Source organism: Ranitomeya imitator, chromosome 6 (assembly GCF_032444005.1).
Source record: "Ranitomeya imitator isolate aRanImi1 chromosome 6, aRanImi1.pri, whole genome shotgun sequence".
Classification (NCBI taxonomy): domain Eukaryota; kingdom Metazoa; phylum Chordata; class Amphibia; order Anura; family Dendrobatidae; genus Ranitomeya; species Ranitomeya imitator.
This window is the reverse complement of record NC_091287.1, coordinates 91,841,283-92,129,640: the sequence shown is the minus strand read 5'-3', so window position 1 is coordinate 92,129,640 and position 288,358 is coordinate 91,841,283.

Genomic DNA, 288,358 nt, shown 5'->3' with positions numbered 1-288,358 from the left:
CTGTGTCCAGAATCACCCAAATGTCTAGGGGAAAAAAAAAAGTGAACACAGAGCAGAAAAAAAAAAAAAAAAAAAAATGATGTCAGAACTTTTTCTTTCCCTCTATTGAGAATCATTAGTTTGGCTCCTTGTACTGTTATGTTTGCTAATGACAGGTGTTATGAAGGCAATCCAGAAACACAGTGTGCTTAGCGATCAGAGCGCACACAGTGATCTGACAAATACCCAAAAATACAAGAACGAGCTCTGACACGTGGAAACTCTGTAGACTGCACACCTGATCCTATCCTAAACACAACTAAAAGCGGCTGTGGATTGCGCCTAACAACTACCTAGGCAACTCGGCACAGCCTAAGAAACTAGCTAGCCTGAAGATAGAAAAATAGGCCTGACTTGCCCCAGAGAAATTCCCCAAAGGAAAAGGCAGCCCCCCACATATAATGACTGTGAGTAAGATGAAAAGACAAAACGTAGGGATGAAATAGATTCTGCAAAGTGGGGCCCGATATTCTAGGACAGAGCGAGGACAGTAAAGCGAACTTTGCAGTCTACAAAAAACCCTAAAGCAAAACCACGCAAAGGGGGCAAAAAAAAACCCACCGTGCCGAACTAACGGCACGGCGGTACACCCTTTGCGTCTCAGAGCTTCCAGCAAAACAAAAGACAAGCTGGACAGAAAAAAAGCAACAAAAAAGCAAAAAGCACTTAGCTATACAGAGCAGCAGGTCACAGGAACAATCAGGAGAAGCTCAGATCCAACACTGAAACATTGACAAGGAGCAAGGATAGCAGCATCAGGCGGAGTTAAGTAATGAAGCAGTTAACGAGCTCACCAGAACACCTGAGGGAGGAAGCTCAGAAGCTGCAGTACCACTTGTGACCACAGGAGTGAATTCAGCCACAGAATTCACAACAGCCCCCCCACATCACTGGGTCCTGGGCTACCGCCCAGATTGACCTCATTGACCTCCACCCCTGGCTGCAACACAGTCCATATGTATGCGGGTAGCATCCTGTTCCAGAGCAACACAGGTTCAGTCTTTGTTCAAGACACAAAAAACCCTGAAGAATGCTCTCCACAGTCTTGCTGACCAAAGACTGCCTCTAGAGCCCAGTCCACGCCATGTGACTCTTTCCATCATGTGATTGACCACATGATTGTAACCTCACACATGTTCTGTCAGTACAAAGCGGTGCAGGTGGAGATAAGGTGGACATCTCCCCACCCACTCTATTACATTACCAGAGATTTTGTATAAATAAACATGAGGGGATATTGATGCACAGTCTGCCAAGGGCACGTAGTGATGAGAGCATCTTATTTTTCAGTATAGAGCAGTACATCTTGGAATTCATGATAAAATCAATGAAACGTATTCTCTGAAATTACAACCCCTGGCAAAAATTATGGAATCACCGGCCTTGGAGGATGTTCATTCAGTTGTTTAATATTGTAGAAAAAAAGCAGATCACAGGCATGGCACAAAACTAAAGTCATTTCAAATGGCTACTTTCTGGCTTTAATAAACACTAAAAGAAATCAAGAACAAAAAATGTGGTAGTCAGTAATGGTTACTTTTTAACCAAGCATAGGGGAAAAAGTATGGAATAACTCAATTCTGAGGAAAAAATTATGGAATCATGGAAACAAATAAGCAAAAAAACTCCAAATTATCACTAATATTTTGTTGCACCACCTCTGGCTTTTATAACAGCTTTCAGTCTCTGAGGCATGGACTTAAAGGGACTCTGTCACCTGAATTTGGAGGGAACAATTTTCAGCCATAGGGGCGGGGTTTTCGGGTGTTTGATTCACCCTTTCCTTACCCGCTGGCTGCAATATTGGATTGAAGTTCATTCTCTGTCCTCCATAGTACACGCTTGTGCAAGGCAAGATTGCTTTGCGCAGGCGTGTACTACGGAGGACAGAGAATGAACTTCAATCCAATATTGCAGCCAGCATGCAGCCAGCGGGTAAGGAAAGGGTGAATCAAACACCCGAAAACCCCGCCCCTATGGCTAAAAATTGTACCCTCCAAATTCAGGTGACAGAGTCCCTTTCATGAGTGTCAAACAGTACCCTTCATCAATCTGGCTCCAACCTTCTCTGATTGCTGTTGCCAGATCAGCTTTGCAGGTTGGAGCCTTGTCATGGACAATTTTCTTCAACTTCCACCAAAGATTTTCAATTAGATTGAGATCCAGACAATTTGCAGGCCATGACATTGACCTTATATGTCTTCTTTCAAGGAATATTTGCACAGTTTTTGCTCTATGGCAGGATGCATTATCATCTTGAAAAATGATTTCATCATCCCCAAACATCCTTTCAATTGATGGGATAAGAAAAGTGTCCAAAATATCAACATAAACTTGTGCATTTATTGAAGATGTATTGACAGCCATCTCCCCAGTGCCTTTACCTGACATGCAGCCCCATATCAATGACTGTGGAAATTTGCATGTTCTGTTCAGGCAGTCATCTTTATAATTCTCATTGGAAAGGCACCACACAAAAGTTCCAGCATCATCACTTTGTCCAATGCAGATTCTCGATTCATCACTGAATATAACCTTTATGCAGTCATCCACGGTCCACGATTGCTTTTCCTTAGCCCATTGTAACCTTGTTTTTTCCTGTTTAGGTGTTAATGATGGCTTTCTTTTAGCTTTTCTGTATGTAAATCCCATTTCCTTTAGGCGGTTTCTTACAGTTTGGTCACAGACGTTGACTCCAGTTTCCACCCATTCGTTCCTCATTTGTTTTGTTGTGCATTTCCTGTTTTGGAGACATATTGCTTTAAGTTTCCGGTTTTGACGCTTTGATGTCTTCCTTGGTCTACCAGTATGTTTGCCTTTAACATCCTTCCCATGTTGTTTGTATTTGGTCCAGATTTTAGACACAGCTGACTGTGAACAACCAACATCTTTTGCAACATTGTGTGATGATTTTGATAATCCTCTCCTTTGTTTCAATTGATATCTCTCGTGTTGGAGCCATGATTCATGTCAGTCTACTTGGTGCAACAGCTCTCCAAGGTGTGATCACTCCTTTTTAGATGCAGACTAACGCGCAGATCTAATTTGATGCAGGTGTTATTTTTGGGTATGAAAATGTACAGGGTGATTCCATAATTTTATCCTCAGCAATGAGTGATTTCATAATTTTTTCCCTATGCTTGGGAAACTACCACATTTTTTGTTTTTGATTTCTTTTAGTGTTTCTTAAAGCCAGAAAGTTGCCATTTGAAATGACTTTAGGCTTGTGCCATGTCTGTGATGTGCTTTTTTTCTACAAAATTAAACAACTGAATGGCCATCCTCCAAGGCCGGTGATTCCATAATTTTTGCCAGGGGTTGTAGCAGCACTCATGTAGCCCCAGATAAGGACCCTGCCACCACCAGATTCAATGTGCCAGATTTAATAATGCTGTGTAATGTTTAAACAGCAGAAACAAGCATTAATGTAGATTAGGCAGTCAGTGGTATGTGCAAAATTTATCACAGTGCCAAATTTTTCCCTCTCTACCTAAAAACTTGCACATGTCAGTATTAAATGTGTGCAAATTAGCTCTTTTGTGCCAAGCTGAAAATTATTTTCTTTTTGGCACATTACGATTGTGTAAAATGATGTGTGCCAAAATTTGGGTGCAACCTTAGTTTGTCCACTACTTAGATATTGATGATTGATTCTTAGGATAGGTCATTAATATTAGATTTGTGAGAGACTGATATTTGGCACTCCCATTGTTCATCTTTTTGCTACCCGGTGGTGGCCAGATGTAAAGTGCTTGAACTGGAAATGGTCAGTCACGGGATCTGCAACTCTGCTTCTATTGAAGTGCTAGGTATCGGACCTCCAGTGATCTGATATTAGGATAAATTATCAATATCTAAATAGTGGAAAACCTCTTTAATAGTAAATCAGCTCCAAAGAGGCAAAAGTTAGAATTCATTTGACCTAATACAAGGTTACCTGTGACATATCTGTATGGGGAAGGTTCACTTATTTCTGATAATTAATGGTCATGCTGCGCAAATATCTAATATCTAACTAAGCTAGGTGAATATATAACATATAAGCAATTGAATCGAAAATGGCTCATATAACTGTAGATGAACTGTAATGCGTTGTATTGATCCATTGGGAATGACTCGTCAACAACATATCTGCATGTTAATGAACCAATAAAGCATTATTTGTAATTCATAGAAAGGTTGTCTAAGTTTCATAGGGCAGATGAGCGGGAAAGCTGTGGAAGCTCAAAAAGCTGTTCTACAATTTTTACCTAAGTAGTATTCTCATGTTGCTTCATTAAAAGAATCAAATTAGCAGCAATTGCTCCATCACAACAGAAACAGCAGAAAACCACATCAATGGTGAATGTAGGCATATGGAGCCAGCACTTCTGCTAGCTACTGTGTTTCTAAAACTAAGCTCTCATTGACTGAGACATTTTTCCTTTTGCATTTTTACTTGCTGTGATTACTGTACTTGTCATTTACCTCTGTGATTTTGTATTGAGCAAGATAATGTTATTTCACTAAAAATGATGGTTGTAAAATAATAGCCAATACATCATATCATCTTCTTTCTAGCATGGTATGCCATATAGCTGAGGTATTCTCCCCTAAAAGCACTACGTCTATGAGGAAAAACCTCAGAAGAAAGCAACAAAAAGCGTCGTCATAGGGAGTGCCTATAGCTCCTCAACACGGGACTGTAAGGAATCTTCAAGCCACCATTCAGTTTAGGATCTACTAGGACTCTATGTAGTTACATAGTGAAAAAAATCCAAACTACGGTAATTGAAAATATTTCTATATATCTTTTCTCTGTATCCATGTATCTAGTATGCATATGTATATGTATCTATCTATCTATCTACGAAAAGATAAATTGAGAAACGCCTGCTAGCAACATAAATGTACAAGTGTAGGTAGCTGTGCATGCACTAAAATAGTGTACAAGCAAATACAACTGCACACTAAAGTAAATATATGATTTTTAAATTGCATTACAGCTGTACGCAATATATTTAGGGTATGTTTCCACGGTCAGAAATGGCTCAGTATTTGCTCAGGATTTGACTCAGGTGAAATCTGCATCTGTGGTCACTTTGTATTTTTTACATGCGTTTTTGATGTTTTTTTCCTCTTGCATTTTTTCATTCCATGTGGTTTTTTTTTTGTCTCTTGAAATAAAGCTTATTGAAAGTTGGCTTCTGGGAAGGAAAAAAAAAGTGATTTCCTGTTTGCAGATATATTACGGTATGTGCACACAGTCAGGAAACGCTGCAGGTTGGACGCTGTGTACATCTGCAGCATCCAACCTGCAGCGGCCCTATGTTACAGCATAGTGGATGGGATTTCATGAAATCCCATCTCCACTATGCGTTCAAAGACGCAGGTGGCAGACCTGTTTATACGCACATGCCGCGCGTCTTTATAGACCGCAGAATGTCTATTTACGATGCGGAAACGCTCACTCCCCACAGCGTAAATCTCCCATAGGCTATCATTACATGCGGTAAAACTGCAGTTAATTATTAGTCACATGCGTAATAACTGCGGGAACGCAGCTTTTTACGCATGTGTACTAATTTACATATGTTGAATCTTGTGTCACATCCGGAAGTACATGAAGGGCCGGTGTTACACTTGCGAGTGCGATGTGAGAAACTCACGCGAGTGTCTCGCATCAACACCTGGTGCTGCTGTTGGCACTCGGACCGACATGCAGCCACACACTCCCGTCCTGAGTACTGGGTGTTGATGCGAGAGACTTTCGCTAGTTTCTCACATCACACTCTCAAGTGTAACACCGGCCACACAGGTATATGTAATGTCCTTTCCTTTTTTTTCGCTGAATAAATCTTTTTTTTTTTTTTAAATGACGTGTTCTCCCGCACAATTTTCCAAACCAGCAGAGGGAAAGCCAGCGACTGGGGGGAGCCGATGTTTATAACCTGGGAAGGGGTTAATACCCATGGATCTTCCCAGGTTATGAATATCAGCTGTGTACCTAGCTTTTACTGGCTATTAAAATGATTAAAAAATGATGTGGGTTCCCGTATAATTAATAACTAGCAAAGGCTAGGCAGACAACTGTGGGCTGATATTAATAGTCTAGGAAGGGACCATGGATATTGCCCCCCCGCCTACAAACACCAGCTCACAGCTGCCCCAGAAATGGCGCATCTCTAAGGTGCACCAATTTTGGCACTTAGCCTCACTCTTCCCACTTGCCCTGTAGCATTGGCAATTGGGGTAATAGTTTGGGGGTTAATGTCACCTTTGTATTGGTAAGGTGACATCAAGCCCATTAGTAATGGAGAGATGTCAATAAGACACCTATCCATTTCTAATCCTATAATTGTTACAGGTGAAATAAAGACACAGCCATAATAAAGTCTTTTAATGAAATAAAACACCACACAGTTTTCCCATATTTATTGTACTGCTAATTCCCTGAATCCCACGATCTACTGCAAAAAAAATTAAAAGATAAACCAACACAAATACTCCCTGTTTTGACGTATTCGTTAATAGCGAGTGTCCCACGACGAGTTCAGCTCTGCTAGATCTGAAGGCCTTACATCCAGATGTAGCAGAGCTTGTAGATGACCACCGGAGATAACTCTCTGGCGGTCACCTGCACTGCAGTAACCCCGGTGGTCACATGCACGGCAGTTCTCGCGGTGAGCTCAGTCATCGCGAGAACTGCAGTGGACGTGTACTTCCGGCGGTCACAAGGTAAGACATTATTTAAATTAGTTTGCATGCGTAGTAAGCTGCGTTTACGCAGTTATTATGCATGTGACTAACAATTAGATGCAGTTTTACCACATCTAATGTTAGCCTATGGGAAATTTACGCTGCGGAGACGGAGCGTCTCCGCATCGTAAATAGACATGCTGCCATCTGGAAAGATGCGCTGCAAGTCTGGATACGCAGGTCTGCCGCCTGCGTTTCTGAATGCATAGTGGAGATGGGATTTAATGAAATCCCCTCCACTATTCCACTATGCTGTAACATCTGGACGCTGCGGGTTTGATGCTGCGGCTGTACGCAGCGTCAATCCCGCAGCGTTTCCTGACCGTGGAAACATACCCCTTATAAAACTGAGGCTCTTAGTGCACAGTTAGATCAAATTTTATCAGCCCATCTGCCAATGACAAGGCAATCTCTTTTTTAGATGGAAGCTACTAGTCAGACTTACCTTTCTTGAGCCTAAATTTCCAATTTTATGGGCTAGGTAGGACTAATTAAACCTGCTTTGGACAGATGGGGACTGTTCAGCTAAATATGAGACAGTTACTAGCCAAAACATCAGCGATCTACCTCCGTGCTTTACAGTAGGAATGGTGTTCCTTTCATCATAGGCCTTGTTGACCTCTCTCCAAATGTTACGTTTATGGTTGTGGCCAAAAAGTTAAATTTTGGTCTTATCACTCCAAATTACCTTGTTCCAGAAGTTTTGAGGTTTGTCTCTGTGCTGTTTTGCGTATTGTAGGTGAGACACTTTGTGGCATTTGCACAGTAATGGCTCTCTTCTGGCAACTCGACCATGCAGCTCATTTTTCTTCAAGTGCCTCCTTATTGTGCATCTTTAAACAGCCACATCACTAGTTTTCAGAGAGTCCTGTATTTCAGCTGATGTTATTTGTGGGTTTTCCTTTGCATCCCGAACAATTTTCCTGGCAGTTGTGGACAACAGTTTTGTTGTTCTACCTGACCATGGTTTTGTTTTTACGAAGCCCCTGATTTTCCATTGGTTAATCACAGTTTGAAATCTACTGACTGGCATTATCAATTCATTGGATATCTTTTTGTGTCCCTTTCCTGTTTTATACAGTTCCACTACTTTTTCCCATAGATCCGTTGACAATTCTTTTGCTTTCCCCATGACTCACAATCCAGAAACCTCAGTGGCTGGATGAAAGATGCAAGAGTCTGTCTGGATCACAGAAACTCACTCAGCTTTTATTTACACACACTGATTACAAGCAAACAGGTCACAGGTGAGGATGTTACCTTTAGTAGCCATTCAAATCCATTTGTGTCAACTTCTGTGCATGTTATCAGGCCAAAATCACCAGCGTATGTGAACTTTTCATCAGGGTCATTTGGATGTTTTGGGTTGTCATTATGATTTAAAAAGAGAAAACACAGTAGTTTGACAATAAATGGCTTCACCAAACCACTAACCATGAGTGGAGAAAAGATTTTGGTGTTATCATTCGTGTTATCATTCATATTCTCTGAAACAAAGAGCCTATTGTGCCCTAAATAGTAACACGAAGGACCGTAAAGACTAAGAACCAATAAGGAAAAAAAGGATCCTCCAAACGCAAAATAGTGTCTAGAAAGAATTGACTTTTATTTAGCAATTATTTTAAAAAATCTCTGAAAAAAAACCAAGAAAGCAAAAATTCTGTCGGGGAATGTAAACTTTTGAACACAACTGTATGGACAAAGAGAGTCCCAAAAATTAAAATTCAAAATTGAGTCGCCATCCAGAATTCTTGGACAATCTTAAAGACATAAATGTTAGGAGTCGAGTTTCCTCTGCTGCACAGGGGGAATCTCGATCCGTGTCTGCTGCGGTCTCCCATTTGGTATCGGCCGCAGTGGGCTCTGCTCAGCGGAGACGTCGCTCCCAGCATCTCGCTGGGGCTGATTCGGTGCATAGGGTCACTACTGCCTTTTCTGGCTTTCCTATGGTACCCTGCACTGATCTGCGGCGAGCGAGCCTCTCTGGGACTAAGTCCTTGTTTACTCACACTGAGCATGCCCAGGGCAGGGTCTCCCATTGGAGGTCGAGGGCCACATGTTCGGTCACATGCTCAGGTGCTGCAGTACATTCCATTGGTCCTTCTGGAAGGTCCTGAAAGGGCAAAACATGCTCAGGTACTGCAGCACTTTCCATTGGTCCTTCTGGAAGGTCTTGAAAGGGCAAAAACTTCAGTAGCAGCTTCCTGTGCTGCAACTATATAAACTGCGCATGACCGCACGGCCATGCGCTAGTATCGTCTTATGCTATATGCTTTGCGCCAATGTGGTCATGTGTTTGAATGTGTTCAGGGACCCGGCTGAAATAAACCCCTAGAATGCTGGCACCTCCGGCGAGGAGATTGTGTTTAAGTGTGTTCAGGGACCTGGCTGAAATAAGCCCCTAGAATGCTGGCATCTCCGGCGAGGAGTTTTGTATGCATGCATGACCACTCACTGCTCACATCTGGGTAGTTGGCCTGTGCCTCTGTGAAAGTCTAACAGGGCACAGAGCTTTCCTCTCGCGGTTACTCTGTGAAGCTAACAGAGTTGGTATATACCGCCATATAGAGCCGCCATTATTTAGCAGCAGGTGCTTTCCTGCACTGTGGATCCCGGGTTGCGAACGCACCAATTCCATTTAATAAATTATATATTTGGTGCGTTCCGCCAACCCTAACAATACCTTAATGCATTTTTTGGCATTCTGACAATCTGTTTTTTTGTCAATATATACACTGCCTTGCGAAAGTATTCGGCCCCCTGGAACTTTTCAACCTTTTCCCACATATCATGCTTCAAACATAAAGATACCAAATGTAAATTTTTGGTGAAGAATCAACATCAAGTGGAACACAATTGTGAAGTCAAATGAAATTTATTGCTTATTTTAAATTTTTGTAGAAATTCAAAAACTGAAAAGTGGGGCATACAATATTATTCGGCCCCTTTTCTTTCAGTGCAGCAAACTCACTGCAGAAGTTCATTGTGGATCTCTGAATGATCCAATTTTGTCCTAAATGCCTAATGATGATAAATATAATCCACCTGTGTGTAATCAAGTCTCCGTATAAATGCACCTGCTCTGTAATAGTCTCAGGGTTCTGTTTGAAGCACAGAGAGCATCATGAAGACCAAAGAACACAACAGGCAGGTCTGTGATACTGTTGTGGAGAAGTTTAAAGCCGGATTTGGATATAAAATGATTTCCCAAATTTTAAACATCCCAAGGAGCACTGTGCAAGTGATCATATTGAAATGGAAGGAATATTATACTACTGCAAATCTTCAAGACCCAGGTGTCCCTCTAAGCTTTCATCTCAAACAAGGAGAAGACTGATCAGAGATGCAGCCAAGAGGCCAATGATTACTCTGGATGAACTGCAGAGATCTACAGCTGAGGTGGGACAGTCTGTTAATAGGACAACAATCAGTCGTACACTGCACAAATCTGGCCTTTATGGAAGAGTGGCAAGAAGAAAGCAATTTCTCAAAGATATCCATAAAAAAGTGTTGTTTAAAGTTTGCAACAAGCTACCTGGGAGACACACCAAACATGTGGAAGAAGGTGCTCTGGTCAGATGAAACCAAAATTGAACCTTTTGGCAACAATGCCAAACGATATGTTTGGCGTAAAGGCAACACAGCTCATCACCCTGAACACACCATCCCCACTGTCAAACATGGTGGTGGCAGCATCATGGTTTGGGCCTGCTTTTCTTCAGAAGTGTCAGGGAAGATGGTTAAAATTGATGGGAAGAAGGATGGATCCAAATACAGGCACATTCTTGAAGAAAACCTGTTGGAGTCTGCAAAAGACATGAGACTGGGATGGAGATTTGTTTTTCAACAAGACAATGATCCCAAACATAAAGCAAAATCTACAATGGAATGGTTCACAAATAAACGTATCCAGGTGTTAGCATGGCCAAGTCAAAGTCCAGACCTCGATCCAATCGAGAATCTGTGGAAAGAGCTGAAAACTGCTGTTCACAAACGATCTCCATCAAACCTCACTGAGCTTGAGTTGTTTTCCAAGGAAGAATGGGCAAGAATTTCAGTATTTCGATGTAGAAAACTGATAGAGGCATACCCCAAGGGACTTGCAGCAGTAACCGCAGCAAAAGGTGGCGCAACAAAGTATTAAGTTAAAGGGGACGAATAATATTGCACGCCCCACTTTTCAGTTGTCCACAAAAAATTAAAATAACCAATAAATTTCGTTCAACTTCACAATTGTGTTCCACTTGTTGTTGATTCTTCACCAAAAATTTACATTTGTTATCTTTATGTTTGAAGCATGATATGTGGGAAAAGGTTGAAAAGTTGCAGGGGGGCTAAATACTTTTGCAAGGCACTGTATTTAATAATTGTCAATTGTGTGTAATAAAATATTTCAACATTCATACTTATATATAACAAAATATTACTATTTCAGATGTTAACATTTTCAAAAATGTAGTTTGATAGAATTTTACTGTATTTGAAAATAACATATTATATGACAGTACATATGTCACTCTACAGCAATACTTTCAAACAACACAATTCTAGTAAAAAACAAATGTACTTGATGTGTTCCGTAAGAAGTGATTGCCTCCAGATATATATAATGTAAGGAACATAAAATCAGTGCACAACCAAGTTGTCCCAATGGGGCATCAATCAGAAAATATTTGTAAAGATTTCAGTATAACAAGGGACAAGGTTAGCTTCTGATTAAATCAGATAGGGACCTAATTATAGACTTAGCTAAGAAACCAGCACACCTTCTACCAGGCAGTTTCCCTGCTGGGATAGGAAAAAAAATTCACTGAAGCATAAAGAAGATACAGACAGTAATAGGATGAGATATATACATTTCCTGTGGTAATATTAGAGACTCCCAAGTTGCTTGTAGCTAATACCATAGCCCGGAGGCAGAAGACTTGATATGAGGAAAACAAGTCTTTGTGTGGGAACTGCAGACGCATCTCTGGTCCCGGAGGCGTTAAATAGTCTATTCCTAAGCCTGCAGCAATAAGTAGTGTAGCAGACATCACAAGGGATAATTAGCCTTAGTTATGAAAATACACAGCAACAAGTCTTCTTAAACACTTCCTCAGTGGGAAAATCACCTTTGAATACCAAAGGAAAGAGATTAGAGAAAGTACATGATCATTTCACTAAAATGCAAGAAAAGAGGAATTTGTGTGGTAAGATTGGAAGCTTGAGGCCTTCAGTAGATTCACTAGATTGCAAAATTTACTGAAGGGTATAAGAAATCTCAGAATATTTTAGAAGATACAGGTCCTTCTCAAAAAATTAGCATATAGTGTTAAATTTCATTATTTACCATAATGTAATGATTACAATTAAACTTTCATATATTATAGATTCATTATCCACCAACTGAAATTTCTCAGGTCTTTTATTGTTTTAATACTGATGATTTTGGCATACAACTCCTGATAACCCAAAAAACCTGTCTCAATAAATTAGCATATTTCACCCATCCAATCAAATAAAAGTGTTTTTTAATAACAAACAAAAAAACCAACAAATAATAATGTTCAGGTATGCACTCAATACTTGGTCGGGAATCCTTTGGCAGAAATGACTGCTTCAATGCGGCGTGGCATGGAGGCAATCAGCCTGTGACACTGCTGAGATGTTATGGAGGCCCAGGATGCTTCAATAGCGGCCTTAAGCTCATCCAGAGTGTTGGGTCTTGCGTCTCTCAACTTTCTCTTCACAATATCCCACAGATTCTCTATGGGGTTCAGGTCAGGAGAGTTGGCAGACCAATTGAGCACAGTAATACCATGGTCAGTAAACCATTTACCAGTGGTTTTGGCACTGTGAGCAGGTGCCAGGTCGTGCTGAAAAATGAAATCTTCATCTCCATAAAGCATTTCAGCCGATGGAAGCATGAAGTGCTCCAAAATCTCCTGATAGCTAGCTGCATTGACCCTGCCCTTGATGAAACACAGTGGACCAACACCAGCAGCTGACATGGCACCCCACACCATCACTGACTGTGGGTACTTGACACTGGACTTCAGGCATTTTGGCATTTCCTTCTCCCCAGTCTTCCTCCAGACTCTGGCACCTTGATTTCCGAATGACATGCAAAATTTGCTTTCATCAGAAAAAAGTACTTGGGACCACTTAGCAACAGTCCAGTGCTGCTTCTCTGTAGCCCAGGTCAGGCGCCTCTGCCGCTGTTTATGGTTCAAAAGTGGCTTTACCTGGGGAATGCGGCACCTGTAGCCCATTTCCTGCACACGCCTGTGCACGGTGGCTCTGGATGTTTCCACACCAGACTCAGTCCACTGCTTCCTCAGGTTCCCCAAGGTCTGGAATCGGTCCTTCTCCACAATCTTCCTCAGGGTCCGGTCTCCTCTTCTCGTTGTACAGCGTTTTCTGCCACATTGTTTCCTTCCAACAGACTTACCATTGAGGTGCCTTGATACAGCACTCTGGGAACAGCCTATTTGTTGAGAAATTTCTTTCTGGGTCTTACCCTCTTGCTTGAGGGTGTCAATGATGGCCTTCTTGACATCTGTCAGGTCGCTAGTCTTACCCATGATGGGGGTTTTGAGTAATGAACCAGGCAGGGAGTTTATAAAAGCCTCAGGTATCTTTTGCATGTGTTTAGAGTTAATTAGTTGATTCAGAAGATTAGGGTAATAGGTTGTTTAGAGAACCTTTTCTTGATATGCTAATTTATTGAGACAGGTTTTTTGGGTTATCAGGAGTTGTATGCCAAAATCATCAGTATTAAAACAATAAAAGACCTGACAAATTTCAGTTGGTGGATAATGAATCTATAATATATGAAAGTTTAATTGTAATCATTACATTATGGTAAATAATGAAATTTAACACTATATGCTAATTTTTTGAGAAGGACCTGTATGTAAGAAAATTAAATTGGAACTATACAATTAGTAAATGAATATTTATCTATTTCTTATACACCTTTATTTTTGGATACAGTAGTTCTTATGTACCTTTATTTTTTGATACTTGACAGTTTTTGAACCCTTCACAATCTTCTATAATTCTGCATAGATTTGACCCTAAACTATTTCAGATTTTTGCACAAATACTAAAAGTAGATAAAAATTACAAAAATAAAACAACCGAGTAAAAATATCAGACAAAACTATTTGTTTTTAAATGAGGAAAATGATCAAATATCAGATGTCTCTGAGTGGCAAACGTGTGTGAACCTTTAAGTTTAGCATATAATTTCAAGGTAAAAGTAGAGCGCTGTGCTTTCAATCAATGGGATGAAACTCGGGAATGAGTGGGTGACCAGTTTTATTTAAGAAACTGGGATCTATCAAAATGTGATCTTCACCACATGTTTGTGTAATTGTATCATAGCACTAGCAAAAAAGATTTCTGATTACCTCAGAAGATTGGTTGAAGGTCATAAGGCTCGAAAGAGTTTGGACTCCACCAATCCACATTCAGACAGATTGAATATAGATAAATGGTAGAAATTCAAGGCCATTATTACCCCCCACAGGAGTGATTGGTCAATAAAGATTAGTCCAAAAGCAAGGCATTTAAGGGAACCCAAGGTAACCTCCAAGTAACTAAAGGGCTGAGTCACAATGTTAGGGCTAGCGGAACGCACCAAATAATAAGACAGAGTATGGTGCGTTCGCAGCCCGGGGTCCACCGTGCAGAGATGGAACCTGCTGCCAAGTAATGACGGACTATATGGCGGTACTCATAAGTGTACACACATGGGTTAAACTTCACCCAGCGTGAAGGAAGCGATCCTGTTGCGTCACAGGACCGCGGTACCGCACATAGAGCGCGAGCAAGTAGTCAGCGAACTCAACCCCAACTAGGATTGAAGTCCGATTAGACCCTTGCTGGCACAACACCACAACTGGGTGTGTAAGGAAACTGAATAACAATATTAAGGCACAAGAGTGCATGCGGTGCCGCACTGACGAATGCCACTAACCACCCAGGCTTGGGTAAGGAAAGCACAGAGGAAGTGCACGGCGCCGTACTGGCGGTCACAGCAACTGGACGCTGTAATGTGTGATTTGTGCTGTAGGATAAGTCGGGCGCTAGATAGCAACCATACACCTTCCGCGAACAGACATTCAATAGGATAGGGGTATCCAAGGACGACTTGCACTCACAACATACACACATTAACAATTGTACACTAGCGCATGGCCGTGCGGTCATGCGCAGTTTATATAGTTGCAGCACAGGAAGTGGCCACAGAAACTTTGCCCTTCCAAGACCTGCCAAGAGGACCAATGGAATGTGCTGCAGAGCCTGAGCACATGACCCTCGATCTCCAACGGGAGATCTTGCCCTGGGCATGCTCAGTGTGTGCAGACAAGGACTTAGTCCCAGAGAAGTCCGCTCGCTGCTGACCAGCACTGGCTTTAATGGCAGAAGCTGAAGAAGCAGCAGTAACTCTCTGTACAGAGTGAGACTGAGCAAGACGCTGGGACCGACGTCCCTGCTGAGCAGACTCCACTGCGGCTGGATAAGAATGGGAGACCGCAGCGGAGATGGCTCGAGATTCCCCCTGTGCAGAAGCGGGAACTCAAGACCTAACACACATTGGCTAATGTTAATGTCCATGTTTCCACCATCAGAAGGATACTGAGCTACAATGTGTGCATGGCCAGATTGCAAAATGGAAGCCATTTCTCTCAGAACAGAACATTGCTGCATACGTGCAGTTTGCTAAAAAATCATTAGGACAAGCCAGAAGGCTGCTGGAACAATGTTTTGTGGACACATGAGACCAAACTAGAGCTATTTAGTTTAATCATGAAGAATTATGTTTGTTGAAAGAAAAACACAGCATAAAAATGTCATAACGTCTGTGAAACACGGTGGTGGTAGTATCATGTTTTGGGCTTGTTTTGCATCTGGGTAATGATGTTTTGTCATCATTGATGGAACAATGATTTTTTAATTATACTAGCAAATTCTAGAGGAAAATGTCTGGATATATGTCAATGAGCTGAATCTTAAGAGAATGTGGGTCATACAGCAAAACACTGACCCAAAGCACACAACTCATTTTGCAAGAGAATGGTTGAATGTTGGAAAGGTTAAAGTTTAAAGCTGTTTGTTTGCGAATAATAGGCTAAGATTCCTTAAGCTAATGTGCAGGACTACTCAACTATTACTGGAAACCTTTAGATACAATTATTGCTGCACAGGTTGGTCATAACAGATATTCAATGCAAAGGTTCATATACATTTGTCACTCACTGACATGTCATATTGGATAATTTTCTTCCATGAAATACATGACAAACTCCAATATTTTTGACCCATTTGTTTGATATGCTTCTCTTTATCTACTTTTAGGACTTGTGTGAAAATCTAATGTAGTTTTAGATCAAATATATGCAGAAATATGAAACATTCTCAAGGGTTCACAAACTTTATAGTGCCATTGTCATCTTAAATTGATCTACAAAAAGATTTATAATAAGAAAAAAAAAGGTTATTAAGTAATAGAAATAGTATGTACCTGTTCAATCTCCCTCTGACTAGTAATGAAATTTCAATGATCCCATATGTTCTGCAGAAATGATGCCATGTCCATTTGTCATGTGGCCACTACAACCAAGTACAGGAAAGATCACAAGTCATACATGTCTGTATCACTGCGGAGGAGAGTAATTGCCTGCAGTGGTTACATCACTAATTGTTGTGACATCACCTTTGTAGGATAGGCATGGATCACTGGAATGGTAATACTAGAGCAGGGGTATTCAACAGGTAATAATGATTGTTTTATTATCTCATAACAATCCCTGCTGTTGGGCAACCTTTTGAAAATCCCGGACAGCCTTTTTTCCTGTAATGTTGAGAATATTAGGTCATTGGGACAATAGCTAATTTAAATAGGTCTGGTTACAATGAAGAAATATCCTGTTGGAAATTATGACAAAAACTGCAACATGAAAAAAAAAAGTAAAAGTCAGAATTTTTATTGAATGGTTAATGGTGTGAAAATGGACATCACACAGGACCTCAATTACAAATAAGAAAGAAAGAAGCACAAATAATTGGGCAGTGGGGCTGATAGGTACAAGAGAAACCAAACTGGGTTTTGGCCTTTGCAGTTCAAATTTGCTGAAAAAACTGGCCTCAGGATTTCTGATCATCTACTAGTTGCCCGAAGTTATACATTTAATTTTGTCGATAGTTCTTTGGTGATCTTTACAATGTAAAAAGCACTAGATTTTACAAGCTACCAACGAAGCACATTGATGTGTTTGAAAACTTGAGTTGGATAGAAGAAGGGAAATATAACTGACTTGAACATTTCAAATGAATTTTTATAAAATGCTAACCTGGTTTTCTGTTATTATAGAATTTAGAATTTTCAATGTATGATTGGGATTAGGAACTTTCAAATTGTGTTCATCGTCTTGTTTTCTCTTCTAGTTGAATATAAAGAGATAGTTTAGTTTAGAAATCACATTTTCATACATCCTTCAAAATTGTAACATGCCTAGGCTAGGCAGCTTTCAAAGATCAATTGCATCAAAAAGAAGAAAAAAGCTATCGCCTTAAAAATTTCAACACTTTATTATAATTAATTTTAAAATGTAAAACTTTTTTTTTTTAACACAAAAGTTCTTCTGATTGATAATCTTTAAGCCAACAATGCATATTTATTTGTCTTTTATATAACCCTTGGCACTTTTCTATACTGGCCAGACCGACTTTATTTTGCACAACGTGTCTTCACAGTTTTAACTTGCATGGTTGTTGTTTGTAAATTTTACATTTTAAAATTAATTATAATAAAGTGTTGAAATTTTTAGGGCGATAGCTTGTTTTCTTCTCTTTGATGCAATTCACATTTTCGCACATCTAGTTAAGAAAAAGGGGAAAGTTGAACTTCTGTTACGGATCATCTCTTGATCTAAGAAAAATATAACTACAAATAGATTTTCATTCTCTGGAGAATGTATCCATTCCAATGTTACAAAGATAACTAATTGATTTTGACTGTGGACTATATAATTCTTAAGTGAAATTTGTCAGCAGTAGAGATGAGCAGATCATTTGAAATATGAATTTGCCGACTTCGCCGAATTTTCCCCATAAATTTGAATTGTGGTGAATAAATTCGCTCGAATTGCATAATTAAAGTGTTTCTAATTGCCTGGAAAATATGCGTAGAATATTGTGAGTTCCCCTTAGAGTCAATTGAAAACATTCTGAGCAGTGTAATGCAAACACAGCCTTTTTAATGTACAAATAACTTCAACCTATCTGGCTAGGGGAAAATTAATGGAAACCAGAGGTATCCAACAGTATATTTAACAACACAAAGTTTCAGACTTTTTCAACCATCCAAATTGTATACATTTTCTAATAATGATTTTTTTTGGGGGGGTGTGGGGCAGACGCATACATTGCTGTTGTTTATAACAGGTGGTGCCAATGGAAGATGTTATGGCATTTTCACATGGTTGGGTGCAACAATTATCCCTGTTGGGGAGTATAAAGAGCTTTGCACTTTGCTAAATATTGAAGTAATAGATTTTTCATTAGCTACCGTATTTAAAAATTATCCATTTAGGGAGACAAAACAGGTGTATTGTACTGTTTTAAATAGGAAGAAGTAATGGACTCTCAACTACAAGTGAAAAAAATGTGCCAACTGGGGGTGCACAACTAGTTTGCAAATCACAAAATGATTAGTCAATTAGAGAGGTGTTTTTTTTTATCAAGCCTAGCAAAAACTATCCGCTTATTTTTCTGGAGAAAAAGCAGGAGTTCTGTTTTGAACATGAAGAAGTTATGTGTTGTTGCCACCAAGCCTTTTAAAAATTAGCCCTATTTTGAGAGCTGTTTCTTGATGGTATAAAAATGTAACAGTGTGTTTTCCTGTATACTGTGTACTGTCTAGCACTATAAAACACAGTGGGCAGCAGCACGATGGAGAGTTAGGAAGGGACAGGCAAAAAGATGCTTAGAAGTTTAGGACCAGCAACCCTGTTAGCAGCAGTACAGTCTAGCACTATGAAACACAGTGAACAGCCAGAAGATATGTGGCTGGTCATGTGCATTTGCTGCAGCAGGGGAACCATGGTAGAAAGGATGGTGCAGGCCATGAAATTCTTGGCAGTTTAGGACCAACAATTGCAGCCCTGGCATCAGTAGTACTTCAGTATAGAAGGCATGATGGAGAGGGAGCAGATGCCTGGTCCTTTGACACTAGTTTCTGCTGAATTGTGTAAACGACAGTCAAGGGACAGGCAAGAAGGCACATGGTAAGGCAGATATAACCATTGGCATCATCCTTCTGCATGAAAGTCTGCCCTGATCTACAGTACAGAGCAAAAGTTTGGACACACCTTGCCATTTAAAGATTTTTCCTGTATTTTCATGACTATGAAAATTGTAAATTCACACTGAAGGCATCAAAACTATGAATTAACACATGTGGAATTATATACTTAACAAAAAAGTGTGAAACAACTGAAAATATGTCTTATATTCTAGGTTCTTCAAAGTAGCCACCTTTTGCTTTGATGACTACCTCTTGAAGCTCATCAAGAGAATGCCAAGAGTGTGCAAAGCAGTCATCAAAGCTAAAGGTGCAACAGCCTTCCATCGATAGATTCTGTCAGTTGCTTGATCTGTTTACGATCAACATCGCGTGCAGCAGCCACCACAGCCTCCCAGACACTGTTCCGAGAGGTGGACTGTTTTCCCTCCCTGTAGATCTCACATTTTATGAGGGACCACAGGTTCTCTATGGGGTTCAGATCAGGTGAACAAGGGGGCCATGTCCTTTTTTTTCTTCTTTGAGACCTTTACTGGCCAGCCACGCTGTGGAGTAGTTGGAGGCATGTGATGGAGCATTGTCCTGCATGAAAATCATGTTTTTCTTTAACGATACTGACTTCTTCCTGTACCACTGCTTGAAGAAGTTGTCTTCCAGAAACTGGCAGTTTCAATCCATCCTCAACCCGAAAAGGTCCCAGAAGTTCATCTTTGATGATACCAGCCCATACCAGGACCCATACCAGGACCCCACCTACACCTTGCTGGCGTCTGAGTCGGAGTGGAGCTCTCTGCCCTTTACTGATCCAGCCTCTGGCCCATCCATCTGGTCCATCAAGAGTCACTCTCATTTCATCAGTCCATAAAACCTTTGAAAAGTCAGTCTTAAGATATTTCTTGGCCCAGTCTTGACGTTTTATCTTATGTTTCTTTTTCAAAGGTGGTCGTTTTTCAGCCTTCCTTACCTTGGCCATGTCCCTGAATATCGCACACCTTGTGCTTTTTGATACTCCAGTAACGTTGCAGCTCTGAAATATGGCAAAACTGGTGGCAAATGGCATCTTCGCAGCTTCATGCTTGATTTTCTTCAATTCATGGGCAGTTATTTTGAGCCTTTTTTGCCCAACACGCTTCTTGCGACCCTGTTGGCTATTAGCCATGAGAAGCTTGATTGTTCGGTGATCAAGCTTCAAAAGTTTGGCAATTTCAAGACTGCTGCATCCCTCTGCAAGACATCTCACAATTTTGGACTTTTCAGAGCTTGTCAAATCTCTCTTCTCACCCATTTTGCCAAAGGAAAGGAAGTTGCCTAATAATTAAGCACACCTTATATAGGGTGTTACAGAGATGCATTACAGAGATGCAAATCACCTGATTTACCTAATTGGTAGTTGGCTCTCAAGCCTGAACAGCTTGGAGTAGGACAACAGGTATAAAAAGTATCATGTGATCAAAAATACAACTTGCCTAATAATTCTGCATGTAGTGTAATGTAGCTGCAGAGACTAAAACATAATCTATGAGCACGCCCAAGATACTCAGAAAACTCGAGTACTGAGCACACTTGCTCCTCACTAATCATTAATAATGTTATTTTTACTACAGAGGAAACCTGTCATGTTGTAAATAATATCTTATCTGCAGGAAGGATGTCATAGAGCAGCAGGAACTGATCAGATTCAAATAAATTTTTATAGGAAACGCTGAATAAAGAGCATGGCCCACACCTCCAAAAAAAAAATCATAAATTGAGCTTATGCATCTAAGCAAAAAAATTTATGTTACTGGACATGAGGTTCTTAGTGTAACATTCTGATCACACAGTATGAAGCCCACTGCCACGTCACGGCGAACAGTGTGTCCTAACTTTTATTGCTTTAAATGAGCCGCGTCCTGCACCAACCACCATTGCAGAGACAATGCACCAGCAGGGCGGCCAGCCTGGTGCCTCACAGAATCTATGCTGCAAGACAGAGTGCCCATGTCTCCAGACAGCATCTTCCCAGAAGCACAAAACCACAACAACAATGGTCGCCACACAGTACCAACAGCAATGGATAGGAGTCATAAAACTTACCTCTCAAATGGGAGCAAAAATAGGCTAAACCCATTTTTTGCAGTCTCCTGCTGACTTAAAATCACCTGCACCAAATGGGATGAGTTGGCAGAATCAATCCCACACATGACATTCTAAATTTGTTTTTGTTTTGTTTTGTTATATCACTATTTTGTTTTTAAATGCTTGCTTATTAAGTCTAGTGGAATGAGTCCCAATCTGGTATACATGGGGTTAATGATCCACACCCATACACTGGATGCTATAAAACCACAATCTTTCTCCTACAATGACTCGTTGTGTTTAACCCCTTCCCGACCCATGACGCCACGTAGGCGTCATGAAAGTCGGTGCCAATCCGACCCATGACGCCTATGCGGCGTCATGGAAAGATCGCGTCCCTGCAGATCGGGTGAAAGGGTTAACTCCCATTTCACCCGATCTGCAGGGACAGGGGGAGTGGTAGTTTAGCCCAGGGGGGGTGGCTTCATCGTGGCTACGATCGCTCTGATTGGCAGTTTCACTTTCAACAGCCAATCAGAGCGATTTGTAATATTTCACCTACTATAACTGGTGAAATATTACAATCCAGCCATGGCCGATGCTGCAATATCATCGGCCATGGCTGGAAATACTAATGTGCCCCCACCCCACCCCACCGATCGCCCCCCCAGCCCCCCGATCTGGCCGGTACACTGCTCCGGCTCCCCTCCATCCAGTGCTCCGCTCCCCCCCGTGCTCTTGTCCGCTCCCCCCGTGCTCCAATCACCCCCCCCGTGCTCCAATCACCCCCCCTGCACTCCGATCCACCCCCCCGGTGCTCCGTTCCACCCCCCCATGCTCCATTCCAGCCCCCCGTGCTCCGTTCCACGCCCCCGTGCTCCGTTCCACCCCTCCCGCGCTCCGATTCCCCCCCGTGCTCCGATCCCCCCCCCGTGGTCCCCCCCCACCCCATCATACTTACCGATCCAGCCGGGGTCCCGTCCGTCTTCTCCCTGGGCGCCGCCATCTTCCAAAATGGCGGGCGCATGCGCAGTGCGCCCGCCGAATCTGCCGGCCGGTAGATTCGTTCCAAAGTGCATTTTGATCACTGAGATAGATTATATCTCAGTGATCAAAATAGAAAAAAAATAAATGACCCCCCCCTTTGTCACCCCCATAGGTAGGGACAATAAAAAAATAAAGAAATTTTTTTTTTTCCACTAATGTTAGAATAGGGTTAGGGGTAGGGTTAGGGGTAGGGTTAGGGTTAGGGGTAGGGTTAGGGCTAGGGGTAGGGTTAGGGTTAGGGCTAGGGTTAGGGTTTCGGTATGTGCACACGTATTCTGGTTCTCTGCGGATTTTTCCGCTGCGGATTTGATAAATCCGCAGTGCTAAACCGCTGCGGATTTATGGCGGATTTACCGCGTTTTTTTCTGCGCATTTCACTGCGGTTTTACAACTGCGATTTTCTATTGGAGCAGTTGTAAAACCGCTGCGGAATCCGCACAAAGAAGTGACATGCTGCGGAATGTAAACCGCTGCGTTTCCGTGCAGTTTTTCTGCAGCATGTGCACAGCGATTTTTGTTTCCCGTAGGTTTACATTGAACTGTAAACTCATGGGAAACTGCTGCGGATCCGCAGCGTTTTCCGCAGCGTGTGCACATGCCTTTAGAATTAGGCTATGTGCACACTGTGCGGATTTGGCTGCGGATTGGCCGCTGCGGATTCGCAGCAGTGTTCCATCAGGTTTACAGTACCATGTAAACATATGCAAAAACCAAATCCGCTGTGCCCATTGTGCGGAAAATACCGCGCGGAAACGCTGCGTTGTATTTTCCGCAGCATGTCAATTCTTTGTGCGGATTCCGCAGCGTTTTACACCTGTTCCTCAATAGGAATCCGCAGGTGAAATCCGCACAAAAAACACTGGAAATCCGCGGAAAATCCGCAGGTAAAACGCAGTGCCTTTTACCCGCGGATTTTTCAAAAATGGTGCGGAAATATCTCACACGAATCCGCAACGTGGGCACATAGCCTTAGGGTTAGGGTTGGAATTAGGGTTGTGGTTAGGGTTGTGATTAGGGTTATGGCTACAGTTGGGATTAGGGTTAGGGGTGTGGGGGGGTTAGTGTTGGAGTTAGAATTGAGGGGTTACCACTGTTCAGGCACATCAGGGGTCTCCAAACGCAACATGGCGCCACCATTGATTCCAGCCAATCTCGTATTCAAAAAGTCAAATGGTGCTCCCTCACTTCCGAGCCCTGACGTGTGCCCAAACAGTGGTTTACCCCCACATATGGGGTACCAGCATACTCAGGACAAACTGCGCAACAATTACTGGGGTCCAATTTCTCCTGTTACCCTTGTGAATCTAAAAAAAATGCTTGCTAAAACATAATTTTTGAGGAAAGAAAAATGATTTTTTATTTTCACGGCTCTGCGTTGTAAACGTCTGTGAAGCACTTGGGGGTTCAAAGTGCTCACCACATATCTAGATAAGTTCCTTGGGGGGTCTAGTTTCTAAAATGGGGTCACTTGTGGGGGTTTCTACTGTTTAGGCACACCAGGGACTCTGCAAACGCAACGTGACACCCGCAGACCATTCCATCAAAGTCTGCATTTCAAAAGTCACTACTTCCCTTCTGAGCCCCGACATGTGCCCAAACAGTGGTTTACCCCCACTCATGGGGTATCAGCGTACTCAGGAGAAACTGGACAACAACTTTTGGGGTCCAATTTCTCCTGTAACCCTTGGGAAAATAAAAAATTCTGGGCTAAATAATTATTTTTGAGGAAAGAAAACGTATTTATTATTTTCACGGCTCTGCATTATAAACTTCTATGAAGCACTTGGGGGTTCAAAGTGCTCACCACACATCTAGATAAGTTCCTTTCGGGGTCTAGTTTCCAAAATGGGGTCACTTGTGGGGGGTTTCTACTGTTTAGGCATATCAGGGCCTCTGCAAACGCAACGTGACGCCCGCAGAGCATTCCATCAAAGTCTGCATTTCAAAACGTCACTACTTCAATTCCAAGCCCCGGCATGTGCCCAAACAGTAGTTTACCCCCACATATGGGGTATCACTGTACTCAGGAGAAACTGGACAACAAATATTTGGGTCAAATTTCTCCTATTACCCTTGGGAAAATTAAAAAATTCTGGGCTAAATAATTATTTTTGAGGAAAGAAAACGTATTTATTATTTTCACGGCTCTGCATTATAAACTTCTATGAAGCGCTTGGGGGTTCAAAGTGCTCACCACACATCTAGATAAGTTCCTTTCGGGGTCTAGTTTCCAAAATGGGGTCACTTGTGGGGGGTTTCTACTGTTAAGCCACATCAGGGGCTCTGCAAACGCAACGTGACGCCCACAGAGCATTCCATCAAAGTCTGCATTTCCAAACGTCACTACTTCACTTCCGAGCCTCGGCATGTGCCCAAACAGTGGTTTACCCCCACATATGGGGTATCAGCGTACTCAGGACAAACTGGACAACAATATTTGGGGTCCAATTTCTCCTATTATCCTTGGCAAAATAGGAAATTCCAGGCTAAAAAATCATTTTTGAGGAAAGAAAAATTATTTTTTATTTTCATGGCTCTGCGTTATAAACTTCTGTGAAGCACCTGGGGGTTTAAAGTGCTCAATATGCATCTAGATAAGTTCCTTGGGGGGTCTAGTTTCCAAAATGGGGTCACTTGTGGGGGAGCTCCAATGTTTAGGCACACAGGGGCTCTCCAAACGCGACATGGTGTCCGCTAACAATTGGAGCTAATTTTCCATTCAAAAAGTCAAATGGCGCGCCTTCCCTTCCGAGCCCTGCCGAGTGCCCAAACAGTGGTTTACCCCCACATATGAGGTATCGACGTACTCGGGAGAAATTGCCCAACAAATTTTATGATCCATTTTATCCTACTGCCCATATGAAAATGAAAAAATTGAGGCGAAAAGAATTTTTTTGTGAAAAAAAAGTACTTTTTCATTTTTACAGATCAATTTGTGAAGCACCTGAGGGTTTAAAGTGCTCACTAGGCATCTAAATAAGTTCCTTGGGGGGTCTAGTTTCCAAAATGAGGTCACTTGTGGGGGAGCGCCAATGTTTAGGCACATAGGAGCTATCCAAACGCGACATGGTGTCCGCTAACGATGGAAATAATTTTTCATTCAAAAAGTCAAATGGCGCTCCTTCCCTTCCGAGCCTTACCATGTGCCCAAACAGTGGTTTACCCCCACATGTGAGGTATTGGTGTACTCAGGAGAAATTGCCCAACACATTTTAGGATCCATTTTATCCTGATGCCCATGTGAAAATGAAAAAATTGAGGCTAAAAGAATTTTTTTGTGAAAAAAAAGTACTTTTTCATTTTTACGGATCAATTTGTGAAGCACCTGGGGGTTCAAAGTGCTCACTATGCATCTAGATAAGTTCCTTGGGGCGTCTAGTTTCCAAAATGGGGTCACTTGTGGGGGAGCTCCAATTTTTAGGCACACGGGGCTCTCCAAACGGGACATGGTGTCCGCTAAAGAGTGGAGCCAATTTTTGATTCAAAAAGTCAAATGGCGCTCCTTCCCTTCCAAGCCCTGCCGTGCGCCCAAACAGTGGTTTACCCCCACATATGAGGTATCAGCGTACTCAGGACAAATTGGACAACAACTTTCGTGGTTCAGTTTCTCCTTTTACCATTGGGAAAATAAAAAATTGTTGCTAAAAGATAATTTTTGTGACTAAAAAGTTAGATGTTCGTTTTTTCCTTCCATGTTGCTTCTGCTGCTGTGAAGCACCTGAAGGGTTAATAAACTTCTTGAATGTGGTTTTGAGTACCTTGAGGGGTGCAGTTTTTAGAATGGTGTCACTTTTGGGTATTTTCAGCCATATAGATCCCTCAAACTGACTTCAAATGTGAGGTGGTCCCTAAAAAAAATAGTTTTGTAAATTTCGTAAAAATGACAAATCGCTGGTCAAATTTTAACCCTTATAACTTCCTAACAAAAAAAAATGTTGTTTCCAAAATTGTGCTGATGTAAAGTAAACATGTGGGAAATGTTATTTATTAACTATTTTGTGTCACATATCTCTCTGGTTTAACAGAATAAAAATTCAAAATGTGAAAATTGCGAAATTTTCAAAATTTTCGCCAAATTTCCGTTTTTATCACAAATAAACGCAGAATTTATTGACCTAAATTTACCACTAACATGAAGCCCAATATGTCACGAAAAAACAATCTCAGAACCGCTAGGATCCGTTGAAGCGTTCCTGAGTTATTACCTCATAAAGGGACACTGGTCAGAATTGCAAAAAACGGCAAGGTCTTTAAGGTCAAAATAGGCTGGGTCATGAAGGGGTTAAGAAGCAGGGAGTTCAAGTATTCGAAACACATAACAACTCCCATATCTTATGACAATTTCTATGATATTTTTCCATAATCTTGAAATTGAATATACACTCGTGAAGATGTATTTAACAATTTTGAAATAAACATTGATTTTATCTCCTTATGTAGGCTGAATCCACTACTACATGGGCAAAATTCATGTATAATGGCCTATATCAACCAAAATGAAAAACGAAACAACTTTGCAAATAAACTTGGTTAAAAATTACCTATTTTGTGGAAAGTACTCCTATGTGTTTCCATGGTAACAGACAACAAACAAACCATATGTAGTCTGTTCCTACAATCATTAGCAATAACTAGGGGACATATTAAATCAATTATGACTATCATAATGCACAGTGTGTTTTTTTCATGCCTGTTTTGATTTATATACATAGATCTGTATTGGGGCAGTAGTCACAAGATAGAAAAAAAATATTTTATGAAGAATTTTTTAAAAATAGTTTTTTTTAATCTTAGAAGAATTATTAGGAATGCAGAGGTAGATATTGTCCTTAAGGTTATGATATTAGTGGTGGTACATATTTTGCTCTTCCCGTGTTGGTAAACCTGGCATCGTAAGTGTTTCTGTGTTAAGTGTGAGTCTGTATCCAATTTTTCCAAGTAGTAGTAAAATAAAAAATAAAATTGCAACTTGGCAAAAGGAGTTTTCCAGGCATGTCAGAAATCATATCCATTTCACACATTTAAGCAGAGCTCTGACCATTACTACATCTGGTGGTCTCCCAGTATATTAAGTTCTACTTTAGTCTGGTCTCAGTATATTAAACTGCAGAAATGGAAACATGTTGGTTGGCTTTTTCATTACATATACAGTTTTTAGTTTCTATTCAGCTTTTTTTTATTTTATTTGAAAGGCATATGTTTGACAAGGATTACTGCAGTCTTTTTTCCAGTTTGGTAAAATGATCCAACTGTATAGGCACATGATGTAATAAAAACACAGCAGAACATATGGATATTTTTTCATTAAAAAAAAAAACTAGACTATATTAAATGAAAATAAAACTTAGAAAATAAATAAAACAATAAACAAACAAATAAATAACTAAATAAGTTATGCTGATTTAATAAGGTGTTTATGCAACAATTCTGGAGTAAAACACCTTAATAACTTGCAATTTTTTTGGCAATTCTGAAGTTGCTCGAAAATATCGCAACTTTTCATGTTTTCATGCCAGTCCCACCCAGCCATGCCTTTACGGCATTGCATAGTTACGCCTGCCCAACTAATTCATGAAATGTTTTGTCACTTTTGTTGTGTAACTTACTCAAAATATACTCCAGCATGCTAATTAACACTAGAAGTCCCAGAAATTTCGAGCTCCAAAGGTTCCAAAGGTAGAAATGTTAAATGACTCCTCTCTGGGACTTCTAGTGTTAAGAGATCTGTCTCTAAATTATTAAGGCACATTATTTTTCAGCGAGCTCGTTCATTATGAGTGGCACAATGCCAGACTTAATGAGTCCGGGCCTATGTCTTATCTTAAGAGGAAACATCAAGGAGGAACTAAAAGTTAATAACTTTCCCATATTGCAAAATATGCACACTAACAAAGCAAAAACACATGGCAAGTCTTTAATAAGCTGCAGTAATATTGCCACCACTCCATACCCTTACCATGGAGCCACCCCACACAGAAACCCAGACATAATTCCATCATCCTCGTCCTTACAAACTCATTGCTATCACTTATCCCACCACCAGTGTTAACTCTTTTTTGCAGTAGTCAAGTTATATTACTTCTTCCAACTTTTCCAACAGCTTTTCAGATCTGGAAACAGCACATATGTGCAATAGAGGGATATTTTTTGTTTTTTTTTTAATATCCATATTTATGGAATTTGTTCCATGCTGGTTACCGCATGATGTGACTGTGTAAAGTTTGAGTTTGGATCCTGACCCTGAGACCTCACCAAATACCAAAAGGAAGGGTCACAGAGCGTGTAATGTACAGGCTCAATAGAAAGTCTTGGGTACAGATACAGCATTATGAGAATGATTATGAGTGTTGATGGTTGGGTTATCACCCATACAAGTCTATGGATCCATAAAAATCAAGGACAGCACAGGGATAGCATCCTGTGCTCTTCATGATTATTATTAATATTATTATAATGAAAAGGAGAAGCTTTGTAATTTAGATATTTATTTTTCCATACACGAAAATCGCTGATGAAATACTGATGGCAAAACTTGATATTGACCAAACACTGATGAAACTCGGACCCAAAACAATAATGACACTTGTACTTTTTTCTAAATTTCATGAAAAATTACGGATGTCTGAATGAGACCTAAATGATATTAACCCCTTTCCGACATCCTCCGTACATTACATGTATGGTGCAAGTCAGTAGCAGGTGTATGGAGCAGGCTCACAGGGATGAGTCTGCCCCAAACCTTGTAGATAATTGCTATGACACACAGCCAGGACCTGCATCTAACAGCTCTGCTCCACCAACGACGACTGTTAACCTGTTAAATGCTGCTGTTAAACTCTCGCAGCTGCATTAACAGCGTGCCACCATGGGAGCACTTTATACTATGCACTCATTGGGCACCCCTGTGTGATGCTATTGCAGAGTGCCAAAGGGGTTAGTATGACAGTCGGGGGTCTTTTGAAGACCTCTATGCCTGTCATCACTAGCTCCTTTAAAACCTAGTCTGTGGCCTGCCTTCAAAAGAGACCGTGATTTTTACTACAAACACTGTGATATTACTGAATATAGTAAAAGCAATCACACAATTGCAGGTTCAAGTCCCCTAAGGAGACTATTAAGTTCAATAAGAGGGAAAGAAAAAATTCTAAAAAAATTAAAAAATATAACATCAAATTACACAACTGTAATTTCCACCATTAAAAATGGATTGTAAAAAATACACATATGTATTGTTGTTTCGTACATAAAAGTCTTATCTATCAAAATATAAAAATAATTTGCCCAATTGGTAAACATCGTAAACAGAAATAATTTTAAATACTAAAATTGCTAATTTTTTTTTTTTTTTGGGGGGGGGGGAGGGTCACCGCAACCCTTTAAAAACTCTGCAGTACCAAGTGATCAAAATGTCATATATATCCGAAAATGGTATCGGTAGAAAGATCTTCTCACCCCACAAAAAATGAGCTCTGACACAGCTCTATCCTCAAAAAAATAAAAATGTTACGGGTCTTGTATTGTTACCATGCAATCTACACTGTAAAAACAATTCAGAATTGCGGGGTTTCTTTTTGCAATTTCACGGCCTTTGGAATTTTTTTCCCGTTTTCCAGTATTAGTATAATAACTGGTGTCATTCAAAAATACAACTTGTCCCCCCAAAAAACAAGCTGTCATACACCTATGGTAGTGTTCAAAATAATAGCAGTCCAATATGGCTAACTACATTAATCACTGTTATTGGTATAAATTATATTACCACAAGTCATACAATTTACCAGTTGGTGCAGTAGATTCTAAGAAAACCAACAGACTCCGCATTCATGATCTGCAGGTTTTTGAGTTTGTGTTTTAGAATAAGGGATCCAAGAAGTATTGTTTCTCCTTGTGGAGAGTGACATGATAAGCATGTCGAGGTGAGGAGACTTAAAGCCGCAATGCTCCTCTGGGGTATATGCAAATTGTCTCTTCAGAGAGGAAGAGGACTAGAACTCTAGTGCCACCTATTGGAAGGTAGCAATCCTAACAGTCAATGTCGACCCTTTAATGAGCCTTGTCAAATGACTTAGGATAATAGCCAAACCAGAATCTCAATTTGTAGACACTGTGTTTCGGGGTACTGCCCTAGACATTGACTGTTAGGATTGCTACTTCCAATAGGTGGCACTAGAGTTCTAGTCCTCTTCCTCTCTGAAGAGACAATTTGTGTATTAGAATAATTAATTGAAACGGGGTATGTTCAAAATAATAGCAATGTGGAGTTCAATTAGTGAGGTCAATCATTCTGTGAAGAAACAGGTGTGAATCTGGTGGCTTTTATTTAACTCTTTTACCCCCAAGGGTGGTTTGCACGTTAATGACCGGGCCAATTTTTACAATTCTGAACACTGTCCCTTTATGAATTTATAACTTCAACAGATCCCAGTGATTTTGACATTGTTTTCTTGTGACATATTGTACTTCATGTTAGTGGTAAAATGTCTTTGATATTACCTGTGTTTATTGGTGAAAATTTTAAAAATCTCACAATTTTCCAACTTTGAATTTTTATGCCTTTAAATCACAGAGTTATTGTTAGGGTTCAAGTTCCCGCCTCTGCACAGGGGGAATCTCGGGCCATCTCCACTGTGGTCTCCCATTCTTCTCCTGCCGCAGTGGAGCCTGCTCATCGGAGACGTCGGTCCCAGTGTCTTGCTCAGTCCCACTCTGTACAAAGAGTTACTGCTGCTTTTCCTGCTTCTGCCATTGAAGTCAGTGCTGGGCAGCGGCGAGCAGACGCTTCTGGGACTAAGTCCTGCTTTTCTCGTTCTGAGCATGCCCTGAGTAAGATCTCTCAGTGGAGATCGAGGGTCACATGGTTAGATACGGCATCTAAGTCCATTAGTCCTTTCAGGAAGGCCCTGTAGGTGCTAGGACTAAGTCCTGCTTTGCACACACTGAGCATGCCCAGGGCAAGATCTCTCAGTGAAGATTTAGGGTCACAGGCTCAGGTATGGCAGTCTCTCATTGGTCCTTCTTGGAAGGCGTTTTACTTGCTGCAGCTATATAATGCTATAATGCTCACATGGCCACACGGCCATGCGCTAGTATCAAATGTGTTTTGGCTTATGCCAGTGGATACAATACCACTCTGTTCTTATGTCGTCTGAAGCTGTTAGCATTGGGACTGTACACTCAGGCAGGCAGCTAGCCTCAGTGGGGGCAATTAGCCTTGGCTTAGCATCTGGTTCCTTCATTGTGTGCGGTTAGCACAAAAGAGTTCCAGAGCAAGCACAACCCTAGTTAGGGTATTAGTTTTGTGTACAGTGCGACTCTGTGAGGCAACAGAGTTCGCTACCAGTTCACACGGGGTTAAGCTTAACCCACATGTGAGCTCAGAGTCCATCCGCCATTACTTAGCAGCAGATATCTCTGCACGGTGGACCCCGGGCTGCGAACGCACCTTGTAGCTACCTACCTATTACTCGGTGCATTCCGCTAGCCCTAACAGTTATGTCACACAAAATACTTAATAAGTAACATTTCCCACATATCTACTTTACATCAGCACAATTTTGGAACCAAAATTTTTTTTTGTTAGGGAGTTATAAGGGTTAAACGTTGACCAGCAATTTCTCAGTTTTACAACACCATTTTTTTAAGGACCACATCACATTTGAAGTCACTTTGAGGGGTCTATATGATAGAAAATACCCAAGTGTGACACCATTCTAAAAACTGAACCCCTCAAGTTGCTCAAAAACATATTCAATAAGTTTATGAACCTTCAGGTGTTTCACAGAAATTTTTGGAATGTTTAAAAAAAAATGAACATTTTACTTTTTCACAAAAATTAAATTTAGCTCCAATTTGTTTTATTTTACCAAGAGTAACAGGAGAAATTGGACCCCAAAAGTTGTTGTACAATTTGTTCTGAGTATGCTGATACCCCATATGTGGGGGTAAACCACTGTTTGGGCGCATGGCAGAGCTCGGAAGGGAAGGAGCGCCATTTGACTTTTCAATGCAAAATTGACTGGAATTGAGATAGGACGCCATGTCGGGTTTGGAGAGCCCCTGATGTGCCTCATTGAAACCCCCCACAAACGACACCATTTTGGAAAGCAGACCCACTAAGAAACTTATCTAGATGTGTGGTGAGCACTTTGACCCACCAAGTGCTTCACAGAAGTTGATAATGTAGAGGTGTAAAAATAAAAAAATCATATTTTTTCACAAAGATGATCTTTTCACCAATTTTTTATTTTTCCAACAGTAACAGAAGAAATTGGACCCCAAAAGCTGTTTTGCAATTTGTCCTGAGTATGTTGATACCCCATATGTGGGGGTAAACCACTGATTGGGTGTATTGCAGAGTTTGGAAGGGAAGGAGCGCCGTTTGACTTTCCAATGCAAAATTGACTGAAATTGAGATGGGACGCCATGTCACGTTTGAAGAGCCCCTGATGTGTCTAAACAGTAGAAACCCCCACAAGTGATCCCATATTGGAAACTAGACCCCCTAAGGAACTTATTTAGATGTGTTCTGAGAACTTTGAACCCCCAAGTGTTTCACTGCAGTTTATAACGCAGAGCCGTGAAAAAAAAAATTTCCACAAAAATTGTTTTTTAGCCCCCAGTTTTGTATTTTCCCAAGGGTAACAGGAGAAATTAGACCCCAAAGTTGTTGTCCAATTTGTGCTGAGTATGCTGATACCCCATATGTGGGAGAAAACTACTGTTTGGGTGCATGGCAGAGCTTGGAAGGGAAAGAGAGCCGTTTTGAATGCAGACTTAGATCGAATGGTCTGCAGGCATCACATTGCATTTGCAGAGCCCCTGATATACCTAAACAGTAGAAACCTCCCACAAGTGACCCCATATTGGAAACTAGACCCCCAAGGAACTTATCTAGATGTGTTGTGAGAACTTTGAACCCCAAGTGTTTCACTACAGTTTATAATGCAGAGCTGTGAAAATAAAAAAATATTTTTTTCCCCACAAAAATGTTTTTTTAACCCCCCAAATTTTTATTTTCCCAAGCGTAACCAGAGAAATTGTTGTCCAATCTGTCCTGAGTACGCTGATACCCCATATGTTGGGGTAAACCCCTGTTTTGGCGCACAGGAGAGCTCGGAAGGGAAGGCGCACTGTTTTCTTATTCAACGCAGAATTGGCTGGAATTGAGATCGGACGCCATGTCTCGTTTGGAGAGCTCCTGATGTGCCTAAACCGTGAAAACCCCCCAATTCTATCTGAAACCCTAACCCAAACACACCCCTAACCCTAATCCCAACCCTAACCATAACCCTAACCACACCCCTAACCCGAACATGCCCCTAACCATATTCCCAACCACATCCCTAACCCCAACACACCCCTAACCCTAATCCCAACCCTTACCACACCCCTAACTCCAACACACCCCTAACCCTAATCCCAACCATAACCCTAACCACACCCCTAACCCTGACACACCCATAACCCTAATCCCAACCTTAATCCCAACCCTAACCCTAACTTTAGCCCCAACACTAACCCTAACTGTAGCCCCAACCCTTACTGTAGCCCTAACCCTAACTTTAACCCCTAACCCTAACTGTAGCCTCAACCCTAACTAGCCCCAACCCTAACCCTAACTTTAGCCCCAACCCTAACTTTAGCCCCAACCCTAACTGTAGCCCCAACCCTATCCCTAACTGTTGCCCCAACCCTAATCCTAACTGTAACCCTAACCCTAACTGTAGCCCTAACCCTAACTGTAGCCCCACCTTTACTGTAGCCCTAACCCTAACTTTAGCCCTAACCCTAACTTTAGCCCCAACCCTAACTGTAGCCTCAACCCTAACTTTAGCCCCAACCTTAACCCTAACTTTAGCCCCAACCCTAACTGTAGCCTCAACCCTAACTTTAGCCCCAACCCTAACCCTAACTTTAGCCCCAACCCTAACCCTAACTGTAGCCCCAACCCTATCCCTAACTGTTGCCCCAACCCTAACCCCAACTGTAGCCCCAACCCTAACTGTAACCCCAACCCTAACCCTAACTGTAGCCCCAACCCTAACTGTAGCCCTATTCCTAACTTTAGCCCCAACCCTAACCCTAACTGTTCCCTCAACCCTAACATTAGCCCCAACCCTAACCATAACTTTAGCACCAACCCTAACCCTAACTTTAGCCCCAACCCTAACCCTAACTGTAGCCCCAACCCTAACCCTAACTTTAGCCCCAACCCTAACTGTAGCCTCAACCCTAACTTTAGCCCCAACCCTAACCCTAACTTTAGCCCCAACCCTAACCCTAACTGTAGCCCCAACCCTATCCCTAACTGTTGCCCCAACCCTAACCCCAACTGTAGCCCCAACCCTAACTGTAACCCCAACCCTAACCCTAACTGTAGCCCCAACCCTAACTGTAACCCCAACCCTAACCCTAACTGTAGCCCCAACCCTAACTGTAGCCCTATTCCTAACTTTAGCCCCAACCCTAGCCCTAACTTTAGCCCCAACCCTAACCCTAACTGTTCCCTCAACCCTAACATTAGCCCCAACCCTAACCATAACTTTAGCCCCAACCCTAACTGTAGTGCCAAACCTAACTATAGCCCTAACCCTAACTTTAGCCCCAACCCTAACCCTAACTGTAGCCCCAACAACCCTAACCCTAACTGTAGCCTCAACCCTAACTTTAGCCCCAAACCTAACCCTGACTTTGGCCCCAACCCTAACTTTAGCCCCAACCCTAACTGTAGCCCTAACCCTAATGGGAAAATGGAAATAAATACATTTTTGAAATTTTATTATTTTTCACTAACTAAGGGGGTGATGAAGAGGGGTTTGATTTATTTTTATAGCGGGTTTTTTAGCGGGTTTTTATAATTGGCACCTGTCACACACTAAAATACACTTTTTCTTGCAAAAAATAGTTTTTGCTTCTCCACATTTTGAGAGCTATAATTTATCCATATCTTGGTCCACAGAGTCATGTGTGGTCTTGTTTTTTGCGGGACGAGTTGACGTTTTTATTGGTACCATTTTCGGGAACATGACATTTTTTGATCGCTTTTTATTCCGATTTTTGTGAGGCAGAATGAGCAAAAACCAGCAATTTGTGAATTTCTTGTGGGGGAGGCGTTTATACCGTTCCCCCTTCCACGTTTGATAAAATTGATAAAGCAGTTTTATTCTTCGGGTCAGTACGATTACAGCGATACCTCATCTGTATCTTTTTTTATGTTTTGGCGCTTTTATACGATAAAATCTATTTTATATAAAAAATAATTATTTTTGCATCGCTTTATTCTGAGGACTGTAACTTTTTTATTTTTTCGCTGATGAAGCTGTATGGCGGCTTGTTTTTTGCGGGAATTTTTGTTTTGCGGTATGATAATAAAGCGTTGTTTTTTGGCTCGGTTTTTTTACGGTGTTCACTGAAGGGGTTAACTAGTGGAACAGTTTTATAGGTCGGGTTGTTACGGACGCGACGATACTAGATATGTGTACTTTTATTGTTTTTTTAAAATTTAGACAAAGAAATGTGTTCATTGAAAAAAAATTGTTTTTCTTTATTTAGGACTTTTTTTCACACGTGGAAATATTTTTTTTTAACTTTTTTACATTGCCCCTGGGGAGGACATCACATTATAGTGACATATCTCTGATCTGACACTTTGCTGTGTACTGTGTCAGATTAGCAATCACATTGGCACAGCAGGGAGGCTTCCTGGCACCTGTCCTGAGCAGGTGCTTGAAAACCACCTCCCTACAGGACCCAGAAGGCCCCCCGCGGCCATTTTGGATCTGGGCCTGCAGGGAGGAGGAGGTAGGAGACCCTTGGAGCAACGTAATCACATCACGTTGGTCTGAGGGTCTCAGGGATGCTTCCCTGTGCCGTTGGAATACTGCGATCATGTTTGATTGCAGTATTCCGGGGATTAATGTGCCAGGAGTGTACCATGACCACCCCTGGCACATAATGCCGGATGTCAGCTGCGATAGTCAGCTGACACCTGGCCCCGATCGGCTGCCATGAGCGCGGCTGATCAGTGATGACGTACTATCCTGTCGGTGGTCATACAGGATAGCATGTCAGATGTCAGAAAGGGGATAAGGGTGAAGCCAGGACATGTTGTACATGCATTTCTCCTTGAAAGCTGAGAAGTATGGGTCGTTAGAGACATTGTTCAGAACAACAGCGTATTTTGATTAAAAGTTGATTGGAGTGGGTGAAACTTATAAAGAAGTGCAGACAATTTTAGCCTGTTCAACTAAAATGATCTCCAATGCTTTAAACTGGAAATTCAAACCAGAGACTTGGATGAAAACAGAAGACTGCCATTCGAATGGATGGAAGAATAGCCAGAATGGCAAAGGCTCAGCCAATGATCAGCTCAGGATGATCAAAGACAGTCTCAAGTTACCTGTGAGGACTGTAACAGTTAGATATCTGTGAGAAGCTAATCTCTTAGCAAGAAGCCCCTGCAAAGTCCCACTGTTAAAAAAGACATGTACTGAAGTGGATACAATTTGCAAAAGAACACATCAACTGGCCTAAAGAGAAATGGAGAAACATTATGTGGACTTATGAAAGTAAAATTGTCCTTTTTAGGTCCATGGACAGTTTGTCAGATGACCCCCAAACTCTGCATTCAAGCCACAGTACACTCTGAAGACAGTGAAGCATGATGGTGCAAGCATCAGGATATAGGCATGTTTCTCTTAAGGTACCTTCACACATAACGATATCGTTAACGATATCGTTGCTTTTTGTGACGTAGCAACGATATCGTTAAGGAAATCGTTCTGTGTGACAGCGACCAACGATCAGGCCCCTGCTGGGAGATCGTTGGTCGCTGAGGAAAGTCCAGAACTTTATTTCGTCGCTGGACTCCCTGCAGACATCGCTGGATCGGCGTGTGTGACACCGATCCAGCGATGTCTTCACTGGTAACCAGGGTAAACATCGGGTTACTAAGCGCAGGGCCGCGCTTAGTAACCCGATGTTTATCCTGGTTACCAGCGTAAAAGTAAAAAAACAAACACTACATACTTACCTACCGCTGTCTGTCCCCGGCGCTCTGCTTCTCTGCACTCCTCCTGCTCTGGCTGTGAGCGTCGGTCAGCCTGAAAGCAGAGCGGTGACGTCACCGCTCTGCTTTCTGGCCGCTGTGCTCACAGTCAGTGCTGGAGGAGTGCAGAGAAGCTGAGCGCCGGGGACAGACAGCGGTAGGTAAGTATGTAGTGTTTGTTTTTTTACTTTTACGCTGGTAACCAGGGTAAACATCGGGTTACTAAGCGCGGCCCTGCGCTTAGTAACCCGATGTTTACCATGGTTACCCGGGGACTTCGGGATCGTTGGTCGCTGGAGAGCTGTCTGTGTGACAGCTCTCCAGCGACCAAACAGTGACGCTGCAGCGATCGACATCGTTGTCGGTATCGCTGCAGCGTCGCTGAGTGTGAAGGTACCTTTACTAAGCTGCAGATCCTATTTACCGCATACCAACAATCATGGACCAGTTTGCATATATTAAAATACTTGAAGAGGTCATGTTGCCTTATGCTGAAGATGATACAGGTCCTTCTCAAAAAATTAGCATATAGTGTTAAATTTCATTATTTACCATAATGTAATGATTACAATTAAACTTTCATATATTATAGATTCATTATCCACCAACTGAAATTTGTCAGGTCTTTTATTGTTTTAATACTGATGATTTTGGCATACAACTGATAACCCAAAAAACCTGTCTCAATAAATTAGCATATCAAGAAAAGGTTCTCTAAACGACCTATTACCCTAATCTTCTGAATCAACTAATTAACTCTAAACACATGCAAAAGATACCTGAGGCTTTTATAAACTCCCTGCCTGGTTCATTACTCAAAACCCCCATCATGGGTAAGACTAGCGACCTGACAGATGTCAAGAAGGCCATCATTGACACCCTCAAGCAAGAGGGTAAGACCCAGAAAGAAATTTCTCAACAAATAGGCTGTTTCCAGAGTGCTGTATCAAGGCACCTCAATGGTAAGTCTGTTGGAAGGAAACAATGTGGCAGAAAACGCTGTACAACGAGAAGAGGAGACCGGACCCTGAGGAAGATTGTGGAGAAGGACCGATTCCAGACCTTGGGGAACCTGAGGAAGCAGTGGACTGAGTCTGGTGTGGAAACATCCAGAGCCACCGTGCACAGGCGTGTGCAGGAAATGGGCTACAGGTGCCGCATTCCCCAGGTAAAGCCACTTTTGAACCATAAACAGCGTCAGAGGCGCCTGACCTGGGCTACAGAGAAGCAGCACTTGACTGTTGCTAAGTGGTCCCAAGTACTTTTTTCTGATGAAAGCAAATTTTGCATGTCATTCGGAAATCAAGGTGCCAGAGTCTGGAGGAAGACTGGGGAGAAGGAAATGCCAAACTGCCTGAAGTCCAGTGTCAAGTACCCACAGTCAGTGATGGTGTGGGGTGCCATGTCAGCTGCTGGTGTTGGTCCACTGTGTTTCATCAAGGGCAGGGTCAATGCAGCTAGCTATCAGGAGATTTTGGAGCACTTCATGCTGACCTGGCACCTGCTCACAGTGCCAAAACCACTGGTAAATGGTTTACTGACCATGGTATTACTGTGCTCAATTGGCCTGCCAACTCTCCTGACCTGAACCCCATAGAGAATCTGTGGGATATTGTGAAGAGAAAGTTGAGAGACGCAAGACCCAACACTCTGGATGAGCTTAAGGCCGCTATTGAAGCATCCTGGGCCTCCATAACATCTCAGCAGTGTCACAGGCTGATTGCCTCCATGCCACGCCGCATTGAAGCAGTCATTTCTGCCAAAGGATTCCCGACCAAGTATTGAGTGCATAACTGAACATTATTATTTGTTGGTTTTTTTGTTTGTTATTAAAAAACACTTTTATTTGATTGGATGGGTGAAATATGCTAATTTATTGAGACAGGTTTTTTGGGTTATCAGGAGTTGTATGCCAAAATCATCAGTATTTAAACAATAAAAGACCTGACAAATTTCAGTTGGTGAATAATGAATCTATAATATATGAAAGTTTAATTGTAATCATTACATTATGGTAAATAATGAAATTTAACACTATATGCTAATTTTTTGAGAAGGACCTGTATATACCCTTGAAATGGGTGTTTCAACAAGACAACAACCATGAACACACCAGTAAACGAGAAAAATCTTGGTTCCACTTCAACAAAATTGAAGTGATAGAGTGGCCAGCCCAATTCCAAGACCTTAATTCGATAAATTAGATTTGTGGGGTGACATCAAAAATTGTGTTTTTGAGGCAAAGCCAACAAATGCCAAAAAATGTGGGATGTAGTCCAAGCATCCTGGCTGGAATAACAGGTGACAGGGGCCAGAAGTTGGTTGACTCTATGCAACATACAGTTACATCCATATATATTTGGACAGAGACAACATTGCCACTTCTAATATTGTAGCAATTTCTCAGATGGTTTTTTTTCTGTTTTCGCAACTTAAGGATGGCTTGTTTCACCTGCATGGGGAGCTCCTTTGACCGCATATTTACTTCACAGCAAAATCTTCCACCTCAAATCAACTCCAGGCCTTTTATCTGCTTAATTGAGAATGACATAACGAAGGGATTGCTCACACCTGTCCATGAAATAGCCTTGGAGTCAATTGTCCAATTACTTTTGGTCCCTTTTAAAACAGGGTGGCACATGTTAAGGAGCTGAAACTCCTAAACCCTTCATCCAATTTTAATGTGGATACCCTCAAATGAAAGCTGAAAGTCTGAACTTCAACTGCATCTGAATTGTTTGGTTTAAAATTCATTGTGGTAATGTCTATAACCAAAATTAGAAAAATATTGTCTCTGTCCAAATATGTATGGATGTAACTGTAGATGTGAAGCAGTTCTAAACCACTGTGTGTATACAACTAAATATTAAGTTAGTGACTCATAAGAATGCTAAATCCTCAAAAAATGCATATTGTGAGTTTGTAAAGACAAATGCAGATACTGCTATTTTTTTTTAGAACAGCCTAATGTTCATTTTTTGTTATTTTCTGAAAAGTGGTTATAATTAAACACATTTCTCTTCATGTTTTGAATTAGAAAACAGTGTGCAATGTTCTCAATACTAGAAATAAAAACTAGCTTAAAAATGTTGTGATTAACTCATGTTTTTGAACACACTGGTAGTATTTCGAACACTACTGTATGTGGACAGAAAATAAAAAAATATATGGCTCGTGGAAGAAAGGTAGGAAAAAACGAAAACACAAAACTGGAACTTGTCCATGTTGGTATGGGGTTAACTGCCTTACATATAGTTATATGAATGGAAAATATATGGAATATATATTTATATGCAGGATGTACATGTAAATATATATATATACAGGTCCTTCTCAAAAAATTAGCATATAGTGTTAAATTTCATTATTTACCATAATGTAATGATTACAATTAAACTTTCATATATTATAGATTCATTATCCACCAACTGAAATTTGTCAGGTCTTTTATTGTTTTAATACTGATGATTTTGGCATACAACTCCTGATATCCCAAAAAACCTGTCTCAATAAATTAGCATATCAAGAAAATGTTCTCTAAACGACCTATTACCCTAATCTTCTGAATCAACTAATTAACTCTAAACACATGCAAAAGATACCTGAGGCTTTTATAAACTCCCTGCCTGGTTCATTACTCAAAACCCCCATCATGGGTAAGACTAGCGACCTGACAGATGTCAAGAAGGCCATCATTGACACCTTCAAGCAAGAGGGTAAGACCCAGAAAGAAATTTCTCAACAAATAGGCTGTTCCCAGAGTGCTGTATCAAGGCACCTCAATGGTAAGTCTGTTGGAAGGAAACAATGTGGCAGAAAACGCTGTACAACGAGAAGAGGAGACCGGACCCTGAGGAAGATTGTGGAGAAGGACCGATTCCAGACCTTGGGGAACCTGAGGAAGCAGTGGACTGAGTCTGGTGTGGAAACATCCAGAGCCACCGTGCACAGGCGTGTGCAGGAAATGGGCTACAGGTGCCGCATTCCCCAGGTAAAGCCACTTTTGAGCTACAGAGAAGCAGCACTGCACTGTTGCTAAGTGGTCCCAAGTACTTTTTTCTGATGAAAGCAAATTTTGCATGTCATTCGGAAATCAAGGTGCCAGAGTCTGGAGGAAGACTGGGGAGAAGGAAATGCCAAAATGCCTGAAGTCCAGTGTCAAGTACCCACAGTCAGTGATGGTGTGGGGTGCCATGTCAGCTGCTGGTGTTGGTCCACTGTGTTTCATCAAGGGCAGGGTCAATGCAGCTAGCTATCAGGGTATTTGGAGCACTTCATGCTTCCATCGGCTGAAATGCTTTATGGAGATGAAGATTTCATTTTTCAGCACGACCTGGCACCTGCTCACAGTGCCAAAACCACTGGTAAATGGTTTACTGACCATGGTATTACTGTGCTCAATTGGCCTGCCAACTCTCCTGACCTGAACCCCATAGAGAATCTGTGGGATATTGTGAAGAGAAAGTTGAGAGACGCAAGACCCAACACTCTGGATGAGCTTAAGGCCGCTATTGAAGCATCCTGGGCCTCCATAACATCTCAGCAGTGTCACAGGCTGATTGCCTCCATGCCACGCCGCATTGAAGCAGTCATTTCTTCAAAGGATTCCCGACCAAGTATTGAGTGCATAACTGAACATTATTATTTGATGGTTTTTTTGTTTGTTATTAAAAAACACTTTTATTTGATTGGATGGGTGAAATATGCTAATTTATTGAGACAGGTTTTTTGGGTTATCAGGAGTTGTATGCCAAAATCATCAGTATTAAAACAATAAAAGACCTGACAAATTTCAGTTGGTGGATAATGAATCTATAATATATGAAAGTTTAATTGTAATCATTACATTATGGTAAATAATTAAATTTAACACTATATGCTAATTTTTTGAGAAGGACCTGTATATATATATATGTATATATATATATATATTCATGCGTGTGTAGGAACACTTTACGAGTTTTGAATATCTGTACTGTCAGTGCGTGAATATGATGCGCATTGGGCTATTACAGTTCTGGTGCTGCCTCCTGATAAGTCTCAGCTCTTGTATTCCTTCCCTATCCTTCTCTTGGACAGCAAGGAAGTGTTGGGTCCTTGTGTTCATTGAAGCATTCATCAAGCGCTGTTGTATGCTAACTTTGGCAATCCCTCAGCAATCACTTTACTCATGAATATTTTAATGATGTATGTTGGGAAGAATGTAGAGAGGATCAAGAGGTCCTCTCAGGACCAAGCAGAATGTCTGTTTCCAGCTTCAGAATTATCTGCGACTTCAAGTTGCCGCTGTCAAATAATGAGTTACATGGAGACACAGGGGCTCATTTAAATATTATATCACAGCTCAGGCTTCATCTGGAAAAATGGCAAAAGAAATAGCAGCGTTCTCTACAGCACTTGTTCTGCTACTATACTATATTCCAAGAGGCACATTTATTATGTGATACATGCACAATAGTGTACAGCACAATACTGGCACAAGAGATAGCATTTCTAATGAGCAGTATGGAAAGGTCATTTATATTGTGCAGAGCATAATGGCAAAGAAATCAGCAATTTTGTAAATTGGACTTGCTATTCCTCATTCTACAGCTGATGCCTAACATATTCAATGATTTCATAGTATACGTGAATATACCATATCTAGCCTAATAGGGACATTGCAGAATTGTACAAATTGACTTCAGAGATTCAGATACAAATTACCATAATACGGCTTCCTATACATTGCTATTAGTACACTAACACAATACTGTTCAGAGACAAGAGCCTATATGTTACAATTATGTGTTCACAGGTTGAATTACTATGGATATGTCATTTAGAGTCTGGAATGGAGAATACATGGTTTACATATAGCCCAAGGCCCATCACTTGGACACTCCTTAATCCAATAGTAACATTCACTAATTACAAGGGAAACCATTCACTCAGGTTAATCATCAAACCCAAAAGAGACAAGGAATAGAAGAAAATGCTAAGAGGTGGGTTCAGACTTAAATAATGGCTTCTATAGTTTAATGTGGCTAAAACAACAGAAAACTACTGGGCAGATACAGTGGCAAGTTTGTGCACCCCTGGTCCAAATCACTGTTATTGTGAATAGTTAAGCAAATTCAAGATGAAATGATTCTAAAAGGGCTAAAGTTAAAGATGACACATTTTATTTGTATTTTAGCCAAAAAACTATTTTGTCATGTTCTACATTAAAAAATAGCAAAAAGGAAACAGGGCTGATGCAAAAATGTGGGCACCCTGTATGGATGGTACCTAGTAGCCCGCCCCTCCCCCCCCCCCTGGAGCCAGCCGAGAATCTTTCAATATTTGTTTGAAGGATTTTCATCCATTAATCCTTGGAGAATTCTTCCAGTTCTGTGAGGTTCCTCAATCGTCTTGCATGCACTGCTATTTTGAAGTCTGGCCACAGATTTTCAATGATGTTCCGATTAGGGAACTGTGAGGGCCATTGGCCATTGTAAATCCTTCTGCTTGTGCCTATTGAAGTAGACTATTGTGGATTTGTGCATGTGGTTATTATCATTATCCATTTGTAGAAGCCATCCTCTTTTCAACTTCAGCTTTTTTACAAGTGGTGTTATGTTTGCATCAAGAATTTGTTGAAATTTAATTGAATCCATTCTTCCCTCTCCCCGTGAAATGTTTCCCGTGCCATTGGCTGCAGCACAACCCCTAAAGTATAATTGATCCACCTCCATATTTTAATTGTTGAGGCGGTTCTTTTCCTGAAATCCTGTTCCCTTTTTCCTCCACACATACCTTTGATCATTGTGACCAAACAGTTCTATTTTAGCCTCATCGGTCCACAGGACTTGTTTCCAATATGCACCAGGCTTGATTACATCTTCTTTTGCATACTATGGACGCTGAATTTTACGGTGAATTTTCAGAATGCTAGGCAGCTGCTTAGAAGAACCTATGGCTGCTATTTTTTGGCACAAGGGTAGAGGAAGCTGGGTTTTTATGAAGCTGGGAAATTTGCATCACCTAGCCTTTCCTAATGATGATAGTGAGCAAGCCATAACTCTAACAGTCTAATTAACGTCTGAAACCTTGCACAAAGTTATCTGAGAACACCTCTCCAAGCGTGCTCAAACTATTGCATTGGTCCATTTTCCTTGTTGGAATTTTTAAAATTTTTAAAATGACAATATATATAAATATTTTGTCTAAAATACAAAGGAAATGTGTTATCTTAAAATTTTAGCTATTTTAGAGATCATTTCATCTTCAACTTTCTTAACTGTTCACAATAATAGTAATTTTAACCAAACTTTTACATGCCACTGTACATCAAAGTGTTTAAGCAAGAGTATGAAATGCTTTAAAAGGTTGCTGAGTCTTTGGGAAAGTGGAGTTTCACCTAGAATTTCTGATTTGAGCGTTTTCAAGCCACTCCCAGCCTGAATGAATTTTGGCCTAAAATTACAAAGATCAGAGTAAAACAAGGCAAAACTATAAAATGATCTCTCCAGATTCTTAGATGGAATGTCCCAAAACATCTAAATAACATGATAGACGTCAACTTACCGCAATTCACTTGTTCAGACTGGCCTACCGCCTCAATGCATTAGCAATAAAGAGGAAACAGTGGAGTTACAGTCCAAAAACACGTTTTATTCAACAATAGTTGGCAACCATAGCCAGAACAGTATACAAAAAATCCTAATTTAATTAAACACAACATATAACTGAAAAGGAAAGTAGATGGTAGCAATAGATGGAATTAGACACCACGTAGGTATTCCTGGTACCAATTGAGTATCAATAAAGTGCATAGTGCCATATAGTAATTTGGGAAAAAAGGATCAAATGGTATACTGGTACCCCTATAAATCTATACTTCACGGCTAAGTATACATATGATTAGCCCTGCGCACAGGCTATGTGACCACTATATCCGGTCATTCATCATAGGCCAAAAGGAAGTAAAAACGGAAGACACCATACAGAGTTATTATTGAACCTTACCCAAAGTTTGGTGGCCAGGATCACCCACGTGGTGGCCCCAACGCGCGTTTCGCGTCAGCTTCGTCAGGGGGCGGTGCCGCCCCCTGACGAAGCTGACGCGAAACGCGCGTTGGGGCCACCACGTGGGTGATCCTGGCCACCAAACTTTGGGTAAGGTTCAATAATAACTCTGTATGGTGTCTTCCTTTTTTACTTCCTTTTGGCCTATGATGAATGACCGGATATAGTGGTCACATAGCCTGTGCGCAGGGCTAATCATATGTATACTTAGCCGTGAAGTATAGATTTATAGGGGTACCAGTATACCATTTGATCCTTTTTTCCCAAATTACTATATGGCACTATGCACTTTATTGATACTCAATTGGTACCAGGAATACCTACGTGGTGTCTAATTCCATCTATTGCTACCATCTACTTTCCTTTTCAGTTATATGTTGTGTTTAATTAAATTAGGATTTTTTGTATACTGTTCTGGCTATGGTTGCCAACTATTGTTGAATAAAACGTGTTTTTGGACTGTAACTCCACTGTTTCCTCTTTATTGCTATTGATAGGAGTGTCCATTTATACTAGTGGTATCAAACCTCCCCCTGGGTAGCTCCCCCACTTGGGATGTGAGCATGGTGGAGGTTTTGGGTACGGTATCTTCATCTTTGGTCTTTTGTCGCCTCAATGCATTAACCTAACGATCCCTGTGTGGCCTATTTATAAAAAAAAAAAAAAGGTTCCTCGCATCATGTTCTCATACACTTTATGCAGTATTAGCCCTCTGTGTCTGTACTGCTACATACTTAGGCAGATAACTGGTTCATGCAGCTTTACATGAACACCTGAGCCTTACACTATGGCTGGTCCGAATAACTAAAGCAATTGTTATCATCCACCTCTCGTGTCTCCCCTTTTCCTCATAGTTTGTAAGCTTGCGAGCAGGGCCCTCATTCCTCCTGGTATCTGTATTGAACTATATTTCTGTTATGCTGTAATGTCTATTGTCTGTACAATTCCCGTCTATAATTTGTAAAGCGCTGCGGAATATGTTGGCGCTATATAAATAAAAATTATTATTATATTATTATTATTATTACCGATGCAGAGGAAAGCAACCTCTGAGTTTAGGGACCAGTGTCCATTGTAAGACAAGCGCTAAATAATCCTTGATTTGATTGAGTTTGCCATCCATCTTTTGTTAAGGTTACGATTTGTGCCTTATGGTAATGAGCATTTCTGATAATTAATATCATACACATTTAAAGCATATTGGAAAATCTCTGCTTGGTTTACTCAATATTTTTTCCTTACACCAACACCAATACATCTTGGGTTAGATCACAGTTGATAACAGCCCCAGTACATTAAGGCCCTGTTCTTGTGTATTATACACATGAAATCTAGAGATGGAAATCTAGAGACACAGCGTAATTTACACTTTTACATTTTTTTTCTTCCTTGTAATGGAAATCTTAGTCTGCAAGACAAGGAAAATCTTTGGTGAGTCGCTTAACTTCCAAATGATAGCCAACTATATCCAGACTACTGCTAGCTCTGAGGATTTTATCCAGGGACCTATCATCAAACCATACACTGGTCCATTGGGTCCTGAGTTCCTCCAGGTACAGTGTAATTCCCGGACCTATGTGGTCAGCATGTTGAGATCAAAGGTTGTCTATTCTCAGGATTTATGGGATATGCAAATGAATTGTTTAGATTATGAGGACTGTAAAGGCCCCTTCACATTAAGCGACGCTGCAGCGATACCGACAACGATCCGGATCGCTGCAGCGTCGCTGTTTGGTCGCTGGAGAGCTGTCACACAGACAGCTCTCCAGCAACCAACGATGCCGGTAACCAGGGTAAACATCGGGTAACTAAGCGCAGGGCCGCGCTTAGTAACCCGATGTTTACCCTGGTTACCATGCTAAAAGTAAAAAAAAACAAACAGTACATACTTACCTACAGCTGTCTGTCCTCCAGCGCTGCGCTCTGCTTCTCTGCTCTCCTCCTGTACTGTCTGGGAGCCGGAAAGCAGAGCGGTGACGTCACCGCTCTGCTTTCCGGCTCACAGACAGTACAGGAGGAGAGCAGAGCACAGCGCTGGAGGACAGACGGCTGTAGGTAAGTATGTACTGTTTGTTTTTTTTTACTTTTAGCATGGTAACCAGGGTAAACATCGGGTTACTAAGCGCGGCCCTGCGCTTAGTTACCCGATGTTTACCCTGGTTACCAGTGAAGACATCGCTGGATCGGTGTCACACACGCCGATCCAGCGATGTCCGCGGGAGATCCAGCGACGAAATAAAGTTCTGGACTTTATTCAGCGACCAACGATCTCCCAGCAGGGGCCTGATCGTTGGTCGCTGTCACACATAACGATTTCATTAACGATATCGTTGCTACGTCACAAATAGCAACGATATCGTTAACAATATCGTTATGTGTGAAGGTACCTTAACTTATGCGTCTCATATCCGGACATGACCTGAACACAGTCATGACAGTGGGAGGTAAGATAACCTTTTTCATGTGCAAAGTTTTGAATACTTTCTTTTCTAAAATCCAAACATTATTTGTAAATAAACTTGAACGCACAATCTTTATTATTATTATTATTATTATTTATTGTTATAGCGCCATTTATTCCATGGCGCTTTACATGGGAGGAGGGGTATACATAATAAAAACAAGTACAATAATCTTAAACAATACAAGTCATAACTGGTACAGGAGGAATGAGGACCCTGCCCACGAAGGCTCACAATCTACAAGGGATGGGTGAGAATACAGTAGGTGAGGGTAGAGATGGTCATGCAGCGGTTTGGTCGATCGGTGGTTACTGCAGGTTGTAGGCTTGTCTGAAGAGGTGGGTCTTCAGGTTCTTTTTGAAGGTTTCAATGGTAGGCGAGAGTCTGATGTGTTGTGGTAGAGGGTTCCAGAGTAGGGGTGATACGCGAGAGAAATCTTGTATACGATTGTGGGAAGAGGAGATAAGAGGGGAGTAGAGTAGGAGATCTTGTGAGGATCGGAGGTTGCGGGTAGGTAAGTACCGGGAGACGAGGTCACAGATGTATGGAGGAGACAGGTTGTGGATGGCTTTGTACGTCATGGTTAGGGTTTTGTAGTGGAGTCTCTGGGCAATGGGGAGCCAGTGAAGGGATTGACAGAGGGGAGAGGCTGGGGAATAGCGGGGGGACAGGTGGATTAGTCGGGCAGCAGAGTTTAGAATAGATTGGAGAGGTGCGAGAGTGTTAGAGGGGAGGCCACAGAGCAGGAGGTTGCAGTAGTCAAGGCGAGAGATGATGAGGGCATGGACTAGGGTTTTTGCAGATTCATGGTTGAGGAATGAACAGATTCGGGAAATATTTTTCTGCACATATTCTTATGTAAACTAGCCATTTATTTTTGGGCACCTGCAATTCTATCTCCTGGTCATGTAATCAGTAGTGTTGAGCATTCCGATACTGCAAATATCAGGTATCGGCCGATATTCGCTGTATCGGAATTCCGATTCTGAGTTCCGATATTTTTGCGATATCGGATACCGGAATCGAAAGTTTCCATAGTGCAATGATGCACTATAATGGAGTGTGGGCGGTGCGTGGGCGGAGACTGTGTGTGCGGGCGGGGTCTGTGCGTGACCGTGGGGGTCTGTGTGTGCCTGCCGGGACTCTGTGCTTCTTGCGGGGGCTCTGTGCGGGCTTGCCGTGGCTCTGTGCGGCTTGCGGGGGCTCTGTGTGGGCTTGCCGGGCTCTGTGCGTGCTTGCCGGGGCCTCTGTGCGGCTTGCGTGGGCTCTGTGCGGCTTGCGTGGGCTCTGTGCAGGCTTGCCGGGGCTCTGTGCGGCTTGCGGGGCTCTGTGCGGGCTTGCTGAAACTCTGTGTGGCTTGTGAGGGCTCTGTGCGGGCTTGCCGGGGCTCTGTGCGGGCTTGACGGGGCTCTGTGCGGGCTTGCCGGGCTCTGTGCGGCTTGCGGGGGCTCTGTGCGGGCTTGCCGGGACTCTGCAGGCATCTTCCGATGGGACTACAAGTTCCATCGGAAGATGCCTGCAACAGTGACAGTGATTGACACATTAGCCAATGATGGGAGAGTAGTAGTCCCATCATCCGGCTAATGTGTTGAATTAAAAAACAAAACAAAAACTACATACATACTACATACATACTACATACATGCTTCATACTACATACATACTACATACATACATACTACATACATACTACATACTACATACATGCTACATACATGCTACATAATACATACATACTACATACATGCTACATACATACTACATACGTACTACATACATGCTACATACAGTACATTCATACATTACATACAATACATACATATAGACATACAGTACATTAAACATAGAGTTCATACTCACCATTACTTGTCACTTTGATCCCTGAAGCCAGTGTCATCTGTAAAAAAGATTAAAATAACAAACAACCAATATACTTCCTGTCTGCAGAAATCCACGAGTGTCCCACGACGATCTCCCGTAGAGAACGGCAGCATCAGCTGTTGCGACCGGTCCAGGAACACAATGACGGGAGGAAGGTATCCTTCCGCACTGTATTCCTCCACCGCTGTAAAAAAAAATAGTCCCTAGTCTCACTTTTGGCATTGCTGTATGAGAAATTTTCCCACACAGCAATTGCCATAAAGTGAGACTTTGTCCTAAGGTAACCTCTCAGTGATGCACTGCAGGAGCCATTGTCTCCTGTCACTGAGGGTTCAATAGAGGGAGATCGTCGTGGGACACTCGTTATTAATTGGACTATGGCGGACAGGTAGTATACGGTTTATTATTTTACGTTTTTTGCAGGCGCTGAAGTATGGTAAGTATGGTTAAATGAAGAATATTAAAATACTTTTTTCCTAATGTGTGTGTGTTTTATTAACCCTTTATTACTATTGGATTAATAATGGATAGGCGTCTTATTGATGCCTCTCCATTATTAACCTGGCGTAATGTCACGTTACAATAGCAAGGTGACATTAACCCCTTATTACCCCATATCCCACCGCTACACGGGAGTGGGAAGAGAAGGGCTAAGTGCCGGAATTGGCGCATATTACAGATGCGCCATTTCTGGGGCGGCTGCGGACTGGTATTTGTAGCCGGGGGGGCAATATCCATGGCCCCTCTCTAGGCTATGAATATCAGCCCACAGCTGTCTGCGTAGCCTTTCTGGCTATAAAATATAGGGGGACCCCACGTCATAGCAGGCTACAAATATTGACACCCGTCCGTCGACTTTCCCCGTCTGGCGCAGAAAATTGCACAGGAGCCCACGCCGTTTTTTTCCTTTTTTTTTTTAAATTCAACGCTCATTAAGGCCTCTTTCACACTTGCGTCGGTACGGGTCCGTCGCTATGCATCGGGACGACGTACCAACGCACATTGTGAAATTTGTGCATGACATGGGCAGCAGATGCAGTTTTTCAATGCATCCGCTGCCCATTCTGAAGTCTGGGGAGGAGGGGGCGAAGTTTCAGCGGCGCATGCGCGGTAGAAAATGGCGGACGCGATGGACAAAAAAACGCTCACTTGAAAGTTTTTTCATGCCGACGGTCCACCAAAACACGATGGATCCGTTGCACGATAATATAAGTCTATGGGTAAAAAGCGCATCCTGCGAGCACATTTGTAGGATCTGTTTTTTTCTCCCAGATCCGTTTTTTTCTCATAGAATTGTATTAGCGCCGGATTGCGCCTCATGAAAATGCACGAAAATTTCTCTTACAGCAATGCCAAAAGTGAGACTAGGGACTATTTTTTTTTACAGCGGCGGAGGAATGCAGTGCGGAAGGATACCTTCCTCCCGTCATAGTGTTCATGGAGCCCCTAGAGAGCGGTCGCAACAGCTGAGCTGCCGTTCTCTACGGGAGATTGTCGTGGGACACTCGTGGATTTCTGCAGACAGGGATATATTGGTTGTTTGTTATTTTAATCTTTTTTACAGATGACACTGGCTTCGGGGATCAAAGTGACAAGTATTGGTGAGTATGAACTCTATGTTTAATGTACGGTATGTCTGTATGTATGTAATGTATGTAATGTATGAATGTATTGTATGTAGTATGTATGTAGTATTTTTTTTTTTTACATTCAACACATTAGCCGGATGATGGGACTTCTACTCTCCCATCATTGGCTAACGTGTCATTCACTGTCACTGTTGAAACAAAGAAGAAAGATATGCACACAATGGGATCAACCATATGAAATAAATTTTATTATAACATGTTACTACACACAAAGGCAATAAAGGAGACAAACAATTAAAAACATTTAAAAACTAGATGGACCAACCCACATCCCCCAATACACAATAACGGGGATCAATGTGACAGTACACACAATATGTGCAGATAGTACAGAGGACATCAAATCCGACAGCAAGTTAATGCAATAACAGTGAAAATACTAAATGCCCCGTGCTGCCAGCTGACCAGATCCCCAATGCCACAGATCCAAATATGATCGGCTCTCCCTAACACAAAAGCAGACATAAAATCGATGTACATATATGTCCTAAAGGAATCAATCAAATGCTGAACCACACAAATGGATGGTATAATATGCCTACGTCCCTCCTTAATACTAGCACCCCATACCATACATTACCAAATACGAGGTAAAGTCCTAACCACTGAAGAGCTGGTGCACTAGTGGTAAGAGTGAATGGATATGCCCTCAAAAGGGGTACCAAAGTAGCAGGCACACAAAAGCGTGTGCTCCTAAGCACAGCTGGGGTGTATAGGGGGTTTGCCGAGAAAAAGGTCCAAGAGGGGGATGGAGGTCCCACGTTTGTTCACAACCTTCCCCTGACGAAGATGCTCTAGCAGCGTCGATACGCGTGGGGCCTCCATCCCCCTCTTGGACCTTTTTCTCGTGATTGTGGGTCCTTATTTGGGATAAATTAGCAGTTGGCCAACACCCCAGGGGAGGTTACATGATCAAAGGCAGTGAGCCTGGCTGCAACCATATGCTCTAACATTTTGAACACGATAATATCTCCTGTGACCCCAGCATGTATGTACAGCAGTAAGTAATACAATAAAACATGTTAGTGAAGATAGACAAAAATAAAAGGTAAAAATAAACATAATTTCATATATGATTAACTTGGACCCTTCATAAATCACAGCAGGACTTAATTTTTTTCCTTGAGGATAAGCACTTCTTGGTAGGTAGTTGATAATTTCCCCAGTCCAGCATGCTCGGTGCCTCGGGGTGATCCTTGACTCTGCCCTCTCTTTCAAGCCACATATCCAAGCCCTTGCCTCCTCCTGCTGATTACAACTCAAAAATATTTCCCAGATCTGTGCATTCCTTGACCATGAAACCACAAAAACACTAGTGCATGCCCTTATTATCTCCCAGCTCGATTACTGCAACCTCCTACTCTCTGGACTCCCCTCTAGCACTCTGGCACCACTCCAATCCATCCTAAACTCTGCTGCCTAACTAATCCAGCTGTCTCCCCGTTATTCCCCAGCCTCTCCTCTCTGCCAGGCCCTTCATTGGCTTCCTATTGCTCAGAAGCTACAGTTCAAAACACTAACAATGACATACAAAGCCATTCACAACCTGTCTCCTCCATACATCTGTGACATGGTCTCCCACAACCTTCGATCCTCTTATGATCTCCTTCTCTACTCCTCTCTCATCTCTTCCTCCCACAACTGCATACAAGACTTCTCCCGTGCTTCCCCCATACTCTGGAACTCTCTACCCCAACACATCAGGCTCTCACGTACCATTTATAGGACTGAGTAAAGGATCACTAACCTGATCCTTTACTCAGTCCTATAAATTTAGTAGCATCTTAAGGGGTGCACGCGAGTGGGGTCAGGCACGCGCATTTCTGCAGCAAAGCATTGCGCAGCTAAGCGTAAAGACGCTGCAGTTATTTCAATGGTAGTTAGTCACTTTCGGGTATGTCTGCTGAATAAGCACTTCTTATCACTTGGAACTAGCCTTTCTATTAACCCATCTTACTCCTTCACCATGTTTACCTATGCAGTTACAGTGTTTGCTCCACTAATCCTCTCTCTCTTTCGCTATCACAAACCCCAGCACTCTCTAACCTAATAATCATCGCCCCTTCCGTCTTACCTCCCCACCTGTCCTCCTCTGCTGACCTGCTCCTCAACCACAAATCCATCCTAAGAAAACATAAAAGAAGCCGGCCACTCACCTTCTACCACCAGCCTCACGGAGCCTTACGGAGGCCTCCACTTCACCCACACCCCTCGCCCTGGCAACAGACATGGTGGAGGAGTGGGTCTAATCCTTTCTTCAAAGTGCACCTTTAACCCAATCCGACCTTATCCTCCCCTCTTTTGAAGTCCATTCTGTCCGCATCTACTCTCCTTACAACCTCCAAGTGGCCATCATATACCGACCTCCAGGCCCGGCCACTGCCTTTATTGACCAATTCTCCACCTGGCTCCTTCACTTTCTCTCTGCTGACACTCCCCACCATCATCATGGGTGACTTCAACATCCCCATGGATACCCTTCAGTCAACAGCCTCCAAACATCTGTCCCTTACCTTATCCTTTGGACTTACTCAGTGGTCCTCCGCAGCCACCCACACAGATGGACATACCCTAGACCTGGTCTTCACTCGTCTCTGCTCTCTATCTAACTTCACCACCTCCCCCTCTCCCTCTATCCGACCACCATCTGCTCACCTTCTGATCCTTGTCCTCCTCACCGGTCATCCATGTCCAGCAACATGCGTACCCCCGCAGAAACCTTGCACACCTAGACACCCACACACTCTCTGACTCCATCCTACCATTGGCATCCATATCCTCACACCACGATACACACACTGCCACTGCTTTCTACAATGCCACTCTCGCATCAGCTATTGACACGGTTGCCCCTCTCATCCATGGCAGAGTGTGACGTATCAATAGATAACCTTGGCACAATAACACCACTAAAAAGCTCTGGCAAGTGTCCAGGGTTGCGGAGCGGCATTGGAAGAAAACACACTCGCAAGATGACTTCACTGTATTCAAACAAGCAACACTTGCTTTTAAATCTGCTCTCACCTCTGCTAAACAGGCCTACTTCACAACCCTCATATCTTCCCTATCCTACAACCCCAAACAGTTATTCAAAACCTTTAACTCCCTCCTCCGCCCACCACTGCCCCCTCCAACCTCCCTCATCTCTGCTGAGGACTTTGCCACACACTTTAATAATAAGATCGACCAGACAAGGCAAGTCTTCATTGTTCAACCACCACAACCCCTTTGTATACCAGACAAATGCCCAAACCCCATAACTTCCCTATCCAACATCACTGAAGAGGGGCTAAATTGTGTCCTCTCCAAATCGCACCTCACCACCTGTGCGCTCGACCCCATCCCATCCCACCTCTTCGCCAACCTCACCACCACACTTATCCCATCCCTAACCCACCTTTTCAACTTGTCACTAACTTCTGGCACCTTTCCTTCTGCTTTTAAACACGCCACAATCACGCGTATCCTTAAAAAGCCAACCCTCGATCTAACTGCTATGTCCAGCTATCGCTGCTCCCATTTGCTTCCAAACTCCTGGAACAGCACGTCCATGCTGAACTTTCCTCCCACCTCTCATCTAACTTGCTCTTTGACAATCTACAATCTGGTTTCCCCCCCATCACTCAACTGAGACAGCCCTGACCAAAATCACTAACGACCTACTTACTGCCAAAGCTAATGGACAATACTCTGTACTCCTCTTTCTAGACCTGTCCTCTGCTTTCGACACAGTTGACCAATACCTCCTACTACAGATCCTCTCCTCCTTTGGCATCAAAGACCTCGCCCTATCCTGGATCTCCTCGTACCAATCGCACATTTAGCGTATCCCACTCCCACACTACCTCCTCATCCCACCCTCTCTCTGTTGGAGTCCCCCAAGGCTCTGTTCTAGGACCCCTACTCTTCTCAATCTACACACTTGGCCTGGGAAAATTCATAAAGTCCCATTGATTCCAGTACCACCTCTATGCTGATGATATAGAGATCTACCTCTCTGGCCCAGACTTCACCGATCTGCTTTCCAGAATCCCAGAGTGCCTATCGGCCATATCCTCCTTCTTCTCCTCTGGCTTCCTCAAACTCAATGTGGACAAATCTGAACTCATCATCTTTCCTCCATCCCATAGATCTTCCTTACCTGACCTATCTATCGCAATCAATGATATCATGCTTTCCCCAATACCGGAAGTCCGCTGCCTCGGAGTAACCTTCAACTCTGCCCTGTCCTTCAAACCGCACATCCAAGCTCTTTCCACCTCCTGTCGCCTCAAGCTCAAAAATATCTCCAGAATCCGTCCTTTCCTTAACCGTCAATCTACTAAAATGGTTGTGCATGCCCTCATCATCTCCCGCCTTGACTACTGCAACATCCTTTTCTGTGGCCTCCCTGCTAACACCCTTGCACCTCTCCAGTCCATCCTTAACTCTGCTGCCCAACTAATTCATCTCTCTCCTCGCTTCCCCCTCTGCAAATTATTTCACTGGCTCCCATTCCCTAAGCGTATCCAGTTGAAATTACTAATACTAACCTACAAAACCATTCATAACCTGGCTCCTCCATATATCTCTGAACTAATGTCCCGATATCTTCTCTCACGTAATCTCCGGTCCTCCCAAGACCTCCTTCTCTCCTCCACACTTATTCACTCCTCATCCAATCGCCTCCAAGATTTCTCCCGAATATCCCCCATCCTCTGGAATTCTCTGCCCCAACATGTCCGACTATCAACCACATTCGGATCCTTCAGACAGAACCTGAAAACCCACCTCTTCAGGAAAGCCTACATACAGCCTGCAATGACCCTGCCACATCCTCACCACTACCGAAGCTACCGCCTCACCAACACCGGAGCTCCTGCAACCCTCAACCTACTGTCTCCTTCCCCATAATCCTGTAGAATGTAAGCCCGCAAGGGCAGGGTCCTCACCCCTCTATATCAGTCTGTCATTGTTAGTTTGTCTACTGTAAGTGATATCTGTAACTTGTACGTAACCCATTCTCATGTACAGCACCATGGAATAAATGGTGCTATATAAATAATAATAATAACATGGAAATAAATCACAGTCACTAAATTACAAATGTTAGAATTGTGTAACCTAAAGCAGTTGGGCAGGAAAACCTTATTGTTGTCCATAAAGGAAAAGCGGATATTTTTTATTATTGATACTTGGAATACGTTCCATTAGTGTTTGCTCAGAGATATGGTTCTCATCCCACAGCTGTTGTAGATATGCGTTATCCACTCTTTATATTATCTGACAATTAATTTGCTGTAAATTATACAATGTTTTTGATAGTTAATGAATATTATAAAATGTACAAGTAATTAATTACCAATCAGTGCTTTCATATGTGATATTTGCACAAATCCTACCAGAATAACGAGAACACTACCGACCTTCACTTCTTCCAGTCATCCCTCATTGTCAGCCACGATTTGGGAAATATTGCTGGTAATAGCATGGAGTGGAGCAAACATTTGCATAACGGTTAGCTTTGAGGCCATAACTCTGTACTAATTAGATGATGGTGATTAAAATGATTAAGTGACTGTAATTTATATGATTAAGCAATTAAACCATTCTCTAGCGATGATTTTACTATAGGCCCCAAGATGTGCATATACCTCCCAGCATGAGTGTAAGGAGAGCAGCGAATAAGACCTTATTAAAAATTCTGTTATTAGAACTTGTTCTATAATTTCCTGCATGTTTTTCAGTTTGTGTGGTATGATATTTTTCATCATTTTCACTCATGTTCATAGCTGTAAGTTGTGCATAGGTAGCAGGCGCACTTGGGTCATGGAGATGAAGGTGGTCCAAAGGCTGTCCTACTGCATAAGAAGATACTATCATAAATGTAACATGGTCGATTCTTTGACATATTTTTGCATTGGAAGTCTAGAGCTTTAGGTTCCAATCTGGCTTCATTGACGCATCAGAAAAGTTATGAAACTGACAAGAGTTGTCAACTGGATTTTATATTTTTTCTAAAAAACTTATCCAAAAATGATAGAAAGCCCTCCTTTTTTATATATATAAATCTATAGCTGAAAATACTGATGTCAAATAAACTGTGAAATTCTGATTATTATCACCATGCCCCGTACAATTTCGTCTAGCTTAAAAAAATCATAGATATATCACATTTTTTTATGGACAGTAAATCACAGACAGTACAGGAATTTATGGACAGGTGGCAATTCTGGAACTGACCTAGACCACATGCCACCATCATAAAGGTGTGATGATACTAAACACAAAGGACAGTTAAAACTATAATAATAAAAACCTTTCTAGTCCTAATAATAATGATGCAACTGAAATATGTAAAAAAAAAATCAACTTTCAGTTTGTAGAATGTTATACTTTATAACATATATCAACATAGACTACGTTAAAACAAAAATATTCTTCTATTTCTAATAGTTATAGAATTTTATACCACCATTCTGCAGTATTGATTTATTAGTAACTAGACTATTGCAGTCTACTGATTGCTGCATCTGAAATGATATTAAGTGGAGACTGAAGTCAGATATTGAGAATGCTCTTTCATCCATAGAAATACTTAGCTGAAAGTATTTTATGCTGATAAACTTAGGCCCCATTCACATTGCGTTTCGGCAGTGCGTCCGAGGAGTCCAACTGAATCCCTCTGAAAACCGGATACAGATGAATTGCCGATTGTGCCATAGAATACCAGACTACATTAAGTCATTTATACATTTACAAAGAGGAGACAAATTGGGGGAAATGCCTAAGAAGAAGTGTAGTGCCATTGGAAGGATTATAATTTTACCTAAAGCAATTTAAAGGTCATAGATAATTGTAGCCTATTCCAGGTGCTAACTTCTCTTATGTATTTATTTACCTTTTAGGGTAAGTGCAGATTGGTATAAGCGATTATCCAACATAAATATACAGGTGCTTCTCACAAAATTAGAATATCATCAAAAAGTAAATTTATTTCAGTTCTTCAATACAAAAAGTGAAACTCATTGTTAGGGCTAGCGGAACGCACCGATAAAATAGAGATGTTTATTATAAATGGTGCGTTCGCAGCCCAGGGTCCACCGTTCAGGAGGAACCTACTGCTAGCGAATGGCGGCACTGTAGGCGGTATAGACTAGCTCTGTTACTCCACAGAGTAGCCGTGAAAGGGAAGCACTGCACCCTGTTAGCCTCACAGGAGCACAAGCTTACTGCCAAGCTGATAGCAGTCAGTGGTTATGCAACATGCAATCTCCTCACCGGAGAAGCCGGTATTCTAGGGGTTTATTTCAGCCGGGTCCCTGAACACACTCATACATAACCACACTGGTGCAAAGCACATATATGAATTGACACTAGCGCATGGCCGTGCGGCCATGCGAGCCTTATATAGCCGCAGCAAGTAAAAAGACCTTCCTAGAAGGACCAATGAGAGACTGCCATACCTGAGCATGTGACCCTAAATCTCCACTGAGAGATCTTGCCCTGGGCATGCTCAGTGTGAGCAAAGCAGGATTTAGTCCAAGCACTTAAAGGACCTTCCAGAAGGACCAATGGACTTAGCTGCAGTATCTGACCATATGACCCTCGATCTCCACTGAGAGATCTCACTCAGGGCATGCTCAGAATGAGAAAAGCAGGACTTAGCCCCAGAAGCATCTGCTCGCCGCTGCCCAGCACTGACTTCAATGGCAGAAGCAGGAAAAGCAGCAGTAACTCTTTGTACAAAGTGGGAGTGAGCAAGACGCTGGGACCGACGTCTCCACTGAGCAGGCTCCACTGCGGCAGGAGAAGAATGGGAGACCGCAGGGGAGAAGGCCCGAGATTCCCCCTGTGCAGAGGCGGGAACTCGACTCCTAACATGGCCCCCCCTCCTTGGGCCTCGCTACGCTCGAAGGCAGCAATGAGCTGCGGAGCCCGAATGTGCTCAGCAGGCTCCCAGGACCTGTCCTCAGGACCATAACCCTTCCAATCCACCAAATAAAATTTTTTGCCACGTACCACCTTGCACCCCAAAATAGCGTTCACCTCGTAATCATCCGTAGACGAACCCGATATCCCAGCAGATGACTCGGAGAACCGGGACATGTATACGGGTTTCAAGAGGGACACATGAAAGGTGTCGGTGATACCCAGGCGTGGCGGAAGGGCCAAATGATAGACCAAAGGATTAACCTGTTCAAGGACCTTGAAAGGACCCAAGTAGCAAGGAGCAAACTTCGTGGACTCAACACGCAGCCTGATGTTACGGGCGGAGAGCCACATCAAGTCGCCAGGAGCAAAGGTCGGAGCGGGGCACTGATGTGCATCGGCAGAGGACCTCATTCTCTCCTTGGAGGCCCGAATGGCATCCTGAGTGCGGTCCCAAATATCCCGTGCCTCCACAGCCCAGTCTGCCACCCTGAAGTCAGCGGAAGACACGGGCATAGGCACAGGTACCTGCGGATGCTGACCATAGTTGAGGAGGTATGGGGTTTGTCCAGTGGAGTCGGCTACAGCGTTGTTCAGTGCAAACTCTGCCCACGATAGCAAGGATGCCCAGTCATCCTGCCTGGCTGAAACAAAATGTCGCAGGTATGTGACCAAGGTCTGGTTGGCCCTCTCTACCAACCCATTCGTCTCGGGATGATATGCGGAAGAGAGATTTAACTCAATGCTGAGAAGACGACAAAGCTCTCTCCAGAACCGAGACGCAAACTGGGGACCCGGTCACTGACAATTTTGTCTGGCATACCATGTAGGCGGAAGATGTGTTTTATGAACAACACTGCCAAGGCCTGTGCAGAAGGTAACCGTGGTAGCGGCACGAAATGCACCATTTTTGAGAAATGATCAGTGATGACCCAAATGATGGTACAGCCGCGAGACTTGGGTAAACCCACAACAAAGTCTATCCCGACCATCTCCCAGGGCCTGTCTGCCACCGGCAAGGGATAGAGTAACCCAGCTGGCCTTTGATGAGGAGATTTATTTTTGGCGCAGGAGACACACACCTGAATATAATCTCTGACATCCCGGACCATATGTGGCCACCAGTACGTCCTCGCCAGCAGCTCAGATGTCCTCTTTGTCCCAAAGTGTCCACCCACCCTGGACGAATGAGCCCAAGAGAGAACCTCCGGTCGCAAATTAATGGGCACAAAAGTCTTGCCCGGAGGCACAGACTCTAGCAAAACAGGCGCTACAGTTCTCAGGCTCTCTGAAGGGACAATAAGCCGAGGCTCCCCCTCCTCCTCTACAGATGACACAACAGAGCGAGAGAGAGCGTCAGCACGAATGTTATTCTCCCCAGCGAGATAATGGAGGGTGAAGTGGAACCGGGAGAAGAACAAGGACCATCTGGCCTGGTGAGAATTTAGCCGCTGGGCTGTTTGCAGATATAACAAATTTTTGTGGTCCGCGAAGACTTGAAAGGGAAAATGAGCCCCCTCCAAGAGATGTCTCCATTCCGAGAAAGCCAGCTTCATCGCTAGCAACTCCCTGTCCCCAATGGAATAATTCCTCTCCGCAGGTGTGAAGGTCTTGGAGAAGAAGAAGCACGGATGCTTCCGACCTTGAGCATCCTTTTGGAAGAGGACTACTCCTGCACCAACGGAAGAGGCATCCACCTCCATTATGAACGGCTTATCAACATCGGGACGATGTAGGATGGGAGCACAAGCAAAATGGAACTTAATAGAAGAAAAGGCCCTGGAGACCTCTTCAGACCACAATTTGGGATTTGCTCCCTTCTTGGTGAGGGCTACCAAGGGAGCTACCAAAGTTGAGAAGTGGGGAATGAACTGGCGGTAATAATTAATGAACCCCATAAAGCGCTGCACCGCGTTAAGAGAATTGGGTTCTTGCCAGTCCATCACAGCCTGTATTTTGGCTGGATCCATAGCCAATCCCTGGGCGGAGATGATATAGCCCAGGAAAGGTAAAGACTCCTGCTCAAACATACACTTCTCCAACTTTGCATAGAGAGAATTTGCCCATAAGAGGTCGAAGACTCTGCCAACATCTCTCCGGTGGGAGTCAATATCTGGAGAAAAGATGAGAATATCATCCAGATAGACTACGACCGAGGTGGAAAGCATATCCCGGAAGATGTCATTGACAAAGTCTTGGAAAATGGCTGGGGCATTATAGAGCCCGAAGGGCATCACCAGATACTCATAGTGCCCATCTCTGGTGTTAAACGCCATCTTCCATTCGTATCCCTCACAGATGCGAATCAGGTTCTAAGCACCCCGCAGATCTAATTTGGTAAACACCTTAGCTCCCCATAGCCTATCAAAAAGTTCAGAAATCAGGGGCAGCGGGTACTTATTCTTAACGGTGATGGCGTTAAGACCCCTGTAATCTATGTAAGGACATAATTCTCCGTTCTTCTTCTGCACGAAGAAGAACTCTGCCCCTGCTGGTGACACTGACTTCCTAATGAACCCTCTTGCCAAATTCTCCTGGATGTATTGGGACATGGCCTTCGTTTCCGGAAGAGAGAGGGGATAGACACGTCCCCGAGGAGGTTCTGCTCCAGGCAAGAGATCTATAGGACAGTCATAGGGACGGTGAGGTGGAAGGGTCTCCGCAGACTTTTTGGAGAAGACGTCTGCATAGGACCAATAGTATTTGGGGAGAGAAGGGAGATCTGCGGGTATCTCAGTGGGGGAAACCTGAACGCACTCTTTCACACATCTGCCCTTACAGGATTCACTCCAACCCAATATCCTCCCAGAGGACCACTCAATATGTGGGGAGTGGAAACGGAGCCAGGGTATTCCCAGCAGAATCTCATCCATTCCCTCGGGAAGGACAAGAAGGGAAATTATCTCCTGGTGGAATGGGGACATAGCTAACGTGAAAGGGACAGTCTGGTGTGTGATCTGAGATGGAAGTGTTGACCCGTTCACTACTCTAACAGTTACCGGTTTGGCGAGCATCACCAGAGGTATTGCATGGCGCAAAGCAAAAGCCGAGGACATGAAATTCCCCTCTGCTCCGAAGTCCACACAAAGCTCGACTGTTAGAGAGTAAGAGCCTAATATGATTGTCCCCTTGAAGAACAGCTTGGAGGAAAATGCCGCTGTGTCTAGAGAACCCCCTCCAACGGTTACTAGACGCGATCGTTTACCCGACCGCCATGAACATTTATTGGCATAATGTCCTTCTTGTTGGCAATTTCTGCAAACCACGGGTACTCGAGCGGTCCGAGACTTAGGTCCTGCTCGAGAAACCTCCATGGCCTCATGGGAGTCAGACGCCTGAATGGAAGATTCTAGAGGTCTGGCAAAGGTGGGAGCCAGCCGAAACCTCTGACTACACTGGGCCTGCTCCAACCTCCGCTTGTTAAAACGGAGGTCGATGCGGGTAGATATAGAAATAAGCTCCTCCAGTGTGGCGGGAATCTCCCTGGTGGCCAAGGCGTCCTTAACATGATCTGCCAGTGCTCTCCAGAACACCGAAATAAGGACTTTATCCGACCACTCTAGCTCCGAGACCAGAGTCCGGAATTGGACAGTGAACTGGCTGACCATGGATGAACCCTGGGTTGTTGCCAACAATTGGAGCGTGGTATCGTGGGTGACTCGAGGTCCAAAAAAGACCTGTTTCAGAGCGTCCAGGAAGAGAGGAGCACTCTGCACCACACGATCATTGCGCTCCCATAGCGGTGTTGCCCACTCCAACGCCCTGCCCGACAAAAGGGATAAAATAAATCCCACTTTCGCCCGTTCCGTAGGAAAACGTGCAGCCAGAAGCTCAAGATGTATGGAGCACTGACTCACGAATCCCCGACATTGCTTACTGTCACCAGCAAACTTGTCTGGAAGCGGGAGACGGGATAAAGTCGAGCAGGGGTGGCAGAGGACAAACTGGCTGCAGCTACACTTGCAGCCTGAACAGCGACTGCGGTAACATCCACAGCTGAGGTTGTGCGCTCGAGAGCCGCCAACCTACCCTCCAGCTGCTGGATGTACCGCTGTAAATGCTAATCGTCCGCCATTTACTAGCCAGACCCTGGCGCTAGTGTACTGTTAGGGCTAGCGGAACGCACCGAGAAAATAGAGATGTTTATTATAAATGGTGCGTTCGCAGCCCGGGGTCCACCGTGCAGGAGGAACCTGCTGCTAGCAAATGGCGGCACTGTAGGCGGTATAGACTAGCTCTGTTACTCCACAGAGTAGCCGTGAAAGGGAAGCACTGCGCCCTGTTAGCCTCACAGGAACACAAGCTTACTGCCAAGCTGATAGCAGTCAGTGGTTATGCAACATGCAATCTCCTCACCGGAGAAGCCGGTATTCTAGGGACTTATTTCAGCCGGGTCCCTGAACACACTCATACATAAGCACACTGGCGCAAAGCACATATATGAATTGACACTAGCGCATGGCCGTGCGGCCATGCGAGCCTTATATAGCCGCAGCAAGTAAAAAGACCTTCCTAGAAGGACCAATGAGAGACTGCCATACCTGAGCATGTGACCCTAAATCTCCACTGAGAGATCTTGCCCTGGGCATGCTCAGTGTGAGCAAAGCAGGATTTAGTCCAAGCACTTAAAGGACCTTCCAGAAGGACCAATGGACTTAGCTGCAGTATCTGACCATGTGACCCTCGATCTCCACTGAGAGATCTCACTCAGGGCATGCTCAGAATGAGAAAAGCAGGACTTAGCCCCAGAAGCGTCTGCTCGCCGCTGCCCAGCACTGGCTTCAATGGCAGAAGCAGGAAAAGCAGCAGTAACTCTTTGTACAGAGTGGGGGTGAGCAAGACGCTGGGACCGACGTCTCCACTGAGCAGGCTCCACTGCGGCAGGAGAAGAATGGGAGACCGCAGCGGAGAAGGTCCGAGATTCCCCCTGTGCAGAGGCGGGAACTCGACTCCTTACACTCATATATTATATAGAGTCATTACAAACAGAGTGATCTATTTCAATTGTTTATTTCTGTTATTGATGATTACTATGGCTTACAGCCAATGAAAACCCAAAAGTCATTATCTCAGTAAATTAGAATATTTTATAACAAAATGATTGAAACATGATTATAAAATTCGAAATGTTGGCCTACTGAAATGTTTGTTCAGTAAATGCACTCAATACTTGGTCCAGGCTCCTTTTGCATTAACACCTTGAACAACTGAACAACAGTCCAATTCTTTTTCTTCCTGGCCCAGGTAAGACACTTCTCACGTTGTCTATTGGTCATGAGTGGCTTGAGACAAGGAATTCACAAAAAAAATTTGCCGCCACAATTTCCCACACTGCTGAAGCATCAGAAAGTGGGCTAATGTCTTTTTGTATGGCTGCGCAGGTCTCTCCATAATGCCCTGCAGCTATGTCGTCTATACAGTGGTGGCAAGTAGCTGGCCCATCCACAGATCTGCAGTTCCCAGCAGAGCACAATTTGTATGGCAGAGTTTATTTTCCATCTCCAATCACTAGGTAAGGTTCTCTCTTCTGTAGAGTCTAAGCGGTTATGGTCAGCAGGGTTCTCTCTCTCTCTCCTCTCACCCACGTGTATTTTCTAAGCAATTACAAGTATTGAGATTTGTGGAGACAAAGCATTGTATCTTAATTAACCAGATGACTATTTTTAGCAAACCAAGAAGAATATTTTGTTACTAGCTATTGAACCCGTTCTACACCGGGGTGGCTAGCATCTATATTGGTATATGGTCTCCATCCTGGTATGTGCTGCTCCATCCTGCGTCCCCATCCTGTCATGAGCTGCTCCATCCTGCGTCCCCATCCTGACATGTGCTGCACCCATCCTGCACCCCCATTCTGACATGTGCTGCTCCCATCCTGCACCCCCATTCTGACATGTGCTGCTCCATCCTGCGTCCCCATCCTGTCATGTACTGCACCCATCCTGCGCCCCCATCCTGCCATGTGTTGCACCTGTGACGCCCAAGAGACCGGGGTACCCAGCACCGGACCAATGGGGTCTGTCTCTTGAGGGGGGTGTCACGGGTGGCTTGACCCGGTGCTGTGGCCTCAGGCAATGCACAGTGTAAAGGGTATCGTGAGGGAACAGGCACTTACTTGATCAGCAGCAGGTTCTCCCAGCGGTGATGATCCCAATCCTGGATAGATGGCTATTGTCCAAATGAAAGGCTGAGGCACTGAAACGTTTAACCAGTTTACTTTAACAAAAAAGGATTTACAACCAGTCCTGTCACCGGAGTCTGTATGGGAACTCTGAGTTACTTTGACCCTGCCGGGGTCTTCGCCTCTTATTGTACGCAATATCTGTGTGGCCCTGCTGCTGTATGTGAACTGGCTGCCGGCCCAATCTGTCCCCTCCGGGTCCTGGTTCGACGGGCAACCCGAGTCCTTTTATCGGCTTACCCCCTCCGGGAGTACCGCTGAACTCTGTGTCTGTTGCTGCGTCCGACCCTAGTGAAGCTGATATCACCTCACGTTTTTCCGGTTGCTGTATTATATGTAATGAATACAGCCACGGATCCGGTATCCGTCTTTGCGCCTGTTCTGGGTAGTGATTAATGCTACCCGGTTCTCACAATGTCCTTTTTCTCTATCCCTCTTCTCCTCAGGCCGGTGATTTAGGCCTGGTAACAGTCACAGGGCTGTTACAGATTCAACTGTATGACCTCTCACTATCAGCTCCTTAGCCCAACTGCCAGTTCTTCTCTCAGACCAGAATGGATCAAGGGGAGTCTCTGGAGCTCCCCCTTCTGGCCGGAGGTGGTAGTGCAGTCTTGCTATTTTAGTATTTGCATTTACTGTCAGTAACTATTTTTGTGGCAAATACCCCTAGGGGTGCCACATTCCCCCTTAGTTAAGAACAGTACTCCGGGACTGTGGGACAATAACATTTTGAAATAACAATTAATATGTACAGAGTCTTAAAAATGAAAAGTTACAAAAACCACTCGAGGAAACAAAAATATAGTTCTGTACAAAGTCACTTCAAATAGCGTCCATTAATACAGTTCTATCCTTGAAGGTACTAGGAAAGGCACTGCACTTTGTGTCCAGGAATTTAGTTCCATTTTTCCAACGGAGTTATCAATATAAAGTCTAAAGAAAGTTCAAAAAGAGCGAGGAGCAAAGTTCAAAAAGCAGTCTTTCCGGAGCTTTGATTTAGTGCCTCCGGGCTGATAAAAAGTTCAAGAATATGCAAGAAGTTCATACAGACAAGTCTCTGTAGGCACTGGGCTTAAACGTTGCAGACTGATAACAATGACTATACTACATTTTCTGTTTAACTATATACGGCATAACATATATACAATTCACATTATGAGCTTTATAGTTGGTAATCTGCATACCTGGCCGGTAATTGACCCTGGGTACTACGCTGTGATCTACGTAATAGCGGTGTCTCTTCATGTGGTGTACTACTGTCTACTGCGGATGTAGTATCTGCCCGCTCTGCTAAAGATAATTCCACGACTATGGAGTTGGCAAGTCCACCGTGAATGGGATTACTCTGACCAGGAATCTGTTCTTCCTGGCCTGGAACCTCCTGTAGTACGGGGTCAGCCTCTTCCTGTCTTGGGACTTCTGGTATTGGGTTTGGTGTTGGGTAAAAGGCCACCATGGGAACCACTACTGCACCATGGTATGTTAGTAGGGTTTTGGGAAAGTCTCCTATACAGGTGTGATACACTTCCTCTTCTTTTTCCTTTACTGGTTGAACCTGTATGGGTTGAATAACTTCTGGTTCTGGCTGGACAACGTCTGGCTCTTTCAATGCTTCCGGACATAATTTAAGATTGTCTCTTGACACTAGTACAGATGTTAAGCCTCCGTTTTTGCTAATGAGACACATTTTAGGATTATCCACTCTTGTTGGTAAAACTGTGTAGGGTACGGCTTCCCACTGATTGTCCAGTTTATTGGTTCGACGATTTCTCTTGAGCACTTGGTCACCTGGTCTTAATGGGGTCGCTAGAGCATTCTGGTTGAAAGTTCGCTCTTGTCTTTCTCTAGTTTGCTGAAGGCTTCTTTCCACACTCTCTTGCACTTGGCGATACTGCTTTTGCCGTATGATATCCCAATTGGAGTCTTGGACTTCTGCGTCTGGTTTCAGAATTCCCATTTCTAGATCGATTGGTAATTGGCCGGGTCTTGCACGCATAAGGTAAGCTGGGGTGCAATTGGTGGAACTCACCGGGACATGATTATACAGATCCACCAAGTCAGGCAATTTCTCTGGCCATTGATTCCTTTCTGCCTCAGGTAAAATCTTTAGTAGTTCTATTACAATATGGTTCATCTTCTCGCATAAGCCGTTTGTTTGTGGATGATAGGCCGTCGTCCGGATCTTTTTGCAACCATACATATTACAGAATTCTCTGAAGATCTCTGATTCAAAGGCTGTACCTTGGTCGGTGAGAACCTGTTCCGGATATCCATGGGGTCTACAAAAGTACGTTTGGAACGCTTTGGCTGCTGTTTTTGCTGTCAGATCTTTTACGGGTACTACTACCAAGAAGCGTGAATAATGGTCCACGATGGTCAAGGCATAGACATAGCCAGACCGGCTTGGTGTCAACTTCACGTGGTCCATGGCTACAAGTTCAAGTGGTTGTTTGGTGATTATGGGCTGCAGTGGTGCTCTTTGGTTCTTTTGATCGTTTCTTCTGAGGTTGCACGGGCCACAATTTCTGCACCACTGTTCGATTGATTTTCTCATCCCGACCCAATAAAATCTTTCTCTTAGAAGTACTTCTAACTTTTTCCAACCGAAGTGACCAGCACCATTATGGTAAGCTTCGAGGACCATCTTGACATCTTGTTTAGGCACGATAATCTGCCAAACCAATTCATGTGTTTTCGGATTGGTGTACCTTCTACAGAGCTTCCCTTGATACAGGAACATTTTGCCTCTCTCTTTCCAGAGTTGATGCGTCTCTTCTGGGGCATCCTCATCGGGATATGCACTTTGCTCAGTTAACAGTTCCTTCACCAACTTCACAGCCGGATTGCTGTCTTGGGTGTCAGCCCATCTATGGTGTGCTAACGGATTTAAATTCACCTCTTGTTGTTTCTGATAGGTACTTGACTGATGATGTTTTGCCTTGGGATGATGGAAGGCTGGTAGTTCAATTTCTTCAAGCTCCCCCATTTCTTCTTCTACATCTCTCAAGTGTGGCATCCGGGATAGGGCATCGGCATTTCCATTCTTGCGACCTGCTCGATACTTGATCTTGAAGTTGTAATTAGATAACCGGGCTATCCATCGCTGTTCTAACGCACCTAATTTGGCTGTGTCCAGGTGGGTCAACGGATTGTTGTCAGTATAGACAATAAATTCTGCAGCGGCCAGATAGTGTTTGAAACGTTCAGTCACAGCCCAAACTACTGCCAGTAGTTCCAATTTGAAGGAGCTGTAATTTTCTGAATTTCTTTCAGTAGGCCGGAGCTTTCTACTTGCAAAGGCGATGACTTTCTCCCGACCTTCTTGCTTTTGTGACAGCACCGCTCCTAGTCCCACATTACTGGCATCGGTGTAGAGGATGAAAGGTTGATGGTAATCTGGGTATGCCAGAACCTCTTCTCCGGTTAGTGCCTTCTTTAGTTGTTCAAAGGAGTCTTCCCTTTCGTCGTTCCACTGAAAAGGAGGGTTTCGGTTTGAAGGTTTCTTCGTCTGCCCTACCAAGGTGTCTTGCAAGGGTGCTGCCAACTTGGTAAATCCTTTTATAAATCTGCGATAGTAACCCACCAATCCCAGGAATTGTCTCACTTCTTTTACGCTGGTAGGTCTTGGCCAATCCCTTATGGCGCTTATTTTCTCGGGATCTGGTGCTACTCCCTCCGAACTCACGATGTGTCCCAGGTACTGTACCTTTGGCTTGAGAAGGTGACATTTGGATGGCTTGACTTTCATGCCATACCTGGATAAGGCTTCGAACACTTCTGCCAGGTCTATTAAGTGTTGTTCGTAAGTCTTTGAGTAGACGATCACATCATCTAGGTACAGGAGGACGGTCTCGAAGTTCTTGTGTCCGAGGCAGCATTCCATCAGCCGCTGGAAGGTACCGGATGCGTTGCAGAGTCCGAACGGCATGCGATTAAATTCACATAGACCCATTGGTGTGGTGAATGCCGTCTTTTCCTTATCTCGCTCAGCCACAGGGACTTGCCAATACCCGCTTGTTAAGTCTAAGGTGGAAAAATAATTAGCAGATTTCAAAGCAGTTAAGGACTCTTCTATCCTAGGCAAGGGGTAGGCGTCTTTATGGGTGATGTTATTAATCTTCCGGTAGTCTACGCACATTCTCATGGTTCCGTCCTTTTTTTTGACAATCACTAGAGGGGCCGCCCAGGGGCTACAGCTGTCTCTTATTACCCCGGCCTGTTTCATCTCCCTCAGCATATCTTTTGCACATTGATAGTGAGCGGGCGGTATGGGTCTATATCTTTCTTTTATTGGGGGATGGTCACTGGTGGGGATTGTGTGTTCTACCCCTTCTATCCGTCCGAAGTCCAATGGGTGTTTACTGAAGACTTGTTCATATTGTTCATATTCCGTCACTAACCTATACACCCCTTGTTTTTGATGGGTAGGTGTTGAATTTATGCCCACGTGTAGCTGTTGGCACCAATCCTCCATTTCTCCATCTGAGCCATTGCCTTCCACCTGACAGGTTGGTTCTAAGGGCTCAATGGTTGTGATGGCATTGTTGTCAACAGTATATAGCTTTGCCATTGTAGCATACCTTGGCAAAGTGACCTCTTCCTCTCCACAGTTCAAAAGTCGTACCGGCACTCGTCCCCGGTGTACCTCGACTATCCCTCGTGCTGTGAGTATAGTGGGCCTGCTGTCGGTGTACACTGGTTCTATTAAGGCTTGATAATCTCGTCCCTTAGTACCAATGGCTGCTCTACACCATACCAGCATTTCTGTTTTTGGTGGGATTACAATAGATGTTGGATCACTTACCCTCACACTGCCGATTTCTCCACCTGCAACTTCTACCTGTTGCCTTAACATCAATACTTTTATTTCCCTCCGGAGAACTCTCTGCTGGCAGGATTGGGCAGTTTCAGCAATTTGCTGTAAGACAGAAATGACTTCGGAAAAGCAGTTCTCTAACACATTCATTCCTATCAATACAGTTGGTTCACAGTTCCGCCGGTCAACATCAACAACAATTATACCCTGTTTCTTCAATTCTACTTTACCAATCTTTATGGTCATCTCCCTGAATCCTAGTTTCGGTACCAACTTACCATTACTGGCCCATATATCTAGTTCAACATCAGAGGGCCCTTTATCAATATCTGCATCAGCCCAGTACCTCTTATAAAGGATATACGGTATAGATGAAATCTGGGAACCTGTGTCCAGCAAAGCGTTGAGGGGCATTCCGTCCAGCACGATAGGGATAATGGGTCGTCCTCCGATGTACCTGTCGTGCCAGGGTGTTGGGCCTTGAAAGTTCATTCCTGCGAAGCGGCCCGCATTCCCAGGGGATTCCCGTTTAAATCACAATCTCGTGCAAAGTGGCCTGGCTGCTGGCAACGGCGGCAAATGGGCTGTCCATCCGGTTGGTAGCGGTCGCGGGGTCGTCCTCTCCATGTCGGGTATCTCCAGGGTCTCATCCATGGAACACCTTCTCTACGGTTTGACAACTCCACCTTGGGTCCTCTCATCTCCTGCATGGTTTTAGCCATTGAAGCAACAACATCAGTTAAAGAGTCAAGCTTTTGTTGAAGAGCCTCATTAGTACTGGGCCCCAGGGGCTTAGCAATGGCCCCGGACATAGCTGATGTCACTGGTACTCCATGTTGTTGAGGAGCCTCTGCCATGAGTTGCGCAGGATCCTGATCCCGAGGTGCCTCTGCCAGCTGGAGACGTATAACGCTCTCCTTTAATTGGTCAAATGTCAATTCAGGGTTCTTAAAAACAAGCATGCTCACATGCCCCCGGTGAGAAGGGGTGTAGAGTCCCTCAATAAATTGATCTCTTAGCAGTTTATCCGCTCCGGTGTTAAAAATGGGTTCAGCCAGTGTAAGTGATTTAAGGGCTTCCTGCAGGTTTAAGGCAAAGTCTCTCACGCCCTCATTAACTTTTTGTTTGCAATTAAAGAATCGTACTTTAGCTTTGCTGCTGGCAGTGGTTTCAAATGTAGCTTTTAATCCAGCAAATATGCGTTCAACAGTGCCTTTTAGATCAGCTGCCCATGCTGTGACTTCTCGCTTAGCATGGCCACTTAACTGCATCATCAGGAGACTAACACGCTGAACTTCACCCACAGGGAACATGTCAAAATGGGCCAGCATCTTTTCTCTGAAATCGTCAAGGGTATTAGGCTCACCTTCATACATTGGAAGCCATGGGCCACCCAGGGTATATGGCATCAGCACCGGCATGATGGGCGCCACTCCTTGCACCGCTGCGCTACCGGACTCTCTATCGACACTCTGTCTTTCAGCTGCATTAGCGTCGCCGGGTGCTGCGGCGTCTCCGTGCTGCGACATACTGTGCCCCCTTAGTTAATCCGGACCCTTCCGGTCCTCCGCTTCCGTCGGGATAGTGTAGATTCGTTCCGCTGTGCAGCAGTGTCGATTTTCCCCTTGCTCTGATGTCAGAGCGCTCAGCTTGGTGCCGCCCACAATGACACGCCCCCTGCTGCTCCCACCCACCGCGCTCTGTAATGGCGGATTCTGAAGTTTTTCAGTTAGACTGGGGCTCAGGTGATGGCGTAGCTCAATTTTACAGTCTCGTGCCTAACGGTTATGAAGTGATTACCTCAGGGGATGGCGGCCATCTTTACTCCATTATAACCAATGGGGAAAAGTCACTTTCAATAGTTTTCAATGGAGAATGGATTTTTCTTTAATAAAGTCAATTTTCAAGATTTTTCATCCAAGTTTTCACAGTTTTGGGCTCCAATCACGGCACACAATACCCGGTATACGGGCTGGCTAGATCCTGTTCGTGATGCCAATTGTGACGCCCAAGAGACCGGGGTACCCAGCACCGGACCAATGGGGTCTGTCTCTTGAGGGGGGTGTCACGGGTGGCTTGACCCGGTGCTGTGGCCTCAGGCAATGCACAGTGTAAAGGGTATCGTGAGGGAACAGGCACTTACTTGATCAGCAGCAGGTTCTCCCAGCGGTGATGATCCCAATCCTGGATAGATGGCTATTGTCCAAATGAAAGGCTGAGGCACTGAAACGTTTAACCAGTTTACTTTAACAAAAAAGGATTTACAACCAGTCCTGTCACCGGAGTCTGTATGGGAACTCTGAGTTACTTTGACCCTGCCGGGGTCTTCGCCTCTTATTGTACGCAATATCTGTGTGGCCCTGCTGCTGTATGTGAACTGGCTGCCGGCCCAATCTGTCCCCTCCGGGTCCTGGTTCGACGGGCAACCCGAGTCCTTTTATCGGCTTACCCCCTCCGGGAGTACCGCTGAACTCTGTGTCTGTTGCTGCGTCCGACCCTAGTGAAGCTGATATCACCTCACGTTTTTCCGGTTGCTGTATTATATGTAATGAATACAGCCACGGATCCGGTATCCGTCTTTGCGCCTGTTCTGGGTAGTGATTAATGCTACCCGGTTCTCACAATGTCCTTTTTCTCTATCCCTCTTCTCCTCAGGCCGGTGATTTAGGCCTGGTAACAGTCACAGGGCTGTTAGAGATTCAACTGTATGACCTCTCACTATCAGCTCCTTAGCCCAACTGCCAGTTCTTCTCTCAGACCAGAATGGATCAAGGGGAGTCTCTGGAGCTCCCCCTTCTGGCCGGAGGTGGTAGTGCAGTCTTGCTATTTTAGTATTTGCATTTACTGTCAGTAACTATTTTTGTGGCAAATACCCCTAGGGGTGCCACACACCCATCTTGCGCCCCATTCTGTCATGTGTTGCACCCATCCTGCGCCCCCATTCTGTCATGTGCTGCTTCCATCCTGCACCACCATTGTGACATGTGCTGCTCCCATCCTGCGCCCCCATTCTGACATGTTCTGCACCCATCCTGTGCCCCCGTTCTGTCATGTGCTGTTCCCATCCTGCGCCCCCGTTCTGTCATGTGCTGCTCCCATCCTGTGCCCCCGTTCTTTCATGTGCTGCTCCCATCCTGCGCCCCTGTTCTGTCATGTGCTGCTCCCATCCTGCGCCCGTTCTGTCATGTGCTGCTGCCATTTTGCGCCCCCGTTCTGTCATGTGCTGCTGCCATCCTGCGCCCCCGTTCTGTCATGTGCTGCTCCCATCCTGCGCCCCTGTTCTGTCATGTGCTGCTCCCATCCTGCGCCCCTGTTCTGTCATGTGCTGCTCCCATCCTGCGCCCGTTCTGTCATGTGCTGCTGCCATCCTGCGCCCCCGTTCTGTCATGTGCTGCTGCCATCCTGCGCCCCCGTTCTGTCATGTGCTGCTCCCATCCTGCGCCCCTGTTCTGTCATGTGTTGCTCCCATCCTGCGCCCGTTCTGTCATGTGCTGCTGCCATCCTGTGCCCCCGTTCTGTCATGTGCTGCTCCCATCTTGCGCCCCCATTCTGTCATGTGCTGCTCCCATCCTGCGCCCCTGTTCTGTCATGTGCTGCTCCCATCTTGCGCCCCATTCTGTCATGTGCTGCTGCCATCCTGCGCCCCCGTTTTGTCATGTGCTGCTACCATCCTGCACCCGTTCTGTCATGTGCTGCTGCCATCCTGCCCCCGTTCTGTCATGTGCTGCTGCCATCCTGCGCCCGTTCTGTCATGTGCTGCTCCCATCCTGCGCCACCATTGTATTATACGCCCCCCATAAGATGCTCCATTATATATGCCCCGTATGCTGCTGCCATATATATAAAAAAAAAATATCATACTCACCTATCGTCGCTGGGCGCCGAGTGCTGGGGGCCTGAGCAGGCGGGGACACCGGCGCGCTGTGGGGGTCAGGTGCCGGGGTCACCGCTAGCTCAGGCCCCCAGCACTTGCTATACTCACCTGTCTGTCCCGTTCCAGCGCTGCGCGCCGCCATCCTCCGGCTCCTCTGGCTGTGACTGTTCAGTCAGAGGGCGGCGCCGGCGCGCATTAAGCGCGTCATCGCGCCCTCTGAACTGGGAACGTCACAGCAGAGGACCCGGGAGACGGAGCCGCACGCAGCGCTGGAACGGGGAACAGGTGAATATACTTACCCTCCTGACGGTCCCTGACTCTCCGGTGGAGATCGCGGTGTGCGTTCAGTGTTTACGCATACCGCGATCTCCCGGGAGCGTCACTCTGTGAGGCCCAGACTGCGCCGGCGCTTGCGCAGTCTATAAAGGCTTCGGACAGAGTGACGCTCCCAGCGTTGTATTAGATCTGTATGTTGACTTTTGAATTTATGGGTTGTCAAGAAAACAGACTTTTACTTGTGTAAGACTGTAATACTGACTTGTAAGTTGGCATTTAATGTAACATATTGTGCTTTTATCCTTGATGACTAATGATGTTTGCTGATATGCTAATTATACATTGTGTATTCTAGACAGTTTGCTGATTTTTAAAACAGAGGAGAAAAACCTATGCAAATAAATTACATAATCAAACAAGGTTGCTTGATCATCGCTATTCTTCCCCTTATTTGTGATGCTGGACTGAAGGACACTTGTTAAACATAAAAGGAGGTGATATGCCTCTATCAGACACAGAGAGACAGCCAGAGATTCAGCCAAGAAAAATACATCCAAAGGACCAGAGAATAGGACAGCAGCCAATTTATCATGGCTCCATCACGAGGGACACAGATCTATCATTTTACAGGAAACAACCTAGGGGACTTCGGCTGAACCATGGATATGTTTGGAGAAGCCAGACTGTGACCCTCGGGTCAAATGGCATTGTACCTCAATGGATTTTCATCTTCCTAAGCTTGTCGTTTCCTTCTCTCTGTGTGCATGCCAGAGGTGGGGTAGTCAAACCTGGAAGATGAAGCTAGGATGTGACTCTCCGGTCAGCTGGATGGATTGTCATCTTCCTATGTGTGATGTTATCTCCTCTCTGGGGGCGTATCACAGGTGGGATAGTTGACTCTGGAAGCTCTGAAGTAACAGCTGCCATTATCCTGGCGAGTCAGCGGAAGGGTGAGACTCTGTAATGTGCACCTTCTTTGGGTATTTTGCTGGGACTGTTCTACATGTTATCTGGCTGTTTTCTGGTTCAGCAAATTACTTCCACACTGTTTTACCCTCTCCCTCTGTTGAGTTAAAAGAAGAGCAGGCGTTTGGCAGGACAATCCCTGGTCCATGTGGAAAAATACACTTTTCCTAATTTCAACATAAATCAGCAAAACAATAACATGTACTTTGGAGTTGAGATTCGCAACTTATGATGTTCTTATATATATCTTTCTTGCTAGACTTATGGTCCTATTTGTATCCTTACTTATGTTGGTGTGTCCCTTGTTGTTGGCTTGTTTTTATCTTTACTGATATAGGTGCAAAACCACAAAGGAACACAAGTGGCAACAAGAAGAAAAGAAACACATGTAAAACAAACCTGTGTTAAACCTTAGGTTTCTCAAAGTACCCCCATTCTACTATGATGACAGTTTTAAATCACTGTGGCATTCTCTCAAGAAAATTCAGCAGGTAGTCACCGAGAATTGCTTTCCAATGTTTTGAAGGAGTTCTTAGAGGTGCTGCGCTCTTGTTGGCTGCCTTACCTTCACTCTGCCGTCCATCTCTTCCTAAAGCATCTCAATTGGATTGAGGTTGGGTGATCGTGAAGGCCATGTCATCTAACACAGAACTCCATCCATCTCCTCTTTGGGCACATAGCCTTAAAGGGAACCTGTCACCTGATTCTGGCGGGACCTGTTTTCGGTCCGATGGGCCGTGTTTTCTGTTGTTTCAATGACCCCTTCTTTTCCCGCTAGCCGCACTATTTGCTTGAATGTGAGTTGGTTTCCTCCGTAGTACACGCGTGCGCAAGGCAACCTTGCCTTGCGCATGTGCAGTATGCTTTGCCCAACTGCGGGCAAAGCCAAAAAGCATTAGTGCGCATGCGCCGCCGCACTATGTCCCGGAACACAGCAAAATTTTACAATACCCACTTTTTCTGCTGTAGATATAGCAGTGCTACGAATGGTGAACTATGTATTACCCTGCACCACTGATCAGCAGATTCCTGTTTTAACTGTATGTAAAGGAAATGTATTTGCATGGAGTTGAGTCTGCCATAAGCAATCTGCTCCTACTCCAATTGGACAAACTGGATTTACCAGTATTGCAAGAACAATGAATTGTAAATCACTGCAGAATATATTGGCGCTGTATAAATAAAGATCATTATTATTAACTCATAACAAATGGGTCTTCTTGCTATGAGTACAGAAGTGTTAATCCCGACACCCCACCCTGGTCACTCTGAGCTTGAAAGGGTTAGCAAATGGTCATTATAACCGAGCTGATTATTTCCTGAATATTTCCTATGTACTATAGCTAGAGACACTAGATATTTGAAATACAAGGCCCTGGTCTCTAAATTAACCGTCCAGTCACAAACAGCAATTTTTAACCCCTTCCCGACCTGTGACACAGCGTATGTGTCATGAAAGTCGGTGCCAATCCGACCTGTGACGCATATGCTGTGTCACAGAAAGATCGCGTCCCTGCAGGTCGGGTGAAAGGGATAACTCCCATTTCACCCGATCTGCAGGGACAGGGGGAGTGGTAGTACAGCCCAGGGGGAGGGTGGCTTCATCCCCCCGTGGCTATGATCGCTCTGCTTGGCTGTTGAAAGTGAAACTGCCAATCAGAGCAATTTGTAATATTTCACCTAAAAAACTGGTGAAATATTACAATCCAGCCATGGCCGATGCTGCAATATCATCGGCCATGGCTGGAAACACTGATGTGCCCCCACCCCACCGATCGCCCCCCCCCAGCCCACCGATCTGTGGTCCGCTCCCCTCCGTCCTGTGCTCCGCTCCCCCGTCCTCCTGTCCGCTCCCCCGTGCTCCAATCCCACCCCCGTGCTCCAATCCAACCCCCCCGCACTCCAATCCACCCCCCTGCACTCCGATCCACCCCTGCACTCCGATCCACCCCCCCGCACTGCGATCCACCCCCCGTGCTCCAATCCACCCCCCCGTGCTCCAATCCACCCCCCCGTGCTCCAATCCACCTCCCCATGCTCCGATCCACCCCTCCGTGCTCCCCCCCACCCCATCATACTTACCGAGCCTCCTGGGGTCCGTCCGTCTTTTTCCTGGGCGCCCCCATCTTCCAAAATGGCGGGCGCATGCGCAGTGCGCCTGCCAAATCTGCCGGCCGGCAGATTCGTTTCAAGTGCATTTTGATCACTGTGATAAAACCTCACAGTGATCAAAATAAAAAAATACTAAATGACCCCCCCCCCCCCTTTGTCACCCCCATAGGTAGGGACAATAATAAAATAAAGAATTTTTTTTTTCTTCCACTAAGGTTGGGATTAGAACTAGGGTTAGGGTTAGGGTTTTGGTATGTGCACACGTATTCTGGTCCTCTGCGGATTTTTCCGCAGCGGATTTGATAAATCCGCAGTGCTAAACCGCTGCGGATTTATCGTGGATTTACCGTGGTTTTTCTGCGCATTTCACTGTGGTTTTACAACTGCGGTTTACTATTGGAGCAGTTGTAAAACCGCTGCGGAATCCGCAGAAAGAAGTGACATGCTGCGGAATGTAAACCCCTGCGTTTCCGTGCAGTTTTTCCGCAGCATGTGTACAGCGATTTTTGTTTCCCATAGGTTTACATTGAACTGTAAACTCATGGGAAACTGCTGCGGATCCACAGCGTTTTCCGCAGTGTGTGCACATACCTTTAGAATTAGGCTATGTGCACACGGTGCGGATTTGGCTGCGGATTCGCAGCAGAGTTCCATCAGGTTTACAGTACCAAGTAAACCTATGGAAAACCAAATCCGCTGTGCCCATGGTGCGGAAAATACAGCGCGGAAACGCGTTGTATTTTCCGCAGCATGTCAATTCTTTGTGCGGATTCCGCAGCGTTTTACACCTCTTCCTCAATAGGAATCCGCAGGTGAAATCCGCACAAAAAACACTGGAAATCTTCGGTAAATCCACAGGTAAAACGCAGTGCCTTTTACCCACGGATTTTTCAAAAATGGTGCGGAAAAATCTCACACGAATCCGCAACGTGGGCACATAGCCTTAGGGTTAGGGTTGGAATTAGGGTTGTGGTTAGGGTTGTGATTAGGGTTATGGCTACAGTTGGGATAAGGGTTAGGGGTGTGTTGGGGTTAGTGTTTGAGGTAGAGTTGAGGGGTTTCCACTGTTTAGGCACATCAGGGGTCTCCAAACGCAACATGGCGCCACCATTGATTCCAGCCAATCTTGTATTCAAAAAGTCAAATGGTGCTCCCTCACTTCCGAGCCCCGACGTGTGCCCAAACAGTGGTTTACCCCCACATATGGGGTACCAGCATACTCAGGATAAACTGCGCAACAATTATTGGGGTCCAATATCTCCTGTTACCCTTGTGAAAATAAAAATTGCTTGCTAAAACATCATTTTTGAGGAAAGAAAAATGATTTTTTATTTTCACGGCTCTGCGTTGTAAACGTCTGTGAAGCACTTGGGGGTTCAAAGTGCTCACCACATATCTAGATAAGTTCCTTGGGGAGTCTAGTTTCCCAAATGAGGTCACTTGTGGGGGGTTTCTACTGTTTAGGCACACCAGGGGCTCTGCAAACGCAACGTGACGCCCGCAGACCATTCCATCAAAGTCTGCATTTCAAAAGTCACTACTTCCCTTCTGAACCCCGACGTGTGTCCAAACAGTGGTTTACCCCCAAACATGGGGTATCAGCATACTCAGGAGAAACGGAGAAACTGGACAACAACTTTTGGGTCCAATTTCTCCTGTAACCCTTGGGAAAATAAAAAATTCTGGGCTAAAAAATTATTTTTGAGGAAAGAAAACGTATTTATTATTTTCACGGCTCTGCGTTATAAACTTATGTGAAGTACTTGGGGGTTCAAAGTGCTCACCACACATCTAGATAAGTTCCTTTCGGGGTCTAGTTTCTAAAATGGGGTCACTTGTGGGGGGTTTCTACTGTGTAGCCACATCAGGGTCTCTGCAAACGCAACATAATGCCCACAGAGCATTCCATCAAAGTCTGCATTTCAAAACGTCACTACTTCACTTCCGAGCCCCGGCATGTGCCCAAACAGTGGTTTACCCCCACATATGGGGTATCACCGTACTCAGAAGAAACTGGACAACAACTATTGGGGTCAAATTTCTCCTATTACCCTTGGGAAAATTAAAATATTCTGGGCTAAAAAATTATTTTTGAGGAAAGAAAACGCATTTATTATTTTCACTGCTCTGCGTTATAAACTTCTGTGAAGCACTTGGGGGTTCAAAGTGCACACCACACATCTAGATAAGTTCCTTTGGGGGTCTAGTTTCCAAAATGGGGTCACTTGTGGGGAGTTTCTACTGTTTAGGCGCATCAGGGGCTCTGCAAACGCAACGTGACGCCCGCAGAGCATTCCATCAAAGTCTGCATTTCAAAACATCACTACTTCCCTTCCAAACCCCGACGTGTGCCCAAACAGTGGTTTACCCCCACATATGGGGTATCAGCGTACTCAGGAGAAACGGGACAACAACTTTTGGGGTCAAATTTCTCCTGTTACCCTTGGGAAAATAAAAAATTGCGGGCTAAAAATCATTTTTGAGAAAAGAAATTTAATTTTTTAAATTCATGGTTCTACGTTATAAACTTCTGTGAAGCACTTGGGGGTTCAAAGTGCTCACCACACATCTAGATTAGTTCCTTTGGGGGTCTGGTTTCCAAATTGGGGTCATTTGTGGGGGATCTGCAATGTTTAGGCACACAGGGGCTCTCCAAACGCGACATAGTGTACGCTAATGATTGGAGCAAATTTTCCATTTAAAAAGCCAAATGGCGTGCCTTGCCTTCCGAGCCCTGCCGTGTGCCCAAACAGTAGTTTACCCCCACATATGGGGTATCAGCGTACTCAGGACAAACTGGACAACAACATTTATGGTCCAATTTCTCCTAATACCCTTGGCAAAATAGGAAATTGAAAAGAGAAGGAGATCCAGCTCAACGAAATAGTGAAAAATCCATAATTTATTTCACTCAAAATACATGATTAAGGGTGCTTAGTCACCGGAAACGCGTTGACCTTGTTTTTATAATTTTTTCTGTATGCTGATGTTTTGTCCTTTCACTGTATTTTGAGTGAAATAAATTATGGATTTTTCACTATTTCGTTGAGCTGGATCTCCTTCTCTTTCCTGTTCGTCCACGCCCTGACACAGCGGTTCCGTGCTCCGAGCTCCTGGGAATGTCGGTATGGTGAGCTGGATTTTGTTTTTCCTGAAAATAGGAAATTCCAGGCTAAAATATAATTTTTGAGGAAAGAAAAATTATTTTTTATTTTCATGGCTCTGCGTTATAAACTTCTGTGAAGCACCTGGGGGTTTAAAGTGCTCAATATGCATCTAGATAAGTTCCTTGGGGGGTCTTGTTTCCAAAATGGGGTCACTTTTGGGGGAGCTCCAATGTTTAGGCACACAGGGGCTCTCCAAACGTAACATGGTGTCCGCAAACAATTAGAGCTAATTTTCCATTCAAAAAGTCAAATGGCGCGCCTTCCCTTCCGAGCCCTGCCGTGTGCCCAAACAGTGGTTTACCCCCACATGTGAGGTATCGGCGTACTTGGGAGAAATTGCCCAACAAATTTTATGATCCTATTGAATATAAAGAAAGTACGGCAGTACTCACCAATCTTCTGTGCAGGTAACTTTATTAGTGCAACAATGTCATGGCACGGGGGTGTATTCCAAAGGAATGTGAGGGCTGAACGACGGCCGTTTCGCACCTGGCCGGTGCTTCCACGGGTTTTATGATCCATTTTATCCTATTGCCTATGTGAAAATGAAAAAATTGAGGCGAAAAGAAATTTTTTGTGAAAAAAAAGTACTTTTTCATTTTTACGGATCAATTTGTGAAGCACCTGAGGGTTTAAAGTGCTCACTAGGCATCTAGATGAGTTCCTTGGGGGGTCCAGTTTCCAAAATGGGGTCACTTGTGGGGGAGCTCCAATTTTTAGGCACACGGAGGCTCTCCAAATGCGACATGGTGTCCGCTAAAGAGTGGAGCCAATTTTTCATTCAAAAAGTCAAATGGCACTCCTTCCCTTCCAAGCCCTGCCGTGCGCCCAAACAGTGGTTTACCCCCACATATGAGGTATCAGCGTACTCAGGACAAATTGGACAACTTTCTTGGTTCAGTTTCTCCTTTTACCATTGGGAAAATAAAAAAATTGTTGCTAAAAGATAATTTTTGTGACTAAAAAGTTAAATGTTCATTTTTTCCTTCCATGTTGCTTCTGCTGCTGTGAAGTACCTGAAGGGTTAATAAACTTCTTGAATGTGGTTTTGAGTACCTTGAGGGGTGCATTTTTTAGAATGGTGTCACTTTTGGGTATTTTCAGCCATATAGACCCCTCAAACTGACTTCAAATGTGAGCTGGTCCCTAGAAAAAATGGTTTTGTAAATTTCGTTGTAAAAATGAGAAATCGCTGGTCAAATTTTAACCCTTATAACTTCCTAGCAAAAAAAAAATTTGTTTCCAAAATTGTGCTGATGTAAAGTAGACATGTGGGTAATGTTATTTATTAACTATTTTGTGTCACATAACTCTCTGGTTTAACAGAATAAAAATTAAAAATGTGAAAATTGTGAAATTTTCAAAATTTTCGCCAAATTTCCATTTTTATCACAAATAAACGCAGAATTTATTGACCTAAGTTTACCACTAACATGAAGCCCAATATGTCACGAAAAAACAATCTCAGAACCGCTAGGATCCGTTGAAGCGTTCCTGAGTTATTACCTCATAAAGGGACACTGGTCAGAATTGCAAAAAACGGCCAGGTCATTAAGGTCAAAATAGGCTGGGTCATGAAGGGGTTAAATAGTCCGATCCAGACCGTTCTAGAAACCGAGCTCGGGCCAAGCATATAAAATCTGGATTATACAAAACAAAGTTGTTCACAGTTGGGATCAGCGTTTGTTGATTTTAACCACAACTCATTTCTCCTTCCCACAAGGAAACAGAATTTAACTGTAGATGGCAGTAGACACACCCACATCACATGTTGGGAAGTGTGCAAGTGACATTGTGCATTGTCATCAAGCTGCCAGTCAGTGATAGGTTACGCAGATTAGCTGGATTGCCTTGCCTTGATACCTAATTCTGCAATAATAATGTACTGATGATAAAACACTTATTGTATTGAGACTAAAGCAAGCTGCCAAGAAAATGATGCATCCCTGGAAACAGGCTTTCTGTTCCTACATTATGCTTCTTTCAGTTTAAAGAGCAAAAACCTTCGGACAGATTCACAATTTTTTTTTACCAGGACACAACATGTATTAAGTCTCCAATTGATGGTGTCTGAATCATTAATGTTGCACATGGCTGCTTTCAATTTGCAAAGCACCTGCAAAAATAATAACTTTTTTATATTACTTTTCATTTCATTCAAAATAGGTCATGAATTCTAAATATTGATTCATGGTGTTTTAGTCATATGTATATTTCTTTATCAGGTTAATTTAGACAAAGCGGTAAATCCTAATGTGTTCTAGATATCTCAGAGCCTATTTCTGATAAAATATAAACAATATGGATAACTGGTCTGCAAATATGTGCATACATTTGGGAGATGTACTGATTACATCCAGAAGATAGTTGCTAATTAGAAAAGAAAATGCATACATTACAATGTGTATAAAATAAAATCCACCCAAAGGGAATTTGCACTGAGTGGGGAAACAAGCTTTTAAGTTAATCTTAGTGCCAAAGAATTATAAATGAGGGGAAATAATACCTATTCACTGGTTAGTTTCAGTTTGTACTTATTTTTGCCTGGATGGAAAACCCATCTGTTCTAGAAGTTTAAATTTGGCTTCTAGCTACTGTACACATAATTATAATCTCAAATTTGATCACCAAAAAACCATATAAAGACAGCCTTTTTTTACTCTTTCAATCATTTATATATGAATATGTACACATAAATACATAACTATATGGTGGTTAAAGCGGTTTACTATATATTTTGGCATCAATGGAAGAAAACTTTGCTCTAGAGGATTTCATATGTTTGGAGCTTTGTCACACTTGATTGGAGCTCAAATCCTCTTCCCTTTTCATCTGAAGAGTTGGCAGGTATGGTATCAATGTAAGGTAGATTGTGTTTCAGAATGAGGCAGAAATTGCAGTTGAACAGAAGAACTTTATTTTTCTTTGGAGCAGTTGTAAGAGAAGTCCTACATATATGCCATCCACTACGAATTACACCTGTCAGTTCACCAAAGTGAGAAATACACCCAGATGAACAGACTTTCACCCATCCTATTACCCCACTGCAGGTATATGGAAGGAGAATCACTATTAGAGCCTGTAATGCCTTTATACAGGGTTGCATTAGTCACTAATATGGAACTTACTCTGCACTTCTATGAGTCTTTTTTGCAGATACGCCACAACTTTTCAAGGATGCTCAACTCTCCACAGATATGTAAGGGTTGCATAGATCGCGGTGTTCTGTCCAAGCCCTAACCCCAGTGACATGGGTTCCTCTGTGTGTATGTGCATTAGGCCATGGCCACACGTTCAGTATTTGGTCAGTATTTTACCTCAGGATTTATAAGCCAAAACGAGGAATGGGTGATAAATACAGAAGCGGTGACGTGTTTCTATTATACTTTTCCTCTGATTGTTCCACTCCTGGTTTTCGCTCACAAATACTGAGGTAAAATACTGACCACATACTGAACGTGTGATTGTGGCCTAACTGGCTTACTTAGATATCTCTCACTCAGGTCACATGCTGTATCATGGTATGGGAACCACCGACTTATGCAGTATACAAGGGAGATCTCAGCCCACGTTGTGAAAATAGAATGTTCTTTACTGTTGAACTTGTTAGAAACACAAGGTAGCAGGTATTCAGTGCTTTAAGCACTTCTTCTTCATACAACATCAGCTTGACTGTTAAAATTGGTGGCATAGAGTTTGCAAAGTAGTTTTCAATTACACAGCGTAAATAACTTGAACAAGTCATGGCCTTAATATCTTATTTTCTCTCTGTCTATAACCTACTACTGCAGTAATACCCGAGCTACGACCTGGTGAGCCTAGTCTTCTATTTCTTTTTTTATATATAATCTTTATTTTGTAATGTTCAAAGAGACATTAACATTTTATTATAACTACAAGAAAAGAATATCAGTAAAGAATAAAAACATTAAAGAAGCACTCCCATCAAAGTTTTATCCTCCTAACCCCTTTTACGACCTATGACGTAAAGGTATGTCATAGGTCGCCTCCCTCTGTTTGATGTGGGCTCCAACGCTGCGCCTGCTTTTCAGGCATCATGGCAGCCGATTTGACTGTAGATAGTTGAGACCAACACATCCTTCCTCACAATGTACCTTGTTCTTGCTCCAGCCGCAGCTGTCCAGGCAAAACAGAGGCAGAAGAGACGGCCATTATCCAACGGGAAAAAACAACCCTAACGGCTGTGGGTGGAGTCGAATTGTTTTACTGCTTCAAAATCACATTTCATGTATAATTCATGGATTTCATCCTATACCTGTATTTTCATCCATAAGTATTTCCCTTGCATCAGAATCCACAACATATTAAAGGATACAGCAAAAACTACAAAAAAAATGAAGTAAAATGTATTTGAAGGATTATACATTTTCCTTCATTTTTTGTAATTTTTGTTATTATTATGTATAAAATGTGATTTTGAAGCAGTGAAACGATTAGAGGGTTAATATAGCTACACATTGACAATACAATTGAAACTAGAGATATGTATGGGCGTTTCCACTTTCTTTGATAGGTCACCCTATATGGGGAATCCCACCCATTGAAACAGGGAAAGATATAAATTTGTGCTAGGAGATATTTACCCCCAGACATCTGATGAAGGATTTGTTAAACCGAAACGCATTGTGTGCTAACATATATATTTTTATATATGGTATTTTCAATATATTTTTAATCATTTCAATTTTATTTATAAAAAAGAAAAACCCCATAATAGTCATTTTTTCATATTATTTTTACAAGCTTGGCAAGACACTTTAAGAAATCATGTGAGTCAGGCCTTTTGATGAGAATTTTGCGTTTGGAGTACAAAACATGACTGTTCTAAAGTCTTTAAAATGTGCAACCTGTCTAAGTTCAACTGATTGATAATGAGGTTAATCCATTTTGGATTTGCAGTCACATTTGTTGCAGAAATACTAGATTCCTAGAATAGAGAAATGTGTGAACAATGTGCCAGACAAACTAAAGCTGAATGACCTTTTCCTTATAAGACTTTGAATAACTCTTCCCGTGTCTTAAATACGTCCCAGATGTTGAAATCACAAGATTACCACCTTGGATTCATTCTCTTGTAAAAAAAATAATATATATAATAGTAAAAACATACTGATATTGTTTTAAATGCTTTATTTATTTATTTTTTTTTTTATTGACACCTGATTTTCACGCTCAATATTTCTTTGCACTCCAAGGCTATGGTATATGAATTGAACATATATGAAAACATCATTCAAAAATTCATGGGCCAATAAAGACTGCAATAATAATTCTAAATTGTTCAGTGTTTCTGTTGTTTTAAAATGTTGTTAACTATTTCAAGACCAAGCCATTTGCCCCAACCCTTCCCACCCTCCCCCTTTCCTGACCAGTCACTTTTTAGTTTTTTTTGGAGATGAGGTTAAAGAGATGTAACAATTTCTTCTCATTCACATATTCAAAGAATTTTTGAATTTGTTTTGTGATAAATGGGACTTCATTTTTTCTAGCATTGCACTACTCTCTTTTTTTGCCAACATAGGGTGATATCATTGGGAAAATAAAAGAAATACATGAGCGTTTTTCCCATTTTTTGGGGGCCATAAAGATCCACTGAAATATAATTAAAAATGTACTCCCCTTTCTGTAACAATTATTTTTACATATTGAGTACGCTTATTTTCTGACAGGAGTAGGGCTAATAACAGCTATTTGTATTGATATTGGTTTTATAAAATTATTATTCATTTTTATTCATTTATTTATTTATTTTTTTATTTCACATATTGTGCCCCTTATAATGTCATAAAAGGCTTTTAGGCGCATTTAATTATTTAAATACTTTTTTTTACCCTGATTTCCCAGATAACTAGGGCTGATATATTAGCCTCAGTTACAGTAGAAATGCAGCCTTGTGGCTGCATAGCAGAGCTGACTTTGTCTCCTAGAACTCAGCAACGCCTGCTCCCTCTCTAGATACCTTGAACACATGACTGCTGGTTTTGGAGAAGTAAGTACTGATAGCGACAGCACTGCATACACAGTGCTTCTTCAGCACTGTGTATACAGTGAGTGAGTGTCACGATTCATTTTTGGATTCTTGGCAGCTCTGGTTCTGCTATTATTTAAATGTAGCTTTTTTCATTTTGGGCCAGCAAGGGTTAATGTCAGTTTCCTTACTTGCAGCTGCTTTGCTGGTCAGCTGATGTGGGTGGTAACCACTACAACCGTCCTTTAAAAAGTCACATGACCCATCAGCTGACTGTCGGTAATAGAGTTTACTTTGCAGACCTGCCTAGGAGTTTAGAGCTTCCTGGTGTCAGTGGTATAGCTGCTGCTGCTGGAGGGTTTTTGGATTTCTGGAGCCTTATCCTCTGCTGTCTGGAGCTTGGCAGCAGGGCATTAATTGAATATTATTTCCCTTTACTTTGTCGATGTCGTGTTTGTCACTTCCCTTGTTTTGTTACCATCTGAAGTGGTGAGGCTAGCGACCTTGACGGCCTTTGCACTAGCTATGGTATATTGAGGTAACAATGAGGTAACAATGAGGGACCAGGCATGTGACAGAGGCGGGGGAAGAACTTGCATAGGGCGTTAGGGGAGTTTAGGGACAGTCACAGGTTGGAGTCAGGAGGTGCCCCATCCTTCGCCACTATTGTTAGGGCCTTCCTCTCCCTATTCCATCCCATTGTTGGTATATGTTATGCCATCCTCTGGACTTACCCGTGTCGGTCATGACAGAGAGAAGGCAGAGGCGGTAAAAGTTTGTCCCTGCCTTCTCTATGGAGAGTCCAGCTTTATCTGATGATCACGTGAGCTGCTTTCCTATGTGATGACATTTCAGAACATCACTGCAGAGTAGAACACAAATACTTTGATATTTATTGTCTGTCGATGGTCCAGACGTAGTTAAGTATGCTTGTACACTTTTCTTTTTACTGTGCTGGTTTATTTTTAAAACCTTTTTAAAAACCTGCTTTCACATTTTTTTTATAAAAAAACATGTTAACTAAGTACCGTATATTATTTTCATGCACTATGCTGTTTATTTATTTACTGCAGGGTATTTATTTTTAATTGTAGTTCAAAAAAATGAACAAATTGATTAAAAATAGATATTTTGTTAAAAAATAAATGTACACTTTCAACAAGCTATCCAACAAAACAATATGGTGGGGTTACTGATGTAAAATATAATTGTTTCTCTTCTAGAATTATTTAAAAAAATTAAATGTAAGCACTTCTTCAAAGCTGAAATTATAATAAAAAAATAAATAAATGATCATTTACAAGCTAATAATGTAAACATGGAAATATTTTTAAAGTTCAAATTCTATTCTGATTGTTCTTCTTCTGTTGTATGGTATATTTAACCCCTTCCCGACCTTTGACGCCACGTAGGCGTCATGAAAGTCGGTGCCATTCCGACCCATGACGCCTATGCGGCGTCATGGAAAGATCGCGTCCCTGCAGATCGGGTGAAAGGGTTAACTCCCATTTCACCCGATCTGCAGGGACAGGGGGAGTGGTAGTTTAGCCCAGGGGGGGTGGCTTCACCCCCTCGTGGCTACGATCGCTCTGATTGGCTGTTGAAAGTGAAACTGCCAATCAGAGCGATTTGTAATATTTCACCCATTATAACGGGTGAAATATTACAATCCAGCCATGGCCGATGCTGAAATATCATCGGCCATGGCTGGAAATACTAGTGTGCCCCCACCCCACCCCTCCGATCGCCCCCCCAGCCCTCCGATCTGGCCGGTACACTGCTCCGGCTCCCCTCCGTCCAGTGCTCCGCTGCCCCCCGTGCTCTTGTCCGCTCCCCCCGTGCTCCAATCACCCCCCCATGCTCCAATCACCCCCCCTGCACTCCGATCCACCCCCCCCGGTGCTCCGTTCCACCCCCCCGTGCTCCATTCCAGCCCCCCCGTGCTCCGTTCCACGCCCCCCGTGCTCCGTTCCACCCCTCCCGCACTCCGATTCCCCCCCCGTGCTCCGATCCCCCCCCCGTGGTCCCCCCCACCCCATCATACTTACCGATCCAGCCGGGGTCCCGTCCGTCTTCTCCCTGGGCGCCGCCATCTTCCAAAATGGCGGGCGCATGCGCAGTGCGCCCGCCGAATCTGCCGGCCGGCAGATTCGTTCCAAAGTGCATTTTGATCACTGAGATATAATCTATCTCAGTGATCAAAATAAAAAAAATAATAAATGACCCCCCCCCCTTTGTCACCCCCATAGGTAGGGACAATAAAAAAATAAAGAAATTTTTTTTTTTCCACTAATGTTAGAATAGGGTTAGGGTTAGGGTTAGGGGTAGGGTTAGGGGTAGGGTTAGGGCTAGGGTTAGGGGTAGGGTTAGGGCTAGGGTTAGGGCTAGGGTTAGGGCTAGGGGTAGGGTTAGGGTTAGGGCTAGGGGTAGGGGTAGGGGTAGGGTTAGGGTTAGGGTTAGGGCTAGGGGTAGGGGTAGGGTTAGGGTTAGGGCTAGGGTTAGGGTTTCGGTATGTGCACACGTATTCTGGTCCTCTGCGGATTTTTCCGCTGCGGATTTGATAAATCCGCAGTGCTAAACCGCTGCGGATTTATGGCGGATTTACCGCGGTTTTTCTGCGCATTTCACTGCGGTTTTACAACTGCGATTTTCTATTTGAGCAGTTGTAAAACCGCTGCGGAATCCGCACAAAGAAGTGACATGCTGCGGAATGTAAACCGCTGCGTTTCCGTGCAGTTTTTCCGCAGCATGGGCACAGCGATTTTTGTTTCCCGTAGGTTTACATTGAACTGTAAACTCATGGGAAACTGCTGCGGATCCGCAGCATTTTCCGCAGCGTGTGCACATACCTTTAGAATTAGGCTATGTGCACACGGTGCGGATTTGGCTGCGGATTCGCAGCAGTGTTCCATCAGGTTTACAGTACCATGTAAACATATGGAAAGCCAAATCCGCTGTGCCCATGGTGCAGAAAATACCACGCGGAAACGCTGCGTTGTATTTTCCGCAGCATGTCAATTCTTTGTGCGGATTCCGCAGCGTTTTATACCTGTTCCTCAATAGGAATCCGCAGGTGAAATCCGCACAAAAAACACTGGAAATCCGCGGAAAATCCGCAGGTAAAACGCAGTGCCTTTTACCCGCGGATTTTTCAAAAATGGTGCGAAAATATCTCACACGAATCCGCAACGTGGGCACATAGCCTTAGGGTTAGGGTTGGAATTAGGGTTGTGGTTATGGTTAGGGGTGTGTTGGGGTTAGGGTTGTGGTTAGGGGTGTGTTGCGGTTAGGGTTGTGTTTAGGGTTATGGCTACAGTTGGGATTAGGGTTAGGGGTGTGTTGGGGTTAGTGTTGGAGGTAGAATTGAGGGGTTACCACTGTTTAGGCACATCAGGGGTCTCCAAACGCAACATGGCGCCACCATTGATTCCAGCCAATCTCGTATTCAAAAAGTCAAATGGTGCTCCCTCACTTCCGAGCACTGACGTGTGCCCAAACAGTGGTTTACCCCCACATATGGGGTACCAGCATACTCAGGACAAACTGCGCAACAATTACTGGGGTCCAATTTCTCCTGTTACCCTTGTGAATCAAAAAAAATGCTTGCTAAAACATCATTTTTGAGGAAAGAAAAATGATTTTTTATTTTCACGGCTCTGCGTTGTAAACGTCTGTGAAGCACTTGGGGGTTCAAAGTGCTCACCACATATCTAGATAAGTTCCTTGGGGGTCTAATTTCTAAAATGGGGTCACTTGTGGGGGTTTCTACTGTTTAGGCACACCAGGGGCTCTGCAAACGCAACGTGACACCCGCAGACCATTCCATCAAAGTCTGCATTTCAAAAGTCACTACTTCCCTTCTGAGCCCCGACGTGTGCCCAAACAGTGGTTTACCCCCACTCATGGGGTATCAGCGTACTCAGGAGAAACTGGACAACAACTTTTGGGTTCCAATTTCTCCTGTAACCCTTGGGAAAATAAAAAATTCTGGGCTAAATAATTATTTTTGAGGAAAGAAAACGTATTTATTATTTTCACGGCTCTGCATTATAAACTTCTATGAAGCACTTGGGGGTTCAAAGTGCTCACCACACATCTAGATAAGTTCCTTTCGTGGTCTAGTTTCCAAAATGGGGTCACTTGTGGGGGGTTTCTACTGTTTAGGCACATCAGGGGCTCTGCAAACGCAACGTGACGCCCGCAGAGCATTCCATCAAAGTCTGCATTTCAAAACGTCACTACTTCAATTCCAAGCCCCGGCATGTGCCCAAACAGTAGTTTACCCCCACATATGGGGTATCACCATACTCAGGAGAAACTGGACAACAAATATTGGGGTCAAATTTCTCCTGTTACCCTTGGGAAAATTAAAAAATTCTGGGCTAAATAATTATTTTTGAGGAAAGAAAACGTATTTATTATTTTCACGGCTCTGCATTATAAACGTCTATGAAGCGCTTGGGGGTTCAAAGTGCTCACCACACATCTAGATAAGTTCCTTTCGGGGTCTAGTTTCCAAAATGCGGTCACTTGTGGGGGGTTTCTACTGGTAAGCCACATCAGGGGCTCTGCAAACGCAACGTGACGCCCACAGAGCATTCCATCAAAGTCTGCATTTCAAAACGTCACTACTTCACTTCCGAGCCTCGGCATGTGCCCAAACAGTGGTTTACCCCCACATATGGGGTATCAGCGTACTCAGGAGAAACTGGACAACAACTTTTGGGGTCAAATTTCTCCTGTTACCCTTGGGAAAATAAAAAATTGCAGGCTAAAAGATCATTTTTGAGAAAATAATTTTTTTTTTTCTCATGGCTCTGCGTTATAAACTTCTGTGAAGCACTTGGGGGTTCAAAGTCCTCACCACACATCTAGATTAGTTCCTTTGGGGGTCTAGTTTCCAAAATGGTGTCATTTCTGGGGGATCTCCAATGTTTAGGCACACAGGGGCTCTCCAAACGTGACATGGTGTCCGCTAATGATTGGAGCTAATTTTCCATTTAAAAAGCCAAATGGCGTGCCATCCCTTCCGAGCCCTGCCGTGCGCCCAAACAGTGGTTTACCCCCACATATTGGGTATCTGCGTACTCAGGACAAACAGGACAACAATATTTGGGGTCCAATTTCTCCTATTATCCTTGGCAAAATAGGAAATTCCAGGCTAAAAAATCATTTTTGAGGAAAGAAAAATTATTTTTTATTTTCATGGCTCTGCGTTATAAACTTCTGTGAAGCACCTGGGGGTTTAAAGTGCTCAATATGCATCTAGATAAGTTCCTTGGGGGGTCTAGTTTCCAAAATGGGGTCACTTGTGGGGGAGCTCCAATGTTTAGGCACACAGGGGCTCTCCAAACGCGACATGGTGTCCGCTAACAATTGGAGCTAATTTTCCATTCAAAAAGTCAAATGGCGCGCCTTCCCTTCCGAGCCCTGCCGAGTGCCCAAACAGTGGTTTACCCCCACATATGAGGTATCGACGTACTCGGGAGAAATTGCCCAACAAATTTTATGATCCATTTTACCCTACTGCCCATGTGAAAATGAAAAAATTGAGGCGAAAAGAATTTTTTTGTGAAAAAAAAGTACTTTTTCATTTTTACAGATCAATTTGTGAAGCACCTGAGGGTTTAAAGTGCTCACTAGGCATCTAAATAAGTTCCTTGGGGGGTCTAGTTTCCAAAATGGGGTCACTTGTGGGGGAGCGCCAATGTTTAGGCACACAGGAGCTCTCCAAACGCGACATGGTGTCCGCTAACGATGGAAATAATTTTTCATTCAAAAAGTCAAATGGCGCTCCTTCCCTTCCGAGCCTTACCATGTGCCCAAACAGTGGTTTACCCCCACATGTGAGGTATTGGTGTACTCAGGAGAAATTGCCCAACACATTTTAGGATCCATTTTATCCTGTTGCCCATGTGAAAATGAAAAAATTGAGGCTAAAAGAATTTTTTTGTGAAAAAAAAGTACTTTTTCATTTTTACGGATTAATTTGTGAAGCACCTGGGGGTTCAAAGTGCTCACTATGCATCTAGATAAGTTCCTTGGGGCGTCTAGTTTCCAAAATGGGGTCACTTGTGGGGGAGCTCCAATTTTTAGGCACACGGGGGCTCTCCAAACGTGACATGGTGTCCGCTAAAGAGTGGAGCCAATTTTTGATTCAAAAAGTCAAATGGCGCTCCTTCCCTTCCAAGCCCTGCCGTGCGCCCAAACAGTGGTTTACCCCCACATATGAGGTATCAGCGTACTCAGGACAAATTGGACAACAACTTTCGTGGTTCAGTTTCTCCTTTTACCATTGGGAAAATAAAAAAATTGTTGCTAAAAGATAATTTTTGTGACTAAAAAGTTAAATGTTCATTTTTTCCTTCCATGTTGCTTCTGCTGCTGTGAAGCACCTGAAGGGTTAATAAACTTCTTGAATGTGGTTTTGAGTACCTTGAGGGGTGCAGTTTTTAGAATGGTGTCACTTTTGGGTATTTTCAGCCATATAGACCCCTCAAACTGACTTCAAATGTGAGGTGGTCCCTAAAAAAAATGGTTTTGTAAATTTCGTTGTAAAAATGACAAATCGCTGGTCAAATTTTAACCCTTATAACTTCCTAACAAAAAAAAATTTTGTTTCCAAAATTGTGCTGATGTAAAGTAAACATGTGGGAAATGTTATTTATTAACTATTTTGTGTCACATATCTCTCTGGTTTAACAGAATAAAAATTCAAAATGTGAAAATTGCGAAATTTTCAAAATTTTCGCCAAATTTCCATTTTTATCACAAATAAACGCAGAATTTATTGACCTAAATTTACCACTAACATGAAGCCCAATATGTCACGAAAAAACAATCTCAGAACCGCTAGGATCCGTTGAAGCGTTCCTGAGTTATTACCTCATAAAGGGACACTGGTCAGAATTGCAAAAAACGGCAAGGTCTTTAAGGTCAAAATAGGCTGGGTCATGAAGGGGTTAAGTTGCTGTAACTGATCTATATGTTGCTGTAGTTTGTCAGCTTCTCATTCATGTTTTCCTTTATACTTTTCTTTGATATATATTTTTGCTTTTTATAGAGTGTTAACACATGCAAACATTTTTTATACTTGTGCATGATGTATCGTCTCGCAATATTTGTCCCATAATTAAATTAGTTTACAAGTTAGCTTAGCTATTACTGGCAAAGTTTATATACATGAGCTGCTGCAATAAACTTTTACCTGTTTGGTTTTATCTTTAATTTAACTTATGCTTTTGTCTGCATTTTACACCAGGTTACTGATTTTCTGAATATGGGTAATGCATAACTATTTTCATGACTGAGAACCAGATTTTAATCTAATAGTAAAAAACATTTCAGATGGGGAAGCTTTGTTCATTAAATTTTTAATTAGTGTGATGTTATACAAGAAATGTTATCTTAAAGTCACGTACATTAATTTCTTAGGAATAGATATATCCTTCACCAAAGAAGATAGCTAGATTATTCCACAGATTCACAACTCTTTTTGCGGCCATATCTTAGGTTGCGAATTTAGGGTATATTCACAAGATGCAAATCGAACAAATATTTTACCATGGCGGAAATAACTGGCTTTCTTTCATGGATGTGCAGTTTGCAGTGCCTTGGATCTGCACATGGATTAGTATTATGCAGCTAATCCACTGACTTTTTCATGTGGAATCCGTGGGAATAAGTAGTTTGCTACTTATTCTTGCAATGTTTTTTCTGAACAGAGTGTGAAAGAGGTACCAGAAGCTCAATTTACTGGCATAGAGTATGGATTTCAAGTGGCTTTAGGGGCAGAATTTGTGCTGATGAAATTACACATGCGCAAACTGTCCTTTAACACTTGACAATATACTTTAGAAGTTGCTAATTATTATTGCACATTGTTTTTTCGTCTATGGTCAAACTAGACAAAGATCCTTCAATACCAGTGACGGTACCGTCACATTAAGCGACGCCGCAGCGATATAGACAACGAGACAACGAGCCGATCGCTGGAGCGTCGCTGTTTAGGTCGCTAGGAGACGTCAAACACGGCAACAGCAGAACGATGCAGGAGCGATCCAGTGACGTACTCGTTCTCGCTGGTTGTTAGCTCCGTGAAAAAACATTGCAGGCATCGTTGCTTTTGCTGTCAAACATGACGAATCACGCCGACCTGACGACCAAATAAAGTTCCAGACTTCTAGCTACGACCAGCGATGTCACAGCGGGATCCGGATCACTGCTGCCTGTCAAACACAACGAGATCGCTATCCAGGACGCTGCAACATCATGGATCATTGTCGTTCTCGTTGGAAAGTTGCTCAGTGTGGAGGTACCTTAAGGCTATATGTGCACGTTGCAGATTTGCTGTTGTAAAATTCTGCTCTGATTCTTCCTCTTGGCAGAAAACGCAGTTGAAAATCCGTGCGGTTTTTATGCGGTTTTGATGCGGATTTGCAAGCTAAATAAAGATATATTATTTAACAAAAAAAAAAGAATTGTGATGTCATTTTCTTGTCCAACCTCTTTTTTTACATTCTCCATTGAAGACCATATTATCATTACATACCATGTTCAAATGTAATGTTTACACACACAAAACAAATATAAGTGAATAATATATATATATATACTATATAATTGTCCAAGGGGTACTTCCGTCTGTCCTTCTGTCTGTCTGTCTGTAACGGTTATTCGTTGATTGGTCTCGGCAGCTGCCTGCCATGGCTGCCGCAACCAATCAGCGACGCGCACAATCCGGAAGAAAATGGCCGCTCCTTACTCCCGGCACTCACTGCCCGGCGCCCGCATACACCCCTCCAGTCTGCCCTCACACAGGGTTAATGGCAGCGGTAACGGACCGCGTTATGCCGTGGTGTAATGCAGTTCGTTACCGCTGCTATTAACCCTGTGTGACCAAGTTTTCTACTATTGACGCAGCCTATGCAGTGCCAATAGTAAAAGCATTGAATGTTAAAAATAATAAAAAAAATAAAAAATGATTATATACTCACCTACGCCGCCTTTCCCGCTCCTCGCGATGCAACCGGCAAGTTCCGGTCGCACGGATGGTCTGGCAGCAGGACCTGCCATGACGTCACGGTCATGCAGTTTTACTGAAGAAGGTCTGAATGTTTGACCGAAACGTTTATTTTGCTGGACTGCTACTCAAGTAATAAAATTGTTTTCTTTATTATCACTATCCACCAAGTTGAGTGCCAAGTTATTTACTTACTATATGATTACTGGTGTGGGAAACCTCTCTTGAGCACCGACACAGCTGTGCCACGATATACTTTACTAAGGTCATGTGACCGTGACATCATCACAAGTCCTGCGCGCCTGCACAGAAAGGACCTGCCGTGACGTCACGGTCATGTGACTGCTACACGGTCACGTGACCGCGACGTCAGCACACCCTGGGACCGGAAGATGCCGCCTGCACCCCACACAGGCGACAGTGCTACAACGTGCCTGCGGAAGGTGAGTATGTGTTTATTTTTTATTTTTTTAACCTGTGTCATACGTGGCTGGGCAATATACTACATAGCTGGGCGATATACTACATGGGCTGTGCAATATGCTACTTGGCTCTGTGCTGTATACTACGTCACTGGGCAATATACTATGTCACTGGGCAATATACTATGTGGCTCTGTGCTGTATACTACGTCACTGGGCAATATACTACGTCACTGGGCAATATAATATGTCACTGGGCAATATACTACGTAACTGGGCAATATACTGTGTGGCTCTGCTGTATACTATGTCACTGGGCAATATACAATGTAACTGGGCAATATACTACGTCACTGGGCAATATACAATGTAACTGGGCAATCTACTACGTGGCTGGACAATATACTATGTGGCTGGGCAATATACTACGTGGCTGAGCAATCTACTACGTGGCTGGGCAATATACTACGTGGCTGGGCAATATACTACGTGGCTGGGCAATATACTACGTGACTGGGCAATATACTACGTGGCTGGGCAATATACTACATGGACATACATATTCTAGAATACCCGATGTGTTACAATCGGGCAACCATCTAGTATATATAGGATTCAACCAGGGATTCAAGCTTGAGGAGGCTAATTTGCATATTCCAGGTGCCTTCTGGGAAAAGCGAAGAGTCTCCCTAAGCTAGAAGATCGTTGGGTACAGCCGGGACCAGCTGCTTGGAAAGAATCACCAAACCGAATTTTTGCCTGTAGGACATTAATGCAAGAGAGCTTGGCTGAGTAGATTACACAAGAAGGAAAACACACAGCAAGTCAGCAGGATCTAGGAGCAACATGGCAGATGTGACAACCTACATGGTGAGCTGCAGCATGTGCTACATGTTCACAGATCGACCAGAAGAAGAATTCAATTTCACCTGTCAGAAGTGTAGACTAGTGGCCCTTTTAGAAGAAAAGGTGCGGGGTCTGGAAGAAAGAATAGCAACTTTGAAACTCATCAAAGAGAATGAAGACTTTCTAGACAGAACAGAAGCATCTCTACTGGTCACAGAAGGTGAAAAAAGTGTCAGAGAACCTCCAAAAGCAGATGAGTGGAAGCATGTGACCAAAAGAAGCAAGAAGACCATGGAGAAATCACCAACCACACAACTGAAGAACCAATATCAAATCTTTGTAGAGGATGAAGATGGCACACCTAAGGATGAAGCAATACCAGCAAGCAAAAAAGAAAAGGGCACACAGCAACAAGTGACAGCAAAAAGTACAGCCAAGAAGCAACGAAGAGTGGTGGTGGTGGGAGACTCACTACTGAGAGGCACAGAAGCAGCCATCTGCAGACCGGACATAACTGCAAGAGAAGTATGCTGCCTTCCAGGTGCGATGATCAAGGATGTAACCGATAGGATACCAAAGCTCTTCAACTCCAAGGACGTCCACCCATTTCTTCTGATACATGTTGGCACCAATGACACGGCAAGGAAGGACCTACCGACAATCTGCAAAGACTTTGAAGAGTTGGGGAAGAAAGTAAAGGAACTGGATGCACAGGTAGTTTTTTCTTCTATCCTTCCAGTAGACGGGCATGGCACCAGGAGATGGAACAGGATCCTTGATGCAAACAACTGGCTAAGACGATGGTGCAGACAACAAGGATTTGGATTCCTGGACCACGGTGTGAATTACTTGTACGATGGACTCCTCGCCAGAGACGGACTACACCTCAACAAACCTGGGAAACACACATTCGCCAGAAGACTCGCTACACTCATCAGGAGGGCGTTAAACTAGAAGAAGAGGGGACGGGAAGAAAAACATTAGACTTGAACAAAGAAGATCCAGGAAAACATACTCAGAAGGGAGGTAAGAACATTTCTAAAACAATCCACAGCGAGGAGATTGGAACAAAACAAAATCCTCTAAACTGCATGCTCGCAAACGCCAGAAGCCTGACAAACAAGATGGAAGAACTAGAAGCAGAAATATCTACAGGTAACTTTGACATAGTGGGAATAACCGAGACATGGTTAGATGAAAGCTATGACTGGGCAGTTAACTTACAGGGTTACAGTCTGTTTAGAAAGGATCGTAAAAATCGGAGAGGAGGAGGGGTTTGTCTCTATGTAAAGTCTTGTCTAAAGTCCACTTTAAGGGAGGATATTAGCGAAGGAAATGAGGATGTCGAGTCCATATGGGTCGAAATTAATGGAGGGAAAAATGGTAACAAAATTCTCATTGGGGTCTGTTACAAACCCCCAAATATAACAGAAACCATGGAAAGTCTACTTCTAAAGCAGATAGATGAAGCTGCAACCCATAATGAGGTCCTGGTTATGGGGGACTTTAACTACCCGGATATTAACTGGGAAACAGAAACCTGTGAAACCCATAAAGGCAACAGGTTTCTGCTAATAACCAAGAAAAATTATCTTTCACAATTGGTGCAGAATCCAACCAGAGGAGCAGCACTTTTAGACCTAATACTATCTAATAGACCTGACAGAATAACAAATCTGCAGGTGGTCAGGCATCTAGGAAATAGCGACCACAATATTGTACAGTTTCACCTGTCTTTCACTAGGGGGACTTGTCAGGGAGTCACAAAAACACTGAACTTTAGGAAGGCAAAGTTTGACCAGCTTAGAGATGCCCTTAATCTGGTAGACTGGGACAATATCCTCAGAAATAAGAATACAGATAATAAATGGGAAATGTTTAAGAACATCCTAAATAGGCAGTGTAAGCGGTTTATACCTTGTGGGAATAAAAGGACTAGAAATAGGAAAAACCCAATGTGGCTAAACAAAGAAGTAAGACAGGCAATTAACAGTAAAAAGAAAGCATTTGCACTACTAAAGCAGGATGGCACCATTGAAGCTCTAAAAAACTATAGGGAGAAAAATACTTTATCTAAAAAACTAATTAAAGCTGCCAAAAAGGAAACAGAGAAGCACATTGCTAAGGAGAGTAAAACTAATCCCAAACTGTTCTTCAACTATATCAATAGTAAAAGAATAAAAACTGAAAATGTAGGCCCCTTAAAAAATAGTGAGGAAAGAATGGTTGTAGATGACGAGGAAAAAGCTAACATATTAAACACCTTCTTCTCCACGGTATTCACGGTGGAAAATGAAATGCTAGGTGAAATCCCAAGAAACAATGAAAACCCTATATTAAGGGTCACCAATCTAACCCAAGAAGAGGTGCGAAACCGGCTAAATAAGATTAAAATAGATAAATCTCCGGGTCCGGATGGCATACACCCACGAGTACTAAGAGAACTAAGTAATGTAATAGATAAACCATTATTTCTTATTTTTAGGGACTCTATAGCGACAGGGTCTGTTCCGCAGGATTGGCGCATAGCAAATGTGGTGCCAATATTCAAAAAGGGCTCTAAAAGTGAACCTGGAAATTATAGGCCAGTAAGTCTAACCTCTATTGTTGGTAAAATATTTGAAGGGTTTCTGAGGGATGTTATTCTGGATTATCTCAATGAGAATAACTGTTTAACTCCATATCAGCATGGGTTTATGAGAAATCGCTCCTGTCAAACCAATCTAATCAGTTTTTATGAAGAGGTAAGCTATAGGCTGGACCACGGTGAGTCATTGGACGTGGTATATCTCGATTTTTCCAAAGCGTTTGATACCGTGCCGCACAAGAGGTTGGTACACAAAATGAGAATGCTTGGTCTGGGGGAAATTGTGTGTAAATGGGTTAGTAACTGGCTTAGTGATAGAAAGCAGAGGGTGGTTATAAATGGTATAGTCTCTAACTGGGTCGCTGTGACCAGTGGGGTACCGCAGGGGTCAGTATTGGGACCTGTTCTCTTCAACATATTCATTAATGATCTGGTAGAAGGTTTACACAGTAAAATATCGATATTTGCAGATGATACAAAACTATGTAAAGCAGTTAATACAAGAGAAGATAGTATTCTGCTACAGATGGATCTGGATAAGTTGGAAACTTGGGCTGAAAGGTGGCAGATGAGGTTTAACAATGATAAATGTAAGGTTATACACATGGGAAGAAGGAATCAATGTCACCATTACACACTGAATGGGAAACCACTGGGTAAATCTGACAGGGAGAAGGACTTGGGGATCCTAGTTAATGATAAACTTACCTGGAGCAGCCAGTGCCAGGCAGCAGCTGCCAAAGCAAACAGGATCATGGGGTGCATTAAAAGAGGTCTGGATACACATGATGAGAGCATTATACTGCCTCTGTACAAATCCCTAGTTAGACCGCACATGGAGTACTGTGTCCAGTTTTGGGCACCGGTGCTCAGGAAGGATATAATGGAACTAGAGAGAGTACAAAGGAGGGCAACAAAATTAATAAAGGGGATGGGAGAACTACAATACCCAGATAGATTAGCGAAATTAGGATTATTTAGTCTAGAAAAAAGACGACTGAGGGGCGATCTAATAACCATGTATAAGTATATAAGGGGACAATACAAATATCTCGCTGAGGATCTGTTTATACCAAGGAAGGTGACGGGCACAAGGGGGCATTCTTTGCGTCTGGAGGAGAGAAGGTTTTTCCACCAACATAGAAGAGGATTCTTTACTGTTAGGGCAGTAAGAATCTGGAATTGCTTGCCTGAGGAGGTGGTGATGGCGAACTCAGTCGAGGGGTTCAAGAGAGGCCTGGATGTCTTCCTGGAGCAGAACAATATTGTATCATACAATTAGGTTCTGTAGAAGGACGTAGATCTGGGGATTTATTATGATGGAATATAGGCTGAACTGGATGGACAAATGTCTTTTTTCGGCCTTACTAACTATGTTACTATGTTACATACAGTGGCTACCAAAAGTATCATTGCAGCCATTTGGTAAATTCAAAAAGTTCATTTTTTTCACATTAATGTAGACTCTGCACTTCATCTTGACTGAAGAAAAAACAGAAATGTAGAAATTTTTGCAAATTTGATAAAAAAGAAAAACTAAAATATCACACGGTCATAAGTATTCAGACCCTTTGCTTAGACACTCATATTTAAGTCACATGCTGTCCATTTTCTTGTGATCCTCCTTGAGATGGTTCTACTCTTTCATTGGAGTTCAGCTGTGTTTAATTAAACTGATAGGACTTGATTTGGAAAGGCACACACCTGCCTATATAAGACCTCACTTCTCACAGTGCATGTCAGACCAAATGAGAATCATGAGGTCAAAGGAAATGGCCAAGGAGCTCAGAGACAGAATTGTGGAAAGGCACAGATCTGGCCAAGATTACAACAGAATTTCTGCAGTACTCAAGGTTCCTAAGAGCACAGTGGCCTCCATAATCCTTAAATGGAAGAAGTTTGGGACCACCAGAAGTCTTCCTAGACCTGGCCGTCCAGCCAAACTGAGCAATCCTGGGAGAAGAGCCTTGGTGAGAGAGGTAAAGAAGAACCCCAAGATCACTGTGGCTGAGCTCCAGAGATGCAGTAGGGAGAAAGTTCCACAAAGTCAACTATCACTGCAGTCCTCCACCAAGGGGGCCTTTATGGCAGAGTGGCCCGACAGAAACCTCTCCTCAGTGTAAGACATATGAAAACCCACTTAGAGTTTGCTAAAAAAACACATGAAGGACTCCCAGACTTTGAGAAATTAGATTCTCTGATCTGATGAGATGTAGATAAACCTTTTTGATGATAATTCTAAGCGGTATGTGTGGAGAAAACCAAGCACTGCTCATCACCTGTCCAATACAATCCCAACAGTGAAACATGGTGGGGGCAGCATCATGCTATGGGGGTGTTTTTCAGCTGCAGGGACAGGATGACTGGTTGTCATTGAAGGGAACATGAATGTGGCAAAGTACAGAGATATCCTGGATGAAAACCTCTTCCAGAGTGCTCTGGACCTCAGACTTGGCAGAAGGTTCACCTTCCAACAAGACAATGACCCTAAGCACACAGCCAAAATAACAAAGGAGTGGCTTCAGAACAACTCTGTGACCATTCTTTACTGGCCCAGCAACAATCCTGACCTAAACCCAATTGAGCATCTCTGGAGAGACCTGAAAATGGCTGTCCACCAACTTTCACCATCCAACATGAGGGAACTGGAGTGGATCTGCAAGGAAAAATGGCACAGGATCCCCAAATCCAGGTGTGCAAAATTTGTTGCATCATTCCCAAGAAGACTCATGGCTGTACTAGCTCAGAAGGGTGCTTCTTCTCAATACTGAGCAAAGGGTCTGAATACTTATGACCATGTGATAATTTTCTTTTTTAATAAATTTGCAAAAATTACTACATTTCTGTTTATTTCAGTCAAGGTATCAGCCAGATACCCTCATTAATAAAATGGTACATAAAGAGTTAAATAAGAGACGTGCGTGCACACACACACATGAAATCTGCGTGAAACGCAATATCTGTTTAATTTTAAAAAAACGTATTAAAAAAAATTGTGTGAGCTCCCACAAAATGTTCTTAACCAGCAGAGGGAAACCAGATGGATGAGGGCTGATGTTAATATTGTGGGAAGGAGCCAATAGCCATAAAAGTTCCCGAGCCATTAATATCAGCTCACAGATGTTTGCTTAGCCTTTACTGGCTAGTTTTCAGGGGAACCTCAGAAAAAAATTTACATAGGGTCCCCCTATAAAATCAAACCAGCAAAAGCTATGCAGACAGCTGCGGGCTGATATTAATAGCCTGGGAATGGGTCATGTATAGTGGCACCCCCCAAGCCAGAAACATCAGGGCTCATCACCCCAGAAATGATGCATCTTATAGATGTGCCAGTTCTGGAACACTAAAGTAAATATATGATTTCTAAATTGCACTAGAGCTGTACACAATATATTAATGGTATGTTTCCACGGTGAGGAATGGCTCAGTATTTGCTCAGGATTTGACGCAGGTAAAATCTGCATCTGAGGTCACTGGCAGGCCACCTGCGTTTTTTATGCGTTTTTTACATGCGTTTTTGATGTTTTTTCCTCTTGATTTTTTTCATTCCATGTGTTTTTTTTGTCACTTGAAATAAAGCTTATTGAAAGTTGGCTTCTGGGAAGGAAAAAAAAAGTGATTTCCTGTTTGCAGATATATTACGGTATGTGCACACAGTCAGGAAACGCTGCAGGTTGGACGCTGCGCACATCTGCAGCATCCAACCTGCAGCGGCCCTATGTCACAGCACAGTGGATGGGATTTCATGAAATCCCATCTCCACTATGCGTTCAAAGACGCAGGTGGCAGACCTGTTTATACGCACATGCCGCGCGTCTTTATAGACCGCAGAATGTCTATTTACGATGCGGAAACACTCACTCCCCACAGCGTAAATCTCCCATAGGCTATCATTACATGCGGTAAAACTGCAGTTAATTATTAGTCACATGAGTAATAACTGCGGGAACGCAGCTTTTTACGCATGTGTACTAATTTACATATGTTGTGTCACATCCGGAAGTACATGGAGGGCCGGTGTTACACTTGCGAGTGCGATGTGAGAAACTCACGCGAGTGTCTCGCATCAACACCTGGCGCTGCTGCCGGCACTCGGACCGACATGCAGCCACACACTCCCGTCCTGAGTACTGGGTGTTGATGCGAGAGACTTTCGTTAGTTTCTCACATCACACTCTCAAGTGTAACAGCGGCCACACAGGTATATGTAATGTCCTTTCCTTTTTTTCGCTAAATAAATCTTTTTTTTTTTTAATGACGTGTTGTCCCGCACAATTTTCCAAACCAGCAGAGGGAAAGCCAGCGACTGGGGGGCCGATGTTTATAATCTGGGAAGGGGTTAATACCCATGGATCTTCCCAGGTTATGAATATCAGCTGTGTACCTAGCTTTTACTGGCTATTAAAATGATTAAAAAATGATGTGGGTTCCTCTATAATTAATAACTAGCAAAGGCTAGGCAGACAACTGTGGGCTGATATTATTAGTCTAGGAAGGGACCATGGATATTGCCCCTTCCCCGCCTACAAACACCAGCTCACAGCCGCCCCAGAAATGGCACATCTCTAAGGTGCACCAATTCTGGCACTTAACCTCACTCTTCCCACTTGCCCTGTAGTGTTGGCAAGTGGGGTAATATTTGTGGGGTTGATGTCACCTTTGTATTGTCCGGTGACATCAAGCGCACGGATTAGCAATGGAGAAGCGTCTATAAGACACCTATCCATTACTAATCCTATAGTTATATGGTAAATAAACACAAAGCCTGAAAAAAGTCCTTTAATTTAAATAATCACACAGACTCCTTTATTGAGTCTTAATTTACCATACTTACTGCATCACCCAATCCCCGACGCCCTCGATCTCCTGCAATAAAAATAAAATAATAAATTAACCTAAATACTCCCTGTCCGACGTAGTCCATTTACCGAATGTCCCACGACGATCTCACGTGTAGAACAGTAACATCAGGAGATGTGACCGCTCTACCCGGCCTCTGGCGATACACTGACAGGAGGTAATCGCTCCTGCAGTGCATCACTGAGAGATCACCGGAGTTCGTGCTTTCACTTACATCACCGCTGCGTGAGAATGATGCAGGCCATATGAATGGACCACAGAATCCACGAGAGATGTGATGAACAGCAGGCTACCGTTTATACTTCATTTAACGGAGGTGGAGCCATTGGAGGTTAGAGTTGCCAGTCTTCGTGCTATGGAGAAAAAATGTAGACAAGATCTTGGACTCTGCCTGTACTGTTGTCTCTCTTGACATTTTCTCAAAAATTGCTCAACGCTTCCTCAGGCAAGCAAATCATTGGGAGAATGTCTGAGTCTGGGTGATGACCAAAAAGGTAACCCAGACTGCCAGGTACTGATTTCTTCTTCAAATAAAATACTGATAAATACGGTGTTAAGGTTCAAGAACCAGATGTTATCTAGATTGGCGTCCATTGACTGTGGGTCTGCTGCTAACTTTATTGATTCGGGACTGGTTCTGAAGTTCGGATTATTGACAGTTAGTTTAGAAAGACCCATTCAAATCTTCATCATTGACAAGACACTGCTAACTCAGAATCTGGTCAAGAGGGTAATTGGGTATTTCACGCTCCAAGTGGGAGCACTCCACTCTGAATCTATCTCTTGTTTTGTTTTAGATAATTTACCTGCTGGGTTTGGACTGGGGCTTCCATGGTTGCATATTCATAATCCTGTTATTGATTGGGGTCAGAATAAGATTGTTAATGGAGCCCAATTGTTACTCGAAATACCTTATATCAGTGCAAATATGCTCTGCTACTCTGAAGAGTATGCCAGGGTACCTCATGGACTTTGGAGATGTGTTCTCAGAAAAAGAGGTGAAGATGCTACCTCCCCATCATCATTATGATTGTGCTATTAATCTTGTCCCTAAAGCTAAATTACCTAAAGCTCGTCATTACAATTTGTCTGGGCTTGAACGGACTGCCAAGAAAGAATTCACCAACTATTACAGAAATTTATCAAGGTTTTTTTTCAGATTGTTAAACCTCTTATTGATCTTAGGCTGGGTTCACATTACGTTATAGGCATCCGTTTGACGGACTGTGTTACACCGTGGCATAACGCGGTGTAACGCAGTCCGTTAATGCCGCCATTATGTCCTATGTCAGACGCATCGCTGGCGCATGCCCATAATGGGCGTGAGCTAGCGATGTGCCATCATTGAGTGACGGACCCAGGGACGCGGGCTGCAGCGTTTCCGGGTCTGTCACTGCTAGCGCAGAGATAGCATCTGCTAGCTCTATCTATAGCTTCCTCCATCCCTTTGCATCTTTAGCGTGTTCCATAAATCTTTGGCAGTATCTCCCTTATACCTACCTCCTTCGGTTTCTGTCGATAGGGGCTTGGAGTATGGGGTTCAGAGGGTTGTTGATTCTTGTAGGGTCCAATATTCGCTCCAATACCTCATCCACTGGAACGGATATTGACCATAGGAGAGTTTCTGGGTCCCTGCTCAAGATGTGAAGGCCAGTTAGTTAGGGCCTTCTGTCTAAAATTCCCTGGGAAACCTGGGGGTCATGTAACCCCCTATAAGAGGGAGTACTGTCACGTTTCCACCCCTTAGTGTATTTGAGTGCAGTTACTGACAGCTAAGCTGTTAAATTTGGTACAGGGACTTGCTGAAGCTGTCAGCTCTTTGATTGACAAATCAGTGTCCAGTCTGGTGCAGGAGTGTGCTGAGCTGTCAGTACTTTGATTGACAAATCAGTGCCCAGTCTGCTGCAGGGGCGTGCTGAGCTTTCAGTGTTTGATTGACAGCACAGTCATCCAATCAGAGAATGGGAGGTGTTGGCTGTTTCCAGGTGTTTATTGACCTAGGTGATTACTCTGCTACTTAGCTGGGCTATTAGTCCCAGAACTCTAAAGGTACTGTCACATTTAGCAATGCTGCAGTGATCCAGACAACGATCCCGATCGCTGCAGCGTCGCTGTTTGGTCGCTGGAGAGCTGTCACACAGACAGCTCTCCAGCGATCAACGATGCCGGTCCCCTGGTAACCAGGGTAAACATCGGGTTACTAAGCGCAGGGCCGCGCTTAGTAACCCGATGTTTACCCTGGTTACCAGCGTAAACGTAAAAAAAACAAACACTACATACTTACCTTCCGGTGTCTGTCCCCCGGTGCTGTGCTTCTCTGCACTGACTGACTGACTGGTCGGCGCTCACAGTGCAGCGCCGGGGGACAGACAGCGGAAGGTAAGTATGTAGTGTTTGTTTTTATTTACGTTTACGCTGGTAACCAGGGTAAACATCGGGTTACTAAGCCCGGCCCTGCGCTTAGTAACCCGATGTTTACCCTGGTTACCAGTGAAGACATCGCTGAATCGGCGTCACACACGCCGATTCAGCGATGTCTGCAGGAGGTCCAGCGATGAAATAAAGTTCTGGACTTTCTGCTCCGACCAACGATGGCACAGCAGGATCCTGATCGCTGCTGCCTGTCAAACTCAACGATATCGCTAGCCAGGACGCTGCAACGTCACGGATTGCTAGCGATATCGTTCAGTGTGACGGTACCTTAATAGATGTACATTCAGCTAAGTGCGGTTTGTCTCTCTGTGCTTTGTACTCTGCTAGTAGAGCTTTTGTTGTCTTACCTTGCATCTCGTTCTGACCATCCGTCTGTTTAACCCCCATATTCTGATCTGCTATTTTCCTGGTATTTTTACCTACGCCTTTGTCTCTTCCCTTTTTTTATGATGTATCTTCCTGGATTTTGACCTCGGACTCCTTGACTATCCTGATTCATGGCTTGTCTGTGAGAAGTAACTCAGCGTTATACCTTTGACTTCCAGTACCTCAGCTACCTGTTTGCCTGCAGCTTCTAATACCTCATCTATGTGTCTGTCTTCAGCTTCCAATACCTCAGTAACCTGTCTGCCTGCAGCTTCCAGTATGTCAGCTACCTGTCTACCTGTGACTTCCAGTACCTCAGGTACCTGCCTGCCTGTGGCTTCCATTACCTCTGCTACCTATTTCTCATGTGCCTAACCTGCCTGCAGCACCAAAGTCCATGTCCCGTGTGCTCATCCGAACCTTGGACTTAAAGAATCCACCTCACCAGGTGAACCTTACAATCACCCATGCGGGAGGAGAGGAGAAAGTTTTTTTTATTTTACTTGGGGAACTACAGCATTTAAGAAAGGGTTGTCCAAGTAGTGCATGAATATATCAAATTGTGTGAAGATCTGAGGGTGTGGGATGTAATAATCACATAGGCAGGTTAACAATGTAACTATTTTTATTCCTTACATCCACGGTCTCACAGCAATTCTGGATAGATGGCCACAATGCAATGTCTCCAGTCCACAAAATCCCATGCTGGGTCCGAAAGTTCCAGGTGATACCCACTAGTTGGACACTTTTTGTTTGGCCCACAGCTTTTGTATAGCCCACCAGTATAGACTGTGGTCACAGCCATTCTCCTACAGATGACGACTTACACGATCGTAGCATGTGTATCAAACTACAGCAAGCAACAACAGTCCTATAGATAGTTCCTCACATCCAAATGGTGGATATCCCAACTGTAGCATGTGTATCCCAGCTCCAGCCAACAACAACATATAACACAGACCCAACTGGGGTTCTCCAAACATCTTTATGGGTTCAGTGATGGGCAGAGGAGCAGACCTGTATTCCAACAGATGGAGCCATGGTTCCTTGGGCAGTTCCTTAAGAGCCCCTCAACAAAGTCAGCCAGAGATTTTATATCCACAGCTTCCATTCAAGACATTCCTCCACAGGATTGTGGGAAGGTGGGAGGAGATAATCTTTCATTGTTCGATTAACATGGATATTTGTCGTAAATTGTGTAGATTAGTAAACTGCAGTGGGCTGATGCAATATGTACTCAGCAGGCATTTACCAATTAACATACAACAAGAGTCAACAAACAGTCTCATGTAAAACAATGGCTCAATTGAGGCCTCTGAGACACTAACAAGAGTAATGGAATGATTGGTTTACCTGATTACCAATCCCATGTCTGGCTTTACTTAAGGTACCATCACACATAATGATATCGTTAACGATATCGTTGCTTTTTGTGACGTAGCAACGATATCGTTAATGAAATCGTTATGCGTGACAGCGACCAATGATCAGGCCCCTGCTGGGAGATCATTGGTCGCTGGGGAAAGTCCAGGACTTTATTTAATCGCTGGATCACCCGCTGACATCGCTGAATCGGCGTGTGTGACGCCGATTCAGTGATGTCTTCACTGGTAACCAGGGTAAACATCGGGTTACTAAGCGCAGGGCCGCGCTTAGTAACCCGATATTTACCCTGGTTACCATTGTAAAAGTAAAAAAAAAAACACTACATACTTACATTCCTGTCACGTTCCTCAGAGTCAGCTTCCCTGCGTCCCCCAGTGTCAGCGCCGGCCGGCCGTAAAGCAAAGCACATCGGTGATGTCACCGCTCTGCTTTCCGGCCAGCGCTTACACAGTGCAGGGAAGCTGACGCTGGGGATGTGACAGGAATGTAAGTATGTAGTGTTTTTTTTTTTACTTTTACAATGGTAACTAGGGTAAACATCGGGTTACTAAGCGCGGCCCTGCGCTTAGTAACCCGATGTTTACCCTGGTTACCCGGGGACTTTGGGATCGTTGGTCGCTGGAGAGCTGTCTGTGTGACAGCTCTCCAGCGATCAAACAGCGACGCTGCAGCGATCGGCATCGTTGTCTAGATCGCTGCAGCGTCGCTTAATGTGACGGTACCTTTATACATAAGATCCAGCCTGCACATCTTCCTCTGCTTACTGTCACTGAATGGAAACATTGATTCCTGAGGCTGGACTTATGAGCAAGCAAATCTCTAATAAAAGAAAGCAAGCAAATATCTAATAAAACACAAGAATAATATAAACGTAACTGGTGCTCCATGCTGGAAAAAGTCTGTATCCCTTAAAGTCGTGGATTCCAGTCTACAGGCATTTGTCCAATAGTCTTTAGAACAAGGCCAGCTCCTCACAAATGGTTATAGAACTGTATTCTAATGAAAACTAGTGTAAAAGATAATCTTGTTTAGTCTACCCATGCAAACCCATGATGCCTTGAAGCAAGTCATAAATGTTACCAGCTCATTCGTGTAAAAGCTTTTGACAAGTTTGTCTCCAAGGTACAGATATCTACAGAAGGTGATACTTGGTTTGCTATTCAAATATTTGGATAATATGGGATTGGCCAAGATTTCTCCAAACTAGAGTGCATCAAGCCCGTTGGCCGTGGTTTTGTGTATTATTAATATTTATTTATATAGCACCATTGATTCCATGGTGCTGCACATGAGAAGGGGTTACATACAAATTACAGATATCACTTACAGTAAGCAAACTATCAATGACAGACTGATATAGAGGGGCGAAGACCCTGCCCTTGCGGGCTTACATTCTACAGGATGGTGGGGATGGAGACAATAGGTTGAGGGTTGTAGGAGCACCGGTGTTGGTGAGGCGGTAGCTTCAGTAGTGGTGAGGAGGCAGCGGGGTCAGTGCAGGCTGTAGGCTTTCCTGAAGAGGTGGGTTTCCAGGTTCCGACTGAAGGATCTGAATGTGGTTGATAGTCGGATGTGTTGGGGCAAAGAATTTCAGAGGATGGGGGATATTCTGGATAAGTGTTGGAGGCGGTTGAGTGAAGAGCGGATAAATGTGGAGGAGAGAAGGAGGCCTTGGGAGGACCGGAGATTACGTGAGGGAAGATATAGGGAGATTAGTTCAGGGATATATGGAGGAGACAGGTTATGGATGGCTTTGTAGGTCAGTATTAGTAATTTGAACTGGATACGCTGAGGGAATGGGAGCCAGTGAAGAGATTTGCAGAGAGGGGAAGCGGAGGAGTAGCAAGGAGAGATATGAATTAGTCGGGCAGCAGAGTTAAGGATGGACTATAGAGGTGCAAGGGTGTTAGCAGGGAGGCCACAGAAAAAGGATGTTGCAGTAGTCAAGGCAGGAGATGATGAGGGAATGCACAAGCATTTTAGTAGGTTGAGGAAAGGACGGATTCTGGACATATTTTTGAGCTGGAGGCTACAGGAGGTGGAGAGAGTTTGGATGTGTGGTTTGAAGGTCAGGGCAGAGTCAAGGGTTACTCCAAGGCAGCAGACTTCCGGTGCGGGGGAAAGCATGATGTCATTAATTGCGATAGATAAGTCATGTATAGAAGATCTATGAGATGGAAGAAAGATGATGAGTTCAGATTTGTCCACATTGATTTTGAGAAAGCGAGGGGAGAAGAAGGAGGATATGGCTGATAGACACTCCGGGATTCTGGACAGCAGAGAGGTGACATCTGGTCTGGAAAGGTAGATCTGAGTGTCATTAACATAAAGGTGGTACTGGAATCCATGGGACTTTATGAGTTGTCCCTGGCCAAGTGTGTAGATTGAGAAGAGTATGAGTCGTAGAACAGAGCCTTGGGGGACTCCAACAGAGAAAGGGTGGGATGAGGAGGTAGTGTGGGAGTGGGAGACACTGAATGTGCAGTTGGAAAGGTATGAGGAGATCCAGGATAGGGCAAGGTCTTTGATGCCAAAGGAGGAGAGGATCTGTAGTAGGAGGCAGTGGTCAACTGTGTCAAAAGCAGAGAACAGGTCTAGAAGGAGGAGTACAGAGTATTGTCCATTAGCTTTGGCTGTAAGTAGGTCATTAGTGATTTTGGTCAGGGCTGTCTCAGTTGAGTGATGGGGAGGAAACCAGATTCTAGATTGTCAAAGAGCAAGTTAGATGAAAGATGGGAGGAAAGTTCAGCCTTGGCGTGCTGCTCCAGGAGTTTGGAAGTGAATGGGAGCAGCGATATTGGCCGATAGCTGGACATAGCTGTTGGGTCGAGGGTTGGCTTTTTAAGGATAGGCGTGATTGTGGCATGTTTGAAAGCAGAAGGGAAGGTGCCAGAAGTTAGTGATAGGTTGAAGAGGTGGGATAGGGATGGGATAAGTGTGGTGGTGAGGTTGGGGAGGAGGTGGGATGGGATGGGGTCAAGCGCACAGGTGGTGAGGTGCGATTTGGAGAGGAGACAAGTAAGCCCCCCTTCAGTGATCATGGAGAGGGAGGTTATGGGGTTTGGGCATTAGTCTGGTATACAAAGGGGTTGTGGTGGTTGGACAATGAAGACTTGCTTTGTTTGGTCGATCTTATTTTTAAAATGTGAGGCAAAGTCCTCAGCAGAGATGAGGGAGGTTGGAGGGGGCAGAGGAGGGAGTTAACCTAATACAGTTATTGGATGTTTTACACCTGCTTGAATAAAATACATCATGACGTGATGTGGGTCTGGCTCCTTTGTGTGCTCTTTTTATAGAATGATGACTGTACACTTGTCCAAAAATCTCGTCTTGAGCTCCATGGCTTTCTGCTCAAAATCTGCTTCATTTGAGCAGATTCTCCTGAGTATTAAAGATTGACCTACAGAAATGGATCTCATCATGGCCAGAGGGTGTGAGGAAGAAATGTGTAAAAACGCATTCATCGTCGTGGTCTTCCAAAAGAGGTCAGTCTGTAGGCAATTGTGAGTGTCCCTCTTAACCCAAGTGTCCAGGAACTAGATGTACTCCTGGTCAAAATGGTAGGCAAGATGAATGTTATATTTGTTACAATTCAGAGTAGACATGAAAGTATGAAGGGATTCAACAGAATCCTGTCAGATCAAGAAAACATCATCAATGTACCATGTCCAAAAGGGGACACGGTTCATTGATGCACACTGATCCGACAGGAAGAGGTCCCCCTCCCACAGCCCAAGGAACAAATTGGCGTAGGCTGGTGCAAATGATGCCCCCATGGCAGTTTCTTGGAGCTGCAGGAAGAAGTACTACTTGAATAGAAATAAATTATGAGATAAGGTGAATTGTAGTAGTATGATAATAAATTTTGTCTTTCCAGGTAAGACAGATGAGGTCTGAAAAAAGAATTGGGTAGCCAGTATCTCGTCAGTATTTGCGGATGTTGGTATGCAGAGACTCAACATAACATGTCACTAAAAAGTATCTGCATCAATGTAGAGTCCATCTACTTTTTTAAGAAAATCAGTAGTGTTCTTGGTATATGAGGTTAAAGATTCCACCAGAGGCTGGAGTTCAGCATCAATGAATCTATTTACATTTTCCAGATAATTGCCTCTACCTGATATAATGGGTCTTCCGGGTGGCGTAGTCTGAGTTTTTAAAATTTTCGGTAGCAGATAAAGGGCGAGAACTGACCTACAATGCTTAATGTAAGTCTTTAGTGATAATTTCACTTCCTTTGCTTTTAGTAGAATTGTTGATATTTCAGTTTGGAATTTATGCAAACTGCAGTATGCAGTATGCACTGCTACATACTTAGGCAGTTAACTGGTTCATGCAGCTTTACATGAACACCCGAGCCTTACACTATGGCCGGTCCGAATAACTAAAGCAATTGTTACCATCCACCTCTCGTGTCTCCCCTTTTCCTCATAGTCTGTAAGCTTGCGAGCAGGGCCCTCATTCCTCCTGGTATCTGTTTTGAACTGTATTTCTGTTATGCTGTAATGTCTATTGTCTGTACAAGTCCCCTCTATAATTTGTAAAGCGCTGCGGAATATGTTGGCGCTATATAAATAAAAATTATTATTATTATTATAATAAGAGGTTAAAGGTCAGGGTTTTTTAATAACAATTTATGTTCCTCAATTGACGAAAGGCTTGGTGTCTGTAACCATGGTGATACAGATGAAAGAAGAAACGAGGGTCTCACTACAATGCACATAAATATCTCAGGTGAACTTTGGTCCTAAGGCATACAATGTAAATGAAGGAGACGGGGAGTGAGGTTCCTGCAGGCAGGTGCTTCAAAGGGTTCAGGTACCTGGGGAGTGCCACCCTTGTTTCTTCTATCGTCTGCATCCAGGACCCGCTTTCTTCAGGTTGAGCACCTATTCGTCACAGCATGGGACAGCTGCCAGCAAGTCTCCACTGATTACAGCACAAGGTATGGGGTCGGAATAGTGCCAGTTTTTGCTAATTCTTTTGGCTTGCACTATAACCATTGGTAATTGGTATGCATAGAAGCTGCAAGCTAAAAATGGTAAAACCTTTTTTCATGAAGTCTCTTTGCAAAGTACCTTCATATTTTTAGATGGAACAATAAAAAGGTTCTAATGTCTACATATTCTTAAATAATTCTAGATTTATATATGGGAAAAAGAATACCCTATAAATTGACTGCGTTGTTAGTAGATTGCAGCTTTTTATGTAATTATAGAATTTGAATTTCTTTTTAACATAATGCTCTATTAGTGTAATAATATATTTACTTACAGTTTTGAATAAACAGCAAACTAGTCCTTTGATGGTTTAACTGCATCTTGGCTGTATTGTAGCCATCATGATGTGATGCTATTCTTGAGTCCATCCTAGAGGGAAAGCTGGCCTTCTGGGTGGTTCAGAGCTCTTACAGATTTGTTCTGTGCCTCTGTGCCCATACAAGCTTGTATATAGACTTCAAAAGAAAAATGATCTAACATTACAGCCCAGCACATGGGTCATGTAACACAGGCTATCTGGTAAGACAGAGAACAGAAGTGTATTTCTTCTCCCCGGGCCATTTGTGACCTGCTATAGTAGGTTTAATAGCAGTGGGAAATGCACTGGAGGAATGATAAAACGATATTCTGCAAGGTAATACTGACAAGAAAACCGAGCAAACAGTTTCCTATATGACCTGATGGTCCAAAGCAATAAATCAGTCACAAATATCTCCATGCAATAAAATGTTCAAAAGCCATTTTGCGATTCTTATTTCATGTATTTCATATTAGACAATGCTTTAGCACGATAGAGTGCAACCTTTTTTTGTATATTGTATATGGAGGTAGCTTCCACATGTGTTAATTCATAGTTTTGATGCCTTCAGTGGGAATGTACAATTTTCATAGTCATGAAAATACAGAAAAATCTTTAAATGAGAAGGTGTGTCCAAACTTTGGGTCTGTACTGTATATACTCCACGCAGGGAGGAAGGTGGGGAAACAGGCATCTTAAGGAATAAAGTCCAAAAAATGTGGAATTATATACTTAACAAAAAAGTGTGAAACAACTGAAATTATGTCTTATATTCTAGGTTCTTCAAAGTAGCCACCTTTTGCTTTGATGACTGCTTTGCACACTCATGGCATTCTCTTGATGAGCTTCAAGAGGTAGTCACCGGGAAGGGTTTTTACTTCACAGGTGTGTCCTGTTAGGTTTAATAAGTGGGATTTCTTGCCTTATAAATGAGGTTGGGACCATCAGTTGTGTTGTGCAGAAGTCTGGTGGATACACAGCTGATAGTCCTACTGAATAGACTGTTAGAATTTGTATTATGGCAAGAAAAAAGCAGCTAAGTAAAGAAAAACGAGTGGTCATCATTGCTTTAAAAAATGAAGGTCAGTCAGTCCGAAAAATGGGGAAAACTTTGAAAGTGTCCCCAAGTGCAGTGGCAAAAACCATCAAGCGCTACAAAGAAATTGGCTCACATGAGGGCTGCCCCAGGAAAGGAAGACCAAGAATCACCTCTGCTTCTGAGGATAAGTTTATCCGAGTCACCAGCCTCAGAAATCGCAGGTTAACAGAAGCTCAGATTTGAGACCAGGCCAATGCCACACAGAGTTCTAGCAGCAGACACATCTCTACAACAACTGTTAAGAGGAGACTTTGTGCAGCAGGCCTTCATGGTAAAATAGTTGCTAGGAAACCACTGCTAAGGACAGGCAACAAGCAGACAAGACTTGCTTGGGCTAAAGAACACAAGGAATGGACATTAGACCAGTGGAAATCTGTGCTTTGGTCTGATTAGTCCAAATTTGAGATCTTTAGTTCCAACCACCGTGTCTTTGTGCGACGCAGAAAAGGTGAACGGATGAACTCTACATGCCTGGCTCCCACCATGAAGCATGGAGGAGGAGGTGTGATGGTGTGGGGGTGCTTTGCTGGTGACTCTGTTGGGGATTTATTCAAAATTGAAGGCATACTGAACCATCATGGATACCACAGCACCTTGCAGCGGCATGCTATTCCATCCGGTTTGCATTTAACTGGACCATCATTTATTTTTCAACAGGACAATGACCCCAAACACACTTCCAGGCTGTGTAAGGGCTATTTGACCAAGAAGGAGAGTGATGGGGACCTGGCCTCCACTGTCACCAGACCTGAACCCAATCAAGATGGTTTGGGGTGAGCTTGACCGCAGAGTGAAGGCAAAAGTGCCAACAAGTGCTAAGTATCTCTGGGAACTCTTTCAAGATTGTTGGAAGACCATTCCCGGTGATTACCTCTTGAAGCTCATCAAGAGAATGCCAAGAGTGTGCAAAGCATTCATCAAAGCAAAAGGTGGCTACTTTGAAGAACCTAGAATATAAGACATATTTTCAGTTGTTTCACACTTTTTTGTTAAGCATATAATTCCACATGTGTTAATTCATAGTTTTGATGCCTTCAGTGTGAGTGTACAATTTTCATAGTCATGAAAATACAGAAAAATCTTTAAATGAGAAGGTGTCCAAACTTTTGGTATGTACTGTATGTACGTACGTATGTATGTGCGCATAATTAGAATATCATCAAAAAGTTAATTTATTTCATTTCTTCAATACAAAAAGTGAATCTCCTATATTATATAGAGTTGTTACCAACAGAGTGATCTATTTCAAGTGTTTATTTCTGTTAAGGTTGATGATTATGGCTTACAGCCAATTAAATCCCAAAAGTCATTATCTCAGTAAATTAGAGTACTTTATAACACCGGCTTGAAAAATGATTTCAAAATCCGAAATGTTGACCTGCTGAAATGTATGTTCAGTAAATGCAATCAATACTTGGTCGGGGCTGCTTTTGCATCAATTACTGCATCAATGCGGCGTGGCATGATGGCGATCAGCCTGTGGCCCTGCTGAGGTGTTATGGAAGCCCAGGTTGCTTTGATAGCAGCCTTCAGCTCGTCTGCATTGTTGGGTCTGTTGTCTCTCATCTTCCTCTTGACAATACCCTATAGATTCTTTATGGGGTTAAGGTCAGGCGAGTTTGCCAGCCAATCAAGCACAGTGATACTGTTATTTTTAAACCAGGTATTGGTACTTTTGGCAGTGTGGACAGGTGCCAAGTCCTGCAGGAGAATTAAATTTCCATCTCCAAAAAGCTTCTCGGCAGAGGGAAGCATGAAGTGCTCTAAAATTTCCTGGTAGACGGCGGCACTGACTTTGGTCTTGATAAAGCACAGTGGACCTAAACCAGCAGATGACATGGCTCCCCAAACCATCACTGATTGTGGAGACGTCACACTAGACCTCCAGCAGCTTGGATTGTGGCCCCTCCACTCTTCCTCCAGACTCTGGGACCTTGATTTCCATCTGAAAACAACACCTTGGACCACTGAGCAACAGTCCATTTCTTTTTCTCCTTTGCCCAGGTAAGATGCTTCTGGTGTTGTCTTTTGGTCATGAGTGGCTTGACACAAGGAATGCAATATTTGTAGCCCATGTCCTGGATACGTCTGTGTGGTGGCTCTTGAAGCAACGACTCCAGCAGCAGTTCACTCCTTGTGAGTCTCCCCCAAATTGTTGAATAGCCTTTTCTTAATAATCATTTCAAGGCTGCGGTTATTCCGGTTACTTGTGCACCTTTTTCTACCATACTTTTTCCTTCCTCTCAATTCTCCATTAATATGCTTGGATACAGCACTCTGTGAACAGCCTGCTTCTTTAGCAATAACCTTTTGTGGCTTACCCTCCTTGTGGAGTGTGACTATGACTGCCTTCCGGACATCTGTCAAGTCAGCAGTCTTCCCCATGATTGTGGCGCCTACTGAAACAGACTAAGGGACCTTTTAAACACTTAGGAAGTCTTTACAGGTGTTTTTTTTATTAATTATTCTAATTTACTGAGATAATGACTTTTGAATTTTCATTGGCTGTAAGCCATAATCATCAACATTAACAGAAATAAACACATGAAATAGATCACTCTGTTTGTAATGACTCTATATAATATGAGTTTCACTTTTTGTATTGAAGATCTGAAATAAATTAACTGATTGATGATATTCTAATTTTGTGAGAAACACCTGTATATATATTCCCAATTTCTGACCAACAATTGTGAGAAGCTTTTGGAAGGAGATCCCAAACCTTTGACCCAAGTCATTCAGTTTAAGGGCAATGGTACCAAATTGTAATGAAATGCATGTAAACTTTTGACTTTGCCGTAAGTAATAAAAATTATTTTAAATTTTTTTTTCTCTTTCTCTCTCTCATTATTCTGGCATTTGGCAATTATTAGAAATTATGGTAATACTAATTGACCTAAAACGAGAAAGGTTTATTCTGATTTCATGTCAGATGTGTAAACTTGTAGTGTCAATTGTATATACAGTTAAAAAAAATGAAAAGGTATTGTACCCATAAATAAATATTTGTATGGAAAAAATAAATAAAACTACACACATTTGGTATCGCTGCGTCCGAAACGACCCGAAGAATAAAATCGCCTAATTACTTATACCACACAAGGAACGGCGTTAAAAAAAAACAAAAAACAAAACAATAAAACCAATTCTTCACCTACTGTTAATTTTTTCATTTTGCCTCCCAAAAAGATCCTGAGCGCTTACACCGGAGTTTCCATGTAAATCTCTGAAATACGTTATTCAGACGGAACCCTCGACAGGAGATTCCTTATAATGAGGCAGATGGAGACACTGAACGCTGTCTGACCTGTTATTCGGTAATGTCCATCTTTTTACTATTGCTTAAAAGTAGGGTTGAGCGAAACGGATCGGACAAATTCAAAAATCGCCGACTTTCAGCAAAGTTGGGTTTCATGAAACCTGACCCGATCGTAGTGTGGGATCGGCCATGAGGTCGGCGATCTTCGCGCCAAAGTGGCGTTTCGTATGATGCTTTCAGCGTCATTTTTCAGCCAATGAAGGAGGACGCAGAGTGTGGGCAGCGTGATGACATAGGTCTCGGTCCCCATCATCTTAGAGAAGGGCATGACAGTGATTGGCTTGCTTTCTGCGGCGTCACAGGGGCTATAAAGGGGCATGCACGCCGACCGCCATCTTACTTCTGCCGATCGTAGCATAGGGTTAGGTTGCCGCACCTTCATCAGAAGAAGGGATATAGTTAGGGAGGGAAGATTAAGCCCCGAAACTGCTTGTGCTGTAGCGATTTCCACTGTCTAATACCACCATTTGTTTGCAGGGACTGTGGAGGCTATATTTTTGTGCATCAGCTCTGTAGCTTATTAGGCTGCCTTATAACGCTCCCTGATAGCTGCATTGCTGTTTGCACGCCGCTGTGCAAACCAACTGCTTTTTTAAAAGCAAAAATTCTGTTGCTCCTTTCTGCACAGTTATCTTGTTTATTTGTCCACACTTTTGTGTGCAGCAGTCCTTTTTATTGCTGCCATACTTTTCCTTCATTGTCGGGAGATTGAGATTGTACTACAGTCCTTGTATTTTTTCATATATCTTCCAGCCACTTTCTGCCACTGCATCGATTCAAAGTGACAGGTGGCAGCATTTGTCCAGTATGGTTATGAACTACTTTTCCTCCCTTATCGATGTTCTCCCTCACAGGTCATTCCCCTTTGATTACTGGGCATCTAAAATAGACACCTGGTCTGAATTGGCAGAATATGCATTACAGGAGCTCACTTGCCCTGCTTCTAGTGTGCTATCAGAAAGAGTCTTCAGTGCTGCTGGTTCAATACTGACCGAAAAAAGGACACGTCTGGCTACCCAGAATGTTGATGATCTAACCTTCATTAAAATGAACCAGTCATGGATTTCAAATTATTTTGCCCCACCTTCTCCTGCTGACACGTAGCTTGCTTGAAAAATGTCTTGCTTTTGGCCTCCTCTTACTGACTTCTCCAATTCCGCCATTTGCAGCTGCTGAATGTCCACCATAGGCCATTTTTATACCTCTCTAAATGGGCTGACTCCCCCCACAGGGCCGTGATCACCACCTGGCGCAAGCACCCATGCGAGTGCCGTTTGCCTGGACAGATGGGTGTGCCCACTTTTGGGCGACGGCACTGGCACATGGTCCCTCATAGTACAATGAAGCGTCTCTGATGGTGGTGGTGCACAAACAACGTCAGACACACCGTCATAATATGAGGGGCCCTGTGCCAGTACCTCCGCCCACGAGAGAGTGTTCCCCCCCAGCTCGAACAGTGCTCTACCACTTGCAATACTTACCTCTCCCTGCTCCACCACTGTTTAGTCTGTGCTGTTAAATCCTTCAATGGCACTGCCAATACAAATTTGTTAAAATAATAGATGATAGTTAAAATATACAGGGGCCCTGGCCTCCATTTAGACCAGTTAATACTTTGCGCCTACTACCACTGTCTGCTACTCAGCAGAGGAGCCCACCCTAGTACCTAGCTATGCCGCCTGTTTAGTCCAGTTACCAATTTTGAACTGCTTTTAGCCTACTTTTGTATTTGGGCCTACAAACCGTGTCTGCGCCACTAATTACAGTTGTCCCCCACTGAACAAAGCTAGGCCGCCTGTTTAGTCCTGTTACCAATTTTGAACTGCAGTTAGCCTACTTTTGTATTTGGGGCCTACTAACTGTGTCTGCGCCACTCATTACAGTTGTCCTCCACTGAACAAAGCAATGCCGCCTGTTTAGTCCTGTTACCAATTTTGAATTGCTTTTAGCCTACTTTTTTATTTTGGGTCTACTAACTGTGTCTGCTCCACTCATTACAGTTGTCCTCCACTGAACAAAGCTATGACGCCTGTTTAGTCCTGTTACCAATTTTGAACTGCATTTAGCCTACTTTATTATTTGGGCCTATATCTGTGTTTCCTCCTCATCCTGCCCATTGCCCAGCCACTGCTAGATGAGTCTGCTGGTACATTGACCCAGACCACTACATTCTCCTTGCACTCTACACAGCCGGAATCTGACCCTGCTGAAAGTCAGGTTCCCCTTCCCGCATACTATACCACCTTACACGGGGACAAAGAGGAAGGTGCAGATGAAAGTGTAGGTGGGGGCATACTCGTTGGCGATGTCACTGGCAAGGGCCCCTCATAGTATGCAAAAGTGTCTCTGGCAGTGGGAGGCGCCACCCACCGTCAAACACACCGCCGTACTCTGAGGGGCCCTGTGCCAGTGCCAAGTGCCAATGAGTGGACCCCCCCTGCTTGCTCAGGATCACAGCACTTGCAAAGTTGAAATACCTCTCCCTGCTCCACTGCTGTGACGTTTTCCGCGTTTCCTGGGCCCATGAAAATCTTGAGCCAGCCCTACCCCCCACAACTTTAGCCAAATGACCCCCTGTTTTCAATGCCTAACTATTATCATAAAGTAAATTAAGATTGACAAGCTTAAAAAATAAGAATTAATGTTTTTGGCATTAAAATGGGCACTGTAGGTGTTTTCTTGTCCTACACTCACTGCCGACTTTGATTCCCATTGACTTGCATTGGGTTTCTTGTTTCGGTCGGCCCCCGACTTTTCGAAATAATCGGCCGATTTTACCCGACCCGACTTTTGACAAAGTCGGGTTTCGCGAAACCCGACTCGATCCTAAAAAAGTAAAAGTCGCTCATCTCTACTTAAAAGCACTGTTGCCCACAATTTTGTGCACTTCTGAAAAAGAAGGACACCGCTGACCAGAGACCAGATGGAGTCCAGAGTAACTTTGTGCCTCAGTATAGTGAATGGATCCCTCAGAGGTTTCATCTGAATGACGTCACTCAAAGATTTAGATGCAAACCCCAGAGTAAGTGCTCTCCGTAGAACGCCAGATAAATGTGATCCCAAACATTATGTGAAATGTTCCCAATAAAAGCTTCAACTCAATCCACAAAAAAAGCTAGTCCCCCCTCAGGTCTGTCATCTGTTAACAGAAATATAGGGGCTTCCACATTACTGGTAATACAAACGCTCTTGAAAAGCAAAATGGCTCCTCGCCCTCCAAAAGAAATTCAGCTAATTCTCTGCTTCCAAATCCAAATACCTCCTCCCTTCTGAGCTCCACAGCAGAGGTGTATCTAGGGTTTCTGGCACCCGGAGCAAGAATTCAGTTTGGCGCCCCCCCCCCCCCAGAACGTATGTGATTTGCACACTTAGTCATGTACCCACGAGCTCCTCTCCCTAATGCTCTCAATGTTCAGTGAAAAACTGAGAGAAGCTGGAAGAGAAGCTCGTTGTCACAGGACCATAAGTATGAAAATCGCATATGAGTGAAGTGTCCATGTGATGACTACTGGAACATGCAGAGCTGAATCCTGACATCGCAGCTACTGAATTCTCACATCTAATGCACTGCACACTTTTAGGATTCTCCCTTGCTGATGGACAGTCATGTCAGCACAAGCATGTGATTTGTATACCTCTGACCACATTCCGACTAGGCGTGCCTGGCCTCGCTGAGTTCATTTTCATTGAGTGAGGCCACACATGTCTAGTCAGCACGTTACCACATGTACGTAAACCACCAGCACCAGAGAATCCTGACACTGTGCTGTGCTCACTGTGAGAAGTCAGAAGTCTGCAGTCACAAAGAATGACTGCAGACTCATTACAAACCTGGACATCCCCTTTAATGCTCCTAACATAAACAAAAACATGAGAGTTAGTTAGTATCACAAATAACATTTACATCCAGGTACCTTATAGATGGCGTCATCTCTCAAGCCGTCCTCCTTTTCTTCATCTTGTCCAGACCCCATGATGAGTTTTCTCATCCACAGCCGTCTCTGCAGACTTCCATCTTCTCCGCTCTTTTGCAGAAAATCTCCACGTGATGCCCTTAAAGATACAAGTGTCATTATAATGCTCCTGAATGAAAAATTGCCCCTCACTATATTGTCTGCATAAAATATGACCCCCACACTGTCCCTCTTATGGTACATGCTCTTTACACGAACCTCCCCTTTCCATACCGGTCCCCATTTTCACACTGTCCTCTCACACTGTGTCCCCCCTATAGGGCCCAGTATTTAAACTGTATTCTCTCATCACACTCCACCTCCTTGGTATACTGTCCCCTCCTGGCTGTGCCCTTACACTGTCCCTCCATGCTACGCATGCAGACATCCCAACACCCTCACTCCCTGTACTCTGTCCACATACATTTTTCATATCGCTATTCATACTGTGTCTGCATACATTCCCCCATTTGCTCCCCAAACTGTCTGCACCCATCCCCCATACTGTTTCCTCATATATGCCCCCCATCTCCCCCTTTGCTCTTCATTTTGTGTCCTCAAATCTCCCCCACACATTAAATTCCCCCATCCCCATTCCAAATATCACCCCACACATTAAACACCCCCATCCCCATGACAAATCTCCCCCCACAAACATTCAATCCCCCATCTCCGCTCCACTTCTCCCCCCACACAATAAATCCCCCCATCTCCACTCACATTAAATCCCTTTCCAACAATAAATCCCCTCATCTCCACTCAAATTAAATCCCCCCCATCCAATAATAAATCCCCCCATCCCCACTCACATTAAATCTCCCCTTCACAATACTGTAAATCCCCCATCTCCACTCACATTAAATCCCTTCCCCACAATAATTCCCCCATCTCCAGTCATATTATATATCCCCCATCCAATAATAAATCCCACCATCCCCACTCACATTAAATCCCCCCACAATATATCCCCCCCATTCCCACTCACATTAAATCCCCCCCTGCGCTTTCAGTGTCTTCAGCTCCACTGGAGCACTTACCACCGATCTGCGTCTCTGCCTCTGCTCTGCCTCTGCTCTGCAGCGCGGGCGAGTGACATCAGCAGCATGATCACATGACCTGATCACACTTCTGGCATCGCTCTGACCTGGCAGTCAGAGCTTCAATTGTACTCACATTAAATCCCCCCACAATATATCCCCCCATTCCCACTCACATTAAATCCCCCCCTGCACTTTCAGTGTCTTCAGCTCCACTGGAGCACTTACCACCGATCTGCGTCTCTGCCTCTGCTCTGCCTCTGCTCTGCAGCGCGGGCGAGTGACATCAGCAGCATGATCACATGACCTGATCACACTTCTGGCGTCGCTCTGACCTGGCAGTCAGAGCTTCAATTGTACTCGCATCTCAGATGCAGTACAATTGAACACTGGGAGCCGGCACGCTGCAGTTTCTCTGTGCCGGCTGTCAGCTTGATGAGCTTACATGTCCCAGCAGGCAGGAGAAGGATGTAGAGTAACAGGCAAAAACAGCTTGCAGCACCAGAACCTCTGAGAGCTGAGAAGGTTTGATGAGAAGGCGGAGCCGGAGTATCTGAAGAGGGGAAGTCTCTTGCAGCACAAGCCAGGGATTCAGACAGAATATACAAGCAAGGGGTAGGAGACAAGCCAGGCTTATAAAGACAGGGAAGTCAGATCACATGAGCAGATTCGAGGCAGCAGATGCCATCTTGGAAAATGGCAATAAAGCAAAACAGATGATCAAGGAATCCAGAGTCCTTACAGTAGTACTGTACAGCCACAAATGAGATATTGCCACATTCAGTAGAAATTGTGAGACAAATTGTGGGGCTATTTTTACCCTCTTGTGTGAAAATGTAAAATATGGGGCTAAAACAAAATGTTGGTGGTAAAAACGTAGTTATTTTGTCTTCCCTGCCCAATGGTATAAAATTCTGTGACAAACCCGTGGTGTCAATATGATCACTGCACCCCTAGATGAATTCATTGAGAGGTATAGTTTGTAAAATGTGGTCACTTATGGGGGTTCTGCTGTTCCAGTCACCCCATGGGCTTTTCCAATGGATCATGGTACCTACAAACCATAACAGTAAAATCTGGTGCTCCTGGCCTTCTGAGCTTTGCACTGTGTCTGAAAAATATTTCCAGATTACACGTAGAGTATTGATGCACCCAGGAAAAATGGACCTCAGTTTGTTGTAAAAAAAATTCTATCAGCCCTTAAAAAAATTAAAAACTTGGGGCTAAAACAACATTTTAGTGGTAAAATTAGTGATAAAATTGCCAATTGGTATAAAATTCTGTGAGGCATATGTGGTGTCAATATGATCACTGCACCCCTAGAAAAATTAATTGGGGATTGTAGTTTGTAAACTGAGTTTACATATAAGGGGTTTCTGTTGTGCTGGGGCACTGCCAATGTAACATGGCACTCTCAAACCATTCCAGCAAAATCTGAACTCCAATATGGCACCTCTTCCCTTCTGAACTTTGCACTGTGCCTCAAAAATAGTATTCCCCCACATAAAGGGTATAAGCGTACTCAGGAGAAATTGCACAACAAATTGTATGGTGCAATTTCTCCTGTTACTCTTCTTAAAATGGAAAATTTGTGGCCAAAATAATTTATTTTGTGGGGAAAATTTGCTTTTTTTTTTAATTTCCACGGCTCATTGTTATAAACTTCTGTGAAGCACCTGGGGGTTCAAGGTGCTCACCACCTATCTAAATACATTCCTTGAGGGGTCTAGTTTCTAAAATGGGGTCACTTGTAGGGGGTTTCCACTGTTCAGGCACATCAAGGGCTCTCCAAACAGGACATGACGTCAGCTAATGATTCCAGGAAATTTTACATTAAAAAAATTCAAATGATGCTCCTTCCCTTCCGAGCTCTGCCGTGCACCCAAACAATAGTTTTCTCCCTCATATGGGGTATTGGCATGCTTAGGAGAAATTTCACTACAAATTGTATGGTGCAATTTATTCTCTTTCCTTTATGAAAATGCAAAATTTGGGGCTAAAATAACATTTTTGTGGAGAAAATGTGATTTTATTTTCACGCTTGAGTGTCAGGAGACAAGGACCGGCATCCGACATCACTTTCATCCGCCCACAGCAGACACATCACGAAGCGGGTGGGGGAAGTGAGGCTCAAAGATGCATCGCCCTGGATACCTGATCTGAATCGGGCTAAGAGAGCACACCCCACTGGAAGTGAAGGACAAGTATAAAAGTGCAGGAATTTGGTATTAAAGGAGACAGCTGTGTTAGAATAGTCTGATAAAGACTGAGAAGAATTATATACATACTTAAAGAGTGCTAAGCATTCAAAAACACATTCAAATAAATATACTTATTATCCTGGTGACAAGTATGAGAAAAAGTAAAAAAGTGATTGTGGTGTAAAATGTAATTATGTATAAATGTGTGTATATCTTAATATATACTTACCTTGTAATGTCTTCACATCCTGTTCGGTCCAGATGTGTCCAGATCCCAGAATTCCAGGCGGCGGAAGTTCACCAACCTCCATATTGGGACACCCACGTGATGGGTGTCTCAATATGGAAACTGCTGGTGGTACCAGCCTCTTGCGCGATACCACTAGCAGAACACCGTCGCACCACACACACTGTATACGCCACACGCACCACACACACACACAAACTGTATGTGCCATACGCACTACACACACACACACACTGTATATGTCGTACGCAGCCTTTTGTGCGGTACCACCAGCGGAACACCATCGCGAAAACGCTGCATCCGGGATCAGCCGAATGATTTACTGGTCGCCGCCATCGTTTTCCCCATGAACAAAAGTTCACTTTAAAAATTGTCTGCTTCTGACCATGTACGGAGCATACCATATCTCCTGGGCAGGGGAGGAAGCAAAAGACAATACTGACATTACAGCAGGGGATCACAGAGGATTTCTTTTGTCAGGTAAAATATTTCACTGACTGTTTTTAAACAATATTTTACCTCACAAAATGTATCCTCTGCGATCTCCTGCTGTAATGTCAGTATTGTCTTTTGCTTCCTCCCCTGCCCAGGAGCTGTGGTATGTTCTGTACACGGTCAGACACAGACAATTTTTAAAATTAACTTTCGTTCATGGGAAAATCCCTTTAAAATGCAAATATCAACGCCAACATGGCTTTTTCTAAAAAGTACGCCAATGTCAAAGAAGAGAGCACAGATAGGAGAAGTCAGTACATGGGAAAAGAGAGAGTGGATAGGCGGGTGAGCACATGGGGAGGATTCTCAACGCTGCAAAGCCTGCTCCCATCATGACATTACCGCCCTCCCGATGTAAAAGTATTGTGCCTCAATATATATATATAAAAAATATATATATATATATATATATATATATATATACATATATATATATATATATATATATATATATATATATATACAGTCATGGACAAAAATTTTGAGAATGAGACAAATATTAATTTTTCCAAAGTCTACTGCTTCATTTTTTCTAATGGCAATTTGCATATACTCCTGAATGTCAGAGTGATCAGCTTAACAGCAATTACTGTACTTGCAAAGTCAATATTTGCCCAGAAAATGAACTTTAACCCCCAAAGCACATTTCAACATCATTGCTGTCCTGCCTTAAAAGGAGCAGCTAACATCGTTTTAGTGATTGATCCATTAACACAGGTGTGGGTGTTGATGAGGACAGGGCTGGCGATCAATCAGTCATGATTAAGTAAGAATGACATCACTGGACACTTTAAAAGGAGGCTGGTGCTTGGTATCATTGTTTCTCTTCAGTTAACCATGGTTATCTCTAAAGAAACACGTGCAGCCATCATTGCACTGCACAAAAATGGTTTAACAGGGAAGAGTATCGCAGCTACAAAGATTGCACCTCAGTCAACAATCTATCGCCTCATCAAGAACTTCAAGGAGAGAGCTTCCATTGTTGTCAAAAAGGCTCCAGGGCACCCAAGAAAGACCAGCAAGCACCAGGACCGTATCTTAAAACTGTTTCAGCTGTGGGATCGGACTACCAGCAGTGCCGAGCTTGCTCAGGAATGGCAGCAGGCTGGTGTGAGTGCTTCTGCACGCACTGTGAGGCGGAGACTCTTTGAGCAAGGCCTGGTTTCAAGGAGGGCAGCAAAGAAGCCACTTCTCTCCAGAAAAAACATCAGGGACCGACTGATATTCTGCAAAAGGTACAGGTAGTGGACTGCTGAGGACTGGGGCAAAGTCATTTTCTCTGACGAACCTCCTTTTCGATTGTTTGGGACATCTGGAAAACAGCTTATTCGGAGAAGAAGAGGTGAGCGCTACCACCAGTCTTGTCTCATGCCATCTGTAAAGCATCCTGAAACCATTCATGTGTGGGGTTGCTTCTCAGCCAAGGGAATCGGCTCACTCACAGTCTTGCCTAAAAACACAGCCATGAATAAAGAATGGTACCAGAATGTCCTCCAAGAGCAACTTCTCCCAACCGTCCAAGAGCAGTTTGGCGCCCGACAATGCCTTTTCCAGCATGATGGAGCACCTTGCCATAAAGCAAAGGTGATAACTAAATGGCTCATGGAACAAAACATAGAGATTTTGGGTCCATGGCCTGGAAACTCCCCAGATCTTAATCCCATTGAGAACTTGTGGTCAATCATCAAGAGACGGGTGGACAAACAAAAACCAACAAATTCTGGCAAAATGCAAGCATTGATTATGCAAGAATGGACTGCTATCAGTCAGGATTTGGTCCAGAAGTTGATTGAGAGCATGCCAGGGAGAACTGCAGAGGTCTTGAAGAAGAAGGGTCAACACTGCAAATATTGACTTGCAGCATTAACTCATTCTAACTGTCAATATAACCTATTGGTACTCATAATATAATTGCAATTATATTTTTGTATGTGATATAAACATCAGACAAACACTAATAAAAACCAGAGGGCAGCAGATCATGTGAAAATATAATTTTGGTGTCATTCTCAAAAATTTTGTATGGTAGGACCATACACAGTGAAATGGCAGTGACCCAAACAAGTTCAAACAAAATGTTCCTTTATTGTGTTACTTCACACAGTCTATATAATATACAGTTTCTTCATACAGTCCATTAGTAATACATGGTTATATGATGCAGTCAATAAACAGGTCGAACTTCCATCTGTCCAGTTTCCCTGGGTGACCACACGCCGGTATCAAGTCTCTGTACTCACTCAGTGCACTGCACTCTTTATCCTCCGGATTGCAGCCGGGTAAACACAAGACAGCCCAAGAGGCAGGGTGTTAGTCTCTTTGGTTCCTTCTGCCTCTGTGTTGCTCCACACAGAGAGAGCTCTGCAGACAACTGCTCTGTCTGCTTCCAAGCTCAACACTGACACACCTCCCCCTCTACTACAGGGCTTTTAATCAGTCACTGCTTCACTATTCTAATTACAGCCACACCTGTGTCTGTATTACGCCCTCATGGCCTCACGACGCTCCCATGCACATTCTGGAGAGCACATACAGCACCACCTAGCTGTAACAGGGGTCACTGCCTCACAATACATACACAGCTCTGGCAAAAATTAAGAGACCACTGCAAAATGTTCAGTTTGTCCGATTTTTCTCTTTATAGGTATATTTTTAAGTAAAATGTAAATTGCTTTTATTCTATAAAATTCTGACAACATGTCTCCAAATTTCCAAGCAATACATTTTGTATTTTTTCCTGAAAAAGAAAAATGGTCAAAATTAAAAAAAAATCCAGTGCTTTCAGACCACAAATAATGCAAAGAAAACAAGTTCATAATCATTCAGAAACAGCAATACTAATGTTTTAACTCAGGAAGAGTTCAGAAATCAATATTTAGTGGAGTAACCATGATTTTTAATCACAGCTTTCATGCGTCTTGGCATGCTTTCCACCAGTCTTTCACAATGCTTCTGGCGCAAACATTTAAGCAGTTCTTCTTTGTTTGATGGCTTGTGACTATCCACCATCCTCTTGATTACATTCCAGAGGTTTTCAATGGGGTTCAGGTCTGGAGATTGGGCTGCCCATGACAGGGTTTTGATGTGGTGGTCTCTTAATTTTCGCCAGAGCTGTGTATATTTATACAGTGCCTTGCGAAAGTATTCGGCCCCCTGGAACTTTTCAACCTTTTCCCACATATCATGCTTCAAACAAAAAGATACCAAATGTAAATTTTTGGTGAAGAATCCACAAGTGGAACACAGTTGTGAAGTTGAATGAAATTTATTGGCTATTTTACATTTTTGTGGAAATTCAAAAACTGAAAATTGGGGCGTGCAATATTATTCGGCCCCTTTACTTTCAGTGCTGCAAACTTACTCCAGGAGTTCATTGTGGATCTCTGAATGATCCAGTGTTGTCCTAAATGCCTAATGATGATAAATATAATCCACCTGTGTGTAATCAAGTCTCCGTATAAATGTACCTGCTCTATGATAGTCTCTGGGTTCTGTTTGAAGCACAGAGAGCATCATGAAGACCAAGGAACACAACAGGCAAGTCCGTGATACTGTTGTGGAGAAGTTTAAAGCCGGATTTGGATACAAAATGATTTCCAAAACTTTAAACATCCCAAGGAGCACTGTGCAAGCGATCATATTGAAATGGAAGGAGTATTATACCACTGCAAATCTACCAAGACCCAGCCGTCCCTCTTAACTTTCATGTCAATCAAGGAGAAGACTGATCAGAGATGCAGCCAAGAGGCCCATGATCACTCTGGATGAACTGCAGAGATCTACAGCTGAGGTGGGACAGTCTGTCCATAGGACAACAATCAGTCATACACTACACAAATCTGGCCTTTATGGAAGAGTGGCAAGAAGAAAGCCATTTCTCAAAGATATCCATAAAAAGTGTTGTTTAAAGTTTGCAACAAGCCACCCGGGAGACAAACCAAACATGTGGAAGAAGGTGCTCTGGTCAGATGAAACCAAAATCGAACTTTTTTAGCAACAATGCCAAACGATATGTTTGACGTAAAGGCAACACAGCTCATCACCCTGAACACACCATCCCCACTGTCAAACATGGTGGTGGCAGCATCATGGTTTGGGCCTGCTTTTTTCAGCAAGGACAGGGAAGGTGGTTAAAATTGATGGGAAGATGGATGGAGCCAAATACAGGACCATTCTTGAAGAAAACCTGTTGGGAGTCTGCAAAAGACCTGAGACTGGGATGGAGATTTGTCTTCCAACAAGACAATGATCCCAAACATAAAGCAAAATGTACAATGGAATGGTTCACAAATAAACGTATCTGTAGCGCCCTGGGAAGGGCCGTAGGGTACTCGGTACCGGGTCCTGCGGTTCACAGGGGGATGTCACGGTGGCTGCGACCCGGTCCGAGGCCCTGGGCGCCCATGTAAAAGGGGAAAGGTCTTTAAAGGGGAATAAAGTTTATGTTCGTGACACAGCGGACATGTGCTGCATCCAAACCTCTGCCAATTACTGAACGTGTGTACATACCTTAAAAGGGGAGAATTGCTTCAGACTAAAAGCAAACGTACTTCCGATTTTCATTTTCAGGTGAGATTCATTTACACATATAACAACAAGTGATATAATATGAAGATAGAACTCTCTAAATATTGTCCCATCTTGAAAATGGATCAGACTTTGGCTGGGTGTACAACAAATCACTCATCCATCACATATAGACGAGAACCAAATTTGAGACATACTGGTGCACAGTCTGTATGAGAGTCCTAAAAAAAATGCCTGCACTTTTATACTTACCCTTCACTTCCAGCAGTGTGAGCTTCTCCCACTTCAGATCACGTCTACAGGGTTACACGATGTGTCGCTAAGCCTCGCTTCCCGCCCGCACACACCGTGATGTGTCTGCTGTGGGCGGGCAGAAGGGACGTCGGACGCCGATCCTTGTCTCCTGACACTGAGCGCGGGGGATTCAAGAGCCGAACTGTTGTGAATTCTGTGATCAAGCTCCCTCCTGTGGTCACGAGTGGTACTGCGGCTTCTGAGTTTCCTTCCTCAGGTGATGAGGTTAAGTCGTTAGGTGCTGCTCTATTTAACTCCACCTAGTGCTTTGATCCTGGCCTCCAGTCAATGTTCTAGTATTGGTCTTGCTTCCTCCTGGATCGTTCCTGTGGCCTGTCTGCTCAACATAAGCTAAGTTCTGCTTGTGTCCTTTTGTTGCTATATTTTCTGTCCAGCTTGCTTTTTTGGTTCTGCTTGCTTGCTGGAAGCTCTGAGACGCAGAGGGAGCACCTCCGTACCGTTAGTCGGTGCGGAGGGTCTTTTTGCCCCTCTGCGTGGTTGTTTGTAGGTTTTTGTGTTGACCGCAAAGCTATCTTTCCTATCCTCGGTCTATTCAGTAAGTCGGGCCTCACTTTGCTAAATCTATTTCATCTCTGTGTTTGTATTTTCATCTTAACTCACAGTCATTATATGTGGGGGGCTGCCTTTTCCTTTGGGGAATTTCTCTGAGGCAAGGTAGGCTTATTTTTCTATCTTCAGGACTAGCTAGTTTCTCAGGCTGTGCCGAGTTGCATAGGGAGCGTTAGGCGCAATCCACGGCTAACTGCACAAAAGCTGTTCTGTCCTGTATGCACACATGGATTTTTCCTCTCTGAACCCTGTTCACACAGGTAATATACAGATGATCAGGTTTTTAAATACATCAGATAGGGATTGCATACATTAGTTAGGACTGCTCTGATATGGGTATACCGTGAAGATTGGTAGAGCAGCTTAGTATACATTTTTTGCAAAAAACGTATCAACCAAATACCCTGTTATTTACATCTTTTACTAGCACTTGCGGATTACTGCAAACATTTTTTCAAACTGAGTGTTTTTGGTTTTACCATTCTCTTTTGTGTCTTCAGGTTTCTTGGTGGTGTGTGAACATGTTCTTACAGACTTGTTCACTGTGCAAGTAGCCCATGTGTTCCTGTTTCCATGATTGTTCTCTTGTGTCTACAAGACTGGGGAGTTCCACCACTCCTCTTGGGCTAGCTGCACAAAAGCTGTTCTGTCCTGTATGCACACATGGATTTTTCCTCTCTGAACCCTTTTCACACAGGCAATATACAGATGATCAGGTTTTTAAATACATCAGATAGGGATTGCATACATTAGTTAGGACTGCTCTGATATGGGTATACCGTGAAGATTGGTAGAGCAGCTTAGTATACATTTTTTGCAAAAAACGTATCAACCAAATACCCTGTTATTTACATCTTTTACTAGCACTTGCGGATTACTGCAAACATTTTTTCAAACTGAGTGTTTTTGGTTTTACCATTCTCTTTTGTGTCTTCAGGTTTCTTGGTGGTGTGTGAACATGTTCTTACAGACTTGTTCACTGTGCAAGTAGCCCATGTGTTCCTGTTTCCATGATTGTTCTCTTGTGTCTACAAGACTGGGGAGTTCCACCACTCCTCTTGGGCTAGCTGCACAAAAGCTGTTCTGTCCTGTATGCACACATGGATTTTTCCTCTCTGAACCCTGTTCACACAGGTAATATACAGATGATCAGGTTTTTAAATACATCAGATAGGGATTGCATACATTAGTTAGGACTGCTCTGATATGGGTATACCGTGAAGATTGGTAGAGCAGCTTAGTATACATTTTTTGCAAAAAACGTATCAACCAAATACCCTGTTATTTACATCTTTTACTAGCACTTGCGGATTACTGCAAACATTTTTTCAAACTGAGTGTTTTTGGTTTTACCATTCTCTTTTGTGTCTTCAGGTTTCTTGGTGGTGTGTGAACATGTTCTTACAGACTTGTTCACTGTGCAAGTAGCCCATGTGTTCCTGTTTCCATGATTGTTCTCTTGTGTCTACAAGACTGGGGAGTTCCACCACTCCTCTTGGGCTAGCTGCACAAAAGCTGTTCTGTCCTGTATGCACACATGGATTTTTCCTCTCTGAACCCTGTTCACACAGGTAATATACAGATGATCAGGTTTTTAAATACATCAGATAGGGATTGCATACATTAGTTAGGACTGCTCTGATATGGGTATACCGTGAAGATTGGTAGAGCAGCTTAGTATACATTTTTTGCAAAAAACGTATCAACCAAATACCCTGTTATTTACATCTTTTACTAGCACTTGCGGATTACTGCAAACATTTTTTCAAACTGAGTGTTTTTGGTTTTACCATTCTCTTTTGTGTCTTCATATAATCTTGTGCGTATTAAACGGGGCGATGAATGGAAAACTGCATTTAATACGCCCGAGGGCCATTTTGAGTACCTAGTTATGCCATTCGGGCTTTCTAATGCTCCATCTGTGTTTCAGTCCTTTATGCATGACATCTTCCGAGAGTACCTGGATAAATTCCTGATTGTATACTTGGATGATATTTTGGTCTTCTCGGATGATTGGGAGTCTCATGTGAAGCAGGTCAGAATGGTGTTCCAGGTCCTGCGTGCTAATTCTTTGTTTGTGAAGGGATCAAAGTGTCTCTTTGGTGTTCAGAAGGTTTCATTTTTGGGGTTCATTTTTTCCCCTTCTACCATCGAGATGGACCCTGTTAAGGTCCAGGCCATTTATGATTGGACTCAGCCGACATCTCTGAAGAGTCTGCAAAAGTTCCTTGGCTTTGCTAATTTTTATCGTCGCTTCATCTGTAATTTTTCTAGTATTGCTAAACCATTGACCGATTTGACCAAGAAGGGTGCTGATGTGGTCAATTGGTCTTCTGCTGCTGTGGAAGCTTTTCAAGAGTTAAAGCGTCGTTTTTCTTCTGCCCCTGTGTTGTGTCAACCAGATGTTTCGCTTCAGTTCCAGGTTGAGGTTGATGCTTCTGAAATTGGAGCAGGGGCTGTTTTGTCGCAAAGAGGTGCTGATTGCTCGGTGATGAAGCCATGCGCCTTCTTTTCCAGGAAGTTTTCGCCTGCTGAGCGAAATTATGATGTTGGCAATCGAGAGTTGCTGGCCATGAAGTGGGCATTCGAGGAGTGGCGTCATTGGCTTGAAGGATCTAAGCATCGCGTGGTGGTCTTGACTGATCACAAGAACTTGACTTATCTCGAGTCTGCCAAACGGTTGAATCCTAGACAGGCTCGTTGGTCGCTGTTTTTCTCCCGTTTTGACTTTGTGGTTTCGTACCTTCCGGGCTCTAAAAATGTGAAGGCGGATGCCCTGTCTAGGAGTTTTGTGCCCGACTCTCCGGGTTTGCCTGAGCCGGCGGGTATTCTCAAAGAGGGAGTAATTGTGTCTGCCATCTCCCCTGATTTGCGGCGGGTGCTGCAAAAATTTCAGGCTAATAAACCTGATCGTTGCCCAGCAGAGAAACTGTTTGTCCCTGATAGGTGGACGAATAAAGTTATCTCTGAGGTTCATTGTTCGGTGTTGGCTGGTCATCCTGGAATCTTTGGTACCAGAGATTTGGTGGCTAGATCCTTTTGGTGGCCGTCTCTGTCGCGGGATGTGCGTTCTTTTGTGCAGTCCTGTGGGATTTGTACTCGGGCTAAGCCCTGCTGTTCTCGTGCCAGTGGGTTGCTTTTGCCCTTGCCGATCCCGAAGAGGCCTTGGACACATATCTCTATGGATTTTATTTCGGATCTCCCCGTCTCTCAAAAAATGTCGGTCATTTGGGTAGTTTGTGATCGCTTCTCTAAGATGATCCATTTGGTACCCTTGTCTAAATTACCTTCCTCCTCTGATTTGGTGCCATTGTTCTTCCAGCATGTGGTTCGTTTACATGGCATTCCAGAGAACATCGTTTCTGACAGAGGTTCCCAGTTTGTTTCGAGGTTTTGGCGAGCCTTTTGTGCTAGGATGGGCATTGATTTGTCTTTTTCCTCGGCTTTCCATCCTCAGACAAATGGCCAGACTGAACGAACCAATCAGACCTTGGAAACATATCTGAGATGTTTTGTTTCTGCTGATCAGGATGATTGGGTGTCCTTTTTGCCGTTGGCTGAGTTCGCTCTTAATAATCGGGCCAGCTCGGCTACCTTGGTTTCACCGTTTTTCTGCAATTCTGGGTTTCATCCTCATTTCTCTTCAGGGCAGGTTGAGTCTTCGGACTGTCCTGGTGTGGATACTGTGGTGGACAGGCTGCAGCAGATTTGGACTCATGTAGTGGACAATTTGACCTTGTCCCAGGAGAAGGCTCAACGTTTCGCTAATCGCAGACACTATGTGGGTCCCCGACTTTGTGTTGGGGATTTGGTTTGGTTGTCATCTCGTTATATTCCTATGAAGGTTTCCTCTCCTAAGTTTAAGCCTCGTTTCATTGGCCCGTATAGGATTTCTGAGGTTCTTAATCCTGTGTCTTTTCGTTTGACCCTTCCAAATTCTTTTTCCATCCATAACGTATTCCATAGGTCATTGTTGCGGAGATACGTGGCGCCTGTGGTTCCATCTGTTGATCCTCCTGCCCCGGTTTTGGTGGAGGGGAAGTTGGAGTATATAGTGGAGAAGATTTTGGATTCTCGTGTTTCGAGACGGAAACTCCAGTATCTGGTTAAGTGGAAGGGTTATGGTCAGGAAGATAATTCCTGGGTCTTTGCCTCTGATGTCCATGCTGCCGTTCTTGTTCGTGCCTTTCATATGGCTCATCCTGGTCGGCCTGGGGGCTCTGGTGAGGGTTCGGTGACGCCTCCTCAAGGGGGGGGTACTGTTGTGAATTCTGTGATCAAGCTCCCTCCTGTGGTCACGAGTGGTACTGCGGCTTCTGAGTTTCCTTCCTCAGGTGATGAGGTTAAGTCGTTAGGTGCTGCTCTATTTAACTCCACCTAGTTCTTTAATCCTGGCCTCCAGTCAATGTTCTAGTATTGGTCTTGCTTCCTCCTGGATCGTTCCTGTGGCCTGTCTGCTCAGCATAAGCTAAGTTCTGCTTGTGTCCTTTTGTTGCTATATTTTCTGTCCAGCTTGCTTTTTTGGTTCTGCTTGCTTGCTGGAAGCTCTGAGACGCAGAGGGAGCACCTCCGTACCGTTAGTCGGTGCGGAGGGTCTTTTTGCCCCTCTGCGTGGTTGTTTGTAGGTTTTTGTGTTGACCGCAAAGCTATCTTTCCTATCCTCGGTCTATTCAGTAAGTCGGGCCTCACTTTGCTAAATCTATTTCATCTCTGTGTTTGTATTTTCATCTTAACTCACAGTCATTATATGTGGGGGGCTGCCTTTTCCTTTGGGGAATTTCTCTGAGGCAAGGTAGGCTTATTTTTCTATCTTCAGGACTAGCTAGTTTCTCAGGCTGTGCCGAGTTGCATAGGGAGCGTTAGGCGCAATCCACGGCTACCTCTAGTGTGGTTTGATAGGTTTAGGGATTGCGGTCAGCAGAGTTCCCACGTCTCAGAGCTCGTTCTATGTTTTGTGGTTTTTGTCAGGTCACTTGTGTGCTCTGAACTTCAAGGTCCATTGTGGTTCTGAATAACCTATTCATAACACCGAACATAACAACCCTAGGTTAGAAAGGCTATATATAACTTCTCTTTACACTCTGACATCACCCCTCAGAGGACGCTGTACGCGAAATGTGCATCAGGGGTGTTCCTTTGCCTGCCATACAGGCCTTTTTCAATGTTTGCACACTGTCAGCTCTCATGCTAGTTTGCCTAGGAATGAGCCTTATCTTTTTCATCTGTGAACATTCTTGTTTCAATTTAGAACAATGTTCTTAGTGACTTGGTGATTTATCTATGATATTGTGTTCCATCTCCTGAATCAGTGGCTACCACTATATAGCTCATATACTTCAGCAGACATCTACTTAAAGGTTATTCCTATTTATCAACAGAGATTTTCTGTGGTGGAACTTTGCCCTACCACATCCATATATTGGTTCTCTAAATGATTGATATGCACTTACTGGTTATATGCATCCAGGTATGGGGGTTGTCATCATTATCATTGTTGACACTGACAAAGTGATTCTCCTGTGCGATCCTTTGAATTATTGGTTATTTCCTTATAGCTTGTGCACAACACTTTGGATATGGACATTTGTCCTGAAGATATCTAGATCTCCTGTAGCAGAAATCTTTGTATGCATTTTTGTATGGTAGGGATTTGTTCCACCACACATCCACATTAGGTGATTGATACATATTGATTTGCATATATAAACATTGTGGTTGTTAACTAGTGATTTACTCCAATTGTACTTCATGACTTTTCTGTGTAGCCTTCCTTATTTTTGATGCTCTCTTTTTTATGTTTACATGTATTTATACTATTTTTACATGTTTTGTTGATTAAATAAAGATTTGTGGTTTCTACATACGGCTCATGTTGCTATATGTTTATAGGATTTTGGTACTTATAAAAGGAGAGCCCTTAATGGTGTTGGTCCATTAGGTATGTAAAATGAGGGGCAGGTCAAAGAGGAATCAGTGACCTGTCATAAGCCATACAGATGAATATATAAGCAGAGTACCACATAAAGCCCCGCCCACTGGCCGCCCAGAAGCACGAAAATCTCATGAACTGAAAACTACAAATGCAGATTAAACCACAACCACAAGACAGATTTCATCAACCAAGGTATCATTTTAATCAGTGTAACGGCATCAATCTGACAATGTATGTAGTTTACTGAGAAATAGCCTGCTGACAGGTTTGCTTTAAAGACATGAGTATAATGGAGTGCAGGGAGCTAGCATTTTACATGTTCTTCGCATCGGCTGTCAATTTCACAGCTGGCATGGAGAATGGCCGAATCAGCCTCCCAGGGGAAATCCAAATGCTGCTGCCTGGGAGGCACCTTGAACTGCCTCATCAGACAAACTGATGGGGCCCACTGGTGTCTTTGTTTGGGGCAAATGCCCCAGATATCCCTCCCTAGATACAACTCTGCTGTTACTAAATAAAAAAGTAAAAAGCATGCTAATAAAATGACCGATATTACCACCATACAGTGACCATATAGTGATAAATATCAGTCCTGCAGAACATGCAAAAGATTATAGTTCAGGTATATTCAATATGATGACTTACCGCTGATGTTCTTTCTGATGGAGTCATTCACTTTTCCTGTCTTTTCCATCTGGCCCAGACAGACATGACAACTTCTTGTAGCCGGGATTCATCTGCAGAAATTACAACAAAGATATATTTGACTTCTCACATTTCCATCACCATCCCCATCCATTCCCAAACTTCTCTCATTCTGCCTGCTCTTGCAGTGACCCAAATAATTAAAAAACTTGTGTCATTACTATTATTATCCATTCCCCCCCAAAATTCTAGAGACTGTGAGTCACCCACCAGGGCCGTAGGGTACTCGGTACCGGGTCCGGTACTTAAAGGGGATGTCACGATGGCTGCGACCTGGTCCGTGGCCCTAGGGGCCCAATTAAAGGGAAAGGTCTTTAAGGGGATTGGTGAATAAAGTTTGTGTTCATGATTCCACCTGTGGTGTTCGGTCAGTGGGGAGCAACGCTGCTTAAAGGGGTCCTCTGGGGTGATGTTATGGCAGCTAGATGGTATAACTTCCCACAGGTGAAGTAGGTTCCTAGGTCTCCCAGTGTATAGATGAGGATCGTGAGTGGTGCAGTAAAGAACGGAGGACACAGGTTTGCAGTCTCTTTGCCTGGTTTACTGAAGCTTCAGGCAACCGCAATTCATGGTACCAGATCATAGGTACAGACAGGGTCCGGCCGGCTTGGAAGCAAATTGAGAGTCCCCTTTATCAGGTGGAGCTAAAAGCCTTCCCATTTGCACGGTGATGTTGTAGTCCCTTACTGCCTATGGCTTCTGGCAAGGTCCTCACAGTTCTCTCTGTCCTCCATATAGGTTAGGACACCAACCCGTATGACAGGTGGCTCAAGCCTTTTTACAGGGTCTCTATCACGACCCGTGCTCTATATGCCACCTGGGTACTAGGGCAGACAGGTTACTTGTAACCTGTCCTGCCGGTTTCTGCTATGCCTCCTAGAATCCAAAACAGCCTCAGTCTTGCGGCTACCGGAATCTGCGCTCAGCAAGGGAGGTAGCCCAAATGCTGCTATGTGCCCCTGGTGTCACTCTCCTGTGCTTCCTTCTCCTGCACACTCACTAAACAATATTCTTCCTTTCGTTTTCTCTCTCTTTGTCCAGGAGCTGCAGCAACTCTGGCTGCACGGCTTCTTCAGTCCTTCCGACACTCAAGATCTGACTGCTCTCTTCTCTGTCCTCTGACAGACTACCTCACTTTCTTTCTCTCCAGACTAGAATATAGGGAAGTTCCCCTTAATCCGCGTTCAGAGCTCCCCCATCTGGCCTGGAGTGTGATCATGTTGTGTGTATGGTGATTACCTGGTGAAAGAGATCTTCCTTCGCTTCCAAGCATGACATCACTCTTCTTGTGAGGAAAGCAATGCCACTGTGATGACCAGGACCCTGGGGAATCACAACTGTGTGCCAGATAGATGTATAAAAAGTATTAATGTACTTAGTGTAAAACCTATAAAATTTTAATGCCCGGTATACTCCAATGAACTGTATAATACCCTAAGTGTCCCTTCAGAGTAACAATAACTGTTCACAACAACAGTAATTTTGACCAGGGGTGCCCAAACTTTTACATGCCACTGTTTATATATATATATATATATATATATATATATTATATAAAGCTGAATGTGTGTGTGTGTGTGTGTGTGTGTATGTGTGTATGTCCGGGATTGGCATCTGCACCGTCGCAGCTACAGCCACAAAACTTTGCACGGTCACACGTCTGGACCCCAAGAGCGTCATAGGCTATATTGTGAGGCGAAATTTTAACCCCGCGCGTTCCAATTCACCAAACAATTTTGCCCCTATCTACATAATGGGGAAAAAAGTGAAAGGAAAAGTGTTGGAAGCGTCGCAGCTACAGCAACAAAATTTTGCACAGTCACACGTCTGGACCCTGAGAGCGTCATAGGCTACGTTGTGAGGTGAAATATTAACCCCGCGCTTTCCAATTCACCAAACAATTTTGCCCCTATCTACATAATGGGGAAAAAAGTGAAAGGAAAAGTGTTGGAGGCGTCGCAGCTACAGAAACAAAATATTGCACAGTCACACGTCTGGACCCCGAGAGCGTCATAGGCTATATTGTGAGGTGAAATTTTAACCCCGCGCGTTCCAATTCACCAAACAATTTTGCCCCTATCTACATAATGGGGAAAAAAGTGAAAGGAAAAGTGTTGGAAGCGTCGCAGCTACAGCAACAAAATTTTGCACAGTCACATGTCTGGACCCTGAGAGCGTCATAGGCTTCGTTGTGAGGTGAAATTTTAACCCCGCGCATTCCAATTCACCAAACAATTTTGCCCCTATCTACATAATGGGGAAAAAAGTGAAAGGAAAAGTGCTGGAGGCGTCGCAGCTACAGAAACAAAATTTTGCACAGTCACACGTCTGGACCCTGAGAGCGTCATAGGCTACGTTGTGAGGTGAAATTTTAACCCCGCGCGTTCCAATTCACCAAACAATTTTGCCCCTATCTACATAATGGGGAAAAAGTGAAAGGAAAAGTGTTGGAGGCAAATTGACAGCTGCCAGATGTGAACAAGGGGGACTTAAAGAATTAGAGCGATGTCGCCAAAGAGTATATACCGTACAGTTGCTAAGGTGGGGCCTCGACATGGGATACTCACCACACACGGGGATATGAACACACACAAAATGCGCCACACACTACCACGTGCTTGAACACATATTACCCTCAGCACACATTTCACCACAAATACACCAACCTCGCCACATAAAAGTCAAAACACAAAAGTCGCCACTCAAAACTCGCCACGCGCAGAACTCGCAACATGCAAAAACTAGGCTCTTGCAAAACTCGCCCCAAGTGCAAAATTCTCCTCATGAAAAACTCGCCACACGCAAAACTTGCACACGCGGAAAAATTGCCACATGCACAAAAGTTGCAACACATGCAAAAGTTGCCTCACACAAAACTTGCACATACTCAAAAGGCACCACACATAATACTCGCAACGCGCAAAACTCGCCATGCGCAAAACTTGCTGCACACAACTTGCTACACTAACCTGTCACATGCAACTCGACACACAAAAAGTTGCTACACGCATGTTGCCACACAAAACTCATCTCACAAAAGTCGCTACATGCATGTCGCCACACGCAACTCAACACACACAACTTAACAAACAAAACTCGCCCTAAAACACACACAAGTCTGGTATTATCCTTCAAAAATAAAAATCTGATTAATACGCAGACAAACTACAACAATTGCACCATATAGGAAATACGGCAGCTGTCAGTCACATGACCTGTCTATTATGTGTATGTGTGAGCTAATATATACTGCCAGGGGGAGGGCTTCCTGTTGGCTGGGGATTTATCAGGCTGCCAATTTAGCTTACAAATACTGAGGTAAAAATACTGAGCAAATAACGTGTGAACGAGGTCTAATACAGGAGGAGATGACAAACAGGTATATACTATATACAGGGGAGATGACACACAGATATATACTATATACAGGAGAGATGACACACAGGTATATACTATATAGAGGAGGAGATGACATATAGGTACATATATATACAGGAGGAGATGACATACAGGTATATACTATATACAGGAGGAGATGACACACAGGTATATACTATATACAGGGGAGATGACACACAGATATATACTATATACAGGAGAGATGACACACAGGTATATACTATATAGAGGAGATGACATATAGGTACATATATATACAAGAGGAGATGACATACAGGTATATACTATATACAGGAGGAGATGACATATAGGTATATGCTATATATAGAAGATGACATGCAGGTATATACTATATGCAGGAGGAGATGACACTCAGATATATACTATATACAGGGGAGATGACACACAGGTATATACTATATACAGGAGGAGATGACATACAGCTATATGCTATATATAGAAGATGACATGCAGGTATATACTATATGCAGGAGGAGATGACACTCAGATATATACTATATACAGGGGAGATGACACACAGGTATATACTATATACAGGAGGAGATGACATACAGGTATATACTATATATAGAAGGAGATGACATTCAGGTATATACTATATATAGGGGAGATGACACACAGCAGGTATATACTATATACAGGGGAGATGACATACAGGTATATACTATATACAGGAGATGACATACAGATGTATACTATATATAAGGGAGATGACAAACATGTATATACTGAGGTGATGAGGTGAAAATGAGAGGTGTGAAGTGAAAATGAAAAGGTGTGAGTGCAAAATGAGAGGAGTGAGGAAAAATAGTGGAGTGATCAGAAAATGACAGATGTGAGGTTGAAATGACAAGTGTTAGGGGGGAATGAGAGGAGTGAGGGAGAAAATGAGAGGTGTGAGGGAGAAAATGAGAGATGTGAGGGGGAAAATGAAAGATGTGATTGGGAAAATGAGAGGCGTGATGGGAAAATAAGAGAAGTGAGGTGCTATAACTAACCACAGATATTTACTATGCCCAGGCAACGCCGGGCTCTTCAGCTAGTATATATACAGTGGGGCAAAAAAGTATTTAGTCAGTCAGCAATAGTGCAAGTTCCATCACTTAAAAAGATGAGAGGCGTCTGTAATTTACATCATAGGTAGACCTCAACTATGGGAGACAAACTGAGAAAAAAAAATCCAGAAAATCACATTGTCTGTTTTTTTAACATTTTATTTGCATATTATGGTGGAAAATAAGTATTTGGTCAGAAACAAAATTTCATCTCAATACTTTGTAATATATTCTTTGTTGGCAATGACAGAGGTCAAACGTTTTCTGTAAGTCTTCACAAGGTTGCCACATACTGTAGTTGGTATGTTGGCCCATTCCTCCATGCAGATCTCCTCTAGAGCAGTGATGTTTTTGGCTTTTCGCTTGGCAACACGGACTTTCAACTCCCTCCAAAGGTTTTCTATAGGGTTGAGATCTGGAGACTGGCTAGGCCACTCCAGGACCTTGAAATGCTTCTTACGAAGCCACTCCTTCGTTGCCCTGGCAGTGTGCTTTGGATCATTGTCATGTTGAAAGACCCAGCCACGTTTCATCTTCAATGCCCTTGCTGATGGAAGGAGGTTTGCACTCAAAATCTCACGATACATGGCCCCATTCATTCTTTCATGTACCCGGATCAGTCGTCCTGGCCCCTTTGCAGAGAAACAGCCCCAAAGCATGATGTTTCCACCACCATGCTTTACAGTAGGTATGGTGTTTGATGGATGCAACTCAGTATTCTTTTTCCTCCAAACACGACAAGTTGTGTTTCTACCAAACAGTTCCAGTTTGGTTTCATCAGACCATAGGACATTCTCCCAAAACTCCCCTGGATCAACCAAATGCTCTCTAGCAAACTTCAGACGGGCCCGGACATGTACTGGCTTAAGCAGTGGGACACGTCTGGCACTGCAGGATCTGAGTCCATGGTGGCGTAGTGTGTTACTTATGGTAGGCCTTGTTACATTGGTCCCAGCTCTCTGCAGGTCATTCACTAGGTCCCCCCGCGTGGTTCTGGGATTTTTGCTCACCGTTCTTGTGATCATTCTGACCCCACGGGGTGGGATTTTGCGTGGAGCCCCAGATCGAGGGAGATTATCAGTGGTCTTGTATGTCTTCCATTTTCTAATTATTGCTCCCACTGTTGATTTCTTCACTCCAAGCTGGTTGGCTATTGCAGATTCAGTCTTCCCAGCCTGGTGCTGGGCTACAATTTTGTTTCTGGTGTCCTTTGACAGCTCTTTGGTCTTCACCATAGTGGAGTTTGGAGTCAGACTGTTTGAGGGTGTGCACAGGTGTCTTTTTATACTGATAACAAGTTTAAACAGGTGCCATTACTACAGGTAATGAGTGGAGGAAAGAGGAGACTCTTAAAGAAGAAGTTACAGGTCTGTGAGAGCCAGAAATCTTGATTGTTTGTTTCTGACCAAATACTTATTTTCCACCATAATATGCAAATAAAATGTTAAAAAAACAGACAATGTGATTTTCTGGATTTTTTTTTCTCAGTTTGTTTCCCATAGTTGAGGTCTACCTATGATGTAAATTACAGACGCCTCTCATCTTTTTAAGTGGTGGAACTTGCACTATTGCTGACTGACTAAATACTTTTTTGCCCCACTGTATATATATATATACAAAGAGAACTTTGGTGGTGTGGGTACTACCATCAGTAGCGCAGCCAACCAGATTCTGTTCCTCCTCCTCCTCATTATCACCCAATCCACTTTGAGAAGATAAGATGAGGCTGGGCAGTGTAGCATCATCCAGTATAGTTTCTTGCTCCATCTCAACTTGCTCAGCCTGCAAAGTCTCCTCTTTAACTGTGAGCATCGAGCAATTCTGTAGACAGAGAAGCAAGGTGCCCCTGATTATGGCATCATCGCCGCTCACCATCTTGGTCGAGTCTTCAAAGTTTTGGTGAAACGCACAGATGTCAGACATTAATGACCACTCATCAGCTCTTATCTGCGGAGGTTGACTAGAATACCAACATGCATGGTGTAGATGGTATTCAACTACTGCCCTCTGCTGCTAACAAAGCTTTGCCAACTTATGTTACGTTGAGTTTCAACGAGTGGTGACATCACACACCGGTCAGTAACCTGGAAGTTGCAAATGCTGCTGCAGCTCTGCCGGGGCGGCGGCAACTGTAGCTGATTTGCAGAAATGGTTGCACACGCTTCATACTTTCATAAGTAGCTCAGGCACATCTGGGTAGGTTTTGAGAAACCACTGAACCACTAAGTAGAGCACGTGGACCAGGCATGGTAAGTGTGCAAGGTTACCAAGCTTCAGAGCTGCCACCAGGTTATGGCTATTATCACACACGACCATGCCTGGTTGTAGGTTCAGGGGTGAGAGCTACTGATCAATATGGTCTGTTTAACCTTTCAACAACTTCATGGTGGTGTTCGGTTTCTCACTTAAGCAGATTAGCTTCAGCAGAGCTTGTTGCCACTTGGTCTAGGCAGTGCTGCAGTATTCCACCTTGTGACTGATGTTGACATTTGTGAAATGGCAGGTGAGGAAGAAGTGCAGGAACTGCTCTAGAATGTGGGAGAAAACCAAATTGAACTAGGACCCGCAATCCTCTGTGTGGGTAGTACATGTTCCGTCCCAGGGTCCTACTGGGTCTCAGATTCCATAATGTTCACCCAGTGTGCCATCAGGGAAATGTAGAATCCCTGTCCACAAGCACTTGTCTAGGTGTTTGAGGTTAAGTAGACCTTCCCAGTGACAGCATTGGTCAGAGCATGGCAGATGTTATGGGACATGTGCTTGTGTAAGTTGGGGATGGCACATCGGGAAAAATAATGATAGCTAGGGACCGAGTACCGAAGCACGGCGGCTGCCATAAGGTTGTAAAAGACTTCCATCTCCACAAGCCTAAATGACTACATTTCCAGCGTAAGCAGTGTGGAACTGTGGCCGTTTAGTATTGTAGCCTAAGGGTGGATGGCTGCATTTTTACACTTGCGTTCCAAGGACTTGGATAGGGACAATTGAACACTGCGCTGGGACAAGGACGTGGACGTGGTTGCTGATGGTGGTTGCAAGTGTGCAACGACAAGTGCAGGGTGGGAGTCATATTCGCCTAGATCATGGACAAAGGAAGGGGCAGTGGTGTCACCCACAGACACTGTTTCTGGACCCTGGCATTCGGCCCAAGTAGTCAGGTGCTTTGCTTTCATGTGCCTGAGCATGCTGGTGGTTGTCAGGCTGGTAGTTGTGCTGCCCCTGCTGATGCTGGCATGCCAGATATTGCAAATGGCCTTTTTAAATTAACTTATATTGCCTTTAAAAAAAAGTGCTAGACTCGTGAACACATAAGCCTTGGCTTGACAACTTCACCAGTGTTGCAGCTCTGGGGGAACAGTTGTCAGCCTTGTGTCTCTGGTCACTCCACTGCCTCTTCCTGCCTGTTGTGGTGTAGCAGATCCATCTCCCTGTGTGCTGTTGTTCTTACTCTGCATGTCCCCTTCCTCGGTTTGGTCAGTGACTTCCTTGTCCACCAGCTCGTCTTCCACTTCTGTGCCCTAGTCTTCCTCCTGATTTGCTGATGTAACAACACCAGTTGCTGGCAATTGTGTCTCATCATCATCATCCAGCTCTTGCGATAGTAATTGCATTTTCCCACGTCACCTTCTTGTGAGCATGGCTGCTCAAATATTTGAGCACCATTACATGCAATCTCCTCTTGTCCCAGTTGAAATGGGCAGGGTGAGAGACCAGAATCTATAAATGGAAATGTGAACAGCTCTTTGGAGTGTCCAAGTGTGGGATCACTTGTCTCCAGGCACTGGTGGGAGGAAGGAGGATCAGGGTGAGGATTATGTGGTTCATAATCATAGCTACTGAGACTGGACTGTATGGCAGACAGGGTGGTACTGGCAAAGTGACTTGAAGCATTATCTATCCATCCAAGAAATGTTTCACACTGGTCTGGCTTCAAGAGTGGTGTTCCGTGCCCCATATGAAGTGGGACAGGAAGCAAGATTGACATTGTGTGTTTGTTTTTTTTTGTGGGGATTTGAGGCACTGTTTTCTTCCTTACACCACCTCAAGATTTTACTTAAAATTAACAAAATAGCATTGTTAATAAACTGGTGCAATTCACAACTTCACTTAGACTTTTTTCTTGACATTTTTCACAAGTGACTAAAGCATAATAAATGCCCTGAATTTATTTATTAATATATGTTCCAAATTTTTTTTCCACATACGTATTGGGCATCTGACCAGTGCACTTCACCAATCAGATTTAGATTCTCACATGTAATGAACATAGCATTTCTCCAGTATTATACCATTTTTAGGCTTTCACATCGTGGACATACTTTCCGGTGGAATGATATTTTCCGGGTCAGCAAGCTGACAATAGCTCCGTGTTATTTATATTTTTCATCCAGAAGGATTTGTCAGAAAACAGTGTAAGTATTATTTATCTAGCTATCCAACTGTATTGACTAGTGCATTTCACACTATTCAGTACTTTTCCTGAAAGAAGTAAATAACAATCCTATTAGCTAGAGGTTGAGGAATGAAATAGATCGCCATTAAGGGCAAAATGCCATCTTTATCAATTATTGCATTTGTCTGCTTTTTCTGCGCAGAAAAAGTAATAGAGGTGCAGATTTGAGAAATGTACTTTTATGACAGGTTTGTATATTATTGGAGATCCATACATAGCCTCATAGTAATATGAAATAATCTCACACCTATAACATATTACTGTTATTTATAATCTACTAAACCGTCTACTTTACCTTGAAAGATTTGCATTCTTTGCTTTAGTGCATGATAGTAATGGATTCATAGTGTCTATGCTTAAAGACAGAGATTTCTTTAGAATGTTACACGCTTCCAATGTTCAGTAGTTTTCAGTGTCTCATTAACTGTAATATTTGCCTAATCATTTTAAAGGGAATCTGTCAGTCCAATCTACACTGTGAAGGAGGCACATAACCCTGTAACGAATATAGCCCCTATTAAAATTGCACATTAAGACTCGCTCACATGTAGCAATTTTGATGTACTTTTTACCGTGCATTTTTTTATACAGAAAAAATTTAGTATTTTACAGTAACAGCAAAATAATTAAGATTTCTTACATTTTTTTTTCTTTCGTTCTTTTATCAGTAGAGCTTCTTTATTAAAAAAAAAACCACAGTATGTAAAATCTTTTGGCATTTTTACTACAGTTTTTCCCCATGGAGATAAAAATAGATTAGCATCAAAAATGCATAAAAATGCATCAATTGCAGCTGCATTTTTGGGTCATTTGCATTTTTTATTTAGAAAAAAATAATATAAAAAAGATAAGCATGAACGTTTCTTGATGATCCAATCGCTGCCTCCGTTCTGCAGAAACTGAAGTTTAATCAACAAGACTTATTAGGGTGCTTGGTGTACCCTAGATGTGTCCAAGATACTCAGAGCACCATTTCACCTAATGCTCTTGTTTATTTCAATGGCAAGAAGGGAACGACCTGCTACTAGACACTTCTGGCATTGGCTTATCATTTACGGGAAGAAGAGTTTGCTGTACTGAAATTCAACAATTTGCCACACAGTAAAATATGGTGGAGATTCAACTATCTTTTGGGGTTGTTTGACTGTGTGCAAGGCATCATGAAACCTGAAGATTACTAAAGGATTTCAGGTCACAATGTAGTGCTCAGTATCAGAAAGTTGGGTTTGCGTCTTAGGTCATGGGTCTTCCAGCAGGACAATGACCCCAAATATTCTTTAAGAAGCCCCAAGAAATAGATGGAAACAAAGCACTGTAGAGTTCTGAAATAGCCAGTAATGAGTCAGGATCTAAACCCCATTGCACACCCGTGGAGAGATCTTAAAATTGTTGTTCGGAGAAGGCACCCTTCAAATATGAGAGACCTGGAGCAGTTTGCAAAAGAAGAGTGGTCAAAAATCCTAGCTGAGAGGTGTAAGAAGCTTGTGATGGTTTTAGGAAGCGATTGATTGCAGTTATTTATTCCAAAGGGTGTGCAACCAAATATTAAGTTAAAGGTGCCAACAATTTTGTCCAGCCAATTTTTGGGGTTTAGTGTGAAATTATGTCCAATTTGCCTTTTTTTCTGTTTTCTTTTGTTGTTTTTCAATACACACAAATTAAATAAACATGTATAACAAAATATGCACAATTTCAATAATTTTCTGGGAGAAATACCGTATTTTTCAGACTATAAGACGCACCGGACCATAAGACGCACCTCAAATTTGGGGTGAAAATTGCAGAATTTTTTTTTTTTATAAGTTGGGGGTCCGTCTTATTGTTTGAATTTACAGTATCTTACCTGAGGGCTGGCGGTGGCAGAGCAGGGTCACAGGAGGCATGGTGTCAGCAGAGGTACAATGATGCGGTGGGCGATATGGCGTGCACCTGAGCAGGGTCCCTTCCTGTTTAGGCAGGCAAAGCCACGGCCTGGTGTCCATGTGGGTGTTGCAGCAGTCATTTTCCTGAAGCCGAGTTCGCAGATTTAGAGCTCGGCTTCAGGAAAATGGCCACCGCGATCTCCATCTGTGCACGCGCGGCCTACCGTGGCCATTTTCCTGAAGCCCCGGGAAGCAGAGCACTCCATCTGCACATGCGCGGCCTCAGGAAGATGGCCACCGCCACCGATAAAGCCATGATTCACCCGGCTCTGCTGCTTCCTTGGATACTGGGCCACTGAGTCACCTCACCTATGGAAGGGACCCTGCTCACGCCATACCGCTCACTGCGCCGCATCTTCCCCGCACCTCTGCTGCCGCGGCACCTCTGCCACCACCACACCGCTGCCGGTAAGCCTGCATTCCAACTATAAGACGCACTCCCCATTTTCCTCACATTTTGGGGGGGAAAAGTGCGTCTTATAGTCCGAAAAATACGGTACTTCATTTTCTGGAACAATTTCAAGGGTGCCAACACTTTCTGTCTCAACTGTAGGATTTGTGCGCATATCATACATTCTAAGGCTAGGATCACACGACAGTATTTTCTCTCATCTGAGAGAATCGGGCAAATTATCCTAATCACACTGATCAGACTTTGTTCAGAATGTGATTACAGTGTTATCCGATTTTCTCAGATGAGAAGAAGATGGAAAAAAAATGTTCCATTCTTTCAATCTAGGAAAATTGGACCGCACTCAGATGTCATCCGAGTGTGATCCTATGTTTTGCACGGACTCATTGACTTACATGACCGAATGCGGTCTGATAATCGGATCCAAATCGTACATTTGAAAAGCCCTATAGAATAACATTGCTTCTAGTGCAATCTGATGTCTTGTCGGATTGCATTCGGACCAAAAATATGGTCATGTGCACAAGCCCTAATAGGAAAAAACTAGACAAGATAAATGTCGTGAAGACTTGAATTTTAAATACTTTAATGTGCAGCAATTTTCCAATTGTGTTTACTGTGTATAGTATCCTTAGTATAGAAAGTCTGTAAAATGTTATCGAAGTCATTTCACAGTAATTCTTTATTTTTTAATCTAATATTAGAAAAAATGTATAGTAAAAACGTCTTAATTTGACCACATAAAGAAATGTTAATCTTTGTGTACCTATGAAGGGTTTGCTATCTATTTTCCTTCCATTCTGTCTATTGATTGTATACATCTGGTGTAATGCAGAGAACATGTAGCGGTGTGCTGTGTGGGCTATTCCGCTGTCGCTCAGATGAGCAATGTGGCTCTCAGTGGCTTGCAGACAGTTTAATGAAGCAGTCTTCATTTCACCTGAGGCAGTAGGAAATCCTGTTAGATTTACAAGTGTCCATCTGTTAAAAGGTCCCCAGAGTTATTTCCACTGGCATTCTTCATTTGGACTTAAACCCTCTTAACACTTATTGTTCAATTTGCAGACATGCTTATGGCCGTGTACTCAGCATTGTGGAAAAACTTTCAGGAAGACTCTGATTACTGCCTGTGTTTAGCAGCTAGGCTGAAATTGAATCTGTTTTTCTTTTTCTTTTATTGCATTCTATCAATAATTATATAATATTATTTTCTAAATGTATGGATATTAACATAATATGTATAAAGTGTTTACGTTTTCCCCGGATGCGCATTGTACCCTCTTTCTTGATTATTATTTGTCTAAAAGGGTTAAAAGGGCTGTCTGGGACTAAATTATTGGTAACCTATCTGTTGGATAGATCATCAATGTGAGATCAGTGGGTGTTCAACACTTAATACCCCGACTTGGTTCACGTGAATACGAGATAAAGTGCACTACTCAACAACAACCACTAAACACTGTGTGAAGTTGCAGTTCTACCCCCTGTTAAATCAGAAGGGGTTCCTGGTATTCTACTGTATCTCAAGAGCAGGTCTTTAATATTTTAGTCCCAGACAAATCATTTAATTAATTCATCTGTAATATTTAAATTAAATGTTATCTTATTTTTTGTTCTTCATGCAAATTTAATAGTACACAAAATTTCCAGTGTGGATTTACTTCTTATGAGCCTCAGCTTCTGTCCAGCAATTAGGTCCCAGCAGGACATGTGTTATAAGAGCATAGGTATATTATAGACTCTGAAGACTCACCTCTATGAACTATACTGTATTGCTGAGCTGCCAAAAAGGTTTTGAAAGTCCATAAGTGCATGATTGCCATTTGTTGAATTAATTAATGTTCTGAAAATAGATTCTACTTACCGTATATACTCGAGTATAAGCCGACCCGAATATAAGCCGACCCCCTAATTTTACCACAAAAAAATGGGAAAACTGAATGACTCGAGTATAAGCCTAGGGTGGAAAATGCAGCAGCTACCTGTAAATGTCAAAAATAAAAATAGGTACGAATAAAAGTAAAATTAATTGAGATATCAGTAGGTTAAGTGTTTTTGAACATCCATATTGAATCATGAGCCCCATATAATGCTTCATACAGTTCATGATGGGCACCATAAGATTCTCCATACAGTTCATGATTGGCCCCATAAGATGCTCCATATTAAAATATGCCCCATATAATGCTGCACAAAGGTTAATAATGGCCCCATAAGATGCTCCATAGACACATTTGCCCCATGCAGTACTGCATAAAGGTTAATAAGGGCCCCATAAGATGCTCCATAGAGACATTTGCCCAATTGTTGTGAATTCTGTTGTCGGGCTCCCTCCTGTGGTCATGAATGGTACTTCGGCTGGTTCTGTCCATGGACTTCCTCTGGTGGGTGTTTCTGAGTTTCCTTCCTCAGGTGACGAGGTTAATTCGTTAGCTGGCTGCTCTATTTAACTCCACTTAGATCTTTGCTCCAGGCTACCTGTCAATGTTCCAGTATTGGTCTAGTTCACTCCTGGATCGTTCTTGTGACCTGTCTTCCCAGCAGAAGCTAAGTTCCAGCTTGTATTTCTTTGGTTTACTATTTTTCTGTCCAGATTGCAATTTTATTGTTGTCTTGCTTGCTGGAAGCTCTGGGACGCAGAGGGAGCGCCTCCGCACCGTGAGTCGGTGCGGAGGGTCTTTTTGCGCCCTCTGCGTGGTCTTTTTGTAGGTTTTTGTGCTGACTGCAAAGTAACCTTTCCTATCCTCGGTCTGTTCAGTTAGTCGGGCCTCACTTTGCTAAATCTATTTCATCTCTGTGTTTGTATTTTCATCTTTACTCACAGTCATTATATGTGGGGGGCTGCCTTTTCCTTTGGGGAATTTCTCTGAGGCAAGGTAGGCTTTATTTTTCTATCTTCAGGGCTAGCTAGTTCCTTAGGCTGTGCCGAGTTGCATAGGGAGCGTTAGGAGCAATCCACGGTTATTTCTAGTGTGTTTGATAGGATTAGGGATTGCGGTCAGCAGAGTTCCCACGTCCCAGAGCTCGTCCTTTATTATCAGTAACTATCAGGTCATTCCGTGTGCTCTTAACCACCAGGTCCATTATTGTCCTGACCACCAGGTCATAACAGTACAGGTGGCCCAAAGTACTAATGCATCTCAATAGAGGGATAAGAGAAGTTCTGAGACCATTTTTTTTTCTTTGCAGTGTGTTTTGTTTCTCTTTTCCCCTTTACCTCTGGGTGGTTCAGGACACTGGTGTAAACATGGACATTCAAGGTCTGTCCTCTTGGATGGATAATCTCACTACAAGGGTACAAAACATTCAAGATTTTGTGGTTCAGAATCCGATGTCAGAGCCTAGGATTCCAAATCCTGATTTGTTTTTTGGTGATAGATCTAAGTTCTTGAATTTCAAAAATAATTGTAAATTGTTTCTTGCCTTGAAACCTCGCTCCTCAGGTGACCCTGTTCAACAAGTAAGGATCATTATTTCTTTGTTACGTGGTGACCCTCAAGACTGGGCATTTTCCCTTGCGCCAGGACATCCGGCATTGCGTGATGTTGATGCGTTTTTCCTGGCGCTTGGATTGCTTTATGACGAACCTAATTCAGTGGATCAGGCAGAGAAAATCTTGCTGGCTCTGTGTCAGGGTCAGGATGAAGCGGAGATATATTGTCAGAAGTTTAGAAAGTGGTCTGTGCTCACTCAGTGGAATGAATGTGCCCTGGCAGCAATCTTCAGAAAGGGTCTCTCTGAAGCCCTTAAGGATGTCATGGTGGGGTTTCCCATGCCTGCTGGTTTGAATGAGTCTATGTCCTTGGCTATTCAGATCAATCGACGCTTGCGTGAGCGTAAAGCTGTGCACCATTTGGCGGTACTATCTGAGCATGGGCCTGAGCCTATGCAATGTGATAAGACTTTGACCAGAGCTGAACGGCAAGAACACAGACGTCAGAATGGGCTGTGTTTTTACTGTGGTGAATCCACTCATGCTATCTCCGATTGTCCTAAGCGCACTAAGCGGTTCGCTAGGTCTGCCACCATTGGTACGGTACAGTCTAAATTTCTATTGTCTGTTACTCTGATTTGCTCTTTGTCATCCTATTCTGTTATGGCATTTGTGGATTCAGGCGCTGCCCTGAATTTGATGGACTTGGAGTATGCTAGGCGCTGTGGTTTTTTCTTGGAGCCCTTGCAGTATCCTATTCCATTGAGAGGAATTGATGCTACGCCTTTGGCCAAGAATAAGCCTCAGTACTGGACCCAATTGACCATGTGCATGGCTCCTGCACATCAGGAGGATATCCGCTTTCTGGTGTTGCATAATCTGCATGATGTGGTCGTTTTGGGGTTGCCATGGCTACAGGTTCATAATCCAGTATTGGACTGGAAATCTATGTCTGTGTCCAGCTGGGGTTGCCAGGGGGTACATGGTGATGTTCCATTTTTGTCTATTTCGTCTTCCACTCCTTCTGAAGTTCCAGAGTTTTTGTCGGATTATCGGGATGTATTTGATGAGCCCAAAGCCAGTGCCCTACCTCCTCATAGGGATTGCGATTGTGCAATTAATTTGATTCCTGGTAGTAAATTTCCTAAGGGCCGATTGTTCAATTTATCTGTGCCAGAGCACGCCGCTATGCGGAGTTATATAAAGGAGTCCTTGGAGAAAGGCCATATTCGCTCGTCGTCATCACCGTTAGGAGCAGGGTTCTTTTTTGTGGCCAAGAAGGATGGTTCTTTGAGACCTTGTATTGATTACCGTCTTCTTAATAAAATTACAGTCAAATTTCAGTATCCTTTGCCGTTGCTGTCTGATCTGTTTGCTCGTATTAAAGGGGCTAGTTGGTTCACCAAGATAGATCTTCGAGGGGCGTATAGTCTTGTGCGTATTAAACAAGGCGATGAATGGAAAACAGCATTTAATACGCCCGAGGGCCATTTTGAGTACCTGGTTATGCCATTCGGGCTTTCTAATGCTCCATCTGTGTTTCAGTCCTTTATGCATGACATCTTCCGAGAGTACCTGGATAAATTCCTGATTGTGTATTTGGATGATATTTTGGTCTTTTCGGATGATTGGGAGTCTCATGTGAAGCAGGTCAGAATGGTGTTCCAGGTCCTTCGTGCGAATTCCTTGTTTGTGAAGGGGTCAAAGTGTCTCTTTGGAGTTCAGAAGGTTTCATTTTTGAGGTTCATTTTTTCCCCTTCTACTATCGAGATGGACCCTGTTAAAGTCCAGGCCATTTACGATTGGACTCAGCCGACATCTGTGAAGAGCCTGCAAAAGTTCCTGGGCTTTGCTAATTTTTATCGGCACTTCATCGCTAATTTTTCTACTGTTGCTAAACCGTTGACTGATTTGACCAAGAAGGGTGCTGATGTGGTCAATTGGTCTTCTGCAGCTGTAGAGGCTTTTCAGGAGTTGAAGCGTCGTTTTTCTTCTGCCCCTGTGTTGTGCCAGCCAGATGTTTCGCTCCCGTTTCAGGTTGAGGTTGATACTTCTGAGATTGGAGCAGGGGCTGTTTTGTCGCAAAGAAGTTCTGATGGCTCGGTGATGAAGCCATGTGCTTTCTTTTCTAGAAAGTTTTCGCCTGCTGAGCGTAACTATGATGTTGGTAATCGTGAGTTGTTGGCCATGAAGTGGGCATTCGAGGAGTGGCGTCATTGGCTGGAAGGAGCCAAGCATCACGTGGTGGTCTTGACAGATCACAAGAATTTGACTTATCTTGAGTCTGCCAATCGGTTGAATCCGAGACAGGCTCGATGGTCGTTATTTTTCTCCCGTTTTGATTTTGTGGTTTCGTACCTTCCGGGCTCTAAGAATGTGAAGGCTGATGCCCTGTCAAGGAGTTTTGTGCCTGACTCTCCGGGTGTTCCTGAGCCGGCGGGTATTCTCAAAGAGGGGGTAATTTTGTCTGCCATCTCCCCTGATCTGCGGCGGGTGCTGCAAAAATTTCAGGCTGATAGACCTGACCGTTGCCCAGCGGAGAAACTGTTTGTCCCTGATAGATGGACTAGTAGAGTTATCTCTGAGATTCATTGTTCAGTGTTGGCTGGGCATCCTGGAATCTTTGGTACCAGAGATTTGGTGGCTAGATCCTTCTGGTGGCCGTCTTTGTCACGGGATGTGCGTTCTTTTGTGCAGTCCTGTGGGATTTGTGCTCGGGCTAAGCCCTGCTGTTCTCGTGCCAGTGGGTTGCTTTTGCCCTTGCCAGTCCCGAAGAGGCCCTGGACGCATATTTCTATGGATTTTATTTCGGATCTCCCCGTCTCTCAAAAGATGTCAGTCATTTGGGTGGTAAGTGATCGCTTTTCTAAGATGGTCCATTTGGTACCTTTGTCTATATTGCCTTCCTCCTCTGATTTGGTGCCATTATTTTTCCAGCATGTGGTTCGTTTACATGGTATCCCGGAGAACATCGTTTCTGACAGAGGTTCCCAGTTTGTTTCGAGGTTTTGGCGATCCTTTTGTGTTAGGATGGGCATTGATTTGTCTTTTTCCTCGGCTTTCCATCCTCAGACAAATGGCCAAACCGAACGAACTAATCAAACTTTGGAAACATATCTGAGATGCTTTGTTTCTGCTGATCAGGATGATTGGGTGTCCTTTTTGCCGTTGGCTGAGTTCACCCTTAATAATCGGGCCAGCTCGGCTACTTTGGTTTCGCCGTTTTCCTGCAATTCTGGTTTCCATCCTCGTTTCTCTTCAGGGCAGGTTGAGTCTTCGGACTGTTCTGGTGTAGATACTGTGGTGGATAGGTTGCAGCAGATTTGGACTCATGTGGTGGACAATTTGACATTGTCCCAGGAGAAGGCTCAACGTTTCGCTAACCACCGGCGCTGTGTGGGTCCCCGACTTCGTGTTGGGGATTTGATTTGGTTGTCGTCTCATTATGTTCCTATGAAGGTTTCCTCTCCTAAGTTTAAGTCTCGTTTCATTGGTACGTATAAAATTTCTGAGGTTATCAATCCTGTGTCATTTCGTTTGGCCCTTCCTGCTTCTTTTGCCATCCATAATGTGTTCCATAGGTCGTTATTGCGGAGATACGTGGCGCCTGTGGTTCCATCCGTTGATCCTCCTGCCCCGGTGTTGGTTGAGGGGGAGTTGGAGTATGTGGTGGAGAAGATTTTGGATTCTCGTGTTTCGAGACGGAAACTCCAGTACCTGGTCAAGTGGAAGGGTTATGGTCAGGAAGATAATTCCTGGGTTTTTGCCTCTGATGTTCATGCTGCCGATCTGGTTCGTGCCTTTCATTTAGCTCATCCTGGTCGGCCTGGGGGCTCTGGTGAGGGTTCGGTGACCCCTCCTCAAGGGGGGGTACTGTTGTGAATTCTGTTGTCGGGCTCCCTCCTGTGGTCATGAATGGTACTTCGGCTGGTTCTGTCCATGGACTTCCTCTGGTGGGTGTTTCTGAGTTTCCTTCCTCAGGTGACAAGGTTAATTCGTTAGCTGGCTGCTCTATTTAACTCCACTTAGATCTTTGCTCCAGGCCACCTGTCAATGTTCCAGTATTGGTCTAGTTCACTCCTGGATCATTCTTGTGACCTGTCTTCCCAGCAGAAGCTAAGTTCCAGCTTGTATTTCTTTGGTTTACTATTTTTCTGTCCACCTTGCTATTTTATTGTTGTCTTGCTTGCTGGAAGCTCTGGGACGCAGAGGGAGCGCCTCCGCACCGTGAGTCGGTGCAGAGGGTCTTTTTGCGCCCTCTGCGTGGTCTTTTTGTAGGTTTTTGTGCTGACCGCAAAGTAACCTTTCCTATCCTCGGTCTGTTCAGTTAGTCGGGCCTCACTTTGCTAAATCTATTTCATCTCTGTGTTTGTATTTTCATCTTTACTCACAGTCATTATATGTGGGGGGCTGCCTTTTCCTTTGGGGAATTTCTCTGAGGCAAGGTAGGCTTTATTTTTCTATCTTCAGGGCTAGCTAGTTCCTTAGGCTGTGCCGAGTTGCATAGGGAGCGTTAGGTGCAATCCACGGCTATTTCTAGTGTGTTTGATAGGATTAGGGATTGCGGTCAGCAGAGTTCCCACGTCCCAGAGCTCGTCCTTTATTATCAGTAACTATCAGGTCATTCCGTGTGCTCTTAACCACCAGGTCCATTATTGTCCTAACCACCAGGTCATAACACCCAATACAATGCTGCACAAATGCTGATTATGGCCCCATAAGATGCTCCAGAGATATTTGCCCCCATATAATGCTGCACAAATGTTGATTATGGCCCCATAAGATGCTCCATAGAGATATTTACCCCATATAGTGCTGCACAAATGTTGATTATGACCCCATAAGATGCTCCATAAAGATATTTGCCCCATAAAATGCTGCACAAACATTGATTATGGCCCCATAAGATGCTCCATAAAGATATTTGCCCCATATAGTGCTGCACAAATGTTGATTATGGCCCCATAAGATGCTCCATAAAGATATTTGCCCCATATAGTGCTGCACAAACGTTGATTATGGCTCCATAAGATCCTCCAGAGATATTTGCCCCATATAATGCTGCAACAACGTTGAATATGGCCCCATAAGATGCTCCATACAGATATTTACCCCATATGCTGTTGCAGCGATTAAGACAAGAAAATCACATACTCCCCTCTCGTCGCTCAGGCCCCCGACACTTGCAATACTTACCGGTCCTCGTTCCGGTGCACGCTGTGTCTTCCGCGTCCTCTGCACTAACCTTCAGTCAGAGGATGCGGACTAACCACCTCATTGCGCCCTCTGACCTGAGCATCACTGCAGAGGATGCGGAAGATGGAGCGGCGCTGGAACGTGGGACAGGGGACTATCGCACAGTGCTCCCCCTCCCCATTATACTCACCTGCTCCCGGCATGGTCCCTGCATCTCTGGTCTCCGGGCGCTGACAGCTTCTTCCTGTATTGAGCGGTCACCGTTACCGCTCATTACAGTAATGAATATGCGGCTCTACCTCTATGGGAGTGGAGTCAGGTCCAAATTCATTACTGTAATGAGCGATACCATGTGACCGCTTAACGGTGGAAGAAGCTGTCAGTGCCCGGAGATCAGAGATGCAGGGACCGCGCCAGGAGCAGGTGAGTATGTCACAGCCGCAGCTCCACCTCCCCCGCCGACCTCCTAGGAACAATGACTCGAGTATAAGCCGAGAGGGGCACTTTCAGCCTAAAAAAATGGGCTGAAAAGGTAAGGTAAGGGGGCCCATTTCTACCTACAAAGTAGATGGAATTGTGCATTATGATGCGTTATTGGACTTCAAAGGGCCCATATATCATTCTTGCACAGGCGCCCTCTTGAATCTGTGTCTGCCACTGTGATACACAAACATCTGAATTTGGCCTAACCATGATCTCATCATGTCAAGAGCAAAACATGGAACTATGGTTGTACTATTGTATTGCACACGTGTTGGACACAACATTTCAGAATCTCATGTTGATTTGATATAATTTTAGAACTTTTCATTGTGTCCTGATCTTGGAACTATTTTCACATGAATATTTAGTCAGCTAGTTCTGCTATGTAGTAATAATGGGCATAGAGAGAAACCTGTGGTTAATGCTGTGTCATCCACACATTCAGGGATTATAGCTCATAGGCCGGGGTCACACGTGCGAGAAATTCGCATGAGTCTCGCGTCTCAATACCCGACACTGCCACCAGTACTCTGAAGGCAGAGAAATACATGCAGCTGCACGCTCCTGTTCCGAGTGCCAAGTATAGAGACGCGAGAATCGTGAGAGTTTTTTGCACGTGTGACCCCGGCCATATAATATGCAAATTGCCTCTTCTGAGAAAAAGAGGACTTAAACTCTATAGCACCACCTGTTGGAAGTAGCGATCCTACAAGTCACAATCAACCCTTTAACGAGTCGTGCAATATGACTTAGGATAAAAGCCAAATCAGTATCTCAATTCGCAGACATGGTGTTTCGGGCTGTTGGCCCTCATCAGTGTGAAGCATGAGAACTAATTTGGCTAGGTGAGAGGCTCTGGACTGGGGTCTAAGGGGTATCGTTTCTCGTTATGGAGAGTGACATACCATCTCTGGCTTCTCAAGGTAAGGAGGCTTATTCGCTGTGCAATGCTCCTCTGGGAAATATAATATGCAAATTGCCTCTTCTGAGAAAAAGAGGACTTAAACTCTATAGCGCCACCTGTTGACCGTTGACACAAAACACCGTATCTGCAAATTGAGATACTGATTTGGCTTTTATCCTAAGTCATATTGCACTACTCGTTAAAGGGTTGATTGTGACTTGTAGGATCGCTACTTCCAACAGGTGGCGCTATAGAGTTTAAGTCCTCTTTTTCTCAGAAGAGGCAATTTGCATATTATATTTCCCAGAGGAGCATTGCATGGCAAATAAGCCTCCTTACCTTGACAAGCCAGAGATGGTATGTCACTCTCCATAAGGAGAAACGATACTCCTTAGACCCCGGCCATATAGTGAGAGTTGTTTCAGTAGTCTCCATTCAGTAATGATATACAAGTCATGTAGCTCTGAAAGAGTTTTAATGCAGTTAGTATAAGGATACCCGTACATTGGAGAATTCTATATGTGAAGCAACCTTATTACTGCTCTGGGAAAAGCCCTACGGGGCCGACTCATCCTGTGGTATTAGCTGATGGTTTTTTGTGGCAACTTAATCAAAATGAAGCATAGAGTTCATGAATTTTGTGCAAAATAAAAAATGCTCTTTATTTATTTTTTTTCAACATAATCTGCCTAAATGTTGCAAAAAATGGGCCAAAATTTCAGATGTACATAAAAAATACTCCAGGAGGAACGAGTATGTTTTTGACAAATTTTGTGACTTTTCGCAAATGATGAATCAGGTGAAAACATCTATAAATCCGTAAATTCGGCCCACAGTGGCAAACTAACAAAAAAAAACCACAAGCACAAAAAGTTACTTTAAAACTTATGCAAATGGATAGATGAATATGGCGCAAAGAAAAGGCAAAAAAAAACCAATAAAAATTGGCAGAAAACAAACGCAAATGCAATAACGAATCGGACATTTATTTTTGTCTTCAACGTGTTTTGCGACCTTTTAGTGCAAAAAGTCACATTTTGCTAAAATTATTTCAAATTTGCACCAAAATTTCACTTGCACATGAAAAAAACTCCTGGGATTGGAGGAAGGGGTTAGCACAGGAGTACATTTGAGACAAATTTTGCAACATTTTGAAAAGCCGGAAATGATGAATCAGGTGAAAACATGATGAAACCCTAAAATTTGCCCATGGCGGCAATAAAAACAATGCCCCATGCGAACACATAAAAAATACACTAAAAGAAAAGAAAGAAAAGGCATAAATAGAAAGATGAAAATTGTGCAATAAAAAAACGTAAAACATTAAAAACTCGTCAAGAAACAATTGCAAATACAATTATGAATTGGACACAAACTTATTTTTTTATATTTCTACCCATCATTAGCAATTTTGCTCTGAAACTTTAATTTAATATGAAGATCTTTTCTTTTTGTCTCTTTCCTGGATTCAGTCCTACGCACAAAATGTGAACATTGCTAAGATCAAAACCTGCTGTAGGCATAAAACTAACTAGAGAAAGACTCAAAGAATAATTGAAACAAATTCTAAGCTAATAATTTGTTTCCATTATGATATTAAGTGCCTAATTAAAATCTGTAATATGCCTCATCATCAGTGCGCTGAGATAATGTATGGAGAACACACACCACTAACTCTGCCTTTATTTCACAATTATATTCATTTTATATTTATAATAAGTGGAACAAGATTTGCAAATTAAATCTTTTAAGCATCATTATTATTTGTGTGGTGAGATCTATAAACAGCTTTACTGTATGTAACAGAAATGTGCTGCTATTAGCCTGTTTATGTCCTATAAACAGATGTGTAATACTGTGTATGAATGCAAACTATTGGATAACTCCTTGTGACCATCAGAGGAGAACCCAAAATGCTGCCCACTCAGTGTGTTGCTTCTAAATTCAGCACAGAAGAAGCACTTAAAAGCTCTATACAGCTTTTGATAAGGGTTAATTTATACTGCCTGATTATTTGGAATGAATGTTCCCTGGAATGCTCATCTAATAATTAGCAAGTGTAAACAGGATGCAAAATGCTGATTTATGGGGTGAAATGATTTTAAGGTTACTTAAAAATCATTTCTTTCGGCAGCACATTGTTCTAGGTAAACAGGACATGTGATGATTTAATGTTATCACACTGCTTGAGATGGGACGCTGGAGGCTGGAGAGCAGATGTTTGAAGACAGCAAAGAAGGTAAGTTCTCCTTTTGGAGGCAAAAACAATTTACTTTTCAGTGTTGAGAGGGAAAAGCAAGGGAGGAAGCAAAGTGGAGAAGGGATTTCTATGGGAGGGGGCAGTGCGGAGAGGGGACAGCATAGGAAGGAGCAAAGTGGTGATGAGGGATCTGTGGCGCCCCTGAGGGTCCAGTAGCCACAGAGGTACTGCACCTCAGCCAGAAGTGTGGTACTCCGCTCTCAGGTAAGGAGGGGGCACTACCCAAGACTTACACTAGCATCCAACACTACACCACTCCAGGCCATGGGATCTGGGTGGACCCTATTGAGGGAGGGCCCCATCTCTGGCTGGATGAGGGAGAAGGTAGAGGGTGTGGGTAGAGAGTGACAGTTAAAGGGAGGAGTTAGTTAGTAAGTGAGGAATTGGTGAGGAGGAGTGTAGGAGAGCAGATGTGGAGAGAGAAGCTCCTGAGAGAAGGAAGGGGTCCTAGAGGCCATGGAAGTAAGGAATCCACCCTGGGCATCCAAATCCACGTTGACTATAGTCGGGTGGAAGGACCAGGTCGCAGTAGGGGAACCAGCCCCCAGACTAGTGGATGAACCACAAGGCTCAGCTTGCAAGCCGGAGGCTGTGGTAACTGTATGTGCTACAACCACATCCACACAGATTCACTGAAAAGGCAGCCACATAGGATCAATGGGGACCAGGAGGACTTCGCCTAACAGGATCTGAGGCTACTTGCTTTGGGACACTGTGTGTGAGGTGCAGGGCAGGAGGGTGAGAATCAGCTCAGAGAGATGGCCAGGGAAGGAATAGGAGAAAGGGAGTCTCGGGAAAGTGAGCCCCAAATTACCTGAGAGCTGGCTGGACCACAGACCTGGAGGACACAGCATCCGGCTGGGGACTACATCTAAGAACTGGGAGTAAAGTGTAGAAACTGCACCCTGCTGTGTCCTCAGAATTATTTCCTGCGTCACCTGGTCTGCACCACAACATTCATCATTATTGACTTTAACTCTTTAACTGCCCTGGGGCCTAGCTCTACCATGGAGAGCTGTAACATCTTTGCTGCATCATCAACTGTCCAAGTGGACCTGAACCGCAGCATCGGCCATTTCCCTATTGCTGAACACCACGAGTGGCATCACAAACAAATCCCCTATAAACTTTATTTTCCCCTTCAATTCAATTTCATTGGATGCCCAGGGCCATGGACCTGGTCACTGCTGCCTCGACAACTACCCCCTGTAGAATTGCCAGACCCGGCCCAAGTTCCCCAGGGCCCTAGAAGGCGCTCCAGAACAGTGTTAGGTTAGGTTCACATTGCGTTAGGGCAATCCATTAAGCGCATAGCGCTAGCGGATCGTGCTAACGCAATGTTTATTTTGGGTCCGCATTCGCCGTCCCCGCTAGCGCAGATCCCCGATCTGCGCTAGCGAGGAACGGACCTCGGACGCACCTCGGATGCTGCAAGCAGAGTCCAAGGTCCGTCACAAAAGAACGGCACATCGCTAGCGTGTGCCGAAAATGGCATGCGCTAGCGATGCGCTACAGGCACAAATCACATTGCTGTCAATGGGTGCGCTAACGGACCCGTTGCACGGCGTTAATTGCGACATTTTCGCCGTGCAACGCTGTCCGTTAGCGTTAACCCATTAACGCAATGTGAACCTAGCCTTAGGGAAACAGTGTTGAATTGAGTAATGGTGGAGGGGATTGCAATGTGAAGATGGGACATTGTGGGAGAATTGAAGTGCGGAGAGGGGACAGCATCATGGGGGTCTGAGTGGTGAAGGGATAGCATGGGGGAGCTTTAGTCATAAGGGAGGATGGTGAGATGGTTGTAGCTCATAAGGGAAATTTGTGTGTTGTCTCTAGTTTATAAGGAATGGTGGTGTGGCAGTTACAATTAATGAGGGGCGAATTTGTGACATGTATTGTTCATCAGTGGAGTTGTTAGGATGGTTACAGTTATTTAGGGGGATGGTGTAATGGGTTTTAATTCATAAGAGGGTATGGTGTGGTATTTATAGTTCAGAAGGGAGGATGGTGGCCTTATCACAAAAAGGTGTCACAGTTATAGTTCTTAAAAGAGGATTTGTGTTGAAGTCATAATTAAGAAGGGAAGGTGTGAAGGCATTTTTTTTATATGAGAGGACAGTGTGGAGGCAATGTACTACAAGATGGACTGTGTGAGGGTCATTTTTGTGAAGGGAGAAGAGTGAGGGGCAATAATTTCTTGAGAGGCACAGCATAGGGCTTATTTAGTGAACAGTATGGGCAGACATTTTTTTTCAAGGGGCACTTTGATACAGGGATTTTTAAGGGCAATGTGTCAGGATGGGCTGCAGAAGATTGGAGAAGAGGGAAGTGATGAGTTGTGGCTGTGAAAAACCACCCTGCCTTCTGGACCAGAGGAAGAAGAAAAGGATGAGAACAACTCCACAATTAGAGAAGATGTCACCCCGCGTCGGACTGGAGTACCTTGGGCCCACAAGAGAAAATCATTCTTGGGGCCCACTATGTAGCTACATAGAAATAAATACAAGACCACCAATTGTGCGGTAAAACACGCTAATATCAGGGTATAATATTATGTAGCAGGGGTTGGGGTAGCCCCCTCATGGAATATAATGTAGCCCCCTCTTAGAATATAATGAAGCCCCCTCATACAATATAATGTAGCCTCCCTCATAGAATATAATGCAGCCCCCCTCATAAAATAATGTAGCCCCCTCAAAGAATATAATGCAGCCCCCTCTCACAGAATATAATGCAGCTCACCTCAAAGAATATAATGCAGCACCCAACAAAATATAATGTAACCACCTCATAAGGTATAATGCAGTCCCTACCACAGAATGTAATGTAGCACCCTCATAGGGTATAATGCAGCCCCCATAGAGTATACTGTAGCCCCCTCATAGGGCATAATGCTGCCCCACTCATTTCGTATGATGTAGTCACCCAGAATATAATATAGTCCCCTGAGAATAATGCAACCCACACCACAGAATATAATGTAGCCCCCATAGAGTATACTTCAGCCCCCTCATATAGTATGATGTAGCCCCCCAGAATATAATGTAGTCCCCTGAGAGAATAATGCAGTCCCCCCACAGAATATAATGTAGCCCCCTCATAAAGTATAATGCAGCCACCCCCATTGGATATAATGCAGCCCCTCTCCACTTCCATCATTGTTCTCCCCCTCCACCCCCATAATTGCCCATTCCACCACCACCATTGTCTTTTCCACCACTTCCATCATTGTCCTTTACATCACAACCATCATTGCTTTCTCCCCCTCCACCCCATCATTGCCCATTTCAACACCTCCATCATTGCCTCCCCCACCACCATCATTGCCCTTTCTACCACAACCATCAATGCCCATTTCACCACCTCCATCATTGCCTCCTTCCCCGCCACCCCATCATCCTTCCCCACCATCCCATCATTGCCATTCTCCAATACACACATCTCCAATACACACACACAGCACCGCACCACTCTCTCACACACACACACATACACACAAAACACCGCACCACATACACACACCACTGCACCACTCTCTCACACACACACAAAGCACCGCACCACATATGCACACGCACGTAGGCAGACACACAGCATGACTCACCTCTCGCAGCACATCCCAGCAGCCTCTTCCTCGCTGGCAGCTTTTTGTCTGAAACAGCCGCGCTCTGAATGATGATGTTATCCAGCAGTGCTGTCTCAGACAGGAAGCACTGGGCAGGAAGCAGGATGTCGGGATGTGCTGCGAGAGGTAAGTTGTGCTATGTGTCTGTCTGCAGGCTTGTGTGTATGTGGTGCAGTGCAGTGCTTTTTGTGTGAGTGTGAGAGAGTGGTGCGGTGGTGGTGGGGCTTTACATATGGGTAGTGTTAGCTGCAGCCTGCAGCTAATGCTGCCCGCTATTAAAGTGAAATGTATTCACTCCTCTCCACACCCATGGGGGCATGGAAAAGTGTGAATATTCATTTCTCTTTAGCAGCGGGTACAGATATGGTTTCCTGTCACCCGCTGCTGCTCCACTGGCACAGGGCGGGCCCCCTTGATTCAGGGGACCCCTGGCCACTGGCTTGGGGCTCCTAGAGCAGTGAGGGCCTTAGGCAGCTGCTGACCAATATGCCAGCAGGTGTCAGTGCCTGGGCCCACCGGTGAATCCTTTGGTGGGCCAGTACGACCCTGATATCACCTATATGGTTGCTGGACCTAAAGGTACATTTCACTTGCCAATCACAGCAGGTAAATGACTACCATTTGACTATATTATAGTGAATGCCCTTTATTGAAACATTTCTGTAGAGATGTACCCCTGTTTATAAGTTTATTTTATAGGTAAACAATGGACTTAGATTTATAAGTATCTTCTGTGTAGATCAAAATGTCAGTTACCAAAGGAAAGATCTGGAACTTAAAGGGGTTTTGCCACAAGCAAATTTTTTAATTAATAGATCTTGGAATAAAAATAAATTCCATGATTGGATGTGTTAAAAAAAATGAAAACAAGAGGAGAGAGAAATGATCCTGCTTGAGGTGGAGGAGGCTAAAACTTTTTGATCGTCCTCACTGGTATGCCAAGTGTTTGCTATGCATATTTTTTGAAGAACATTATACATTTTTAAGTTTTCCAATAAAGCTTCACAAAGTTTTAGCCGCCTCCGCCTCAAGCTGGCTCATTTCTCCTCTTGTTTTCATTTGGCGTGGGTGTTCACCCCGATCCGTGCTGGGTGTTGGCAGGTTTGGGGATTTCATCGCAGACCGAAAAGCTGACAATCTTTTTTTTTTTTAATTGTTTAAAAAAATGTTCCTGTACTAATTTTAATCAATATGGGATCACAGCTGATTTTTTGTGAGACAAAACATTTCCCTGACTGTTTCTAAGCAATGTTTTACCTCAAAGAAAGAATCAGCTGTGATCCTGTGCTGCAATGTCTGTATACCGCCCAGGAGATGTGGCATGATCATTCCATGTCCATGTACGGTCATATGCATGCTTAACATGTCACTCTCCGAAAGGAGAAACATTACCAATTGGATACCTATACAGTCAGACATAGTCATTACACTACATAGCAGGGGTACATTTATAAGATTATCTCTGCACAGGAACATTTAAAAAAAAATACAATTGTGGAATGTATTATTATTCAAAGATATATATATATACATATATATATATATATATATATATATATACTATATATTGATGGGAGATGGGAGGGTCTGGCTTGCCATATACCTCACCTCTGAGTGGGGGTGCTTACTGTACCTCTTTTCCCTGCAAGAGTTTGAAGACCTGCAGTGATGTCATGATCATGTGACCAGTGCATGTGATGTTACCTCACTTATGAGTGTGGTTACAGGCTACCTAAAGGAGGTGTGTTTGGCACATGGGAGTAAGTGTTTGGGGGTCTGCCAGTGTGGACAGACTTCCATGTATCCAGGCTGGACATTACACAGTGGTCTGTGTCTTGAGTGGGAGAAGCCTTTCTGTGTCCATGGCTCCAGATAGAGCCTGAGTGCTGGACATTGCACAGCCGGTGTACCTACAGGCCTGAGAGAGCAGAGCTCTGATATGGACATTTATACTGTGTCGGCCTGATGTAAAGTCTGTTTGCCTTTGGTTCTTGTTTCTTTGGTTTATGAAGCAAATAAACCAACATGGACGTTGAAGAGAATGTGCCTCCTGTTTCTTCCTACGTGAGTGAGTACAATCCTTACAATATATATATATATATATATATATATATATATATATATATATATATACACAGCGGGAGAAATTAATATTGAACACCTCATCAATAACTTAATATATGAATTTGTGGACATCTGTGGTTTGATTTCTTTGCCAAAAAACATGGCAAGAATTTCAGTCTCTCGGTGTACAAAACTGATAGAGACATACCCCATCGACTTGCAGCTGTAATCGCAGCAAAAGCTGGCGCAACAAAGTATTAAGTTAAAGGGGCTGAATAATATTGCTCTCCCCACTTTTCAGTTTTTGAATTTCCACAAAAATTTAAAATAACCAATAAATTTTGTTCAATTTCACAATTGTGTTCCATTTGTTGTTGATTCTTCACCAAAAATTTACATTTAGTATCTTTATGTTTGAAGCATGATATCTGGGAAAAGGTTGAAAAGTTCCAAGGGGCTGAATACTTTCACAAGGCACTTTATCTATCCTTTTATAGCTAACAAATGTTCTTCAATTCAGCATTCACAGGTAAAGGGGAAGAATAGTGATGAGACCAACTCACATTATTTGATTATGTAATCTATTTGCTTAGCTTTTCTCCTTTGTTTTGCAAGTCAACAAACTGGCTAGCCCAGACAATGTATAATCAACATATCAGCAAACATCATTGCTGAATGACCCTGTATCACTAGTCATCCAGGATAACAGCACAATATGTTACATCAAATGTCAACTTACAAGTCAATATTACAGGCTTGTACAACCAAAAGTCTTTGCTTTCTTGACCAGCAAGAAAGAAACACATACATTCAAAAGTCATCATATAGATAACAGTCTATTCCTCCTGTCTTGCTGAAAATAGATGTCTGGTAAATTAAGATAAAATGCTGTGTCATCACAATATGACTCAACTCTTTTTACACCAGATGTCTTTGTTCTCAATAAAGTACGACATAGTGATCATGGGAGATTTTAACTATCCAGATATTTGCTGGGAATCTCTCTCAGGCAAAAATAATGGGTCCAGAAAATTCTTATCTTCTCTTACTGACAACTTTATATTTTAAAAGGCAGAAGAGAAAACAAGAAGGTTTACCATCTTTGACCTAATTCTTAACAACAGGGAGGAGATGCTTGAGGAAGCAAAGGTGGCTGGGAATTTAGGAGGCAGCGATCATGTTATCCACAAATTTTGGATTACAAGGAGAAGAAGACCTGCAAGAACTCAAACTTTAACATTGAGCTTCAGAGAGTCAGATTTTAATGAACTCAGAAAGAGGGTAGGAAAGTGGCTGGATGTTCTAACCCAGTGGTCCCCAACTCCAGGCCTCGAGGGCCGCCAACAGTGCAGGTTTTCAGGATTTCCTTAGTATTGCACATGGGTTGGAATCATCACCTGTGCAGATGATCACATTACCACCGATGCAATACTAAAGAAATCCTGAAAACCTGCACTGTTGGCGGCCCTCGAGGCCTGGAGTTGGGGACCCCTGTTCTAACCAACAGAAATGTCCAAGAAAGATGGAAGAGTTTGCTAAACAAAATTCTCACTGCAGTCAGTAACAATCCGGAAAAGAAGGAAGATTTAGAAGCATTTAAAGAGACTAGGATGAATGAACTCATAACTTAAACACTTGCTAAAAAGGAAAAAAGAAATATATATCAAATAGAAAGACAGGGGTAAATCTAAAGAAAAATATAATGCTGCCTGCAGGGAATGCAAGGCAAGCGCTAAAAGAGCTAAACCCAGTAATGAAATGAGACTTGCAATGGAGACCAGAAGTAATAAAAAAGGATTTTGGGGTGTGTCAAATCAAAAGAAAGATGCTATAGGATTTTTACAGGATTTTTATGGGATGAAAAGGGTGAAGGCCAATGTTTTAAAATGCTTTCTTGTATCTGTGTTCTCTAAGAAAGCAAATGTAACATCAACTTATCTTCCCTGTGCTATCAAAGGAATAAAAGAATCCACAATATCTTTAAACAGAGTAATGATGAGGGAATGCTTAGCTAATCTAAATTAATTTAAACTCCTGGTCCAGATTAATTAGATCCTAGGATACTGAAAGAGATAGCTGAGGAAATTGCAGGACCACTAGCCAAAATCTTTGAAAATTCCAGGAGAGCAGGAGAAGTCCTAGAAGATTGGAGAAGGGTAAATGTTGTCCCTATCTTCAAAAAATGAAAAAAGATGGAGCCAGGAAATTACAAGCCAGTGAAGCTTATTTCTATACCAGGAAAGATCTTTGAACAAATTATTAAACAGCATGTATGTATCTACTTGGATAACAATACAATAATTAACCAGAGCCAGCATGAGTTTGTAGCAAACAAGTCATGCCAGACTAATCTAATTTCCTTCTATGATGGAATCACTGACTAGGTGAATCAGGGAAAGCCAGTATATATAGTACATCTTGACTTCAGTAAAGCGTATCTCATATCCTTATTAAAAAAAAAATAACCAAGTATGGGATTCTCCCGTCAAAGGCAAGGTCCAAGGTCAGGCAGCAAAAGATAAGAAGCACTGGAAAACAAGGAAATACATTTATATAGTTTATACAATGTGATTTTCTGGATTTTATTTTTGTTATTCTATCTCTCAATGTTAAAATTACCCTACCCTTAAAATTATAGACTGTCCATGTCTTTGTCAGTGGGAAAACTTACAAAATCAGCAAGGGATCAAATACTTATTTCCCCCACTCTATATACAGATTATGATTTTTATTTATACATTTTTTAAGTATGTGGGTTATCTGCGTTGTGTCTTACTTGCTTGGTTTTGTATGCCAATTATATATTTACATTTCCATATATGACTTTAGTGTGACCATTTGTGTCCCAATCTTGCAGCAGGATTCTTTTTTATGTTTTTTTTTAGAAAAATGTAAACATTAATTATTATATGAACAGAAAAGGGCCCTACATAATAAGCACGGAGGACAGTGATACAACAAAAAACCTATGTAGAAAGGAGAAAGTCCTCCAAACACAAATTATATAAAGCATAAATAATTTAATTAGAACAACCAATTAAAAGATTTAAAGAAATTGGAGATGTAAACAGACATACAGAAAATGAAATCAAGCAAACACTGGGCAAATGGGTAAGTTATATCCGAGATTATGCAATGAGTACTGTATATCACCTTGCAGAATAGACTCTAGTTCACATGTGAGCAAATTCATGAGATAGTAAGACGTAACATTCTAGTGAATAAGGTGCAAATAATTAAGGTACAAAGATGGATATAAATAAATAAATAGACTAGGATTTCTCTCTGGTAACTCCTAATGAAGTTTACAATGAATGCATGATAAATTGAGTGGCATAGATTAGATAATTCATAGGAGAATCCAGAGTCATAATGATACATACCATAGCTCAAAGTCAAAGTAGATAAGTAATATCACATATAGACATATAAATAAGTCCAAGCCAGGAAAAATATAAATATCCAGGGTCCAGAGAGTTCCAGTGTAACCCCTTGACGCATGTTTCGATGATTTTCTTCCTCAGAAGGGGTGCATAAGGAACAGACTGGGAAGACCACCTATTTATACCCAAACACATGTAGAATCAAGTTAACAGTATGGAATAAGAAACTAGCTTGTCAAATATGACATCCATGTCCCCTTTTTATATTGCTAAATGGGTTCCACCTGGTAATAAAATAAGAAACCCTATGACTCCTATTCCACAGTTTGTTGTCTTTTCAATGAATCTAAATTTAATTTTTAGGACCGGGAAATTCTAATATCTCTTTCATGTACCTAATAAAAAGTCTGGGTAACTTTTTTCAATGATTGCAAGTTGCAAGCTGTAACCAGATACAATTTTTTATAGACAATGTCTGGGCTAGACAAATATCCATGGAAATGGTGATTTATTGTGTCTGAAATGTGTGTGAGAAGGTGTATGGAACCATACAGTAGAGGCAATTCCATTTATTGTTTTTTTTTTTCCTATTGTTCCTCTGTACCAAAAGATAGGCTTTGGCATTAAATAACATCTTTTTGATTGTTGTTGTCTCTTTATTTCATTTTTTTAGCAGTTTACATATAGTCTCAGAAAACACACCATGGGTTAAGCTATTGCAAATTAAAGGGGTGATATATTTATTTTTTACAATATACCTGTTACAGGAGTGGTGAAACCATTGTGCCGTGTTCCGAGGAGAGCCTGACTGAGGCATGGCTAGGTGAGCACCTGACTTTTTACTAGAGCCCCTGATGGTGGGGTTAGGCTTGGCTCCCAATGAACACCAGGTGCTACACCAGGACAGACCTCGGATTTACAGCTGTTGACCTCCCAGGGGACTGACAGCTGAAACGGCCCAAAGGGAAAAAAACAGCTGAAGCAGGCAGGTGCCAACTGGTGCTGGCGGGATTGGCTGATATACAGACTGGCAGAGCTGGTGCAGGTGGGTCTGGCTGATACACAGGTTGGCACATCAAGTACAGGTGGATCTCGCTGATATACACACTGGCACTGCTGGTGCAGATGGGTCCGGCTGATAGGATGTCACAGCAAGTACAGGCCGGTGCGGCTGATGTGCAGTCTGGCACTGGAGATGCGGGCAGATCCGGCTGATGTACAGACTGGCACGGCAGGTGGTGGATCTAGCTGTAATACAGACTGGCAAGGCAAGTACTGGCAAGAAGGTTGGGGATGGAGAGACAGTAGCAAAAACTAGGAGACTGGTACCTGAGAACTAGCAAGCATGTTTAGGAACAGACTAACAATGTTGCACAGGCATCTCCATGCAGATGCGGGTGTCTTAAATAATAAGTGTCTCCCAGTCATTGTGTTACACCCGGTTCTGGCCCTGCACCCGGGTCTGGCGCTGCCACCAGTTATGGTCCCTCACCTGCTCCTGCTCTCGAGGCTGCCCCTGTACCTTTGTGAGGTCCCTGTCGGGATCCTCGCTCTCTGTCTGTTCCTTGGCATCCTGCTGCTGCTTCTCTCTCCCCCATTTCCTGGCACACTGCCAGCAGGCCTCCAGGGAGATTGCTTAGGACATGTGGGCGCTTACCTCCAGTCTATTAAAGGGACAGCACACATTTTTTGAAAATTACAATTAACCAATGGTAGCGCACTGATTACTACTTCTGGCCCTTCCATCATAGGGAGGGTGCCGGAGCAACGAGTATCTACTCTTGCTATTTCCGGTTCTGTTCCTGTTCTGTGTGTGTTGTTTTAGCATTCCGATTTGCACTCTGCTTATACTGTTTGTTTCCGCAGAATATCAGTGACCAGTGGTTTGGCTATCCTAAGATGACACTTGTACCTTTATACTCAAGTGCCATCCCGTGTCACCACTCATCCGGTGCTGGAGCCAGCTTCCTCCCATCTACTTGGAATCTGACTTCCCTCGCCAGAGCCAGCTTCATATCTCATACCCGGTGTCCGTCAGCCAGCTCTACCATATCTGTTATGAACTTCATCATTTGTGCCTCCGCTTTCATTCATTACACATTGGTGGTGCATTTCCTCTTTAAAAAGAAGTGAGCAGGCGTGCCCTAAGCATAGTGCCCGAAGATCTGTGCTACTGGCGCGCACCCTGAACAGCAGCAGACAAGGAAGGAGGAGGAAGAGCTGGACGTGAGCCACGGCGGTGAGTCGGCATACCTGCCAGGGGAGAGGGGCAGTGTGCAGGGACACCGGCATGCCATTGCCTAAACTGTTATGGACCTGGTGGTTAAGAGCACCCGGAACGACCTGATGGTTAAACTCACACAGGACAAGCTCTGGGAAGTGGGAACTCTGCTGACCGCAACCCCTAATCCTGTCACACAACTAGAAATAGCCGTGGAGCGTACCTAACACGACCTAGACGCCTCTTCGCAGCCTAAGAGCTAACTAGCCCTAGAGATAGAAAATAAACCCTACCTTGCCTCAGAGAAATTCCCCAAAGGAAAAGGCAGCCCCCCACATATATTGACTGTGAGTTAAGATGAAAGTCACAAACACAGAGATGAAACAGGTTTCAGCAAAGGGAGGCCAGACTTACTAAACAGACTGAGGATAGAAAAGGTATCTTTGCGGTCAGCACAAAAAACTACAAAAAACCACGCAGAGTGTGCAAAAAGACCTCCGCACCGACTCACGGTGCGGAGGTGCCACTCTGCATCCCAGAGCTTCCAGCTAGCAAGACAAAATCATGATAGCCAACTGGACAAGGAAACAATGAACAAATAATTAGCTAGCAGGGACTTAGCTTCTGCTGGAGTAGACAGGTCACCAGAAAGATCCAAGAGCGAACTGAACCAGTACAAGAACATTGACAGCTGGCATGGAGTAACGATCTGAGTGGAGTTAAATAGAACAGCCAGCCAAAGAATAAACTACGTTACCTGTGGAAGGAACCTCAGAAGCAGCAGCTCCACTCACAGCCACCAGAGGGAGTTCATGGACAGAACTCGCCGAAGTACCATTCATGACCACAGGAGGGAGTTCGAAAACAGAATTCACAACACTAAACACTAACAGGCAGGTAGCTGCTAACTACTGTATCTGCTTGTAGTTCCCATCTCTGATCTCTGACAGAGATCACAGACCACTTCTATTGTCAATTCAATGGCTTCTGCGGATTTCACATTGACAGATCAGGGGCTTTTCCGCTCTGCTCCGTTGATAGCGTGTGACTGCCGACATCATGCTGATTGACAGCTGACTTCCCACTGCCTAATTGCAGGGAGCCGGCTGTCATTCACCATGACTCTATTGATATGGAGCACCTGAATCACTGACAGAAGTGGTCAGTGACTTCTCTGAGCCGGTGCCTGGTCCAACAGACAGGCAGTTGCTTGTATTAAGAACTACCTGCCTGTTAGTTTTTAGGCCCATAGTAAAGAAAAAATCCTGGATAACATCTTTAACTTTTAATTATAATTCATGGATAAAAGGCAAAACAGATACTGACCTCCATTATATTATTTGCAAGATGCAAACACCATAATTTCTGTCCATATGGGCTCGGCGCTGGGTGGACCCTTAAGTATTAATTAGGCCCAGCGCTGAACCCCAAATGATATTATTATAGTTTTTTAAATTAAGTACCATAGTTGAAATTATTTTACCAGTTTCTTCAGTAGTGCATTGTAATTACTACAAAGTCCATGTAAACTCACGGCGTGTCCTACTATGTCATCATATATTACTCTATAGGAGTTAAAAAAAGGCCCCTGACTTTTAAATCCTACCAAAATCTACAAATGGTGCTGTGTACATGTAAATGTATCATGACTTACTGTAATCCTATGGACTGAGAGTAGCCTTAAGGTACCTTCACACTGAGCAACTTTAGAACGATAACGATAGCGATCCGTGACATTGCAGCGTCCTGGATAGCGATATCGTTGTGTTTGACACGCAGCAGTGATCAGGATCCTGCTGTAACATCGCTGGTCGGAGCTAGAAGGCCAGAACTTTATTTCGTTGCTGGATCACCTGCTGACATCGCTGAATCGGCGTGTGTGACGCCGATCCAGCGATGTGTTCACTTGTAACCAGGGTAAACATCAGGTTACTAAGCGCAGGGCCTCGCTTAGTAACCCGATATTTAACCTGGTTACCATTGTAAATGTAAAAAAAAAAAACACTACATACTTACATTCCGGTGTCTGGCGCGTCCCCTGGAGTCAGCTACCCTGCACTGTGTCAGCGCCGACCGGCCGTAAAGCAGAGCACAGCGGTGATGTCACCGCTCTGCTTTACGGCCGGCGCTGACACAGTGCAGGGAAGCTGATGCCGGGGGACGTGACAGACACCGGAATGTAAGTATGTTGTTTTTTGTTTTTTTTTACATTTACAATGGTAACCAGGGTAAACATCGGGTTACTAAGCGTGGCCCTGCGCTTAGTAACCCGATGTTTAACCTGGTTACCCGGGGACTTCGGCATTGTTGGTCGCTGGAGAGCTGTCTGTGTGACAGCTCTCCAGCGACCACACAACGACTAAACAGCGACGCTGCAGCGATCGGCATCATTGTCTATATCGCTGCAGCGTCGCTTAATGTGACGGTACCTTTAGTCTTTAAAGCTTTAATTACAAAAAGATATGAAGAGCAGTTTGTTTCTACAATCTTGTTTTCTTAAGCATTTATGCAAACTCCTTGAATCCTGAAAATAATTGAATAATTTCCTGTCCGCATTATAGATGTGCCACCCATTTATGACTATATAAATTATTCTTCAGTTACCTTCTGGGTGCTGTCAGATTTAGATTGGATTTGAATCTATTGCTTTCTGTCTTACTGAGGTTTGCTCTTCTGATATTTTATTGCCATATATTAAAATAGAAAGCACATCTAAGCAGGATTGCAGGACAGAAAGCCTGCACCAATATCTGGCACATGTGGCACCATGCAAAAAATTCAAATTTTTATATCCGATTCCCATGGACCAAGTTTTATGTTGTGTGTTTATGGCAGGGATATTAGACTATAAGCTATAGTATTTATGCATTTTTGTAATTGTCACTAAGGCATATATATTTATTATTGCCAAACAGATTTGTGAGATTATCATATTGGACCTGGAGTTCTTTTATTTCATCAAAATATTAGTGGTGTAATGATGTACATGTGTATAAACATACATTTCTTAATTTCTGAAAATTTATGCAGGCAACATTAGAAAAAATGTTTAACCTCTTCAAACGGTGGCCATTTTCCTTTTTTTTTTCTTTTTTTTCCTCCTCTTCTTCCAAGAGCCATAACATTTTTATTTTTCCATCCTCATAATCATATGCAGGCTTGATGTTTGCAGGGCAAGTTGTGCTTTTAAATGATACCATTCATTTTAACATTTAATGCACTGGAAAGTGGGAAAAAAATCCAAGTGCGTTGACATTGCAAAAAAAGTACAATTTCACAATAGTTTAGGGTGGGTTTTATTTACCAATTTCACTGTATGGTAAAATTGAATGGGCAATATGATTATCCAGGTCAGTATAAATATGTAGATAGCTAAAATGCACAGTTTTTTGTTTTCTTTTACTTAAGTGGTGAAAAAAACCCTGAAATTTGTAAATTTGCAACAACAACAAAAAAAACAATGTGTGTCACGCTCACGCCCTGTCTGATGGGCGAGAGCCAAGGGGATTTGTGGCCCCACTGTGCCACAAACCAGATTACCCTGGAAGGGGCGTGACTATGACAGCTGCCTTGGTCTTCACTGGATCCTCTGATGGTGAGGTCAGGCTTGTGCGGCAGGCAGCTGCCAGGTGCTACTCCAGGGTGGTGTCTGGCTGAGGCTGCTGAGTCCACTTGGGAATCAGGAACACCAGGATTGGTGCGGGCATCAGGCAGGACTAGCAGATGAGCACGGATGAGATTCAGATGAGGAAGCTGGCACGGCTGAGACACAGAGCTGGCAGAGACACAGGACTCGCAGGAACAACAGAGACACAGGGCTGGCAGGCACGGCAGAGACACAGGGCTGGCAGGCACGGCAGAGACATAGGGCTGGCAGGCACGGCAGAGACACAGGGCTGGCAGGCACGGCAGAGACACAGGGCTGGCAGGAACAGCAGAGACACAGGGCTGATTGGTGTGGTATATGAAGGAACAGGTAGGAACCTGTTCACACAGGAGGTGCAGGTAAGGAGACAAGCAGAGAGGAATGAAGTATGAAGGAACAGGTTGGCACCTGTTCACACAGGAGATGCAGGTACGGAAACAAGTAGGATGGAATGGAGTGTGAAGGAACAGGCTGAGACCTGTTCACACAGGAAGAGAACTGCAAGGCTGTGGATAGGAATGGTAGAGCAGCAACAGAAGCTAAGCAGAGCGGAACTGCAAGGACTGCAGAGATCCTAATGCACCACAAAGAAACTACAGTCAAAGTCCCAAACCATATAAAAAATATAAACCTTTATTAGATATATATAAAAGACACACAATATAACCATACAAATGGACAGGTATCCGAAATACAAGAAGGGGGGAAGAAGATGAGACCAACTATATCATAAATGCCCAAATACACGGACTACAAAGCACCCCCCACTACATCAACACAACAAGGAGTATGGTGGAAATCACACAGTATAAATGGGAATATGGGCAAAACATAAGAATGAAAATGGTCACAGCCCATGAAGGTCAGTAGTGAGCTTATATAAAGAAGTATATATCACCAATGCAGAAGAGAATTAGACTCAATGGACCATAACCAACCATATATCCACCAAAGTGTACAGATAAACTGCCACATAGGTTCCCCAGTGTTACCTGGTGTGTATCAGCAGTGGGGGATCCTGAGCCCTCCCCGACGCGCGTTTCGGAGCGCAACACGGCTCCTTCCTCAGGGGGTATGTAGGGAAAGTGTCCACAGCAATATATATGCGACAGCGCCGGATCTAATCATCGGCACATAGCGCACCAGCTGCGGACGCCGCCAACCATGACGCCGCTGCCATCCGGAGCCGGAAACACGCGGGGCCCCACGTGATCCGGCGTCACATGGCAGCGGACGTCAGTGAGGGCGAACCACAAACCGGCGCCTGCGCAGAGACAGACCGCGGACGCGGACGCCATGTACAGTAAGGGCAAACTTAAGGGCACAGAGCATAGACACACGATATGTTCACCACACAGTTAGTAAACGCAGCATTGCTACAAGAAATGACCATATATGCGCAGAATGCATAGCCAAAGCAATGGCAGCAGCGTGCATATAGGAGCACATTAAATAAGACAAAACAAATGAATAAACATAAAAATCATAAATGAGTACAAAAATAAGAATAAATACAAAAAACTAAGATAAATGCAAAAATTATAATATATAACTATATATAGAAAAATGGACATAGGAGTATATATCAAACATAATATAATACACAGACACCAGCACATAAAATCCCCTAATAAGGAGATACCGGTAACATATATAAATATATATAGAGAAATGAACATGGGAGTATATATTAAATACACAGACAACTACAGATAAAATCCCCTAATAAGGGGGTATCAGTGACATATACAGTGTATACGACATAAACAAACAATTGCAACACCCTATGGCAAATAATTCAACAATACATGTAATTATAGTTGTGACACAGTATAGAAAATATAAACGATGCTCCTATATAGACAAAAGTATTGATAGTAGACTCCAACGAAGGTTGATTGTCAGTAACAGATGAAGAACACATCGAATGGCGCTCCAGACATCCACAATATTCAGGAATCAATAGGATAAAAAGAACACCTACCTAAAGCAATAAAACCACAATTAAAAACAAGGCATAAATAACCAATCAGCTCAGCTATATAAACGGTGCATGGGATCACAGAAAGGGAGCAAACGAGATATGCTCATTCAATCCTTGTGGGTGGATTGTACCTAATGTCCAAATCCACTTGGACTCAAGCTGCGCTAGACGTTTAGAGAGATTACCTCCTCTTATATTAATAGGAAGCAAATCAATGCCTCTGACCCTCAATAGTTTGTCGTCACAGTTATGAAAATCCCGGAAGTGCCGCGGAATGGTTTTTAGGGTGGATGCTTCCACACAAGAGGCTGCCGCGATGATACCCAGTATGTGTTCCCGAATACGGACTTTGAGTTGCCGTGTGGTCAATCCAACATAGATCAAACCACACGGGCAGGTAGCATAGTAGATCACGTACCGGGAAACACAGGTGATTCGTTGTCTGATGGTAAACTCTTTGGAGCCATCAAAGTTAGAAAAAGAGGCACATTTATCAACATTAGGGCACGCGACACATCTACCACAAGGAACGCATCCACCCCCCACCCTTGCCACATCCAGGAATGTAGGCACAGCCTGCCCAACATAATGGCTGCTAGTCAGTTTATCCCGGAGGTTTCTCGCACGTCTGAAAGTAATTGCTGGGTTATCAGGGAGAAATTTAGCCAAAATAGGATCTGCCTTCAGAATTGGCCAGGCATTTTTGACCGCCGTACGCAATTTATCATGCTGAAGATTATAGGTAGTGATCAGTCTTGCTACATTACTCGTGTTGGATTTACTGAGGGCTCTACCATAGAGTAAAGCATTGCGGTTAGCATACTTGGCCCGGTGGTACGCCCTCTTGACACTACGACCACTATAGCCTCTAGATCGAAAACGTTGTTTCAACTCCTTCGCCCGAGCCTCAAAATCAGAGTCATTAGAATAAATCCGGCGGAGGCGGAGGAATTGACCAACTGGTATAGCCTGAACCATATGACGCGGATGGCAGGACGACGCGTGTAACACGGTGTTGGTAGCCGTTTGTTTACGGTAGATGTCTGTCTGGATAAGGCCAGATCCATCCCTATAAATAGTTACATCAAGAAAATCAATTTTCTCAGCGTCCCACACCGGGGTCAGACGAATGTTAAGATCGTTACTGTTCAATGAGGATACAAATTGCGCAAGGACGACGGCAGTGCCCTGCCAGACAAAGAAGATGTCGTCGATATACCGAGTCCAAAGAAGGACGCGGTCTATCGACCCCTGTTTGTCTGACAGGAAGAGATCCCTCTCCCACAGCCCCAGGAACAGATTAGCATAGGCAGGCGCAAAGGTCGCACCCATCGCTGTGCCCTGGAGCTGTAGGTACAAGGATCCCTTAAGCACAAAAAAATTGTGTGTGAGGGTGAACTCAAGAAGCTCCAGGATGAGGTCCCTCAAAGATGTAGTTAATGTAGACGTGCCAAGAAAAAAACGCACAGCACGCAGCCCATCACTATGGCGGATGTTGGTATAGAGGGACTCAACATCAACTGAGGCCAAAAGAGTATCACCCTCTAAGCACAGGCCGTCGACCTTGCGCAAAAGATCCCCCGTGTCTTTAAGAAAGGAGGGGAGGGTCAGCACGAGAGGTTGAAGATGGTAATCAATCCACTTATTTACTTGCTCCAGGAAATTCCCCCTCCCAGACACGATTGGTCGGCCGGGTGGTGACCTAATGTCCTTATGGACCTTGGGTAGGAGGTACAACGTAGCAATAGTAGGTTCCCTGACAGTGAGCGCTGAAGCCAAATCCTTGGTGACAATGCCGTTGTCCTGGGGCTGTGGGAAAGGGATCTCTTCCTGTCAGACAAACAGGGGTCGATAGACCGCGTCCTTCTTTGGACGCGGTATATCGACGACATCTTCTTTGTCTGGCAGGGCACCGCCGTCGTCCTTGCGCAATTTGTATCCTCATTGAACAATAACGATCTTAACATTCGTCTGACCCCGGTGTGGGATGCTGAGAAAATTGATTTTCTTGATGTAACTATTTATAGGGATGGATCTGGCCTTATCCAGACAGACATCTACCGTAAACAAACGGCTACCAACACCGTGTTACACGCGTCGTCCTGCCATCCACGTCATATGGTTCAGGCTATACCAGTTGGTCAATTCCTCCGCCTCCGCCGGATTTGTTCTAATGACTCTGATTTTGAGGCTCGGGCGGAGGAGTTGAAACAACGTTTTCGATCTAGAGGCTATAGTGGTTGTAGTGTCAAGAGGGTGTACCACCGGGCCAAGTATGCTAACCGCAATGCTTTACTCTATGGTAGAGCCCTCAGTAAATCCAACACGAGTAATGTAGCAAGACTTATCACTACCTATAATCTTCAGCATGATAAATTGCGTACGGCGGTCAAAAATGCCTGGCCAATTCTGAAGGCAGATCCTATTTTGGCTAAATTTCTCCCTGATAACCCAGCAATTACTTTCAGACGTGCGAGAAACCTCCGGGATAAACTGACTAGCAGCCATTATGTTGGGCAGGCTGTGCCTACATTCCTGGATGTGGCAAGGGTGGGGGGTGGATGCGTTCCTTGCGGTAGATGTGTCGCGTGCCCTAATGTTGATAAATGTGCCTCTTTTTCTAACTTTGATGGCTCCAAAGAGTTTACCATCAGACAACGAATCACCTGTGTTTCCCGGTACGTGATCTACTATGCTACCTGCCCGTGTGGTTTGATCTATGTTGGATTGACCACACGGCAACTCAAAGTCCGCATTCGGGAACACATACTGGGTATCATCGCGGCAGCCAATTGTGTGGACGCATCCACCCTAAAAACCATTCCGCGGCACTTCCGGGATTTTCATAACTGCGACGACAAACTATTGAGGGTCAGAGGCATTGATTTGCTTCCTATCAATATAAGAGGAGGTAACCTCTCTAAACGTCTAGCGCAGCTTGAGTCCAAGTGGATTTGGACATTAGGTACAATCCACCCACAAGGATTGAATGAGCATATCTCGTTTGCTCCCTTTCTGTGATCCCATGCACCGTTTATATAGCTGAGCTGATTGGTTATTTATGCCTTGTTTTTAATTGTGGTTTTATTGCTTTAGGTAGGTGTTCTTTTTATCCTATTGATTCCTGAATATTGTGGATGTCTGGAGCGCCATTCGATGTGTTCTTCATCTGTTACTGACAATCAACCTTCGTTGGAGTCTACTATCAATACTTTTGTCTATATAGGAGCATCGTTTATATTTTCTATACTGTGTCACAACTATAATTATATGTATTGTTGAATTATTTGCCATAGGGGTGTTGCAATTGTTTGTTTATGTCGTATACACTGTATATGTCAGTGATACCCCCTTATTAGGGGATTTTATGTGTAGTTGTCTGTGTATTTAATATATACTCCCATGTTCATTTCTCTATATATATTTATATATGTTACCGGTATCTCCTTATTAGGGGATTTTATGTGCTGGTGTCTGTGTATTATATTATGTTTGATATATACTCCTATGTCCATTTTTCTATATATAGTTATATATTATAATTTTTGCATTTATCTTAGTTTTTTGTATTTATTCTTATTTTTGTACTCATTTATGATTTTTATGTTTATTCATTTGTTTTGTCTTATTTAATGTGCTCCTATATGCGCGCTGCTGCCATTGCTTTGGCTATGCATTCTGCGCATATATGGTCATTTCTTGTAGCAATGCTGCGTTTACTAACTGTGTGGTGAACATATCGTGTGTCTATGCTCTGTGCCCTTAAGTTTGCCCTTACTGTACATGGCGTCCGCGGTCTGTCTCTGCGCAGGCGCCGGTTTGTGGTTCGCCCTCACTGACGTCCGCTGCCATGTGACGCCGGATCACGTGGGGCCCCGCATGTTTCCGGCTCCGGATGGCAGCAGCGTCATGGTTGGCGGCGTCCGCAGCTGGTGCGCTATGTGCCGATGATTAGATCCGGCGCTGTCGCATATATATTGCTGTGGACACTTTCCCTACATACCCCCTGAGGAAGGAGCCGTGTTGCGCTCCGAAACGCGCGTCGGGGAGGGCTCAGGATCCCCCACTGCTGATACACACCAGGTAACACTGGGGAACCTATGTGGCAGTTTATCTGTATACTTTGGTGGATATATGGTTGGTTATGATCCATTGAGTCTAATTCTCTTCTGCATTGGCGATATATACTTCTTTATATAAGCTCACTACTGACCTTCATGGGCTGTGACCATTTTCATTCTTATGTTTTGCCCATATTCCCATTTATACTGTGTGATTTCCACCATACTCCTTGTTGTGTTGATGTAGTGGGGGGTGCTTTGTAGTCCGTGTATTTGGGCATTTATGATATAGTTGGTCTCATCTTCTTCCCCCCTTCTTGTATTTCGGATACCTGTCCATTTGTATGGTTATATTGTGTGTCTTTTATATATATCTAATAAAGGTTTATATTTTTTATATGGTTTGGGACTTTGACTGTAGTTTCTTTGTGGTGCATTAGGATTTCTGTTTAACAGTTGTCCCTGTATTGTCCATGCATACACACATGGTACACTATGTGGTATTAATATCTTCGTTAATTAGTTCTAGTTCTTTATATATTCCATGTGTGTATTATGTATGCTGCAATTATATTTCCTAAGGACTGCAGAGAGCAGCTGCAGCAAGAGGTTTCTGCAGCAGCAAAGCAGAGCAGAATCACAAGGAATGCGGAGAGGAGCTGCAGCAAGAGATTTCTGCAGCAGCAGAAGCTAAGCAGAGCGGAGCCACAAGGAATGTGGAGAGGAGCTGAAGCAAGAGGTTTCTGCAGCAACAGGAATGGAGCAGAGTAGAACGGAGCAGAACCGCAGGAGTGCAGAGCAGAGGTAAAGCCACAAATTTACAGAGCAGGCAGAGCCACAAGAGTGCGGAGCATAAGCGGACTGAGAACACAAGGAAAGACACAGCAGGGAAGGAAGCCACAGACAAGGAGACCGAGATAAAACTAAGTTCAGACAAGGTAATGGAACAAGAAAAAGAACAAGAACAAAGACACAGGGACCAGGATATTCTGCCTCCTGGAGGGCGGACAACAAGATCAAGGCAAGAACACTGAGAAAAGCCTCTAGAGAGGGAGTAACACAGAGCAAGGCCTGGCAAACATAGAAGCTAAACACAAACTGAGCTAACACATTCCACAGGCCCAGTCCACTGGGTGGAGCTGCACTAAATACTGGATGCCTCTTGGTAATTGGTCAGGAACAGATTAAACAGGTGCACCTGATTCCTATAAGAACCAGAGAGTTCAGGCGCCGCCCCCATATGCACACAGCCAGGAAGCATGCAGAGAGCAGAGGCATAGAATATGGAGCTGGCAAGAAACAGAAACCACATCATGACCTGGAGCAGTGGGTAAGATAGTGTGAGAGATGAGAGGCCATGCCGTGATGCCAGCAGAGCTGTTACAATATGCTTGTGTTGCCATGTTCCATGGCTCATTTCACTTTAAATTTTCAAGATATGCAACTTTGTAATGGCTTATTTTTTTCACCCTGAGCTGACATTTTTACTGATACCATTTTGGGGTACATACAATGTTTTGTTCTCTTATTGCATTTTATTGCAATGTTGGAGGGCACAAAAAAAACGTAATTCTGGAGTTTTGATTATTTTTTCTCATTAAGCCATTTACTGATTTCGTGACATATTGTACTTCATGATAGTGGTAAACATTTCTTCTATTTGACTTGTGTTTATTTGTGAAAATATCAAAAATTTGGCTAAAATTTGGAAAGTGTAGCCATTTTCAAACTTTTCAATTTTATGCCCTTAAATCAGGGAGTTAATGTATGTCACACACAGTAGTTAATAAATAATATTTCCCACATGCAGGAACGGACACTGACAGCTTGGGACCCCATGTGAAAGAAATGTGACTGGGTCCCTCCTTTTATGGCGACAAGCTACAGATATTTATATACAAGTGCTTCTCACTAAATTAGAATATCATCAAAAAGTAAATTTATTTCAGTTCTTCAATACAAAAAGTGATACTCGAATATTTTATAGAGACATTACAAACAGAGTGATCTATTTCAAGTGTTTATTTCTGTTAATGTTGATGATTATGGCTTACAGCCATTGAAAAACAAAAGTCATTATCTCAGTGTATTAGAATACTTTATACCACCAGCTTGAAAAATGATTTTAAAATCCGTAATGTTGGCCTACTGAAATGCACTCAATACTTGGTCGGGGCTCCTTTTGCCTCAATTACTGCCTGAATGCGGGGTGTCATTATGGCAATCAGCCTATGGCACTGCTGAGGTGTTATGGAAGCCCAGGTTGCTTTGATAGCAGACTTCAGTTCATCTGCATTGTTGGGTCTGGTGTCTCTCACCTTCCTCTTGACAATACCACATAGATTCTATATAGGGTTAAGATCAGGTAAGTTAGCTGGCCAATTAAGCAGAGTGATACTGTTGTTTTTAAACCAGGTATTGGTACTTATAGCAGTGTGGATAGGTGCCAAGTAGTGTTGAGCGAGTGTGCTCGTTACTCGAGTTTTTCGAGCATGCTCGGGTGTTCTCCGAGTATCTTGGGTGTGCTCATATATTATGTTTGAGTCCCCGCATCTGCATGATTGACGGCTGTTAGACAGCCTGAATACATGTTGGGATTCCTTAACAAACAGGCAATCCCTGCATGTATTCAGGTTGTCTAGCAGCCACAAATCATGCAGCTCCAGGGACTCAAACATAATCTATGAGCACGCCCAAGATACTCAGAGAACACCCAAACTTGCTCGGAAAAATCGAGTAATGAGCACACTCGCTCATCACTAGTGCCACACCCTGCTGGTGAATGAAATTTCCATCTCCAAATAGCTTGTCATCAGAGGGAAGCATGAAGTGCTCTAAAATCTCCTGGTAGACGGCTGCACTGAATTTGGTCTTGATAAAACACAGTGGACCTACATCAGCAGATGACATGGCTCCCCAAACCATCACGGATTGTGGAAACTTCACAATAGACCTCAAGCAGTTTGAATTATGGCCTCTCCACTCTTCCTCCAGACTATGAGACCTTGATTTCTAAGTGAAATGCAAAATTTATATTAATCTGAAAATAACACCTTGCACCACTGAGCAACAGTCCAGTTCTTTTTCTCCTAGGCCCAGGTAAGACGCTTTTGGCGTTGTCTATTGGTCATGAGTGACTTGACACAAGGAATGTGACACTTGTAGCCCATGTCCTAGATACGTCTGTGTGTGGTGGCTCTTGAAGCAATGACTCCAGCAGCAGTCCACTTCTTGTGAATCTCCCCCAAATTATTGAATGGCCTTTTCTTAATAATCCTTTCAAGGCTGTGGCGTATCCTGGTTGCTTGTGCACCTTTGTTTACCACACATTTTCCTTCCACTCAACTTTCCATTAATATGCTTGGATGCAGCACTCTGTGAACAACCAGCTTTATTAGCTTTTATGGTTTACCCTCCCTGTGGAGTGTATCAATGACTGCCTTATGGACATCTGTTAAGTCAACAGTCTTCCCCATGATTATGGAACCTACTGAAACAACTAAGGGACCTTTTTAAATGCTTAGGAAGACTTTGCAGGTGTTTTTTGTTAATTATTCTAATATACTGAGATAATGACTTTTGGGTTTTCATTGGCTGTAAGCCATAATCATCAATATAAACAGAAATAAACACTTGAAATAGATCATTGTTTGTAATGACTCTATGTAATATATGAGTTTCACATTTTTTATTAAAGAACTGAAATTAACTATTTGATTATATTCTAATTTAGTGATAAGGACTTGCATATAGCCACACACATATACAGATCTGGAAAAAATTAAGAGACCACCACATCAAAACCCTGTCGTGGGCAGTCCAATCTCCAGACCTGAACCCCATTGAAAACCTCTGGAATGTAATCAAGAGGATGATGGATAGTCACAAGCCATCAAACAAAGAGGAACTGCTTAAATTTTTGCACCAGAAGCATTGTGAAAGACTGGTGGAAAGCATGCCAATGGAGATAAGAAGAGAAATGATCCAGCTGAAGGGGGTGGTGGTTCAAACTTTGTGAGACTTTATTAGACAACTATAACGATATATCATTCTTCAAAAAAGTCTTTGCATAGCAAACACCTGGCACACCAGTAAGGAGGATCAACGCGTTTCAACTATGAAGTCTTACTTTAGGAGGCATCACACTTCCCACCCCTGAACAAATTATTATTATTATTATTATTATTTATTGTTATAGCGCCATTTATTCCATGGCGCTTTCCATGTAAGGAGGGGTATATATAATAAAAACAAGTACAATAATCTTAAACAATACAAGTCATAACTGGTACAGGAGGAGAGAGGACCCTGCCCGCGAAGGCTCACAATCTACAAGGGATGGGTGAGGATACAGTAGGCAAGGGTAGAGCTGGTCAGGTAGCGGTTTGGTCGATTGGTGGTTACTGCAGGTTATAGGCTTGTCGGAAGAGGTGGGTCTTCAGGCTCTACAAATGTCCTACTGTAGTATTCTTTAAATGTTGTGCTTTTTTCTTATTAATCTATTTGTAATCTCGGCTGAAGAAGGAGCCTCTGTGCTCTGAAAGCTTGCAAACATATTATTTTCTGGTTAGCCAATAAAGGTATCACTCCTAGAATACTTTTGTCATAATTGGGCAGAAAAGTATTCACATCAATCTACCAATGACTGAAATAAATCCAGGGATTGTACTCTGGATTGCAAGGGATATTATGACGAATTTTGAGGAATTACATGAACATCAATGTCACATATAGCATCCGGATTACATCTTGGATCCTGCAGTGACGATAAAGTTGTGATAGTTTTTTGTTCCTGAAAGGAAAAAGCAGCAGAATTCTCAATAGTCATATGGCATTGATTAAATGATGATTGTGCACCAATATCGTCTGTGAAGAAATGTCTTTTAATCATCAATAATCTTGTAAATTTCTTGGTAGGCACAAAATTGAGTCCATTTTCCAAATCTCCCAATTGAGCATGAGACAGAACAATAGGTGTCAAAACCACAACACTTCAAGCGGATTCTAATACCTTGTTCACCTGTTTCTCACAGGATAACGTTTCCAGGTGTGTTTTTCTCTTCCTCCGACCTCCTTAACCTGCACCTCCTGCGTTTTTTCAGGAAATAGTAGAAGGGTGTCTTTGTTCATGTTGGCTGTTATCATGTCCATGTATGGAATGATCAGAATCAAATTCAGAACTAATAACAATAAAGTGTATGAGAGAACACACCAGCGCTACATTCCAGGAGTAGCCCTCAGCGGCTGGGATCGAGACAGGTAGGTGCTGAAACTGTCGTGAGAAATGCAAGTACAAGAAAAAAATCGAAACCACGCTTGAGGGAATGGAACCTCCAGAACAAGTGTGCACAAACAAATGTGTACAAATAATGGGGATCACCCTATACAGATATAGTGGGAGATACCCAAGCAATATATTACCTGAAAAAGGGGGGATAGATGATAGACTAGAGAGCCCACATTGGGTAAACAGTGACGTGCCTGTTGCAACCTGTGAATCATAAAAAAATGATCAAAGCAACGTAGCTAATAGTGTGTAAGGCCCGCAGTGGATGAGTGCTGACCTAGTATATAGGCTCCTGCAGGCTGCACATGCGTGACTGGAGCCAGTGCTGTGTCTGTTGCAACAAGAGGCAGGTGTGGAGCTAGCAGAGATGGACATGCTCGTCTGGAACTGCGGAGGGGCGTCCGGGGTGTGGGTACCGGATGGGAGCGTGGGCAGGTGAGCTCGGGACGGCCGCAGCTATGCACTGCGGGAAAGCTACGCAGAGCCAGAGAAAGCCCCGGTCGGTGGCATCTCTGGATGTGAGCATGGGGGAAAGATGGCCGACAGAGGTGTCTAGCATGTGACGTCACAGGGGCTACGGAGCAGCACTGAGACCAAAAGTACCAACGTGTTTCAAAGGAACTGCGTCCTTCTTCGTCATTTTTTTATGATTCACAGGTTTCAATTTTTTTCTTGTACTCAAATTCAGAACTGTTGAATTCAGATGAGGAAAAAACAACAGATCTATTATGTTTATATCCCACCCGGCGGTTAAAAGATTGATTTTTCAATATAGATTTTTTAAAAGTGCCATGAAATTAGTTTTTGTTCCAGGTATACACCTTGTTGTTTTTATGGTCCATAGTGTCTCTGGAGAGTTTAGATTTTTTAGTCTTAATTATACTCTCTTCCATGGCCTTGATGTTATCCTGGACTTTTTTCATGCTGTTTTCAAATTCAGATCAAGATTTAAATCCATTCAAATCAGCATTAACCGCATCAATCTCATTTTTTAATGCGCCAATACGAGTATCTTCATAAGAGGTACCAATCCTTGGTACCCTGGACTGTGGCCTGCCAACTACAGTAAAGCAGGTAAAGACTTTACAACTTGTGTCCTTTACTCATTGCCCGGCATACACCATCATCGCCATACACTATAGGACCCCTGGGGACTCCGCTTCCCTGTGGGAAGTGTTACCATCTTTGCTGCAACAACATCCCCAGAGGACCCCTTAAAAGCAGCGTCGGTCCCCCTATTGACCGAACACCATAGGTGGCGTCATGACAGACTCTTTTACAATATCCCTTTAAAGACCATTCCCCTTTTATTGGGTGTCCAGGGCTACGGACCGGGTCACAGCCGCCATCACATCCCCTTTAAGAGAGCCCGGACCCGGTGCCGGTTCCCCGCTGCCCTGGTAGGGTGCTCCAACTTGACATCACGAACAGGATGGACCGACCCATTGGAATGGGTCCTGTGCGCCATGGATTATAATGGACTGTGTGAAATTGATTTGTGTAATGGCTGCCATTGCTGCACCACGAGGCGGATAAAGGAGAAAGAAGATGTATTGCCATGGGTGGAGTTCAAGAACCGGCACGAAAGCTGGATCCACCCTCTACAGAGACTGTAATGCTAACAAAAGATGTCTGTCACCAGGACGGATCCTCCCCTAGAGATGACTGGCAGGAAAGTGGAGGAGACAATGGAGAGAAAGCCCAGGACGCGTGATGGAGAGAGACGCGAGAGAGCATGGCAGCAGCATGGCTGCACACTACCTGGTGCAGACATTGGCGGACAGCTGTGGAAAGCCGCCAGAAACTACAGACACCTGTGGAGATGTCCCCGATCTGTAGCGGCATGAAACCTCGGACCTGAAGCCTACCGTGGACCTGGAGCTCCTAGCCGCGCAGATGGAGGAGCTGGTCCAGCAACTTCTACTGACCCAGATGACAGCAGTGACCACCAGGAAAGAATCCCAGGTTTGGAGAATGACCACCGCCCAGCCGCAACGACAGTACTCACGGCGGCGCTTCCAGCCCCAGTGGAACCTGCACCTTCGACCTCGGTGGAGCTGGAAAGCAACGCTCTGTTGGAAAAAGTGATGCCACCTACGGAGAACCTGGACCTCGCGACTGCAACCCCGACGGAGCCAGAAAGCGAGATGCTGAAAACTGAGATGACAACGCCGCAGCACCAGGCCCTGCAGCCCGCGGATCAGGCCCAGCAACCAGCACATCAGGCCCCAGCGGAGACGGAACAAGACACCGGCACCGGCGAGACAGGTATGCTAACTGCCCCGGTAGCTGAAGACACCCTAGTGAGACCACTAGCACCCCCACCAACTATCACACCGATAGCCAGATAGTAACAGTCACAGTAACCTGGACCATATGACTGACAAATGCGACGCACTTACTAAGCCAATGACACCTGTATCATCACCCCTGAAGGCATGCAGGCCTAAAGAGACTGTTCATTGGAGACACCCTCAGACAGACCTTATGTGGTTTCCTATAGAAGCTCAATCAGCAGCAAACAGTGTTAATATTACTGAAACAGAGAATTATTGCAGACAGCAGATCTTAAAACTGGCCACAGAAGAACAACAGCATAGAGTTAAATGGGAGATTATGGAGGAAAAGAATCTGTTAGCTAAAGCCCATTTCCGCACAGCTAGACCCGCAGCTAGAGGACCTATCATAGCAGGAACTGTTGTCTCCTTCAATTTGGATATAGGATGGGGTTTCATCAAGGAACAAATAGGACACAGGGAACTATTCGTCAACCGCAGGGACGTGGAATCACATCTCCTAAGAGGACACCCTGAACGTGACTTATACCCTGGAGACAAAGTGACTTATACTCAGCAACATGGAGAAAAGGGATATTATACCCTACATGCTAAAAGGTGACCAATCCCACATGCCAATACCCATGTAGCCACTGTGAGTTGACAGCAAACCCGGGCTACACAGACCTCTTGCGAACACTCTTCTAAGGAGTCACCTTCTGACCCCCGTGTTAATGAACTTCCCCAGCCAGGAAGCTGTACACGCCAGGACCTGCCCTGGTAGAAACAGAATTAAAGAGATATTCACCTGCGTGAAACTGATGCTGTGAATATGTTATGTTTATGTTTTTTGTTTGCAGTTTGTATGGACAATTGTTACCTGAGGACTGTTCTATAAATAATTTGGCACTTGTTCCAGTGCCCTTATGTTTTGATATTGCCACGTGCTGGTAGCGTGAGCAGGACTGCATATACTGTATGTGTACCTGTTTTGCTTTTTAGGTTTGGAGCAAAACTACAAGGCACAGCAGACACCAGGATTGGTCAATGCGCCTTGTTAATTTCAAAGTTTGCACTTTCACCTGTGTGTCATAGTAATAAAAAGATATGCTATTGTTTTGTTATGCAACGTTCAAGAACCGTACCTCCCATAAAGGGATGATCCAGTTTAAGTTTGAACCTATTGACATGCATGTCTCAAAATTGTCTTAACCGGTAATGCCTGTTTTTCTTTTCCCAGTCCGGGAGTACTGGTGTTAACGGGGATGGACTGCAACACCCCAGGTAACCCATTGTTGCAGTGATGTTGCCTTCCTTTCGGGGAGGGTGATATCATGCTCAGAAGCAATGGAATTCCCTTTATCAGGTAAGGCACTCACATGCAACATATTCCAAATCCAGACCAGGAGGGGGAGCTCAGGACCTGGATTTAGGGGAGCTTCCCTCAAATCTATATATATAATTGTCTAAGGGTTTTTCCGTCTGTCTGTCTGTCTGTCTGTCTGTCCTGGAAATCCCGCGTCTCTGATTGGTCGAGGCCGCCAGGCCTCGACCAATCAGAGACCGGCACAGCATCGACGTAGAAATCCCGCGTCTCTGATTGGTCGAGGCTGCCAGGCCTCGACCAATCAGCGACGGGCACAGCGACGATGATGTCATAAAGGACGTAGATATCCCGCGTCTCTGATTGGTCGAGGCCGCTAGGCCTCGACCAATCAGCAACGGGCACAGCGACGATGATGTCATAATGGTTGCCATGGCGACGATGATGTCATAAAGGTCGCCTCGACCAATCAGCGACGGGCACAGTCTGCCGCGAATTCTGGAATCATCATTGTCCATATACTACTGGGACATGCATATTCTAGAATACCCGATGCGTTAGAATCGGGCCACAATCTAGTAGGATATATGTTCTGGTCTGGAAGAGGAGTTGGCCAGTCTGGGAGAGACACAGAAGGAGAAGGAAGTCTGAGTGAGCAGACAGAGAGGCCCAGCAGCCATGTGGGAGCTGCAGCCTCTGGAAGGCGAAAGACCCGAAGGGTTGTATGTGGTGGAGCTTCAGAGGAAAGGAGCAGAGGAGAGGAACAGGGCTCAGAGGGGAACTGTGACCGGGCACCCTCATAGCCGAAACGCAGTATCGGGTACTGGGAGCCTGAGGCTATAGTGGAACTGTAGGACACTTGGCAAAACTGGAGGGCTCAGAACTTTAAGTGAATGACCCGCACCACACCTGAGATGCAGCAGCACCTGAGGAGCCCAGGGCATGATAGTCCCTGTAAAACAGCTCAAGCTCCCTTTCATGCAGGTACCTGTCTCAGGACAGGGGAAAAGAGGACTTTGCCAGTAAGCTTCAGGCAGCGGGGAGCTCAAATAGAACGGCGCTAATTGGAAAGGCTCACGGACCTCAACTGGAAAAGGGATTCTCCCATTGCCTCTGATCTGTCCGGGCCGCATCACCATCCGTGCCTGGTACCCTGGACTGTGGCCTGCCAACTACAGTAAACCAGGTAAAGACTTTACAACTTGTGTCCTTTACTCATTGCCCAGCAAACACCATCATCGCGATACATATAGGACCCCTGGGGACTACGCTTTACCTGTGGGAAGCGTTACCATCTTTGCTGCAACAGCATCCCACAGAGGACCCCTTTTAAAGCAGCGACAGTCCCCCTATTGATCGAACACCACAGGTGGCGTCAGGACAGACTCATTTTCAAAATCCCTTTAAAGACTGTTCCCCTTTTATTGGGCACCCAGGGCCACAGACTGGGTCGCAGCCACCGTGACATCCCCTTTAAGAGACACCGGACCCGGTGCTGAGTACCACACTGCCCTGGTAGGGCGCTCCAGGATTATGAGGCAGGATGGAGACAGATTGGACAGGATCATGGGGCAGGATGGAGACACATGGTGCAGGATCATGGGGCAGAATGGAGACGTGAAGAATCATGGGGCAGGATGGATATGACGGAGACAGATGGGGCAGGATGATGGGGCAGGATGGAGACACATAGTGCAGAATAATGGGGCATGCAGGATGGATACGATGGAGACAGATGTGGGAGGATCATGGGACAGATGGAGCAGGATCATGGGACAGATGGGGCAGAATCATGGCTCAGATGGGGCAGGATCATGGGGCAGGATCATGGGGCAGATGGAGCAGGATCATGGGACAGATGAGGCAGGATCATGGGACAGATGGGGAAGATAATTGGACAGATGGGGCAGGATCATGGGACAGATGGGGCAGGATGGGACATCACATGGAGGCGGGATAGGAGAACATATGTCTGGAGCCAGGAATGAGACACACGGGGGCCAGGAAGGGGGATATTATTACTGCAGTGAGGAATTTCTTTTATTTTTGGAGGATAGTGTTTTAAATGGGGAGGCGGTCCTGTTACTGTGCAGAGCAACACTGTCACCTTTTTTTCTTCTTCTGGTGTAGTTTAGAATTTGGGAAAAAAAAGTAATGTGTTCTGCAAGTGGAGCTCTAGATAACTGTGTTATTTCCTACAGAGACTAGCCCTGGCTGGAAGAAGTGACTGTGGTCTGTGCTGGATGAAGATGAAAAGCAAAGATGAAGGACTTCACTTAGAGACGTCACTGGTGAGTCAATGTGTTACCTGTGCACTCACACTATACACTGTATACTATATACAGTGGTCCTGTGTACAATGTAACCAGTGATCACTGTATTACCTTTACACTATACACTATATACAGAGATCCTGTGTATAATATCACCAGTGATAACTGTATTACCTGTACACAGACACTGCATACTAAGTACAGATCTCCTGTGTATAATGGCACTTAGTGATATTAGTATTGTTTTTTTAATTACTGATCAGTATTTTAGTATTCAGTCACTATGTGGTGGTAACGTGTTGTCCAGCCATGGTGTGGTGGTATTTTTTCCTTGTATGTGCTATTAATTGGTCAATATATGATGGTAATATGTGGTCTGGACATGGTGCGGTGGTATTTGTTCCTTGTATGTGGTATTATTGGTCACCATGTGGTGCTAATACAGTGGGGCAAAAAAGTATTTAGTCAGTCAGCAATAGTGCAAGTTCCACCACTTAAAAAGATGAGAGGCGTCTGTAATTTACATCATAGGTAGACCTCAACTATGGGAGACAAACTGAGAAAAAAAAATCCAGAAAATCACATTGTCTGTTTTTTTAACAATTTATTTGCATATTATGGTGGAAAATAAGTATTTGGTCAGAAACAAAATTTCATCTCAATACTTTGTAATATATCCTTTGTTGGCAATGACAGAGGTCAAACGTTTTCTGTAAGTCTTCACAAGGTTGCCACACACTGTTGTTGTTATGTTGGCCCATTCCTCCATGCAGATCTCCTCTAGAGCAGTGATGTTTTGGCTTTTCGCTTGGCAACACGGACTTTCAACTCCCTCCAAAGGTTTTCTATAGGGTTGAGTGTTATGGCTGGCAATCAGGCAACACAGCGTGCAGTAATCAGCGCACATACAGAGATCTGGCAATAACCAAAAACAATAGGACGAGCTCTGAGACGTGGAATCTCTGTAGACTGCAGTACCTGATCTATCCTCACACAACTATAAGCAGCAGTGGATTGCGCCTATAACTACCTATGCAACTCGGCACTGCCTGAGGAGCTGACTAGCCTGAAGATAGAAATACAAGCCTGACTTACCTCAGAGAAATACCCCAAAGGAATAGGCAGCCCCCCACATATAATGACTGTTAGCAAGATGAAAAGACAAACGTAGGAATGATATAGATTCAGCAAAGTGAGGCCCGATATTCTAGACAGAGCGAGGATAGCAAAGAGAACTATGCAGTCTACAAAAAACCCTAAAACGAAAACCACGCAAAGGGGCAAAAAGACCCACCGTGCCGAACTAACAGCACGGCGGTGCACCCCTTTGCTTCTCAGAGCTTCCAGCAAAAGTTAATAGCAAGCTGGACAGAAAAAACAGAAAACAAACTAGAAGCACTTACCTAGCAGAGCAGCAGGCCCAAGGAAAGATGCAGTAGCTCAGATCCAACACTGGAACATTGACAAGGAGCAAGGAAGACAGACTCAGGTGGAGCTAAATAGCAAGGCAGCCAACGAGCTCACCAAAACACCTGAGGGAGGAAGCCCAGAGACTGCAATACCACTTGTGACCACAGAAGTGAACTCAGCCACAGAATTCACAACAGTACCCCCCCCTTGAGGAGGGGTCACCGAACCCTCACCAGAACCCCCAGGCCGACCAGGATGAGCCACATGAAAGGCACGAACAAGATCTGGGGCATGGACATCAGAGGCAAAAACCCAGGAATTATCTTCCTGAGCATAACCCTTCCATTTGACCAGATACTGGAGTTTCCGTCTAGAGACACGAGAATCCAAAATCTTCTCCACAATATACTCCAATTCCCCCTCCACCAAAACAGGGGCAGGAGGCTCCACAGATGGAACCATAGGTGCCACGTATCTCCTCAACAACGACCTATGGAATACATTATGTATGGAAAAGGAGTCTGGGAGGGTCAGACGAAAAGACACCGGATTGAGAATCTCAGAAATCCTATACGGACCAATAAAACGAGGTTTAAATTTAGGAGAGGAAACCTTCATAGGAATATGACGAGAAGATAACCAAACCAGATCCCCAACACGAAGTCGGGGTCCCACACGGCGTCTGCGATTAGCGAAAAGCTGAGCCTTCTCCTGGGACAAGGTCAAATTGTCCACCACCTGAGTCCAGATCTGCTGCAACCTGTCCACCACAGAATCCACACCAGGACAGTCCGAAGACTCAACCTGTCCTGAAGAGAAACGAGGATGGAACCCAGAATTGCAGAAAAATGGAGAGACCAAGGTAGCCGAGCTGGCCCGATTATTAAGGGCGAACTCAGCCAACGGCAAAAATGACACCCAATCATCCTGGTCAGCGGAAACAAAACATCTCAGATATGTTTCCAAGGTCTGATTGGTTCGTTCGGTCTGGCCATTAGTCTGAGGATGGAAGGCCGAGGAGAAAGATAGGTCAATGCCCATCCTACCACAAAAGGCTCGCCAGAACCTCGAGACAAACTGGGAACCTCTGTCAGAAACAATATTCTCAGGAATGCCATGTAAACGAACCACATGCTGGAAGAACAAAGGCACCAAATCAGAGGAGGAAGGCAATTTAACCAAGGGCACCAGATGGACCATTTTAGAAAAGCGATCGCAGACCACCCAAATGACCGACATTTTTTGAGAAACGGGAATGTCAGAAATGAAATCCATCGAAATATGTGTCCAAGGCCTCTTCGGGACCGGCAAGGGCAAAAGCAACCCACTGGCACGTGAACAGCAGGGCTTAGCCCTAGCACAAATTCCACAGGACTGCACAAAAGCACGCACATCCCGTGACAGAGATGGCCACCAGAAGGATCTAGCAACCAACTCCCTGGTACCAAAGATTCCTGGATGACCGGCCAGCACCGAACAATGAAGTTCAGAGATAACTTTACTAGTCCACCTATCAGGGACGAACAGTTTCTCGGCCGGACAACGATCAGGTTTATTAGCCTGAAATTTCTGCAACACTCTCCGCAAATCAGGGGAGATGGCAGACACAATGACTCCTTCCTTGAGGATACTCGCCGGCTCAGATAACCCCGGAGAGTCGGGCACAAAACTCCTAGACAGAGCATCCGCCTTCACATTTTTAGAGCCCGGAAGGTATGAAATCACAAAATCAAAACGAGCAAAAAATAACGACCAACGGGCCTGTCTAGGATTCAAACGCTTGGCAGACTCAAGATAAGTAAGGTTCTTATGATCAGTCAAAACCACCACGCGATGCTTAGCACCCTCAAGCCAATGACGCCACTCCTCGAATGCCCACTTCATGGCCAGCAACTCTCGGTTGCCCACATCATAATTACGCTCAGCAGCAGAAAATTTCCTGGAAAAGAAAGCACATGGTTTGAACACTGAGCAACCAGAACCTCTCTGTGACAAAACCGCCCCTGCACCAATCTCAGAAGCATCAACCTCGACCTGGAACGGAAGAGAAACATCAGGTTGACACAACACAGGGGCACAGCAAAAACGACGCTTCAACTCCTGAAAAGCTTCCACGGCAGCAGAAGACCAATTAACCAAATCAGCACCCTTCTTGGTCAAATCGGTCAATGGTCTGGCAATGCTAGAAAAATTACAGATGAAGCGACGATAAAAATTAGCAAAGCCCAGGAATTTCTGCAGACTTTTTAGAGATGTCGGCTGAGTCCAATCCTGGATGGCCTGAACCTTAACCGGATCCATCTCGATAGTAGAAGGGGAAAAGATGAACCCCAAAAATGAAACTTTCTGCACACCGAAGAGACACTTTGATCCCTTCACGAACAAGGAATTAGCACGCAGTACCTGGAAAACCATTCTGACTTGCTTCACATGAGACTCCCAATCATCTGAGAAGATCAAAATGTCATCCAAGTAAACAATCAAGAATTTATCCAGATACTCACGGAAAATGTCATGCATAAAAGACTGAAAAACAGATGGAGCATTGGCAAGTCCGAACGGCATCACCAGATACTCAAAATGACCCTCGGGCGTATTAAATGCCGTTTTCCATTCATCTCCCTGCCTGATTCTCACCAGATTATACGCACCACGAAGATCTATCTTGGTGAACCAACTAGCCCCCTTAATCCGAGCAAACAAGTCAGAAATCAATGGCAAGGGATACTGAAACTTAACAGTGATCTTATTAAGAAGGCGGTAATCAATACACGGTCTTAGCGAACCATCCTTCTTGGCTACAAAAAAGAACCCTGCTCCCAATGGTGACGACGATGGGCGAATATGTCCCTTCTCCAGGGACTCCTTCACATAACTGCGCATAGCGGTGTGTTCAGGTACGGACAAATTAAATAAGCGACCCTTAGGGAATTTACTACCAGGAATCAAATCGATAGCACAATCACAATTCCTATGCGGAGGTAGGGCATCAGACTTGGACTCTTCAAATACATCCTGAAAGTCCGACAAGAACTCTGGGATGTCAGAAGGAATGGATGACGAAATAGACAAAAATGGAACATCACCATGTACTCCCTGACAACCCCAGCTGGTTACCGACATAGGGTTCCAATCCAATACTGGATTATGGGTTTGTAGCCATGGCAACCCCAACACGACCACATCATGCAAATTATGCAGTACCAGAAAGCGAATAACTTCCTGATGTGCAGGAGCCATGCACATGGTCAGCTGGGCCCAGTACTGAGGCTTATTCTTGGACAAAGGTGTAGCATCAATTCCTCTCAACGGAATAGGACACCGCAAAGGCTCCAAGAAAAATCCACAACGTTTAGCATAATCCAAATCCATCAGATTCAGGGCAGCGCCTGAATCCACAAATGCCATGACAGAATACGATGACAAAGAGCACATTAAGGTAATGGACAAAAGGAATTTGGACTGTACAGTACCAATAACGGCAGAGCTATCGAACCGCCTAGTGCGTTTAGGACAATTAGAAATAGCATGAGTAGAATCACCACAATAGAAACACAGTCTGTTCAGACGTCTGTGTTCTTGCCGTTCTACTTTAGTCATAGTCCTGTCGCACTGCATAGGCTCAGGTTTACTCTCAGACAATACCGCCAGATGGTGCACAGATTTACGCTCGCGCAAGCGACGACCGATCTGAATGGCCAAGGACATAGACTCATTCAAACCAGCAGGCATAGGAAATCCCACCATTACATCCTTAAGAGCTTCAGAGAGACCCTTTCTGAACAAAGCCGCTAGTGCAGATTCATTCCACAGAGTGAGTACTGACCACTTTCTAAATTTCTGACAATATACTTCTACATCATCCTGACCCTGGCATAAAGCCAGCAGATTTTTCTCAGCCTGATCCACTGAATTAGGCTCATCGTAAAGCAATCCCAGCGCCTGGAAAAATGCATCAACATTACTCAATGCAGAATCTCCTGGTGCAAGAGAAAACGCCCAGTCCTGTGGGTCGCCGCGCAAAAAAGAAATAATAATCAAAACCTGTTGAATAGGATTACCAGAAGAATGAGGTTTCAAGGCCAAAAATAGCTTACAATTATTTCTGAAGCTCAGGAACTTAGTTCTGTCACCAAAAAACAAATCAGGAATCGGAATTCTTGGTTCTAGCATCGATTTCTGATCAATAGTATCTTGAATCTTTTGTACATTTACAACGAGATTATCCATTGAGGAGCACAGAGCCTGAATATCCATGTCCACAGCTGTGTCCTGAAGCACTCTAATGTCTAGGGGAAAAAAAAGACTGAAGACAGAGCTAAGAAAAAAAAATGATGTCAGGATTTCTTTTTTCCCTCTATTGGGAATCATTGGTGTGGCTCCTTGTACTGTTATGGCTGGCAATCAGGCAACACAGCGTGCAGTAATCAGCGCACATACAGAGATCTGGCAATAACCAAAAACAATAGGACGAGCTCTGAGACGTGGAATCTCTGTAGACTGCAGTACCTGATCTATCCTCACACAACTATAAGCAGCAGTGGATTGCGCCTATAACTACCTATGCAACTCGGCACTGCCTGAGGAGCTGACTAGCCTGAAGATAGAAATACAAGCCTGACTTACCTCAGAGAAATACCCCAAAGGAATAGGCAGCCCCCCACATATAATGACTGTTAGCAAGATGAAAAGACAAACGTAGGAATGAAATAGATTCAGCAAAGTGAGGCCCGATATTCTAGACAGAGCGAGGATAGCAAAGAGAACTATGCAGTCTACAAAAAACCCTAAAACGAAAACCACGCAAAGGGGCAAAAAGACCCACCGTGCCGAACTAACAGCACGGCGGTGCACCCCTTTGCTTCTCAGAGCTTCCAGCAAAAGTTAATAGCAAGCTGGACAGAAAAAAACAGAAAACAAACTAGAAGCACTTATCTAGCAGAGCAGCAGGCCCAAGGAAAGATGCAGTAGCTCAGATCCAACACTGGAACATTGACAAGGAGCAAGGAAGACAGACTCAGGTGGAGCTAAATAGCAAGGCAGCCAACGAGCTCACCAAAACACCTGAGGGAGGAAGCCCAGAGACTGCAATACCACTTGTGACCACAGAAGTGAACTCAGCCACAGAATTCACAACAGTTGAGATCTGGAGACTGGCTAGGCCACTCCAGGACCTTGAAATGCTTCTTACGAAGCCACTCCTTCGTTGCCCTGGCGGTGTGCCCAGGGCACGATCCTGGAGAGAGCCAGACCAATACTGGAACATTGACTGGAGGCCAGGAACAAAGAACTAGGTGGAGTTAAATAGAGCAGCACCTAATGACTTAACCTCGTTACCTGAGGAAGGAAACTCAGAAGCCGCAGCCCCACTCACATCCACCAGCGGAAGCTCATAGACAGAACCAGCCGAAGTACCACTCATGACCACAGGAGGGAGCTTGACCACAGAATTCACAACAGTACCCCCCCTTGAGAAGGGGTCACCGAACCCTCACCAGAGCCCCCAGGCCGACCAGGATGGGCCAAATGAAAGGCACGAACCAGATCGGCAGCATGAACATCAGAGGCAAAGACCCAGGAATTATCTTCCTGACCATAACCCTTCCATTTAACCAGGTACTGAAGTTTCTGTCTCAAAATACGAGAATCCAAAATCTTCTCCACTATATACTCCAACTCCCCCTCAACCAAAACCGGGGCAGGAGGATCAACGGATGGAACCACAGGTGCCACGTATCTCCGCAACAATGACCTATGGAATACGTTATGGATGGAAAAAGAAGCTGGAAGGGTCAAACGAAAAGACACAGGATTAAGAACCTTAGAAATCCTATACAGACCAATGAAACGAGGCTTAAACTTAGGAGAGGAAACTTTCATAGGAATATAACGAGATGACAACCAAACCAAATCCCCAACACGAAGTCGGGGACCCACACAGCACCTGCGGTTAGCGAAACGTTGAGCCTTCTCCTGAGACAATGTCAAATTGTCCACCACATGAGTCCAAATCTGCTGCAACCTATCCACCACAGTATCCACACCAGGACAGTCCGAAGACTCAACCTGCCCTGAAGAGAAATGAGGATGGAAACCAGAATTGCAGAAAAACGGCGAAACCAAAGTAGCCAAGCTGGCCCGATTATTAAGGGCGAACTCAGCCAAAGGCAAAAAACACACCCAATCATCCTGATCGGCAGAAACAAAACATCTCAGATATGTTTCCAAGGTCTGATTGGTTCGTTCAGTCTGGCCATTTGTCTGAGGATGGAAAGCCGAAGAAAAAGACAAATCAATGCCCATCCTAGCACAAAAGGCTCGCCAAAACCTCGAAACAAACTGGGAACCTCTGTCAAAAAACGATGTTCTCCGGAATGCCATGTAAACGAACCACATGCTGGAAGAACAATGTTACCAAATCAGAGGAGGAAGGCAATTTAGACAAGGGTACCAAATGGACCATCTTCGAGAAGCGATCACAAACAACCCAAATGACCGACATTTTTTGAGAGATGGGGAGATCCGAAATAAAATCCATAGAGATATGTGTCCAGGGCCTCTTCGGGACTGGCAAGGGCAAAAGCAACCCACTGGCACGAGAACAGCAGGGCTTAGCCCGAGCACAAATCCCACAGGACTGCACAAATGAACGCACATCCCGCGACAGAGACGGCCACCAAAAGGATCTAGTCATCAAATCTCTGGTACCAAAGATTCCAGGATGACCAGCCAACACCGAACCATGAACCTCAGAAATAACTCTACTCGTCCATTTATCAGGGACAAACAGTTTCTCCGCTGGGCAACGGTCAGGTCTATTAGCCTGAAATTTTTGCAGCACCCGCCGCAAATCAGGGGAGATGGCAGACAAAATTACCCCCTCCTTGAGAACACCCGCCGGCTCAGACAAACCCGGAGAGTCGGCCACAAAACTCCTAGACAGGGCATCCGCCTTCACATTTTTAGAGCCCGGAAGGTACGAAACCACAAAGTCAAAACGGGAGAAAAACAGCGACCAACGAGCCTGTCTAGGATTCAACCGTTTGGCAGACTCGAGATAAGTCAAGTTCTTATGATCAGTCAAGACCACCACGTGATGCTTAGCTCCTTCAAGCCAATGACGCCACTCCTCGAATGCCTACTTCATGGCCAGCAACTCTCGATTGCCAACATCATAATTACGCTAAGCAGGCGAAAACTTCCTGGAAAAGAAGGCGCATGGTTTCATCACCGAGCCATCAGAACTTCTTTGCGACAAAACAGCCCCTGCTCCAATCTCAGAAGCATCAACCTCGACCTGGAACGGGAGCGAAACATCTGGTTGACACAACACAGGGGCAGAAGAAAAACGACGCTTCAACTCCTGAAAAGCTTCCACAGCAGCAGAAGACCAATTGACCACATCAGCACCCTTCTTGGTTAAATCAGTCAACGGTTTAGCAATGCTAGAAAAATTATTGATGAAGCGACGATAAAAATTAGCAAAGCCCAGGAACTTTTGCAGACTCTTCAGAGATGTCGGCTGAGTCCAATCATAAATGGCCTGAACTTTAACAGGGTCCATCTCGATAGTAGAAGGGGAAAAAATGAAACCCAAAAATGAAACCTTCTGAACACCAAAGAGACACTTTGATCCCTTCACAAACAAAGAATTCGCACGCAGGACCTGGAACACCATTCTGACCTGCCTCTCATGAGACTCCCAATCATCCGAGAAGACCAAAATATCATCCAAGTATACAATCAGGAATTTATCCAGGTACTCTCGGAAGATGTCATGCATAAAAGACTGAAACACTGATGGAGCATTAGAAAGCCCGAATGGCATAACCAGGTACTCAAAATGGCCCTCGGGCGTATTAAATGCTGTTTTCCATTCATCGCCCTGTTTAATGCGCACAAGATTATACGCACCACGAAGATCTATCTTGGTGAACCAACTAGCCCCCTTAATCCGAGCAAAGAAATCAGACAGCAGCGGCAAGGGGTACTGAAATTTGACCGTGATTTTATTTAGAAGGCGGTAATCAATACAAGGTCTCAGCGAACCATCCTTCTTGGCCACAAAAAAGAACCCTGCTCCCAATGGCGACGACGACGGGCGAATATGACCCTTCTCCAAGGATTCCTTTACGTAACTCCGCATAGCGGCGTGCTCAGGCACAGACAAATTAAACAGTCGACCTTTAGGAAACTTACTACCAGGAATCAAATCGATAGCGCAATCACAATCCCTATGCGGAGGTAGGGCACTGGACTTGGGCTCATCAAATACATCCCGGTAATCCGACAAGAACTCTGGGACCTCAGAAGGGGTGGATGATGAAATAGACAGAAACGGAACATCACCATGTACCCCCTGACAACCCCAGCTGGACACAGACATTTATTTCCAATCCAATACTGGGTTATGGACTTGTAGCCATGGCAACCCCAACACGACCACATCATGCAGATTATGCAACACCAAAAAGCGAATATCCTCCTGATGCGCAGGAGCCATGCACATGGTCAGCTGGGTCAAGTACTGAGGCTTATTCTTGGCCAAAGGCGTAGCATCAATTCCTCTCAATGGAATAGGATACTGCAAGGGCTCCAAGAAAAACCCACAGCGCCTAGCATACTCCAAGTCCATCAACCTCAGGGCAGCGCCTGAATCCACAAATGCCATGACAGAATAGGATGACAAAGAGCAGATCAAAGTAACGGACAAAAGAAATTTTGACTGTACCGTACCAATGGTGGCAGAGCTAGCGAACCGCTTAGTGCGCTTAGGACAATCGGAGATAGCATGAGTGGAATCACCACAGTAAAAACACAGCCCATTCCGTCGTCTGTGTTCTTGCCGTTCAGCTCTGGTCAAAGTCATATTGCATTGCATAGGCTCAGGTTTATGCTCAGATATTACCGCCAAATGGTGCACAGTTTTATGCTCACGTAAGCGTCGATCGATCTGAATGGCCAAAGACATAGACTCATTCAGACCAGCAGGCATAGGAAATCCCACCATGACATCCTTAAGGGCTTCAGAGAGACCCTTTCTGAAAATTGCTGCCAGAGCACATTCATTCCATTGAGTGAGCACAGACCACTTCCTAAATTTCTGACAATATATCTCTACCTCATCCTGACCCTGACACAGAGCCAGCAAGATTTTCTCTGCCTGATCCACTGAATTAGGTTCATCATAAAGCAACCCGAGCGCCAGAAAAAACGCATCAATATCACATAATGCAGGATCTCCTGGCGCAAGGGAAAATGCCCAGTCTTGAGGGTCACCACGTAATAAAGAAATAATGATCTTTATTTGTTGAACTGGGTCACCAGAAGAGCGGGGTTTCAAAGCCAGAAATAGTTTACAATTATTTTTGAAATTCAGAAACTTAGCTCTATCTCCAGAAAATAACTCAGGAATAGGAATTTTAGGTTCTAACATAGGATTCTGAACCACTAAATCTTGAATGTTCTGAACACTTATAGCGAGATTATCCATCAAAGAGGACAGACCTTGAATGTCCATGTCTACACCTGTGTTCTGAACCACCCTGATGTAAAGGGGAAAAGAAAGACAAAACACAGTGCAAAGAAAAAAAAATGGTCTCAGAACTTCTCTTTTCCCTCTATTGAGAAGCATTAGTACTTTGGGCCTCCAGTACTGTTATGAACAGGTGATTCAGAACCACAATGGAGCTAGTGGTTAAGAGCACACAAAGTGACCTGATAGTTACTAACATAGGACGAGCTCTGAGACGTGGGAACTCTGCTGACCGCAATCCCTAATCCTATCATACCACACTAGAGGTAGCCGTGGATTGCGCCTAACGCTCCCTATGCAACTCGGCACAGCCTGAGAAACTAACTAGCCCTGAAGATAGAAAAATAAGCCTACCTTGCCTCAGAGAAATTCCCCAAAGGAACAGGCAGCCCCCCACATATAATGACTGTGAGTTAAGATGAAAATACAAACACCGAGATGAAATAGATTTAGCAAAGTGAGGCCCGACTTACTGAATAGACCGAGGATAGGAAAGATAGCTTTGCGGTCAGCACAAAAACCTACAAACAACCACGCAGAGGGGCAAAAAGACCCTCCGCACCGACTAACGGTACGGAGGTGCTCCCTCTGCGTCTCAGAGCTTCCAGCAAGCAAGAAAAACCAATATAGCAAGCTGGACAGAAAATATAGCAAACAAAAGTAACACAAGCAGAACTTAGCTTATGCAGGGCAGACAGGCCAAAAGAACGATCCAGGAGAGAGCCAGACCAATACTGGAACATTGACTGGAGGCCAGGAACAAAGAACTAGGTGGAGTTAAATAGAGCAGCACCTAACGACTTAACCTCGTCACCTGAGGAAGGAAACTCAGAAGCCGCAGCCCCACTCACATCCACCAGCGGAAGCTCATAGACAGAACCAGCCAAAGTACCACTCATGACCACAGGAGGGAGCTTGACCACAGAATTCACAACAGGCAGTATTTGTTCCTTGTATGTGGTATTATAGGTCACTATGTGGTGGTAAAATGGTGTCTGGTCATGGTGTGGTGGTATTTGTCCCCTGTATGTGATATTATTGAACAACTAAAAGGGGGGCTCTGCTAGACCTAATATTAACCAACAGGCCAGACCACATAGCAAATATAAGGGTTGGGGATCACTTGGGGAATAGTGATCACAAAATATTAAGGTTTCATGTATCCTTTAATAAGGTGTGTAGTAGAGGGGTTACAAGGACATTAAATTTTAGGAAGGCAAATTTCCAACGGATGAGAGATGATCTTGGTGCAATTAACATGGATGATATCCTGAGACATAAAAATACACAAAGAAAATGGGAGACGTTTATTAGAATCCTGGATAGGACCTGTGCACAATATATACCGTATGGGAATAAACATACTAGAAATAGGAGGACACCAATATGGCTAAATAGAGCTGTAAGGGGCGCAATAAGTGACAAAAAGAAAGCATTTAGAGAATTAAAGGAAGTAGGTAGTGATGAGGCATTAAATAAATACAGAAAATTAAATAAATTCTGTAAAAAGCAAATCAAGGCAGCAAAGATTGATACAGGGAGACTCATTGCCAGAGAGAGTAAAAATAAACCCAAAATATTCTTTAACTACGTAAATAGTAAGAAACTAAAAAATGATAGTGTTGGCCCCCTTAAAAATTGTCTGGGTGAAATGGTGGATAAGGATGAGGAAAAAGCTAATATGCTAAATTACATTTTTTCATCAGTATTCACACAAGAAAATTCAATTGCAGACAATATGATCAGTGATAACAAAAATTCCCCATTAAGTGTCACCTGCTTAACCCAGCAGGAAGTACGGCGGCGTCTAAAAATCACTAAAATTGACAAATCTCCGGGCCCGTATGGGATACACCCCCAAGTACTTCAGGAATTAAGTACAGTAATTGATAGACCATTATTTTTAATCTTTAAAGACTCCATAATAACAGGGTCTGTACCACAGGACTGGCGTATAGCAAATGTGGTGTCAAAAAGGGGACAAAACTGAACTCGGAAATTATAGGTCAGTAAGCTTAACCTCTACTGTGGGTAAAATCCTGGAGGGCATTCTAAGGGATGCTATACTGGAGTATCTGAAGAGGAATAACCTCATGACCCAATATCAACATGGGTTTACTAGGGACCATTCCTGTCAGACTAATCTGATCAATTTCTGTGAAGAGGTAAGTTCCGGACTGGACCAAGGGATCCCAGTGGACGTAGTGTATATGGACATTTCTAAATCTTTTGATACGGTGCCACACAAAAGGTTGATACATAAAATGAGAATAATGGGGATAGGGGAGAATAATGGGGATAGGGGAAAATATGTGTAAGTGGGTTAAGAGCTGGCTCAGGGATAGGAAACTAAGGGTGGTTATTAATGGAGCACACTCGGACTGGGTCACGGTTAGCAGTGGGGTACCACAGGGGTCAGTATTGGGCCCTCTTCTTTTTAACATATTCATTAATAACCTTGCAGGGGGCATGCAGAGTAGAATTTGAATATTTGCAGATGACACTAAACTCTGCAGGATAATCAATACAGAGGAGGACAATTTTATATTACAGGATGATTTATGTAAACTCGAAGCTTGTGCTGATAAATGGCAAATGAGCTTTCATGGGGATAAATGTAAGGTCATGCACTTGGATAGAAGTAATAAGATGTATAACTATGTGCTTAATTCTAAAACTCTGGGCAAAACCGTCAATGAAAAAGACCTGGGAGTATGGGTGGATGACAAACTCACATTTAGTGGCCAGTGTCAGGCAGCTGCTACAAAGGCAAATAAAATAATGGGATGCATTAACCCCTTAGTGACAGAGCCAATTTGGTACTTAACCCCTTCATGACCTTGGGATTTTTCGTTTTTCCGTGTTCGTTTTTCACTCCTCTCCTTCCCAGAGCCATAACTTTTTTATTTTTCCGTCAATTTGGCCATGTGAGGGCTTATTTTTTGCGGGACGAGTTGTACTTTTGAACGGCATCATTGGTTTTAGCATGTCGTGTACTAGAAAACGGGAAAAAAATTCCAAGCGCGGTGAAATTGCAAAAAAAGTGCAATCCCACACTTGTTTTTTGGTTGGCTTTTTTGCTAGGTTCACTAAATGCTAAAACTGACCTGACATTATGATTCTCCAGGTCAGTGCAAGTTCATAGACACCTAACATGATTAGGTTTATTTTTTCCTAAGTGGTGAAAAAAAATTCCAAACTTTGCTAAAAAAAAAAAATTGCGCCATTTTTCGATACCCGTAGCGTCTCCATTTTTCATGACCTGGAGTCGGTTGAGGGCTTATTTTTTGCGTGCCGAGATGATGTTTTTAATGATAGCATTTTGGTGCAGATACGTTCTTTTGATCGCCCGTTATTGCATTTTAATACAATGTCACGGCGACCAAAAAAACCTAATTATGGCGTTTCGAATTTTTTTCTCGCTACGCTGTTTAGCGATCAGGTTAATGCTTTTTTTTCAGTTGATACATCGGGCGATTCTGAGTGCGGCGATACCAAATATGCGTAGATTTGATATTTTTTTTATTGATTTATTTTGATTGGGGCGAAAGGGGGGTGATTTAAACTTTTATATTTTTTTTATTTTTTTCACTTTTTTCACTTTTTTTTTTTACTTTTGCCATGCTTCAATAGCCTCCATGGGAGGCTAAAAGCAGGCACAGCGCGATCGCCTCTCCTACATAGCAGCGATCTGCTGTTCGCTGCTATGTAGCTGAAAATCAGGTGTGCTGTGAGCGCCGACCACAGGGTGGCGCTCACAGCTGCCAGTGATCAGTAACCATAGAGGTCTCAAGGACCTCTATGGTTACAATTCTGAAGCATCGCCGACCCCCGATCATGTGACGGGGGTCGGCGAAAGCGGTACCGGAAGCGGTAGTTAAATGCCGCTGTCTGCGTTTGACAGCGGCATTTAACTAGTTAATAGGCGCGGGCAGATCACGATTCTAATCGCGCCTTTTACGGGCACGTCAGCTGTTCAAAACAGATGACATGTCCCGGCTTTGATGCGGGCTCACCGCCGGAGCCCGCACCAAAGAGGGGCTTCTAACCTCGGACGTACTATCCCGTTCGAGGTCAGAAAGGGGTTAATGACCGAGCCAATTTTTACACTTGTGACCACTGTCACTTTATGAGGTTATAACTTTGGAACGCTTTAACAGATCCCGCTGATTCTGAGATTTTTTTTTCCCGTGACATATTGTACTTCATGTTAGTGGTAACATTTCTTCGATATTACTTGCAATTATTTATGAAAAAAATTTGCAATTTTCAAACTTTGTATTTTTATGCCCTTAAATCAGAGAGATATGTCATGAAAAATAGTTAATAAATAACATTTCCCTCATGTCTACTTTTACATCAGCACAATTTTGGAGTTATAAGGGTTAAAAGTTGACCAGCAATTTCTCATTTTTACAACACCATTTTTTTTAGGGACCACATGACATTTGAAGTCATTTTTAGGGGTCTATATGATAGAAAATAACCAAGTGTGACACCATTCTAAAAACTACACCCCTCAAAGTGCTCAAAACCGCATTCAAGAAGTTTATTAACCCTTTACATGCTTCACAGGAACTGAAACAATGTGGAAGGAAAAAATGAACATTAACTTTTTTTTACAAACATTTTAATTCAGAACTATTTTTTTTAATTTTCACATGTGTAAAAACAGAAATGTAACCATAAATTTTGTTATGCAATTTCTCCTGAACACGCCGATACCCGATATGTGGGGGGGAAGGGGGCGGGGAAAACCACTGTTTGGGCGCAACGCAGAGCTTGGAAGTGAAGGAGTGCCGTTTTACTTTTTCTTTTTTTTTTTAACCAATCAATGTTTATTGAAAATTTTGCATATTAAACAACACATAAGACGGGGGGGAGGAAAGGTAATAAGGGGAAAGGTCCAATGCATAACATATTAAAGACCACAATGTAATCAGTACAAAATACACAAATACAGTGTCAGATAAAGCCAAAAAGAACAGAATTAGAGAAGCATACAATTTAAATAAGGGAGAGAGCAGACTGGGATATATATGCCGAGGACATCCAGGGGTCCCACCACGAGAGGACCCTAGCTCTCCTCGATAGACCCTGAGCCATAATAACCTCATAGCAGAAGTGTAAGTCGATCCTGGAGATCAGCTCTGCTCTGGAGGGGACATCCGAGGATTTCCAATGCTTCGCGATACATTGTCTAGCGGCAACTAGGATATTAGAAACTATGGGTCGAAGGGGGGAAGGGAGATCAATGAGGGAGATGCCCAGAACAGCGAGCTGACCACTCAGCACAAGGGGGAGACGGGTCAGATCAACAATCAAAGCCTCCACTTCGCGCCAGAAGACCTGAATCTGCGGGCACGACCACCAGATATGAGAGGAAGACCCCAAGGCGCCGCATTTCCTCCAGCAGAGAGGGGAGGAAGCTGGGAAAACCTTCGCCAGGTGGACGGGGGTGAGGTACCAGTGGAGCTGAATTTTTTTCACCTGTTCCAAGTGGCCAAGGCAAGACGAGAACCTGGAAGGGTGAACCATAGCAAATTGCCAATCCTCCAGGGGGGCCTCAAAACCCAGCGCGGACTCCCAGGAAGACATGAAAGGAAGCTTGTCAGTAGAACCAGATGAAATGAGGGCTTTATAGATTATGGAGATGCCATGTGGCATAATAGTGGCCGGTCTGAAGAATCTGTGGGCCGGATCCTCTGTCAAAGGCGGGGGCGCCCCGAATGGCCGACATGTCCTGAGAAAGCTGCGAATCTGCAGGTATTGAAAGAAGTCAAACTTAGTAAGGGAGAATCTCCCTGAGAGGTCCTCAAACGACAAAATGCCGTCCGAGCCGAAAAGGTCCGCCACCCGGAGCACCCCACGCCTCGCCCAGGAGGAAAGAGAAATGTGGCCAATGGCACACTCCAGAGCCTGCAAAGAAACATAGTCAAACATAAACATTAGATGGGAAGTACTAAGCAGCGCCCATAGTTTAGAAGCATTCCTAATTGAACGGAGACCGGGGCCCACAAGAGGGACCTGAAGCAGCTGAAGCTCCAAGAGCAATCTAAGCGAGATTTTGGGGGCAAAATGAGATTCAATCAAAAACCAGGGCAAACATGAGTTCCCCTCCCACCATATTTTAAGGGGCTCAAGGATCGCCGCCCTATAGTAAGACTGCACCGCAGGAACTCCCAACCCCCCCACAGAGTACGGTAGGGACATGATCCGACGCTTGACCCTATGGGGCTTCTTATTCCAAATAAACCGGTCTATAAGGGATTGAAAAGCTGAAATAAACTTCGAGGGTATGAAAAGGGGGAGGCACCGAAAAAGGTACATTATTTTGGGAAGGAATAGCATTTTCGCCGTTTGTATGCGGGCCATCCACGAGAGGGACGCACTTGATAATTGCTCCATGCCCCTCCTAACCTCCAAAAGAGTTTCTTCACAATTCATACGGACTATGTTATCTAGCTTAGTTATCCTGATGCCTAGGTACGTAAAGCCCAAGGGAGCCCAAATAAACGCATATTGAGATTGAATTTGAATCTGAAGGGGAGCGGGGAGGAAAAGGGGAAAAATTGTGGATTTGGTCAAATTAAGCTTATAATATGAAACCGCCGAAAACTCAGATAGGATGGAAGTGATCGCATTCAGTGAGGTTAAGGGTGAGGTGCAGGTCAGGACCACGTCGTCGGCATAGAGACCGATTTTATGTTCAGATCCCCCCACCTCGACTCCCTTTATGTCCGCGCACTGCCTGACCATGGCAGCCAAAGGCTCCATGACCAGAGCAAAGATGATAGGGGAGAGGGGGCAGCCCTGACGAGTACCATTCCGAATAGGGAATGTCCGAGACCTGAATCCCGCCGATCGAACCGACGCGCAAGGATTGGAATATAATGCCATAACCGCTTTGCCAATCTGCCCGGTGAGCCCAAATTTCTCCAGTGTGAGTTCAATATAACCCCAATGCACCCTGTCGAACGCCTTTTCGGCATCCAGCAACAGGAATACACTGGGGAGGCTCCCCCTCTCCACCACATCCAAGAGATCTATCAGGCGCCTGGTGCCACCCTGGTCTGTCTGCCAGGAACAAACCCAACTTGGTCGGGGTGGATGAGACTAGGAAGGACCGAGAATAATCTGTTGGCCCAGACTTTTGCATAAAACTTCACGTCGCAGTTTAGAAGTGCTATCGGGCGGAAGTTCCCCGGAGATGTTGTGGGTTTCCCTTGTTTGGGGAGAGTCGCAATGGAAGCCTCCAACCCCTCCGCCCTAATACTGCCAACCGACAACCAATTATTAAAAAGGCGCAAAAGATAGGGCGAGAGGATAGAAAAGAACTGAGCATAGTAAAGGAAAGAAAAGCCATCAGGCCCCGGGGAAGAACTCTTATTGGCCTCTCTAACAATCTGCGAGAGTTCAGACTCGACAATGGGAGCATTTAGGAAAGAGAGCTGCTCCTGGGTGACCGAGGGGAGATTAGCCCTCTCCAAAAACGCCAAAATTGACTCCCGCGAAGGCTGGGGAATCCCTGGGTCAGACCCGAGGTCATAGAGAGAGGAATAATGAGATGCAAACTCCTCAGCAATCTGAATCGGGTTGCGAACCTGGGAGCCGTCAGGCCTGAGCAAAAATGGGATCTTGGATTGAGCCTCTCTCTTCCTAACACGTCTGGCCAGAACAGCGCCCGCTCGATCCCCCATTGTGTAAAATTTGGCTCTAGTTTTCCTCAGGGCCTTCTCAGCCTTGTGGAGGAGTAGATTACGAACATGCATTCGGGCTTTAGAAAGGTCAGAGAGAAGCGCTGGGGTGGGGGATAGTTTATGAGCAGACTCCAAACGAGATAATTCGTCTAGGGCTATATGGAGGGCCGCATTGTACTTCCTCTTAGCCTTTGCCGCCAGCTTAATGAAATGACCCCTAATTACCGCCTTGTGGGCGAACCAGAGGGTGTCATCACCTATGCCAGGGGTGTCATTGGAGGCAAAAAATTCCCCCAAGGCCTCCTCTATACATTGGGAGTTGGATTGGTCAGCAAGGAGATGGGCATTGAGACGCCAATACGCAGGGGGTCTGATGGCCAAGGGGTCTTTCAGGGCAAGGGACACCGGGGCATGGTCCGACCAGGTGATACTGCCTATATCCGATGAGATGCAGTGAGGAAGAGCCACGTCATTCACCAGCACAAAATCAATCCTGCTATAGGAACCGTGCCTGGGAGACAAAAATGTGTAATCTCTCTCACCGCAATGCAGATATCGCCAGACATCATGCAAGTGGAAAGAGTCAGTTAGAGGCCCGATCTCGCATCTAGTCAGGGAAGAGGCAGAGCAGTCAAGAACCCTAGACATTGGGGCATTGAAGTCACCAGCAATCAGTTTGTGACCGTGTTGGATATCGTGTAAAGTTTTGAAAACGCCCTCCAGAAACTTAAGCTGCCCTACGTTAGGAGCGTAGATCGAGGCAATAGTATAGGGGGCATTATTAATAAGGCATAGAACCACAATGAATCTACCCAACGGACCCGCTATAGAGCGAACCAGCTGAAAGGAGTTGGACCTGCTGAAAAAAATGGCTACTCCCGCCTTTTTTGACGGGCCATTGGCGAAAAACTGATGCGGGTATAAACCTGATTGCATTCTGGGATTATCACATTCCAGCAAGTGAGTTTCCTGAAGACATAAAATATCATGGTGGGATTTGCCCAACTGACGCCAGACCACAGACCTCTTGCCCGGTGAGTTGAGGCCATTAACGTTAATTGAATACAGTGAGATACTCATTGGAAAGACATAAAGACAGTTTTACAATCCTCAGACACCGATAGTCTGTGCAAAGGCATAGAAAACATGTGGCCAATAGACTAGGACATAAGTAAGGGCAGACCGGGAACAGGGAGGGGAGAAAAAGGGAAGCAAACAAGACATACGACAAATAAACCAGTGGACCGAGGTCCATTCAGGGATACCCTGAGTCCAGAAGGTGAGAATCAGAAAAACAGTTCACCTATGGGGCAAACAAATGCTGCGGGAACTCTCAAAAGAGAAACCAACGCAGCTTAAAAAAAAAAGAAAAAGGAAAAACCAAGTGTATCCGTGCGGGAAAATAGCCAGGAACCATAGTTGCAGTGGGCTCAGGCCACCTCCCAGTCCGGTGTAATGCGGGCCCTGAAGCCTCCGCCAGCTCCAGGCTTAGAAAGGTTCACGGAGATCGAGGGGTCTGGAGTCGGGAGTCCCCATTTAGAGAGAGCAGAAGCTGCGTGGGACGGAGTTAGGCAGGTGGTGATTGATCCGTCTTTGCGGATGAGCAGCTTGGTAGGGAACCCCCAACGGTACAGGATGCCCTTCTCTCTGAGGATGGTAGTGTAGGGGGCAAAGGCCATCCGCAGGGCCAAAGTACCCGGGGAGAGATCCGGAAAGACTGAGATGCTTGCAAATCTTTCAGGGAGAGCTGGGTTCCTCCTCAGGGCCTGTAGAAAGTCCTCCTTCATTTCTAAAAAATGTATGCGTGCCAGCACATCTCTGGGGATAGAGGGCCCCAGGCCAGAGGGTTTAGGGATCCTATGCACGCGGTCAATTATGAAGTCCTTTGGCGCGAACTGCGGTAGGGCCGCCGCCATAAAGTCCTGCAGAAATAGCTTCAAATCCCCTGCTAGGACAGACTACTCAATGCCTCTAAGTTTGACGTTATTTCTCCTGGACCTATCTTCTAGGTCCAGGGCTTTAGAGTGAATTTTAGCGGCCAGGGTTTGCAGGGTCTCATGGGCGTCCCAGAGATCGTTATGAGAAGAAACTAGCTCCGCCATCTTGCGTTCCAAACGGTCTGTGCGATTACCCAGCTCCGCCACCTCCCCTCTCAACTCAGCCAGCATAGTGTGCATATCGTCTTGGATGGAGGTTCTGAGATCTCCAAGTAGTCCTTTGAGGAGAGAAGCAGTCACCGGACCTTCGGCCGAATCAGACGCCGTACCGCTTGAATTTAACGCTGCTCCGCCTGAATGCGACGCTGCTCCGCCTGGATGCGACGCTGCTCCGCCTGGATGCGACGCCGCAGCGCCCGACTGCGACGCCTGAGCGTTGCGTTGTGAAGAGCGGGAAGGCCTGGGGGAGGGCGGTGCCATCTTGGATACCGGCGGTGGCTGTGGGGTGGCCGCAAAGAAGTCAGGAATTCTCCTGGAGGGGTCACGGGTGCCAGCTCTGGATTTCCCCATACACTCACCGACGCACCGGGAGCCAGTACCGATGTTTTGGAGGCAAACGAGGACACCGGAGAGGTAGAAATGTGCCGCTTTAAGGTTCCTGGCTGAGGAGCTCCCGCTCTGTGCGACCTACTCCATCGGCAGACAGGCCACGCCCCTCCCGTTTTACTTTTTCAATGTAGAATTGGCTGGAATTGAGATCGGACGCCATGTCGCATTTGGAGAGCCCCTGATGTGCCTAAACAGTGGAAACCCCCCACAAGTGACACCATTTTGGAAACTAGACCCCTTAAGGAACTTATCTAGATGTGTGGTGAGGACTTTGAATGCCCAAGTGCTTCACCGAAGTTTATTATGCAGATTCGTGAATATAAAAAATATTTTTTTTTCCACAAAAAAGATATTTAGCCCCCAAGTTTTGATTTTCACAAGGGTAACAAGAGCAATTGGACCCCAAAAGTTGTTGTCCAATTTGTCCTGAGTATGCAGGTACCCCATATGTGGGGGTAAACCACTGTTTGGGCGCACAGCAGAGCTCGGAAGGGAAGAAGCGCCATTTTGGAATGCAGACTTTGATAGAATGGTCTGCGGGCGTTATGTTGCGTTTGCCGAGCCCCTGATGTATCTAAACAGTAGAAACCCCCACAAGTGACCCCATTTTGGAAACTAGACCCCCCAAGGAACTTATCTTGATGTGTGGTGAGAACTTTAAATGCTCAAGTGCTTCACAGAAGTTTATAATGCAGAGTCGTGAAAATAAAAAATATTTTTTTTTATCCACAAAAAAGATTTTTTAGCCCCCAAGTTTTTATTTTCACAAGGGTAACAGGAGAAATTTGACCACAAAAGTAGTTGTCCAATTTATCCCGAGTACGCTGATGCCCCATATATGGGGGTAAACCACTGTTTGGGCGCACGGCAGAGCTCAGAAGGGAGGGAGCACCATTTGACTTTTTGAGCGCAAAATTGGCTGTCGTGTTTGGAGACCCCCTGATGTACCTAAACAGTGGAAACCCCCCAATTCTAACTCCAACCCTAACCCCAACACACCCCTAACCCTAATCCCAACCCGATCCATAATCCTAATCACAACCCTAACGATATTCACAACCCTAACCTCAAAGCAACCCTAATCTCAACCCTAACCATAACCCTAATCAAAACCCTAAATCCAACACACCCCTAATCCTAATCTCAACCTTAACTTCAAACCTAACCCTAATCCCAATACACCCTTAACCCTAATCCCAACCCTAACCTTAACCCTAATCCCAAACCTAACCCTAATCCCAAACGTAACCCCAATGCCAACCCTAATCCAAACCCTAACCCTAATCCCAACTCTAACCCTAACTTTAGCTCCAACTCTAGCCCTAACTTTAGCCCCAACCCTAACCCTAGCCCTAACCCTAACTTTAGCCCCAACCCTAACCCTAGCCCTAACCCTAATTTTAGCCCCAGCCCTAGCCCTAACCCTAAATTTAGCCCTAACCCTAAATTTAGCCCTAACCCTAACCCTAAATTTAACCCTAACCCTAGCCCTAACTTTAGCCCCCACCCTAACCCTAGCCCTAATGCCACTTTCACACTTGCGTCGTGTGGCATCCATCGCAATCCGCCATTTTGGACAAAAAAACGATCCTGCAAATGTGCCCGCAGGATGCCTTTTTTACCCATAGACTTGAATTGCCGACGGATGGCCACACGTCGTATCCGTCATGCACTGGATCCGTTGTGTTTTGGCAGACCGTCGTCACAAAAAAAAGTTCAATGTAACCTTATTTTGTATGTCGCGTCCGCCATTTCCGCGCATGCATGGCCGTAACTATGCCCCCTCCTCCCCAGGACATAGACTGGGCAGCGGATGCATTGAAAAACTGCATCTGCTGCCCACGTTGTGCACAATTTTCACAACGTGCATCGGTACGTCGGGCCGATGCAAGTGTGAAAGAAGCCTAACCCTAGCCCTAACCCTAACCCTAGCCCTAACCCTAACCCTAAATTTAGCCCCAACCCTAACCCTAAATTTAGCCCCAACTCCTCTCTCCTGCCGGCCGGCAGATGGCGGCAGATGGCGGGCGCACTGCGCATGCACCTGCCATTTTCTTTCCCGATGAAGAAGCCGGCGGGCAGGAGAGGACGCAGGAGGACCCAGGGACACCGGTAAGTATAATAGGGTCCCCAAATCCCCCTATTTCTCTGTCCTCTGATTTGCGATCACATCAGCGGACAGAGAATGACAGATCGCTTTTTTTTTTTTGCGACCGCCGGTAAACAGTTAATTACCGGCGATCACAAAACAGGGGTCGGTAAAAACCAACCCCGATCATGTTCTTTGGGGTCTCGGCTACCCCCGGCAGCCAAGACCCCAAAGATCCTCCCGATGCCGGCCGGCGGGCGCACTGCGCATGCGCCCGCCATTTTTTTGCCGGAAAACAGGTGAGTATCGGGGGGCTATCGGGGATCCCATTTCTCTGTCCTCTGATGTGCGATCACATCGGAGGACAGAGAAATTAAAAGGGAAATCGCGTTTTGGGTATTTTTGCGATCGCCGGTAAACGGTAAAATTACCAGCGATCGCAACTCGGGGGTCGGTAAATCATGTTCTCTGGGGTCTCGGCTACCCCCAGCAACCGAGACCCCAGAGAAAATCCGATTCTGGGGGCGCTATTCACTTTTTCCACAGCGCTGTTAAGTAACGGCGCTGTGGTTTAAGTACCCTTAACTGCTGCCGTATCGGCGGTCGTTAAGGGGTTTAAAGAGGCATAGATGCTCATGAGGAGAACATAATTTTACCTCTATACAAGTCACTATTTCAACCACACTTAGAATACTGTGTACAGTTCTTGTCTCCGGTGTATAAGAAAGACATAGCTGAACTAGAACGGGTGCAGAGAAGAGTGACCAAGGTTATTAGAAGACTGGGGGATCTGCAATACCAAGATAAGTTATTACACTTGGGGCTATTTAGTTTGGAAAAACGAAGGCTAAGGGGTGATCTTATTTTAATGTATAAATATATGAGGGGATAGTACAAAGATCTTTCTGATGATCTTTTTAATCATAGACCTGAGACAGGGACAAGGGGGCATCCTCTACGTCTGGAGGAAAGAAAGTTTAAGCATAATAACAGACGTGGAATCTTTACTGTAAGAGCAGTGAGACTATGGAACTCTCTGCCATATGATGTTGTAATGAGTGATTCATTACTTAAAGGGAACCTGTCACCTGAATTTGGCGGGACTGGTTTTGGGTCATATGGGTGGGGTTTTCGGGTGTTTGATTCACCCTTTCCTTACCCGCTGGCTGCATGCTGGCTGCAATATTGGATTGAAGTTCATTCTCTGTCCTCCATAGTACACGCCTGCACAAGGCAAGATTGCTTTGCACAGGCGTGTACTATGGAGGACAGAGAATGAACTTCAATCCAATATTGCAGCCAGCATGCAGCCAGCGGGTAAGGAAAGGGTGAATCAAACACCCGAAAACTCCGCTCATATGACCCAAAACCAGTCCCGCCAAATTCAGGTGACAGAGTCTCTTTAAATTAAAGATTGGACTGGATGCCTTTCTTGAAAAGTATAATCTTACAGGTTATATATACTAGATTCCTTGATATGGTGTTGATCCAGGGAACTAGTCTGATTGCCGTATGTGGAGTCTGGAAGGAGTTTTTTCCCCAATGTGGAGCTTACTCTTTGCAACATGGTTTTTTTTGCCTTCTCTGGATCAACATGTTAGGGCATGTTACGTTAGGCTATGGGTTGAACTAGATTAACTTAAAGTCTTCCTTCAACCTTAATTACTATGTTACTATGTTATTTTAAAAATTGAAAAATACAAATATACCTAAATTGCATCGGATATTTTAAAAAATGATTAATAGGATAGAGTAGGGTAGAGCCCAGCCAAAAGAGTCTAGCTTGTCATGGTGGCGGTTTAAAAAATCTTTTGACTGTGGACAGTTCGAGGGGTGGAGGCAGGACTGGAGTGGAGCCTGGGTGGAGTCACAAGGGGGCCCCGAAAATTTTGCCAGTATGGGGCCCTGAAATTCCTAGTGGCAGCCCTGAGTATATGTATGTCCTGTGCCAGGTGCAGGATTGATCCATCCAGGGTATATAACATTTTATATCTGTGCACATAGTATACCACTATAGTATAAAGAATAATACAGACATCAGCTGTTATACAGTATACACATTGTCCTATATCTGTATATGCATACAACAATGTGCATACGGTATAACAGTATATCAAATGCCAGTCATTGTCCTCTTTACCACCCACATCATTCTTCTTCCCACCTCCATGATTGTCCTCTCCCCCACACATACCATTGTCCTCTACCATCTCCATCATTGTCCTCTGTCCCTCCTCAATCATTGTTCTCTCCCCATCTCTCATCGTTATCCTCCCCCTACCTCCATCATAGACCTCTCCCCCTCCTCCATCATTGTCCTCTCCCCACCTCCATCATTGTCCTCTCCCCACCTCCATCATTGTCCTCTCCCCACATCCATCATTGCCCTCTCCCCTCCTCCATCATTGTCCTATCCCACCCTCATCATTGTTCCCCCATCTCCAATATTTGTCCTCTCCCCTCCTCTATCACTGTCCTCTCCCCCACCTCCATCGTTGTACTCCCCCAACTCTATCATTGCCCTCTTTCCCACCTCCATCATTGTTGTTTCCCCACATCCATCATTGTCCTCCCCCACTTCCATTATTGTCCTCTCCCCACCTCCATCATTGTCCTCTCCCCCACCTCCATCATGTCCTCTCCTCTACCCCATCATGGCCCTCTCCCCACCTACATCATTGTCCTCTCCCACTCTCATCATTGTCCATGCATCTCCCATCATTGTCCTCTGCCCTCCTCTATCACTGTCCTCTCCCCTACTTCCATTATTGTCCTCGCCTCCCTCCATCATTGCCCTCTCCCCACCTACGTCATTGTTCTCCCACCGCCATCATTGTTCTCTTCACCACCCCATTATTTTTTTCCCCCACTGCTATCATTGTCCTATCAACCACCCACATCATTGTTCTCCCCCCCACCACCATTCATTGTCATGGACCTCTTCCCAGTGCATTGTTAAACACTGTAGGCAGCGTCGCTGCAGGGAGCAATCTGTACCCGCCGCACATGAGGGCAATCTGGCCATGGGCCCCCCAGAGCCTCGGGCTCCGAGAAACAGGCCAGATTGCCCTCATTATTAGCTGCCCTGCAAGGGCTCCCTTCCATTTCCAGGCCCTGGTGCAGCTGCACTTGCTTTACTGGCAGTATGTCCGCCGCTGCCCACATGTGTACCTTACATCAGAACAATTTTTAAACATAATTTTTTTGTTAGGAGGTTAGAAGGGTTAAGTTGACCAGCGATTTCTCATTTTTTCAACAACATTTACAAAAACATTGTTTTAGGGACCACATTATATTTGAAATGACTTTGAGGTGTCTACATGACAGAAAATACCCAAAAGTGACACCATGCTAAAAACTGCACCCCTTAATGTGCTCCAAACCACATTCAAGAAGTTTATTAACCCTTCAGGTGCTTCACAGGAATTTTTAGAATATGGAAGGTAAAAATGAATATTAAACTTTTTTTCAGAAAAAATTCACTTTAGAACCAAATTTTTTTATTTTCACAAGGGTAACAGTAAAATTTGTTGGCAATTTCTCATGAGCGTGCCGATACCTCATATATTGTGGAGGAAAACCACTGTTTCTGAACATGGCAGGGCTCGGAAAGGAAGGAGCGTCATTTGACTTTTTGAATGCAAAATTGCTGGAATAATTAGCGGATGCCATGTCACGTTTGGAGAGCCCCTGATGTGCCTAAACAATGGAAACACCCCACAAGTTAGACCATTTTAAAAACTAAACCCTTCAGTAAACTTAACTAGATGTGTGGTGAGCACCTTGATCCCACAGGTGCTTCACAGAAGTTTATAAACTGGAGCCATGAAAATAAAAAAAAATTGCATTTTTCCTCAAAAAATGTTTTTAGCCCCCAAATTTGCATTTTTACAAGGGAAACAGGAGAAATTGCACCTTGCAATTTGTTGTGTACTTTTTCCAGAGTACACCAATATGATGGGGAAAACTACTGTTTGATTGCATGACAAGGCTCAGAAGGGAAGGTGCGCCATTTGACTCTTTGAACACAAAATTTGCAGGAAAGATTAGCGGACGCCATGTCACGTTTGGAAAGCCTCTGATATACCTAAACAGTGGAAATCCCCCACAAGGAACACCATTTGGGAATTTAGACACCCCAGGGAACCTATCTACATGTGTGGTGAGCACCTTGAACCCCTGGTGCTTCTCAATAAATTAAAAAATTGAGCCGCGAAAATTAAAAAAATCTAATTTTTCCCACAAAATTGTTTGTTAGTCGCAAATTTCGCATTTTCATAAGGGCAACAGGAAAAATTGCACCATACAATTTTTTGTGAGATTTCTCCTGAGTATGCCTCTATCCAATATGTGGAGGAAAACTACTGTTTGGGTGCACAGCAAGGCTTGGAAGGGAAGGAGTGCCATTTGACTTCTTGAAAGCAAAATTTGCTGGAATAATTAGCGAACACCATGTCTCATTTGGCCCCTGATGTACTTAATCAGTGGAATCCCCCCAAAAGTGACAGCATTTTGTAAACTAGAACTCTCAGGGAAATTATCTAAATGTGTGGTGAGCACCTTGAACCCCAGATGCTTCACAAATGTTTTGTAGCGTAGAGCCGTGAAAATAAAAAAATATCATTTTTCCCACAAAAATGGTCTTTCAATCTCAATTTTTTTTATTTTCAGAAAGCAACAGGAGAAAATGGACCCTAAAATTTGTTGTGCAGTTTTTACTGAATACATAGATACCCCATATTTAGTCAAAAGGTATTGTTCGAGCAGGGCTCAGAAATGAAGGAGTGATATTTTGGAATGCAGATTTTGATGGAATGGTCTGCAGGTGTCAGATCACATTTGGAGAGTCCCTCATGTGCCTGATGTTGTGAATTCTGTGGCAGAGCTCCCTCCTGTGGTCACAAGTGGTACTTCGGCTGATTCTCTCTGTGAGCTTCTGTTGGTGGAGGGAAATGGTACTGCGGCTTCTGAGTTTCCTCCCTCAGGTGATCTGGTGAGGTCGTTAGGTGCTTCTCTACTTAACTCCACCTAATGCTTTGATCCTGGCTTCCTGTCAATGTTCCAGTGTTGGACTTGCTTTTCCCTGGATCATTCCTGTGGCCTGCTGCTCTGCATAGCTAAGTGTCATGATTCCAATGGCAGGGAATCACAAAAGGACAAGCACCAATGAGCTCTAGGGTGATGGAACCTGAGCTGACCGCGACCCTAAACCTGAACACACAAATAACAATAGCCGGGGAACGTGCCTACGTTGATCCTAGACGTCTCGCACCAGCCGAAGATCTAACTTCCCCTATTAGAAGAAACACAGACCTCTCTTGCCTCCAGAGAAATACCCCACAGAAATAGCAGCCCCCCACATATAATGACGGTGAAATGAGAGGAAGGCACATACACAGTATGAAAACAGATTCAGCAAAATGAGGCCCGCTAAAACTAGATAGCAGAGGATACAAAAGTAAACTGCGCGGTCAGCAAAAAACCCTTCAAAAAACCATCCTGCAATTACTTGAACTCATGTTCCAACTCATGGAACATGAGGAGCAATTACAGCCCACTAGAGCAACCAGCAGCAAAGAAACAATTATATGCAAGCTGGACAAGACAAAAATAAAGCAAAACGTGGAACAAGAAAATCAAAAACTTAGCTTGTCCTGAAGAATACTGAAGCCAGAAGCTTCAAAACACTCTGATAACCTTGATAGCCGGCGGGGAAATGACACGAAAGCCCGGTTAAATAGGAAACTCCCAAATCCTAATAGAACAGGTGGACACCAGAGACAGCAGAACACAAATCACCCAGTACCATCAGTAACCACCAGAGGGAGCCCAAAAACAGAACTCACAACAGTACCCCCCCCCATGAGGAGGGGTCACCGAACCCTCACGAGAACCACCAGGGCGACCAGGATGAGCCCTATGAAAAGCGCGGACCAAATCATCAGCATGAACATCAGAGGCAACCACCCAAGAATTATCCTCATGACCATAACCCTTCCACTTGACCAAATATTGGAGTTTCCGTCTGGAAACACGAGAATCCAAGATCTTCTCTACAACATACTCCAATTCTCCCTCCACCAGCACCGGAGCAGGAGGCTCAAGCGAAGGAACAACAGGTACCTCATACCTCCGCAACAACGACCGATGGAACACATTATGAATAGCAAACGATGCCGGCAGATCCAAACGAAACGACACAGGGTTAAGAATTTCCAAGATCCTATAAGGACCGATGAACCGAGGCTTGAACTTAGGAGAAGAGACCTTCATAGGAACAAAACGAGAAGACAACCACACCAAGTCCCCAACACGAAGTCGAGGACCCACGCGGCGACGGTGATTAGCAAACTGCTGAGCCTTCTCCTGGGACAACTTCAAATTGTCCACCACATGACTCCAAATCCGATGCAACCCATCCACCACCATGTCCACTCCAGGACAATCAGAAGGCTCCACCTGACCAGAGGAAAAACGAGGATGAAACCCCGAATTACAAAAGAAAGGAGAAACCAAGGTAGCAGAACTAGCCCGATTATTAAGGGCAAACTCGGCCAGCGGCAAAAAGGTAACCCAGTCATCCTGATCAGCAGAAACAAAACACCTCAAATAAGTTTCCAAGGTCTGATTAGTTCGCTCCGTCTGGCCATTCGTCTGAGGATGGAATGCAGACGAAAAGGACAAATCAATGCCCATCTTAGCACAGAACGTCCGCCAAAATCTAGACACAAACTGGGATCCCCTGTCAGAAACGATGTTCTCCGGAATCCCATGCAAACGAACCACGTTCTGGAAAAACAGAGGGACCAACTCAGAGGAGGAAGGCAACTTAGGCAAGGGTACAAGATGAACCATTTTAGAAAAGCGGTCACACACAACCCAGATGACAGACATTTTTTGAGAGACAGGGAGATCCGAAATAAAGTCCATGGAAATGTGCGTCCAAGGCCTCTTCGGGATAGGCAAAGGTGACAACAATCCACTGGCTCGAGAACAGCAAGGCTTAGCCCGAGCACAAACCTCACAAGACTGCACAAAAGAACGCACATCCCTTGACAAGGAAGGCCACCAAAAAGACCTGGCCACCAAGTCTCTAGTACCAAATATTCCAGGATGACCTGCCAACGCAGAAGAATGGACCTCGGAGATGACTCTACTGGTCCAACTATCCGGAACAAACAGTCTCTCAGGCGGACAACGATCAGGTTTACCCGCCTGAAACTCCTGCAAAGCACGTCGCAAGTCTGGGAAGACGGCCGACAAAATCACCCCATCCCTAAGGATACCAGTGGGCTCAGAATTTCCAGGGGAGTCAGGCACAAAACTCCTAGAAAGAGCATCCGCCTTCACATTCTTTGAACCTGGCAGGTATGAAACCACAAAATTGAAACGAGAGAAAAACAGTGACCAACGAGCCTGTCTAGGATTCAGACGCCTGGCAGACTCAAGGTAAATCAGATTTTTGTGATCAGTCAAGACCACCACACGATGTCTAGCACCCTCCAGCCAATGACGCCACTCCTCAAATGCCCACTTCATGGCCAAAAGTTCCCGATTACCCACATCATAATTCCGCTCAGCGGGCGAAAATTTTCTAGAAAAGAACGCACATGGCTTCATCACCGAGCAATCAGAGCTTCTCTGTGACAAAACCGCCCCCGCTCCAATCTCGGAAGCATCAACCTCAACTTGGAAAGGAAGCGAAACATCAGGCTGACGCAACACAGGAGCAGAAGAAAACCGGCGCTTAAGTTCCCGAAAGGCCTCCACAGCCGCAGGAGACCAATCAGCAACATCAGCACCCTTCTTAGTCAAATCCGTCAAAGGCTTAACAACACTAGAAAAATTAGTTATAAAACGACGATAGAAATTAGCAAAGCCCAAGAACTTCTGCAGACCCTTAAGAGATGCAGGCTGCGTCCAGTCACAAATAGCCCGAACCTTGACGGGATCCATCTCAATAGTAGAAGGGGAAAAAATATACCTCAAGAAAGAAATCTTCTGGACTCCAAAGAGACACTTTGAGCCCTTTACAAACAAGGAATTAGCCCGCAGGACCTGAACACCTTCCTGACCTGCTGAACATGAGACTCCCAGTCATCAGAAAAAACCAAAATATCATCCAAATACACAATCATAAATTTATCCAGATATTCACGGAAAATATCGTGCATAAAGGACTGGAAGACTGAAGGAGCATTAGAAAGTCCGAAAGGCATTACCAAATACTCAAAATGGCCCTCAGGTGTATTAAATGCGGTTTTCCACTCATCACCTTGCTTTATTCGTATAAGATTATACGCACCCCGAAGATCAATCTTAGTGAACCATTTAGCCCCCTTAATGCGAGCAAACAAATCAGTCAACAAAGGCAAAGGATACTGATATTTTACGGTAATCTTATTCAAAAGACGATAATCTATACAAGGCCTCAAGGACCCATCTTTTTTGGCCACGAAAAAAAAAAACCTGCTCCCAAAGGGGACGAAGATGGCCGGATATGTCCCTTTTCCAAGGACTCCTTAACATAATCCCGCATAGCAGTATGCTGTGGCACTGACAGATTGAACAAACGACCTTTAGGAAATTTACTACCAGGAATTAAATCTATAGCACAATCGCAATCCCTGTGAGGAGGAAGCGAACTGAGCTTAGGCTCCTCAAAAACATCCCGATAATCAGACAAAAATACAGGAACCTCAGAAGGAGTAGATGAAGCGATAGAAATCGGAGGTGCATCATCATGAACCCCCTGACATCCCCAGCTTAACACAGACATTGTTTTCCAGTCAAGGACTGGATTATGAGTTTGTAACCATGGCAGACCAAGTACTAGAACATCATGTAAATTATACAATACCAGGAAGCGAATCACCTCCTGATGAACGGGAGTCATACGCATGGTCACTTGTGTCCAGTACTGAGGTTTATTCATAGCTAAAGGTGTAGAGTCAATTCCCTTCAAAGGAATAGGGACTTCCAGAGGCTCAAGACTAAACCCACATCGCTTGGCAAATGACCAATCCATAAGACTCAGGGCAGCGCCTGAATCTACATAGGCATCGACGGAAATGGATGATAATGAGCAAATCAGAGTCACAGACAGAATGAACTTAGACTGTAACGTACTAATGGCAACAGACTTATCAACCTTTTTTGTGCGTTTAGAGCATGCTGATATAACATGAGCTGAATCACCACAATAAAAGCACAACCCATTTTTCCGCCTATAGTTTTGCCGTTCACTTCTAGACTGAACTCTATCACATTGCATTGTCTCAAGTGCCTGTTCAGAAGACACCGCCAAATGGTGCACAGGTTTGCGCTCCCGTAAACGCCGATCAATCTGAATAGCCATAGTCATAGACTCATTCAGACCCGTACGCGCAGGGAACCCCACCATAACATCTTTAATGGCCTCAGAAAGGCCATCTCTGAACTTTGCAGCCAGGGCGCACTCATTCCACTGAGTAAGCACTGACCATTTCCGAAATTTTTGACAATATATTTCTGCTTCATCTTGCCCCTGAGAGAGAGCTAATAAAGCTTTTTCAGCCTGAATCTCCTGGTTAGGTTCCTCATAGAGCAAACCCAATGCCAGAAAAAACGCATCCACATTAAGCAACGCAAGATCCCCTGGTGCCAATGCAAATGCCCAATTTTGAGGGTCACCCCGCAGGAAAGATATAATAATCTTAACCTGCTGAGCAGGGTCTCCAGAAGAGCGAGATTTCAAAGAAAGGAACAGCTTGCAATTGTTCCTAAAATTCAGAAAACTAGATCTATCTCCAGCAAAGAACTCTGGAATAGGAATTCTAGGTTCAGACATAGGAGCATGTACAACAAAATCTTGTATATTTTGAACCTTAGCAGCAAGATTATTCAAGCTGGAAGCTAAACTCTGGACGTCCATGATAAACAGCTAAGGTCAGGGCCATTCAAGGATTAAGAGGAGGAAAAAAAAAAAATCAGCCAGGCTGCAATTAAGGCTAGGCAGCAACCTCCGAGGAGAGGAAAAAAAAAAAAAAAAAACTTCCTCAGACTACTTTTCCTCCTACTTCAGCCCAAACATTTTTGGCCGGCTATACTGTCATGATTCCAATGGCAGGGAATCACAAAAGGACAAGCACCAACGAGCTCTGGGGTGATGGAACCTGAGCTGACCGCGACCCTAAACCTGAACACACAAATAACAATAGCCGGGGAACGTGCCTATGTTGATCCTAGACGTCTCGCACCAGCCGAAGATCTAACTTCCCCTATTAGAAGAAACACAGACCTCTCTTGCCTCCAGAGAAATACCCCACAGAAATAGCAGCCCCCACATATAATGACGGTGAAATGAGAGGAAGGCACATACACAGTATGAAAACAGATTCAGCAAAATGAGGCCCGCTAAAACTAGATAGCAGAGGATACAAAAGTAAACTGCGCGGTCAGCAAAAAACCCTTCAAAAAACCATCCTGCAATTACTTGAACTCATGTTCCAACTCATGGAACATGAGGAGCAATTACAGCCCACTAGAGCAACCAGCAGCAAAGAAACAATTATATGCAAGCTGGACAAGACAAAAATAAAGCAAAACGTGGAACAAGAAAATCAAAAACTTAGCTTGTCCTGAAGAATACTGAAGCCAGAAGCTGAGGTAACAAAACACTCTGATAACCTTGATAGCCGGCGGGGAAATGACAAGAAAGCCCGGTTAAATAGGAAACTCCCAAATCCTAATAGAACAGGTGGACACCAGAGACAGCAGAACACAAATCACCCAGTACCATCAGTAACCACCAGAGGGAACCCAAAAACAGAACTCACAACAGCTAAGTTCTTCTTTGCTATTTGTTTGCTATTTTTTCTGTCCAGCTTGTCTACTTTGTTGCTGGAAGCTCTGGGACGCAAAGGGTGTACCTCCGTGCCGTTAGTTCGGTACGGAGGGTCTTTTTGCCCCCTTTGCGTGGTTTTCTTTAGGGTTTTGTGTAGACCGCAAAGTTACCTTTTCTATCCTCTATCTGTTAAGAAAGTCGGGCCTCACTTTGCTGAATCTATTTCATCTCTACGTTTGTCTTTTCATCTTAACTCACAGTCATTATATGTGGGGGGCTGCCTTTTCCTTTGGGGTATTTCTCTGAGGCAAGGTAGGCTTATTTTCTATCTTCAGGCTAGTTAGTTTCTCAGGCTGTGCCGAGTTGCATAGGCAGAGTTAGGCGCAATCCACGGCTGCCTCTAGTGTTGTTTGGTGAGGATTAGGGATTGCGGTCTGCAGAGTTCCCACGTCTCAGAGCTCGTTCTATGATTTTGGGTTATTGTCAGATCACTGTATGTGCTCTGACCGCTATGTCCATTGTAGTACTGAATTGCCTTTCATAACAGTACAGGAAGCCCAAAGTACTAATGATTCTCAATAGAGGGAAAAAAGAAGTTCTGAGACCATTTTTTTTTCTTTGCACTGTGTTTTGCCTTTTTTTTCCCCTAGACATTTGGGTCTGTCTTCATTTGTGGATCAGCTCTCGGCAAGAGTACAAAAGATTCAAGACACTATTGATCAGAAAGCTATGTTGGAACCAAGAATTCCTATTCCTGATTTGTTTTTTGGAGATAGAACTAAGTTTTTGAGTTTCAAAAAATAATTGTAAATTATTTCTGGCCTTGAAACCTCGCTCCTCTGGTGATCCAGTTCAACAGGTTTTGATTGTTATTTCTTTTTTGCGCGGCGACCCTCAGGACTGGGCATTTTCTCTTGCGCCAGGAGATCCTGCATTGAGTAATATCGATGCGTTTTTGATGGCGCTCGGATTGCTGTACGATGAACCTAATTCAGTGGATCAGGCAGAGAAAAATTTGCTGGCTCTTTGTCAGGGTCAGGATGAGATAGAGGTATATTGTCAGAAATTTAGAAAGTGGTCCGTGCTCACTCAATGGAATGAATCTGCGCTGGCAGCTATGTTCAGAAAGGGTCTCTCTGAAGCCCTTAAGGATGTCATGGTGGGATTTCCTATGCCTGCTGGTTTGAATGAGTCCATGTCTTTGGCCATTCAGATCGGTCGACGCTTGCGTGAGCGTAAATCTGTGCACCATTTGGCGGTATTACCTGAACTTAAACCTGAGCCTATGCAGTGCGATAGCACTTTGACCAGAGTTAAACGGCAAGAACACAGACTTCTGAATGGGCTGTGTTTCTACTGTGGTGATTCCACTCATGCTATCTCTGATTGTCCTAAGCGCACTAAGCGGTTCGTTAGGTCTGCCACCATTGGTACGGTACAGTCAAAATTTCTTCTGTCTGTTACCTTGATCTGCTCTTTGTCATCGTATTCTGTCATGGCATTTGTGGATTCAGGCGCTGCCCTGAATTTGATGGATTTGGAGTATGCTAAGCGTTGTGGGTTTCTCTTAGAGCCCTTGCAGTGTCCTATTCCATTGAGAGGAATTGATGCCACGCCTTTGGCCAAGAATAAGCCTCAATACTGGACCCAGCTGACCATGTGCATGGCTCCTGCACATCAGGAGGTTATTCGCTTTCTGGTGTTGCATAATCTGCATGATGTGGTCGTGTTGGGGTTGCCATGGCTACAAGCCCATAATCCAGTATTAGATTGGAAATCCATGTCGGTGTCCAGCTGGGGTTGTCAGGGGGTACATGGTGATGTTCCATTTCTGTCAATTTCGTCATCCACCCCTTCTAAGGTTCCAGAGTTCTTGTCTGATTACCGGGATGTATTTGATGGGCCCAAGTCCGATGCCCTACCTCCGCATAGGGATTGTGATTGTGCTATCAATTTGATTCCTGGTAGAAAATTCCCAAAAGGTCGACTGTTTAATTTATCTGTGCCTGAGAACGCCGCTATGCGCAGTTATGTGAAGGAATCCCTGGAAAAGGGGCATATTCGCCCGTCATCGTCACCATTAGGAGCAGGGTTCTTTTTTGTAAACCAAGAAGGATGGTTCGCTGAGACCTTGTATAGATTACCGCCTTCTAAATAAGATCACGGTTAAATTTCAGTACCCCTTGCCATTGTTATCTGATTTGTTTGCTCGGATTAAGGGGGCTAGTTGGTTCACCAAGATAGATCTTCGTGGTGCGTATAATCTGGTGCGAATCAGGCGAGGAGATGAATGGAAAACTGCATTTAATACGCCCGAGGGTCATTTTGAGTATCTAGTGATGCCATTCGGACTTGCCAATGCTCCATCAGTGTTTCAGTCCTTTATGCATGACATCTTCCGAGAGTACCTGGATAAATTCCTGATTGTGTACTTGGATGACATTTTGATCTTCTCGGATGATTGGGAGTCTCATGTGAAGCAGGTCAGAACAGTTTTTCAGGTCCTGCGTGCTAATTCTTTGTTTGTGAAGGGATCAAAGTGTCTCTTTGGTGTGCAGAAGGTTTCATTTTTGGGGTTCATCTTTTCCCCTTCTACTATCGAGATGGATCCTGTTAAGGTCCAGGCCATCCATGATTGGACTCAGCCGACATCTCTGAAAAGTATGCAAAAGTTCCTGGGCTTTGCTAATTTTTATCGTCGCTTCATCTGCAATTTTTCTAGTATTGCCAAACCATTGACCGATTTGACCAAGAAGGGTGCTGATTTGGTCAATTGGTCTTCTGCTGCTGTGGAAGCTTTTCAAGACTTGAAGCGTCGTTTTTCTTCTGCCCCTGTGTTGTGTCAACCGGATTTTTCTCTTCCGTTCCAGGTCGAGGTTGATGCTTCTGAGATTGGAGCAGGGGCTGTTTTGTCGCAGAGAGGTTCTGATTGCTCAGTGATGAAACCATGCGCTTTTTTTTCCAGGAAGTTTTCGCCTGCTGAGCGAAATTATGATGTGGGCAACCGAGAGTTGCTGGCCATGAAGTGGGCATTCGAGGAGTGGCGTCATTGGCTTGAAGGAGCTAAGCATCGCGTGGTGGTATTGACTGATCATAAGAACTTGACTTATCTTGAGTCTGCTAAGCGGTTGAATCCTAGACAGGCTCGTTGGTCGCTGTTTTTTGCCCGTTTTGACTTTGTGATTTCGTACCTTCCGGGCTCTAAAAATGTGAAGGCGGATGCTCTGTCTAGGAGTTTTGTGCCCGACTGTCCGGGTTTGTCTGAGCCGGCGGGTATCCTCAAGGAAGGAGTAATTGTGTCTGCCATCTCCCCTGATTTGCGGCGGGTGCTGCAAAAATTTCAGGCTAATAAACCTGATCGTTGTCCAGCAGAGAGACTGTTTGTCCCTGATAGGTGGACCAATAAAGTTATCTCTGAGGTTCATTGTTCGGTGTTGGCTGGTCATCCTGGAATCTTTGGTACCAGAGAGTTGGTGGCTAGATCCTTTTGGTGGCCGTCTCTGTCGCGGGATGTGCGTGTTTTTGTGCAGTCCTGTGGGATTTGTGCTCGGGCTAAGCCCTGCTGTTCTCGTGCCAGTGGGTTGCTTTTGCCCTTGCCGGTCCCGAAGAGGCCTTGGACACATATCTCTATGGATTTTATTTCTGATCTTCCCGTTTCTCAAAAGATGTCAGTCATTTGGGTGGTCTGTGATCGCTTTTCTAAGATGGTCCATCTGGTACCCTTGTCTAAATTGCCTTCCTCCTCTGATTTGGTGCCATTGTTCTTCCAGCATGTGGTTCGTTTACATGGCATTCCAGAGAATATCGTTTCTGACAGAGGTTCCCAGTTTGTTTCAAGGTTTTGGCGAGCCTTTTGTGGTAGGATGGGCATTGACTTGTCTTTTCCTCGGCTTTCCATCCTCAGACTAATGGCCAGACCGAACAAACCAATCAGACCTTGGAAACATATCTGAGATGCTTTGTTTCTGCCGATCAGGATGACTGGGTGTCCTTTTTGCCTTTGGCTGAGTTCGCCCTTAATAAATCGGGCCAGCTCGGCTACCTTGGTTTCGCCATTTTTCTGCAATTCTGGGTTCCATCCTCGTTTCTCTTCAGGACAGGTTGAGTCTTTGGACTGTCCTGGTGTGGATACTGTGGTGGACAGGTTGCAGCAGATTTGGACTCATGTAGTGGACAATTTGACCTTGTCCCAGGAGAGGGCTCAACGTTTCGCTGATCGCAGACGCCGTGTGGGTCCCCGACTTCGTGTTGGGGATCTGGTTTGATTATCTTCTCGTCATGTTCCTATGAGGGTTTCCTCTCCTAAGTTTAAACCTCGTTTCATTGGTCCGTATAGGATTTCTGAGGTTCTTAATCCTGTGTCTTTTCGTCTGACCCTTCCAGATTCTTTTTCCATACATAACGTATTCCATAGGTCATTGTTGCGGAGATACGTGGCACCTATGGTTCCATCTGTTGATCCTCCTGCCCCGGTTTTGGTGGAGGGGGAATTGGAGTATATTGTGGAGAAGATTTTGGATTCTCGTGTTTCTAGACGGAAACTCCAGTATCTGGTTAAATGGAAGGGTTATGCTCAGGAAGATAATTCCTGGGTTTTTGCCTCTGATGTCCATGCTCCCGATCTTGTTCGTGCCTTTCATGTGGCTCATCCTGGTCGGCCTGGGGGCTCTGGTGAGGGTTCGGTGACCCCTCCTCAAGGGGGGGGGTACTGTTGTGAATTCTGTGGCAGAGCTCCCTCCTGTGGTCACAAGTGGTACTTCGGCTGATTCTCTCTGTGAGCTTCTGTTGGTGGAGGGAAATGGTACTGCGGCTTCTGAGTTTCCTCCCTCAGGTGATCTGGTGAGGTCGTTAGGTGCTTCTCTACTTAACTCCACCTAATGCTTTGATCCTGGCTTCCTGTCAATGTTCCAGTGTTGGACTTGCTTTTCCCTGGATCATTCCTGTGGCCTGCTGCTCTGCATAGCTAAGTTCTTCTTTGCTATTTGTTTGCTATTTTTTCTGTCCAGCTTGTCTAATTTGTTGCTGGAAGCTCTGGGACGCAAAGGGTGTACCTCTGTGCCGTTAGTTCAGTACGGAGGGTCTTTTTGCCCCCTTTGCGTGGTTTTCTTTAGGGTTTTGTGTAGACCGCAAAGTTACCTTTTCTATCCTCTATCTGTTAAGAATGTCGGGCCTCACTTTGCTGAATCTATTTCATCTCTACGTTTGTCTTTTCATCTTAACTCACAGTCATTATATGTGGGGGGCTGCCTTTTCCTTTGGGGTATTTCTCTGAGGCAAGGTAGGCTTATTTTCTATCTTCAGGCTAGTTAGTTTCTCAGGCTGTGCCGAGTTGCATAGGCAGAGTTAGGCGCAATCCACGGCTGCCTCTAGTGTTGTTTGGTGAGGATTAGGGATTGCGGTCTGCAGAGTTCCCACGTCTCAGAGCTCGTTCTATGATTTTGGGTTATTGTCAGATCACTGTATGTGCTCTGACCGCTATGTCCATTGTAGTACTGAATTGCCTTTCATAACAGCCTGAACAGTGAAAACCCCCCACAAGTGACCCCAATTTGGAAACTAGACCCCTCATGGAATGTATCTAGATGTGTGGTGAGCACCTTGAATCCCCAGGTGCTTCACAGAAGTTTATTACGTAGAGCCATGAAAATTGAAAAAACATATTTTTTTTCACATAATAATGTTATTTTAGCCCCCAATTTTTTATTTTCACAAGGGTAGCAGGAGAAAATTGAGCCTAAAATTTGTTATGCAATTTCTCCTGAGTATGCTGATATCCTATATGTGGTTAAACCTACCTTTTAGGTACAGTGCAAAGCTCAGAAAGAAAGAAGCTCCGTATTGGAGTTCAGATTTTGCCTGACTGGTTTGAGGGTGCCATGTCATATTGGCAGAGCCCTTAAGGTGCTAGAACTACAGAAACCCCCATAAGAGGCACCATTTTACAAACTGCACCTCTTTACAAACTGCACAGGTGGGTCATAGAATTGTATACCATTGGGCAGTGAAGAAAAAAATAATTACATTTTTACCACCAAAATTTTGTTTTATCCCAAGATTTTACATTTTCAGACTGAAAATTGGTAAAAATTGCCTAAAATTTTTCCCAAAATTTCTGTTGAATGTAGAAATACCTCATATGGGGCTGTACACTACTGCTTAGCCATATGGCAAGACTAGGGAGGGACAAAGCTCTATTAGCATCATGGAGCGCAGGTTTTCCTAGAATAGTTTGTGGACTCCATATACAGAGCCCCTAAGTGCTATAACAGCAGAATCCCCCCTCAAGTGACCCCATTTTGGAAAATATACCTCTTTGTAATTTATCTACAAGTGTAGTGACAATTTTGACTCCATGGATGTTTTCTAGGAACAAGCAGCAGTGGATGTTGCTGAGTGAAAATTGCAAACTGCCATTGAAGTGACCACTACACTGTAGTAACCAGTACGTTGTAGTAACCAGTACATTATGCCCAGCTCATGCTTTTGGAAACACACTGTTAGGGCTAGCGGAACGCTAGATGTTGATTATTGGTGCGTTCGCAGCCCGGGGTCCACCGTGCAGAAGGAACCTGCTGCTAGTGAATGGTGGCACTATTTGGCGGAATAAGCTAGCTCTGTTACTTCACAGAGTAGCTGTGAAAGGAAAGCACTGCGCCCTGTTAGACTCACAGGCGCACAAGCTATCTGCCGAGCTGATAGCAGTCTGTGGTCATGCAAACACACAATCTCCTCACCGGAGGTGCCGGTATTCTAGGGGCTTATTTCAGCCGGGTCCCTGAATACATACACAACACACAATCTCCTCACCGGAGGTGCCGGTATTTTAGGGGCTTATTTCAGCCGGGTCCCTGAATACATACACACATAACCACACTGGCACAAAGCACATAACTTAGATTGATACTAGCGCATGGCTGTGCGGTCATTCGAACCTTTTATAGCTGCAGCAAGTACAGGACCTTCCCAGAAGGACAAATGGGAGGCTGCCACAGAAGTTGAGCACCTTCAGGACCTTCCTGGAGGACCAATACAATTTGCTGCAGTATCTAAGCCTGTGACCCTTGATCTCCAATGAGAGATCTTACCCTGGGCATGCTCAGAAGGGGAAAAGCAGGACTTAGTCCCAAAAACATCTGCTCGGCGCTGCCCAGTACTGGCTACAATGGCAGAAGCTGGAAAGGCAGCAGTAACCCTTTGCACAGAGTCAGACTGAGCAAGACGTTTGGACTGAAGTCTCCGCTGAGCAGGCTCCACTGTGGCAGGAGAAGAATGGGAGACCGCAGCGGAGATGGCCAGAGATTCCCCCCCGTGCAGAGGTGGGATCTCGACCCCTAACACACACACACCCGTAAATTAGGCGGGCTCTCATCACTACAGAAATGCCAAACATGTGGACACTAAATGTGGTTTAGGCACACTGTGGGGCTGAGAAAGGAAGGCCCATTTGGATTTGGGAGCACAGAATTTGCTGAATTTTATTTGGGGGCGAGGAGCCATTTAGCTTTTCAAAGCCTTTGTACTACCAGTGACATGGAAGCCCCCCTATATTTCCATTGACAGATGACGGACCTGAGTGGGGACTTTTCTTGTGGATTTAGGTTTTATTGGGAACTTTTTATTTGACGTTTGGGATCAGATTTATCCTATGCTCTATGCTGAGTACTTACTTTGGGGTTTCCATCTAAATCTATGAGTGACATGATTCAGATGAAACTCGCGCAGGATCCATTCACTATAATGAGGCAGTAGACCTCTGTTCAGCAATGTATTTTTTTCAGAAGTACACAAAACTGTGGCGGACCGCGTTTTAATTCAAGCCTATGAAGACGGACACTGCTGGATCATAAGCCAGAAGGCGTCCACAGTTTCTCCATCTGCCTCATGTAAGGAGGTTAATGGCCGTGTAGTCAATGGAAGGTATGTGTCACAGAGATGGCTGCTCTCTCTGATGTAACCCGGAGTATTTTCTCTAGTGCATGTAAGCACTAAGAGGTTCATTTGGTGCACCTGGGACCAGGTTGCGGGTAGCTATGAGAGATGGGCGGGTCTGGCTACCCACATACCTCACCACTGGGTGTGGTTAACAGCCTAGATAATGGAGGCTGTTTGGCACATGGTCTGTGACAGGAGGTGTAGAGACCTCCAGTGTGTGTTTGCTAAGACTGACCTGAGTGAGCGGACGGGCAGTGCTATATGAAATGTTTGTTTTTTGTTTGTTTTCACTTTGTGCCGCAGAAGGCCATCTTTTGTTTGCTTAAACTTAAGCAGGTTTATGGAGCTAATAAACCTGACTGAACATTTTATGAAAACCACTTCCTGTGCTTACATCAACCCACAGCCGTGTGCGTAAAACCTTACACTCATTATAGGGAATCTTCCATCAGGGTTTCCGTATAAATCACACATTTAAGAGATTTACTTATTTTAATAAAAATAATTATTTATGGGTATGGGTACAATATATTTTTTTTCATTATTTTGTAATTTTAAAAAATTATATTTTTTACCATTTTTTCCCCTTTTTCACATTTTTACGTTGTCCCAATATGGGACTTTCACTTTTTGCAGTCTGATTGCTTGTAAACCATAGCCAAGCTAGCACCAACATATTCAATAGCACTTTACAATATTAGAAGGGACTTGTTCAGATAATAAAGACATTGTATAATAACACATAACTTAGTAAGGGGAAGAGGAGAGGAAGAGGAGCCAGAAAAAGGTACAGTGAAGAAGCGGTCAGAGAGGTAGCAAGAGAACCAGGAGAGAACAGGGTCCTTGAGGCCGATAGAATGGATCATAGTGAGTAGGAGCTGGTGATCCAGTGTCATATGTATGTCAAATGTTGTGACGGCAAGGGATTAAGTAATGTATAATAAGAAAAAATCTGGATAATTGACTAAAATGTAATCCTACAAAAAGAATTGAGTAGTGTGCCACAAGCAATAAAACAAAATAACAACCATACCAAAGATGATAAAGAAAATGTTAATTTTATTATAAACAACTCATATACATATAGTGAAAAAAGGTATGTACAGCAGTCACTCAGGTCTTATGATGATAAGTGGATACACTGTCACCCAGAGCACAAAGATATGTAAAGAAACACATGTATCTCCAAGTAACAACCATGTATACAACAGCCATTCAGCAGAGAATACATGCGTAAAAAAGAATGAAAAAAATCCATCAGCAATATGTAAAATTTGGCATAAAGTGACGTTCATAGTGCAAAAAAGTGACAGTGCTTACCCATGACCAGGTAGTCAAGCTGTGTTGGCTGTAGCCCCGACACGGGTTTTGCTTGATGGGCTTCCTCGCGGGGCTGTGATTGACTAAAATGTGTGTATGATTAAGTATTTAAACTAAATTAAAGGGGTTGTCCAGGGTTATGGTGCTGATGGCCTATGCTGGTTATCAATTTGAGATTGGTCAATGGCCACTAGACAGCTACCACAGCTGTGATGTTCTGGCTCCTTTCCATATCTCCATTTCCTGCCGGAGCTGAAAAGGGCTGATTAGTGGAGGAGCTAGGTGTGTGACCCAAATTGTTCTGATATTAATAATTTATCCTAAGGACAGATCATGAATGTTATAAGTCTGGAAAATCTCTTTAATAATATTCACTTTAGAAGTTTCTTTGCACTCAGAGTTTAATTTTTTTTTAAAGGGACTGTACTACTTCCTAGTAGTAGAAACATGTTAAGTCTATTCAGGGGAAGTGGCTTGAAACCAATGAAGAATGTTTTTATGAAGCCAGTCTATGAAACAATCCACTGTCAACTACCACAAAATCCAACTACAGGAAATAATTTTCCCCACTGTAAATAATGATTATAAGGCTGCGATATATCACAATACTATTATCATATGAAACTTAGCCTTTCCTTCTAGTAATTAAGACATTAATCAAAGCGAATCTTTAAACAAATATAGGTTATAATAACAATCGTAGAAAAACTGATTAATCCAATAATAATGGGAGAGGACCAGCTATATAAGTTTTTGCACTTAACATACCCCTGGTCATCATAGTGCCCCTCCAGATACCCTAGTAAATGTCATTTCCCATGATTTGGGAATCATATAGACAGTATTGTATTATCATTGTGTTGTTTATATTGTGCCTTTTTGTTGTTATGCAATAAGGTTTGCTCTCTTTAGAAGTAGGTCCTTCCTCTCTCCCTGATGTAGCTCTAATGTCAGTAACCCCTCCATTCTTCCCCAGTTTCTGTCTAGCAGCCATCTTAGAAGCTCGTGTGTTTGCAACTCTGATCAGAAAAGTTTTTTTGTCATACTGTATGTGTGAATAACTACAAGAATTCAGCTGGAAAGTAAACCTTCTTCTGGAATCTTCATACAAAGTAAACCTTCTTCTGGAATCTTCATACATGCTTCCTGTAGTCACATTCAAGCTATATGAGGACATCACTCTGTGTGAGTAACAGTTGATAGAGGCAGCCTAGAAATGGTGTCTCAAGTACTCTACACTTGCAGCTTAGTTGACACAAAAGAGCACAATGAGGCCAAAAATACTCTGTTGTAAAAAAAAACACAGTAATACGCAAGTGCTAGTCAAAAGATGGAAAAAAACAGGCTATTTAGTTGATACATTTTTTTGCAAAAAAATGTATACTAAGCTGCTCCACCAATCGTCAAGGTATACCCTTATAGAGCAGTCCTAACTAATGTATATAATCCCTATCTGATGTATTTAAAAACCTGATCATCTGTATAGTACCTGTATAAGCAGGGTTCAGAGAGGGAATATCCATGTGGACATGCTGGATGGAACAGCTTTAGTGCAAACGGCCCATAAAGAGTGGTGAACACCCCAGTCTTATAGAAACAAGAGAACAGTTATAAAACCAGAAACACATGGGCTACTTGCACATTGAACAAGTCTGTAGGAACATGTTCACACACCACCAAGAAACTTGAAGACACAAAAGAGCACAATGAGGCCAAAAGTACTTTGTTGTTAAAAAAAATCACAGTAATAAGGATGTGCTAGTCAAAAGATGGAAAAAAGTTGATATAGGCAGTCTAGAAATGGTGTCTCAAGTACTCTACACTTGCAGCTTAGTTATGGAGTCAGAATAGGAAACATGCAGGATAACCCTTATAGCCCTTGTAAGTAACATATAGTCCGAGGCACCACTTGTCCGCATATTTAGCTCCAGTATGGTTTCCCTTCTTATGCCCTAAATGGTATCTTTATGTTGTTATTTCCAGACTCATCTGTATTGATGGATGTGTCAACTTCATCAATGCGATTGGATCCACAATTAGTGGATTAGTTAAGGGAAGTTGTCTCATGGTGAAGTTGTTGGCTTTGTGTTACATTGGAATCATTAATTTTTTTAAGGAACAAAATTCTAACATCCCGGGTGCACTGCGATGGGGAGCCCCTGCATACCCTACGTACGCAAACTTGCTTCTGGGCTGGCTTGAGAGAAACATGGTGTTTGTGGATGGACTGGAATCCTGCACAGAAAATGTTTTGCTGTGGCCCAGATTCATTGCTGATATTTTCATACCGTTACCTCTCCTCTGAGACCTGCTCCTGCTTATTCATTCTGTGGGTGGTGCTGGTGATGCAGGAGACATTAGGACCAGAAGCTCTGGATGGCACAGGTTCATTCCAGCCACTGAGACTAGAATATCTGGGGTCTGTAGTGCCATTCAGTCTGGCAGTTTGGGTATGTGCTGAACAAATGGAGAAATCAGCTATCTACCTTAGCACCGTAGCAAGTAAGACTGCACAACACCTTACTAATTTCCCATCTTACTTTGGGCCTGTCCGTGTAAGTCATTTCATTTTTAGTGCTGCCAGGTGACCGCTGACTGACCCATGTTATAGACACGGTGGAAATGCAATATGGCCTTATTTCTAAAATTTGCCTGGCTAGCCACAAGGATGCAACCAAGTACACATATAGACTTCAGGTAGATATTAATCACCTTGACCAATCTTGGTGACTACTTGTGCCCATTTAAATATGAGCCTCATGCAGGGTATGAAGTACCCATCCCCAGAAACAAATATCTAGTAACGCCCAGTTGAACTGTAACACATTATACCTTCAAGTTTATAAGCTTACATGTCCACAATGGAGAGGAGAAAATATAAAATATAAACTTTGTTTTACTTAGGTCTGCAGCTACTATTCCATGATGTGGCCAATTTATCATGCCTAAACTAAAGATAGGTCTTTTTTTGAGTTACTTGATACATTCCAAATAAGTGTAGGACTGGGAAAGAACGGTTAGAAAATGATTTCCAGAGTCCTTTAGTGGACTGTGTTCAAATTTATGTTGATCTTTTTAGTGTTTTAATGATAAATAAATCTAACATGTGTCTTAAGGTTACCATTTCATCTCTGAAAGAAAGTGATGTTACATTTGCTATATACAATTGGTTAAATATTGTCTACAGCTAGGTCATATGTAGTGGAGAATTTGTTTTAATTAGATTTATTGCTCTGCTTTCTATAAACCCTCTTTAATGGTATAAATATCTCACAGCAGGTAACAATAATCCAGTAGTAATTTGATGCTGAGCACAAAGACTATTGATTTTGTAAAATTACTGAACAGGCTTGCCGAACTCCTGGGATTGTCTATCAAGCTCTTAGTAATAACCATAGCAGTTAATGTAAAGTGAACATTTCCTAACTAAAGTTTAACCTTACAGATATTTTCCTCTACATTTCATAAACTTGAAGGGTAAAAAGTTCTAAACTATGGCTACAATAGTTCAATATCCTCATAGTATGTTTCATAAAAGTATAACTGCATGTGGAGAGATATCTCACTGACACCCCCAGATGAGAGTTAATAACTAACCCTTGAACCATGCAGCTCATAAGTAGTGTTGAGCATTCCAATACTGCAAATATCGGGTATCGGCCGATATTTGCTGTATCGGAATTCCGATACCGAGTTCCGATATTTTTGCGATATCGGAAATCGGAATCGGAAGTTCCTATAAGTTCCCAGTCATCTTCGGCGTGTGCGGTGCTTATGGTTCACAGGGTCTGGAGGAGAGCAGACTCTCCTTCAGGCCCTGGGATCCATATTCATGTAAAAAATAAAGAATAAAAATAAAAAATATGGGATATACTCACCCCTCCGACGAACCCTGGCTGTCACCGCTGCGTCTGCTTCCGTTCCTAAGAATGGAGAGAGTGAAGGACCTTCGATGACGTCGCGGTCAGGTGACCGGTCACCTGACCGCTCACGTGACCATGACATTATTGAAGGTCCTTCACTCTCTGCATTCTTAGGAACGGAGGCAGACGCAGCGGTGACAGCCAGGGTTCGTCGGAGGGGTGAGTATATCCCATATTTTTTATTTTTATTCTTTATTTTTTACATGAATATGGATCCCAGGGCCTGAAGGAGAGTTTCCTCTCCTTCAGACCCTGGGAACCATCCAGGATACATTCCAATATTTGTGTCCCATTGACTTGCATTGGTATCGGGTATCGGTATCGGCGATATCCGATATTTTTTGGATATCGGACGATCCCATCCGATACCGATACTTTCAAATATCGGAAGGTATCGCTCAACACTACTCATAAGTGGTGAACACTATTTTGAACTATTTTGAATTTTTTTTGTTCAAAGAAACAAAGAATCAAAAGGGTTATATTAATCATGAAATATTTTGGAAACAAATGAAAAGCCTGCATACAATATCAATCTTATAGATAGAGCATTATTTGATAATTTTATCAATCCATATAAAAGGGACAAATAAAGGGAAGTAGCCATTATTTATTTGCATTTATAACAATTGCCTTTGTCTCCAATTGGTTTAAGTATTCTTTACTAGATGCTCACCTGGAGCTTGAGTGTTTGATTCCTTAGCTGAAGGATGCGTTTAGCTATAAGAAAGCATTTTGTCTTGGTCAATGAGTGGTTCAGTAATTATACAGTATGTACACTGTGTGCAGAATTATTAGGCAAGTTGTATTTTGATCACATGATACTTTTTATACATGTTGTCCTACTCCAAGCTCTACAGGCTGGAGAGCCAACTACCAATTAAGTAAATAAAGTGATGTACATCTCTGTAATGAGGAGGGGTGTTGTCTAATGACATCAAAACCCTATATAAGGTGTGCTTAATTATTAGGCAACTTCCTTTCTTTTGGCAAAATGGCTCAGAAGAGAGATTTGACGGGCTCTGAAAAGTCCAAAATTGTGAGATGTCTTGCAGAGGGATGCATTAGTCTTGAAATTGCCGAATTTTTGAAGCGTAATCACCGAACAATCAAGCGTTTCATGGCAAAAAGCCAACAGGACCGCAAGAAGCGTGTGCAAAGAAGGCGCAAAATAACTGCCCATGAATTGAGGAAAATCAAGCGTGAAGCTGCCAAGATGCCATTTGTATCACAGAAAAAATATAAATGCAAGTGCCCAAAAAGAACAAAAGTAATTCACCAACTAAAGCACCAAATAAACTAATTAATATAATACACAATAAAACATAACTTTTACTATTAAATGCTGATAAAAAATGACAACATTCACGACCTAAAAACGTCTACTGTAAGCTGACAAAAAGATACAAGGTGCACTCAGATCCTAATATATCACTATCTATACCCTACCTTTCTGCGGAGGTTGGCACCCTATAAACCCTGCGCAATGGCGCCCCCGCTCAACGTAGGCTTACCCTGACTCACCCTATAAAGCCCTCAAGTGAGGAAAAATAGACACACAGCAGACCATACAAACAGACAAAGAAAAAGAATAGAATAAACCAATGTACTATGCAATTGGAGTAGCAGAGAGAATAAATAAAGTGCGCTTGTGCTATAGTAAGTCAGTAATAGCGCACATTCAGTACACAATTGCACATATCCCAATATGGCAAATAGCCTTTTTGTGGGATTAGACTGTACCTAGATGCATACTACCTGTCTGCGGGGGTTGGCACCCTACAATCCTGCGCAATGGCGCCCCCGCTCCCGTCGTCTGGCCCTAATTAGCCCTAACACTGCCAGATGGCCACTAAACCGGAAAAATACAAAAAAAACAGGCCGCATGTACAGTCACCAAAAAAGGTTAACCATAACACCTAACACAGAAAAAAATGACAAATCCCCAATTAGCATAGAAAATGCATAAAAATATACATATCTAAATGTGTGCATATAAGTATACATATCTCAGTATGTTCAACTCGACGCGTTTCCCCGAGGTCGGTTCATCAGGAGACATACTAGAAAACTCTCACTTATCTGAGTGACAGGTAGAGGATAAATCACTCAAGGAGGTGTGCGGTAGAGCAGTGGGGAACAATGTCCATCCCTGACCACAGGTTCCAATCAGCCTTGCATATAACGATTTCGCCAGTCTTTAAATACACTCACACTCACCCCCTCATTGCGTTCATTAGCGCTTCCTGACCCACGCTGGATGAATAACTTCCGGGTAGTGACGTCTAAAGGTAACTCATAACTGCGCAAGTGCGTGGCGCCCTTAGTCAGCGCTTCACCTGAGACGCAAGATGCCATTTGCCACCAGTTTTGCCATATTTCAGAGCTGCAACGTTAGTGGAGTAACAAAAAGCACAAGGTGTGCGATACTCAGGGACATGGCCAAGGTAAGGAAGGCTGAAAAACAACCACCTTTGAACAAGAAACATAAGATAAAACGTCAAGACTGGGCCAAGAAATATCTTAAGACTGACTTTTCAAAGGTTTTATGGACTGATGAAATGAGAGTGACTCTTGATGGGCCAGATGGATGGGCCAGAGGCTGGAGGGCAGAGAGCTCCACTCCGACTCAGACGTGAGCAAGGTGGAGGAGGGGTACTGGTATGGGCTGGCATCATCAAAAATGAACTTGTGGGACCTTTTCGGGTTGAGGATGGAGTGAAGCTCAACTCCCAGACCTACTGCCAGTTTCTGGAAGATAACGTCTTCAAGCAGTGGTACAGGAAGAAGTCAGTATCGTTCAAGAAAAACATGATTTTCATGCAGGACAATGCTCCATCACATGCCTCCAACTACTCCACAGCATGGATGGCCAGTAAAGGTCTCAAAGAAGAAAAAATAATGACATGGCCCCCTTGTTCACCTGATCTGAACCCCATAGAGAACCTGCTGTCCCTCATTAAATGTGAGATCTACAGGGAGGGAAAACAGTCCACCTCTCGGAACAGTGTCTGGGAGGCTGTGGTGGCTGCTGCACGCAATGTTGATCTAAACAGATCAAGCAACTGACAGAATCTATGGATGGAAGGCTGTTGAGGGTCATCATAATGAAAGGTGGCTATATTAGTCACTAATTTTTTTGGGGGGTTGTTTTTGCATGCCAGAAATGTTTATTTCTAAATTTTGTGCAGTTATATTGGTTTACCTGGTGAAAATCAACACATGAGATGGGAATATATTTGGTTTTTATTAAGTTGCCTAATAATTCTGCACAGTAATAGTTACCTGCACAAACAGATATTCTTCTAAGATAGCCAAATCTAAAAAAAAAAAAAAAAAAACACTCCATCTTCCAAAAATATTAAGCTTTGATATTTATGAGTCTTTTGAGTTGATTGAGAACTTAGTTGTTGCTCAATAATAAAAATAATCCTCTAAAATACAACTTGCCTAATAATTCTGCACACAGTGTACAGTAAATTGTAAAACAAAACTAAACCAGCATGTGCTTTTGTATTTTAATTTTTAACTTTCAAAGTGTTATATAATTAAATGTCATGCATCTATTCTGAGGATTTAGACACTCTCTAGGATTACAGGGTTTTTAAGCCAAACCAAGATGTCTGCTGGCCAGATATAAATGCAGAATCCATATGGGGGTGATGTCTTGGAAAAGTAGTCACTAAAGTGGACCTTTCTTAATCCTTTGGCAAGGATGACTTGCATTATGTCTACTGCTTTTGGAAAATTAGTCACAAAGCTTAAGATTCCTTAAATATCTCCAAATTTCTGTTAGAATAAGAAAGTCTGTCACTACAAGTAGTGTGTACTTACAGTTAAGTCCAGAATATTTGGACAGTGATTTTTTTATGTAAAGCACCTCTCCAGTTGGGGGCACTTAAAATCTAAGTCCCCGCTTACATACTCACCCTCCAGCATCTTCACAGTCTGAGGCTCTCATAGACTTGTATTCTAATATGACCTCTGCACAGCTCCAAGAAACACTGGCGCAGGTCACTTTTTGCAGAGTCTGACTGGGGCGGCAGCAAACACGAATAAAAATGCCAGAATGTAAGTATTAGACAGGGGTCAGTGGGCATACATTTAAAGCAGCACTCGAGCAATAAAAAAAAACCTGAAATGGTGCTTTAAAGTGAAACACATGGGACTTTCAGGTTTAATTAAAGGGGTTGAACAAAAATATCCCGTGAAACCTTTATGAATTGCAAATATTTTCCTTCCTGGGAAGGTTACATGGTTATGGTGGGTTCAACTTATTAGCCTGACTTGGGGACTGCCCTTGTCAGGGCGGGAGCAACACAGGGGCATGACTGGGGTAGTATAGAGACTGTTTCCCCCTCCCCCTCAAAACATATATGGACGCTCCCGTGAAGGAAACTACATAGTTGGTGAGATAAAACCATTTTTTTACGGAGCACTGGTTACATGAGCACTTTTTTTGCACTTTATCACTTTGTTGTTTGTATTATCCATTTGATCTTTTAGACTTTGTTCATTAAAGGTTATGTTTTATTATATGTGAGGTGTTCTCCTAGCTAGTTTGTATATTTGTAATCAGAGGACCTCTAGGGGTATCATATTTGGATACACCCTATATTTGGCTTATTCTGGCTCAGATGTAATTGGACAAATTAATTTTTCTATAAGTAAAATGCTCATTTTTAATACTTTGTAGAGAATCCTTTGCAGACAATTACTGCCTGAAGTCTGGAAGCCATGGACGTAGAGGAGCTGCGGAGACACCATCATGTGTTTCTCAACGCAGGCAGTGAATAGCCAGGCTTTTCCCCGGGAAGGAACAACCAAGGGAAGGGCAGCATCCAATAAAGGAAAACCACCTATGCCAAGCATGGTATCCATCCACAGACAGCTGTTTCGGGGTTTTTGCCCCTCATCAGTGTGAAGTAGGAAATTGGCTATCAGGAGCAGTGCCTAGTAGAAAGTCTATAAAGGCACGGATGAGGATGAATACCATGCTTGGCATAGGTGGTTTTCCTTTATTGGATGCTGCCCTTCCCTTGGTTGTTCCTTCCCGGGGAAAGGCCTGGCTATTCACTGCCTGCGTTGAGAAACACGTGATGGTGTCTCCGCAGCTCCACTACATGCATTTGCATATTTGGGGGCAGTGTCCTGGATCACTGCGTTGAGAAACACGTGATGGTGTCTCCTCGGTGTTGGATGTTTTGGTCTCCACAAGGTCAATCATCCGTGCCTTTATGGAAGCCATGGACGTCACCAATCGCTGGGTTTCCTCCTTTGTGATGGTTTGCCAAGCCTTTACTGCAGCTTACTTTAGTTGTTACTTGTTTGGGGGTCTTTCTGCCTTAAGTTTAGTCTTAAGCATGTGCAATGTTTGCTCGATGGGGCTGAGATCTGGTGATTGACTAGATCATTACAGAATATTCCACTTATATACCCTTAAAAAAACTCTTGGATTGCTTTTGCAGCATATTTAGAGTCATTGTCCATCTGTACTATGAAGCGCCATCCAATCATTTTTGCTGCATTACGTTGAATCTGAGCAGAAAGTGTGGCCTTGTACACTTCAGAATTCACCCGGCTGCTTCATGCTTCAGTCACATCATCAATAAACGCTAGTGTCTCAGTACCATTGGAAGCCATGGATGCCCATGACATCACACTGCCTCCACCATGTTTTATAGAGGATGTTGTGTGCTTTGAATCATGAGCCGTTCCAAGCCTTCTCCATACTTTCTGATTCCCATAATTCTGGTACAAGTTGATCTTAGTTTCTTTAGATTTTTTTTATAGTCTGGCCTTTCTATTTTTAAGGTTGATAAATTTTTTGCACCTTGCGATGAAACCTCCGTATTTGCACTCGTGAAGTATTCTCTTTATGGTAAATTACATATTGCAACACCTACTTCCTGGAGCGTGGTCTTTACTTGGATGGATGTTGTGAAGAGTTTTTTCTTTACCATGGAAAGGATTCTGCGATCATCCATCACTGTGGTCTTTCGTGGATGTCCAGACCTTTTTGGGTTCCTATGCTCACTAGTGTGCTCTTTTTTTGTAGAATGTACTAAACTGTTGATTTGGCCACTCCTAATATTTCTGCTATCTCTTTGATGGATTTTCCTTATTTTCCGCCTTAAAATGGCATGTTTCATTTCCACTAAGAGCTCTACCAACATGTTGTGGGTTCACAGCAATAGCTTCCAAATGCAAATGCCACACTTGTAATCAGCTCCAAACCTTTTACCTGCTTAATTGATAATGGATTAATGAGGAAATGTCCCATTCAGCCACTTAATGAGCTTTTGAGAAAATTCTCAAATTACTTTCAGACTCTTTAAAAAGAGGCAGCTGCATATTAAAGAGCTGTAATTCGTAAATCTCAGTTTCAATTAGGATGCAAACTCTCAAAGATGAGATCTTCAGAGCTGTGTTGGTGTTAAAGAATACTGAACCTTGTTTTTTTTCCCTGAGCAGGCAAACCCCGCAGCCACACAAACTGTACTGTATGCTATTTCGTTTTTCCCGTTATGCCAGGAGGGGCATGTTTGTTTATGTAATTTTGCACTGGTTTATGCAGTAAATTTTTAATAAACCAGTTGAAAACATAAACAGAAAGTGTTCCTGTGACTACCTCATTGAGCAGCGGAGTGAGTCGATCAACCACAGTTGGTGTTAGAAAAGGAGAAAGTGTTCCCAGAGAACGCGAGTGACTGCTACAGAGGTACTGCGTGTCTTGGGTGAAGGCGACCATAAGCCAGCAAGCAATGGCAGACAGCATGGAGGACCTGATTAAACACCTGGTGTAATCCTAGCAGCAGCACCATCAACAGCTACAGCAGCAACAGCTGGCACTATATGAGACAAGGAAGCTGCTTATGCAACAGATCCAACAGCAGCAGCAACAAGTCCAGCACTAACAACAGCAGCAGCAGATTGAATTGCTCACAGAGGCGGTTCGTGGCATGGCAACAGCTCCGATTCCAAGGTCAGCTGATAATTTTTCCATCCGAAGAGCCCTGCTGAAAATTACCTAAGGGGACGACATGGAAGCCTTTTTGACCATTTTTGAAAGGGTCACCAAATTTGAAATTAATTCTGAACTGTAACAGAAGCACTTAACTTGAATTGCCAACAGTATCGGTCTCGTGTGTCTGATTATTTGGCATGTTCACCAAAAGTACAAATCTTTGGCTTTCTTCGCCTTTTTTTTTCTTACACGATCACAATCACATTTAGGATACACATCAACAATTTCTTATTATGCACATGCCTCTTTCATATATTCACACAGTAAGTATTCATATATTATGCTTTCACTTTAAGCATGTTTATTAACATGCTGACGCATGTTTATTCTCTTTTTGAACTTCTGTCCTTTTATTATTCACTTTGTTCACACCTACACCGTTTATATTTATATTTATTTATTTCGTTATTTGTTATTTTTAGGACTCCATTTGGTAGGTCTGCACATATACATTTGCACACACTTTATGATATTGCACAGGTGTGGATTCACTTTTTCTATTTGTTTCCCTACCTTTCTCTTTGATTATTGGTGATTGTTACTAATATTGGCATCCCAATATTGCAATATGTGTATATATGGCCTTATGATAATAATGCAATTAATCATATGTTCAGCACATGTTCCCCAATGATCTATTCCATCAACCCCTGGACGCATTTCATTTGGCACTTTGTCTCCAATACATGCCTTCTGCTTGCTGGCGCCAAGTTGCCATGGTGATGTACAACACAGCAGTGTGAACTCCTCCTGTTTGCCAGTGCCAGGTTGCTGTGGTAACATGTCACTGGCGTCACTTGTTCTGCGCATCGGACGGGGGCATGGTGTGTGACACTGACTTGCGCACTTCTGGGTTCTGGTCTGGACAGCGGGAGTGCCGCATTCAAACCGCTGCCACCACTGTATGAATGCATGTATAAAAAGATCAGACCTTGCTCCATCACCATACTAATCCCAAGGAAGAAGCTAAGCACGAAACGCATGTTGGGGCCAGTACTACTCCTCGGGCTGTATCAAATTGCCTGTGTAACTCATTATGCACCATATTTATGCTCTGCTTTCACATTATACCAGGATAGTGTATTTAAATGTTTGATGTCCTGCATGAGCTGCTTGTGCGCACTACTTTAGTGCAATTGTTCTCACAGCACCCTATGATGGACTTTGCACTATTGCACTTTTTTTGTAATATGTGGTAAATACTTTGAAGATGAACCATTCTTTCTATTTTTAGCATATGTACAATCTATGGAATATAGGTTGGCTTTGTAAAATAGGATTTCTGTCCTTTGGTATATTAAGAGCTAAACAATTATGTTAACTTTATTAAACCTGTGAACGTTTTTTTCACTTTGTCAACAAATTAGAGCATGTGTGTCTTGATACATGAATGTAGGACTTTGTCCTTGCTTTGTATAGACAGCATTTATCATTATACTATTCGTAGGCACCTTCCTGATACTGGTTGGGCATGTTGGAATGGCCGTTTGTTACAGTCCTGAGATATGTAGTAGTCTCTGTATTTGTTTTCCCCAATTTTATATTTTATCCTTTATGTGTTTTATACCAATAAATAATTTTTTATATGAATCTGATTGGGCGTTAGCTTCCCTTCTTCATAGTTTTTTTTTTACATGGTTTGGAAGTGACCCTAGGACCCTGTTTGGTCACATCTTTGTTTTATATAAACCTAGGCATAGTTTGTCCCAGGCCAGAGTATTCCTCGGGGATAAATTGTCCTAGGCCAAACAATATCCAGGGGTGCAAAATAGCCCAGACCAAACTATACCCTTCCAGGCTACAACATACCCCTCTATTTTATGAACCCTTATAAATGAGATGGATCTTAGATGCATGTAGTGGGAAGGTATTTGTGTTGGTAATCACAGGATGACGATTGATCTTACAATAAAATGTGACAGGTACCGGACAACAGTCATTACATCTGAGATTACACTGTTGTCCATTAAAATAAGTACTTTTTCTTTAGAGTGCAATTGTATCTTATCCCTCCACTGGTTTTCTCACCCTGTCTCTTATTGGATGTAAAGTATGCCGATCTCTTTCTATCATACTCAGAAACACAGCTGTTTTTAATGTTCAACTACTAAGAAGTGCGGTAGGATTCTTTACCTCATTATAACTTTATAAAAGTAAAATGAAAAAGAGTGGTATTCACCTGCGCTGTCTACAAAAACAAACAATATGATGAAAACTGGATGAATAAATGAATAAGAGAGCACTTACTTAATGAGTAATCATTGGTTATGCAGTGGATGTTGTTATAGGTCCTTAAAGTACTACCAGAATCTTAGGGGAATGAGGAGAGAAAAAAAAAAGGAGAAAAAAAAGGGTAAATGTTTGTATTGGTGAATATAGTGAGACTAAATAGATTTATAATATATACTCACTCAGATATTAAATGGAAATGTGCAATGAAGAGACGTGAACCCTGTGTATCTGCAATTGATGCGGGTATTGTGATGTACGCAGTTGCTTAATCTTCAGAGGTTTATAGTAGATGCCCCTGCTTAGATAAATGTACAACCTTTATAGGTAATGGTGGTTTTAAATAAATGCGGTCTAGTTTTCCCAGTACACAATAAACTTACTGCTGGTGGGAGTAGCGCAGGATTCCATTAGGTTAAGGTAGTAAGATGACCATCAGGTGCTGGCTGACAAGGATTACTGTGATTAGAATGGATTGCCCATATGTTGAGATGAGGAGAAATGCTCCCCTAGTATGTTGGAGCACTAATATGCCACAATTGCTATGTGCACATAAAATATGCTGTACTCACTGCGGCGCTGAGTGCGGAGGGAAGCGGTTCCGGAAAGTCTGAGCCACCACTAGGTGTACCACTATGACAGAGCGGTTGGTTAAGGAGAAAGTGGCGGCAGAAGCCGTGCGACCGTGAGACCTCGCGTGCCCCGGCCGGATGCAGCGCTGAGGTAGCGGTTGGAGAGGGTGGGCGGAGCTGCTGGTGACATCACCACGCTACAGGGCTAAAGAGGACAGGTGTGTTAGTATAGCTAGTCAGCAAACCAATGCATTTCAAAGGCTCTGGCCCTCTTCATCAGGGTTAAACCTTTCTCCTTAACCCACCACTCTGTCATAGCGGTACACCTAGCGATGGCTCAGACTTTCCGGAACCGCTTCCCTCCGCACTCAGTGCCGCAGTGAGTACAGCATAATTTATGTGCACATAGCAATCGTGGCATATTAGTGCTCCAACATACTAGGGGAGCATTTCTCCTCATCTCAACATATGGGCAATCCATTCTAATCACAGTAATCCTTGTCAGCCAGCACCTGATGGTCATCTTACTACCTTAACCTAACGGAATCCTGCGCTACTCCCACCAGCAGTAAGTTTATTGTGTACTGGGAAAACTAGACCACATTTATTTAAAACCACACCTATAAAGGTTGTACATTTATTTAAGCTGGGGCATCTACTATAAACCTCTGAAGATTAAGCAACCGCTGTCATCACAATACCCGCATCAATTGCAGATACACAGGGTTCACGTCTCTTCATTGCACATTTCCATTTAATATCTGAGTGAGTATATATTATAAATCTATTTAGTCTCACTATATTCACCAATACAAACATTTACCCTTTTTTTTCTCCCCTTTTTTTTTTCTCTCCTCATTCCCCTAAGATTCTGGTAGTACTTTAAGGACCTATAACAACATCCACTGCATAACCAATGATTACTCATTAAGTAAGTGCTCTCTTATTCATTTATTCATCCATTTTTCATCATATTGTTCGTTTTTGTAGACAGCGCAGGTGAATACCACTCTTTTTCATTTTATATACTTTACAGGTCTACACAGAACCTGTCACAATCACCAGCAGCACTCTACATTCAGTAATTTTGTTTCCCCACTAGGGACTATCAGGAGCGCCAGTGCTTTTTACTTTCTTTTTTAGTATTCTAACTTTATAAAAGTCTAATATTTTTACTGATTGAAGTTTTTTTCTGGTTCAAGTAATAAAAGTCTGTATGTTTAGAACATTTCGATTTAAGTTGGTTATCTTCTCAAATAATTTACCTGACAAAACTGAATCCCCAATAAGATGTTAAAAATTAAGTAATTCTTGTATATATCACTCAACAGGGTATAATCTGGCATGAGGGGGGTATGAAATGGCCTAGCCCAGTTTATACCCCAGAGTATCAATTGGCCTATGCCATAATATACCCGGGTATAATTAAGTCTAGGCTGCTTTAACCCCATGTATAGTCTGGACTGGGGGTATACTATGACATGTTACACTGGCGAGAGCTGATCTCCAAGGAAGTAAAATATATGCTGAATCTTGGAGTCATTGAGGAATTCAAGAGAGGGTAGTCCAGCCCGATTGTCCTGGTTCCAAAACCTGATGGCGAATGAAGGTTTTGTAACGGTTATAGGAAGCTGAATGAAGTCTCCAAGTTCGATGCATATCCATTGTCGCATGTCGATGAGCTGATCAAAAGACTTGGGTTGGCAAGATACATAACCACTTTGGATTTAATGAAGGGATATTGGCAAATCCCCATGTCACAAGAAGCCAAGGAGAAGATGGACTTCTCTACACAGTTACAGTTGTCAAATTGGACTAGTAAAAAAGGTGTGCAAAAACAGGTATGCATTTTTTTCTATTCTTTCAATAAACTCCTTCCATATTCCTAAAAATTACAAATTAAGAAATGTTAGGTAAGTGTATGACCTAAAAAACGAAACCGGCAACACTGTGCTGTATTGTTGTGGCATGCATGAATGTAACATGTGCGTAGTTAAACAGATGCGCAAATAAAAATGGTTAGCGAATTTTCCTTTGAATTAAAAAACAACAATTATTCCGCCTTTTGCAAAATGGATTGCACAAGTGGTTAAAAAACTCAGTACAGTCGTTTGTGATAAACAAGCACACCATCTATGACTGACACTGGTTTCAGGGTTTTTTTCTGTGGCTTGCTGCTGCTTTCTAGTGCATTAAGAGTAAAGAAGAAAAAATGTGTAATTTTGATTCAAATACAGCAGAGCCTATGCCAGCTACACTGTCACTAATCTTGCTGAGTCTCACAATTTAAACTTTTCACTGCTGCAGTTGGACAACATATTACTGTCTGGAATATTTGTTCATTATTTTTAGACTTTCTCTTCCTAACTCTATTGCTGAGCTGTGAGCTCTGACATCCTCTCACTATCCTAAATCCCCCTAAAATGGCTGCACCATTCCCTGCCTTAGTTTTTTTTATATGTTAGGATAGTCACTCTGTATTAGGGTTGTTTACTATTTTGCAATACCAAGTGATGTGTTAGATATACGGCTTTGTGAGGAAGCATGTATTGTGGCATCTAAAGTCATGCAAGCCTTCTGTAACTAATGCAATCTTCTGTAATATGCAAAATTGTGAAATTGTGAAGTGTATTTTTATTTTTGCAAATTAAATTAAAGGAATCACTAATTGTTTAATTCACCAGGACCTGAAAATTTCATAAACTTCTACACAAATTTGATTTGAATTGATGCGCTCATGTCTAGTAAGCTGTCAATTACTATTTAAATATATAGCACTAAAGTGATCAAGTAATGTGAGTTTTCATATAGAAAACAAAATAGAATCAAATAAGCTAGAAAAAATTGCAGGTCAAACATATTCAACTGAATATAACGCACATGTATAAACATGCAAAAACAGTAGAGGTAAAACAAAAATCTCCCATTTTACCCTAGCAGCCATCTCTGCAGACTAAGAACATTGTAGAAATAGAGCCCTCAATCACTTGAAAGTAATAAGGCTATAATCATCATTGACACTATAATGATTAAAATGAATAAAACCCATTAAGAAAAGCCATGTTGAGTTATTAAAAGTTTCGCTCTATCTGATATGTAATCTTTTATCCATTTTTTATGATCAGATCAGTACCCATCAATCTACTAAAGACCATTAATATACTGTGCTGTAGATGCTGCATGCGCTCTTTAGTTTAACAGCGTATTATTGATTTCTTGCAGCAGATATTATATTTAAAAAAAAATACACATGAAATGAAATTTGCTCCACTGCTGTAAATTTCCCACTGTCAGGTTGATCAAAGGTTTTTTACATGGTCTACAACAAAGGCTATGTAACAGAGACAGAAAGCAAGTAGTCACAAACCTGCTGAGAGGAGCCCAAGGCAAGTCACCAGCTACATATAGTCAAGGCTGTCTCAGATACTTGCAAGTGAAATCTACAGCACTCTACTGAGGGGGTTGGGGACAATAAAACTTCCATTAACTGTATTGTTGTTAAATCGACTTATTGGCATCTACTAGCAGGAGACTGCAAACAAAACTTATCTCAGGATAAAACTTCCCTTTTCTGTGCTGTCATATAAACTTAGAGGACAGGCCCATGAAAAGAGAAGAATTGGATATTTTCAAACTTGGCATTACTTGGAGCCTAGCACTATCTATTCATCACAGCTCCGTAATTATTAGTGGTAGACTTATTAAGTTGATACAAAGATGATATCAGAGAGAAAGGCTTAGGACTTTTATGGCGTCACTATAGTCTCCCTGATATTACTTCTTATACTGAGCAAACACCAATAAAATATGTGATTTGTGGAATGTGTACACAATGTGCAGACCTGAATGGTGGGAGAGCGCCATTAGTAATACGTACTTTCTTTTCATTTTGCAAACAATGCACTAAGATCTTTATTATCCATCTCTTCATTCTAAATCTTGTTAAAGGTAATAGCTTTAATTTCTATGAAATACAGTGTACTGTCCTAAATATACATTCTCCTCCATAAATGCATGTTGAATCAGACATTGCTAAAGTTACAGAAAAGTTGATCAAGATGACGCATACTTTCTTATCTAAGGGATAACACTATATCTGGGCAGTATATCCCTCACACATTTTCAACAGTTTTCCCCTCTACAGGCACTATCCCTAATTTACATTCCACTCTGAGCTAGGATGGCAGATGGGTGTTTTAGGACTAGCTGCTTTGACTTCTAAATTTTCATATAAAGAACAGCCAACAAGGGATAGATTCCTGCTCATTTATTTTAGCAAAGAGACAAGAAGCAGCAGCATGGAGGATATTACATGACAAAAGTTATCAGTGAAGAAATTAATCCAGGTCATGAGTGAGGTAAAGACTTGTTATAAACCTCAGCACAATCTTTCTGTGTCTTCATCTGCTTGTTTCCTCACTGTGTTCAGCACTAGGGTTGAGCGAAATGGATCGGACAAATTCAAAAATCGCCGACTTTCGGTAAAGTCGGGCTTCATGAAACCCGACCCGATCCTAGTGTGGGATCGGCCATGAGGTCGGCGATCTTCACGCCAAAGTCGCATTTCGTATGATGCTTTCAGCGCCATTTTTCAGCCAATGAAGGAGGACGCAGAATGTGGGCAGCGTGATGACATAGGTCTCGGTCCCCACCATCTTAGAGAAGGGCATGACAGTGATTGGCTTGCTTTCTGCGGCGTCACAGGGGCTATAAAGGGGCATGCACGCCGACCGGCATCTTACTTCTGCCGATCGTAGCATAGGGAGAGGTTGCCGCAGCTTCATCAGAAGAAGGGATATAGTTAGGGAGGGAAGATTAAGCCCCGAAACTGCTTGTGCTGTAGCGATTTCCACTGTCCAACACCACCATTTGTTTGCAGGGATAGTGGAGGCTATATTTTTGTGCATCAGCTCTGTAGCTTATTAGGCTGCCTTGTAAGGCTCCCTGATAGCTGCATTGCTGTTTGTACGCCGCTGTGCAAACCTACTGCTTTTTTAAAAGCAAAAATCCTGTTGCTCCTTTCTGCACAGTTATCTTGTTTATTTGTCCACACTTTTGTGTGCAGCAGTCCTTTTTATTGCTGCCATATTTTTCCTGAGATCATTGTAGGGAGATTGAAATTGTACTACAGTCCTTGTATTTTTTCATATATCTTCCAGCCACTTTCTGCCACTTACATTGTGTTGCTTTATACACTGGGCCTGAGTTTTGGTTGTCTCCCCCCAAAAAAGTGAGATTCAAATTCTCACAACGTGGATATACTGGTGGTAGTGGCAAAAGCACAATAACACCTAAGGCTGGAGGTGTTGAGCCAGCGTCATCGTCTGGCTACACAAGGCCTCAAAGGCTCCCTTACCTGGGAGTAGGAAAACGGCTTTTAAAGCCGGAGCAGCAGGAAAAAGTTTTGGCTTTCCTTGCTGACTCAGCCTCTAGCTCTTTCTCCTCCTCTTCAGAAAGTTCCAAATATAAAAGCAGCGAGTCGTCAGTGGATGCTCCCGGTCAGGAACAAGACGTTTCCTTGTGTCCTTCACCCAAACCAAAAGTGAAGGATGAGTCAGGCGACACTACAGGTTACTCCATGGAGCTCTTTACACATACCGTGCCTGGGTTAGAACGGGAAATTGGTAACTGCCCATTACAAGATGAATCGGACATGGAGTGCACAGATGCACAGCCACAGCTAGATTATAATGCTGTTCCATTGACTCAGATCACTACATTGCCCTCACAGTGTACTGAGCCAGAATCTGACCCTGATGAGACTATGGTGCCCCGTCCCAAACGCTATAGCACCTTACACGGTGACACAGAGGAAGGTGCACATGACATTGAAGAGGAGGTGATAGATGACCCAGTTGTTGACACAGATTGGCAGTCATTAGGGGAAGAGGGTGCCGCTGCCAGTAGCTCAGAAGCGGAGGAGGATGATCCGCAGCAGCCATCTACATCGCAACAGCTGTCATCTGGCAGGCCCGTATCAGGCCAAAAACGTTTGTCAAAAACAGTTTTAGGACTGCATGGCCATCTGATGAAAGTAGCACAGTGTGCAATGCCTGAAAAGGTATTCCATAGTAGGAAGAGTGCAGTGTGGCAATTTTTAACCAAGATCCGAATGATCAGTCAAAAGTTATATGTAAGAAATGCTCAAATACCTTTAGCAGAGGGAAGAATCTTCAAAATTTAAATACAACATGCATGCTTAGACATTTAACCAGCATGCACTTGCAAAGCCTGGACTAACTACCAGACGTCCCGTACCATTGGTGCACCTGCTCAGAATGAAGGTAGTCAGCAACGCTACATTGCTTCCCTCACTGTAAGCCCACCGGTTAGGACACCACCAGCAGCAAATGTGGAGGTATCGTCGCAAGGCCAAAGCAGTCAGGGAATCACAGGATTATTGGTAGGAAACACTGTATGTAGGCCAACATCGAGAATACCATCACCAACCCTCTTTCAATCCACTATGTCCACCACCACCACCACCGCTAGTTCCAACATATGCACCTCTCCAGTCCAGCTCACCCTACAAGAGACTCTCATTAGGAAAAGAAAGTACTCATCCTCTCATCCGCGTATACAGGGTTTGAACGCCCACATTGCTAGACTAATCCCATTAGAGATGATGCCCTACCGGTTGGTTGAAAGCGAAGCTTTCAAATCCCTGATAGCCTACACAGTACCACGCTATGACCTACCCAGTCGACACTTCTTTGCGAGAAAAGCCATCCCAGCCCTCCACCAGCATGTCAAAGACTGCATTTTCCATGCACTGAGGCAATCAGTCAGTAGGCAGGTGCACCTCACAACACATGCATGGACCAGTAGGCATGGCCAGGGACGTTACGTGTCCATCACGGCACACTGGGTTAATGTGGTGGATGCAGGGTCCACAGGGGACAGCCATAGTGGGACAGTTCTGCCTAGCTCACGGTCTAGGAAACAGATGGCTGTAGGCGTTCACCACCGCTAATCCTCCTCCTCCAGAAGCAAAAGCTCGTCCACAGAGCGCAGTCGCACGACCACTCCATCCGCAGCTGCCAGTGTTGCACACGAGGTGTCTCATTATCGAACAGCTAGTGGTAAGCGTCAGCAGACTGTTAGAAATTGTTTGGGCGACAACAGACACACCGCGGAAGTACTGGCCGAGTACTTGCAGCAACATACTCAGTCATGGCTGGACAGTGTACATCTTGAGGCAGGCAAGGTAGTCAGTGATAACGGAAGGAATTTTATGGCTGCCATAGCCCTTTCAGAACTTAAACACATACCTTGCCTGGCTCACACCTTGAACCTGGTGGTGCAGTGCTTCCTGAAAAATTATCCGGAGTTACCAGGCCTGCTCCTGAAGATGCAAAGACTTTGCTCACACATCCACCGGTCGCCCGTACACCCCAGCGTATGCTGAACCATCAGCAATCGCTGAATCTTCCCCAGCACCGCCTAATAATCGACGTTGCAACAAGGTGGAACTCCACACTGCACATGGTTCAGAGGCAGTGCGAACAGAGGCGTGCTGTAATTAATTTGTGGGAGGATACACATACACGGGCAGGCAGTTGGATGGCAGACATGGAGTTGTCTGGTGTGCAGTGGTCGAAGCTCCAAGACCTCTGTGAAGTCCTTCAGTGTTTAGACTAATGCACATGGCTGGTAAGTGCAGATGACTCCATCATATGCATGAGCATCCCACTAATGCTTCTGCTGATGCAAAGTTTGACGCACATTAAGGAGCTGGCGTCTGCAGCCGAGGAGGAGGGAAGCCTTGATGACAGTCAGCCATTGTCTGCTCAGGGAACTCTCCTGGACGAGGTGGTGGATGAAGAGGAGGAGGAGGATGATGGGGATGAATATTTATGGGAGGAGGATGCTTCACAGGGGGCAATAGAAACTGGTGGCGTTGCAAGGTCGGGTACAGGGTTTTTGCGGGACACAAGTGATGTTGATTTGCAAGAAAGTGCTCCTCAACCCAGCACAAGCAGTGAATTGACACCTGGAACATTGGCCCACATGGCTGAGTATGCCTTGCGTATCTGCAGCGCCCCAGAGACCTGGTCTTTGCAGTAACGTCGTTCTGCCACTAAGGGGAGTGATGGTACGTCTGATGGCACTAAAGGAGTTCATCTGACCAGGTATCACCAGCACACATTACACTTCACACTCCGGCCACTAGGGGGAGCAAAAGGTTCTATTTATTAGGCCACTCCTCACACTGGTAAAACTAGGGGTTGGATAGGAAGTTAGTTAGAAGCTGACTGGGTTTTGTCCAGTCAACATCCCGTGGCAGGGGGTGTTGCGGGGAAGATTCAGGGGGTCCCTGTCAGGCGTGGGAACCTGGCAGGTACCTAGCGACAAGGCAGAATGTTACGGAGCCGCGCCTGCACTACCTTGCGGCGGCATCTAAAGAAAGGACACGAAGCGAAGGATATTGTGGACAGTGAGAATCGAGATCAAGCACAAAGGAGAGCCAGTAGGAGTCGTGCCTGGAGAACGGCAACATCCTACTGAGGCGCGTAGCCGGTGCCCGGAACACCGAGGAAGTAACTGACTTTATGCCTTACTTCAAATACCGCAGGACAGTTAATTATAGGTTGGCTGTCTACCTTACATCACCTAAGCAGACATAGGGGGCAACCATGGAGAGGGGCATCTCTAGGGTCCCGGAAGAGCTCCGAGCCTACCCGTCAAAAGGGGGCGTCCTAGCCATAACAAATCTGGGGGACGGAGAATAGAAAGAACTAGAAAGAACTGGAATGAACGAGAATAGAAGTTGTGAGGACTATCCCGAATGCTCAGCAGGGAAGCACTACAACACACAGGCGCTAGTGGTAGGCAACGATTTCCATCTGCAAAGGGAACTCTGGATGTGCCTTCGGACTGGCCGGTCTCAGACAGCCCTGTTAACAGTGCTCTGGATTGAGGATCCTGAAGTCACCAGTAAAGAGGTAAAGAGACTGCAACCCTGTGTCCTCGTTATTGTCTGCACCTCACACCATCACCATCCACCTTACTGGGAAGCCCTGGGGACATACTTCACCTGTGGGAAGGTTTACCATCTAGCTGCCATCACATCACCCCAGTGGGCCCCAAGCAGTATCGGTCACCCTGACCGAATACCACAGGTGACATCACGAAACCTTGACAGACTTGTATCACCACCGTGACAACCCTTGGGCCTGACAGAAAGGACCGGTACTGAATAACCCGCGGCCCTGCATCTGGGGGCGCTCCATATCTTAAAAAGGGACCCCCGCATTATTAAAATGATGACCGATGACGATTACTGGTTGGCCTGCCTCGTGGATCCACGATATAAAGGAAAATTACAAAATATCATGCCACATGAGAACCATGAGCAAATATTGGCTACCAAACATGCAACTCTTGTAGACCGTTTGGTTCAGGCATTCCCAGCACACAGCGGTGGTGATGGTTCTCACACGAGCCGTAGGGGGTAACATGGCAGAGGTGTTAGAGGTGCACAAATCCGAAGTGGCGTTGGACAGAGGGGTTTTATGACCAGCTTGTGGAGTGATTTTGCAATGACCGCTGACACGACAGGTAGTGCTGCATCGATTCAAAGTGACAGTAGACAGCATTTGTCCAGTATGGTTATGAACTACTTTTACTCCCTTATCGATGTTCTCCCTCACAGGTCATTCCCCTTTGATTACTGGGCATCTAAAATAGACACCTGGCCTGATTTGGCAGAATATGCATTACAGGAGCTCGCTTGCCCTGCTTCTACTGTGCTATCAGAAAGAGTCTTCATTGCTGCTGGTTCAATACTGACCGAAAAAAGAACACGTCTGGCTACCCAGAATGTTGATGATCTAACCTTCATTAAAATGAACCAATCATGGATTTCAAATTATTTTGCCCCACCTTCTCCTGCTGACACGTAGCTTGCCTGAAAAATGTCTTGATTTTGGCCTCCTCTTACTGACTTCTCCAATTCCGCCATTTGCAGCTGCTGAATGTCCACCATAGGCCATTTTTATACCTCCCTAAATGGGCTGACTCCCCCCACAGGGCCGTGCTCACCACCTGGCGCAAGCACCCGTGCGAGTGCCGTTTGCCTGGACAGGTGGGTGCGCCCACTCTTGGGCGACGGCACTGGCACAGGGTCCCTCATAGTACAATGAAGTGTCTCTGATGGTGGTGGTGCACAACCAACGTCAGACACACAGTCGTAATATGAGGGGCCCTGTGCCAGTACTGCAGCCCACGAGAGAGTGTTCCCCTCAGCTCGAACAGTGCTCTACCACTTGCAATACTTACCTCTCCCTGCTCCACCACTGTGTAGTCTGTGCTATTAAATCCTTCAATGGCACCGCCAATACAAATTTGTTGAAATGATAGATGATAGTTAAAATATACAGGGGCCCTGGCCTCCATTTTGACCAGTTAATACTTTGTGCCTACTACCACTGTCTGCTACTCAGCAGAGAAGCCCACCCCAGTACCTAGCTATGCCGCTTGTTTAGTCCTGTTAACAATTTTGAACTGCTTTTAGCCTACTATTGTATTTGGGCCTACTAACCGTGTCTGCGCCACTCATTACAGTTGTCCTCCACTGAACAAAGCAATGCCACCTGTTTAGTCCTGTCACCAATTTTGAACTGCATTTAGCCTACTTTTTTATTGTGGGCCTACAAACTGTGTCTGCGCCACTCATTACAGTTGTCCTCCACTGAACAAAGCAATGCCGCCTGTATAGTCCTGTTACCAATTTTAAACTGCATTTAGCCTACTTTTTTATTGTGGGCCTACAAACTGTGTCTGCGCCACTCATTACAGTTGTCCTCCACTGAACAAAGCAATGCCGCCTGTTTAGTCCTGTTACCAATTTTGAACTGCATTTAGCCAACTTTGTTATTTTGGGCCTACTAACTGTGTCTGCACCGCTCATTACAGTTGTCCTCCACTGAACAAAGCTAGGCCGTCTGTTTAGTCCTGTTACCAATTTTGAACTGCATTTAGCCTACTTTTTTATTGTGGGCCTACAAACTGTGTCTGCGCCACTCATTACAGTTGTCCTCCACTGAACAAAGCAAGGCCGCCTGTTTAGTCCTGTTACCAATTTTGAACTGCTTTTAGCCTACTTTTTTATTTTGGGCCTACTAACTCTGTCTGCGCCACTCATTACAGTTGTCTTCCACTGAACAAAGTTGGCCGCCTGTTTAGTCCTGTTACCAATTTTGAACTGCATTTAGCCAACTTTGTTATTTTGGGCCTACTAACTGTGTCTGCACCACTTATTACAGTTGTCCTCCACTGAACAAAGCAATGCCGCCTGTTTAGTCCTGTTACCAATTTTGAACTGCTTTTAGCCTACTTTTTTATTTTGGGCCTACTAACTGTGTCTGCACCACTCATTACAGTTGTCTTCCACTGAACAAAGCTAGGCCGCCTGTTTAGTCCTGTTACCAATTTTGAACTGCATTTAGCCAACTTTGTTATTTTGGGCCTACTAACTGTGTCTGCACCACTCATTACAGTTGTCCTCCACTGAACAAAGCTAGGCCGCCTGTTTTGTCCTGTTACCAATTTTGAACTGCATTTAGCCTACTTTTTTATTGTGGGCCTACAAACTGTGTCTGCGCCACTCATTACAGTTGTCCTCCACTGAACAAAGCAAGGCCGCCTGTTTAGTCCTGTTACCAATTTTTAACTGCATTTAGCCAACATTTTTATTTTGGGCCTACTAACTGTGCCTGCACCACTCATTACAGTTGTCCTCCACTGAACAAAGCTAGGCTGCCTGTTTAGTCCTGTTACCAATTTTGAACTGCATTTAGCCTACTTTATTATTTGGGCCTATATCTGTGTTTCCTCCTCATCCTGCCCATTGCCCAGCCACTGCTAGATGAGTCTGCTGGTACATTGACCCAGACCACTACATTCCCCTTGCACTCTACACAGCCTGAATCTGACCCTGCTGAAAGTCAGGTTCCCCTTCCCGCATACTATACCACCTTACACTGGGACAAACAGGAAGGTGCAGATGAAAGTGCAGGTTCCGTCATCAGATGGGGGGCATACTCGTTGGTGACGTCATTGGCACAGGGCCCCTCAGAGTACGCAAAAGTGTCTCTGGCAGTGGGAGGCGCCACCCGCCGTCAAACACACCGCCGTACTATGAGGGGCCTGTGCCAGTGCCAAGTGCCAACGAGTGGGCCCCCCTGCTTGCTCAGGATCACAGCACTTGCAAAGTTGAAATACTTACCTCTCCCTGCTCCACCGCCGTGACGTACTCCGCGTTTCCTGGGCCCACGAAAATCTTGAGCCAGCCCTACCCCCCCACAACTTTAGCCAAATGACCCCCTGTTTTCAATGCATAACTATTACTATAAAGTAAATTAAGATTGACAAGCTTAAGAAATAACAATTGATGTTTTTGGCATTAAAATGGACACTGTAGGTGTTTTCCTGTCTTCCACTCACTGCCGACTTTGATTCCCCATTGACTTGCATTGGGTTTCATGTTTCGGTCGGCCCCTGAATTTTTGCAATAATTGGCTGATTTCACCTGACCCGACTTTTGACAAAGTCGGGTTTCGCGAAACCCCACTCGATCCTAAAAAAGTAAAAGTCGCTCAACTCTATTCAGCACTACTCTATTCACTTCTCCATAGAGTATAATAAACAGTGTCACCTGAGCCCCCAGTGTATTGACTGTCCACCTTTTCTTAGAAAAATAAATCTGTTTTAATAGTGTCCTTGGTGAGTTCAAGAGGCAGGGACGAGAAGTGTCCTGCAGTGGGAAAAAAAAGTGTTTAGTCAGCCACCAATTGTGCAAGTTCTCCCACTTAAAAAGATGAGAGAGGCCTGTAATTGATATTATAGGTAGACCACAGCTATGAGGGTCAAAATGAGAAAACAAATCCAGAAAATCACCTTGTCTGATGTTTATTTAGAAAATTATGGTGGAAAATAAGTATTTGGTCACCTAAACTGTTATGACCTGGTGGTTAGGAGCACCCGGAATGACCTGATAGTTAAACCTTATACAGGACGAGCTCTGGGATGTGGGAGCTCTGCTGACCGCAAGCCCTAATCCTATCACACACACTAGAAATAGCCGTGGAGCGCTCCTGACCAGACCTAGGCGCCTAGTCACAGCCTAAAAACTATCTAGCCCTAGAGATAGAAAATAAAGCCTACCTTGCCTCAGAGAAATTCCCCAAAGGTAAAGTAAGCCCCCCACAAATATTGACTGTGAGTAAAGATGAAAGTCACAAACGCAGAAATGAAACAGGTTTCAGCAAAGGGAGGCCAGACTTACTAAATAGACAGAGGATAGGAAAGGTAACTTTGCGATCAGCACAAAAACCTACAAAAGACCACGCAGAGTGTGCAAAAAAGACCTCCGCACCGACTCACGGTGCAGAGGGGCCACTCTGCATCCCAGAGCTTCCAGCTAGCAAGACAAAATCATGAAAACCAGCTGGACAAGAAAACAATGAACAAATAATGACTATCAGGAACTTAGCTCCTGCAGGAGAAGGCAGGTCACCAGAGCGATCCAGGAGCGAACTGAACCAATGCAAAAACATTGACAGCTGGCATGGAGTAACGATCTGAGAGGAATTAAATAGAGCAGTCAACCAAAGGATAAACCACGTCACCTGTGTAAGGAACCTCAGAAGCAGCAGCTTCACTCACAGCCTCCAGAGGGAGCCCATAGACAGAACTCGCCGAAGTACCATTCACGAACACAGGAGGGAGTTCGACAACAGAATTCACAACACTAAACACATGCAAGATTTCAGGTTCTCATAGACATGTAACTTCTTCTTTAAGAGGCTCCTCTGTCTTCCACTCATTACCTGTAGTAATGACACCTGTTTGAACTTGAAATCAGTATAAAAGACACCTGTCCGCAACCTCAAACAGTCACACTCCAAATTTCACTATGGTGAAGACCAAAGAGCTGTCGAAGGACACCAGAAACAAAATTGTAGCCCTACACCAGGCTGGGAAGACTGAATCTGCAATAGGCAAGCAGCTTGGTAAGATGAAATCAACTGTAGGAGCAATAATAAGAAAATGGAAGACATACAAGACCACTGATAATCTCCCTCGATCTGGGGTTCCACGCAAGATCTCACTCCGTGGGGTCAAAATGATCACAAGAACGGTAAGCAGAAATCCCAGAACCACAGGGGGGCCTAGTGAATGACCTGCATAGAGCTGGTACCACCGTAACAAAGACTACCATCAATAACACACTACGCCACCAGGGGCTCAGATCCTGCAGTGCCAGATGTGTCCCCCTGCTTAAGCCAGTATATGTCCGGACCCATCTGAAGTTTGCTAGAGAGCTGTTGTGAATTCCGCTCTTGGGCTCCCTCCGGTGGTTGTAAGTGGCACTTTTGTGAGTTCTGCTCTTGGGCTCCCTCTTGTGGTTTCTAGTGGTATGACTGCTCCTTGGAGTTAGCTGTCATCAGCTGCCTCCACTTATTGTCCACTATTTAAGTCTGGCTCTTTCTTCAGCCTGTGCCACTTGTCAATGTTCCTGGCTGGATTCACATCTCTGCTTGGATTCTCCTGGTTTCCTGACCAGTTCTGCAAAGATAAGTTCTGGCTTTGCTCATTTCAGTCCACATGTTGTGGACTTATTGTTCTGTGCATTCTATATTTGTCCAGCTTGTCAGTATGGATTTTTTCTGTTAGCTGGAAGCTCTGGGAAGCAGATTTACCCTCCACACCTTTAGTCAGGTGTGGAGATTTTGTAAACTCTGTGTGGATTGTTTTGTAGTTTTTATATTGACCGCACAGTATCCTTTCCTGTCCTATCTATCAAGCTAGACTGGCCTCCTATGCTAAAATCTGATTTCATTTCTGCGTATGTTATTTTCCCCTCCTCTCACTGTCAATATTTGTGGGGGGCTATCTTTCCTTTGGTGATTTTCTCTGAGGCAAGATAGGTTTACTGTTTCCATCTTTAGGGGAAGTTAGATCTTAGGCTGTGCCGAGGGGTCTAGGGAGCGTCAGGTACCCCCCACGGCTATTTTTAGTTGCGCTGCTAGGTTCAGGGTTTGCAGTCAGTACAGTTACCACCTCCTTCAGAGCTTGTCTCATGTTGTTCCTAAACCACCAGATCATAACAGAGAGCATTTGGATTATCCAGAAGAGTATTGGGAGAATGTCATATGGTCTGATGAAACCAAAGTCTAACTGATAGAAACAAAACTCGTGTTTGGAGGAGACAGAATGCTGAGTTGCATCCAAAGAACACCACAATTACTGTAAAGCATGGTGGTGGCAACATCATGCTTTAGGGCTGTTTCTCTGCAAAGTGACCGGGATGACTGATCCGTGTACATGAAAGAATGAATGGGTCCATGTATCATGAGATTTTGAGTGCAAACCTCCTTCCATCAGCAAGGGCATTGAAGATGAAATGTGGATGAGTCTTTCAGCATGATAATGATCCCAAGCACATCACCAGGGCAACAAAGGGGTGGCTTCGCAAGAAGCATATGAAGGTCCTGGAGTGGCCTGGCCAGTCTCCAGATCTCAACCTCATAGAAAACCTTTGGAGGGAGTTGAAAGTCAGTGTTGCCCAACGACAGGCCCAAAACATCACTGCTCTAGAAGAGATCTGCATGTAGGAATGGGCCAACATACCACCAACAGTGTGTGCCAACCTTGTGAAGACTTACAGAAAATGTTTGACCTCTGTCATTGCCAACAAAGGATATATAACAAAATATTGAGATGAACTTTTGTTAATCACCAAATACCTTTTTTCCACCATAATTTGCAAAATAAATCTTGCCAAATCAGACAAGGTGATTTTCTGGATTTGCTTTCTCAATTTGACTCTCATAGTTATGGTCTATCTATGATGTCAATTACAGGCCTTTCTCATCTTTTTAATGTGAGAACTTGCACAATTGGTGGCTGACGAAATACTTTTTTTCTTCACTGTATAAGATTGGAAGGAAGCAGATTTCTCTGACAATATGTTGTGGCAATGCTACTTGCTTTGGTGTGTGATGAGGTAACACCGGAACTGTGTCCAGGTTGGTTTATTAGTGCTTCATAAGCCATGCCACAAGCAAAGGAAAATACACAGCCTTTCAGTGCAGGCAAAACAAAGAAAACAGTTTCAACAAAGTCACGTTAGAACCAGTCCAGGACACACAGGCTGGATAGCATCTAGCATACAGCTTAGTCTGGAGACATCCCATGGGAGGTCTTCTAACCTCCTCACACAAAACACGTGTCAAAGAAACAGACTCAATTTTATCATGTGAACCACACTGAGTTTGTGTGCAGCCAGAGCTGGACATCTCTCTGGCTGCCAGTAAACCAGACCCAGATGCACAAACAAGCCTATTAGTACTATGTGCACTAGAGCATTACTCCAGAATTACTTCCCAGAGGACAACCATGACCAATCACCAATTGCTGTGATGAAACTTGCTCACATGAGAATCACCAGAGGAAAGGTAAACCAAGAATTATCTCAGCTGCAAAGGACAAGTTCTTCAGTTACCAACCTCAAAAATTGAAAACTAATAGGGCCTAAGATAACGGCCCTCATAAATTATGCACAGACAGCAAGAATCAGACACACCTCAACATCAGCTGACACTCAGAGACTGTGGAAAACAGCCCTTATTTCTTCAAGAATGCCAATACTGACAACCATAAACAAGAAGAGACTTGTTTCGACCAATCAAAGCAATGACTAAACATTAGATCAGTGGAAATCTGGTCAAATGAGTCATGAGAATTTTGGTTCTAACTACCATGTGTTTGTAAGACACTCAAAAGGTTAGCAGATGATTTTAACATAGGTGGTGTCTACCGTGAAGCATGGAAGAGGTGGTGTGAGTTCTAGGGGTGCTTTTCGGTTGGTAATTTGGTAACTCTTATCCAGCATTGCTATCACAGCATTCTGCAATGACATGCCATCCCATATGGTTTGCACTTAGTGAGACCATCATTTGTGTTGCAACCGAACAATTGTTCAAAACACACTTTCAGACTACATGGTGCTGCAGACCGCTTTCCTTAGCTCAGCCTACTTCGTTATGCGTCCTGCATACCTATCTTTAACATTGGGTACAAAGTGACATGTGTTGTATGCGGATGCATCCATGTGCATCGTTTTGACGTGTCCGCCGAACGCAACACGTTGCATTTTCTTGCATTCGGCGGGCATGTCAAAATGACGCACGTGGACGCATCCTCATACAACATGTGTCCCTACGTACCCAATGTTAAAGATAGGTACGCAGGACGCATGCGGAAAAAGGGGGAGCTTAAGGAAAGAATTCCACAGCACCACGCTGCGGACTCAAACGCTAATGTGAACTTAGCCTAAGAGTAGTGTTGAGCGATACCTTCCGATATCGGAAAGTATCGGTATCGGTTGGGATCGGCCGATATTCAAAAAATATCGGATATCGCCGATACCGATACCCGATCCCAATGCAAGTCAATGGGACCAAAATATCGGAATTAAAATAAACCCTTTCTTTCCTTGTAGGTTCATTCTACATCAAGGAAAACAACTAAGAATAATGTAGGATGTATTGTGGGAGGTGGCGGAGACATTAAAGGCAATGAGGTTTAGCCCAATCAAATAGAATAGCATGTTTTTTTTTTTTTTAAAGACGTTCGGAGTGAAAAAGATATTGAGTATGTAAATTTTCTTTTATTTTGTCAGATATTGATGTTTCACTATTCCACGCCCTTCCCCTTCTTTTTTTTCTTTTTTTTTTTTACTTTTCCCACACTTTCATCTTCATCATCATCAGCATCTTTGACATCAACTTCTTCTTCACCTTATTCATCTTCTTCTTCATCTTCTACCTATTTTTTTTTTTTATTACATTCTTCATATTCATTTTATTCAACTATTATTATTCTTCCTATTCTACATATTCTTTTTATTCCACTGTTATTATTCTTCCTATTCTACTTCTTCATCATATTCTCATTTGTGACAGGCATACCCGTAGTTGTTATCTATAAAAGTTGGAAGATTACACCTTCCGTTCTGCCAGTCACAAAAGTTACATTTGTCCGCGTTCAGTTTGGCCTGCAGCATCAGGCTTTATCCAGGGGCACCACGAGGAGGAACGGACTCACCACCATACACTGCTTAGTCTTCTTCTGCATATAATTTAGATAATATCTTTTGCTCTGATATTAAGTCTTATGCTTAATGTTCTTCTGCTCTTTGTTCTGCAGCCTCTTGTTCTTCTGCTTCTCGGTCTTCCATGTCGTCGTCTCCAGGGTCGTCGTCTCCAGTGTCGTCATCTCCGCCGTCGTCGTCTCAGCCGTCGTCGTCTCCGCCGTCGTCGTCTCCGCCGTCGTCATCGGGGTGGTCTTCCGGGTCGTCGTCATCGGGGTGGTCTTCCGGGTCGTCGTCATCTGGGTGGTCCTCCGGGTCGTCGACTTTAGGGTCTTAAACTTGGAAATGTAGCAGAAGGTACAAGAAGGCTGAGAAAATGCCAAGAACCAGCTGATGTTACTGGAACTCGGATGGCTACCCGAAGGTTCAAGAGCCTATGGAACTACCGAGGACCAGCTGACGTTACTGGAACCCGGTTACTAAGCAGGAGGTACCCATGCTAAAAAGCACTACCAAGGACCGCCTGGCGTTGGCGGAACTCGGATACCCAGAAGGAGGCACCTAAGCCAAAGGCTCTGCCCGGAACCAGCTGACGTTACTGGAACCAGGATGGGGAGCAGAAGGTACAAGAGCAAAAGACACTGCCGAGAACCAGCTGACGGTGCTGGAACCAGGTGGTGGACCCGAAGGCCCACAGGAGAGGAGAGAACAGCTAGGCCGCGAGGCAGCCGCAGTTACCGAACCCCAACAGTCCTACAGGGGGAGCTGGGCCTACTGGCACTACAGAACCAGCCTTGACTACCAGTTCACGCAGCCCACATAGGAAGCTCCTAAACTGGAGGCACCCTGGAGTTGGCTAACCCGACTGCAACACGACGGGGCAAACATAGGCGTCTCAGCGAGTTTGACACACCCCGGAAACAGCTGACGGTGCTGAAACCAGGTTTGGCACGAGGGAGTACCTGTGACAAAAACACTGCCGAGAACCAGCTGGCGGTGCTGGAACCCAGATGCGTTGCCCCAGTGTGCAAGAGTCAATGGCACGACCGAGGACCAGCTGACGGTGCTGGAACACGGTTACTAAGCTGTAGGTGCCCGCGCTTAAAAGCACTACCAAGGACCGCCTGACGTTGGCGGAACTCGGATACCCAGGAGGAGGCACCTAAGCCAAAGGCTCGGCCCGGAACCAGCTGACGGTGCTGGAACCAGGTGGTGGACCCCAAGGCCCACAGGAGAGGAGAGAACAGCTAGGCCGCGAGGCAGCCGCAGTTACCGAACCCCAACAGTCCTACAGGGGGAGCTGGGCCTACTGGCACTACAGAACCAGCCTTGACTACCAGTTCACGCAGCCCACATAGGAAGCTCCTAAACTGGAGGCACCCTGGAGTTGGCTAACCCGACCGCACCACGACGGGGCAAGCATAGGCGTCTCAGTGAGCTTGACACAACCCGGAAACAGCTGACGGTGCTGAAACCAGGCTTGGCACGAGGGAGTACCTGTGACAAGAACACTGCCGAGAACCAGCTGGCGGTGCTGGAACCCAGATGCGTTGCCCCAGTGTGCAAGAGCCAATGGCACGACCGAGGACCAGCTGGCGGTGCTGGAACCCGGTTACTAAGCTGTAGGTGCCCGCGCTTAAAAGCACTACCAAGGACCGCCTGACGTTGGCGGAACTCGGATACCGAGGAGGAGGCACCTAAGCCAAAGGCTCGGCCCGGAACCAGCTGACGGTGCTGGAACCAGGAGGTGGACCCCAAGACCCACAGGAGAGGAGAGAACAGCTAGGCCGCGAGGCAGCCGCAGTTACCGAACCCCAACAGTCCTACAGGGGGAGCTGGGCCTACTGGCACTACAGAACCAGCCTTGACTACCAGTTCACGCAGCCCACATAGGAAGCTCCTAAACTGGAGGCACCCTGGAGTTGGCTAACCCGACCACACCACGACGGGGCAAGCATAGGCGTCTCAGTGAGCTTGACACAACCTGGAAACAGCTGACGGTGCTGAAACCAGGCTTGGCACGAGGGAGTACCTGTGACAAGAACACTGCCGAGAACCAGCTGGCGGTGCTGGAACCCAGATGCGTTGCCCCAGTGTGCAAGAGCCAATGGCACGACCGAGGACCAGCTGACGGTGCTGGAACCCGGTTACTAAGCTGTAGGTGCCCGCGCTTAAAAGCACTACCAAGGACCGCCTGACGTTGGCGGAACTCGGATACCCAGGAGGAGGCACCTAAGCCAAAGGCTCGGCCCGGAACCAGCTGACGGTGCTGGAACCAGGTGGTGGACCCCAAGGCCCACAGGAGAGGAGAGAACAGCTAGGCCGCGAGGCAGCCGCAGTTACCGAACCCCAACAGTCCTACAGGGGGAGCTGGGCCTACTGGCACTACAGAACCAGCCTTGACTACCAGTTCACGCAGCCCACATAGGAAGCTCCTAAACTGGAGGCACCCTGGAGTTGGCTAACCCGACCGCACCATGACGGGGCAAGCATAGGCGTCTCAGTGAGCTTGACACAACCCGGAAACAGCTGACGGTGCTGAAACCAGGCTTGGCACGAGGGAGTACCTGTGACAAGAACACTGCCAAGAACCAGCTGGCGGTGCTGGAACCCAGATGCGTTGCCCCAGTGTGCAAGAGCCAATGGCACGACCGAGGACCAGCTGGCGGTGCTGGAACCCGGTTACTAAGCTGTAGGTGCCCGCGCTTAAAAGCACTACCAAGGACCGCCTGACGTTGGCGGAACTCGGATACCCAGGAGGAGGCACCTAAGCCAAAGGCTCGGCCTGGAACCAGCTGACGGTGCTGGAACCAGGTGGTGGACCCCAAGGCCCACAGGAGAGGAGAGAACAGCTAGGCCGCGAGGCAGCCGCAGTTACCGAACCCCAACAGTCCTACAGGGGGAGCTGGGCCTACTGGCACTACAGAACCAGCCTTGACTACCAGTTCACGCAGCCCACATAGGAAGCTCCTAAACTGGAGGCACCCTGGAGTTGGCTAACCCGACCGCACCACGACGGGGCAAGCATAGGCGTCTCAGTGAGCTTGACACAACCCGGAAACAGCTGACGGTGCTGAAACCAGGGTTGGCACGAGGGAGTACCTGTGACAAGAACACTGCCGAGAACCAGCTGGCGGTGCTGGAACCCAGATGCGTTGCCTATTAAAGATTGTCTTCCTAGAGCCCCAACTAGCGGTGTTGGAGCTAAGGGTAAGCAGGGGGAGCAGAGTGTAGGCCGAAGCCTGCACTGGAGGCAGCTTTGTGTCTGCGTTGCGTTTGCAGGACACTTTGCCGGCTACACAGTGGGGGAACAGCTGGCGTTGCTGAACCCCACTAACACAATGGCGTGTGTTTTTCTCTGTGCAGCTAGCACTTGCGGTCAAAAACTAGCGATGTTAGAACCCGTGTTGAAGCAGGAGGAGGAGGAGAGGAGCAGAGTGTAGGCCGAAGCCTATTTGAACCAATTTCAAAGGAAACCTTTAACCCCCCCTCAGGTGTTACAAAGTACAAAAGACACACCTTGTGCAGTATTAATGCTGCACAAGTGAAAGGTTGCTCTATTAATTTGTCTACTTGCACACGCTGAATGAAAGACGTACACAATTTAGCCCATTCTACAGTCAAACTGTAGTGGATGCGTGACTTGGCTTTTTAAGGAGACGCAGCACAGGTGTCCCAAATAACGCCTTGGTGCTTGGCGCAGCTTCCTGAGCGTTGTTATTTGCTGTACAGGAGTCTGCGCTCTTGTGTTATCCCTTGGCAATGCCCTGTTAGAGCTGCCCGTCTTATGACCTCATTTCATGTTGGCCGGTGCGGTTAACGATGGCCATAAATCCCAGACCCACAGTGCCTTTTCATAAAGTCACACTGCGGTGCTGTGATTCGTGGCCTTGAGCAGTAAATATTTTGGCCGCTCACACACGTCCTTACACCTGCTTCAGGCTGGGCGGCCTCTGCTGATCCCTTCTCGCATGCCGCGGCCATGAGGCTGCACAGTCTGAAGAAGGCGGAAGGAGATGAGTTAAGACAGGTGAAGATATGCACTGCTCGTGCCCATCAATCACACCCTCGCAGTCAAAATAAGACAACGAGGAGCATTGTTTCAGGCAGGGCGGACGCACAGGCGCAACAAGCCAACCAATGATGTCAGAAGACGGGAAGCGCTACCAAGGGGGGTGCTGTGTATCATTAGAAAGGAAAGTCACACCTCAGGGACAGTGGAATGGTCTCAATGAGACACATTTTGTACGTTTTGAGTTCCACGTGGGCAAGGACAAAAAGTCAGCCACCTTGTACAAATGCAGCAGTACTGCTGTACAAGGTGGCTGTTATACATAGAAACACCTGGGGGTGGGGGGCAGGCTCCCTTCAATTTCAGTTCATGTGCCTGCGTGGCGTTTGCAGGACACGTTGCCAGCTACACAGCAGGGGAACAGCTGGTGGTGCTGAACCCCACTAACACATTGGCTGGTGTTTTTCTCTGTGCAGCTAGCATGTCCGGGCAGAAACTGGCGTTGTTTGAGCCCAGGGTCAGCAGGAGGAGGAGAGGAGCAAAGTGTAGGCCGAAGCCTGCACTGGTGGCAGCTTTTGGTCAGTTGTGCCAGCGTGGCTTGTGCTGGACATGATGCCGACTACACAGCAGGGGAACAGCTGGCGTTGCTGAACCCCACTAACACATTGACTGGTGTTTTTCTCTGTGCAGCTAGCAGTTCCGGGCAAAAACTAGCGGTGTTTGAGCCCAGGGTCAGCAGGAGGAGTAGAGGAGCAGAGTGTAGGCCGAAGCCTAGTTGAACCAATTTCAAAGGTTACCTTTAACCCCCCCCTCAGGTGTTGCAAGGTACAAGAGCCACACCTTGAACAGCATTAATGATGCACAAGTCAAAGGTTGCTCTATTTAATTTTGCTCCTTGCACACGCTGAATTAAACACGTACACTATTTAGCCCATTATACTGTCAAACAGTAGTGGAGGCGTGACTACTAGTGTTGAGCGATACCGTCCGATACTTGAAAGTATCGGTATCGGATAGTATCGGCCGATACCCGAAAAATATCGGATATCGCCGATACCGATATCTGATACCAATACAAGTCAATGGGACATCAAGTATCGGAAGGTATTCTCATGGTTCCCAGGGTCTGAAGGAGAGGAAACTCTCCTTCAGGCCCTGGGATCCATAGGGAGGTGTAAAATAAAGAATAAAAATAAAAAATATTGATATATTTACCTCTCCGGCGGCCCCTGAACTCAGCGCGGGTAACCGGCAGGCTTCGTTGTTCAAAATCAGCGCTTTTAGGACCTGAGAAACACGTCCCGGCTTCTGATTGGTCGCGGGCCGCCCATGTGACCGCCACGCGACCAATCACAAGCCGCGACGTCACTGCAAGCTATTAGCGCGCTCATTTTTGAAAAATGAGCGCGTTAATGACTTTCAAAGACGTAGCGGCTTGTGATTGGTCGCGGCCACGCGACCAATCACAAGCCGCGACGTCACCGCAAGCTATTAACGCGCTCATTTTTAAAAATGAGCGCGTTAATGGCTTTCAAAGACGTAGCGGGTTGTGATTGGTCGCGGCTGCGACCAATCACAAGCCGCGACGTCACCGCAAGCTATTGACGCGCTCATTTTTAAAAATGAGCGCGTTAATGGCTTTGAAAGACATAGCGGCTTGTGATTGGTCGCGTGGCCGCGACCAATCACAAGCCGCGACGTCACCGCAAGCTATTGACGCGCTCATTTTTAAAAATGAGCGCGTTAATGGCTTTGAAAGACATAGCGGCTTGTGATTGGTCGCGTGGCCGCGACCAATCACAAGCCGCGACGTCACCGCAAGCTATTGACGCGCTCATTTTTAAAAATGAGCGCGTTAATGGCTTTGAAAGACATAGCGGCTTGTGATTGGTCGCGTGGCCGCGACCAATCACAAGCCGCGACGTCACCGCAAGCTATTGACGCGCTCATTTTTAAAAATGAGCGCGTTAATGGCTTTGAAAGACATAGCGGCTTGTGATTGGTCGCGTGGCCGCGACCAATCACAAGCCGCGACGTCACCGCAAGCTATTAGCGCGCTCATTTTTGAAAAATGAGCGCGTTAATGACTTTCAAAGACGTAGCGGCTTGTGATTGGTCGCGGCCACGCGACCAATCACAAGCCGCTATGTCTTTCAAAGCCATTAACGCGCTCATTTTTAAAAATGAGCGCGTCAATAGCTTGCGGTGACGTCGCGGCTTGTGATTGGTCGCGGCCACGCGACCAATCACAAGCCGCTATGTCTTTCAAAGCCATTAACGCGCTCATTTTTAAAAATGAGCGCGTCAATAGCTTGCGGTGACGTCGCGGCTTGTGATTGGTCGCGGCCGCGACCAATCACAACCCGCTACGTCTTTGAAAGCCATTAACGCGCTCATTTTTAAAAATGAGCGCGTTAATAGCTTGCGGTGACGTCGCGGCTTGTGATTGGTCGCGGCCGCGACCAATCACAACCCGCTACGTCTTTGAAAGCCATTAACGCGCTCATTTTTAAAAATGAGCGCGTTAATAGCTTGCGGTGACGTCGCGGCTTGTGATTGGTCGCGGCCGCGACCAATCACAACCCGCTACGTCTTTGAAAGCCATTAACGCGCTCATTTTTAAAAATGAGCGCGTTAATAGCTTGCGGTGACGTCGCGGCTTGTGATTGGTCGCGTGGCCGCGACCAATCACAAGCCGCTACGTCTTTGAAAGTCATTAACGCGCTCATTTTTCAAAAATGAGCGCGCTAATAGCTTGCGGTGACGTCGCAGCTTGTGATTGGTCGCGTGGCGGTCACATGGGCTGCCCGCGACCAATCAGAAGCCGGGACGTGTTTCTCAGGTCCTAAAAGCGCTGATTTTGAACAATGAAGCCTGCCGGTTACCCGCGGACTCACCAGGGGCCGCCGGAGAGGTAAATATATCAATATTTTTTATTTTAATTCTTTATTTTACACATCTCTATGTATCCGATACCGATACCCGATACCACAAAAGTATCGGATCTCGGTATCGAAATTCCGATACCGCAAGTATCGGCCGATACCCGATACTTGCGGTATCGGAATGCTCAACACTAGTGACTACTAGTCTTTTTAAGGAGACGCAGCACAGGTGTACAAATTTACACCTAGGTGCTGTGCGCAGATTCCTTACCGTTGTTATTTGCAGTACAGGAAACTGCGCTCTTGTGTTATCCCTTGGCAATACCCTGTTAGTGCAGGCCGTCTCATGACCTCATTTCATGTTGGCCGGTGCGGTTAACGATGGCCATAAATCCCAGACCCACAGTGGCTTTTCCTAAAGTCACACTGCGGTGCTGGGATTCGTGGCCTTGTGCAGTAAATATGTTCGCCGCTCACACATGTCCTTACACCTGCTTCAGACTGGGCGGCCTCAGCTGATCCCTTATCGCATGCCGCGGCCATGAGGCCGCACAGTCAGAAGAAGGCGGAAGGAGGGGAGTGAAAACAGGGGAACATATGCACTGCTCGTGCCCATCAATCACACCCTCGCAGTCAAAATATATGAGACAACGGGGGGCGTTGTGTCGGGCAGGGGGGACGCACAGGCACAGCCAGCCAACCAATGATGTCAGGAGACGGGCAGCGCTAACAATGGGGGTGCTGTGTGTCATTAAAAAGGAAAGTCACACCTCAGGGACATTGTAATGGTCTGTAATGAGACACATTTTGTACTTGTTGAGTTCCACGTGTGCAAGGAGAAAAAGTCAGCCACCTTGTACAAATGCAGCAGTACTGCTGTACAAGGTGGCTGTTATACATAGAAACACCTGGGGGGGTGGGGGGCAGGCTCCCTTCAATTTCAGTTCATGTGCCTGCGTGGCGTTTGCAGGACACGTTGCCAGCTACACAGCAGGGGAACAGCTGGCGGTGCTGAACCCCACTAACACATTGGCTGGTGTTTTTCTCTGTGCAGCTAGCATGTCCGGGCAGAAACTGGCGTTGTTTGAGCCCAGGGTCAGCAGGAGGAGGAGAGGAGCAAAGTGTAGGCCGAAGCCTGCACTGGTGGCAGCTTTTGGTCAGTTGTGCCAGCGTGGCTTGTGCTGGACACAATGCCGACTACACAGCAGGGGAACAGCTGGCGGTGCTGAACCCCACTAACACATTGGCTGGTGTTTTTCTCTGTGCAGCTAGCATGTCCGGGCAGAAACTGGCGGTGTTTGAGCCCAGGGTCAGCAGGAGGAGGAGAGGAGCAAAGTGTAGGCCGAAGCCTGCACTGGTGGCAGCTTTTGTTCTGTTGTGCCAGCGTGGCTTGTGCTGGACACGTTGCCGACTACACAGCAGGGGAACAGCTGGCGTTGCTGAACCCCACTAACACATTGACTGGTGTTTTTCTCTGTGCAGCTAGCAGTTCCGGGCAAAAACTAGCGGTGTTTGAGCCCAGGGTCAGCAGGAGGAGTAGAGGAGCAGAGTGTAGGCCGAAGCCTAGTTGAACCAATTTCAAAGGTTACCTTTAACCCCCCCCCCCAGGTGTTGCAAGGTACAAGAGCCACACCTTGAACAGCATTAATGATGCACAAGTCAAAGGTTGCTCTATTTAATTTTGCTCCTTGCACACGCTGAATTAAACACGTACACTATTTAGCCCATTATACTGTCAAACAGTAGTGGAGGCGTGACTACTAGTCTTTTTAAGGAGACGCAGCACAGGTGTACAAATTTACACCTAGGTGCTGTGCGCAGATTCCTTACCGTTGTTATTTGCAGTACAGGAAACTGCGCTCTTGTGTTATCCCTTGGCAATACCGTTAGTGCAGGCCGTCTCATGACCTCATTTCATGTTGGCCGGTGCGGTTAACGATGGCCATAAATCCCAGACCCACAGTGGCTTTTCCTAAAGTCACACTGCGGTGCTGGGATTCGTGGCCTTGTGCAGTAAATATGTTCGCCGCTCACACATGTCCTTACACCTGCTTCAGACTGGGCGGCCTCAGCTGATCCCTTATCGCATGCCGCGGCCATGAGGCCGCACAGTCAGAAGAAGGTGGAAGGAGGGGAGTGAAGACAGGGGAACATATGCACTGCTCGTGCCCATCAATCACACCCTCGCAGTCAAAATATATGAGACAACGGGGGGCGTTGTGTCGGGCAGGGGGGACGCACAGGCACAGCCAGCCAACCAATGATGTCAGGAGACGGGCAGCGCTAACAATGGGGGTGCTGCGTGTCATTAAAAAGGAAAGTCACACCTCAGGGACATTGTAATGGTCTGTAATGAGACACATTTTGTACTTGTTGAGTTCCACGTGTGCAAGGAGAAAAAGTCAGCCACCTTGTACAAATGCAGCAGTACTGCTGTACAAGGTGGCTGTTATACATAGAAACACCTGGGGGGGTGGGGGGCAGGCTCCCTTCAATTTCAGTTCATGTGCCTGCGTGGCGTTTGCAGGACACGTTGCCAGCTACACAGCAGGGGAACAGCTGGCGGTGCTGAACCCCACTAACACATTGGCTGGTGTTTTTCTCTGTGCAGCTAGCATGTCCGGGCAGAAACTGGCGTTGTTTGAGCCCAGGGTCAGCAGGAGGAGGAGAGGAGCAAAGTGTAGGCCGAAGCCTGCACTGGTGGCAGCTTTTGTTCTGTTGTGCCAGCGTGGCTTGTGCTGGACACGTTGCCGACTACACAGCAGGGGAACAGCTGGCGTTGCTGAACCCCACTAACACATTGACTGGTGTTTTTCTCTGTGCAGCTAGCAGTTCCGGGCAAAAACTAGCGGTGTTTGAGCCCAGGGTCAGCAGGAGGAGTAGAGGAGCAGAGTGTAGGCCGAAGCCTAGTTGAACCAATTTCAAAGGTTACCTTTAACCCCCCCCTCAGGTGTTGCAAGGTACAAGAGCCACACCTTGAACAGCATTAATGATGCACAAGTCAAAGGTTGCTCTATTTAATTTTGCTCCTTGCACACGCTGAATTAAACACGTACACTATTTAGCCCATTATACTGTCAAACAGTAGTGGAGGCGTGACTACTAGTCTTTTTAAGGAGACGCAGCACAGGTGTACAAATTTACACCTAGGTGCTGTGCGCAGATTCCTTACCGTTGTTATTTGCAGTACAGGAAACTGCGCTCTTGTGTTATCCCTTGGCAATACCCTGTTAGTGCAGGCCGTCTCATGACCTCATTTCATGTTGGCCGGTGCGGTTAACGATGGCCATAAATCCCAGACCCACAGTGGCTTTTCCTAAAGTCACACTGCAGTGCTGGGATTCGTGGCCTTGTGCAGTAAATATGTTCGCCGCTCACACATGTCCTTACACCTGCTTCAGACTGGGCGGCCTCAGCTGATCCCTTATCGCATGCCGCGGCCATGAGGCCGCACAGTCAGAAGAAGGCGGAAGGAGGGGAGTGAAGACAGGGGAACATATGCACTGCTCGCGCCCATCAATCACACCCTCGCAGTCAAAATATATGAGACAACGGGGGGCGTTGTGTCGGGCAGGGGGGACGCACAGGCACAGCCAGCCAACCAATGATGTCAGGAGACGGGCAGCGCTAACAATGGGGGTGCTGCGTGTCATTAAAAAGGAAAGTAACACCTCAGGGACATTGTAATGGTCTGTAATGAGACACATTTTGTACTTGTTGAGTTCCACGTGGGCAAGGAGAAAAAGTCAGCCACCTTGTACAAATGCAGCAGTACTGCTGTACAAGGTGGATGTTTTACATAGAAACACCTGGGGGTGGGGGGCAGGCTCCCTTCAATTTCAGTTCATGTGCCTGCGTGGCGTTTGCAGGTCACGTTGCAAGCTACACAGCAGGGGAACAGCTGGCGGTGCTGAACCCCACTGACACATTGACTGGTGTTTTTCTCTGTGCAGCTCGCATGTCCGGGCAAAAACTGGCGGTGTTAGAGCCCAGGGTCAGCAGGAGGAGGAGAGGAGCAATGTGTAGGCCGAAGCCTGCACTGGTGGCAGCTTTTGGTCAGTTGTGCCAGCGTGACTTGTGCTGGACACGATGCCGGCTACACAGCGGGGGAACAGCTGGCGGTGCTGAACCCCACTAACACATTGGCTGGTGTTTTTCTCTGTGCAGCTAGCACTTCCGGGCAGAAACTGGCGGTGTTTGAGCCCAGGGTCAGCAGGAGGAGGAGAGGAGCAGAGTGTAGGCCGAAGCCTGCACTGGTGGCAGCTTTTGGTCAGTTGTGCCAGCGTGGCTTGTGCTGGACACGATGCCGACTACACAGCAGGGGAACAGCTGGCGGTGCTGAACCTCACTAACATATTGACTGGTGTTTTTCTCTGTGCAGCTAGCAGTTCCGGGCAAAAACTAGCGGTGTTTGAGCCCAGGGTCAGCAGGAGAGGAGCAGAGTGTAGGCCGAAGCCTAGTTGAACCAATTTCAAAGGTTACCTTTAACCCCCCTCAGGTGTTGCAAGGTACAAGAGCCACACCTTGTGCAGCATTAATGCTGCACAAGTAAAAGGTTGCTCTATTTGTTTTGCTCCTTGCACACGCTGACTAAAACACGTACACTATTTAGCCCATTATACTGTCAAACAGTTGTGGAGGCGTGACTTGTCTTTTTAAGGAGACGCAGCACAGGTGTCAAAATTTGCACCTAGGTACTGGGCGCAGATTCCTGAGCGTTGTTATTTGCTGTACAGGAGTCTGCGCTATTGTGATCCCTTGGCCATGCGCTGTGAGCGCTTCCTGTCTTCTGACCTCATTTCATGTCGGCCGTTGCGGTTAGCGATGGACATGAATCCCAGACCCACAGTGTGTTTTCAAAAAATCACACTGCGTGGCTGGGATTCGTGGCCTTGTGCAGTAAATAGGTTTGCCTCTTACACATGTCCTTACACCTGCTCCAGACTGGGCGGCCTCAGCTGATCCCTTATCGCCTACCACGGCCAGGAGGCCGCACAGTCTGAAGAAGGCGGAAGGAGATGAGTTAAGACAGGCGAACATATGCACTGCTCGTGCCCATAAACCACACCCTCGCTGACAAAATAAATATGACAACGAGGGGCGTTGTTTCTAGCAGGGCGGATGCACAGGCGCAGCCAGCTAACCATGATGACAAAAGACGGGAAACGCTACCAAGGGGGGTGCTGCGTATCATTAGAAAGGAAAGTCACACCTCAGGGACAGTGGAATGGTCTCAATGAGACACATTTTGTACGTGTTGAGTTCCACGTGGGCAAGGAGAAAAAGTCAGCCACCTTGTACAAATGCAGCAGTACTGCTGTACAAGGTGGCTGTTATACATAGAAACACCTGGGGGGGTGGGGCCAGGTTCCCTTTAATTTCAGTTCATGTGCCTGCGTGGCGTTTGCAGGTCACGTTGCCGGCTACACAGCAGGGGAACAGCTGGCATTGCTGAACCCCACTAACACATTGGCTGGTGTTCTTCTCTGTGCAGCTAGCACTTCCGGGCAAAAACTAGCGGTGTTTGAGCCCAGGGTCAGCAGGAGGAGGAGAGGAGCAGAGTGTAGGCCGAAGCCTGCACTGGTGGCAGCTTTTGTTCTGTTGTGCCAGCGTGGCTTGTGCTGGACACGTTGCCGACTACACAGCAGGGGAACAGCTGGCGGTGCTGAACCCCACTGACACATCACCTAGTGTTTTTTCTGTGTAGACAACACTTCCAGGTGGCAACTGACAGTGTTGAAACCCAGGGAATCAAAGAGGAGCAGAGTGTAGGCCGAAGCCTGCAGTGGAGCAAGTTGAAAGGGAACCTTTAACCCCCCCCCCCAGGCATTTGTTGCTGAAAGAGCCATCTTGTACAGCAGTAATACTGCACATGGAAAATGGTGGCTCCGAAAATTATGCTCCTTGCAAACGCTGAAGTACACACTCATATAATGTGTCCCCTCACACCGTCAAACCATCCCGGAAGTGGGACTTTCCTTTATAATGTGACACAGCACAGCCGTCATTCCAACCCCCTTGGTGCCGGGCGCCACCTCCTCAACGTTGTTTGGTTCTGTCACGGAGCCCGCGCTGTAATGTTATCCCTTGGCCATGCACAGTTAGCGGTGCCCGTCTTCTGACATCATGTAGGTGTCAGGCTGGCAGTGCCTGTGCGTCCAAGCTGCCCGAGATCCAACCTTGCAGTGTCATCTAATGTAGTCCCACTGCGGGCCAGGGATCCATGGGCATGCGCAGTGCATATCATCGCCTCTCACTCACCTCCTTCCTGCTTCTTCAGACTGTGCGGCGTCACGGCCGTGGCATGCTATTAGGGATCAGCTGACGCCGCCTAGTCTGAAGAAGCGTGAAGAAGGGGAGTGAGAGGCTAGTATATGCACTGCGCATGGCCATGGATACCAGGCCCACTGTGGGATCACATTAGACGACACTGCGAGGTGTGATTTCGGGCAGTGTGGACGCACAGGCGCAGCCAGGACGACAACAAATGATGTCAGAGGACGGGCAGCGCAAACTGTGCATGGCCAAGGGATAACATAACAGCGCAGGGTCCATGACGGAATCAAACAACGCTAAGGAGGCAGCGCACGGTGCCAAGGGGGTAGCAATGACGGCTGTGCTGCGTCATATTACAAAGGAAAGTCCCACCTCCGGGACGGTTGGACGGTGTGAGGGGACACATTACATGAGTGTGTAGTTCAGCGTTTGCAAGGAGCATAATTTCAAGAGCGACCTTTCCCTTGTGCAGTATTAGTGCTGCACATGGTGGCTCTTTCAGTAACAAACGCCTAGGGGGGGGGGGGGACAGGTCCCCTTACATTTTAGTTGTGCCAGCGTGGCGGTCGCATGACACGTTGCCGGATACACAGCTGGGGATCAGCTGACGTTACTGAACCCCAATAACAGAGGAGCGACTGTTGACTGTGCACACAGCACTTCCAGGCACCAACTGGCGGTGTTAGAGCCCAGGGACAGCAGGAGGAGCAGATTGGAGGTATTGCCGCACACACAGCTGGGGATCAGCTGACGTTACTGAACCCCAATAACAGAGGAGCGACTGTTGACTGTGCACACAGCACTTCCAGGCACCAACTGGCGGTGTTAGAGCCCAGGGACAGCAGGAGGAGCAGATTGGAGGTATTGCCGCACACACAGCTGGGGATCAGCTGACGTTACTGAACCCCAATAACAGAGGAGCGACTGTTGACTGTGCACACAGCACTTCCAGGCACCAACTGGCGGTGTTAGAGCCCAGGGACAGCAGGAGGAGCAGATTGGAGGTATTGCCGCACACACAGCTGGGGATCAGCTGACGTTACTGAACCCCAATAACAGAGGAGCGACTGTTGACTGTGCACACAGCACTTCCAGGCACCAACTGGCGGTGTTAGAGCCCAGGGACAGCAGGAGGAGCAGAGGAACAGAGTGTAGGCCGAAGCCTGATTGGAGCAAGTTGAAAGGAAACCTTTAACCCCCCCCCCCCAAGACGTTTGTAGCTGAAAGAGCCATCTTGTGCAGCACTAAGGATGCAAAAGGAAAAGGTTGCTCTTTTAATTATGCTCCTTGCAAACACCGAAGTAAACACTAAAAATGTGTCCCTTTATACCGTTAAACCGTTCCGGAGGTGCGAATTTCCTTCGTAATGGGACACAGCACAGCTGTCATTCCTATCCCCTTGATGCCGTGCGCTGCCTCCTCAGCGTTGTTTTAAGCTGTCACGGAGCCTGCGCTGTTCTGTTAGCCCTTGGCCATGCCCAATTAGCGCTGCCTGTCTTCTGACATAATTTGGTGTCAGGCTGTCAGTGCCTGTGCGTCCACGCTGCTCCAGATCCCACCTCGCAGTCTCGTCTAACGTAATCCCACTGCGGGCCTTGGAACCATGGGCATGCACAGTGCATAACCTCGACTCTCACTCCCCTCCTTCCCTCTTCTTCAGACTGTGCGGTGTCACGGCCGTGGCATGCTAGGGATCAGCTGACGGCGCACAGTCTAAAGAAGGCGGAGGGAAATGAGCGAGAGCCCGAGGGGAAGATATGCACTGCGCATGCCCATGGATCCCAGGCCCGCAGTGTGACTCAATCAGAAGACACTGCGAGGCGGGATCTCGGGCAGCGCGGCCACACAGGCGCAGCCAGCCTGACACCAAATTATGTCAGAAGACAGGCAGCGCAAATAGGGCATGCCCAAGGGATAACAGAACAGCGCAGGCTCCGTGACAGCTTAAAACAATGCTGAGGAGGCAGCGCATGGCACCAAGGGGGTAGGAATGACGGCTGTGCTGCGTCACATTACGAAGGAAAGTCCCAGCTCCGGGACGGTATAACGGTATCAGTGAACACATTTTATAAGTGTTAAGTTCTGCGTGTGCAAAGAGCTAAAAAAAAAGAGCTACCTTTTCCTTGTGCAGCATTACTGCTGCACAAGATGGCTCTTTCAGTAACAAACGACGGGGGGGGGGGACAGGTTCCCTTACATTTAGGTTGTTGTGCCAGCGTGGCGGTCGCAGGACACATTGCCGGCTGCACAGCTGGGGATCAGCTGACGTTACTGAAACCCAATAACACTGGGTCGTATGTTTTTACTGTGCAGCCTGCACTTCTGAGCCGCAACTGGCGGTGTTGGAGCCCAGGAATAGCAGTTCAGGTGGTAGAAAGATGAACACAGCAGGAGACCTGGATGACACCCAATTACTTAATCAGGCAGAGGAGTGGCAAATTCCTGCGAGATCCAGGCCTGGTTCATTTTCAGGAAAGTAAGCCGGTCAACGTTATCGGAGGATAGTCGCATGCGACGGTCTGTTAGTACACCACCTGCGGCACTAAAGACACGTTCCGATAAGACACTAGCCGCAGGGCAAGCCAGCACCTCCAATGCATACTGGCTTAGCTCTGGCCATGTATCCAGCTTAGAGACCCAAAACTTGAACGGGGAAGAGCCGTCTGGGAGTACAGTAAGAGGGCAAGCCATGTAGTCTGTCACCATCTGACGGAACCGTTGCCTCCTGCTGACTGGAGCCGCCGGTGATGGTGTAGACATTTGGGGCGGGCACACAAAAGTGTGCCAGAGTTGTGCCATACTGGGCTTGCCTTGGGCAGAGGCACTGCTTCTGCTCCCTCTTTGGGCAGAGCCTCCCCCACTGCCTCGACGCACTGAGCTGCTTTGTAAAGCACTAGCAGCACTCCTCTCAGTTGGACAGGAGAAGATGATGGAATTCACCAGTGTGTCGTGGTACTCCCGCAATTTACGCTCCCGGGTCAACGCAGGGATGAGGTTTTGGACGTTGTCCCGGTAGCGAGGATCGAGGAGGGTGAACACCCAATAATCAGGCATGTTGAGAATGTGGTCGATGCGGCGGTCGTTTCTCAGGCACTGCAGCATGAAATCCACCATGTGCTGCAGAGTGCCAACTGGCCCAGAAACGCTGTCCCCTGCTTGAGACATGATCTCTGCCCGCTCGTCATCACCCCACCCTCGCTGTACACACTGACCACTGGACAATTGTGTCGCTCCCTCCTCTGGATGGAGCTCTTCCTCCTCCATTGACTCCTCCTCATCCTCCTCACAAATTGGCCCCTGCGTACCCCTTTGTGAGGAACCACGTGGCGCTGACTCTCCAGAAGCTGATGGAAAAGGTGACTCCTCATCCTCCACCTCTTCCACCACATCATCCCTTAACCCTTGCAAAGTTTGCTGAAGCAGGCAGATAAGGGGGACAGTCATGCTGACTAGTGCATCATCTGCACTTGCCATCCGCGTGGAATAATCAAAAGGATGCAAAACCTGGCAGACGTCCTTCATAGTGGCCCACTCTGTGGTTGTGAAGTCTGATCGGCGCTGACTGCGACTTCTTTGCGCCTGATGCAGCTGGTACTCCATAACTGCTTGCTGCTGCTCACACAACCGCTCCAACATATGTAATGTGGAATTCCACCGGGTAGGTAGGTCACATATGATGCGGTGTTCCGGAAGGCGGAATCGGCGCTGCAGAGCAGCAATGCGGGATCTGGCCAAGCTGGAACGCCGCAAGTGAGCACACTCTAGGCGGACCTTGTGCAGCAGGGCATCAAGATCCGGATAGTCCCTCAGAAAACTCTGCACAACCAAATTGAGCACATGTGCCAGACATGGGATGTGAGTGAGGTTGCCAAGGGCCAAAGCTGCCACCAGATTTCGGCCATTGTCACACACTACCATGCCTGGCTGGAGATTCGCTGGCAGTAACCACACATCGCTCTCCTGCTTGATGGCATTCCAGAGCTCCTGCGCTGTGTGGCTTCGATGCCCCAATGAAACTAGTTTCAAGACGGCCTGCTGACGTTTGGCCACGGCTGTGCTCATGTCGGTCATAGGTAAACGTTCACGGGTCCATGTGGAGGTGGACTGTGACGGATCCTGCAGAGAGGAATCAGAGGAACTGGTGTAAGAGGAGGAGTCGATGCGTACAGACTGGATTCCTGCAATCCTTGGAGTGGGCAGGACACGTCCTGCGCCACTCGCACGATCTGTACCTGGCTCAACAACATTAACCCAATGGGCAGTGAGGGAAACATATCGCCCCTGTCCATGCTGACTGGTCCACGCATCGGTGGTGAGGTGGACCTTGCTACTGACGGCGTTCAGTAGCGCATGTTTTATGTTTGCCTCAACATGCCTGTGCAGGGCAGGGACAGCCTGCCTGTTGAAGTAAAAGCGGCTGGGCACCTTGTACTGTGGGACTGCCAATGCCATCAAGTCACGGAAGCTGTCAGTCTCCACCAGCCTGAACCAGAGCATTTCCAGGGACAACAGTTTGGCAATGCCTGCATTCAGAGCCTGTGCTCGGGGGTGGTTGGCCGAGAATGCCCGCCTTTTCTCCCATGCCTGGACTACCGATGGCTGTAGAGTAGACTGGGAGTGTGAGGATGACTGGGAAGGTGGTGCTGTGGGTGGAATTACACTAGGTCTCTGGACAACAGTGGCGGAAGAGGCAACACGAGATGAAGAGGTGGTAGCTGCCGCTGTTGGTTGGCCTATGTCTTCACTGTGTTTCTGTAACTCCACCGCGTGCCTGTTCCGCACATGTTTCCACATATTTGTGGTATTGAGGTTGCTGACACTTTTACCTCTTTTTACTTTCTGATGACACAGCTTGCATTTGACAAAACAAATGTCATCTGCAACTGTGTCAAAAAAGGACCAGGCACTGCAAGTCTTGGGAGCGCCCTTTTTGGCTTTGGAAAGAGACAGGCTCCTAACGGGTGCCAAAGTGGAGGCTACAGGCTCCGCAGTCTTCCCCCTCCCTCTCCCTCTTTGGCCCGTAAGGGGAAGCTCTTCCTCAGAGCTGCTCCCACCACCTTCCTGTTCCTCACGCCACGATGGGTCAAGGACCTCATCATCTCCACTACCCTCTGCCACCAACTGCTCCTCCTGGGTAGTCTCGGCAGCACAGTACGCATCAGAAAGCGGCACCTGAGTTTCATCATCAGATGCGTACTGCGCTGTGGTCACCGGAGGCACTGGCCCACCTGCCTCTTCAGAGTCAGAGAGATAAAGCTTTTGGGCATCACTGCACACTGCCTCTTCTTCCATTTCTCCAATGCTGCTTGGCTGGCCCCCTGTTTCCAAGCCAAGAGATTCAGAGAACAGAAGTAGAGACGGCTCCTGTCCTGGGCTCTCTGACTGCCTGGCCAATTTGGCAGGTGGTGAAGAGACAGATGGCTGCTCTCCAGTGCTCTGTGCCTGAGAGGATGTGGCACTAACTGAAGTCGATGCCGAGGCGTTAGCTGCCATCCACCCGACAACGGCTTCAATTTGGTCTTCACGTAGCAGCGGTGCACGGCGCTCTCCGACAAAGCTGCGCATGAAGGACTGTTCCCTGCTGAAACTGAGTGACGACGAGTCACCGGCGCCCGCAGCAGGCACAGAATCACCACGTCCTCTCCCTGCTCCTCTCCCTGCTCCGCGCCCACGCCCACGTGCCTTACTCCCTGCCCTCTTCATCTTGGTTGACAGATAAAGATAAGCAGAAAAGTACTAAGGCCTTAGTGTGCTTATTCCTGAAATGCTCCTCCTAACAGGTGTAAGAAACACTAATGTTGTAAATTGTGGACTAAACTTTATTATTTTTCAAATGTGGCCTACACAAGTGTTAAGTTGTGTTTGGCGAACTTAACTTTTTTTTGGGTGCAGATCGGGCTACAGAGCTAGTTTAAATCACACGGAGACCGTGCAGACAGCCGTAAACGGCGCTGCAAGGCCAAAAAACCCTCCTCTCGGTTATCCTATATAGTGTTTTTCCACTATTTAGCTGGATACGAGTGGAAAGACACTAATAGGAATTTTTTTTTTCAAATTTTAAACTGGCTGCACTATTTGAAAAAAAGGAAATTGTTTTTCAAGGTATGAGGCAGTAACGCACCCTGAGCTGAATCCAA